Below are 288,358 nucleotides of genomic sequence, written 5' to 3' on the forward strand. Positions count from 1 at the left end.
AAGCTTTCATGAACTACAGCTCACTTCATCGGTAGCTCACGAAAGCTTATGCTCAAATGAATTGGTTAGTCTCTAAGGTGCCACAAGTACTCCTTTTCTTTTTGCGAATACAGACTAACATGGCTGTTACTCTGAAACCTGTCAATATTTCCACTATTTATTGAAGTAGCCATATCTACAAGAAGGGTTTCTTCAGGTATGTTGGCAACAAGAAGAAAGCCAAGGAATGTGTGGGCCCCTTACTGAATGAGGGAGGCAACCTAGTGACAGAGGATGTGGAAAAAGCTAATGTACTCAATGCTTTTTTTGCCTCTGTTTTCACTAACAAGGTCAGCTCCCAGACTGCTGCGCTGGGCATCACAAAATGGGGAAGAGATGGCCAGCCCTCTGTGGAGATAGAGGTGGTTAGGGACTATTTAGAAAAGCTGGACGTGCACAAGTCCATGGGGCCGGACGAGTTGCATCCGAGAGTGCTGAAGGAATTGGCGGCTGTGATTGCAGAGCCATTGGCCATTATCTTTGAAAACTCGTGGCAAACCGGGGAAGTCCCGGATGACTGGAAAAAGGCTAATGCAGTGCCAATCTTTAAAAAAGGGAAGAAGGAGGATCCTGGGAACTACAGGCCAGTCAGCCTCACCTCAGTCCCTGGAACAATCATGGAGCAGGTCCTCAAAGAATCAATCCTGAAGCACTTGCATGAGAGGAAAGTGATCAGGAACAGCCAGCATGGATTCACCAAGGGAAGGTCATGCCTGACTAATCTAATCGCCTTTTATGATGAGATTACTGGTTCTGTGGATGAAGGGAAAGCAGTGGATGTATTGTTTCTTGACTTTAGCAAAGCTTTTGACACGGTCTCCCACAGTATTCTTGTCAGCAAGTTAAGGAAGTATGGGCTGGATGAATGCACTATAAGGTGGGTAGAAAGCTGGCTAGATTGTCGGGCTCAACGGGTAGTGATCAATGGCTCCATGTCTAGTTGGCAGCCGGTATCAAGTGGAGTGCCCCAAGGGTCAGTCCTCGGGCCGGTTTTGTTCAATATCTTCATAAATGATCTGGAGGATGGTGTGGATTGCACTCTCAGCAAATTTGCGGATGATACTAAACTGGGAGGAGTGGTAGATACGCTGGAGGGGAGGGATAGGATACAGAAGGACCTAGACAAATTGGAGGATTGGGCCAAAAGAAATCTGATGAGGTTCAATAAGGATAAGTGCAGGGTCCTGCACTTAGGACGGAAGAACCCAATGCACCGCTACAGACTAGGGACTGAATGGCTAGGCAGCAGTTTTGCGGAAAAGGACCTAGGGGTGACAGTGGACGAGAAGCTGGATATGAGTCAGCAGTGTGCCCTTGTTGCCAAGAAGGCCAATGGCATTTTGGGATGTATAAGTAGGGGCATAGCGAGCAGATCGAGGGACGTGATCGTTCCCCTCTATTCGACATTGGTGAGGCCTCATCTGGAGTACTGCGTCCAGTTTTGGGCCCCACACTTCAAGAAGGATGTGGATAAATTGGAGAGAGTCCAGCGAAGGGCAACAAAAATGATTAGGGGACTGGAACACATGAGTTATGAGGAGAGGCTGAGGGAGCTGGGATTGTTTAGCCTGCAGAAGAGAAGAATGAGGGGGGATTTGATAGCTGCTTTCAACTACCTGAAAGTGGGCTCCAAAGAGGATGGCTCTAGACTGTTCTCAATGGTAGCAGATGACAGAACGAGGAGTAATGGTCTCAAGTTGCAGTGGGGGAGGTTTAGATTGGATATTAGGAAAAACTTTTTCACTAAGAGGGTGGTGAAACACTGGAATGCGTTACCTAGGGAGGTGGTAGAATCTCCTTCCTTAGAGGTTTTTAAGGTCAGGCTTGACAAAGCCCTGGCTGGGATGATTTAACTGGGAATTGGTCCTGCTTTGAGCAGGGGGTTGGACTAGATGACCTTCTGGGGTCCCTTCCAACCCTGATATTCTATGATTCTATGATTCTGTTTATCAAAGACAATGTACATAGTGCACATTTCTCCTCATCATGTGGAAGTTTCTTCATAAATGATGAGCAGATACCTGGAGCAGATTCTCCCTAGCTCTAATGCTTGTGCTGAGGGGATGGATCATGGCCCCAAACCTTTGTGCATGGACCTGAGAAGCTGAACAGGGAGTGGGAAGGTGCAGCATGCAGATTCCTCTCAGGGAATAAGTGTGGGGAAAGAGGGGCAAGAGATTGTTTCTGTAACCTACTCAGAGGTGTGGCTAAATGCAACAAGTTAACGCTTTGTGCTCCTTGCCTTTCCTTTCAGCTTCATTTCAAACAAAAGAGCAACTTACTGAAAAATAGTCCTATAGAGATGAAATCTTTCTGCTGGGACCTTCCTCCTACTGAAGTAGAAGAGATATTTTTGCTTTTGATTTTACTGATTGAAAGACTAGCCCAAATGTAGGTTTAGGTCCTTGTGCACATCGATTGTAACACAGCATTGTTTACCTCTCCTTGTAATATATGCAATATAACAAAAATTCATCTGTTATGAAGTAAATTAAGTTTTACTGCATAAAGAATTTTATATAATTTCCAGAATGTTTGCCATCCATCAAGATTACAACTTCATTAATGTATTAAATTAAGAGATTTTATTTTGCAGCTTGCATACAAATCAATACAAGTGAAAGAATACAAACTAACCTAAGCCCCAATTAAAGAGCAATACGACTCTGATGAATGCCTTATCATGATATTTAGAAAGTTAGTTTTTGAATTATTATCTAAGGTCAGGCTCCCTTTCATACTCAACTGAATATTCAGCTGTTTGCATTATTAAAATGCTACACCTCATATTAACTGTCTGGGGTAAGGATAAATGTATCTGCAATAGGAATAATAAATTGTTCAGTCTTTTAATAATCCTGTCAAAGATTATCTAATGAGGATTATTTCGTTCTATTTTATGTGTTCTCATACAGCATAGCACATGCCTTATTTGAATTTGAATAAAATTAATATAATAAATTATTTTCACAATCACTGGTCACTTATTACTGCTTGTAAATTTTATATGAAGCCAGAGATGAAGTTATGAGTTTCAAAAATTGGACTGTACAAATTATAAGTTATATATTCTTGTTTCAGCTGAAAGGTTAAATGAGTTTGTCACTTACTTAAATAACATTTTACCATTATACTGCTTCAAATTTATTAGAGAAGAAGGTCTGTCTTCCCAGTAGTGTTCACTTTTCTTACCTCTTTAATGGAGGCTTATTTTAGTCCCCTATTCAGCAAAGGACTTAAGTATGTGCTTAACTGTGAGATTTGTTTAGATCCTATTGACTTCAACTTAAATGTTCAATTGTTCCTTAATATCTTGGATCTTGGATAGCCTTGTTGGAAGGAGTTCAGGGCATGGAAATCTCTCAAATTTCTCTCTCAGAGGGTGTGGGTGAGAATGCATGTTTGCCCCTGCATAGAACAGGCAAGGGCAAATTAAGAGAACCTGGGGTCCTAGGGACTTTCCACAATGGGGCAGTTCACTGCTCTTGGAACTAATATTTCGGGCTGTCTGAAGGTAGATAGGCTTCAGTTACACACAGTTCACATTTGAAAGCTTTGTTTGTTTGCTTGTTTGTTTGGTTTTTGTTGTTTTTTTGTTGTTTGTTTTTTGCATCCTCAAGGGGGTAGAAACATAGGTGTGTTGTTGTTTTGTTTATTATATGAAAGCTGGGAATCTGATCTCATGCAATTCCATGAGCTGGGGCCCTAGGCATTGGCCTGTTTTGCTTTTGCCTTAATTTGGCCCTGAACACCAGCCTTGCTACCTGCACAGAAGCTTGTATATCCTCAAGGAACTTCACAATTCCTCAGTCTGAGTTAGAGGTCAAAGCCACTCAGGCAGAAACTCTGTGCCTCTAAGCCACCTCTAGCCCCATGACAGCTCTAGCTTCCATTCCTGAGAGAACACTTCCATGAGCCATGGCCCCTGGGCCTCTCCTAGTTGCATCTGCTGTAAAAACCTCCTTAAAGGGGGATCCCTACCATAGACTTTGTAGAAACAATAAGATTGCTACAAGTGGCGTTACCTTTTCCAGAGAATCTCCATCGGGCCAATTAGATTATGATGGCCGCCTCGTTGACAGCCCCAATCTACCTATTCTTGTCCCCAGTGTCCCTGGTCCATGCCCTTTCCTCCAGCACAAGAACCCCAGGTCTCTCTCACACACATCAAGGGAACATGAAGGAAGTAATGGTGCCATAGAGAGGGCTGAGTCCACTGTCTGTATGGTAGGGTGGAGAGCCAAATGCAGAGAGAGATCTGGGAAGCTATGGCATTCAGGGGTGCAATCCAGACTAGTGAGGAGTTGTCACCACCTGCCCTGCAACTTTGGGTGCCTCACAATGCTTTGCTACTGTAGGTTTGTGACACTCTGTATCTCGAGGGAACACCCTGCACCCCCTTGTTCATCCTTATAATATGATTGTGTGGTATCCAATGCAAAGTTTGTCATGTTGGGTGTCTTTGGAAGGCTCACGATGCACTGAGCATTGTTGTTATAGTAATATTATAGGTTGCAATTTCATGTATATGTTTATGAGGCATGATTATGGTTATGAGGCATGATAAAAGGGAGATACATTTGCCATGCTCTCTCTCTTCCATCTCCATCTACAGACACCACCACCAAGCTACTGAAGTACTGATCAAATGGGAGAAGCTAGCTGAAGGGCAACCAGCCAGCCTGTGGTGAGAAGCATCTAAGTCTGTAAGGGCCCTGAAAGAGTTAAGATCAGGTTAGAATGTGTTTTGCTTTTCTTTCATTGACCAAATCTGACTTGTGCTTTGACTTATAATCACTTAAAATCTATCTTTTGTAGTTAAACATTTGTTTGTTTGTTCTCCCTGAAGCAGTGCGTTTGGTTTAAAGTGTGTCAGAGACTCCCCTTGGGATAACAAGCCTGGTACATATCAATTCTTTTGTTAAATTGATGAACCATGTAAGCTTGCAGCATCCAGCAGGCATAACTGGACACTGCAAGCCGGAGGTTCTTAGTGTTGTGTGTGGGACCATAGATATCGGCTAGTTTCATTCGGTTGCACAATCCAAGCAGTGGCTGGCCAAAAGTGCTCACTCATGTAGCTGGGAGCAGCTTACATACTAAAGGCTGTGCATGAACAACCCAGGAGTGTGGGTTCTCACAGCAGAGCAAGGTAAGGCTGGCAACCAGAGTCAAGGATTGGAGTGACCTAGCATATCACTGGTCCAGACAACACCAGGGGAACGTCACAAGCTCCCAACCTGGGCCTCTAAAAAATAGCCAAACAGCATGCAGGTCACACCCTGAGTGTCTGTGTATAGCTGCAGTCCTGGTCCAGCAACTCTGACCCCAGCAGCACGTCAACTACATACCAGCCATGCTTTGACTTCCAGCAGCCTTCTTTACCACTTGCAGGGTGATCCCAATACACTCCCAGTCTTGGATTTTCCCCAAAATGTGTGTACTGCACTGTCCAGCCCTCTCTTGGACAGTTCAGCTATTAGCTGTCCATTGCCCCATAAAGGGTCAGTGTACAACAGTTTTCTACTTTAATTGGAACTACCAAACGATTTAGTTTAAACACAACACTGATTAGTTTTGATTTAAGAATCAAACAAGCTTATTTAGCTACAAAGACATAGATTTTAAGTGAGTACAAGTATAAGGCATTAAGGCCAGAAATGGTCAAAAGAGAAATAAAGATAAAACTGTTTCTAGTAATAAATTTAACAAACTAGACTTGGTTCAAGGTGAAATCCTTTACCACATATTTCCAGTAACATTGCTGACCAAATTTTCAAGTCAGGATCTTTCACAAAGTACCAATGCTGGTTCCTTTTGTCTTTTTAAGTGAAAGAGAGGGAGAGAGAGAGAGGGTGAGAAAGAAAGACAGAATACCTGAAGTGTTTTGCCCCTCACTTTCATAGTTCAGTCCCCCTTTGAAATGCATTTTCCAGAAAGTTACTCCTAGATACAGTTCCTTCCAGCTGTGAGGACATAGGCATAGTCTCAGGGTGAAAGAGGTTCTGTGTTGTTGTTTGTTAAAATGCAGATCAATCTGTTCATGCTCTCCTCCGTTGGCAAAGAATGGCCACTTGACAGGTGATTGCCAGTTAACTTCAATGACACCTAGACAGAAGCATCAGCTTGTCCTTTGTCTTTGAGAAACTGGTTTCACCTCTCTCCAGACTTGTCTGGTCAACACATTTCAGACATAACTTCAGCTTATGTTCATAACTTTACATATAATGTCACTACACATATTTCATCATGATATTATTAACCAGTGAGTTTAGTTTTGAAATGATACCTCACAAGACATATTTTGTACAAAGATTTTTACAGTAGTGTGCAGGATGTGTCACAGGAGCACACTCACTTCCTTTGGTCTTTAAAAATCTAGATCATATTGTCTGTGGGAGCACAGTTCTTTGCTAGTGAAAAGTGTCCATCTACTCAATTGTTTGAAGAGTACAGTAAGAATTACATAAATCAATAGTTTTACTGGTATACCTACCCTGTTTCAAATTCCAATGGCAAATAGATACTTTTACAAATCCTCGCCCTCTTCTCTGTCTTGATTTAGAGTGACGAACTGACATATTATACATCTTCCAGAGTAAGCTGTGCTCTTTTCTCAAGTTATCATTTTCTTATCTTATTTGAGGACTGAAATTTCCTTTAATCTACTCTTCTCTCACTTCAATCACATTCCCTTTACACGCCAATTCTTGTTTTTGCCTGTGTAGGGACTTCAGAGTTGCATTAAGACACAGAAAATCTGTGTTAAAATTTAACTTTAACCACACAAAACAGGAAATTCAGGTACCTTAACTCACGTAACTTACAACCATCTTTTTATTACATGGCTTCTCAACATATAATAGGTGAAACCCTGGTACCACTGATATCACTGGCAAACTCATGGGACACAAGTTTCATTCAATATATAACTATAATGTGAATCTGTCTGTCTCCCTATCAATAAAAATACTACAATTCTAGAAAAGCTGCAGTAAATATTTCCTCTGCCATACAGTTTAATATAAATATATAGTACTGTCATAAATATAAAGGGAAGGGTAAACCCCTTTAAAATCCCTCCTGGCCAGAGGAAAAATCCTCTCTCACCTGTAAAGGGTTAAGAAGCTAAAGGTAACCTCGCTGGCACCTGACCAAAATGACCAATGAGGAGACAAGATACTTTCAAAAGCTGGAAGGAGGGAGAGAAACAAAGGGGTTTGTGTGTCTGTTGGTATGCTGCTTTGCCAGGGATAGAACAGGAATGGAGTCTTAGAACTTCTAGTAAGTAATCTAGCTAGGTATGTGTTAGATTATGATTTCTTTAAATGGTTGAGGAAAGAATTGTGCTGAATAGAATGACTATTTCTGTCTGTGTGTCTTTTTTGTAACTTAAGGTATTGCCTAGAGGGATTCTCTATGTTTTGAATCTAATTACCCTGTAAGGTACCTACCATCCTGATTCTACAGGGGTGATTCCTTTACTCCTATTTACTTCTATTTCTATTAAAAGTCTTCTTGGAAGAAAACTGAATGCTTTTTCATTGTTCTCAGATCCAAGGGTTTGGGTCTGTGGTCACCTATGCAAATTGGTGAGGCTTTTTATCCAACATTTCCCAGGAAAGGGGCGGTGCAAGGGTTGGGAGGATTTTGGGGGGAAAGACGTGTCCAAACTATGTTTCCCAGTAAACTCGGTTAGAGTTTGGTGGTGGCAGTGGTTATTCCAAGGACAAAGGATAAAATTAATTTGTACCTTGGGGAAGTTTTAACCTAAGCTGGTAAAAGTAAGCTTAGGAGGTTTTCATGCAGGTCCCCACATCTGTACCCTAGAGTTCAGAGTGGGGGAGGAACCTTGACATGGTGGCAGAGTGATGGGATTAACCTGAAATCATTTTGAGATCAATTTGAGATATTTTGAACTAGAAATACAGATTTTAAAAAGGAATTTTTTTCCTTTGGGGCTGCTGGAAAGGAGGTCCAGAAAGCAGCTGAAACTGAAAGCAGCTTGTTTTTTCTCTGCTTTGAAGCCAGAGGAGAGACAAAAGGGGATTATCTTTGTGAATTGCAGGTTTTCTTTGCCTGGAGGCAGGGTACTTAACTCCTGCAGGGAAATTCACAGTCTTCCAAACCAGAAGTTTTTTTTTCCCCTAAAAGTAAATGGGGGTGGGGGAGGTGTTCTAACCATTTGCCTGGAGACAAAAGTGGCAGGGTATTTTTTTTTTTAGGATTTTGATTTTTTTACAAGGAGCACAAGTTTGAAAAGGAATTTTTTTTCCTTTGGGCTGCTGGTAAGCAGGTTTCCAAGCAGTTGGAGGTTTTTTGCTTTGATTTGGGGCCAGAGCAGAGACAAGGGAATTGTCTTTTTCTGTAGGCTGACAATCACTATCTGAGAATAGGTATTCTGTTCCAGCACAGCAAAATTTTACAGCCAAGTTTTGTTTCTTTATTTCTAAACCTCGGGTGTAAAGTTAGTTAAAAAACAGAGAGGTTAAGATGACAAAATCCACGGCTCGACAAAAGCTGGAATTAGCCAGATTTCAGGCTAAGGAAAAACAAAGGGAACATGAAAGACAGATAGAACTCATGCGGCTGAAGAAGGAGGAGAAGGAAAAAGAGAGGAAGCATGCACTGGAAATGGAGAAGGTAAAGGCTCAGCAGAATATACCAACAAACCCTAGCAATCTTTCTCCAGGTACCACTCCCCATCCCAGAAAGTTCCCCACCTACAAGGCAGGCGATGATACTGAGGCCTTCCTAGAAAACTTTGAAAGGGCCTGCCTTGGGTACAACATCTCTACTGACCAATACGTGATAGAGCTGAGGCCGCAGCTCAGTGGACCCTTAGCTGAGGTGGCAGCTGAAATGCCTAAAGAACACATGAACAAGTATTAACTGTTTAAATCCAAGGCAAGAGTCAGAATGGGGATAACACCCGGGCAGTCTCGTCGGAGGTTCAGGGCCCTAAAGTGGAAACCAGATGTGTCATTTACCCGACATGCCTACCACATTGTGAAACATTGGGATGCCTGGATATCAGGAGCAAGTTTTGAATCTCCAGTAAATTTGCCCTTCCTAATGCAAATGGAACAATTCTTAGAGGGGGTTCCTGAGGAAATAGAAAGATACATCCTAGATGGGAAGCCCAAAACTGTAATCGAGGCAGGAGAGATTGGAGCCAGATGGGTGGAGGTGGCAGAGAAGAAGAAAACTGGTCGCAGTTGGAGTGGAGACCAGAAGGGACAACCCCAGACCACACCCTATTACCGCCCAAAGCCCCACCTACCTCCCAAAGAACCCTCCAGACCCCTTATCGTCCCACCACTCCGTTCTCCAGCAACCCACCTCTCCCCAGTGACCCGTCAGCTGGACGATGTTTTAAATGTAACGAGCTGGGGCATGTAAAGGCCAACTGCCCCAAGAACCCCAACAGATTACAGTTCATTGCACCGGGATCACACCAGAGGTCCGCAGGCCCAGATACCTCCCAGATACCCTTGGAGCAGAGGGAAACTGTGAGTGTGGGCGGGAAGAAGGTCACCGCGTGGAGGGACACGGGAGCACAAGTGTCAGCTATCCATGCTTCCTTAGTGGACCCCAATTTAATCAACCCAGAGATCCAAGTGACGATTCAACCCTTCAAGTCCAACTCTTTCAATTTGCCTACAGCCAAGTTGCCTGTCCAGTACCAGGGCTGGTCAGGAATGTGGACTTTTGCAGTCTATGATGATTATCCCATCCCCATGCTGTTGGGGGAAGACTTGGCCAATCATGTGAAGCTTGCCAAGAGGAAGGGAACGGTCACCCGTAGCCAGGCTAAATAAGCCGTGAGGCCTAGCTCTGTTCCGGAAACTTCTATCAGGACCCAGTCAGAGGTGATGGACCCGGACCCCAGGCCAATGTCTGCAACAGCAATAGTGGATCCAGTCCCAGAGACTCAGACGGAACCAGTTCCGGAACCAGCCGAACAACCAACACCAGACCCATTGCCAGCACTGAATCCAGTACTTGCAACCTGAACACCAGAGGGCCCCACTGAACCTGAACTGGCAGCAGCCGATAACCCTACACAAGAGGCTCAGCCGGAGCCTGAATCCCAACATAGTGCACCAGCGGAAAGCGGTTCACAGTCAACAGAAACAGCCCCATCCCCTACATCGCTTCCAGAGGGACCAAGCGTAGGTCCACAATCCAATGAGGAACTGATGTCTCCAGCATCAAGGGAACAGTTCCAGACCGAACAGGAAGCAGATGAAAGCCTCCAGAGAGCTTGGACAGCGGCACGGAGCAACCCACTGCCTCTCAGCTCTTCTAATTGATCCAGGTTTGTTGTAGAAAGAGGACTTTTATACAAGGATCTTTCTGGGGGACACCAGGAAGACTGGCATCCTCAGAGACAGTTGGTAGTTCCAACTAAATACCGGGCCAAGCTCTTGAGCTTAGCCCACGATCACCCTAGTGGCCATGCTGGGGTGAACAGGACCAAAGACCGTTTGTGGGGGTCATTCCATTGGGATGGAATGGGCAAGGATGTTTCTACCTATGTCTGGTCTTGTGAAGTACGCCAAAGAGTGGAAAACCCCAAGACCAGGTCAAAGCCCCTCTCCAGCCACTCCCCATCATTGAAGTTTCATTTCAGCGAGTAGCTGTGGATATTCTGGGTAATTTTCCGAAAAAGACAGCCAGAGGAAAGCAGTACATACTGACTTTCATGGATTTTGCCACCCGATGGCCGGAAGCAGTAGCTCTAAGCAACACCAGGGCTAAAAGTGTGTGCCAGGCACTAGCAGATATTTTTGTCAGGGTAGGTTGGCCCTCCGACATCCTCACAGATGCAGGGACTAATTTCTTGGCAGGAACTATGGAAAACCTTTGGGAAGGTCATGGGGTAAATCACTTGGTTGCCACTCCTTACCACCATCAAACAAATGGCATGGTGGAGAAGTTTAATGGAACTTTGGGGGCCATGATACGTACATTCGTAAATGAGCACTCCAATGATTGGGACCTACTGTTGCAGCAGTTGCTCTTTGCCTACAGAGCTGTACCATATCCCAGTTTAGTGTTTTCACCATTTGAATTTGTATATGGCCGTGAGGTTAAGGGGCCATTACAGTTGGTGCAGCAGCAATGGGAGGGATTTACACCTTCTTCAGGAACTAACATTCTGGATGTTGTAACCAACCTACAAAACACCCTCCGAACCTCTTTAGCCCTTGCTAGAGAAAACTTACAGGATGCTCAAAAAGAGCAAAAAGCCTGGTATGATAAACATACCAGAGAGCGTTCCTTCAAATTAGGGGATCAGGTCATGGTCTTAAAGGTGCTCCAGGCCCATAAAATGGAAGCATCGTGAGAAAGGCCATTCACGGTCCAGGAGCGCCTGGGAGCTGTTAATTCTCTCATAGCATTCCCCACCTCCAACTGAAAGCCTAAGGTGTACCATGTTAATTCTCTAAAGCCCTTTTATTCCAGAGAATTAAAGGTTTGTCAGTTTACAGCACAGGGAGGAGACGACGCTGAGTGGCCTGAAGGTGTCTACTACTAAGGGAAAAGTGCTGGTGGTGTGGAAGAGGTGAACCTCTCCATGACCCTTGGGCGTATGCAGCGACAGCAGATCCAGGAGCTGTGCACTAGCTATGCGCCAATGTTCTCAGCCACCCCAGGACTGACTGAACGGGCATACCACTCCATTGACACAGGTAATGCTCACCCAATTAAAGTCCAACCTTACCGGGTGTCTCCTCAAGCTAAAACTGCTATAGAACGGGAGATCCAGGATATGTTACAGATGGGTGTAATCCGTCCCTCTGGAAGTGCATGGGCATCTCCAGTGGTTCTAGTTCCCAAACCAGATGGGGAAATACATTTTTGCGTGGACTACTGTAAGCTAAATGCTGTAACTCACCCAGACAACTATCCAATGCCACACACAGATGAACTATTAGAGAAACTGGGAGGGGCCCAGTTCATCTCTACCTTGGACTTAACCAAGGGGTACTGGCAGGTACCGCTAGATGAATCTGCCAAGGAAAAGTCAGCCTTCACCACACATCTCGGGCTGTATGAATTTAATGTACTCCCTTCTGGGCTGCGAAATGCACCCACCACTTTCCAAAGACTTGTAGATGGTCTCCTAGTGGGATTAGGAGAATATGCAGTCGTCTACCTTGACGATGTGGCCATATTTTCGGATTCCTGGGCAGACCACCTGGAACATCTACAAAAAGTCCTTGAGCACATAAGGGAGGCAGGACTAACTGTTAAGGCTAAGAAGTGTCAAATAGGCCTAAACAGAGTGACTTACCTTGGACACCAGGTGGGTCAAGGAACTATCAGCCACCTACAGGCCAAAGTGGATGCTATCCAAAAGTGGCCTGTCCCAAAGTCAAAGAAACAGGATCAATCCTTCTTAGGCTTGGCCGGTTATTACAGACGATTTGTACCGCAATACAGCCAAATCGCTGCCCCACTGACGGGCCTAACCAAAAAGAAACAGGCAAATGCCGTTCAGTGGACCGAAAAGTGTCAGAAGGCCTTTAACAAGCTTAAAGCGACACTCATGTCTGACCCTGTACTAAGGGTCCCAGACTTTGACAAACCGTTCCTAGTAACCACAGATGCGTCCGAGCATGGTGTGGGAGCAGTTTTAATGCAGAAAGGACCTGATCAAGAATTCCACCTTGTAGTGTTTTTCAGCAAAAAACTGTCTGAGAGGGAAAGCAACTGGTCAGTCAGTGAAAAAGAATGTTACGCCATTGTCTACGCTCTGGAAAAGCTACGCCCATATGTTTGGGGACGGCGTTTCCACCTGCAAACCGACCATGCTGCACTGAAGTGGCTTCATACCGTCAAAGAAAATAACAAAAAACTTCTTCGGTGGAGTTTAGCTCTCCAAGATTTTGATTTTGACATCCAACACATCTCAGGAGCTTCTAACAAAGTGGCTGATGCACTCTCCCGTGAAAGTTTCCCAGAATCAATTGGTTAAAATTGTCCTTGAGATGTGGAAAATATTGTTAGTCTTTATGTACTTGGTAGTATATTTAGAGATGCATGTGTCTTATTAACTCTCTTTTTCCTAGAGCTCCAGGAAGAAATCCCAGCCAGTGTTTCACCCTAGCTTAGATTTGGGGGGCATGTCATAAATATAAAGGGAAGCGTAAACCCCTTTAAAATCCCTCCTGGCCAGAGGAAAAATCCTCTCTCACCTGTAAAGGGTTAAGAAGCTAAAGGTAACCTCGCTGGCACCTGACCAAAATGACCAATGAGGAGACAAGATACTTTCAAAAGCTGGAAGGAGGGAGAGAAACAAAGGGGTCTGTGTGTCTGTCGGTATGCTGCTTTGCCAGGGATAGAACAGGAATGGAGTCTTAGAACTTCTAGTAAGTAATCTAGCTAGGTATGTGTTAGATTATGATTTCTTTAAATGGTTGAGGAAAGAATTGTGCTGAATAGAATGACTATTTCTGTCTGTGTGTCTTTTTTGTAACTTAAGGTATTGCCTAGAGGGATTCTCTATGTTTTGAATCTAATTACCCTGTAAGGTACCTACCATCCTGATTCTACAGGGGTGATTCCTTTACTCCTATTTACTTCTATTTCTATTAAAAGTCTTCTTGGAAGAAAACTGAATGCTTTTTCATTGTTCTCAGATCCAAGGGTTTGGGTCTGTGGTCACCTATGCAAATTGGTGAGGCTTTTTATCCAACATTTCCCAGGAAAGGGGCGGTGCAAGTGTTGGGAGGATTTTGGGGGGAAAGACGTGTCCAAACTACGTTTCCCAGTAAACCCAGTTATAGTTTGATGGTGGCAGTGGTTATTCCAAGGACAAAGGATAAAATTAATTTGTACCTTGGGGAAGTTTTAACCTAAGCTGGTAAAAGTAAGCTTAGGAGGTTTTCATGCAGGTCCCCACATCTGTACCCTAGAGTTCAGAGTGGGGGAGGAATCTTGACCAGTACGATATAGTAAATGAAACTACTGTGACTTTTTTTGGTAATGTTGATCACTAATTTGGCTCCTGAACCACTGAGTATCATTGGGATAGAGTAATATCACTAACCTACCAACAAGACCTTAAACATTGTTTCAGAAAAAGTGTGTTACTGAGTAAAAGAACTCTGCCAAAATGGAAGCAGCAAATTATCTAGGAACCTTGGCCATTGCCAAGCCTCACTGAATGCAGATCTTCACCTTGGCTCTACTCTCTTCTCTTCCATCTCAGTATTACCACTGTGATTCATTTTATGCATACAGACCTAGTGGCAGGGTTATTTTCAAGGACTTGACTCTAATTACTTGATGTATATCCACAGTGTTAAAGATTCAGAGCGATATACTTAGACCTGCAGAAGAGCTGTGTGTGGCTTGAAAGCTTGTCTCTCACCAACAGAAGTTGGGCCAATAAAAGATATACTTCTCTAGTGCAAGCCCACCTCAGTTTCGAAGCTCACTGTGTCTATCCTCCTGTTCTGAGTCTTTCACATACTGGATAAGTGGATATAAGGAGCATGGAATCATAGAACAGATGGGTGCAAGGAACCTCAAAAGGTCATCAAGTCCAGCCCCCTGCAATGTGGCAGGACCAAATAAACCTAGACCATCCCACAGGTGTTTGTTCAACCTATTCTTAGAAACCTCCAATGATGGTAGAGGGTTATGCCCCCATCTTCCTGACCATCCCCCTCCTACTCAGTATCACTGATGTTATGGAATGGAGGCAGAATTCTATCCTGAAGTTTAAGTTAATCAGTCTATCAACTGAATTTGAAGTATCAGTTTCCAAGACTATTTATATTTCATTTCAAATGTTTATATAAATATTAAAATTTTAAATTTCATAATTTGATAAACTGTAATGTATAAAGCGAAACACATTCCATAAACATGAGTAAATTTGTCATCCCTTTCCTGGAATCATCAGTGTCTTTATTGTGAATAATATTAATAGTGATTTTTTTGGCATTTTTAATCCTGTAATTATTTATAATTATATTTTTTCTACTATTTAGCAAGCCATGGAGATATCCTAGTGGTATTCGTCAAATAAACTATTCATTTTTTAGCAGTTATAGTCTAGTAACTTTATTTATGTTGGGTAGCATCTCACTCCACCAACTAGCACCATTGGTTTCAGTAGTGTTATGCAGACAAAACTACACAGGATTGTTTCAGGGGACAAGGCAAAAATGCCACATTTATTATAATACCAGTTTGATCTATCACCAATAGCTAATAGCTAATACCTACACTCACACCTCCGCCAAATGTTCTGCAGCTGCTGTATAGTTACCAGTCCTGAACATAGCTTGAGTCCGTGGCTTGATTTCACAGCTTGGGTTTGTAGCTTGTGGCAGCTAACTGGCCAGGAAAGCCAGGCACAAGGAAGGGCTGGGTCTCTGTCGGGTGCACCCCGATGCCCTTCAATGTTGGTGGCAGAACATTACCCAAGGTCTTCCATCTCACCCATCCTTTTTGTTGGCTTTAGTTTGAATCAAGAGTCTATAGGTCTTGCTGTGTCAAGCTGTCTCTGGGTTCGGTGTGATTGATCGCCCGTCAATTGCAGACGTGACTTTCAGCCTTGGACCTGGCTTTGATCTTCCTTCAACTGCACCTTTGTTCTTTTCTTTTTAGGGTGGACTTTTCTTACTTTGTTAGGGCAGTTGTCAGCATTTTCAACCGTTGGTATTTACACTTTATTTCGTCAGGACAGGCTGGGGATAGAGGTTGATTCCATTATCCATGCATACCTTATTCACACATCTGAACTAAACTAATAAGGTCACAGCAGGGTTTTCCAAAATGAAGGTTACAGCAGGATTTACAAAATGGAGTGAGCATTTCAAAATGGAGTTTGAGTTACAATATGGAGTCTTATTAATAATAGTAATTAAAGAAAAGAAACAATTTCATTCTTCAGCTCTACAGTAGGACTATTTGTGGAGTAAAGGACTATTCAACACTAGAGCTGATCACAATTAAAAAGGGAAAATATTTAGCAAAACATTTTTTAATATACATTTATTTTTCAAGATATGAAAATTTTTAAAATTTGATACGTGGCCAGCTATACAGATAATGTTTTTTTGTTTTTGTTTTTTTAAACAGGGATATGGTTTCAGAAAAATGTGGTCAACTCCCCCATTCCCCATTTATTTTTCTAGTTTCTAATTTTAATTTTTAAAATTTTCACAATTTTGGCAGCCTGGCAAGCCCCTCCATGGATTTCTAAAGTCTGCTTACAATACATGGCCTTTAGTATTTACTAGGTAAATAGTACCTTAGTGAAAGGGTTATGGCTTTTGGACCCTTGAAGACTGGGAGCTGTAGTGGCAGGTCACATGTTTTTTCCTAGTCATGTGCCCTTCAAGAAATCAGATATAAGGCTTTCTGTCTCTGAGGCAGGGGCACCTGTTGTAGTTACTGGGAGATGGCAGGCCTAAGTCTACCCAAAGCTAACGGCCTGCCCCCAGAGGAGCCACTGAACCTAGGCCACAAGTAAATACTGAGGGTAACAAATGAAAAAAGGGATTAGAATGAAGGTTGAAGGTTAAAAATCAGGAATCCAGAGTGGGATATTAAGCATATAACCCCAGACAGTGCCCACTATTCCTCAAACACACTGAGGCAGGGGTGGCAGACAGGGTGACCAAGGTTTAGGAAAATCCATGTGAAGGTCTTTTTCTGGTAGCCAAGAAGGATGCATCCTCTCACCTTGCAGTGGAGGAAGCTGAGAGAGCCTTCGGTGTGGGTGGAGGGCTAGTGGACAATATTTTGAGTTTATTTGCTCTCGTTTTGAAACTCCTACTTTAAAATAAATCCAGCCCTCAGGAAAGGGTCTTGGACGTAAACAGTTGTTGGGGCTTTATTCTACCTTCCTCAGCTTTTATGCATATTTTTCACACAATGCTTCCATGGATTATATGAAGAAGGACGGCACTGATTTAAATGTAAAATAGTTCAACAAACCAAACCACCAAAATAAAAATAAAAGAGAGCTGCAATTGATAAGTGCATGACAGTGTTCATACAGCAATGACTTTCCTATGCAATGATACGTTTGAATTGGCTATCTAGTACTGGATCTCAGATTCTTCACCTCACCTCACCTCACCATCCATAATGTGCCTGGGAATATTTCCCCCCCCCACCATTTCTCCCTGTAATATAAAATGTCTGACAGGTTAAAGGAATGATAGCCACTGTAAAATGTCCTAAAGCTCTGCTTACCATTATTAATATCAAATAATTTCATTTGAAATAAAAGGAGATATCAAGCTATTATGAGAATTTCCCAGACACTTTACACTGCTCTGGAAAGGCAGTGTTGGTGTTAGTTAAAGGGCGTGCTTTTTTTCCCGCTCTCTCTCCTTAATAAAACATATCCGAGGATTATTTTTGTGAGCTTTCAGCTCTTAAAATAAAGAATCTGTGATATTTTTACAATAGCATCTATTCATTTATAAATCCTAATTATCATGAAAACATGCAATACCCCTTTCCTTCATAAACCACGATTAAATATTAGTTAATGGGAAGGCTATAAAGCAACAGCTACCTTAGGAGTTAGTCCCTTTGTTTGAGCTAATTTTTCTGAGCCACTCTGAAATCAAAATGGTAATATTTTATTTACTGAGTTGCTGAAAACATTTCATAACATAGGCTAGTGGAACAGAGGTATTTTGAACACACCCTTATATTTTCTTCTCAGGATAATCTCAGGAGAAATAATAAAATTTGAATGCAGACAGCTGCAAAGAATGTAGCCATGATACCCTCCGTCTTGGTAAAGTCCTATCTTGCAATACTAAAAAGGGAAAGTATAGAAACTGACAGTAATTACAGTGTCTTTAGGGTCCTCATACTGATTCCATTTCACCTAACCTACTGGTATCAGACAGTGAATTTTCGTGTGCTGTGTTCTACCTCATTAGCAATGCCATAGCTGCCTTTTAGCAACAAATAACATAGGTCTTCACCGAGCATATCAAGAGGCCATTAAGTTGAGAAAGAGAAGGAAAAAATCCAGTTGTTAACTCAAGCAGAACCCTGCCTTTGTTGTCCAAACTGTTCAAACATTGCGTCTTAACCGATTTTCATCATCTAGCCACATAGCATCATCGATGCTGGAGTGAAAAACAATCACTGTTACTGGACTTCCTCCCACCTTTATTTCAAGTAACTTGTGAAACTGTGTCTGGCACTTGATACGCTAAAACTAGCAGAGGTGCTGAATATTTAACCGTGATTAACCGATCGGTATAAGGTAAATTTGACACCATTTACATTCCCCTATTATAGCCACTTATCCCCATGTCCTCTTTCTTCACGACCTTTCATAAAGTTGGATAGATCTGTCTAAATGACACAGCGAGAACTATTATACAGCTGAGAATATTAAAATAAATGAAGCTAGCTCAATATAGAAAAGCTATTAAAGAATACTGGCAAACAGTATTCCATTAAATATAACATTACACAATAAATTATATGCAAATTTATAGAACGGTAATATATATAACCGGACCTAGTGTGCACTGTTTTCTTATAAAAGATTATTGAAATATTAGAAATATGTTCAATAAACTATTGTACTGTGAGATTCTACATTCCTCTGGTGATTTTTGTTACTTGTTCATATTCTAGCTATCCAAATTCACAAAGCAAAGAATGTTAAACAACTAACATAAACAACAAAAGTAAATAAAGGTCGTATCAAATTTTCTTCCCGGTAAAATGAAATAAAATAAAAAACGCTGTCATTTGAAATAGGTGCAAGATTTGTGAAATGTAGCAGAGTTTTGAATATCTCCAAATGAAGAATTCAAGCAGTGTGACAAGTCTTTGCTCTGCTGAAAGCTAGTATACTGTACTGGCATTTATAACTGAGGTCAGTCACAAAGGAATTGAACATTAGCCAGGCATTCTATGCCAGACTGAAATCCAAACATCAGCAGTGTGAGCAATAAAGTGCCGCAAAATACTGGGGCTTCCTATGGATAAAAGCATTTGGAGACAATGGGGTCCAGGCTACTCCATTCCAAGTAATACCAACCATACAAACATCTTGGGGACAGCAGGACAGACAGGGGAAGAAAGGAAGTGATCCTGGGGTAAAACTTAATATGGGCAAGAAGAGATGACAATCTCTTTAAGAGCCCTGGCCAGGACCCTTGTAGTGAAGGATAGGGGCAAGGCTCCCCTCTCTTCTAATCAATCCCCATAACAATGAAAATAAGACCCTAGACCTAGGGGAAGAGCAGGACATTAGACTCCCTGCTTTCTTTGACGGTGAATGTTCCTGGAGGGAAAAACTGCTCTATTACTAAACCTTCAGTCCCCTCCTAAATGGGAAATGGATGACCTGAGTTCTCCATCCTGGGTTCTGGGAAAGGAGCAAGAAATCTCTCCACCTAAAAGAAACACTGGGAGGTACGACTTTTGCTATCAAGGTATGAGTTAAAAGAAATTTTGATTTTGAAAGACTCTGGCAGCCAGGCCGGGTACAGTTGGTGCCAGTGCATTTAAAGAGTGGCTCTGGGCGCTTAGCCCACCAGAGCCCTGAAGAAGGAATAAACGCGAACAACCTTTGGCTTATGCAAAACAAATAGAAAAAATGTTCTTTGAAAAAGAGTGTGTTCCAGTTCTGAGCTGAAGCTTTTGAATCAGATATTTAAGGCAGGCATGTTTTAGGAGATCATTAATATTTGAAGAGTGTACCAAGAGAAGTGATAGTCATCCTCTCTTAAAAAGAAAAGGAGTACTAGTAGCACCTTAGAGACTAACCAATTTATTTGAGCATAAGCTTTCGTGAGCTACAGCTCACGTCATCGGATGCATCTCTTGACGACTTACTAGTGAGATTAGATATTAAAAAAAAATGCTCCAGTACACCTGCATGTTATTGATCCAAACAGTGCTGACTTATGTAGTAGGGAAGAATGATTTCCTACACTGCAGGAAGTACTAGGTGACTTTTTTTGGCCTATGTTTATGCAGAAGGTCTGATTAGTCTTTGATAGTGGTTCCTTCTGGCCTGTAAATAAATAAATAAATATGTTAATTTTACTATACTTTAATGTACTTTAATACAGTATGTGGTACTTTTGGAACAACACAAACTAGTGCTCATATGGCATTTACAGAACAGGTATACTAAAAGATTCATTGGCATTTTCATTGTACAGTCAGGCTTGCCTTTTAAGGGGCTTTTTAAACTGCATAATGCCTTTCCATACTCCCTTATGTGGGTGTGCTATAAAAAAGTGCTATGTATCATCACCATCACCTCTCAGGTACAGTTCCTGGATCTGTTGCTCCCTGGGAGCACAGTTTTAGAGAATATAATGTAGCTCAAAATAACTCTGGCTTCTCCCTGGCAATAAACCTCTTCCTATTCAAATCTAGTCCTCTGAACATTCTGATTCTGCCTGCAGTGTTGGGAAATCCTCACATTGCTCCCAGATCATAGCTGCTGAGTACTTAAGACAGGTTTCAGAGTAGCAGCCGTGTTAGTCTATATCTGCAAAAAGAACAGAAGTACTTGTGGCATCTTAGAGACTAACAAATTTATTTGAGAATAAGCTTTTGTGGGCTAAAACCCACTTTATCGGATGTATACAGTGGAAAATACAGTAGGAAGATATATATATACACACACACACAGAGAACATGAAACAATGGGTGTTACCATACACACTATAACGAGAGTGATCAGTTAAGGTGAGCTATTACCAGCAGGAGAGAGAGAGGAAAAAAAAAAACCTTTTGTAGTGATAATCAAGATGGGCCATTTCCAGCAGCCGACAAGAACATGTGAGGAACAGTGTGTGTGTGTGTGTGGGGGGGGGGGAATAAACATGGGGAAATAGTTTTACTTTGTGTAATGACCCATCCACTCCCAGTCTTTATTCAAGCCTAAGTTAATGGTGCCCAGTTTGCAAATTAATTCCAATTCAGCAGTTTCTCGCTGGAGTCTGTTTTTGAAGGGTTTTTTTGTAATATTGTGACTTTTTGGTCTGTAATCGAGTGGCAAGGGAGATTGAAGTGTTCTCTGACTGGTTTTCAAATGTTATAATTCTTGACGTCTGATTTGTGTCCATTTATTCTTTTACGTAGAGACTGTCCAGTTTGGCCAATGTACATGGCGGCGGGGCATTGCTGGCACATGATGGCATATATCACATTGGTAGATGTGCAGGTGAATGAGCCTCTGATAGTTTGGCTGATGTGATTAAGCCCCATGATGGTGTCCCCTGAATAGATATGTGGACACAGTTGGCAATGGGCTTTGTTGCAAGGATAGGTTCCTGGTTCAGTGTTTTTGTTGTGTGGTGTGTGGTTGCTAGTGAGTATTTGCTTCAGGTTGGGGGACTGGCCTGTAAGCAAGGACTGGCCTGTCTCCCAAGATCTGTGAAAGTGATGGGTCATCCTTCAGGATAGGTTGTAGATCCTTCATGATGCACTGGAGAGGTTTTAATTGGGGGCTGAAGTGGCGTTCTATTACTTTCTTTGTTGGCCCTGTCCTGTAGTAGGTAACTTCTGGGTACTCTTCTGGCTCTGTCAATCTGTTTCTTCACTTCAGCAGGTGGGTATTGTAGTTGCAAGAATGCTTGATAGAGATCTTGTAGGTGTTTGCCTCTGTCTGAGGGGTTGGAGCAAATGCGGTTGTATCACAGAGCTTGGCTGTAGACAATGGATCGTGTGGTGTGGTCTGGATGAAAGCTGGAGGCATGTAGGTAAGTATAGCAGTCAGTAGATTTCTGGTATAGGATGGTGGTTATGTGACCATCACTTATTAGCACCGTAGTGTCAAGGAAGTGGATCTCTTGTGTGGACTGGTCCAGGCTGACGCTGATGGTGGGATGGAAGAATGTAAATATTTGGCTTGAATAAAGACTGGGAGTGGATGTGTCATTACATAAAGTAAAACTATTTCCCCATGTTTATTTTCCCCCCTGCTGTTCCTCACATGTTCTTGTCAATGGCTGGAAATGGCCCATCTTGATTATCACTACAAAAGGTTTTTTTTTTTCTCTCTCTCTCCTTCTGGTAATAGCTCACCTTAACTGATCACTCTCGTTATAGTGTGTATGATAACACCCATTGTTTCATGTTCTCTGTGTATATATCTATCTTCCTACTGTATTTTCCACTGCATGCATCTGATGAAGTGGGCTTTAGCCCATGAAAGCTTATGCTCAAAGAAATGTGTTAGTCTCTAAGGTGCCACAAGTACTCCTGTTCTTTTTGAGTAGTTAAGAGTATCTGTGAATGGTTACTGTTCTATCAGGCCTGAAGTGTATTAGGCAGAATAGGGAATAGAGTGCCAGTCAAAGATTCTTCTTCTTTTTCCTGCATGAACAGCTCAGTGGTCTCTTGATCTTTGCTTGAGGTATCTTGGTATTGCCACAATACAAAAAAATCATTTAAAATATGTCTTTGAAATACAAATAATAAAATGTGTTTAATATACAGTAAGTTTCACAGGGAAAACTGAATTGTTTTAATGGCACCTAAATTTAAGGTCTTTTATTATTGTTGGTCATCTCCCTTTCTCAGTTGTCCCCTGTATTTCTTCATCCAAACTACATACATCTGCTGACAGCTGTTCTCTATTAACTTCCCAGGTTCTCTTTAAACTCCAATTGAAACTTTTGTCTTTCTCTTCTGTAGCCACGTGATATAATGTATAGTATGCCATGAAGAGGTTAAGAAATGGTACAGAATACCACAATATGGTGGTTTTGCTATTATCAGTTTGGCTGTACAGTTTCTACTCAGGTTTCAGAGTAGCAGCTGTGTTAATCTGTATCCGCAAAAAGAAAAGGAGGACTTGTGGCACCTTAGAGACTAACAAATTTATTTGAGCATAAGCTTTCGTGAGCTATAGCTCACTTCATTGGATGCATTCCAGTGAGCTGTAGCTCACGAAAGCTTATGCTCAGATAAATTTGTTAGTCTCTAAGGTGCCACAAGTCCTCCTTTTCTTTTTGTAGTTTCTACTCAGTATCTTGAAATTAGAAAATTATATGTACAATTAATATTACAATTTAAGGGTATAGATTTTCCAACACACACACGTCCTATCTGTTCTGTACATATCAGTTTCAAAAGTAACTACTAATTTCAAATGCCTCAGTTCTGGGGTACTCAACTGGAAATGCCTTTCAGTGGCCTGGTTTTCAGAAAGCACTAAGCCCTCACCCTTGACGAAGCAGGCCTTTTTATGATGCCTCAATTTGGGCAGCTAAAAATGAAGGTGCCTAATCCATATTAAAAATGGAGGCACTATTCTGAATTACATCTCTGTAATGTGCTTCATTTGGGAATTTCAAACCCTAAGATGGACAACAACATTTATAAAATAGTTATATAATTTTACAAAATTTACAATATAGCTAAAAACTCACTTTTGCTTATATTTACTTGGAAGAACTAGAATATTTCATAATCCTCCATACAGCTAAGTGAACTGTGGAAGGTTATACCAGGTTACAGAATGCCATTGACAGAAGATGGAGTGATGTGCCAATGTGACATAACTCATCTTGGCATAATGTAATTCAATGGAGACCCTCCAGGATCTATCCTGATGAAAAATGGATGTATGGGGGAATTTTTACACTTCACCAGAAAGCTGGGGAGCGACTCTACTGGGCTTTCAGAGCTCTTGGGTAACAATAAAATCTTAATTAGCAAAAAGAAAGGGACATTTCCTGGAGCATGGAGAATATTCAAAAGGAAGGGGGATGTTAATTAAAATGGACTGGACATTCTAATTTAGGCCAGAGCTCTTAAACCAAGATGTATGCTGCTTAGTAATTGCAGTGGTCACAGACCCAGCTTCTGTGTTCACAGCATCATGAGTCCCTGTAGAAGCACACAGTGAAACAATCTTTCCCTATAAGGGTTTGTGCCTGTTACTTAACAATTTCTCGAAAACGGTATAAAATGGGCAGCATTTTGTTCCATGAAATAAAATTATATTTTCCCACAAAGGATTGGTAGTTAGTCATTCTCACCTATAGCACAGAAGATGAATGGGCCTTTCTATCAAGAAGGTCTGTTTTCTTAGTGCTTTTATCCTGGGACATGGACTAAGAACTTTCTTTCTTTCTTTCTTTCTTTCTTTCTTTCTTTCTTTCTTTCTTTCTTTCTTTCTTTCTTTCTTTCTTTCTTTCTTTCTTTCTTTCTTTCTTTCTTTCCCTCCCTCCCTCCCTCCCTCCCTCCTGAACAACAAACTCCACTGACGATCCAGGTGATAAAAATAAAAGCTAAACCGTTCAGGTGGCATCTGGTAAATATTATCTTATACTTCAGATATTGGAAGAATGTAGGCTAGTATAAAACAAATACCTCTAGCAGGCTTCTCTAGAGACTCTCTCTGTTGAAGCAAATGCCTTTGGTCTTTTACTGAGGGGTACATGCTTGCCTACAAAGCAATCCAATAAGTTCCAGTCTGTGTCTCACCCAGTTTGTGCCTCTTCCAGTTTAGGGACTATGTTCCATGAGAAAGGGACAGCATGGAACAAGGAATGGAGGTGGTTGTGAGAGAAGCAGACAAATGAGTGGGTGAGGCTGTCATCACTGGAAGAATAGAGAGGAAGGGGACAAGTGAGAAGAAATAAGAGTGAACAAATAGAAAGGGCACAGTTGCAATGGACCTTGAGGGTGAGGGCAAGAAGTTTGAACTTGATGTGACAGAAGAGAGGAAGCACTGGACAGGGTTATATTGTTGGAGGAGTAAATAAAGTTGATGTTTTGATGTTAGCAGCTCCATTTTGTATGGAGCAGTGGGAGGTGTGTGTGTGTGGCCATAGAAAAAGCTACATACTGAAATTGGATAATGAGCGTTTGGACAAGAGTTTTGGCTGTCTGGATAGAAAAAGATCAGCTCTTAGAAATATTGTTTTGAAGGTAGAAGCACAAGATTTGGATGCAGCCTGGTGAGGGAAGAAAGAAGGAGCTGAAGATGCCTCCTAGGTTACAGGTCTTTGTGACTGGGAGAATTTGGTGTTGTCAACTATAAACATTTAGAATATCTTTGTTAACATTTGGCAAATGTTGACCTTGTCATTGGCTTGTACTGCATATGCAGGGCCTCATATTTCATCCTGCCCCTCCCTTGTAGTCTATTGGATGCCTTCAGAAAAAAAGTAACTAAAATTTGAGTTTTATGGCTACTTCCATGCCCTGCTTCTGTGATCTGTTTCTTTCATCCCCTCTAACATTTTTTGGGGTGGGGAGTAGGAACTACTTAAGTACTTTGGGGCTTTTTGTCCTTGCTCTCTTCATTCCTTTCTCTTTTTTTGCGTCTATGTCTCAGTGTTGCCAATCTCGCATGCATATCAGAAACATTTATTCTCAATCGTGATGCAGTGATCATCTTTCTGGGAACAGTTGCTGACATTTCAGCTGCTCTGTTGGATCTGCTGCATGTGAAAGGAGTTCAAATCTCTTAATGGCTCAGAGAGACTGACTTTAGTTATATGTTTATAAAGTTCAGCTTTCTATTGTAGCCTAATGCAGGGGTGGCCAACCTGAGCCTGAGAAGGAGCCAGAATTTACCAATGTACATTGCCAAAAAGCCACAGTAATACATCAGCAGCCCCCCATCAGTTCTCCTCCCCGGCTCCCAGCACCTCACACCCACCAGCAGCCCCACCGATCTGCGCCTCCCTCTCCTTCCCTGCACCTCCCAATCAGTTGTTTCATGGTGTGCAGGAGGCTTGGGGGTGGGGGTGGGGGCAAGGGGAGAGGGGAGGAACAAGGGCATGGCAGGCTGAGGGGAGGGGTGGGAAGAGGTGGAGTGGGGGCAGGGCTTGTGGCAGAGCCAGGGGTTGAGCAGTGAGCACCCCCCGCACATTGGAAAGTTGGCGCCTGTCGCTCCAGCTCCGGAGTCTGTGTCTATACAAGGAGCCGCATATTGACTGCTGAAGAGCCTCATGTGTCTTCGGAGCCTCAGGTTGGCCACCCCTGGCCTAATGGGTGCATTCCAGTTTGCATTTTAGTTTGTGTTTATTCCCCGCCCCCCCCACACACACACACATTGAGTTGATTTGAATGCTTCTATACTTTTAATGTTTGTCATATTTATTGGCTTACTGTAATAGCAGGATCAGCACTACAACTCTGAGCCTTCTGACTTCTAGCAATGTACTGGAGAATAAACTCTGCTTCTTTACTCATGTAACAGACATGGTACAGATCAACAATATTATTCTGGTGCCTAGTGCATTTAGATACCCTAGATTAAGTCTTTTAAAAAGAATCTCCAGTCCTTTTCGTTTTTCAACTCATTCTGTTTAGCAGAACTTAAAAGGAAACTGGTGGGGAGGGGATCATGTCCTTGTTAATTAAATGGAGCAAGCACACACTTCCATTTTCTCAAAGGATTATTTTTTTCTCAGGATAACCAGAGTGGCAAGTTGCTAATGCTGTCCCTCCTTCCCCAGGTTAGGTAAACTTAACAAGTGCACAATTGCACTTTCTCAAAGGATTATTTTTTCTTTGAAAAGGAAACAGAGACAGAGTGGCAGGTTGCTAATGCTGTCCCTCCTTCCCCAGGTTAGGTAAACTTAACAAGTGCACAACTGCACTTTCTCAAAGGATTACTTTTTCTTAGGTGGCCTTCCTTCCCCAGTTCAGTGTCTTATACATAGAAATTATATTGTCTGCCAATAGCTAACATTTCTGCTTTCCTCTCCCTGCATTATTAACACTCAAAAATACATCTATTTCACAACATCATCATAATATACCAAATCAGTGCTGAGCCAAATCCTCAGCTACTTTTAATCCATGTAGCTCCATTGACTTCAGTGGGGCAGGACTCATTTAAACCAGTTGAAGATCTAGCTCAGTATATTTAAAAGGAAAGTCCATCACACATTAGAAAGGAAGGGTAATGTTCTTCATATAAAAATATTCTCAAAATGATGTTTCATTTCAAAGCCTTTGAAAACCAGCACTTTCCTTGGATCCTTTTCTAGCCCTTTGTTCAGGCTTACATGGCATTTTAGAAGCTTGTATGGATTCTGGCTTTGAAAAGGGCAGGGCGGGGAGGGGTGTTATGTGGTCTGAGCTCTCCCTGTCATAACTGACCTTTTCATGGAACAAGAGAATGAAACTCATTCTAATGACAGATTGTTACTCGAATGGCTTGAATTATAGAGTAACATTGATATGGATGTGTCCTGTTTACATGGGATAGGTAATGTCAATACAGATTGCCACCATGTATTTTCTTATGAAGTCTTCAAACTGACTGAAGAGCCATGACGGTGAAGCGAGAATAGCTGCACTGATCCATTTCCCATTTGCCAGTGGCACTGGCATGAAGGAAATGGACTTCTGACACGTTTCTCCCACCCCTTTTTACTCATGATGTTGCCCTCATATATAATTTATTTAGCATTTTTAAAGTGTTTGTTAAGTGAAGCTGAACTTCTAGCTTTTGTAGGGAAGTGGATTATGTTTACGCTGTACCCACTTCTCACTGATTTCACGATGTCAGCTGAAACACAGAGGAAAATATTGGAACAAAATATTTCCTCCCCCATTTCAAGCACAGATAAGGTGGTGACCCTACTGGGCTTGCAGAGCTCCTCGGTAACAATAAAATCTTAATTAGGGGAGGGGGGAGATTGTCATAGTTCTATTGACTTAAATGGAGCTATGACAATTTATGCCTGTTGACAGTGTATACCAGCGGAGGATCTGCCTCATGAACCTTACTCAAGTTAGAGAGCACAGAACCCCATTGTTTGGTTGTGTTTGTTTATTTTCATATCTGATGTGAACTGATGCTCAGATATTGCAATGGTTGCTGCAATATAAGTAGACAGTGATCAAAGGTGTATGGGGTTTCAGAAGGTATTGGTATTCCAAGACAGTGCTGAGAGTTGGGTAAAAAGAAGTAGGAGGCTGCATAAGAAATGGAGATGTCCGAAGGAAGAGAATGAAAGATATTCCCAGGAATTGTATTTGCCTCTGAGTGTTGAGGGGAAGGTGTTGAATGGGAGAATATGGAGAAGTAGGAAGAGGGTAAGATGTTCTCAGACATATTAATGCTAGTTCATAGACAGACAAGAGTAGAGTAATAGGGTCTAAACCTCTCTTTGGGCCATTACCTTTGTTGTGGTGGAGAGGCTAGTGTGTCCCAATGACCCTCAGAACTGTGTCATCTGGAGTCTTGTACTCCTGGTAGGGTCACTGTTGGCGAACAGTTCTGAGTTGAGGTTCCAAATGAAGCGTGATCCAATGGCAGAACAGGCATATTCGAGGACTTCTCAGTTCTCTGCAGCTGTGAAGGTGGATGAGGGCTGCAACAGGACAGAGACCTCTGGTTGTCTCGGACTCCCCTGCCACCGGGTCCCGTCAAGTTTTGTGAGGTTGCTGCCTGCGCATCGGCTTCCTCATGGGAAAAGATTTCACACATAAGCATCTGCCAACAGTGTTAACATCTATGCAACTGCCAACAGTGTTAACATCAATCCCTATGCAATCCCTGAACAACTCCATTCTTCTTAAGGACAATGTGGCCCTCAGCCAATGTTGGAAGGAGCATTTTGAGACTCTATTGAACTGTAAATCTGATGACTCAACTGCCACCATTGAGTCCATGCCTAAGCATCCAGTGATAGAACCTCTTGCTGACCCACCCATCTTCTGAGGAAGTTCGGCAAGCCATGACTCAGCCTAAAAACAACAAGATGCCAGGCCCACATGGCATCCCCGTGGAGGTCTTCAAAGCTGGTGAAATAACACTAGTGGAAAAACTTCATCAAGTTTTTGTTGGAATTTGGGTTAATGAGGAAATTCTACCTGACCTAAAGAATCCCAATAGAGTGACCATTTTTAAGAAACAGGACAAATTAATGTGCAGGAATTACCAAGGTATTGCCCTTGTCTCCATTGCAAGGGAAGATCCTTGCTCTCATCCTTTTGAACCACCTCTTTCCTCTTGCTGAAGATGTCCTTTTGGAATCGCAATATGGTTTCAGGCTGTCCCGGAGCACCACTGACATGATTTTTGTTGCATGACTGAGCCATTTTGCATGACAAAATGTTTCACTTCACCCAAAATGATTTGGGGGGGGGAGGGGAATTTTCCTTTCCAGAATTTTACATTTTTTTTAATAAATCCAAATTTTGAAATAGTCTGTGAAACAAATGTTCTGACCTTACAGATCTAGCTGAAATCATGCCAAAGGCAGCAGGGAGGAGATGGGGCATGGCCTGGTCTCTTTGAAAAAGCTGCTTTATTGGCTACATAATTATGTGCTAAGGAGCTGGGAGCGGGATTATGCATCCTGAAGTGCTTCAGGAGCACAACTTGACCCTGTATTATACATTTTTATGTATAGTCATCTTTTTGTTTTCTGGCTGCTAGCCAGGTTTCAATGCAATCTGACAGTTTTCCTTATTCTGAGACTCTGTATCTTAGTGATCATCAGCTTCTGATGCAGAATGCTTTCTGAAAATCTAATTGCAGCATATGATGTTTTTTGGTTCCCTCCTTCTCTGCCTTGGTAGAAATACCTTCCTAGAATTCCAAAAAGTTAGTGATGAATAACACTGACTTCCTTATCCTGAGATGTTTAGCCTTATTCTGCCTGTTTTCTTCTGGTAACTCTCCCGCTGGATTTTTCAGAGGACTTGTTGAACTGGACAGGACAAACTGAGCTGTCTGTTACTGCTGCTGTTTAAGAATAGAGTTTGGTGGTAATTTCCGTTCTGAAGCTCTTTTGATGTTTGTTTTCCCCTGCGGTTTGTGTCTACCATTTAAACTTGCTTCAGGCTAAAATATAGCAGGTGGTTGCTTTCTACCTAGATTCTAATGAATGGATTAAGGCAATCAGATTGGAATGAAGAGAGAGAGAGAGTGTGTGTGTGTGTGATGTGTGTTTAAACAAGCACTGAAACCACAAACACAAGGTCCCTAGCCATCCAAATTGCTTCTGAATCTGCAGGCCTATGGAAGTACTGCAACTTTCTGGGCTCAGTACCTCAAAGACTAATCTCTCTCCATGAGTCACTTTCATACCCTATTAAATCCTGTGTGCCACCCTTTTTCCAGAGGCAGATTCTTTGGGTAAAATCCTGGCCACACTGAAGTCAATGGCAAAACTCCTGTTGACTTCAACAGGGCAGTTGAACTACCTAGTTGGGCTAGCTAGAGGTTTTCTCAAAAGTGCTCAGTAGCTCCCATTTAGGCTCCTCAAATAAACTGCCAGGTTTTTAACATTGCTCCACTGTCATTTAAACTCCGTAATGTAGTGGCTATATTTTCCAAAATGTTGTGTGTCCAGAAATTTCCAATGAAGAATTAACTTTAGAGAACTTGAATTGGAGCTGAGACAGTTTGAGAATCTTTTTTGAATATCTGTCTCCCCCAAAGTTAAAAACTGAAATTTTGCAGCACTTTTACTCAATGTAGATTTTTGCCTTTTTCTACATTTTAAATAGGTGGATTTATTTAACATGGACACTGTGGGCATCATTACTAAATTAATGTATCGGGAGAACACAAACAGGCAAAACATTAAATTTGAACATTTAACATATAATATCGGCTAATTCCTATACTTTAAAAGATGTTAAATAAAATAGTAAATATTCAGTTGGCTGATGAAGTCTTTTATTTAGGACCTGATTTTGTATACACACTGTAGCCAATGAAAGTGATGCATTGAGTTCAATGCACACACGATCAGGCCCACAGAAACGTAGGGGTCTCATGTAATGTATACATTGTCACCTTCCACTAGCAAGACCTGGGGAATGTTGGGTCTCATACAACACAAATAGGACTTTTGTCCTTAGAGATGTCTCATACATTGGTGCTGCCTTTTGATGGCTCTGACATCAATACAAGTATCTTTCTTTGTAATTCTTTAATTTGTATATTGTTTCTACTTTTGATTTTTATAAATATGCAAAATATCAACTAAATTAAAAGGTTACTATCAATATTTTAAGACTCAGATTTTATTCTGAATTGAAGATTTCAGTAAAATTACTTAGTTAATTTTTTTTAATCTACAGAAAAATTAAGAAACATAACAAAAGCATCATAAAGTCTGTAAGGCCCATGTGAACAATGTATTGTGCTCCCACTGTTCACTCTGCAACAAGCAGCATAATAACTTGTAGGTATCTAACAACCACGTATTCCCACAGTTGTGCTGAAATCATTGTGACCAGGCTTCATCACTCAAAGATGTTTTGGCATAAGGAGCTATATGATTTGAAATTGTTATTAAACAAAAACTTCCATTTAATTAAATTCATTTCTCAACTCTGGGGAAACAAACCTATGTTTGCCAAGTAAAAAGGACAAAAATAGTGTTTGGGTTTTTTTTTTTTTTTTTTTACCGTTTTTGTATTCCTAAGAGGTTGTCATAAATATTAGGGATGGGGAATAAGCAAAATTGCCTGACATCACATATCTCTAGTAAAATTACATTAAGTATACAAGCTAAACCTACGCAACTAAGTGAGGATTGAAAAAATGGATGCCAGACATTAAAATAAGTGTGTGTGTTAGGGACTATTGGGAACCTTTCCTATGACATCTGAGAGGAGGTCTCCATCATTGGTCTCCATCATCGGGGCAATATAGTCAGCTGGAGGGCAGCACTGGGGCCCCTTTTGACTTCTGGAAGGATTAGGGAAGTCAGCCCTATCTCCTTCCCCTGTGTTCCCAGCCCAAGCCCTCTGCCCTGGAGGAAAGCTGGAGAGCCAAACTCCTCCTTTCTGAGGTCTGGTCTATATTACAAAGTTAGGCCAACCCAGCTACATTGCTCAGGTGTGTAAAAGATGTCCCATGCCCTGCATGACACAGTGAAGCCGACCTAAGCCCTGTCGTAGTCACCAGTAGGTCAAAGGAGGAATTCCTCCATTGGCCTAGCTACTGTCTCTTGGAGAAGTGGATTTACTACAGCGATCAAAGAACCCCTTCTGTCACTGTAGTGTCTGTTCTACAGCGGCAGTACTGCAGTTCTGCAGCTGTAGCGTTTTTTGGGTAGACAAGCCCCCAGGCATGGTGCATAGCCATATCCTATGGTGCATCGCCTGTCCTCAGTGCTTTAAGGTGCCTGCTTCAGCCATAGCTCTGTTGTTCAGGTGTATTACATCTCCACTCAGTACATCACTCAGAGATGCAGTGTAATGCTAATATGATGAAAATGCATAATACTGGAAACAGCCAAGGCAGGTTGTCTGAAGAACACACTCTTCTCTCTTCTGCAACTGCATCTGAGGTGGGGCCAGAACTGGAGTGGGGGCAGCAGCTAGCATTTTAACAATAGAATGTACATAAATAATGACATGCCAGCTCCTGGACAAAAAGCAATGCAATATACATCCACTTTCTGCTGAGTAATCTGATATCCTTTCACACAGAGTTTTTCCAGCTGAGATGAGGGTCTGAAAAAGCTCAAATCAAATGTTTTGTTAACCTTATTTCCTCTTAAAGTTTCCAGACTGGGTATAGCTCTGAACAGTATGAGATTAGCCTATTTCTGCTGAAAATACAGGAAATGCTTTCCAATACATGCTACTTTATCTTTGAAATACTTAGGGGTATTTTAAAGTTTTAGGAGTCTCTTTCTCTTTATTTCTTGCACTTCATTGGGTCAAATCATATGCTATATTATATTGCATACCATTGCCCTGAAAAACAAGGCCCTGATTCTGCAGTCAGATCCACATGGGAAGTCAGCAGGATCTTCATGGGGAACATGGTCCACCTGTGTGTATTTAGAGCAGGATGAGAGGCCTAGGAGTTCAAATTGCAAGAGCACACCAATATATCAGATATCGTCATTGATGTACAATGGGAGCAGCAAGGAAGGGGTGGGAAGACTATAGTGATACTCCTTCAGTTCAAAAGAGATACCCCCTACTTAATAACTTACTGCAGTGATTGTCAGTGTTTCCAAATACAAGGGCTAATGGATGAAGCCATGCTTGGCAAATGTGTTGGGTTGCTTCTATAACAAACTGCCTCACCTGTATGATGAATTAATCATTGGTAAATTAAAGATAATAAGCAGCAGCACCATCAAAAGAGATCACCAGGGCTTCTTAGGAGAAACATACCTTTACTAATGATGTTGAAAATCTCTAAGATGACATTGGTGAAACTGTGTAAAGAGTAATAGACCAAATAAACTCCCAATATGAAGACTCCTTTGATAAACATAATAGGGAATCCAGCCCTCCTTGGAGGAAAAAAAATTAATCATTCTTGCCAGTTCACGAAGATCTTGCCTTCAGAAATAATTAGCATAAAATACATGCAACAAATTTAAGAGAATTGAAAAATACCAAATAAACCCCCTAGCACTCCCCCCAAAAAGACAAATGAAATAAAAAATTAGACTAACCAATGTACATTGGATCAAGACCATAAAGAGGGATGTAGTTTCTTGCTCCTTTATGTGATTATACATATACACACAACTGCAATGCACTTTTTTGGGGCCCTGTTACCCTGCAAATGTTTATCGAAGGGTGTTTTCCACACACATAGTATTATTTTTTGTTTGACTTCACTGCTTTCCAGGTATTTCACTCCCATTGATTACCTGTGCTTCTGATTATTTTCTACCATCACTGTGTATTTTTCCAAGCTGAATCTTGTTATATTTCTTACCCATATTTCTAACCTTTCTGAGGTCTCTCTTGATTAGTTACCTGACTTGACTGCTCCTGCTAACACCTCCCAGTATAGTATCATGTGAGAATTTAATTAATATGCTTTCGATATACAGTTCCAAATAATTAATTAAGATGTTAAATTAAACCAGACTTTGACGCACCCCACTAGACCTTCCCCCTAACTTGATACATTTCCCTGTATTATTCAGTGTTACCAATTCTCACAGTTTTAACTCAAGTCTCACAATATGTGGTATCTTTCTTGAAACCCCAGTTCATGAAGACAACTGATTACATGAGAATCTCAGCTTTCATTCTAATAAGTTTCCAGCACTCAAAGTTTCAGAGCAAAGTTGGCAAGTGTGACTTGAAATGCACCCAAAAGTCTCTGAAACCAGAAGGCAAAGAAAATACACAAAATATGATATTTTTTTGTTTGTTTTTAGAATGTTATGGTTTTTGGAGGCCTGACTCACAATTTATGAATGCTTGGAGCTGGCAATACTGTGTTCAAATATTGAACAAACTACTCAAAAATAGAGGGAGAATTATGATTCTGGGTCTAACCTACCCTGAGGGGTATAGAATGGGTATACATGGATGGAGCAATTATTGGCTTCAGTAGGTAATATACCCTTGTAATTGAGAGAGAGCAGAATTTGGTCCCTCATCTTTATGAAGGGTTTCGGTGTTTTTTTTTTTTTTTGTCTGAGTCAACTTTGAACACTCTGCTTTATTCTTGGCTTGCAAGTTATCTTTTTGCCAAACTCAGGAACCTTCTATTAGAAAAGTGTGTAAACTAGATGGAAATCGGTTGCACAGGTCTTTGTTCATGTATGTTGACTAGTGACTTAAACATAGCATTTGATGTTTGAGACTTAGTTAGGACACTAGTGGTAACGTTGTTCTCCAGAAGAGAGCTGTGATGCACTTATGGCTTCATAAATTGAAAGGGACATTGGCTATTTGAAGCAGAGCAGTAAATGTCAGCTGTTGCTATTAAACAAAGGCTGCCCTTTATGGGTCTCATAAGGTGGAAGAAAAAGCAATGACATACCTACAGGCAATCTCTGAGATGGTTATTGCAATGCAATCTCTATCTATATGTTTCATTAGTTTTGGTTATTAAGATAGTTTCCACGTACACCTATTCCTTCTCTTACTGGGGTCTTGAGGGCAAATAATTTTATGACATCAAATATAGAATTTGCCTGTAAATTACATAAATTTTGACTGAGTGTGATCTGGAAGGGCCTTACCAACCAATTTACTTCATTATTTCTCTTAGAAAATAGTACATCATTAAGGGGTTCATTATTTCTTCTGTGTTTACAGTTCACTGCACAGTGGGTTGAGGGATTTTGGAGGGGGCACAATCAGGGGTGTCGCTCCTCAACATGTGTCATAAATATAAAGGGAAGGGTAAACCCCTTTGAAATCCCTCCTGGCCAGGGGAAAACTCTTCTCACCTGTAAAGGGTTAAGAAGCTAAAGGTAACCTCGCTGGCACCTGACCAAAATGACCAATGAGGAGACAAGATACTTTCAAAAGCTGGGAGGAGGGAGAGAAACAAAGGGTCTCTGTCTGTCTATATGCTGCTTTTGCCGGGGATAGACCAGGAATGGAGTCTTAGAACTTTTAGTAAGTAATCTAGCTAGGTATGCATTAGATTATGATTTCTTTAAATGGCTGAGAAAAGAATTGTGCTGAATAGAATAACTATTTCTGTCTATGTATCTTTTTTGTAACTTAAGGTTTTGCCTAGAGGGGTTCTCTATGTTTTGAATCTAATTACCCTGTAAGGTATCTACCATCCTGATTTTACAGAGGTGATTTCTTTACTTCTGTTTACTTCTATTTCTATTAAAAGTCTTCTTGTAAGAAAACTGAATGCTTTTTCATTGTTCTCAGATCCAAAGGTCTGGATCTGTAGTCACCTAGGCAAATTGGTGAGGCTTTTTACCAAACCTTATCCAGGAAGTGGGGTGCAAGGTTTTGGGAAGTATTTTGGGGGGGAAGACTTTTCCAAACAGCTCTTCCCCAGTAACCAGTATTTGTTTGGTGGTGGTAGCGGCCAATCCAAGGACAAAGGGTGGAATATTTTGTATCTTGGGGAAGTTTTGACCTAAGCTGGTAAAGATAAGCTTAGGAGGTTTTTCATGTTTTTCCCTAGAGTTCAGAGTGGGGGAGGAACATTGACAACATGATTCAAGGCCCAATTCAGTGGAGCCTTCTTGCATATGGGAGTGTGAGAGCACAGCAGGGATAGACCAGTGGAGGCCAGTGCCAAAGGATCTGCTCTGTCGCAGGTTCCTTCACTACGTGGAATGAAGTGCCTATGTGAAGTTGCTGTGCAGCTACTCTTTCCCCATGAGTCCCCTGTACAGACTGCTATTCAGGCTAGGCCCTTCATGGCCTATTCCTTTTCTATCACCTCTCGTTCACTGTTGAGATGTCAGTTCCCATCTCTAATTGGCCAGTGATGCAAGCCTCCATTAACCTTGTCCAGTTACGTTTTCAAACAAGCACCTTTGTGCTTTGTCTCATGCTGCCCCTGATGCTTGGGAGGACCTCCTGTGAACATCCACACAGCTATCTCATTATTATCCTTAAAACTTTCCTTTGCCATGAGGTGTACAAAAAACTTGACTATGGTTAGGCTGCTGATACGCTGAGACCACTGCCTCTCATGCAGACCAGTGTTGTTGCCTTGTACTCCCCCTTGGTCTGTATCCATTAGCTCTTGTCTCTTAGTCGTGTTTATATAGTGCCTAGTGCCAATGGGTCCTGGTCCATGACTGAGTTTCCTAGATGCCATCGTAATATAAATAAGAGTAGAAATTATTATTTATTACTTAGGCCCTGCTGGCTCACAGAATTTGTTAATAAATAAAGAATATGAGACAAATTATCTCAAAATCCATTGGGGAGGTAAATCAGCATGGTAGTACATGTGGCAGTAGGAATGATAATTGGGCAGGGGGGCAAATTAAACAATTGTTTTCTGGTCTCTCCATTTTGAGAAATTCAAACCATGTAAGAAACTGTTCTTAAATAAAGGGCTTTGTATTTATTTAACAATTGGAAATTCATTTTTTTCTCCTATATAGATAATTATGTTAAAGTATAACTGCACGAAGCCTGCCAATGAACTCAAGTTTAACTTTTTAACATTGAGCCATCCTTGTCTCTGCCTCAGTCCTTGTTCCCAGCCTGAAATATTGTACAGTGCATACATGCATAATATTTCCTTAAGAATAGTCAATGAAATTCTATATTGTCAAGTTTCAGAGTAGCAGCCGTGTTAGCCTGTATTCGCAAAAAGAAAAGGAGGACTTGTGGCACCTTAGAGACTAACAAATTTATTTGAGCATAAGCTTTCGTGAGCTACAGCTCACTTCATCGGATGCATTCAGTGGAAAATACAGTGGGGAGATTTATATACACAGAGAACATGAAAAAATGGGTGTTACCATATACACTGTAAGGAGAGTGATCACTTAAGGTGAGCTATTACCAGCAGCAGAGTGGGGGGTGAGGTATTATTTTGTAGTGATAATCAAGGTGGGCCATTTCCAGCAGTTGACAAGAATGTCAGAGGAACAGTCGGGGTGGGGTGGGGAATAAACATGGAAATAGTTTTACTGTGTGTAATGACCCATCCACTCCCAGTCTCTATTTTACTTAGGCTTGAATAGAGACTGGGAGTGGATGGGTCATTACACAAAGTAAAACTATTTCCCCATGTTTATTCCTCACCCCACCCCACCCCCACTGTTCCTCTGACATTCTTGTCAACTGCTGGACCCCCCCCCCCCCCCCCCCGCTGCTGGTAATAGCTCACCTTAAGTGATCGCTCTCATTACAGTGTGCATTGTAACACCCATTATTTCATGTTCTCTATGTATATAAATCTCCCCACTGTATTTTCCACTGAATGCATCCAATGAAGTGAGCTGTAGCTCATGAAAGCTTATGCTCAAATAAATTTGTTAGTCTCTAAGGTGCCACAAGTCCTCCTTTTCTTTATATTGTCAAGCTTTTTCAACAGTTAATGTAGTTAAATATGTACTAACCTTAGCTGCTTCATAGTATCAAGGGCAGCAGCTAAACAGGAGACTTGCATCTCTGTTAACATGTTATTTGTGTTTTGCTACAGTTTTTTTTAGTCTGTTTCCTTTTATTGCTCTTGATGTACTTATGACATGTAATATGCAAAAATGTGATATAACATTATACAATTTCCACAAAAACTGATTGCTTAACATTTTGGACAAACTGAGATGGGTTACATGATTCATAAAACAGGGACTTCATGTTGATTTGTTTGTGAGTTGCTTACAAATATCAAAAGCACTGCTGAGCTAACAGAGCTCAAATTTCCATGCTTATCATGAGGCTGCTATTGATATCTGAGAGGTAGTCTTTGCATTTTCCATGAAAATGCAGTATTCCATTGATTTTGATGGCAACCTCTTGTAATTATCTATATTTACCAGATTTGTAGACCAGAAGAGACAGAAATCCTGGTATTTATTAACTGGGAGAATCTGGATATGGACACATTTGAATCATTTATTGTGTAATTTGCATTCCTGTTATATCCCTTTCTCTCACCCTTCATCTGTGTTTTGTTCTTTAGACTGTAAGTTCTCCTGGGCAGGGACTGTGGCCTCTTATGTGTTTGTACCAGAAAAGAGGGCTTCAGTCTTGATTGAGGCTGTCACAATATAAATGACAAATATTTCTTTGTCTGTTATCTTCACTGAATTATATTAATAATACATAGGTTTGATCTTTCCTTTAAAAACAAATTCAGAAGCCAGCATCTACTTTGCTGACTTTAAAATGTCATTGTGCAATTTACCTGTGACTTCTATATGTAAAACATGTTAGGTCTACTGTGATCAGGTTTTATGATACTAGTTTAGGCTTAAGTAGGTATATCTGTGTAAATTACAGCTAAATCTCAGACTGGAGTCTCACTGTTGTCAAATTATTTTTGGTGAGATGTGAGAGTCATACGCACTACTCAAGTCTTTTCCTCAATTGCCGTCCTAACACTTGGATATGCCATTTTCCAAAGTACCAAGTTGTCTAAAGCAGCAAAAGAAAAAATCCTCTTTGGTCACATTTCATATTGTATGCATTTATAAATATATTTTAAATGGTTAATAAAAGGTCAATAGATACCCTAATACCTTAATCAGTTGTTACAGATATCAATAGGTTACTTATTCCCAGCTATATCACTTTCTAGAAGTGTACTTATAACCATCTATAAAACACATTATTTATGTGTTACATGCTTATAACATCTATTAATCATTTATTACCCTTTTATAAACTAATTAGTATTTCTCCATATGGAATTGCTATAGTAAATAATGTGGCCTCGAGTTCTCCTAATTGGGTCATAAGAGATGCTAATGCTTTTCTTCTCAAGGCTTGTTATTTAGAAATGTGAATATAAGGAGGGTGACATCAAGATTCATTCAGGATTTATTTAATTTGTCTTCACTGTTCTCAAAGATCACTGAATACTTCAGTTTTTGGTCCCAATGGAAAAGGGAGACTTTTAGACACTTACAGTATTAAGCGGTAGGAACCATGAAAATGAAATGTGAATATTAATGTATGTAGAATTTATAAAGGCCCTCTGATTTATGTAAGTACAATATAATGAATATTTCCTTACATTCCCAGGGTAGTCACAACTAACCTTTGATTTCTAATAAGAAATAACAAGATAGCTCTTAAGGGTCTATTATCTAATTTTAGCTTATAGCAAAAATACAGATTGTATGTCATCTCAACAAACTAAATTAATTCATTAGGATCAGTACTTCAGGAATGAATACCATATGAATTCACAGCAATGGCCTGCTTAACCTTATTAGTGATAATAAAAATATCCAAGTGCTAAACTATTGTCCATTAATATACTAATATGCTTTGAACTGATAAAACAAGGATTACTGGTATGTTGTAATTTAGCCCAAGGTAGCTGCTTCTTGATTCAGTTTTTTTCCCTTTCTGCCTACTTTTATGCAACTAATATTTCTGAGTCAAACTTCAAGCTAAAATGAATGACCACTGAAAGTGTCCCAGTGAGAAATGCTAATTCGATTTCTGGACCAAAAAGTGATGGATTAGCTGGCAAAAAAAAAAAAACCCTGGGACTGGAGACCTATAGCATAGGCACCCAGAACCTTGACTGCCAAGATCTGCAGGCTGCTTTCAACACCTGAGTCTGGTAGCTGTTGTATCAGTTATGCAGTCTTTAAATAAGAATAATTGAGGTGTTCATTGCCCTAAAAAGAACAACATGGCACACAAAGGAAGGTATTTGGGGGAATACACACTACAACACTACATCTCTTTTGTAGATGTAGTAAGTGCTCCACTGAGCACACTTCTCCCAATAGCTTGTAATGGAGTGCCCCATTAAGGCCACCATATTGTAGTAAGCCAAGCGTCCCAGCCCTGAAACTTAAGTCTGGTGCTGGAGTTTTGAGTTTCAGAAGCAGATGGTTGCAACTCTGCTAATAAATCAGCATTAAACCTGTACCTCTACGTGTATGACTGGATTCACTTCCACAAGACACTGTGCATCTAGCACCATTATGCCATATTCTGCTGTATACTAGCATAATGTCTCCAGACGTCACAGCTTGGTCATTCCAGCTGCTCAGCCTGCCTCTTTTCCCAGAACTTCAAAGGCTCCAAGGGTCATAATTTAACCAATAAAGTGTTTATTAATTATAATTATATTTAATTAGGGCTGTCAAACGATTAAAAAATTAATCGCCACTAATTGCACTGTTAAACAATTATAGAATACCATTTATATAAATATTTTTGGATGTTTTCTACATTTTCAAAGATATTGATTTCAATTAAAATGCAGAATACAGGGTGCACAGTGCTCACTTTATATTTATTTTTGATTACAAGTATTTGCACTATAAAAAAACAAAAAAGTAGCATTTTTCAATTCACCTACAAGTACTATAGTGCAATCTCTTTATCATGAAAGTTGAAATTACAAATGTAGAATTTATGTAAAAAAAACTGCATTCAAAAATAAAACAATGTAAAATTTTAGAGCCTCCAAGTCCACTCAGTCCTGCTTCTTGTTCAGCTAATAGCTCAGACAAACAAATTTATTTACACTTGCAGGCGATAATGCTGTCCACTTCTTTTTACAATGTCACCTGAAAGTGAGAACAGGCATTCTCTTGACACTGTTGTACCTGGCATTGCAATATATTTATGTGCAAGGTGCACTAACTATTCATAAGTCCCTTCATGCTTCAACCACCATTCCGGGGAACATGGGTCCATGCCAATGACGGGTTCTACTCAATAACAATCCAAAACTGTGGACCGATACATGTTTTTTTTCCATTATCTCAGTCAAATACCACCAGCAGAAGGTTGATTTTCTTTTTTGGTGGTTTGGGTTCTGTAATTTTTGCATCGGAGTGTTGCTCTTCTAAGACTTCTGAAAGCATGCTCCACACCTTGTCCCTCTCAGATTTTGGAAGGCACTTCAGATTCTTAAAGCTTGGGCCCAGTGCTGTAGCTACCTTTAGAAGTCTTATATTAGTACCTTCTTTTCATTTTGTCAAATCTGCAGTGAAAGTGTTCTTGAAATGAACAACAAGTGCTGGGTCATCATCTGAGACTGCTATAACATGAAATATATGGCAGAATGCAGAAAACAGCGCCAGGGACATACAATTCCCCCTCAAGGAGTTCAGTTACAAATGTAATGAACACTTTTTTAACGAGCATCATAAGCATGGAAGCATGTCCTCTGGAATGGTGGCCGAAGCATGAAGGGGCATACAAATGTTTAGCATATCTGGCATGTAAATACCTTACAATGCCGGCTACAAAAGTGCCATGCATGTGCCTGTTCTCACTTTCTGGAGACATTGTAAATAAGAAGAGGGCAGCATTATCTCCTGTAAATGTAAACAAACAAGTTTGTCTGAGCGATTGGCTGAACAAGAAATAGGACTGAGTGGACTTGTAGACTCCGAAGTTTTACATTGTTTTGTTTTTGGGTGCAGTTATGTAACAAAAAAAATCTACATTTGTAAGTGTCACTTTCACGATAAAGAGATTGCACTACAGTACTTGTATGAGGTGAATTGAAAAATACTATTTCTTTTGTTTATCATTCTTACACTGCCAATGTTTGTAATAAAAATATACACTTTGATTTCAGTTGCAACACAGAATACAATATATAGGAAAATGTAGAAAAACATTGAAAATATTTAATAAATTTCAATTGGTATTCTATTGTTTAACAGTGTGATTAAAACTGCAATTAATCTCGATAATTTTTTATTACGATTTATTTTTAAGTTAATCACGTGAGTTAATGGCGATTAATTGACAGCCCTATATTTAATATTATAAATATATAATATTCTAGATATTCTATAATTATAGAGTCATAGAATCATAGAACTGGAAGGGACCAGTCGAGAGGTCATCTATTCCAGTCCCCTGCACTCATGGCAGGACTAATTATCTAAAGCATTCTTGACAGGTGTTTGTCTAACCTGCTCTTAAAAATCTCCAATGATGGAGCTTCCACAACCTCCCTATGCAATGTATTCCAGTGTGCTTAACCACCCTGACAGTTAGGAAGTTTTTCCTAATGTCCAACCTAAACCTCCCTTGCTGCAATTTGAGTCCATTGCTTCTTGTCCTGTATTTTAATATAATTAATAATACAATACTCCTGCTTATTAATAATTAATCATAATAATTAATAAGAATCACAAGCGAAATATGAGTCAACAGTGTAAAACTGTTGCAAAAAAAGCAAACATCATTCTGGGATGTATTAGCAGGAGCACTGTAAGCAAGATGCGAGAAGTAGTTCTTCTGCTCTATTCCATGCTGATTAGCCCTCAACTTGAGTATTGTACCCAGTTCTGGATGCCGCATTTCAGAAAAGATATGAACAAATTGGAGAAAGTTCAGAGAAGAGCAACAATAATTATTAAAGGTCTAGAAAACATGACTTACGAAGGAAGACTGAAAAAAATTGGGTTTGTTCGGTCTGGAGAAGAGAAGACTGAGAGGGGACATAACAGTTTTCAAGTACATAAAAGGTTGTTACAAAGAGGAGGGAGAAAAAATGTTCTCCTCTGAGGCTAGGACAAGAGCAATCGGCTTAAATTGCAGTAAGGGTGGTTTAGGTTGGACATTAGGAAAAACTTCCTGTCAGGTTGGTTAATCACTGGAATAAATTGCGTAGGGAGATTGTTTTCCATCATTGGAAATTTTTAAGAGCAGGTTAGAAAAACACCTGTCAGTGATGGTCTAGATAATACTTAGTCCTGTCATGAGTACAGGGGACTGGACTAGATGACCTTTCATAGTCTCTTCCAGTCCTATGATTCAATAATAATAGATTTTTATAGTGCTATGAATTTACTCAGCTCTTTACAAACAAAGATTTGTTTCTCTGCTCTGAAGAGCTTACACTCTCTGTAAGACAGGCAGATAGTTCAGAGTTAATGAACTGTCAGTCTGAGGAATATATTTTCTTGAGAATAGTATCCTGCATACATAGAAAGGGCTGAAAATGGAGATGAACAAGAATGTCACTAGTTGAGTGTGAACATCATAAAGAAAGGTTTATATTTCACCAATCTCATTAATGTGTATATGTGAGATAGCAGTGCTGGACTCTGACCCCTTGTTTTAAATGATGTTGAAGGTTGATGGAAGAAGAGAGCTTTTACAGGTATAGGAAGCAGAGTCAAAAACTTACCTGGGGTCTATTTGTCAGTCAATATGAGGGTGTAGTTCTTATGAACATTGTGGGAAAACTGTTCATGCTTTGACCTGGAAATAGTGACCATTTCATTAATACAACTGAAGTTTTCTGAATGATTGAAAGATTTGTATGCCACATTATCATCCATCCATCTATCTATCTAAACCTATACTTTGCCTGACTTTATAGAAGACCTGTCACTCAAATATTATATTTAAATCAAGATTCTGTGAATGTTTTAAGAATGTGGTTGTAGTTACCTTCATTGTTGTAACTTCATTCCCCATACTGAGATTTTGTAGCACTAATTTGCAATTAAATAGCACTTATTTCATGACAGTTACATAAAATAACACCCCCGGCAAAACTATTGAAATAATTTCACATCTAATCACAAATGCATTATCCTAATGTTTGTCAGATACTTTAAACTTAATTATATTAATAAATTCATTTAGACATTTTAAAATGATCACTGAATATGTATTTAATGATCTATTAAAATTATTAATCAGTGATTTAATGGAACTATGTTCAACATTGTTACATAATTATATGGCTCCATAGCAGTAAAAGAAATCCGTCCAAATTGACAGCAAAACATCTATGAGCAAATAAATAGCTCAAATCAACCTGATTTGTATGCTGCAGATCCTTGATTATCGCATACATTTCAAACTGGTTTTGTCATGTGCATATGCATGAGTGATGGAGCATGGTGAATGGAAAATGTTCTGTTTATTAGAATTAACTGCATAACTTTTTAATAGAATGTTACACAGTGCACTCGATTTATAAGAATCACTGATATAGGAATCAGCATGTAGTGATCAAAACCACTGGGACAAAATTATTCCTATACCTAACCTACACTTCACTTGTAGGAATCAAATCATCTGGGATACATGGTGATTCTTATAAAAGGAGTGCATTGTATTAAGAAATAGGAAAGAGTTGGAAAGAGTTTTACTTAAGGATCCTGAACAGGATTACATGTTATTTCAGGTGGCACTTTTTAACAATAACTGGAGATATACTGCTGGAATCAAACAAGCACCTTTGTGCTTTTCCTGTACATTGCCCCTCATATTTGGGAGGAGCTCCCTCCTTGAAAGTAAACCCTTTCAAAGCTACATCATGTGACTCCTTCAAATTCCTCCTTTTGCCATGATGCCAACAAATGGATGCAGACTTGACAATAGCTAGGCCACTGCTGTGCTGAGACCACTGCCTTTCTTGCTGATCTGTATTGCCTCATTATTTCCTTGGACTTACCAGTCAGCCTGTATCTCTCTTGCTTTTTACCTAGATTGCAAGCAGTTGGGGGACCATGGGGGACAGTCTTTTTGTTCTGTTTGTACAGAGCCTAGCACAGCGGGATCCTGGTCCATGACTAGGGTTCCTAGGTGCTGTGGTAATACAAGTAATAAAATAATAATAAATAATGGTTGCTGCACATAGATGGCTGCAATCACGCTTTGAACAATGCATTTGTTTTCTGCACACTTGTTTCTATTTTTGACATTTTTTTTCTCTCCATTACCAAAGAGGGACCCTTTAATAGCAGATCATTGAAATACTGTGACTAGCTGGAAAACAATAATAACCAAAAAAACCTCCTTTGCTGGCCTTGAAAAAAAGGGAGATCTGTTCATCACCACAAAAGCAAAGCGGGCCCATTCCTTCAACTCTGAAGTCGTCAAGCAAAGCCGCTATTAAAATCAATGAGTTTTGCCTGATTAAGGAGTAAATCAGGACTGAAGGATTTGGTTGCTATGACTTCGTGCCAGTGGATGCTGTTGCACCATAATTCCAGTGCCTATGTAATTAATGAATATTCTGATCCCATGGTCAATATATTTCTTTCTGCCTAATGTGCTTGCTTCAGTCCTGGGCTGGTACACAAAATGAAATACAGGACATTCTCTACATTTTTGAAGCATCTTGTTATATCATGTTGCTGCATAGTGTGGGAGATGGAAACTGTTTTGTTGCAATGAGACATAACAGAAATGTGTTTTTCCCAAGCTCAGAACACTTTGGAAGTGGATTTAGGAGTGGTTATGTTAAATAATTTATGGAGCCAGGGAAATTGTTCTACCTGGGTGAAATTTAGCTCTGTGCAAGAGGACAGCATAAGGCCTATGAGCTACGTAAGTGCCACTTATGCCTTTAGGGACTTAAGTGTTTTATATGGTTTATGTTGGCCCTCTTCACAGAGCTGAGTTTCACCTGCTGTGCATTTCTGATTCGGATGTCTTCAGAAACTTCCTGTTTTTAGAAAGGGGCCTGAATGGACCCATCCTTCGCTTCATTGTCCTCTGAGGTTGTTCTCTGCCATCTGGCAGTTTGTCTGCAACTACATGTCTTATTCAGATTGAAACATTCCTGTGCATTCGTAATGTATTCCAATTTAAAGAAACCTGCCCCTGTAAAACTGATGTTGTGCTGTAAGGCATTCAAAGAGTTGATTTGTAGATCCTACCACATGCAGAAAAGATTCACTTCAAGATTATAATGAGATCTTTAACACTAGCCTATGTCTCACATCATGCTGTGTTTTGATGCAGGCCAGACTACTCAGAGAGAGGTATGCAGATTCCAACAGGCAAGGGTAGTACTTTACTAATGATAACACACCTCCTCTCCCCAGCCCTCCACTCCCTCCTTCCCCAACCACAAAGGCAGAGGGCCTTTATCTGGACTGATGGAGAGGGTCATAGCTATTTTAAAGATCTTTCCCTCCAAGGGTTTGGGATGGGGTAGCTGGAAAGGGAAAGGCATCATCTGAACTGGTGGGATTCAGGTAAGCCATTGGCCTCTGTACACCCAGCAGAAGGGTATGTAAGCCCTGTGCCTCCAGTCTGAGCCCCTTCTCCTGCCCAGATATTGAGGAAATGAAGATGAGGCTCCTAATGTCTAGTGCAGCAAGGAAACTACCCTTTTCCCTTCATATGAGGGAAAGGCAATAGGGTTCCAGCAATGGGCTGAGACCAGCTATGGAGAGGTAGAGGTGATGGTAGTCTTCCATCAGGTGTACACAATTAAGGAAAGAATGACAACCCTGCCTGCATGAGTTACTGCTGGCTAGTTCCAGGATGAATTAATAATGGTGTGGCTACATCCCTTGTGTCCTCTCTTTCTTCCCCTGCATCCGAGACATCCCACAAATAGGCAGCGCTACTTGGAAGTAGCTGTTATCTGTATCACTTCTGGGTTATATTTAATAAAGCAATTTCTTCTGTTGGAACCATGAATGCTCATTACTCATGCCTGCACAATAATGTCACAGTTGTCACTATATATGCGAGACATATGCCATGCATGGTCTGAAAAACATCAGGTTATTCTATCTGTCCATGCACAGACACACACATACTGGCAACTACCAATTAGCTATGGTTATCAACTATTTTTATATAAAGAAACACTGAGTGTGGATGATTCTGTTATCATTATAGAAATGCAATGGAGAGCAGGCTGATGATTCCGCTACAGCAGCAGACAGGTCAGGTTATAGAGCTGCAACTGCAGGAAGTTAAAAGCACCTTTTTACAGGTTGCTTGGAACAGCAGTGTATTCAACCATTACAATAATTGGACATTCATCTAACCCTTTCCTGCAGTCATTGTCGTATAATACATTCCAGCTTTTATACCCTGTGAGTTATGGACATTAAAAGAAGTCTGTTCTGTCCTCTTCTACCCCTAGTTGTTGTGGGGTTTTTTCATGCCTGAGATTGTACATTTGCATTACTTCTCCACAGATTGCATCCTAAACTTTGAAAGCGTAACTTGCCTATTTGTCTTTAAAACAAATTGGGCAAAATCTAAAGAATTTGATTAAAGAAATGGATAAATATTTTGAGTAAGTCTACAATATTTTTATTGACACATGTAGAATTGCAGCGTAAGGAAAGTTTGGAATATAGCTAAAAATCAAACTTTTCTGGTTGTCTTCTGGAAGCTCATATATACTTTCTTTAATTAAATGCAACCACCATAGACTGTACTGATATTTTTAAAAATCTCATAATAATTCAACTGAATATGTATACATGTTCACTGTAGGAAGTACATACAAGCTACAGCCAGTGGGCTCGATTCCCCTACCAATGCAATCACACTGTAGTTGCATGGGTGTGTCGGATGGGAGAATTTGATCCAATACGCGGGATATTTTGTTTTAAATTCTCAGTACAGGAAGTGAATGTGTTCTGACTACATAGTAAAATGACTTATGTATATGCAATTTAATTTGTCCATTAAATTTGTGCAAAAATCACATGTTCAATGAGACATGATCTGATTTTGCCAGAGACCTGCCCAAATAACTCGGCTGGGCACTAGTAATCTCTCTCATGTATAATCCTCCCTCCCAGGCTGGGGAGGTGGAAACAGTTATCCATAAGAACCATCCACAGCCATGTGTAGCCTGTGTGGAGAAGGAGTAAGATCTGTCTAGTTGTGGATTCTTATGTGCCACCCTTCCCCTTTTTATTCTCACATGTAATAGAAAGCGGGATGCCCCTTGTTGAGCTGGGCTCCAAATCACCCAGAGGGTCTGTATGGCATTCTCTCTTTAAACAGTTGAAACAAACTGGGTGAACTGGCAGAGGTTCTGCTTTACCGATGGAAGAGGGGAAAGTATGTGTCCCTGTAATCCAAATTATGATTTCAATTATATTGACCAGATTTGTGGCAGTGTTATGGGATTTTTGTTTCCCAAGAAACAATACTCTTGGGATTACTTCCTCTGGTTCATCCTCCAAGATTCTTACCCGATTTCTGCAAAACACAGATATCACATCATAATTCAGCCCCTTCATCCTACTGCTGTTGACATCATTGGTTACAACATGTATTCCTCTCATATGCTAACAGGTCAAATTCAAAGATGGCATAACTGGTGGCATATGTTACCTTATGATAAATTGGTATAAGTTAGTATGAGAGTAAAAATGGTGTAACTTATTTGCCGAGGGGCTAGAATGGTGAGGTTCTACTCAGAAAAGGTAGCAACAAGAAAGAGGGTGTAAAACAGGGAAAGATGGTAAGAGAGGCATTCACAACTTACCGATGTTCAATTTAACTATAATTTACATCACCTCTAAATCTGGCCTGGTTTGTCTACCTCTGTTTACTATCGCTGATCCAGCACTGACCTACCTCCCACTGAAGTCAGTGTCAAAACTTCCATTGGCTTCAGTGATGCTGAATCTGACCCCAAGAGAGAAATGCACTTTTCAAGACTACATTATACGACGGCATATTATACTGTCTATGCCTCTAGTATAGAGCCTTTTATTACCTTTACTGCAGCCTTCCGAGGTGCAATACTACATTCTCTTGCTCCTCAGGGTTAGGATGAGCTTTGTGGTTCTCAGATGTAGTTGCTCATTCTCACATCACCACCACCATTAGGCTGTTATACATTGGGTTTGTAGGTGCCATCTCTATGGTGTTCTCATTGTCTCGTGACCCCTAAACAAAACAGAACAACAAACGATCCCTGTATATTTCAGGTTTGGAGATTTTATTTCAGAGAGTGGCAATGAAACACAAGAAAGGAAATGGCAGCATGGGATGTGCGTGGCAAAATATCACTTTTCCTCAGCAGCTGTGTATGTAATTGTAACAAAGATGTCATCAGCATAATAAAAAATGGAGCAGCCATTTTTCCTAATCACCAGTTGAAATACATTGATGGAAAAAATGGCTAAAAGATACCACCATTGACACAGGAGGCAAATATGCAAAGGATACAGTCTTGGCACAAAAGCCATTTTACTATCAATTATCTATAAGAAAGATGCCAGCAGATTGTCAGACTTCATCCTGATTGTTTCTAACTTTTTAGTTCTGTATGACATGTCCTGTCATGCACCTGTCAGTGTAAAATGCACTGCAGCCTGTAATATCCAATACTTTTTGCAGGCCCCCAACTTGCATAGGTGTCAAATCTAATGTGCATACCAAACCATGAATTCAGTGTGCACACATACTTATATGACAGGTTTCAGAGTAACAGCCGTGTTAGTCTGTATGTGCAAAAAGAAAAGGAGTACTCGTGGCACCTTAGAGACTAACCAATTTATTTGAGCATGAGCTTTCGTGAGCTACAGCTCACTTCATCGGATGCATACCGTGGAAATTGCAGCAGACTTTACATACACACAGAGATCATGAAACAATACCTCCTCCCACCCCACTGTCCTGCTGGTAATAGCTTATCTAAAGTGATCATCAAGTTGGGCCATTTCCAGCACAAATCCAGGTTTTCTCACCCTCCACGCCCCCCCACACACAAACTCACTCTCCTGCTGGTAATAGCCCATCCAAAGTGACAACTTTCTACACAATGTGCATGATAATCAAGGTGGGCCATTTTCTGCACAAATCCAGGTTCTCTCACCCCCTCACCCCCCTGCAAAAAACACACACACAAACTCACTATCCTGCTGGTAATAGCTCATCCAAAGTGACCACTCTCCCTACAATGTGTACGATAATCAAGGTGGGCCATGTCCAGCACAAATCCAGGCTTTCTCACGGCCCCCCCCCCTTTTTTTTCCGGGACACACACACACACAAACTCACTCTCCTGCTGGCAATAGCTCATCCAAACTGACCACTCTCCAAGTTTAAATCCAAGTTTAACCAGAACGTCTGGGGGAGGGGGGTAGGAAAAAACAAGGGGAAATAGGCTACCTTGCATAATGACTTAGCCACTCCCAGTCTCTATTTAAGCCTAAATTAATAGTATCCAATTTGCAAATGAATTCCAATTCAGCAGTTTTTCACTGGAGTCTGGATTTGAAGTTTTTTTGTTTTAAGATAGCGACCTTCATGTCTGTGATTGCGTGACCAGAGAGATTGAAGTGTTCTCCGACTGGTTTATGAATGTTATAATTCTTGACATCTGATTTGTGTCCATTTATTCTTTTATGTAGAGACTGTCCAGTTTGACCAATGTAAATGGCAGAGGGGCATTGCTGGCACATGATGGCATATATCACATTGGTGGATGTACAGGTGAACGAGCCTCTGATAGTGTAGCTGATGTTATTAGGCCCTGTGATGGTGTCCCCTGAATAGATATGTGGGCACAGTTGTCAACGGGCTTTGTTGCAAGGATAAGTTCCTGGGTTAGTGGTTCTGTTGTGTGGTATGTGGTTGTTGGTGAGTATTTGCTTCAGGTTGCGGGGCTGTCTGTAGGCAAGGACTGGCCTGTCTCCCAAGATTTGTGAGAGTGTTGGGTCATCCTTCAGGATAGGTTGTAGATCCTTAATAATGCATTGGAGGGGTTTTAGTTGGGGGCTGAAGGTGACGGCTAGTGGCGTTCTGTTATTTTCTTTGTTAGGACTGTCCTGTAGTAGGTAACTTCTGGGAACTCTTCTGGCTCTATCAATCTGTTTCTTCACTTCTGCAGGTGGGTATTGTAGTTGTAAGAAAGCTTGACAGAGATCTTGTAGGTGTTTGTCTCTGTCTGAGGGGTTGGAGCAAATGCGGTTGTATCGCAGAGCATGGCTGTAGACGATGGATCGTGTGGTGTGGTCAGGGTGAAAGCTGGAGGCATGTAGGTAGGAATAGCGGTCAGTAGGTTTCCGGTATAGGGTGGTGTTTATGTGACCATTGTTTATTAGCACTGTAGTGTCCAGGAAGTGGATCTCTTGTGTGGACTGGACCAGGCTGAGGTTGATGGTGGGATGGAAGTTGTTGAAATCATTGTGGAATTCCTCAAGGGCTTCTTTTCCATGGGTCCAGATGATGAAGATGTCATCAATATAGCGCAAGTAGAGTAGGGGCTTTAGGGGACGAGAGCTGAGGAAGCGTTGTTCTAAATCAGCCATAAAAATGTTGGCATACTGTGGGGCCATGCGGGTACCCATAGCAGTGCCGCTGATCTGAAGGTATACATTGTCCCCAAATGTAAAATAGTTATGGGTAAGGACAAAGTCTCAAAGTTCAGCCACCAGGTTAGCCGTGTCATTATCGGGGATAGTGTTCTTGACGGCTTGTAGTCCATCTTTGTGTGGAATGTTGGTGTAGAGGGCTTCTACATCCATAGTGGCCAGGATGGTGTTATCAGGAAGATCACCGATGGATTGAAGTTTTCTCAGGAAGTCAGTGGTGTCTCGAAGGTAGCTGGGAGTGCTGGTAGCATAGAGCCTGAGGAGGGAGTCTACATAGCCAGACAATCTTGCTGTCAGGGTGCCAATGCCTGAGATGATGGGGCGCCCAGGATTTCCAGGTTTATGGATCTTGGGTAATAGATAGAATATCCCAGGTCGGGGTTCCAGGGGTGTGTCTGTGCGGATTTGATCTTGTGCTTTTTCAGGAAGTTTCTTGAGCAAATGCTGTAGTTGCTTTTGGTAACTCTCAGTGGGATCATAGGGTAATGGCTTGTAGAAACTCGTGTTGGAGAGCTGCCGAGCAGCCTCTTGTTCATATTCCGACCTATTCATGATGACAACAGCACCTCCTTTGTCAGCCTTTTTGATTATGATGTCAGAGTTGTTTCTGAGGCTGTGGATGGCATTGCGTTCCGCATGGCTGAGGTTATGGGGCAAGTGATGCTGCTTTTCCACAATTTCAGCCCGTGCACGTCGGCGGAAGCACTCCATGTAGAAGTCCAGTCTGCTGTTTTGACCTTCAGGAGGAGTCCACCTAGAATCCTTCTTTCTGTAGTGTTGGTAGGGAGGCCTCTGTGGATTAGTATGTTGTTCAGAGGTATTTTGGAAATATTCCTTGAGTCGGAGACGTCGAAAATAGGATTCTAGGTCACCACAGAACTGTATTATGTTCGTGGGGGTGGAGGGGCAGAAAGAGAGGCCCCGAGATAGGACAGCTGCTTCTGCTGGGCTGAGAGTATAGTTGGATAGGTTAACAATATTGCTGGGTGGGTTGAGGGAACCATTGCTGTGGCCCCTTGTAGCATGTAGTAATTTAGAAAGTTTAGTGGACCTGGATTTGTGCAGGAAATGGCCCACCTTGATTATCATGCACATTGTGTAGAGAGTTGTCACTTTGGATGGGCTATTACCAGCAGGAGAGTGAGTTTGTGTGTGGGGGGTGGAGGGTGAGAAAACCTGGATTTGTGCTGGAAATGGCCCAACTTGATGATCACTTTAGATAAGCTATTACCAGCATGACAGTGGGGTGGGAGGAGGTATTGTTTCATGATCTCTGTGTGTATGTAAAGTCTGCTGCAGTTTCCACGGTATGCATCCGATGAAGTGAGCTGTAGCTCACGAAAGCTCATGCTCAAATAAATTGGTTAGTCTCTAAAGTGCCACAAGTACTCCTTTTCTTTTGACATACTTATATGTAAGCACAAATCAAGATTTAGTGTCTTGACCCAGTACTTGCCCATAGAAGTAAATAAGATTCCTATAGACTTCAGTAGGCCCTGGATCCATCCTTTTGCTGGCATTCATTGGAGTTTACGCATGTGGGCAGGTCAGGTTACACCTTTTTGAAAATTGTCTCTGTGTGTCAGGGAATTTGAGTACAAACAAGTTTTGGATGGTGTTCAGTTAAACAGAGCTAAATAGAGTATCACTCATTGGGATTCTTGTAATCTAAGTTATAATGTGCACTACACTGGTCTGTACATTATTTAAAGCTTAAGAACCAAGTAATATTGAGAAAACTTTTCTTTTTATTAAATTGCAATGTGTAGCCTAAGCAGAAACAGAATATTCTTCTTTTAATTAAAACCTGACTTTCACTCATGAAATAACATTAAGGGCCAAGTTATGCCAGCCTATTTTGTTCAGTATTACATTCAGAGTAGGGAAAAGCAACCTCTAATGCTGGAACTAAAGGTGCTGGAAGTGCAACAGCACTCCCTGGCTTGAAGTGGTATCCATCATATACAGGGTTTACAGTTTGGTTCAATGGCTCTCAGCACCTGCACTATACAATTGTTTCAATGCCACTGAAGCAACCGGACCCCTGGGCACCTTCAGAAGATACTGTGCCTCAGCTATGCTTTCCCAATCTCCCCAGCACACAGCAGCTGTGCCACCCTTTCAAGGGATGCAGCATCCATTCCCGTATACATCCATCCAGCTCTGCTGGCTGTGAAGGAGCTTGGCTCCACCTATTCTCTGCTCTTTCCCACCACTTTTGGGGCACCCCAATGAGTACTATCTGGGAAAAGGTTCTATGTTTGGGAGAGGGCAGGGACTGCAGCTGTGGCTCGTTTCTGCATGGGGAGGCTCAAGACAACACAGCTTCTTGTAACTTCACCCCACTTGTATCCTTCCCAAAGGGATAAAGACGATCTGAGCCTAATGATTAAAACCAGTGTCCTGTATGCATATGCTTTATCTTGACAGCTGAAGGATTTAATCCTATAGGTTACAATGGACTGAAGAAGAATGGAGGAATATGCAGTGCATCGAAGAAATATTAGATAGCATTCAAATGTTTTGTTTTCAGAAATGGAGAACACGATAGAGAAAGCTTAGAAATAGCCCCTTTTGGGGGATGGGAACTTCTAGGAAGTAATAGTAAATATTACTACTTTACAATGCAATCTGTATTTCCGAATCTCAGGACTCAACAGTTTAGAACACAAGACTACATTTGTATGAAATCTCTGCCTATATGAAAAAGGTGAATAAGGAATAACTGCCTTGAGGTATTTATTTATTATCCATAGGTTAACAAGGCTAAATTTTGCTGGAGAATCCTGAAAATCAATAGATCATTTCATAAGAAATAATTATGAGATTCTATATCATGGAGGGTTCTTAAATTAGCATTTATTGGTGTCCTGTTATCCTTCTAAATTAAATGTTCTGTGAAACATTTGTCAGCTGCAAACTTTTTTTTACTATTAGTAAACTCAGAAATATTAAATTCAATCCTTAGATTTATTATTATGGTTCTAATTTGCATACAAATCAATATATTTAAGAGGGCTTAAGTACCATTTTATAGAGTAAAAGGTGTATACCAAATTGGATCTTTACTGCACTGTGTTTTAACAAGCTGCTAATTGTCTTCCTAATGGTTTTTTAAAGTTTTACTGTGCCCTATGAGCTCAGAAAGTTCCATAGAATGCAAAGGTGCTCTCATGCTTAAGAAATATCAGCCAAGGTTAATACAACTGTATTTTCTTCCCCTCAGATCTGGATTTGATCCAAACTCTTTTCCATAGCTCTCATGCAATAAATTCTGTGATATATCTTTTTTGCAATCTCAATCCAGTTCCTACTGAGTTAAATGTGAGCTTTGCTACTGACTTCAATGGGAGTAGGTCTAGGTTTAATCTATTTATTCTGGGTGATTCAAGAAGAAATACTCCTCAAATAAGAAAACATTCTGTACTTAATCTCATGTGGTCATGGTTGTGAACTGAGGCCCGCTTTTCTTTGGGATATTTTAGCTAAGAAGATAGCTTTATATATCTGAGATGTCCTGAGGCTAATGGAAGCTTGGTTACGTGCTGTGTTATGATCAGATTAATAGCGGAACTTTCTGTGTGTAACACTTGTAGGATATCCCAAGAACATGATGAGGTTGAATTCTCACAACAGGATGTTTGTTCTAAAAGTCAGTCATAGAGCTGGTCTATACTGCAAAGTTAGGTCATCTTAACTACATTGCTCAGGGCTGTGAAAAGTTTTATGCCATATATGATGTCATTAAGTCAACCTAAGCCCCACTGTAGACTCCACTAGGATGACAGAAGAATTCTTTCATTGACTTAGCTACTGCCACTCTTAAGAGGTGGATTTACTACAACATTACAAGAACCCCTTCCATCTCTGTAGTAAGTGTACACACCATTGTACTACATCTTCAGTCTTGTGGCTGTGCCGCTGTGGCATTTATAGTGTAGGAATGCCCATAGAATAAGCTTAAGTCATCTTTACAGAAGGCAGAACATAGGTAGAGAGATATCATTCATGCATAAGGCAATATGTCCTAAAAGTGACTTGAGCCAAGAAGCCTTGTCAGTAGATATCATGGCCTACTCCAATTAAGGCTGGAATTTAGTAAGCAGATTGTTCATATTTGTTTAGAGGAGCCTGTGACCCCAACAGCATCCCAGTGCAAGAGGCTTGCTGATATCTGGTAGTGAGTTTCTGCTGAACTGACCAGTTCAGTGTACCCCAACTCACTAATATTATAACCAGTATCTAAAAGGTGTCATGTAAGATATTAATAAAAAACTAGTATCATACTGATTAGTATTAGTTGTAGTGTACATATGGAGAACAAATTCAAAATTACAGACATATTGGAAATTGTCAAAGTATAAAATTACCTCACCCTAGACAAAGCAATGTGGTTTAGCCATCTAGAATGTATTTCCAAGTTATTTATTTCCAAGGTAAGAGACAATGGGAATGCAATTTACACAGAAGGTAAACAGGGTCATTAAGTCAAAAAGGGGAGGAAATAACCACTCAGCATCATGCCAACAGGGGAGGAAATTGCAGGAAATGGCATGATTTGCATTTGAGCAAACACCAGCAGGGAAAGAAGCCAACATGAAACTTCCTGCACCAGGAAACTTCATGTCACCTTCTTCACAGCTTGAATGAACTTTACTTTGGGGGTAGACTTCAGAAGAATCCATTTCAAAGGTTCACTAGACTATAAAGCAGTGATAGGCAACCTGCGGCTCATCAAGTTAATCCACTGGTGGGCCGCGAGACAGTTTGTTTAGATTAACTGTCGCAGGCATGGCCACCTGCAGCTCCCAGTGGCTGCGGTTCACTGTTCCTGGCCAGTGGGAGCTGTGGGAAGCAGCACGGCCTGCCAGCGGATTACCCTGATGGGCTGCGTGTAGGCCGTAGGTTGCCCACCCCTGTCCTAGAGTGACGGAGGAGGGAATTCCCTAGGTTATCAAAGCATTTTAAGTCATTTGCATATAACGAAAAGGCTTTACATAGCAATGTGATGGTGAATGTTTTTTTCCATTAAACCTCTGATAAACACCTCTAAGGCAAAAGAACGTGGAGTCTCTGGTTGCAAAAATACTTGCCAAGACCAGAGCACCATAAGGAACACCCTCTCATTTTTACTAACGAATCAAAAACAGCTGGGAGAGAAGGTTGATAGCTGTTTTCACCACTCCAGATGACCTGATTGCCAGTAAATCCACTAAAAGAGGATTTGTGTGTTTTGTCAGAAACAAATGAGTTTACGTATGCTTCTGTTAAGTAGAGTTTGTCTAGAGTTAAGGACCGATGAACATTTATAATAGCTTGTTTGTATTGTTCTTGGCATATGAATGATTCTCCTGGTAAACAGTATTCCTGCTTTCTGTATATTTGGTTTAGTTAGCTGATAGTGACAGTTTACATTAAAAATAAAAAAGGATATTTATTTCCTGTACTGCTGTCATTACTTATTTGTAAATATTACAGGGAATTAGAGCTTGTTGGAAATTGTCTGACAAAACACAATTTAGTTGGAAAATGCTAGTTTGTCAAAACCAAAATTTCTTAGGGAAGCAAGTTAGGTTCATGAACTTTTGCTAAAACGCAGGTAGGGTTCTGGTAGAAAACTGCCGGGTCCCCTGCCTGTTCATTTGATGGGTTGCTGGGGACCTTTGCCATGGAGACTGACCTGGGGCTAGGAACATCAAGGCTTCCAGCTTCACAATGATACCAAAGTATTGAAATGCTAAATTGCTCATGAACCAGAAATCCCAAATTTTGGCCAGCTCTATTTACAAGGGATTATAAGGGGAGTGACTGGATTCACAGTGACCCACCCTCTGTTGCACATTACATTTTACGGTTACAACAAACTGAAGAGGGACCTTAGGCTGGTCCTTTGCCTGAGAATTTATACAAACTAAGGGCCAGATTGTTAATTCCTTACTTACAAGGGAGAGCAATTACTCATATAAGCACTCCCAAAGAAGTCAATGGGAACACACACAAATAGAAACTTATCAGTGTGAGTAAGGTGTTCACAATCTGGCCCTATGTGAGGAGTTGATGGCCCTGTCATTCTGGAGTGGAATCCAGACCAGTTAGGGGCCGTGTAACCCTGAGTTCCTCAAAATGCTCTGGTTCTCCTATCTGGAGGCTTCCAGCCAGTAGACAAGTATGCAGTGTCTGTGTGCTATGTAGCTAAGTCCAACAGTCGAACTACAACACCGTGGCTCCACTGTAGTCTCTATCACACAGTTATATTATGCAGAGGTGACCCCAACACTTTTCACACAATTTTCCCAAAACTATGTGCTCTGCAATGTCCAGCCCTCTCCTGGACCACTCAGAGAAATTATGGTTCATTTGATCCTTTAAAGATACAATACACAGCAGTTTGCCATATAGAATCTCTTCCAACTGCAGCTGTGAGCTACAATCACTTTAAATCAAACACAGCACTGGATTGGCTTACATTAAAAGTAAATCAAGATTAACAAAAGGAGATAGGATTTTAAGTAACCTCAAGCACAAAGATAGAGAGTTAGAGCAAATAACTCAAGTAGTTAAAGCAAATAAAAGTGAAAAATGCTTTCTAGAGACTAACACTTAACAAAATAAGTTACTACTTTTGTTTAAAGTAGTTTCTTTACCAATCTACTTTCCAACAAGATGGCTGACTTTCCCTCTGGCCAGGATCTTCCACAAAGTCCAAACTGCTTGGTTCCTTTCTCTTAAGCGAAAGATAACTTGCAATTCTTTTCTCCTCTCTGGGATGTTCCTAAGGAGAGGCTTCATCATAGGAGGCATTATATTTAGTTTCTCTAAATGACTGAGAGACAATTCTGCTTGCCAATGTGTTCTGTTCTGCTTGCCAATGTGTTCATGAGGTTCACAATAAAGGGAGTCACATGTTTGCATCCAAGGTCAGAATTTTCCCCTGCATTTCTAATTTCACAAGAGTTATATTTCCTTTAAAATCAATGACAGCAGCCTGTCTAGACACCACACAGCTCCTTGAAAATATTAGAGTAAGTCTATACATGGAATACTGTCAAGCTGGACTCCATTTAAAGAATGGAATTCTTTAAATGGAATCATTCAGTATATGTGTTATGGTCTTTTGCTCCCTGTAATGGGGTCAGCACCCGCCTCTTGTGAGCACCCTCCATGGGTCGATGCATGTCTGTGATCTCTGTTTAGAATGGGATGGCACCCATCTCTCATGGGTGCTCCCTTTCTGGTTGGGTGTGAGCCTGCTGGTTCTTAGTTTGTGGTAATGGGATAGCACCCACCTCTCACAGGTGCCCTCCCCTTCTGGTCAGGTGTTTCTTCTGCAGGTCTTCAGTGACTCAGCCCTCCAACCAAGTAACACACACTGTCTGTAGATGGAACCAACAAACCCTTTCTGAGGTATAATGTCTCTACCTTCTCATAGCCCTGGTATGGGGCTTTACCACCAAGGCTTCCTCTGTGGAGACACTGCCTTCTGGTAACAGTCCAGCTGAGGCCCACTGCAATACCCTGAGTTGGTGTGTCAGTCTCTAACCAAACCAACAGGGTCCATCACAGTACCCTTGCTTGGTCTGGCTAAGCTCTGGGCTCAGTCATTGCTCAGTCCCTCAGCCAGCCAGGAGCTATTTTTTCACTCCCCTGGTCTTTGGCAATCTTCCTTGGATTCTGTCCTGTCTGCGCTGAGCTGTCCTTGGTCCTGCTGCTCTAGCAGCAAGCCAGGAACCCTCTCTTCCCTCTTCTAGCTCCAGGCAGTAGTTAACTGCTCTGTCTCTGTTGCTCTTTTTATATGGCCCTTCTGGTCCCTGATTGGCCACTCCAGCAGCCCCTCTGATTGGCTGCTTCCCCCTGCAGCCACTCTAGCCCACCTGGAGGATTCTCTTCTGCTCTTTTCTGGGGTGGAGTGAGGCAGGACAGCGGGGCTTCCAGCAGGGGTCTCCAGACCTAGTCTACCCTGTTACACACCCTTTTATTATCATCACCATCTGGATTTAGATTTGGGGTATTTACAGCTACTTAGCTAGGTTGCTGCCAATAGCCATTGCTGGACAGTCTTATACAATAAGCTCAGTTACTTGCACATAATTCTTCAGCTACTGTCTAGCCAGCAGAGTGAGATTCAAGCGTTTGAAAAAGGGACATGCTATTGTTCTGACTAAAACGATGCAGTTCCATGTCCTCAGCATACATAAATCAGTGTAGCTCCATTGACTTCAGTACAGCTACACTGATTTACAGCAGTTGTGGATCTGGCCTGTACCTTGTGATTTAATTGATCTTATAAGAGTGGCCCATTGTAACTAGAGGTGGGCCAAAATCAAAACCCCAGATCAAAACACACCTAATTTTGGAGAGGTTCAGAAAATAGATTGGACGCTGGATCCCTATTTCACCCTTTGGGTCTATCTCTGATCGTAATTAAGTCATGATTTCCCTTCACAATCAGGGGGTTAAAAAATAACCAGAGAACTTTAAAAATGAATGGGCTGTGTGATATCATGATAAGGTGGAAGTGAGCAGGTGTTACTGCTTTAGTTCAAATTATAATGAGCAGAGGAAATTAAATAGGTAGTTTTACAGCCAACCAGGAGAAGGAAGGAGAATTAAAGAAAGTGTTTGTTGCCTGGATGAGTGTATGTGTATATCAGAGCATAAAAGTTATATTTTCTCCTTAACTTAATGAGGATGGGGTGGGAGAGAGAGAAAGAGAGATTGATTTTGTTTTGCTACATTCCAATTTTCTTTCCACTAGCTTTTGTGTTCTTGCTACTGGGAAAGTATGAAAGAGACATAGGGAGCTCTAGTAGTTAGAGATTGGCTTGTTGGCCAGAAGAAGTTATTCAGTTCAGGCAATTGGAGGGCATGACTACAAGAAAATAGAGGGGTGGGAGAGAGAGAAATTTTCTAAAGGGACTCTTTTATCAGCACATTCCATTAGTGCAGTAATAATGCCAAGCTTTGAGACTCTGTTCTCCTTGGCCAGCTGTGGTGTACTAGTTATATTTTTGTCCTTTGGAAACTGCAAAGTTACTAATGTGGTATTTTTGTTTTTCACAAACTTCACGTAAGCTGTGTGTGTTTTTAGGAAAAACTTGAACTGAATAATCTCTGTCCATTAAGAAATCAATGGACCTGTGTAAAAGAACCTCAGTTGAAGGAAGTCAATGGAACTATGTCAATTTACAGCAGCCAGAGAATCTGATCCCATGTGATTTCAGTTACCAGGTTCTCATGTAAAGCACTTCTTTGTTATATGTATTTATCTTTGACTCTTGCTTTAATCTTTGGATTCAGATAGACATAAAACATCAAAGTCAGGCTGAGTCAAAACTTCTATGTTTCACCTTTTGTTCCAATCTATTTTATTACATTATCAGCCACTCAGCTTCAATGACAAAATTAGAATCACTTCCCTTCAGAGAAAGGAAATAAAGTGGTATAGCATTTCAGTACAATAATTTACAGCTATTTTAACATCATCTATTAATTCTGCCAAAACACTATCATATTTAATTGAAGACAAAGGGTAAAACAAATTTAACACTATAACTAATTATATATAAAAATAAAAAAGAACCAATGTTTAAACTTCCCATTAAAATACACACATTCTCTATAATTTCAAAGTCAAGTCAGTTTTTTAACAGGATACATTTATTGAGATAATAAGCTATTGAAACTTATCTACGTATCATTACAAAAAAGTGAAATATATTTTAGCAAATGTATAGGAGAGATACAGTCCTTAAAGTATCTAGGATTTTTGAACTTTTTAACATGTAAATGCAGCAGGGTATCCATGATCTATATAGTATGAACTACTTAGTCTTAGCATTTTTCTTACAGACACATGCAACTGATGGTCTGGCCCTCTGTCAGCTTATCAGTGGTAACTATTAACCAGACCCTTCAGAGCTATTCACCTTCTGTTGTTTTCCACCTGGTTATGTTGAGAAACCATAAATTGGCTCAGGTTCACAACCCTTAATGAGTCTTTTAACAAACTTGACCTGAACTTTCGTTTTGTAATAAAACCCTAAACAGCAGAGTTTTATGTGGTTTGCATTGCCACCATGAATTTTTCATATTGGCAGGAGTTTGCCTGGATAAGGGATGTATGAAAACAGAATAAGGACTTTGGATTTGACCCATATAGTAGTTTCTCTAAGAAAAACCTCTCTTGCAATTAAACTTATTTTAATATGATTCTGACAATATTTGCCAGTATTCTTGCAATCATATTAAAATAAGTTCAGTTGAAAAGTGTTTTTTCTTACAGAAATTATTACATGGGATAAATCCAAAGTCCTTATTCTATGTGGAATTTATTTCAAAATTACATAGACATATCTGGTTTTAAGATCAATTTTCACCAATTTAGTGTCGTGAGGTTGTCCCCCCTTCATTTTAAAATCTGGTTAGTTTTACTAAAGTGTGATTGTAACAAGAATTAACTTTGTTCATTTTAATGTAGCTTAAACAGTTAAGGGAAACTGCAGCTGTGTTCCCTGTCCTCAAGGAAACCTACTCTAGGATCCTAGTTCCTCCGTGTCGCCTCTCCTGGGTAGAGACCAGTGTCTCTCTAGCTCATTGACTGGTGTTTTTCCAGACTATACAGTTCCCTGCCTACACTTTGATATTGCCAGCAAGTCAGACTGACTAAAGAAGCTGCTATCTGCACTTTGCTTTTTCTTCAAAGGCTATGAACAGTGTAATTGCCCACAGTTATAAGTAACCACACAGCTATTTATAAGCAACCACCTATTAAAAACAATCAGCAAACCAATACACATGCTAAAAAGCTTATCAGAGGTCACCCCAAACTCCACCCTTGGTCTGTGGTATGAGTCAGTCCTTCAGAACCCACAACTGGGTTTTCCCTGGGGTTAAAAGTTCATAACTATCTCAGATTCAAAACCAGAACAACATGAAGAATTCAATGTTTCCTTTATATGGCATGGGCCTTTGATATTGGCTCCAGATAACAGGTGATCAGCAGATTCAGGGTATAGTTTCAAAAGGCTCTGGTTTTACATAACTGGAGGAGGGGAATTTGCATTCACCTTCCCCTAGATTTTTCCCCAAAATTCCAATTCACATGTATTGTCCCAAAAGTCTATTCTTGCTGGTGCATTGTTCAACAGAGTCTTTTGATCACTCAGGCTTTATATCACATCTTCCCCTTAGATATGTTACATACAATCCCAGCTCACAATAATACATAAACTCTGCATTTAGTACAATGGACCCCAAAGGTACTTAAACTTATTTCATTAAGGATACTGCAGCTAGAAGTAAGAAAGCCAGTGCCACTATAGATATTCTGAAAACATGTAGCCAAAGTGCTAGACCTTCATCAATCAGTGTACATTAAATAATACTTAATAGCAAAGACACTTAGTTTGGGATAGAGAGCATGAATTCTGGATGAATATTCTGAGAATCTTAATACAGTAATTCATAATTATCAGGTTAGTTGCCCAGTCAAGAAGCAGATATGTAATAAGAATGCTTGCTTACTCCAAAATTTCCAAAAAGTCAGATACTACCATTATTTTCTGACATCAAATTTGAGAAGCCCACAACAAGGGCAAAAAAACCCAACAACAACAACAAAAAAACCCACCAGGGAATGCTAACAGGAAGATATTTGTAAAGCTACAGCACATGTAGATAGCAATTAAGTGACCAGTGACCTATATTGCTCTCTTACATCACTTCAAAATATATGTAGACATATCTCATAATTTTCTCATATAATAATCCCATTACAGTTGAAGGAATATACCTAAAGTGGTCACTGTTTTTTTAAAGAGAACATTAACTTATCACATATTCTGTGATGTGACTAATATAGTTAATTTCTATGATATACTGACAAAAATACTGCAAGATCTCTGATACCACAGTATGGTTATTATTTATATGTTTACTGTTTAATAGTGGCCACTGAACTTGTTCTTCTTGACCAGTAAATCTTTAGATGTAATGCCAAAGCATCACACAGGGCCCCAGAATGTGATTATAAACCCACTGTTTCATTAGCATCCCCATTTCAAGTTTGTCAAGAGAAATCTTTGCCATCATCATTTGCACACTGGTCTTTAAGATGTATTTAATTATATGTGTGTTATAAATAAGGTGAAAATAGCTATTACTCAATGTGTGTTATGAACATTGAAGCCATAGGTGTATACAAAGCCCACATTAGTGTGTGAGCTCCCTGCCCTCCAATTCCTTTTCCTCCCAATTCAGATTATTTCATTTCCTGTCAATAACAGAAACTACACAATTTATCCGGATCACCATACAAACTACTTTAGCAGAATATGCAGGATGTATTGCTATGATGCTACCATAAAAATTATTTTCCACATCTACTGCTTTGTTTTATGATAAAAGGTCAACTTCAAAGATGTCCTGAAGAAATGTAAATAAATGTTACTGCAGATGTCTTACTTAATCATTATGAATGCATAGTATTATCTTTTCCCTTTATGTTTATTTAGATAACAAAAACATTTTGAGCTGTTGTCATTTTTAACTTGAATGAATGCATAACCCTGGAAGACTGAATATGTCAAAGTTCCTACAAAAACAGAACTGAATGATTGTGAAATATATATGCCCAGCCCCCGCCCCCCTTCTCCCCAAAAAGTATCAGTCATTTTGCATTTCTTTATCACTTCAGTTCTTCAGTCCTTTTCTTCTTTGTCTTTGTTTTTGTTTGTTTAAAGTTCCCTTAGGCAAAGAGAAATGTGATATGAGTGACTTTCTCAAGAGGACTCAGGTTTGACATTATTTATCTTCTTAGCTCACATTATTATATTCCAATGTTATACAGAGACCATGCATTTATTCAGTACAGCTAAGACATTTTCTGATAGGAGACCCTTGGACTTTCTTCATTATATAATCCATGGGAGGGAAAACTTGCCTACAAAATTCCTGTATTTCCTGAATGGGAGTTACTCTGTGTTATATGATCCATATTGCAACACAGCAAGTAGCAGAGAAGGGCATTTATATCCAAAACATCTACCAATGAATGGGATGCTGTAAATAGGGGAGTTCTTAGCTTAGCAAAGTGTTTTTCCACTTACAGGATCCTACATGTGAGGGGGAAAATGCTGAAGTAAAAACTGGTATCAAGTTTCCAACTGAAAGATGCAAGGGAGTCTGATGTGAAACTTACAAAATTTTCCTGTTTATGAATGCAGACCATGTATTAACTGCAAATTGAGTTCTGCTTTGTAGGTAAAGTTAGAGGGCCTTGACAGGCGGTTTAAATCACCAAAAGAGAAAGGAAGGATCATACAGGTATTGTATTAGTAGAGAAACTGTAGTGTAAAAGGAAAGTCTCATAGCAGAGACACAACAGTTGAAGCAGGAGATGAGACAGAGGTTAAAAATGAAAGAAGGTGGAGGAACATTGTATCAAAGAAGACAAAAAGCAAAGGAAGAGCAGATGGGAAATAGTTATGTAGCAATTTAACCTTGATACTCACAACAGATACTCTGCCCTGGAAAAGAAATAGAAGGATAAAGTGAAGAAGGACCTGATGAAATCAGGACACCAGCTACTGATCATGGACTGAACAGAGAAATGGAGCCACCTGAAATAAAAAGACAAGTAATTTTAATTGGTGACCTCATCATAGTTAGGAACCTGGGCTTGGTCCAGGTAAAGAAAACAGGATTGTTTGCTGTATGTAATAAAGAACACTAGGGAATTCCCACTATTTATAATTCACATGTGAATAAATGTCATGAGCAAAAGACATTTGTTATGAGTAAGAATATCTTCAGTAACCAGAAAAACAACAAGGTGTCCGGTGGCACCTTAAAGACTAACAGATTTATTTGAGCATAAGCTTTTGTGGGTAAAAACCCCAGTTCTTCAGATGTATGGAGTGAAAATTACAGATGCAGACATAAATATACTGGCACATGAAGAGAAGGGAGTTACCTCACAAGTGGAGAACCAATGTTGACAGGGCCAATTCAATCAGGGTGGATGTAGTCCACTCCCGACAATAGATGAGGAGGTGTCAATTCCAGGAGAGGCAAAGCTGCTTCTGTAATGAGACAGCCAGTCCCTATTCAAGCCCAAATTAATGGTGTTAAATTTGCAAATGAATTTTAGTTCTGCTGTTTCTCTTTGAAGTCTGTTTCTGAAGTTTTTTTTGTTCAAGTATAGCTACTTTCAAATCTGTTATAGAATGTCCAGGAAGATTGAAATGTTTTCCCACTGGCTTTTATATGTTACCATTCCTGATGTCCGATTGTGTCCATTTATTCTTTTACATAGGGACTGTCCAGCTTGGCCAATGTACATGGCAAAGGGGCATTGCTGGCACATGATGGCATATATAACATTAGTAGATGTGCAGGTGAATGAGCCTCTGATGGTGTGATTGGGTCCTCTGATGATGTCACTAGAGTAGATATGGGGACAGAGTAGGCAACAAGGTTTGCTACAGGGATTGGTTCCTGGGTTAGTGTTTCTGTGGTGTGGTGTGTAGTTGCTGGTGAGTATTTACTTCAGGTTGGGGGGCTCTCTGTAAGTGAGGACAGGCCTATCTCCCAAGGTCTGCGAGAGTGAGGGATCATTTTCCAGGATAGGTTGTAGATCGTTGATAATGTGCTGGAGAGGTTTTAACTGGGGCCCCCATGCTCAAATACATCTGTTAGTCTTTAAGGTGCCACCGGATTCCTTGTTGTTTTTGTGGATACAGACTAACACGGCTACCCCCAATTCAGGAACTAGGAAAGACAACTAATACTAGGAATAATGCAAGTAACCTTCTCAGAGATCCTTGTGCTACTTAAGAAGAACAAAAAATGATATTATTAGAACCTGACTGGTGGTTATAATAATGCTGCAGAGGGGAGAATTTTGGATTATTCACAGAACATTGTAGCCATTTCTGTGATGGCAGCCTTTTTGCATTGGCTGGTCTCTATGCAGACAGAAGATGTACCAACCTATTGCATTCAAAACTGATAGGACTAGAGAGGTGGGCATCAAACTGGGTAGGGAAAGAGAAGAAAAGGAGCTTTTTGTCTAACTCAAACAGTCTGGCAGGTACTTCCAACGAGGTGTAAAACAGAAGATGAAGATGTTCTGAAGCAAAAGATAAAGATTAGAGAGATTATTATTTTTGAGAATATCTTTCAGAACTAATGGAGGATGGGTCAGGTCCCAGAAGACTGGAGAGGGACAAACATAGTACCTATCTTTAAAAAGTGGGGACAAAGAGGACCTGGGGAATTTTAGACCAGACAGCCTAACTATGTTGCAGTATTTTTCCAAGTATTGAATTATTAAACAATCAGTTTGTAAGCATCTAGAGAGTAACAAGGTAAGAAGGAATAGCCAGCATGAAGCTGTCAAGAGCATCATGCCAAACCAACCTAATTTCCTCCTTTGACAGGGTTATTGGCTTAGTGGATGGAGGGAAACTGTATACATGATATATCTTGATTTTAGTGAGACTTTTGACACAATTCCACATGACATTCTCATAAGAAAACTGGGGAAATGTGGTGTAGATCTAGGTGAAATTATTATGAGGTGGATGCAAAGCTGGTTGAAAGACAAGTGCTAAGTACTATGCTTGGAAAGGAAAAAAATAAATGCCTAATTATGAACGGGGAATAACAGTCTAGGCAATAGTATTGCTGGAAAGAATGTGGGGGTTACAGTGGATCACAAATAGAATGAATCAACAATGACATGTTTCAGAGTAACAGCCGTGTTAGTCTGTATTCGCAAAAAGAAAAGGAGTACTTGTGGCACCTTAGAGACTAACCAATTTATTTGAGCATAAGCTTTCGTGCTAGCTTATGCTCAAATAAATTGGTTAGTCTCTAAGGTGCCACAAATACTCCTTTTCTTTTTGCGAATCAACAATGTGATTCAGTTGTAAAAACAGGTTTAATATAATTTTGAGGTATATTAACAGAAGTTTTGTATGTAAGACCTGGGAGGTAATTGTGTCGCTCTACTCAGCAGTGGTGCGCACTCAGCTGGAATATTGTGCTTAGTTCTGGGATCTACTCTTCAGGAAAGTCTAGGAGTCCAAAGGAGAGCAACAAAAATTATAAAAAGTTTGGAAAAATTGAGGAAAATTTGGGCATGTTTAGTCTTGTGAAAGAAGACTAATGGGGAACCTGATAACAGTCTTCAAATATGTCAAGGGCTGTAATAAAGATGACATTGATCAATTGTTCTCCACATGCACTGAAAGTAGGGCAAGAAAGTAATGGACTTAATCTGCAGCAAAGGTAATTCGGGTTAGATATTAGGAAAAACTGTCAAACTATAAGGGGAGTTAAGCTCTGGAAGAGGCTTCCAAGAGAGGTTAGTGGATTTTCCATCATTGGAGGTTTTTAAGAACAGGTTGGACAAACACCTGTCAGGGATGGTCTAGGTTTATTTAGTGCTGACTCAGTGTAGGGGGTTGGACTAGATGATCTTTCAAAATACTTTCTAGCCCTACATATGAGTCTGATTAATGTACTAAAGTATGTATATATGAATGCAGAAGCACTAGAAACAAGTAAGTAGACTTGAAATTGCTACTAAGTAAATCGTATTGATTGTAATTGTGATCTAGCAGGTATACTTGTAACCGGGTAGTTTGATTGGAATGTCAATATAGATCAGTACAATCTACAAAAAAGAAATGAAAAAGAAACAGGAAGTAAGCAGGATGATGTTATGTGTCAGAAATATTTATAATATAAGTGTGAAAAGAGAGTGTTGGTGAAATTTTAAGGATAAAAAAATAAAGAATGAAACATAAAGACCTGGCAGGAGAATGAAAGGTGAACTAATTAATGTTAGCCAATGGGATAAAGCAGAATGAGGAGGATTTACTATAATGACCCTTATAGCTAGGTTATAGTTAGGTTGCTGAATATATTTTCACTATAAAACATTTTTGCAACCTTTTAAGAAGCTTTGATATTTCAGTGTTAGCAGTACCCATTTGAAATTTGGCAGGTAGAAAGCCCACAGGCTGGAGAAGAATCATAGAATCATAGAATATCAGGGTTGGAAGGGACCCCAGAAGGTCATCTAGTCCAACCCCCTGCTCAAAGCAGGACCAATTCCCAGTTAAATCATCCCAGCCAGGGCTTTGTCAAGCCTGACCTTAAAAACCTCTAAGGAAGGAGATTCTACCACCTCCCTAGGTAACGCATTCCAGTGTTTCACCACCCTCTTAGTGAAAAAGTTTTTCCTAATATCCAATCTAAACCTCCCCCACTGCAACTTGAGACCATTACTCCTCGTTCTGTCATCTGCTACCATTGAGAACAGTCTAGAGCCATCCTCTTTGGAACCCCCTTTCAGGTAGTTGAAAGCAGCTATCAAATCCCCCCTCATTCTCCTCTTCTGCAGGCTAAACAATCCCAGCTCCCTCAGCCTCTCCTCATAACTCATGTGTTCCAGTCCCCTAATCATTTTTGTTGCCCTTCGCTGGACTCTCTCCAATTTATCCACATCCTTCTTGAAGTGTGGGGATCAAAACTGGACACAGTACTCCAGATGAGGCCTCACCAATGTCGAATAGAGGGGAATGATCACGTCCCTCGATCTGCTCGCTATGCCCCTACTTATACATCCCAAAATGCCATTGGCCTTCTTGGCAACAAGGGCACACTGCTGACTCATATCCAGCTTCTCGTCCACTGTCACCCCTAGGTCCTTTTCCGCAGAACTGCTGCCTAGCCATTCGGTCCCTAGTCTGTAGCTGTGCATTGGGTTCTTCCGTCCTAAGTGCAGGACCCTGCACTTATCCTTATTGAACCTCATCAGATTTCTTTTGGCCCAATCCTCCAATTTGTCTAGGTCTTTCGGTATCCTATCCCTCCCCTCCAGCGTATCTACCACTCCTCCCAGTTTAGTATCATCCGCAAATTTGCTGAGAGTGCAATCCACACCATCCTCCAGATCATTTATGAAGATATTGAACAAAACCGGCCCCAGGACCGACCCTTGGGGTACTCCACTTGATACCGGCTGCCAACTAGATATGGAGCCATTGATCACTACCCGTTGAGCCCGACAATCTAGCCAGCTTTCTACCCACCTTGTAGTGCATTCATCCAGCCCATACTTCCTTAACTTGCTGACAAGAATACTGTCAAAGAAGAGCCTCTCTTCTTTGTCCCATGAAACTCCATTCAGGTTTAGCTGAGCTATAAACCACAATTTTCCATCTCTTGCTTGTGTCTCTCAGGAAAACTTTGGCAGCATGCCAAAATGATAACTGAAAATTAACATTCTGTAGAGCTGGCCCTTTGCCGCCACCACTGCAGCAGCAGCAGCCACCTGGAAATACTGCCAGAGTTATGGCCCTCCTCCAGGAGGGGCAGGTTGTCTCAAGACCCCTGTTTGAGAGGGCTCCCAAAATGAGTGGCATTGCAACTGGGTGCACATGGTCACAGAGCCACTCAGGTCTGGCCTGACAGCCCCTCCATCATGATAGAGGGGTGGTCAGGACAAATTTGAGTGAAAGGTATTGTGACCTAGTGCTCAAGGCCACAATGCCACTCAACTGACTGAGAGGCGACCAGATCCAACCCAAGTGGAGCTGTGATTCTGCATGCCAGGTCACAATGTTTCTGACTCAAATTTGAAGGGCAGCTGAATCAAACCTGAGTGGCTTTGTGACCCCACGCTCTAGGTTGCAATGCCCAGAGAAGGGAGCCCCACAGGACAGGAGCCACTGCTAATGGGTGAGCGGGGGTCTGTCTTGTTCAGTGTCCCCCAGTGGTAATTTTTTTGGAAGGGCTGGCGGGGAGACTCAGTTTCAGATTTTGCTCCAGGTCTCCAAAAACCTCTGGTTCATCTCTGCTCACTGGGGAAGTGGGAATAGAGCCAAGACTCCACCTCTTGGGGTATTATCATGAAAGACCAGAAAGAATCAAAACAAAAAAGAATCAACTAGCATATTTTAGTGATTTGCTTTCATTTAATGTACAAATAAAATGAGATTTTTTTTTACAAGGAAGTTTGATAAAACAGCACAATTAATGCTCAAGAAAATTTAACTGCATAGTCATTTCACGTGTTTCTATTAAAATGCAGCTCATGCTTTTGAATCCTTTGATGGAGTTTGTTTATCTTTGGTGTACTTGTATTTTTCATAAATTATAGAAGTCAGAGATGGAAAAGAGCTACAAAAATGTTTCCATCCATCTCATCAATCCAGGATTGTTCCCTGTATTCTTGTGTGGATTGTCTAGTGTGGAATACAGGACTCAAGTTATGGGGCTTCTATCACTTCCCTTGAGATGCTGTTCCTCAGTTGAATAGACCACACTAATAAGAGATTTTTCATGATATTCAGACTAATTTTCCTTTGTTCAATTTCATTCTGTCAGTCCTAGTTAAACTCCATTGAGCCATGCTAAACAATTCATACCAATCCTTAAAGGTAGGAAGAGAGAAGGGAAAGGAGTATATGTTCTACCAATACTTGCCACCTGCAATCCCAGCAAATTTAATCATCAGAGACACATATACTTGCCTGATCCCAATAGATGATCCCGTTCATTGCTCCAGAGGAAGATACAATAAGCTCCCCAAATCCTTGCTGATGTACAGCAAGTGAAATGCCCTTCCTGATCCCAAATTTGGCAATTGCCTTAACTCTTTCTGTAAGATGTCCCTATGCAGGTAAGGTACCCCAGACTGGCTACAGTTTTCCAGGTGGATCCTCCTCACAATGGCTTCATAAAATATTACAATGATTTCCCTTGTTGTCTTTATTATGTCCATGCTTATCTAGCACTTGATTCTATGTCTTTGCTGCAAGTGAACAATGTGTTCCCACCTTCATATGACTGGTGTTTATGCTCTTCAAATTCTGGTACATGTTTGTCATGACTCCATTAGTCATCATAGCCTGGCTAAACTTACTGAAGTGTTTAAATCCTTCTTCGTAAGAAAATTCTTACTTCCTTTTAATCAGGTTTATTGCACTCTGAATTCCCTTCAATTTGTTGGCTTCTTTCTGGTTAACCAGAAAACATTTGTCTCTTTTTCAGGTATTTTCCTGACAACAAGTACCTTTATTTTTGGATGATTTTCTCCTGAAATATTGTCTTTCATTTATCCTTTCAGTTTGTAGCAGGTGCCCTAACATTATAACTCTATGCAAAAATTATACTAGTACAATAACAGTAGGTTGGTGATTTAAAATGCTCACATATTTGAGTATGCATAAGAAATGCACATTCTGCATGCTTGCAGGGAAGTTTGCAGGATAGCCCAGGAAGAAAAATGTAAGATGACAGAGACTGTAAAAGCCAGTGATGAGAACGTATTTACATATTCAACATGCTTGGATCAAGATAACAGAAGAGGTGAATATATACATGGGGTGAAATCCTGGCTCCATTGAAGGCAAAGGCAAACCTCGCATTGATTTCAGTAGGGTCAGGTAACATGTCCAGCATTTTCAAACAGGAAGTCAAGAGGAACTACAGGGGGTCAGCATGTCTGAAAATCAGGTCACTTAATTAAACACTGAAGTATAGACTAATTCTTAAATGTAGGCATAAAATTTTGGCCTTCAAACATTGTGGTACCCTATTAATCATTCTGGTCAGATATTCTACTGAGAGGAGCAATATAAAAATCAGGCTAGATAAAGAGACTTTGTGATCTGCTTGAAAATGTTTTAGGGTGTGTCCAAACAGGAAAACAATAACAGTCAAAGAAAGAGGAGGAAACTTGGACTATTTTGGGAGAGGGTCCCTAGTCTGGGAAACTGCTCCCATTTTTGTTGTTGTTCATCACTCTGTCTGTTTTTGTGTGTGTGCAAAGTGCAAGTGATGTGTGATTTGGTGCTCATAAAAATGAAGACCTTATAGGACTGACTAAAAGGAAAATACCTTTTCAAGACAGGTGATGTCCAAGATTACTGATCTAGCTTTGACAATGCAACTCAGTCTAAATCTCCCACATTCCTGATATTCTAAATGCTAGGACCCATTCATGCTAAAGTTTTGGTAGTTCAAACATGTGGAAAATGCCCATTATTCTATTTTTAAAATTTCTAAATTCTATTTCTAATTATCCTAGTTGAGCTATCGTATTTTTCAGTGCATCATGTCATGCTGCATCACATTATCTAACATGATGTGACTGATAAAGTAGAAGTAATTAACATTGCCTAATCTAATACATGAAAAGATGCACTTTGAGATCTACGCAGTATAGTCTGTTAATACACTTTAACTTTGACCCCTTTGGTCAAACTTTGGTGATCTTGGTTCAAATCCTTCCCTATACTATGTTCCATGTGATAATGAGTTTGGTGGCTTCCACTTTGAAATATTTTCACTGGTTTCAATGGGTTTTGGATCAGGCTTTAAATGTGTTGCACAGGGCAATCATATGTAACAAATTATCCATGAAACTTGGCAGTAGTTTAGAACAATTACTTCCTAAAAATGGATTGCTATCTTTGGGAGAGTAATATTTTAGATCCCTCAAAATGCTATCCCTCTATATCCATTAAAAATATAAATAGGTACACTACACAAACTCTTTTTTTTCTTTATCATTTCCAACTCAATATGTACTTAAAAGTGCTGTATCTTTCAAAGAGTCTATACGTGTAGCAAATCAATTCATATGCTGCAGAAGCAGTCTAATGATCTGGCTTCAAAGGCAACCCAGCTAAATTGAAGGCGTCTTTTGGGTAATCTACTTGATTCTACAAATTATCCCATTCCACTGTCTTAATGCTGTTATATTATCAAAAAAGGATTCTGTGAGTTTCCATTTAAACTACATACTAATAGATCAATTGACATCAATAGTACTTATCAATAGCCATAAAAGTTTCATCAGCCAGAATAATAAGGAATGTAAAATTCAATGCAAAAATATCCTCTTTTGTACTGTATCTTTAAATCAATTTCTGGAAGGTGTTTATTAATCAGTGTCATTGATTGGTCACAAGTTGCTGATTAAACTTTTACAGAAAATTCTAATCAGTACAAGCCAAAGCATCAGAAAAGGTTCTGATTGGCTGATGGTCATACAAATATTCATTATATATTTTGGACCCATAATGTTAATATTTAATCTGAGCATCAGCAACATTAAGAAACAAACTGATATCTGTATATAATGGCAGCAGATCATATTGATATCTGGAAAACATATTACATCAGAACACAAAAAAAGAAATCCTAGTACTGTTGATCTCCATATTATAGAATTATGAGAATACATTCATACAGTCTGATATTGTACATTAGATTGTGTTAAACCTCATGAAATATCACCCTCATGGTCAAAAATAACTCAGTTCTGAATTTAAACCAATTGTTTGAATGAAGAAATATAGATTTGCAAACACACAGCTTTGTCTCACTGCAAATCTCATGGGAATTCTCTCCTGCTGACTCTTATCTTAACATGTAACACAATCACCAATTAGTGTCAAAGTTACCAGACCCATCAGACGCCAATTGCATTAACCTTATGCACTGGTTCAAGGGAAATGCAGTCAATCCACTACTAAATTAATTACTAATTTTAAAATGATCATTAAATAATTTGATCCCCACATTGGCATAGATCATGTGGCTACGTATCAAATTGATTATCAAGAAGAGAAGAAGGAAGAGCCAAATATTAACCTGAGAGCATGTAGGCAATAGGATTTTATTGTATTCACTTGCTCAGAGAACTGAGAGGTCATAATTTTAACCTTGTACAGGTCAAAACCACAGGAAAATTATTCGTGTCACTGAAGGCTAGCAATAACTCTTTTAATTCTATGACATTAATGGCCAGCAACAAATGAGCCCCTTAAGTGTCTCATTTATTGTCTTAAATATGAAAATGTTTTAGAGATTAGAGAGGAAATTGTTTGAATTAATTAACTGAACTGACACTCAAGGGATCTGGTACAAGATTTTCAGACAAAGGCTGGGAATTTACAATAATGACATTTCTTTTATGGTTAGAAAATATAGTACCGGAGGGAGTTTGAGGCACTCTTAGCATTTTAGCTGATGTCTGTTGAGGGCTTGAGATTCCTCTGAAAGCATTTATTTTATTCATTGGAGGCTCCTCTCAATTACAGTATGAAAGGCATCACATTAAAATAGCCATGAGGCCCACAAATTTCACCCTTTAAATGGGATCAGATAACTGGCACAATGAAAATTCAGAGTGTAAATGGAAGCTATTAAAGTAATAGGATCATTTAAAAAATCCTTTTTGCAAGAAAAGTAATGTGTAAAAGATAAAAAACAGAACTGTGAACATAGTTAACTTAATCACACTTTCATTTTGTGTGTGATATCTATTAAAGGAAACTCCCTGGCATACAAATGTAAATCTGAACCATAGCACTTTGTAGTGACTCAAGGGCTGAGTAGGGCCACAAAGAATGATTGGACTTAGTTTGGGGTTATAGGTTTCAGAGTGATAGCCGCGTTAGTCTGTATCAGCAAAAAGAACGAGGAGTACTTGAGGAGTACTTAGAGACTAACAAATGTATTTGAGCATAAGCTTTCGTGGGCTAAAGCCCACTTCATCAGATGCATGCAGTGGAAAATACAGTAGGAAGATATATATATATATATAGAGAGAGAGAGAGAGAGAACATGAAAAAATGGGCTATTATCATCAGGAGAAAAAAACCTTTTGTAGTAATAATCAGGATGGCCCATTTCAAACAGTTGACAAGAAGGTCAAGAAGGTTACGGGGGGAAGGATAGCTCAGTGGTTTGAGTAGTGGCCTGCTAAACCCAGGGTTGTGAGTTCAATCTTTGAGGGGGCCATGTAGGGATCGGGGCTAAAAATTGGGGATTGGTCCTGCTTCGAGCAGGGGGTTGGACTAGATGACCTCCTGAGGTCCCTTCCAACCCTGATGTTCTATGATTGGTTCTATGATTCTAAGGTGTGAGTAACAGTTCTATTTCCCCATGGTAATTTCCCCCCTACTGTTATTCACACCTTCTTGTCAACTGTTTGAAATGGGCCATCCTGATGATCACTACAAAAGGTTTTTTTCTCCTGATGATAATAGCCCACCTTAATCGATTAGTCCTGTTACAGTTGGTATGGCAACCCCCATTTTTTCATGTTCTCTGTCTGTCTATCTATCTATATATCTATCTACCTCTTCCTTCTGTATTTTCCACTGCATGCATCTGATGAAGTGGGCTTTAGCCCACGAAAGCTAATGCTCAGATACATTTGTTAGTCTCTAAGGTGCCACAAGTCCTCCTTGTTCTTTTTGGGGTTATAGTGCACACAGCTATTGCTTACAAACATGACAAGCTTTTAGACAGTGTGTTGTGCCTCATTCTCTGGAAGGCAGGTTTAAAGCTGTAATGAGCATATATGAGAGATTTTTCTACCTGCAAATAAAATTGTGAAAAGGCATTAAAAGTGAAGACAGAGGCTTGCCTAAGGTAATTTCAATTACAGTGTTGATCAAATCTCAATTAGAATGTCAAACAAGTTATCTATGGGGATTTTTTATTCAGCTAAATAGACTAACAGTGTCAACAACAGCACAGAGTATTGGTTACAGTACAAATACATAGCATGACGAAACTATCTTCTGTTTGTTATAATTTTAAAAATTTTCTTTATTCAAGGAGAGTTTGAAAGCTAAAAGGTGGAACAAAGCTCAAAGAAGACATTTAAATGTCTAATAATTTCTGTTTTGGCTTTCAAGTCATAAGGTTTGGAGTTCTTTTTTATCAGTGAAGAGTCCAGTACTCAGAAAACCAGCTGTTTTCTGTACCCAAAGTCTGTACCTAAAAACCTTTAGCTACTGTAGCATCTTTATTGATTTTTAAGAAGTTCAGCAGCACAGTGTAAGCAGGGTCTGAATGAGCTCTCCACTGACATCTAGTGATGAGCTGGGAGGAGAAGACTTCAGACCGTATTTGCGTGAACACACCTTCTCTGCGTAGGCATCCAGCAGTCAGAGCTGTGTTGCCAAAGTGATCAAGAACAGGACCCCAGTCTTCCACAATGCCCGAGCTCAAAAGCTGGAGAAATATGCCCCTCTGGCCAAAACCTTGAGAGCTAGGGGTTACCAGGTTCAGACACATGCGCTGATCATTGGAGCTTTGGGCGCATGAGACTTCAATAACAAGCAAGTGTTGAGAGAATGCAGAATCGGTCAACGCTACACTCAGCTGATGCAGCAACTCATGGTGTCGGATGCCATCAGGTGGTTGAGGGGCATCTACATAGAACACATCACCATCATCGGCATACCAGGAGGGATGAGCTGGAGTTCCGATGAGAAGCGCAGTGCGGAAAGTAACTGAAATACTTCCCTGACAGATTGTATTTTCTAAATGGACAACCTACCTTGTATTCTCAATTACTGAGGGACAATCTTCACTAATTGATTATTTTGCTTTCCACAATCAAATCTATGTACAACGTTTCATGAATGATGTACCCAAATACTTGGATGCTAATATCTAAACTGTATTCTTAAATTTATTCACCTAAATTTGGGTTATTGCTGATTATGTACTATATGTATCATATGACTTTTAAAAACAAACTTTGTATTTGTGGATAATCTAAGCACTATACCCTGGTGTACAGACACTCTTTTCTCAACCTGTGTATTATATAATTTTAACATTAGCTTTAATAAAACTTTTAAATATGAATGCAGGGGTAATGAAATGGTGTTATCCCTATTATATAAGTAAAGGGCAGCAAGGCAGTGCTTAGCCTGCCCTGATTGAGGGGGTCACCCTCAACTGAACTGACCTAAGGAGGGAGTAGGGATGCCAAATCCCAGTGAAAGGGGAGGGGAGAAATGGTAAGTATTCCTCTCTGAAGGTGTGAGATCTGTTTAAGAGTCATAGAATCATAGAATCATAGAATATCAGGGTTGGAAGGGACCCCAGAAGGTCATCTAGTCCAACCCCCTGCTCGAAGCAGGACCAATTCCCAGTTAAATCATCCCAGCCAGGGCTTTGTCAAGCCTGACCTTAAAAACCTCTAAGGAAGGAGATTCTACCACCTCCCTAGGTAACGCATTCCAGTGTTTCACCACCCTCTTAGTGAAAAAGTTTTTCCTAATATCCAATCTAAACCTCCCCCACTGCAACTTGAGACCATTACTCCTCGTTCTGTCATCTGCTACCATTGAGAACAGTCTAGACCCATCCTCTTTGGAACCCCCTTTCAGGTAGTTGAAAGCCGCAATCAAATCCCCCCTCATTCTTCTCTTCTGCAGGCTAAACAATCCCAGCTCCCTCAGCCTCTCCTCATAACTCATGTGTTCCAGACCCCAAATCATTTTTGTTGCCCTTCGCTGGACTCTCTCCAATTTATCCACATCCTTCTTGAAGTGTGGGGCCCAAAACTGGACACAGTACTCCAGATGAGGCCTCACCAATGTCGAATAGAGGGGAACGATCACGTCCCTCGATCTGCTCGCTATGCCCCTATTTATACATCCCAAAATGCCATTGGCCTTCTTGGCAACAAGGGCACACTGCTGACTCATATCCAGCTTCTCGTCCACTGTCACCCCTAGGTCCTTTTCCGCAGAACTGCCGCCTAGCCATTCGGTCCCTAGTCTGTAGCGGTGCATTGGGTTCTTCCGTCCTAAGTGCAGGACCCTGCACTTATCCTTATTGAACCTCATCAGATTTCTTTTGGCCCAATCCTCCAATTTGTCTAGGTCCTTCTGTATCCTATCCCTCCCCTCCAGCGTATCTACCACTCCTCCCAGTTTAGTATCATCCGCAAATTTGCTGAGAGTGCAATCCACACCATCCTCCAGATCATTTATAAAGATATTGAACAAAACCGGCCCCAGGACCGACCCTTGGGGCACTCCACTTGATACCGGCTGCCAACTAGACATGGAGCCATTGATCACTACCCGTTGAGCCCGACAATCTAGCCAGCTTTCTACCCACCTTATAGTGCATTCATCCAGCCCATACTTCCTTAACTTGCTGACAAGAATACTGTGGGAGACCGTGTCAAAAGCTTTGCTAAAGTCAAGAAACAATACATCCACTGCTTTCCCTTCATCCACAGAACCAGTAATCTCATCATAAAAGGCGATTAGATTAGTCAGGCATGACCTTCCCTTGGTGAATCCATGCTGGCTGTTCCTGATCACTTTCCTCTCATGCAAGTGCTTCAGGATTGATTCTTTGAGGACCTGCTCCATGATTTTTCCAGGGACTGAGGTGAGGCTGACTGGCCTGTAGTTCCCAGGATCCTCCTTCTTCCCTTTTTTAAAGATTGGCACTACATTAGCCTTTTTCCAGTCATCCGGGACTTCCCCGGTTCGCCACGAGTTTTCAAAGATAATGGCCAATGGCTCTGCAATCACAGCCGCCAATTCCTTCAGCACTCTCGGATGCAACTCGTCCGGCCCCATGGACTTGTGCACGTCCAGTTTTTCTAAATAGTCCCTAACCACCTCTATCTCCACAGAGGGCTGGCCATCTCTTCCCCATTTTGTGATGCCCAGTGCAGCAGTCTGGGAGCTGACCTTGTTAGTGAAAACAGAGGCAAAAAAAGCATTGAGTACATTAGCTTTTTCCACATCCTCTGTCACTAGGTTGCCTCCCTCATTCAGTAAGGGGCCCACACTTTCCTTGGCTTTCTTCTTGTTGCCAACATACCTGAAGAAACCCTTCTTGTTACTCTTGACATCTCTGGCTAGCTGCAGCTCCAGGTGTGATTTGGCCCTCCTGATATCATTCCTACATGCCCAAGCAATATTTTTATACTCTTCCCTGGTCATATGTCCAAACTTCCACTTCTTGTAAGCTTCTTTTTTATGTTTAAGATCCGCTAGGATTTCACCATTAAGCCAAGCTGGTCGCCTGCCATATTTACTATTCTTTCGACTCATCGGGATGGTTTGTCCCTGTAACCTCAACAGGGATTCCTTGAAATACAGCCAGCTCTCCTGGACTCCTTTCCCCTTCAAGTTAGTCCCCCAGGGGATCCTGGCCATCCGTTCCCTGAGGGAGTCGAAGTCTGCTTTCCTGAAGTCCAGGGTCCGTATCCTGCTGCTTACCTTTCTTCCCTGCGTCAGGATCCTGAACTCAACCAACTCATGGTCACTGCCTCCCAGATTCCCATCCACTTTTGCTTCCCCCACTAATTCTACCCGGTTTGTGAGCAGCAGGTCAAGAAAAGCGCCCCCCCTAGTTGGCTCCTCTAGCACTTGCGCCAGGAAATTGTCCCCTACGCTTTCCAAAAACTTCCTGGATTGTCTATGCACCGCTGTATTGCTCTCCCAGCAGATATCAGGAAAATTAAAGTCACCCATGAGAATCAGGGCATGCGATCTAGTAGCTTCCGTGAGCTGCCGGAAGAAAGCCTCATCTACCTCATCCCCCTGGTCCGGTGGTCTATAGCAGACTCCCACCACTACATCACTCTTGTTGCACACACTTCTAAACTTAATCCAGAGACACTCAGGTTTTTCTGCAGTTTCGTACCGGAGCTCTGAGCAGTCATACTGCTCCCTAACATACAGTGCTACTCCCCCACCTTTTCTGCCCTGCCTGTCCTTCCTGAACAGTTTATAACCATCCATGACAGTACTCCAGTCATGTGAGTCTTAGGGTATGAGTCTTAGGGTATGTTTACACTATAGCTGCACTGCTGTAGCACTTGTGGTGGAGATGCTTTAAGCTGATGGGAGAGAGCTCTCCTGCCAACTTAATAACTTTAGCCTCGGCGGGAGAAACCCTTTGGCCGACGTAGCGCTGTCGACATCGACACTTAGGTCAGTATAACTTATGTCGCTCAGGGGTGTTAATAAAAGTTATACCAAAGTAACCTGTAGCGTAGACAAGTTCTTAGATAGCATTTTGTCTCTCCCCTCTTCACTGTTGAAAGACAGAGCAGATTAGACTCACTTGAGAGGCTTTTGTTTTGTTAAGTGATTGCTAGAGGTGAAATAGCTGGTAACATGGCGGAGGATATAAAAAGGCGTCTGAGACATCTCCATTTTGTCTTCATTTCCTGCTTCATTTCTCTGGACTGGATTTCTAACCAGGAATCTCTAAACAAGGACTGATGAGCCCCAATCTGTTTGGGTGATTCCAGAGAAACTTCTACAAGCTTACAATTTATTCTATCACTGCTATGATCCTGATCTATGAACACTGAAAATCATTTTAATGTACATGATGTATTAACCATTTATAACTCTCTTCTTCTTTTCTTTTATTATGAAACTTTTAGATTTTAGTTACTAAAGGATTGGCATCATCAGCATGATTATTGGGTAAGAGCTGAGATTTATATTAGTCTGGGGATATGTATCTGATCCTCTGGGATCAGTAAGAACCTCACGTATGGTAAAATGGGTTTTCAATACCCCTCACTATATTAGACCTGTTTATCTGGATGGGAGCCAAGGGCTGGAATGCCTAAGGGACCTGTGTTTGGCTTCTGGCTAACCAGGGTGGTACCGCAGAAACTATTTGTTACTGGCTTGGTGATGCTAATTATAGAATAAACCACCAATTTTGGGAGATTGTCTGCCTATTTATTGCAGTCTGCCCTGAGTGTGGCATTCTCATTAAAGCCCAGTGCAGGCACCCGACACAGCCTCAAATATTTTGCACTGGAATGTTCCAGATTTCACCAAGTATCAGGTACTTCCAAAAAGTGTTCACCAGGGAAGTTATCCCCAAATTCCCTTTCAAGATTTTCACCCACTTCTCCTCATTTTCAAATGATACCAGTTGAACACTGTGCTCAGCTATTAATATCCTGGATGTATCTTTCAGGGAAAACATTTGAACATTTCCAGCAGGTGCACTCTATATAGGTTTGTTTCTAAAGTACTGCTGTTTCCTTTGTTTAAATAGGAGAACAAATGGAATATGGACCCTCATGCTGCCTCTTTGTGAGCAAACACATCTTTGGTACAAAGAGGCAACATTTTGTAGGAGCCATTTGTTAAAATACTGACAACAGCACATCACCAATTATCTCTGTGTTTGTTAATTTCGGTGAGCCCAATTTCAGTTAAATAAAGTTTCCTGATTTAAATTACACTTGTTCCCACAATTTCTTAGGATTTGATTTGTGAACCCTAAATTGTGAGTCCTTCATCTGGTGTTGTGTGATACAGAGCTTTGTTGTGTAAAACTGTGAAACTAGATTGGCTCAATTTTGCAATTGAGACCTAAGTAGGTGAGTGGCAGCCTGAAAATTGACATTTAGTAGTTCCCCAAATCATAGGATGGTCTTGCAAATCCCACTTCGTTGTCCCAGCACCTCGAAACCTGTTCTCATTCAAATCCCTTCTAAATGGTTACGTCTTCCAGGAGGCTCTCACACATTAGCACTATTGAGAGGGGGCCTGGAGACAATGACACATATGCATATGTGCACGGCTGTGCCTAGAGTCTCCCCCATGCCAGGTGAATTCTCTGTTAAGAATTTGCAGCTATATGACCATCCCTTTGCGCCACTGTGTGGTGCGCAAGACAATCTGATCCAGGAAGGCTGTTTTATAAAAGGTACCTTATGTTATCAGAAAGACAGCCATGATGTGCTCCTTGAAATAATAGTATTGTGAGTGGTCTAAAGTGGCTGCTGTAGCCAGAAATAAACACTGGAAATACTGCTTATCCATCATTCCCAGCTCATGTGGAAACAAACCTTGAGGTCAATACATTTCCTCCCTTCTCTCTCCATTTCTTTTCCTTCTTAGCTTTACTAGATAAGAAGGGGTATAAACATTTAACCTAACTGTCTTGCCTGGCTTGTTGTACCAGACGTTAGTGTAATGGAACTATTGCTCACTCTGGGTATATGAATGAATGAGTGGTATCTTTAGTTATAAAATACATAATGATTATCTATGCTAGTTAAATAAATAAAGCTTTAAGTGTGTGCCAGTGAAGCAAAGCTGTGTGAGTATTTAAATGCTGATGCAGATGTATCTCTATATAAAGTATGTCTGAGAATAAAATAAATCTATATATTGATCACCCTCTTCTTCTCTCACTGATTGATAGGTTCAGCTATCTTTCGTGATATAATGCTCTACTAGAAAGGTAGGAAAGCTCGTGGGAACATGTTGGCTCTATTAGTCATTCTATCAAAATCTTTTAAATTTATTTGTGTTGATGTTTTATATCCAATATATAACAGGATAAACCCAAAGACTAAAGTAGGAAATAGGCATACTAGAAAAAGTTACATGCACCTTTTTCCCTTCCAGTCACACTGCTCCTCATCCTTTAACTTTTTCCAGGATTGGTTTGTTTGGGTTTTTTTGTTTGGTATTTTTTGGGGGTTTTTTTGGAAAGCACATGAATAAGGGGGAATTACAGGGATTTTAGAAAGCTGTATGTATCCAACTGAAGGACAGTGTTAGAGATGATGGGACTCAAAGAGGAAAGCTATAAGAAAGTCTGTTGTTCTTATTTGGAAGAGGAGAATATGTTAAAATTGTTAGTTTGGGTTATTAGGCCATTTCCTAATTTGATTTTCCCATTCTTCACCTCCTAGAATACGCATACCTCTTTGATCTGCAAGCATGATATTTAAAAAGGGAGAGCAGAACATCATATGTGTATAATAACTTCAATGACTGACACTTAGTAATGCATCCAAGTAATTACACGAAAACCTACCAAAATGTCTATTGAATTCAATGGGAGTAATATTTGGCTCCGTGTATGTGTTAGGAGAGTGTATTCCTTTGAAAATTCCCTGAGACTATGCCAGAGCATGCTCTCTTTAACAAAATAATCCCAGATGGTGACTATCAAAAGTCTGCGTTGATGAGCTAAGAAGAGAGACTGAGGTAGAACATAACTATAACTGGTCAAAAATGGAAAAATGAGTTCATGAAATTTTCAGCCAAATAAAAAATGTTGATAACAATTTCAATATAAATTTCATTTAAAATGTTTCAGAAAATTTCATGAAAAAAAGAAAATTACAATAAAAGACAAATTTTCATAGTCTTTTCTCATAAGCAAAACTTATTTTTGACTAAAAATGAAAAATGTCATTCAGCTCTCATTTTAACTCTTACTGTGTTGAAGAAATGTATTAAGCAATGGCTGCTTAACCTCTCTTTTCTCCCCACAAACACAATGATTCTCCTCTACTTGTCAGTGGTTATGTTGTTGAAAAGATTGAATCATACAGGTAGGTATGTACACTGTTCCCTTGGGAATAGCAGACCTGTTATTACTGTTTTCAGTGGAGAAGGGGCTGGGGAATGCTTCAAAAGGCCTCGGGGTACACCTGTTGTTAACCTGCAGCAAAGTAAGGGCTTGCTCAGCCTAGAGGAGATTTTTTTTTTTTTTTGGTGGCCAATAGACTGGTGGAGTCAGAAAGCTGACACACAGCTAAGCACAAGCAAATCTCTCTCTCAGTGGAGGCAGGGGGATAACAAGATGACTGACTGTCCTGGGTTCCCTGAGAATCATTATAGCATTGCATTACATTAGTCAAACCTGGAGGTCATGAACATGTGGATTATTGTGGCAAAATTGAAATCTGATAGAAGGGGGTGTGGTCTTCTGGCCAATCAAAGATGAAAAGTGGCATTTTTCACAGTTATAGCTATTCCAGTTCCTAGAAGCAGTGAGCAGGTGAGCACAGAGGTTTAGATTAGAGCTGGCGGAAAAATACAATTCTGTTTTGTGGAGGATTTTGATATTTTGAAATTTGGTTTCATTTTGATTTGGAAAAAAATCCAAAAATTGTAAATTCTCCATGAAAGGAAACGGAGGCTGGGCTTTGGGCCATGTCCACCTGGTGGGCCAGATGGATGGACAATCCATATGATGGGCTGCCCTGATGCCTTTGTTCTGTTGGAATGCTGTCAAAATTGAACAATCTGCATGGAACATTTTGATTTCAACAAATCAGCAAATTCTGAGGAAAAATATTTTCTCAGAAGTTTTGTGACCAGCTCTAGTTTAGGTCTAGGTCTAGTTTAGGTCTAACTCAAGTTAGATACCCTCAGTCAAGGGTTATGTTATTCAGTGAATGTGTTCTTCATAGTCCTTCCTGGTACCCATCTGCATCACTTCAGTCTTTCCTACGTTCAGTTTCACTTCGCTGATCTCAGCCCATGCACTTTCTTAGCTGGAAGAAGGTTGTGTTTGTAACTGATTTTAGGTGATCAGGATTGTCAATTGAAGCTCTAGGAGTTTGTGGGGAGCGGTCTCCATAGATTCAGATAACTATCTATGTTTCTGAATGGACTGAAGACTTAAAGAGCTTGATAGTTAAAATAGATTATTTTTAAATAGGAGTAACACTTACCAGGTTGCATATAACATTGTGTTGAAAGCCTGGCTTCAAGTCAGGGTTTGTGTTCATAACAGCCTCAGCTATGTGAGAAAATAATAGTCCAAGAGATGTGTCACAAGTGTAAACCAGGAAAACTAATAATTTTATATTGGTACAGACTGCCAATCAACAGCAATTGAGTCTTGGCATGATTAGATCAACATCTACTCCTGGCTATACAACACTGATATCAGTCAGGCAATTATACAATGAGCTTTTGTGTTTTTAAATGATTTTCCCTCTTTTTAAAAAAGTAAGAGAATGTCATGCTGATGTACTCAAAAGTGTAATATATAAACTACACTGACCTGAGCCATGAATAGTGAAGGCAAATACTATTCAAGCTTCTCTACAAAGTTCTGCCAATTCATATCAATCTGATTGCAACAACCTGCTATTTTTTTCTTGGATAACTTCCATTGAGCAGAGATTGCCAAGGTACCAAAATGTGTGTTGGTTCTGTGACATGAACAAATGGGCACTTAACCAAACATTTTTTTTCCATTAGTGACCTAGAATGTTGTTTGAACTCAGTTTTCCAAAAGAGCAGTGGCTACAGTACAAACACACTGTACCATACAGTGACAAGATGGCTTTTAAAATAAAATAGCACCTATCATTCAGAATAAAAGAAGACTGTCACATTTTAAAGACTTATTCACAATTTGTGTTTAAATAGTGAAGTTACAAAAACAATAGTTTTGAGACTTATCTGGTAGGTTCTCCTCCCTCTATCTTAGTCATTTGGGGACTTTTTTCTGATATGGCAGACTTCTCTCTCTCTCTCTCTCTCTCTCTTTTTTTCCTCTCCAACATTTCCCCCCCTTTTACAAGTACATTCCCATTTGTAGTTCAGCATTGGCTATAATGGCCAACAATACCTAATTAGTGTTTGTCAGAATGTTAGTCACTGAAGATGGAAGCAGCTTTCTTTATTCCATTGGATCTCTCATTTCTGCAGGAAGCCCATCCTCTGCTGAATCAAAAGGAAACTATTTATATATTTACATATATATATTTATATAACTATATTTATATGGCACTTTCTAAATAATAAGTAATTATATTACCTTTTCCAAAGTCAGCAGGTAGGAAAGCTAATCACTTTCACTGACGGATGGATTGAGATTATTAATAGTAATGTGTCATTGGAAGCAACCCTTTTCCTTGTCTTCATTCTATGATTTCAGTAACACATTCAGAATACCACCTTGGCAAAGGTTTAAAGAAATATACTGTTAAACCCTCTGAACCTTAAATGTGTGTTTGTATCTAATATAAGTTAGGTTTCAGAGTAGCAGCCGTGTTAGTCTGTATTCGCAAAAACAAAAGGAGTACTTGTGGCATCTTAGAGACTAACAAATTTATTTGAGCATGTTAGCATGCCAGAGTCTCGTTTGTTATCGGAATTAACCAGACAAATCACTCCACCAACTAAGAACGGCCATGCACCACCCCCCACAGAATCGAGAAACCTCACCCGGGAAACCTTACCCGGCCCGGACACAGAAAGGATTAACACACTGAGAGCTTTTTCTTGATTCTGTGGGTGATGGTGCATGGCCGTTCTTAGTTGGTGGAGTGATTTGTCTGGTTAATTCCGATGACGAATGAGACTCTGGCATGCTAACATGCTCAAATAAATTTGTTAGTCTCTAAGGTGCCACAAGTACTCCTTTTCTTTTGAATATAAGTTAATTACTCTAATAATTGTTTGAGGTGATTGCCCATACATATCCATCCATACTCTTGGGGGGGGGTCATATCCATAGAGGGTGAATTTAAACTTCTAGCAAAAATATCAACTGAAAATCTCTTAGAGTTCTACAAACTTTATATCATCATCTCCAAATCATGTGGAAAATTAGACAGGTGTAATTGGCATTCCCACCAAATTAGAGCTTCACATCCAAACTTCAGAATGTCTAGTCAGTCCTTGTGATAATTATCCTGTTATTATCCTGGAAGGCTAGCGGTAACATAGATTTAAAATACTTTTTCCTCAATTAGAAAAGAGTGTACTCAGTCCGTTTAGCCCAGATTTGATAAATTAGAGATCGCTGAGTAGATTTTACTTGGACTTTTTTTGTGCAAATATTTTTCCAGGTTCTTAGGTCATCCTTCTGCCAACTTCCCCTCTCCTTTGCCCCCTTCACATTTATGTAATTTCTGGCAATATATTTTTTTAATGACATAAATGGATTATTCTAGATGAGATATACTGAATGTTTGAAATGCTCTCCAAATTGTAGCTAAATCAAAGTAGAGATATGCTACAATGAAACATGAAAAATAATCATTTAAGCATTTCCTAAGATTTTCATTGTTCAGTAATGAGTTGGTTTGGGGACATAATCTCCAAGAACTACTATTACTGAGATTTGGATGTGATTAGTGGGATTTTTTTTTTTAAGTATTACAGTAGGAATTTTCATGTAGTGCAGAGTGAGATAAAAGGAAGGGATTCATTTTAGAATAGGACATGTTGAGTTTACAGGAGAAAGTGCAGCTTCTGATTTCAATTAATCACAGGTCTTGTATTAGTAAATAAAACACCATGTGGGTTGTAAGAGTCTGTTGACCACCTATCAATTGCAAAAATCCAGGAAGATTTGTCCAGGCAATGGTCTATTGCAACTTTGTAATCCCCTCCAGTTAGAATATTGTATCTCATATGGTCTTGAACCTTTTGTCATAACAGATTAAATAGAGTCATCTTTAACCAGAAAATACTGAAGACTAGGATACTTCTGCTGTAAAATAATTACCTGATTTAAGAACATTTGTCCTCCTCAAATTACTTAAGGAGTCAAATTCTTCACTAGTGCAAATCTGGAATGACTCATATGAGGGACACATTCTGCTCCATTCAACTATCTCATAGCTTTTTTAGTAAGGATGGAAACCCATCTAGACTTCTCAGTAAAACAGACGGGAGAAAGGAGAATCCAAGTTATCTCTTTGTAAACTTCTCTATCTCTTCTGGGAAAAACCAAGTCTCTTGTAATGGTGCCCTCACATACTGAGCAGAATTTAAAAATTAAAACCTCCATTACTTTTTGGACAGGATGATTAAATCCATTTATATTTCCAAGCTATACCTTGAATACTCTGAAGCCCATTATTAATATAGTGAGTCATGTCTTGATCCAGTTGTATGCATCAAGATTCAGCATATATGACACTTATGCCTTCCCTCAGCTGTAGTCTGACACTAATAAAAAAAAACACCTCTTAGTTGGTAATTTAATTGATTCTGTAACATTGGGGACAGACACAAAGTATAAGATGCACACCTACCCCAGACCAACCAAACACTGCAAATATATGTTGTTTGCAGTATTGTTGTAGCAAGGCCAGTCTCAGGATATTCGAGAAACAAGGTGGGTGAGATAATACCTTTTATTCAACTAACTTCTTCAGAGCTCAGGGTAGAGCAAAAGCTTGTCTCTTTTACTGACAGAAGTTGGTCCAATTAAATATATATTAATTCACCCACCTTGTCGCTATAAATATATGTAACACAACGGACAATGAAAAACACACCCATTCTTGGTCCATGAAATTATGTTCTAGCCAAAGGAAGGTTTTAAATTTACATCTACCAAATCTGATTCTCAATAGTTAAAATCCAGATAAACTCAACTTTCCTTCTTGAAATCCTTCCTCAAAAACATTATCTTTATTCAATCTCTCCAGCAATTATTTTCATCCAGTCTATTAAAATGCAAACACTAAAATAGGAACCAACATAGCATTTACCATGTGACTCAAGCAGCCCTATAGCTTTTTAGTGTAAAGCTCCCTCCCCTTTGCCTGGTTCCATGCTCCATATGTCACAATATATTCCAGTGGTTCTCAGCCTAGGGCTGCCACTTGTTCAGGGAAAGCCCCTGGCGGGCCGGACCGGTTTGTTTACCTGCCGCGTCTGCAGGTTCAGCTGATTGCAGCTCCCACTAGCCTTGGTTCGCTGCTCCAGGCCAGTGGGGGCTGCAGGAAGCGGCACAGGCCAAGGGATGTGCTGGCTGCCCTTCCTACAGCCCCCATTGGCCTGGAGTGGCGAACCGCAGCTAGTGGGAGCTGCGATCAGCCAAACCTGCAGATGCAGCAGGTAAACAAACCAGCCCGGCCCTCCAGGGCTTTTCCCTGAAGAAGCGGCGGCCCTAGTTTGAGAACCACTGATATATTATACATCCCTTGGATATGCTTATTGTCTTTGGGAAAAATTCCCCCCTTCTTTGCAGAGAGCCAACATGGGGTCGATATATCACTTAAGGTCTAGCCATTGAGCTGGTCCTCTGCAAAGAAGTAGATTTCATCCTCTCTGTATACTGCCATGTACACCTATGGCACTGTATATGTTAAATATTCATAATAAAATGTTAAAGGTTCAGATTTTTAAACAATATTTAAATTGGTTTACCCATCAGTAGTCATTTTCTCCTTCATTCTTATACACATAACACCAACATTAGGAGGGTATGAACTGTCACTCAGATTCCCTTTTTTCCAGCTAGCCTAAGAGAGAGAGAGAGAGTTTAATAATTACCTTATATCAACAATTAAGATATATGTATATTGTTTGCCTTTGATGATTTTAACTACAGTATGGACAGTGTCATTATTATATTATATGCTCAAACTTTTAAATAAGGTAACTCCCCTATTTCTTTTTGTGTTAGAAATGTATAACAGCCAAAGTTTGTAAATTAGCAAAACAGACAAACACTTGACCACAGACCTGACATCTATTAAAATTCAGCTTCATCGTAAAAGTTTGAATCTATGAAGGTGGAAATTGAATTTAGATTTTCAGCAATGTGTTCTCCACACCCTGATGCTTTTATCCATCTAATTAATTAATTAATTAATAAAGCATCCATCTCTGGGTGCATTATCTGGGACATAGTAAAATCTTCCACAAAATTAATCAAAAACTGGACACTATGCCTGGAAAAAAAAACAACCCAGCTGTTAGGGGCCTTATTCCTTCACACACTTACTTCCCTGGTCCTCTCACATGAACAGAGAGCAACAATACCCGAAGTCCAAAGGTGCAAACAATTCAATGTTTATTGGGGTGAACTTCCAGCAAGCATGATTCCAGTTTCCTTCCTTAGTGTTCCCCTTCTCAGCTCTGACACCACAGAGCCTTACCTGTGTCCCTGTTTCCATTCATGCCCTTAGCCAAACATGATTCCAATTTCCACACTCCCATTCCCTGTTTCCATTCCCCCCAGCACTTACTTCCTGATTGACTGCAGACTACACAGTAAAACTTGAGTTCTGCTTAGCTATACCGTAACCAATCATTTTCCTGAAATTTAACTAACCAATCCTAACATATTGTAACATGATTATTTACCCAATTATATCCCACCACCTTAATTAGTTTACACCCAGTGATGAGCTGGAGCCGGTTCACACCGGTTTGCTAGAACCGGTTGTTAAATTTAGAAGTCCTTTTAGAAGCGGTTGTTCCATGAGGGACAATCAGTTCTAAAAGGGCTTCTAAATTTAACCGGCCAAAAGTGGCGTCTTAGGTGACACCTCCAGGGGTGCTCCAGCCCTGGAGCACCCAAGGGATAAATTTGGTGGGTGCAGAGCACCCACCGGCAGCTCCCCGCCCCAGCCCCAGCTCACCTCTGGTCTGTCTCCACCTTCTCCCCGAATGCGCCGCCCCGCTCTGCTTCTCTGCCCCCCCCAGGCTTCCCACGAATCAGCTGGGGCAGGCTGAGAAGCAGGTGGCCGGCTTAGTGCTCAGGCCCAGGGATGTACAGGTGAGCTGGTGTGGGGGGGTGCGAGGAGGGCCGCCCACGCTGCAGCAGGTAACCCGGGGGGGGGGTGTCACAGGGGAACCGTTCCCCGCCCCAGCTCACCTCTGCCACCCTCGGCCTGAGTATGAAGCCGCCGCCTGCTTCTCTTCCCCGCCCCCCCGGGTTCCCGCCGAACAGCTGATTCATGCGGGAAGCCGGGGAAGGCTGAAAATCAGGCCGCCTGCTTCCCGCTCAGGCCCAGGGATGCGCAGGTGAGCTGGGGCTGGGGGGCACGAGGAAGGCCGCCCGCGCCATAGCAGGTAACCCGGGGGGGGGGGGCGCAGGGGAACCATTCCCCGCCCCAGCTCACCTCCGCCACCCTCAGCCTGAGCGGGAAGCCACTGCCTGCTTCTCAGCCTGCCCCAGCTTCCCGCCAAACAGCTGATTCGCGGGAAGCCAGGGGGGCGCAGAGAAGCAGAGTGGGGCGGTGTTTTCAGGGGAGGAGGCGGAGTGGAGGTGATCTGGGGCCAGGCGCAGGGTGGGGAGCTGCTAGTGGGTGCTCTGCACCCACCAATTTTCCCCGTGGGTGCTCCAGCCCCAGAGTACCCAGGGAGTCGGTGCCTAAGGTGCCAATTTTGATGTGATCAGTGGGGGAGCGGCCACTCCCCCCCTAGCTACGCTCACCCGCCCCTAGGAGCCAGAGGGACCTGCTGGATGCTTCCTGGGAGCTGCCTGAGTAAGCACCTCCGGGAGTCCTCACCTCGCCCCCCGGCAGCTACCTCTGGCTCTTAGGGGTGCGGTGGGCACCCACTATGATGGCCTACGAGACCCTCCTGCCCAGTTCTGGGGCAGTCAGGGGACAGAGGAGGGGGGTGGGTGGGGCAGGGGTCCTGGGAGGGCGGGCATCAAGGAACGCTGGGGGGTTGGATGGGGCAGGAGTCTGGGGGGGCACAGGTGCGCAACAACCCCCTCTGTGGGAGAGGAGGGAACCCGTTGTTAAGATTTTGGCAGCTCATCACTGTTTACACCCAGTAAAATTAATTATACAGCAGACAGAAACAATCACAGAACCAGAGATTATACAGACAAACAATAGGGAAATGGGGACTACAGTGATAGAACAACAAAGGAATGAGGATTTCACATCCCAGCTATTGATAAGCGAGTTCTTGCCAGACAAGATGCTATCAAACTAAATTTCCTTTTTCATCTTCTAGGCACTTCCCTTTCTCTGGAGGCGATAGGCATTATCAGGATAGGATTGTATTTCTAACAGCCCAACAGCACCTGATTTCAATGTGACTAGTTTTGAATGTGGGGATGTGACCGTTCGCTTCCCAGCTTATGGCTGCCTCTGCTGCTTAGCCAAAGGCCTTAGCCTAAGCACAGGGCCTCAGACTGTCACAGGAAGAGAAGTCCCTTATACCGACAGACAGTGATTTTGATTGTTTCTTTTATACCTCTATAACTAGCTAAGTGGTAAGAATACACCTAAATTCTGAGAGCATAGGCCTTTACAGACAGGCCTGAATATCTGTATCCTAGCACCAGCCATTCCTCAAAAACCTGTGCATAAAAATATAATGATAAAATACAATTGACGTCTAGTTTTATTACATGTCGGACTTGCACTAGCAAACTATACAATTAACAATGTGGATGGTCTGGTTCAGGCAGAAGCTTGGGCTTTAAAGCCCACCCAACACTCTAGGTTTCAGAGCCTAACCTACAGACCATCCACATGTTATTTTTAGTGCACTAGCTCAAACCCCTCTAGCACTAGCTTGAACTCTGCTAGTGTCATATCTGTCTACATAGCCTGTGAGGTGTTACCTGGGGTTTTCAGAACTTAGAGGGGCAACTTAACTATTTCACTCGAGGTGCTGTAAGGAATAAATCAATAGGAACACAGCACTTTCATCTGATAAGATTCATGCAAGTAAGCGTGCCCTATCTAAAACTGCAGTTTATTAGTTTCAAGCACATACAAAAATAAGCAATAGGTTTTGAACATCCCAGCTATTTACCGAACATCTAGAATAGTATTGAGTGAGTAAGTAGGTTTGCAGTGGCCAGTTGCTCACCCACTGGGGAGAAAGGGTGTCAGGAAAAACGTCTCTCAAGATGGCTTCAGAAGATTGCTCCAAAGTACACTCTATTAGCTAATATTTTCTAACTAACCTCTACAAAACACATAGGTCATAATGACCCCTACCGTACCATCACTTTTCTAACTTTCAATAAACTTTTAATATCAAAGGTGCCTAGACTCAAGGTTTTCCAACCACCAAGGTTTTTAGTCTCAATTGTTTACTTGTTTGCCCCCTCCTCCCATTCTGATTAGCAGAGACTGTAGCTAGTTTTGACCTTGCTTCTGAAAGCGGGTCTCCAAATTAACCCTTAACTATTTCATTAATTCAGGATGGTTGAATGCACATAATACGATTGCAATTAACTTAATCACATTATGGGGTATACACACCCCGCAAATCCAGGGCAACAGGAGGCTCACTCTCTACTGCAATGTAGATGCACCCTATTATGCCCAAGTATTCCTTAACTAATTAACTGCTGCCCAGCCACCTAGGTAATTAGCAACTCACAGGTGGACCTCAGTTGGCTCATTCTCCTTAGTGTGTCACAAGTAGGCTGAGTGCCTGACAGCACAGCTGACAGATCTGCTCTGAAAGTGACCCCTTAGGCTGCCTTTCTCTCAAGTCTGTTACTAGTCTATCCACTACCCTCATGCAGATTCCCAGACACCCTGAAGGCCCTACATAAGATCTAGAATGGCAGGTGGGGGAGAGGTGTGCTCTGCAGGCAGGTGACCCTCTTCCACAGACAGTAGGGGGGAGATCATCCTGCATCAGTGGGGCATACTGTAGTTTTTATTGAGTCCTTATTCAGATAAATTGGAGTTATAGGAATTTGTATGGACCTCAGGATTTGGATCAATTTGGCAAAGGTTGCAAAATATTGCTGTTCATTACAGGGACGTAATAAACAATTGATGGTGCACAAAAAGGAGTGAAATTCATCTCACTTTCTCTTTGCTGTGTGGGCTGTAGCACTAGGAGCAGTAACACTCAACAATGCCTTTTTGTCTCACTATTGTAAGCAGCCATGACTTTGAAAACACACTCAAAGCAGATCTGCATCTAATTTGTGCAATCACTTTCAATGCAGAGCCACAATTACTTTTAAGAGGGTGAATGTGTAAGATGAAAGACTACTGTGCTGAATCCTGCAAAGTGCTGAGCATTCTGATCGAGATTAAGCAAAATACATAAGCACATGTGACTTAATGAGGGTATTAATGCGCTTAAAGCTAAGCACATGATCAAGTGTTCTAATGGATCCAAACCAGTTGCTGAGCACCTTGCAGGATCTGAGCTCCAAGGCTTTGAATGTAAAGGGCCAATTTGGGCAACTTCTCTGCTGCATGGGATATTTTGTTTGTGACAATTTAACTTGCATATTTCTGGGGTTTTTCTTTACTCTTTACTAAACTATTCTAGTGTTCTAAATTTTAGCCTCTCAGAAAGGTTTGGAAATTCTGACAATCTCTAAGTACGATGGATGTCAATATTTCTCTAGAGACACCAAATATCTTTTTTTTTTTTTTTTTTAAGGAAAGCCTGGGACCAGACAATAAGGGCCTAATCCAAAACCATTGAAGTCTTTCCATTATTCCTCGACTTTAGCAAAGCTTTTGACACGGTCTCCCACAGTATTCTTGTCGGCAAGTTAAAGAAGTATGGGCTGGATGGATGCACTACAAGGTGGGTAGAAAGTTGGCTAGATTGTCGGGCTCTATGGGTAGTGATCAATGGCTCCATGTCTAGTTGGCAGCCGGTATCTAGCGGAGTGCCCCAAGGGTCGGTCCTGGGGCCAGTTTTGTTCAATATCTTCATTAATGATCTGAAGGATGGTGTGGATTGCACCCTCAGCAAGTTTGCGGGTGACACTAAACTGGGAGGAGTGGTAGATACGCTGGAGGGTAGGGATAGGATACAGAGGGACCTAGACAAATTGGAGGATTGGGCCAAAAGAAATCTGATGAGGTTCAACAAGGACAAGTGCAGAGTCCTGCACTTAGGACGGAAGAATCCCATGCACCACTACAGACTAGGGACTGAATGGCTAGGCAGCAGTTCTGCAGAGAAGGACCTAGGGTGACAGTGGACGAGAAGCTGGATATGAGTCAACAGTGGGCCCTTGTTGCCAAGAAGGCCAATGGCATTTTGGGTGTATAAGTAGGGGCATTGCCAGCAGATCGAGGGATGTGATCGTTCCCCTCTATTCAACATTGGTGAGGCCTCATCTGGAGTACTGTGTCCAGTTCTGGGCTCCACGCTACAAGAAGGATGTGGAGAAATTGGAGAGAGCCCAGCGAAGGGTAACAAAAATTATTAGGGGTCTGGAACACATGACTTATGAGGAGAGACTGAGGGAAATGGGATTGTTTAGTCTACGGAAGAGAAGAATGAGGGGGGATTTGATAGCTGCTTTTAACTACCTGAAAGGTGGATCAAAGAGGATGGATCTAGACTATTCTCAGTGGTAGCGGATGACAGGACAAGGAGTAATGGTCTGAAGTTGCAGTGGGGGAGATTTAGGTTAGATATTAGGAAAAACTTTTTCACTAGGAGGGTGGTGAAACACTGGAATGCGTTACCTAGGGAGGTGGTGGAATCCACTTCCTTAGAAGTTTTTAAGGTCAGGCTTGACAAAGCCCTGGCTGGATGATTTAGTTGGGATTGGTCCTGCTCTGGGCAGGGGGTTGGACTACATGACCTCCAGAGGTCCTTTCCAACTCTGATATTCTATGATTCTATGATTAAATACACTGCTCTTTGAATTGGGCCCTAAACGCTGTTCACTGATTTACAATTTGAATATAAATAAGGATAGCTCTTATCTATGTTCTTAGCAGTTCTTTATTTTTCCATCCCATAACCTATTATAAAGTTAATCAAAGATGCTGCAAAAGATTAACCAGTTTAACATGTTTTCCCTATTGGTTCTGAATTTTACTGTATCTTCAAATGCTGTTTTCTTACTCTGTATAGGTGGCCCTATTGTGTAGTGTAGAACATAGTTACCAGGCAATTTAGACAGAACAGCAGAAAGCATACAGTTCAGCTTTGGGAATGATTACCCCACTCTTCAATCTTGTGCCTTTTCAACAGGCAGGAATGGTGCTGATGTTATTCTAGGCTAATCCTATTACTCCTTGGTAGATTGATTCAAGATCTAGGGTCATGTTTTTATTTTAAAATGACTTTTAGTACTACTTTAAGGGCAACTGAATTACCTGTTTTACTAAGGGGGAAGACACCACAGCTAAAATGATCCTTGCTGGACTACAGTTTTGAATGTCACCTAGAAGCTTAAAAACTGGTTTTAGGACTTCACTTTTGGCTCTCCCTCTCCCCCCCATGTTAAGTACAGCAATATCCTAAGTCTACATTTCACAATAGTTTCAATTTGTTGGAAGAGAGAATATGAAAAGCAAGCATTGCTAACATTTGAAAATGGAATCTAATAGAAATCAAATCATCCCACAAAATCCATTTGGTGCTTATTTATAGAGCTGGCCTTGAGCTTATTGATACTTATGAACAAAGGATTTTCTCACTTGTCTCAAATGGATACTGAATGGGTATTTGCCAGCCCACCTACACATCCGTAGTGGCAATTGTATTTTGAATATGCTAGTTTTGGGACTCATAATTTGTAACATTCCCCTCCCCCTCGTCCCCCAAATAATCTGTTTAGTACTTAGGAGAAACAGAATTACTATTCACTTTCTTGCTTGCCTGTCTCTGGCTTCGCAGGCTGGTACAAAAAACTGCCAAGTGTGACTGGCTTTCCAGGCTCTTGGAGCATCTGCATTCACTAAATTTAAGGTGGCATTTACTTTGTCAATCAATCAAATAGCTGACCAGTTGGCTTGCAGTCCAACAAACCCACCCTCTTACTTCTTGGTAAGAGATAATTCACCACATTGAAATCTACATTGTTTGATTCTGTAACCTTTGAATTTTGGGCTAGTTTTGAATCATGCTTTTTAAATCACTGGCATTAGTGTAAGGATTAAATATAAAAGGTGTTCTAGAGTGACTGAAAAGAGACATACAGTCTCCTCCACTGAATTGTTATATCAACACAGATGCCAAATGAAATCTCATTTGGAGTTGAAAAGCTACAGAAATCTGCTTTCTTGTCTTTTCCCAGTATGTTCATATTGGCTTTGTTTTTATTCTCTTTATTTAAAAAGCAAACTTTACAAATGTGTGTCTGTACACTTGTAATACAAAATGGAACAATAGACATTGACACTGACTGCTTGTATTTTTTGTATTTTTCCATCATTTGAATAATATGAGTGACAGAAATAAGTGGTTCATCCTATCTGCATTAAAGGAGAATACTTCTTTAGTTCCTTGATAAATCTCTGAGCACATCTTTCCTCAGGCCAGATTCTTTTGCACCTGGCACTCAAAATATTATGAGAATATCATTCTTGAGTTTATTAACAATTATGATTAATTTGTGTAATAATAATGCCCAGATTTTTCTAAGTGCTATATATACACATAATCCCTGACCTGAAGAACTTCAAATCTAAATAGACAAGACAGAGACAGGGAGTAATATTCACCCCATTTTCAGATTGGGAACTGATGCAGAGAGATTGGGGTCTTAATCATGCAACATTCCTGTCAAGGTGAACTTTTCCATAAACTTCAATGAGTACTCAAGCCTGAGGTGAAGTGTTAAGACACTGGGCTGGAACTCGGGAAAGCTGAGCTCAGTTCCCTGTTTGACTGTTGTTTGTGATCTTAACCATTTTTCCTTTCACAAGACAATTTTTGACCATACATTATGTAAGTACTAATGTCTTCACCACAGCCTGTGTCTTTTTTCCATCTACTTAGCAAAACATAGTTATTACTACTGTTCCCCCTCAGATGGAAACTCTGATTGCTGCCATCTAGTTAGGATTGTATACCCAGATCTAGTTTCAAATAATGGTTTTCGTTGGGAATAAAATGCTTTTACATGTTTTTGCCATGTTGATGTGGAACTTTTGTGTGTTTCATATTTAATTATTTTTCAACATGACTAGCCAGATCAATGATACATGGGGAATTCTCTTAACTCTTAGCATGAATGTTCCCAAATTCTTACTGTGAGAAAGAAACACATGAACATGTAAACCTCTGCCCCTCCACTCCCTGAATGGGAGGTTGGTGGGGTATTTTTTGTCCATACATTTTAGCTAGTTAGCTAGGGCCTAGGTATTGCTGGAAAATGACTTTAATTGTTATATCTGTTAAGTTGCTCACCGTTGGGTTATGGCTTGTGTTGTCCCATACCTTGTCTTGGTCCTCATATTTTTCCTTGCATTAATTAATTAATGTTCCTTGCATTAAAGTTGCAGAATTCATTCCAAAACTCTGTCCTTTGGAAATAAGTAATGTTATATTTTTCCCTCATCAGTATTTGAATGTCAACACATTTTCCATGAATTTGCACAGTAGACTTTCACATTTTAGAATTATACTGTCAATTCAGAATTAAAGAACCTCTTCAGTGTTGTCGCAGGCTAGCCGATTCAGGATGTCCGATGTAAAATTATAGTCATTCATCAACTTAAGCCCAGGGAGTCATCTTTTATTATAAAACCTTCAGCTTCTGGATGATTGTAAACCCACTGCAGACAGAATTACTCCCATAGTATTCCAAAAGTGCTTCTTGCTTCTCAGGAAAGAAAAACAGTATAGTAAAGTAGTCTTTTTTTTTTTTTAAAAAAAGAAAATCATCATCTTCCAGTAGGCTCTAAATAGCCTAGCATGTCAAACATATCCCAAATTAGAGTTTTCACTTGTTCAGTGTCTGTTGTAACATCTGAGGAATTTTGGCTCACCAAAAACTGTCAAGATTGAGGCTGAATTCTCTCTATTGATTTCTTTGGACTGGGCTAGGAGGAAGTGGTTGACTGAAGTTGATACTAGTAGGAGGATGAGTAAACAGGAAACATATTTTTGACAGAGCAATTTGGCTCACTGCAGGACCACCAAAGAGGTTTGATATGAGGCAGCTGCAATAAAACTTCTAGCCTACGCTGGTCATTTAGATATCACTTTATAAAATGCAGTCTTTAAAAAAGATCAAATATCAAGTGATTTAGAAATCTAGCCTGAGAGGATGCTCCTAAGAACATGAGAGTGGCTATACTGGGTCAGACCAATGGTCCATCTAGCCCTTTATCTTGTGTTCCAACAGTGGCTGGTGCCAGATGCTTCAGAGGGAATGACTAGAGCAAAGTGATTATCACGTGATCAATTCCCTATCCTCAAGCCCCAGATTCTGGCGTTGAAGGTTTAGACTGCATCCCTCACCATCTTAGCTAATAGTCATTGGTGGACCTATCCTCCATGAATTTATCTAATTCTTTTTTTAATCCAAACCTCTCTCTTCTTTGTCGTTTCCAAAATAGTGGACTTTTAAAATTAAAATAAAGCTGCGTGAAGACTGATATGATGATTTTAATGAAAGAAAATGACAAATATATTTTCCCTTTGACTGAAGAAAGGGTTAAAGCAAAATAGGATTGTTACTGGGAATAAAACTTTCTCAAAGAAACTAAGAGGATGTTACCATGAACTGCATTATGGATATGAGAACAAAAGTCTTGTATTTTATATGTGTTCCGTATACTCAATATAAAGGTCTGTGTGGTGCCTTATACTCTCAGAAGTATCATTTATATATCAACATCTTTTCAGAATCCTGATAGGTAAGTAAATGACTAATTCATTTCAAATTACCTTTTTATCCCACATGAAAGCTACATAGAATTTGGTACACTAGAGTATTACCAGGGTGTTGTATTTATTCCCAAACTATGCATTGCAAGTCTTGGAAATTGAGAATTAAGGTTAAATTTATAAGAAATCCAGATACATTCAGATATGGAAATACACATTCAAGGCATGCAAACAGCTTAAACTCTGTCCTCTGACACCGTGCAAGTGTCATACAATTGTGATGAATTCATTTTTGTATTTGTGCTCTCAGATTTGTTTAAACTGATTTTTAAAAACACATCTTTGACTTTTTTTCTGTTTTTTTTCCCTCATGGACTTACTACAGGATAGAGTTAAAGTTGTCTAGTTGCCCTACCTCTGAACTTTAACTCCATCTTAACATCATGAAGCAGAGTGCATTCACCAAATAATTCTGATGAACAATTTTCAGATTAAAAGTTGTTCACTTTAAATATACATTATTTGTGTGGTGTGACTGGTTACTTAAACCCCATGCTATTGTTTCTGATCTCTGATTGGGTGCCAACTTTTAAAATAGAAATAGTGAATAATGAAATCTTGGACTTGCATTTATTTTCATTTTCTCTATCCTCTAACCCAACCATGACCCTCCCCCTCTTGCCTTCTCTTTCTCATCCACAGCCCACTGAAATCAATGGGGAACCCTTCAATTCACTTCAATTGGCTGTGGATTAAGCCTTTTATCCATGTTGCATTTGGACCTTCTGATCTCTCAGTTCACTAACTTTCTGACACTCTTACTTTTCATCTCCTTATCAATGTGCCTTCCCCTGACTCCCCAGCATTCGAGGCTGATGAGGACCAGGTCTGTCAGTGGTGGGGATCCGGCTGAAACACACCAAGCTAGCCTCCGGTTGTCCTACAAACTCCCCGTAAAGACTCCCTGGGTTACTTCCTACCCACTTCTCCACATCTCGTGGTTTCCTAGTTCCCTCAGTTCTTTCTCCCTCAGTTGCATGCAGTGCCTGGGGGTTGAGGGTTGCTGTCAGCTGGCTGGCTGGCCTCTGCCTCGTGAAGTGCCCGTGGCCCTTCATCAGGGGCCAGCAACACAACCCTTCCCCTATGGTGGTACTCCCAGACTGATCCAGTCTGCTCCCTCTTATACTGGTGTTGCACTTTGAGCATGCCCAGTAGGGATGTGGGGGTGTGGCTTCCTCAGCCCACAGTGAGGGATTAACCCCCGCTGTTCCAGTGTGGGGCATGCATGTCCCGTCATAACCCACACCTTAACAGGGTGTCCGGTGGTGGCCCCTCTTCCACATCTTCCCCTCCTGTGCAGGAAAAGAAGTGTGAGTTTGTGTGTGCCTCACCGGGTTGGTGGGCAACTGGAAAGTCATATGGCTGGAGTGAAAGGTACCACCTCATGACTCTGGCATTGGTGTCCTTCATACTGTTAAGCCATCAAAGTGGCGCGTGGTCGGTGACCAACTGGAAGGGGTTTCCCAGCAAGTAGTACCTTAGGGTGTTTATTGCCCACTTCACCATCAGGGCCTCCTTCTCTTTTGTCAAATACCTCTTCTCTTGGGAGAACAACTTCCTACTCAAATAGAGGAGTAGATGCTCCTCTCCCTTGTCCTCCTGGGACAACATCACTTCGAATCCTGCTTCTGATGCATCGGTCTTCAAAATGAAAGGCCTGTCAAAATCTGGGTGAAATAGGACTGGCTACCTACTTAGTCAGTCCTTCAATTCCTGGAAGGCCTCCTCTCACTCAGCTGACCACTGTACCTTGTGGGTTGCGAGCTCTTTGTTAGGTCTGCCAAAGGTGCCATAAGTGTTGTGAAGCTCAACACAAAGCAGCAGTAGTATCCTGCCAGGTGCAGGAATTGGCATACCTGCCTTTTTGTTGTAGGTGTTGGGCAGTCTTGTAAGTGTTGTTCCTTGTCCACCAGGGGACATAAAGTTCCTTGGCTCACTGTATACCCCAGATATGTTACCTCTCTCTGCCCAAGATGCCACTTGGCTGGATTGGTGGTGCGTCCGGCTTCTCCTAGGGCTTGCAAGACCGTTGCGAGATGCTGAAGATGTCCTTTCCATGTGGGGAAGTACACCACTATGTCATCTATATAGGCCACTGTGTAGGGGTGGTGAGGTTGTAACAGTCTGTCCATCAGTTATTGGAACGTGGCCGCAGCCCTGTGCAGGCTGAAAGGCATGGTGACAAAGTGGTGCAGCCCGAACGGGGTAGGGAAGGCCATCTTCTCATGGGATGTGGGCATCAGTGGTATTTTCCAGTACCCCATCGTAAGGTCTAATGTTGAGATAAATGCCACGTTATCCAGCCATTCCAGTAGTTCATCCACTCTGGGCATTGGGTATTTATTGAACTGGGATATTGCATTGACCTTCCAGAAGTCTATGCAGAATCATACAGTCCCGTTGGATTTTGGGACCAGTATGATAGGGCTCTGCAATTCGCTGCATGATTTGTCCATGACCCCCATGTTCAGGATCATCTGGAGCTCCCTCTGGGCCGACCCCCACATCTTCTTCGGCAGCAGCTGATGGTTATCATGGGCCTTCTGGCCATGGAGGATGGTGAAGTGGTGACTCACCAGCTCAGTCCGCCCTGGGTGAGGAGACAGCACTGTAGCAAAGGCCCTGACGAGCTGCCGCAATTCATCCCGTTGCCCCGTGTCCAGTCCTATTCCAATTGCAAAGGCGTGAGGTTTGTGGGCTTGCCGGCCAATGGGCCGCGTTCCGGTTCTGGGGGTGATCCACTCCTTTAGGAGGTTTACGTGATAGGTCCGGACTTCTTTCCATCTGCCTGGAAGCTGCACTTCATAGTCTACAGGTCCCATCTGCCTAACCACCTCAAATGGCCCTTGCCACTTTGCCAGCAGTTTGGAATCCGTAGAGGGTAATAGTAACAGGACACTATCTCCTGGTTCAAAAGTGTGCCATCATGTCCCTCAATTGTAGTGATGCACCTGGGTCTGCTGTGCTCATAGGAGGTTTTCTCTTGCAAACGCTCTGAGCTTCTGGAGCCACTCCTGGAGTTGCAGTATGTAGAGGACTGAGACTAAAGCCTGTGACTCCTGCTCCTCCCTGGTCTCCTTCAGGAGGTCAAGTATGCCCCAGGGCAGTTCGAAGGGTGAGAAGCCCGTAGAGGCCTGGGGAACCAACCACACCACGAACAGCAGGGCTGGCAACAGTTTGTCCCGGTGGCCTAGGTCAACCTATACAAACTTCCTAAGCATGGACTTCAGCGTCCCGTTGAATCTTTCCTCGAGGCCGTCTGTCTGTGGGTGATATACTGAAGTGTTTAGCACTCAGATATCCAGCAATCGACATAGCTCTGCCATCAGTTTATACAAGACATTGGTCCCCTGATCAGTTAGTATCTCTCTGGGTATTCCCACCCAGGAGAAGATTTTCAGGAGCTTAGCTGCTATTGTCAGTGCCATGGTGTTCCATAGCAGGACTGCCTCAGGGTATTGGGTCGCGTAATCCACCACCACTAGTATGTATTGGCAGCCAGATCTGCTTTTTTGGGGGGCCCTGCCAGGTCCAGGCCAATTCTCTCAAATGGCACCCCAACTATGGGCCAGCCCATTGACATTTTGGACACGCTGCACAGAATTTCTGCACTTCATGGTGAATGCAGGGCCAGAAGAATCTTTGGGCCACTCGCTGTAGGGTCTTCTCCCTCCCCACGTGCCCAGCACAGGGCATCAAGTGCGCCAGTTGTAACAGGCTCCTTTGGTACTTATGCGGAACTACTAGTTGCCATAATTCCTCCTGGGTCTGGGGCTCCTGGACCACCCAGTATAGACGGCCTTTGCAGACCTCAAACTGGAGTCCCTGTGGAGTCTGTTTCTCGGCACCCCCATCCGCATCAGGGCTTGTCACCTGCTCCCAGGCCCTACTCAGTGTTTGATCCTCCTGTTGTTCCCTCATAAGTACTCCCCAGTGTCTAGCCATTCAGGGTTGTTCCCTCCTGTTGGCCCTGACTCGGGGGTGGGTTGTGGGGAGGTACTGGTTGTTCGAACAGAATCTCCTTCTGGGTGTCCTGACCTCCTTTGGGCCAGGAATCCCCTCTTTATCTGACGTGCCCTGTCTTCCTTGGGTGCCCAGAGACTCCAGTCCTAGACAACCCTGCAGAACCCTCCCCAAGATCACCGGTAGGCTAATCTCTGGGCCAAACCAACCCAGCGCACCTCCTCCTGGCATGCATCCAACAACCGTACCCAAGCAGCAGTGTACGACCGTATATCCCCATGGACACATAGCATGAGGATGGGATCCCCTGCAGGACTGGGGAAGCCTACTAGATCGACTCGCACCAGTGCCTGACTACACCCCAAGTCCACTAGGGCAGTCTCTGGAGTGCCCTCCACCCACAGTGTGATCAGGAGATTGGTGATGCCCCTCTGGCAGGCCCAGGATCCTGCGGCTAATGCTTGGCCATAGTTGCAATCCACAAAAGGGCAGTCACAATGGAAATGCCTTTCCTGGCCACACTCATAGCACTTCCTCCCTCCCACCTTGGGTGGGGCTTGTACACGCTGACTTCCCAGGCAGCCCATTCCTCCCGCGACTGAGGGGCAGGTCACTGTTGTTTTCTGGTGGTGCCACCTAGCTGTCGTCGGATGGGGTTGTGGGCTTACACCCTTTGGTTCATGTGGGCGAGTGACTCACTCCGGAGATTGGCCTGAGTCCCTGAGGGTCTCAGACCTTTTAGCTCACACCTCTGACTCTTCAGCAGCCAGGTAGTCTTCCATCAGGGTGATGGCCTCTGTGAGCGAGGTCGGGTGATGACAGTTCACCCACTCCCTTCCTCTGGAGGGGAGGATCTGCATGAATTGCTCCAGCACTACCACTTCAGCCCCATAAGCCCCCATATGCTCCTCTGGCTCCAGCCAATGCCAGCAGTAGTCCTGTAGCTTCTGGGCCACGGCCCTGGGGCGAGCCTCGAGTGGGTATAGCTTCCAGGGAAATGTTGTCTGTAAGTTTCAGAGGACATGCCCATCTGGTCAAGGATAGCTGCTTTGACCTTCTGGCAACCTAAAGCATCCTGTAGCTCTAGATTGCGATAGGCAGCCTGTGCACAGCAAGTCAAATATGGTGCCAGGAGGGTGGCCTAGTGATCTCCTGGCCACTGTGCCGTGGTGGTGACCCTTTCAAAGGTGACCAGAAATGCCTCTGCGTTGTCACCAGGCCCCATCTTGGTCAGGCATGGGGTAGTCCCGTCAGGCCCCCTGCAGCTCCCAACCCACCAGCATGGGCATCCGGAGGGGGGTGAGCCTCCATAATGTTACCACCTGTTGCTTCAGGCATTCCTGTTGGGCCTGGTGCAGGGTGAAAACCTCCTGCAGTCGCTGTTGCTGCTGTCCCTGCTGCTGGGCCAATTTCTGCTCCTGCTGAACCAACATCTGTTGCAAAAGCTGCACTTGATGCTGATGCTGCTGGGCTGCCAGCTGTTGCTGGCTCTCCAGCAGACATTTTAGGACCTTCTCGGCCTCCATTCACATAGGTCACTAGGGGACCTTCACGGCCAAAAGAGAGAATGGCCACAGGAAAAAAAATGGAGGGAAAGAAGACGGGTGACTGTAGCAGGCCTCTCTTTCAATGGGCCTCCCCCCAGGCCCAAATCATTGCCCATATTCTCCACCAAGTTATCACAGGTCAGACCTGCGGTTGTGCCTGCGTACCCCCAGGCGGGGCTGTGCAGCCAAGCGGCTGGAGTCAATAACTGCCCCCAGACTCGGGGCTGTGTGACTGAGTGCCTGGAGTCAAAAACTGTCAGGATGGGCTGCCATTTCAGGGTGGGTGGTGGCCAGGATAGGGGGACCCAAGCGCTCCCTCTTCACTGGGTCCCAACCAGGACCCTGCTGGTGGCGGGGTTGCCTGCCACCAGCTCAGCGGGGATCCGGCCGAAACACGCTGAGCTAGGCTCCAGTTGTCCAACCAAGTCCCTGCAAAAACTCTCTGGGTTAGTTCCTACCTGCTTCTCCCCATCTCATGGCTTCCTAGTTTCCTCAGTTCCTTCTCCCTCAGTTGCGTCCAGCACCTGGGGATTGAGGGTTGCTGTCAGCTGGCTGGCATTCATGTCGTGAAGTGCCCGCGTCCCTTCAGCAGGGGCCAGGAGTACACCACCTTCCTCTACGGCAGTCCGCCCAGACTGAGCCAGGCTGCTCCCTCTTATGCTGGTGTTGCACTTTGAGCATTCCCAGTAGGGCCGTGGGACTGTGGCTTCCTCAGCCCCAGTCACAGCACTGCACATAAGAAGTAATTTGTACTGCAAAAACAAGTTATATTGGTCCTACACAACCCAGTTGCTATGCTACAGATTCTTGAGGGCCACATACTGGAACCTAACTATTTACACAGAGATAGATATCTCTCATTCATAGAGAAGATCTGTAATATTCACACTCAAACATACAAACAGAAAAGGGAGGAAGGGGCAGGAGGAGTTGGAACAAACAGCCAGTCAACCCAGAGGAGAGAATTTTGAGAGAGAAAACTGCAGACAACAGTTTGTCTGCAGTCTGAGGACATCAGTGTCCCAAGCTCCCTGTTCGAACAGATCCTACAGCTGCTCTGCTGGCTTCACTTTCTGCTTGATTCCCCCCTGCAGTTTCTTTTCAAAAGGTCATTTAGCTGGAGGAAGAAGAGACTCCCAGAGATGCTTCTCTCCTTGCACATTTTCATGTCAATGGGGTACCGAGGGAAGGAGTCACCCCATGTAGGCCTCATTTTTACCCCTTCTCCCTCCCCCTCCAGCAGCCAGCGCTTTCTGCTACTGTAAAATTTGACCTTTGATCTTCAGGTGTTTCCATCCCCCACTGGGATGTATAGCTTTCAATTTTACTCAGCAAAAAGCCTGTTTAGGCTGCTAAAAACTATTGTTGTGTTGAAAGAACTCTAGACTGTGTGTAGAAGGTTTTTGTTTCTTTTGTCTTGATAGAGTAAGCTGTGCAAAGGCAAAATGTTCTGGTTTTCTTTTGTGTGAGATTTTTGGCACATGTCTCACTCATGGTGCTACTCAGTAATCAGTCTCCTGTAATGTCACACAAAATACTAGAAGAAAGGATTGGAGCAATAAAAAAGTCCCCTGAAGCCTCCAGTGGGACTTTGAAATATAAACTGCAGCTCAGAGGCTCTCTTATACTTCTATTCAACTTGTCTGTGCTACTTTGTATTTATAAACTGTGCAATCCAGTAGTTTAGGTGAAATAAAAAGGCTTTCCATTTTTATTTTTGCCTTCAAAATAAATTCATTCACATAACCCCTGATATTTTCCTCAAACTCCATATGCACTTGTGTGTTGAAGCTGGATATCATTTCACAAAGACATAGCAACAGTTTCAAAACATGTAAGTAGTACAGTAGGACACTTGAATATTGAATTAAGAAGCAGCGATGTATTTTTAAAGTGACATGAGATTTCACTGGTGCATAATTAGATGAATAATGTACATAACTGCTCTTATTTCTCCTTAATGAAGTGATTAGGTAGAAAGACATTTAAGTTCAGCTTTTGGTAAAGAAATAATTCCATCCACTACAGAAATGCAGCTACCTCGGGAGAGCAACACATCAACTATAATGGCAAATAGAACAGTTTAGGGTAGGAAATGAAGAAAAACATCATACATAAATGAAACTTCAGAGGAAATATAGATCATCAAAATGTAATTTTCTTCACTGGAGTTAATTAGAGCTGGACATGAAATACTTTTTGCCATCTCACGAAAATTTTGTAGATATAAGAAAACGTTTCCATTGGAATGAAAATTGAAATCTCAAAGAAAAAATAAAATTGGGAACTGAAAAGCCAAAAAAAATCAGCTTGGGTCAATCAAAATTTTTCAATAATTTTGAAAATTTTCATTTTTACGTAGATTGATTATTATTATTTTAATTGGTTTAAATTTCTAAACAAAAATTCATTTACAAGAGGAAAATAGTAAATTCTTGTTTTGAAAATGTTAAAACAGCATATTTCAACTTTTAAAAAAGATTTTTGCAAAACAATTTCAAGTTAAGAAATTTATCAAAACTGACTTGCCAACAAAAGTGTCTGTTTCAATGAACTGACATTTTTGGATGAAGAAATATGTCATAATAAAATTCCCAACCATCTCTAGAGTTAATATCCTTGTTCTTGGAAACTGTCGTTTAATGATCACAGATGGACATCCCTGTGTTTTGTGTGTCATCCAAAAAACAGTAACTTCCAAGAGAGCAGTGGTCTCAAAGTACCATGCTGGGAAATTGGGTTGGTGCTGGCTGAAGTGAAAGAGTATCTCCTGCTGATGATTCACCAACACACTGTTAGAGCTGATATAAACTCCCAATTTCTATTCCACAAGAAATTCCAACATTTTGAAAAGTTTTCATTACAATCCCAAGCAAAACCTAGAAATCAAAAAATATTGAATTTATTTTCAATGGGAAATTTCGGGTTTTGCAAAAATATAACTATTTTGGTTCAATTTTGTTGGGGAAAAAATGGAGCAGTTGGCTACCCCCAACTCCTGGAGGACTCCCTGAGCTGCTCCCAGGGAGTCAGGGGCAGCCTGCAGAGTTTCCAGGAATCAGGGGAGTCCCCTGATATAGAACACTGAGCATATAAACCCTGAGAGCTGCAGCTTCAGCCAATGCTTCCAGAGCTGCCGGGATCTCTGTCAGAGAGCAGGGAGCTTAAAAATCCAGACAGCCCCATCTGAAGCTGGGGCTCTCAAGACTTCCAGTCTCTTTGCCATGGAACTATGAGCCTACACCCTGAGAGCCCCTGCTAGTGATAAGCCTTTCATGCTTCTGGCTTTGCAACAGAGACCCTGAAAGCTCTGGGTTCCCAATCACAGGAGTCTGCATGGCAGAGGTGCCTTGGAGCCACAGACCATAGAAATCTTGGGGTCCCTAGTGGCTTGCCTGTCGAGCTGGCAGAAAACCACAGAAGCCTGCCTGTCTGTCTGCAACAAGTAACTGAAATCAAAACATCTCTGCAAAACATTCTAGTTTTGACGATCATCATTTTGATGATGGAAAATTCCTGAGCAGCACTACTCCTGGAAGGTTTGCCAGCCAACTGACCCAATTATGCTTCACAAGTGGGATCTGATAAGTGCACATCTGAGATATTATGTTAATTCCAAGGCACACAAGCATTATAGCAAAAGTTGTAGGATAAGGGGATCTTTTGACGATACAATTAAAAACAGAGGGTGGATGGAAAAGTGTCTGGGTTTCCTTGAGTAATAAAAGAAATCACTATAGTGATTTACACATTGCTCTTGTCAAGGTACCTAGTAAGGAAAGTATCAAACAGATTTCCATTTGAATTTGTCTCTAATCTGAGGCAATCCAGGCACAAGATTTTCAAGATACACTTTGCTGTAATAAAAAGTAAGCCAGCAAACAGGAGAGAGCAAGAGCTCAACGGCAAGAGTTTAGTCAACCAGTGAAAAATAGATAAGGTGAGTTACATTGATATTGATGATTCATACTTAACCTTAGTGGTTTGTTTGCTTGCCATATGCCAGCACGACTAACCCAAGGGTGCCAAAAATTACCATTGATTGTTTGAAATTGCAGCACTTGAACTTTCACCTTCAATTCTGCTGTGTTATAGTACGTGTTCAAACATCAGCCTTTTAGAATTGTACATTCTGGCTGCAGATCAACATTACACCGGCAGTTGCTGAATGTTAAACATACGTTTTTCAACCACCGAATAACAAAACCAATTTCTATATAGTAATATAGAGAAGCTGAAACATACTTGGGCTAAGTAAAGACCGGCTGACCAGATTTGGAAAACTCTGGACATGTAGTACAAACTGTGCTAGAAATCTAATATTGCAAAGCTCCTTTTGAAATGGATGTGGCTATGCATACAGGATGCAGAGTTGGATCTCTTTATATGACCTGATGCAGAGCTAGCAAGCAATGGATAAACTCCCATTGACTTCAGTGGGCATTGGAACAGGCAAATAATCCTCTGAAATTGGAGCACATTTTCAAAGAGCCCTTAAATCTTCACGAAAGCTCATGCTCAAATAAATTGGTTAGTCTCTAAGGTGCCACAAGTACTCCTTTTCTTTTTGCGAATACAGACTAACACGGCTGTTCCTCTGAAACCATCTAAATTTGTGCCTGTAATTTTGATGTGCATGATGTGCAATACTTTGCACATGCAAAACCCAACCTGGTGTAGAAACAAGATAAATATCCAACTATACATGTTGTACATCCAAATACAGAATGTGATTTTCTGAAGGCACAAAATGGGACTATTACATTTTTGAACAAATAGAACATCACTTGCCTAAATTATGTTAAAGATACTGTTAAAAGAGGTCCATTTTTTGGGTTGATGTATAACCATCTCCACTCCTTCTCATATTTATGTGATTTTTTCTGGCTGGCAAAACATCTGTTTGGTGTGAACAAAGTACTTGCATACAGTGGCCCTGATTCATCCTGGCCCATCATGCATGGTAAAGGAACTGAATGTATGAATATGTTGGGGGAGGGAGGGCACAAAGGTAGCTTTGTGCCTTATTCAACCAACATTTCATGGCCAGAAAAGGTCTTTCCTGTCCCTGGCATAAATTAAAGGAACCTCTGGAGCCATTGCATCAGCTGAGAATACCTGAAGCACGGCAATGCTGTGGTTCAAAACTCTCCCCCAGCACCTCCTCTGTTCTTGGGTGGCTTACATAAATTGTGTGCCTTCTGGGGAAATCCCTGTTCTAGGGGTATTTCACAATGGGCCTTTTCTTCCTGATTATGCCACTGAAATGGCTGTTTGGTTGAGGTAAAGGGGACTGAGCTGCTCACCTGTCTGAACGGGACTGGGCTGCAATAAGGCTATTTGTTGTCTCTGGTGGCTGTGTTAGTTTGATCCAAGCTGCTACTGTGATGTGCTTGGTGGAGTATATGCAAACTGGTGCCTATGGATTGGGCACCGTATACCAGTAAGGACTAACTTACATTTTGATGGTGGCCACATGCTGAAGCATGAGAGTGCTGCCTATGACCACCATGTGGATGGTGTGCACTTCTCAAACAAAGAGGCTGATATTTTCAACCTGGGCATACTCTTATGCATTGAGAATTGGTTAAGAGGTTTGCTCATGGTGTATTATATGCGAGGTAAGCTTAAAAGGGTCCACATCTGTGCTGATTTCTTCTGGAAGAATGGGCTCCATTTCCCCTTTGTGGGGTTAGACTTATGGGGAGGGGTGATTGTTAATACAGATTTGATGTGCTGTGTTGAAGGGTTTGTGTGGTGCTGTCCATCTTCACAGCGGTCAAGACAGCTTGGGGGTTGTTCAAATTATAAAAAAGATGCTGCCACATGGCCAGAACTTGCACCTTTGTCTCTGTCCTCACTGGCCCATGCCCCATGGAAAAGCGATTGGGAACAAGTGAGAGAACCATGATACTGTTGCCAGTGGCAAATGATATTTTGTAGATTGGGCCCAAACATATGCCTTAGTCATTTCATTGGCCGAGGAACCTGAGCTGTTATTGTTTTGTTGTTATATAATTTAGAGAAATATTCAATTATTTCAATTAAGTGGTTTCAAGAAAGTAACAAGCTCTTAGAACTTTTCCTCTCCTACCAAAGCGTGTCTCAGTGTGTTGCATGTAGTCCAAAATTGGGTCATTTCTGCATATAGCTTGACAGCTTGTTTGGAAGCGAAGTCCCACAGCTTGAGCAAGGGAATTCTTTAAGAAAATTTGCTAGGTTAGAAGTAGGTTTTTGCAGTTCATCTGATTTTTATCAATGTAGGGCATTGAGAAAGGCACAGTGGAGAGGACTGCATAGCAGAACATGCTAATCTGCAGAAGAGCACACTGAAGAAGTCATTAATAGTGTCAGTCACAGGAGGCATTAGTCAAGTTCTGCCTAGCCTGCAGCTTCACAGTGCTGCCTGCTCATAGAAGTCAGCTAACTTCTGAAATATCCTTGCCTGGAAAGTTCCTATTTCAAAGAAAATGGAATCTCTTCACTTCTCTAATAAGATTAGATTTACAGAATTTTATGATGGATGGCTGAACTACTGCACAGTGGGTTTCTAAACAAAAGGACTACAAGTACGCCTGATATATTTCTGAAGTTTCTGTATATGACACCTAATACATATTGTCCAATATAGATAATGTTGTAAGGATATTTGTATAAATAGAAAAGGCATACTAGAAGTAGGAAATTTAAAAAGAGCTATTTGGTCATCTAATCTATCCCCTTGAGTGCCTAGGCTTGTTCACCCCACTCTGAACGCTAGGGTACAGATGTGGGGACCTACATGAAAACCTCCTAAGCTTATCTTTATCAGCTTAGGACAAAACTTCCCCAAGGTACAAAATATTCCACCCTTTGTCCTTGGATTGGCTGCTACCACCACCAAACAAATACTGGTTACTGGGAAAGAGCTGTTTGGAAACGTCTTTCCCCACAAATGCTTCCCAAAACCTTGCACCCCATTTCCTGGACAAGGTTTGGTAAAAAGCCTCACCAATTTGCCTAGGTGACTACAGACCCAGACCCTTGGATCTTAAGAAAAATGAACAATCCTCCCAACACTTGCATGCCCCTTTCCTGGGAAATGTTGGATAAAAAGCCTCACCAATTTGCACAGGTGATCACAGACCCAAACCCTTGGATCTGAGAACAATGAAAAAGCATTCAGTTTTCTTACTTTTATTAGAAATAGGAGTAAATAGAAGTAAAGAAATCCCCTCTGTAAAATCAGGATGGTAGATACCTTATAGGGTAATTAGATTCAAAACATAGAGAATCCCTCTAGGCAAAACCTTAAGTTACAAAAAAGATACACAGACAGAAATAGTTATTCTATTCAGCACAGTTCTTTTCTCATCCATTTAAAGAAATCATAATCTAACACATACCTAGCTAGATTACTTTCTAAAAGTTCTAAGACTCCATTCCTGGTCTATCCCCGGTAAAAGCAGCATATAGACAGACAGAGACCCTTTGTTTCTCTCCCTCCTCCCAGGTTTTGAAAGTATCTTGTCTCCTCATTGGTCATTTTGGTCAGATGCCAGTGATATATACTTTTAGCTAGATAGATACCTTTAGCTTCTTAACCCTTTACAGTGAGAGGAGTTTTCCTCTGTCCAGGAGGGATTTTAAAGTGACAACCGTGTTATACAGTATTTTTGACATTGCAATATGCTTGTTAATAGTTACTGTTAATTATAATTATAATATTAAAAACACTGTCAAATTTCCCCAATAAGAAAAATATATATGGACATCAGGAAAATATATATCCTATTTATATATAGTTTTTATGCAGTTTATTTAAATATTAAAGGTAGGTAGGCTGATAGTTGAATCCAGGTGTTTGAATATTCTGATGACATTTTAACATCATCTCCAGAGAATCCCTTTAACTCCTGTCATGGACTTCCAACTAACTGTGAACCATCTTCTGCGAGAAGGGGACTTTTTACCACCTTTCATTTCTGTAATGTTTAGGGGTGATTGGTTTGGTCTATTGATACTTTCCCCCAGATCTACTACTTTTAAGGAGCAGTTTAGAGTCTGAGAAAGGAAGACCATCTCTCAAGACATGGGTTTCCTCAATGGAGAAGCTCTGCACCATGAATCTAGGCAGGCCCCTTGAGAGAAATCTGGGGCTCCAGTACATCATGTTTGCTGGGGACCCATCACCTCCCATTTCACTTTATTTCCACAGATATTACTGACATTTTTTGAGGGGTGGGGAGGGCTGACCTTGAACCCCTGTATAATTTTACTCCCCCTGCCCCCCATCAGCCCTGATCCCAGGAAGTGAAGGAGTAGGAACCAGATGTCCAGGAGGAAGAGTCCACAGACTCTATTTTGCTTGAGGCAGGCAGCTCCTCCCTGGAATATTTCCCTGGGGCACTATTGACTAATCAGGAAGCAGGAGGTGGTGCTAGCAGTTAGGAGAGGAGGAGGAGGTTAGTGCCACTCCAGTGAATCCTGCAGGATGCTTTTCTTCTACGGGTTGACACCAACAGGTCCTGAGACGATCAGCTATAGCCCCCGCTAAAACTTTGCTCTGCTACTTTAGTATTGGAAAAGATATGGTTATTAGTGACTTTTCCTCCCACTTGAGAGCTGTAACTGTTTCCATCTCTACTGATAGTGTTTTGATGGGAATACTAGGGGGATGGCAGTTCTCCCACACTGCATCACCATCAACAATTTCTGTCCTTCCGCCCCATCCTGCAAAATGTATTAGGCCGATATCCTGCAGGGCTTGGCAATGAGTTGATCCTGTGGATAATAACAGTGCCATTTGCCAGCTATGTATATGTAGGGTCAATTTGGGTCCCATACCCAAAAGTCTGCAGACATCAGGCATAGTGAAACACATGGTGACCAAAAACAGCAGCAGACTAGGTCAAGAGGAAAGCAAACAGGCACTATCTTGTTACAGAACACAAGCTGACACCATCCGTACATTCCATCAGCTCATTCCACCACCGTCACTCCACAGAACATAGCGTAATGTGTTCAGAGAGGACAAAAATATGGTCACAAACACCATAGGATGCAGGAGGCTAAAGGAACCACGTGGCTGGACACTACAGGTGTGCATTACGTACTTCCTTAGAATCTCTCTTACATCTTATTCTTCAGTTTACCAGGTTCTTGTGAAAAAACGTATGTTTTAAAGTCCTGTATTGTTTTTCCTGCCCGCATTAGGAAAATAGCCTTTTATCAGTATCTTCTATATCATTTGCATAAAAATACTGCTCAAATTATCTGAATATATGTTGCAAAAACTTCCTCTTTTTCAATAATTTGGAACTGCCCATATTGCCATATATAACCATTTTATCCTTTTTTAAAATATCCCATCCTTATCACCAGTTTTTCTCCATAAAGTTCATGGCATACAAACAGAGATATTAGATAAAAACATACAATACTCTGTCTGGAAAGTTGCAATGTAACACTACTTTATTTTGTGAAATTCCAAACCTTAACACAGAAGAACAAAAAACAAAGAGTGGGAGTGTGCTAACAAAATTTGAAGATGTCAGGAAGTTAGGAGGTACTGTCATTACACAGGGGGATGTCATATCATACAAGGAGATTTGGAGGACCTCGAAAACTGGATTAAAAGAAATGGGGTGAAATATTGTAGTGCAAAGTAATGCTCTTAGGGACTAACAACAAGAATTTTTGCTATAAGTTGGAGACTTATCAGTTGGAAATGATACAGGAGAAAGACCTGAGTGTATTGGTTGATCACAGGATGACTATGAGCTGCTAATGTGATACAGCCATGAAAATGACTAATGCAATCCTAGGATGCATCAGGCAAGGCATATGCAGTAGAGATAGGGAAGTGTTATTGCCATTATACAAGGCACTAGTGAGACGTCATCTGGAATACTATATGCAATTCTGGTCTCCCATATTTAAGAAAGATGAATTCATACTGGAACAGGTGCAGAGAAGAGCTAGCAGAATGATCAGAGGCATGGAAAACCTTCCATGAGAGTATCAGAGGGGTAGCCATGTTAGTCTGTATCCACAAAAACAATAATGAATCTGGTAGCACCTTAAAGACTAACAGATTTATTTGGGCATAAGCTTTCATGGGTAAAAAACCCACTTCTTCAGATGTATGGAGTGAAAATTACAGAAACAGGCATAAATATATATTGGCACATGAAGAGAAGGGAGTTACCTTACAAGTGGAGAACCAATGTTGAAGGCCAGTTTAGTCAGAGTGGACATGGTCCAGTAATTGATGAGGAGGTATCAATACCAAGAGAGGGGAAATCGCTTTTGTAGTGAGCCAGCCACCCCCAGACTTTTGAGAGAAGACTCAACCAGCTTGGCTTATTTAGCCTAAGCAAATGAAGGCTGAAGGGAGATATGATTGCTTTCTATAAATACATCAGAGGGATAAATACCAAGGAGGAAGATAAATTATTTAAGTTAAGTGCCAATGTTGACACAAGAACAAATGGATATAAACTTGCCATCAAGAAATTTACACTTGAAATTAGAAGAAAGGTTTCCAACCGTCAGAGGAGTGAAATTCTGGAACAGCATTCCAAGGGGAGCAGTGGGGGCAAAAACCATAACTGACTTCAAGACTGAGCTTGATACATTTATGGAAAGGATGGTATGAAGGGACTGCCTGCAATGACATGTGGCCCATCTGTGACTGCTAGTAGCTAAAATCCCCATCGTCCGGAGATGGGGCACTAGATGGGGAGGGTTCTGAGTTACAACAAAGAATCCTTTCCCAGGTGTCTGGCTGGTGGGTCTTCCTGATGTGATCTAAGTTGAACTCATTGCCATATTTGGGGTGGAGAAGGAATTTTCCCCTGGGTCAGATTGGCAGAGACCTTGGGGGGTTTTTGCCTTCCTCTGCAGCACCGGGCACAGATCACTTGCTGATTTAAACTAGTGTAAATGGTGGATTCTCTCTAACTTGAAGTCTTTAAATCATGATTTGAGGACTTCAGTAACTCAGTCAGAGGTTAGGGGTCTATTACAGGAGTAGGTGAGGGAAGTTCTGTAGCCTGCAATGTGCAGGAGGTCAGACTAGATGATCATGATGGTCCCTCCTCACCTTAAAGTTTATGAGAAAGCAGGTTGCTCCGTAAGGCAGCAAGGCACTACTCAGCCCAGTTTGCTGCAGGCTAGCTTCTTGAAAACTGACCTCTGAGACCCAGTTCATATGCTCCTCTACAGAACTCCCTTGCCTGCAAACAGAGTGTCATAAATATAAAGGGAAGGGAGAACACCTTTAAAATCCCTCCTGACCAGAGGAAAACCCCTTCACCTGTAAAGGGTTAAGAAGCTAGGATAACCTCCCTGTCACCTGACCAAAATGACCAATGAGGAGACAAGATACTTTCAAAAGCTGGAGGTGGGGGAAGAAACAAAGGCTCTCTCTCAGTCTGTGTGATGCTTTTGCTGGGGACAGAACAGGAATGGAGTCTTAGAACTTAGTAAGTAATCTAGCGAGATATGCGTTAGATTCTGATTCCTTTAAATGGCTGAGAAAATAAGCTGTGCTGAATGGAATGTAGATTCCTGTTTTTGTGTCTTTTTGTAACTTAAGGTTTTGCCTAGAGGGATTCTCTATGTTTTGAATCTGATTACCCTGTAAGGTATTTATCATCCTGATTTTACAGAGGTGATTCTTTTTACTTTTTCTTCTATTAAAATTCTTCTTTTAAGAATCTGATTGCTTTTTCATTGTTCTTAAGATCCAAGGATTTGGGTCTGTGATCACCTATGCAAATTGGTGAGGATTTTTATCAAGCCTTCCCCAGGAAAGGGGGTGTAAGGGTTGGGAGGATTTTGGGGGGAAAGATGTTTCCAAACAGAATCTTTCCCAGTAATATTCCGGTTAGATGTTTAGTGGTGGCAGCGATAAAGTCCAAGGGCAAAAGGTAAAATAGTTTGTACCTTGTGGAAGTTTTAACTTAAGCTGGTAAGAGTAACCATAGGAGGTTTTCATGCAGGTCCCCACATCTGTACCCTAGAGTCCAGAGTGGGGAAGGAACCTTGACACAGAGCAAGGAACCACTCCCCTACGTACTCTTAGTTAAAGTGATAGCTTGCAACTCCAACACAGTCCATACCCTGCAGTCTGCAGCTCCTGCCTCTGCTACGCACAGAAGAGAGCAGTCCTGTAGCCTACTCCCTCTCAGCTTACAGGTTCAGCCAGATCTGGTCTCCGTTTTCAAGGCTGCCCTGTCACCTCTGAGAAATGTTCCCAAATGCTGGAGCATGTCCGTCTTGAATGGTGAGGGCTGAATTTACTCCCTCCTTCACCTTTCATTTCCCTTCCCACCCTGCTTCATTCCCACCACTTCCCCTCATCTCCAACCCAGTCCCTCCTGGAAGGTTTTAGTTAGTGTGAGTATCAATCTTACTCTCTCTCACCCAGCCTCCTCTCACCACTCTAACTGGTGCACTGAAAATTGAATTCAAAATGGCCACCCGTGGACTACCTGTTTCAGGCTGGAAAAGGTCAAAACATTTTTTTTCAACATTATCAAAATGTTTAATATAGATGAGTTTCCAATCAGAGCATTTTAGAATTTACATTCGATGGAAAAATTTGACTTTTTTTTCCTGATTTGTGAAGAAAACAAATTTCAAAAGGTCAGAATTTTCTGTGGGATGGAAACTCAACTTTCTGACCAGCTCTAGTCTAACATATAGTGCCTAAATTAGAAATAGCTTTGAAGTGCGGAGCAGTGCTATCATCAACAACAATCTGAAGGACAATCAACAGGAACAAAACAACAAAAACACAGTGTGAACAAAAATGTTTATATCTTAATTGTAAAATATCACCAAGAGCTGTATTAAGCTCTTCTTAAGGAAGGGTTAGTTCAATCACTAACATTTTCTTAAAAAAAAAAAAAGAAGAATTGGATAAAACAGAATGAAACATTAACCTGACCTCCAGCTGATTACTGACATGAAAAGTGTTATCCACAGAGATACAAAAAGCAACTTGTGTATTCTTTTCTGGGTGTGCCACTTCAGTGTACCTCTTTCAGGCTTACTAAAATGGCAATATAAGCAGGATTACCAACAATTATTTAACAGTAGTACTATGGGTGTTAGTATCAAAAATGTGTTAATACTTTAAAAGTGCTCTGTTTGGGACCCCATTCCTTAAACAGAAGAATTCTCTCCAGCCTTGTTGCTTGCAGAAAGGGAGATCCGGAAGTCAGCAAGCTCCTCTATGGAGATTTCCCTGCACAGCAGTTATTTACATGAACTAGAAGGAGCAGGAGACATCTGTGCTCAGCAGAGAATGATGTTTCCAAGCACCCTCATGCTAGGGCTTGCCAATTCAGCTAACAGCTCTCAGGCAGGGACTGTGTGAGGGAAGGTGCAACATTGCTTATAGTGGGAGCAGCATCAGAAAGAATTGTTATCTGGGAGTCCGACAATTGCTGAGTCTGACCTGAATTGCTGCCATTCCCTCTTTTAATCTTTCAGAATGGGGGCGGGGCTTTGTAAGTTGAAATCAATGAATATGTCCTGCTTCACAGCAGCACACAGCAGTTGTGGGAGGTAAGAGACAGAGAAAACACCTGACAATCCTTGCTTCCTTTCACCAGTGATGCAGGCTCTCAGTCATGCAACTTCAATCCCCAAAACTGAGCCTGGCCTTTGACAGAATGCTGCTGCACACCTTGTGATTTCATGTGCATATACTGAACCAATCTGAGAGAATGTGCAGTCAGCCAGTGAAATAGCACACAGGATAACATGTGACAAGACCATCCCTATACACACTGAGGTGAAAACATTTTCACATCAATTTGGAGTGAAATGAGTCAGAATGATGTGAGAGTCAAAACAAGAGTTGACATGAAACAAAATATAAAATTGGAATAAAACAAAGCAAGAAAGTGAAAAGGGAATAAGAAAGTCAAAATCAGAAAGTCAAAATTAAACCTCCAGTTTGTTTTTGAATCATTTCAAAACTTTTAGATTAAAATTTTTGTCTAAATCGACATGGTCCTACAAAACATTTCGATTTCAATAAAATGGCATTTTTCCGTTGGTGGAAAACTGCTCCACCATTTTTTAGCAGCTCTACAAGTAAGAATTTAGCAAGAGAAGTATAGAAATATTTTCCTATTTTATCAGCTTATTTGCTGGAAAAATCTATTTGCAAAGTATGGTATCTTAACTAGAGCTAAATGAATAATTGATTTTTTTGTTCATTGGCCAAAATGAAAAATCTAAAAAAAAAAATCATTCTGGGTTGATCCAAAATAGGGAAACAATGTTTTTTTTTTCCCCATTGAGAAGGTGGTCTGGCAAGTGCATCTGTATTCTTTACCAGTACTGGCTGCTGGCATGACCACTTAGGCATAGGCCGTGGGGTGTAACTGAGAACAGCCAGGAGACTGCTGGGTAGTGCAAACCAGAATATGGGTAGTGCAAACATTCTTGTGTTGAATGCGGCTCAGCCAGAATAGCGAGTTGGACCTTGATCTTCTAAAACCATTTTCTGACTGAGCAGCAGGACTTTTCCATTGGTGCTCCGCATTACCTATGTTTAAAAATCCATGAAATATGAATTCACCACATTATAACTAGAATTAGCATGGAGGCTGCCTTACCATGTGACTTTGGACAATGCACAACTTCTCTAAGTCACTAGGGCTAATGATATTTATCTACTTAATAACTAAACGATGTGAGTACAGTATATATAACACATTATTATGGGCAGACAGTTAAAGATGTGGTAAGAGAACTCAGGCTCTCCTGGTTCTTACTACTGTCCTAAATCCACTCAACCATGTTGTTTGTGGGAGCATATCCTTTGATATCCAAGTATGATTGTTTTAAAATTTATGTGGCTTTCCAAATTAATGCATGCTTCACTGCAGAAAAAAAATTCCGTGTCCTGGAATCTTCATGAAATATGTACTTTTGTGGTTGTAATTTAAAGGGAAGGGAACTGGTGAAAAATGCTACACATTTCCACAAAAATATTTTCACCAATTTTGCCAGCCTCAGTTATGATGCAGACGATGCAGGATGGGGAAATAACATAGACCTGTATTCCTCTAGCTTCTGCCATTCTACTGACAGCTTTGTATGATAAGTTTCCTCTTACGGATTCTCCACGCTCGCTATGTGAGTCTCAAAATGTTTCTTTCTGTGGGTTGCCAAGGAGGGCTCTAGAGATGAAAATTTGAGTACCACTGTCTCAGAGGGAAGCCTCTGTCTGTGATTTAGTACTTTCTTCGTTAAAATGTTAAGCTTCTAAGATTCTCAAATGGTGAATAGCACATTGTCATTTCTGAGCCTGTATATATCACCCCTGAGGACCTTATGGAGTTCACTTGGAAAGTATTTACAGAAAATTAATGGGGAACCTCAGCAACTTCTACATTAAGCAGAGTCTCCTGTGGTAAATTATTACCACCAGAGAAGTGGAATAGCTTTCTACAACCATTTCAGCTGGATGCCTGGCTCATAGTGATCTGTTTTATTCCCCCTTTGGTTCTTTGGACAGCTGATTTCTTTCCCTGTTGTGTATGCCTCTTTTTAAACCAACCACCATTTTCTAGGCTTTTAGGTAGAAGTAAAACATGATAGTGACATGTTTGATAGGTATTATCATAGGAAATAGAAGAGCAACATTGCACTTTACTTATCAAATAACAGACTCCAGAGCGAAAGGTGAAGTCCATGGACTGAATGATCAATGAACGTTGCCTATCGATCCCTTGTTGTAAGATAGAAGTCTGGATATACTGATGTAAGTGTTGAGAACTGTTACTAAATCTGTACTGCCAGACAGTGTTATGCTCTAGAAACATTGTATGTTTGTGCTTTGTTCCTTCTTTAGTTGTATTTTTCCTCAATGTTTGAATTCCCATATTTCTTCTCTCTCAACATCTTTACAAGCCTACATTTCACACACTGCATGAACATTTTCTAGAATTTGTGACTTCACTTTCCCAACATATGCAAAATGATGTTGCTCTTCACAAACTACAAGGAAAGAGATGAATTAACTGGATTTACTATGCTTAACCCATGACCCATTTATTGATATTTCCCCCTTTTGAATTTCCCTAATCTGTGTTGTGTATATTTTTGCTTCCATAGTTGTTCTAAAATTGTTAACTTTTAAAAAGTTACTATTCTCTTTGGTCTGTAATTTTTCTGACTAAACAGTTTTCTGTTGGAAAATGCTGATTCTTCAGAATGAAGACATTTCTCGGGAATGTGCCAATTTTATCAAATCTTCTGACAGATCACAGGCAGGCTTCCAAGGAAAACATGCCTAGTTCCCTGCCAGGTCACTCGCTTCAGGAGCTGCTGCAGAGCCGTGGTAAGAAGACCAGATTTGAGCCAGTGCTTCTAGGCTCCCTGCTTCTCAGTAGCCTGCTAGTCAGACAGCCAGAGAGCACAGGGCAGCTCAGGGTCTCTGGTCAATTTTGTTTAGATTCATAGAATCATAGAATATCAGGGTTGGAAGGGACCTCAGGAGGTCATCTAGTCCAACCCCCTGCTCAAAGCAGGACCAATCCCCAATTAAATCATCCCAGCCAGGGCTTTGTCAAGCCTGACCTTAAAAACATCTAAGGAAGGAGATTCCACCACCTCCCTAGGTAACGCATTCCAGTGTTTCACCACCCTCCTAGTGAAAAAGTTTTTCCTAATATCCACCTAAATCTCCCCCAGTGCAAATTGAGACCATTACTCCTTGTCCTGTCATTCACTACGACTGAGAACAGTCTAGAGCCATCCTCTTTGGAACCCCCTTTCAGGTAGTTGAAAGCAGCTATCAAATCCCCCGTCATTCTTCTCTTCCGTAGACTAAACAATCCCATTTCCCTCAGCCGCTCCTCATAAGTCATGTGTTCCAGTCCCCTAATCATTTTTGTTGCCCTCTGCTGGACTCTCTCCAATTTTTCCACATCCTTCTTGTAGCGTGGGGCCCAAAACTTTACACAGTACTCCAGATGAGGCCTCACCAATGTCGAATAGAGGGGAACGATCACGTCCCTCGATCTGCTCGCTATGCCCCTACTTATACATCCCAAAATGCCATTGGCCTTCTTGGCAACAAGGGTACACTGTTGACTCATATCCAGCTTCTCGTCCACTGTAACACCTAGGTCCTTTTCTGCAGAACTGCTGCCTAGCCATTCGGTCCCTAGTCTGTTGTGGTGCATTGGATTCTTCCGTCCTAAGTGCAGGACTCTGCACTTGTCCTTGTTGAACCTCATCAGATTTCTTTTGGCCCAATCCTCCAGTTTGTCTAGGTCCCTCTGTATCCTATTCCTACCCTCCAGAGTATCTACCACTCCTCCCAGTTTAGTGTCGTCTGCAAACTTGCTGAGGGTGCAATCCACACCATTGTCCAGATCATTTATGAAGGTATTGAACAAAACCGGCCCCAGGACGGACCCTTGGGGCACTCCGCTTGATACTGGCTGCCAACTAGACATGGAGCCATTGGTCACTACCCGTTGAGCCCGACAATCTAGCCAACTTTCTACCCACCTTATAGTGCATTCATCCAGCCCATACTTCTTTAACTTGCTGGCAAGTATACTGTGGGAGACCGTGTCAAAAGCTTTGCTAAAGTCAAGGAACAACACATCCACTGCTTTCCCTTCATCCACAGAACCAGTTACGTCATCATATAAGGCAGTTAAATTAGTCAGGCATGACTTGCCCTTGGTAAATCTTTGCTGACTGTTCCTGATCACTTTCCTCTCCTCTAAGTGCTTCAGAATTGATTCTTTGAGGACCTGCTCCATGATTTTTCCAGGGACTGAGGTGAGACTGATTGGCCTGTAGTTCTCAGGATCCTCCTTCTTCTCTTTTTTTAAAGATGGGCACTACATTAGCCTTTTTCCAGTCATCCGGGACTTCCCCCAATCGCCATGAGTTTTCAAAGATAATGGCCAATGGCTCCGCAATCACATCCGCCAACTCCTTTAGCACTCTCAGATGCAACACATCCGGCCTCATGGACTTGTGCACGTCCAGCTTTTCTAAATAGTTCCGAACCACTTCTTTCTCCACAGAGGGCTGGTCACCTCCTCCCCATGCTGTGCTGCCCAGTGCAGTAGTCTGGGAGCTGACCTTGTTCATGAAGACAGAGGCAAAAAAAGCATTGAGTACATTAGCTTTTTCCACATCCTCTGTCACTAGGTTGCCTCCCTCATTCAGTAAGGGGCCCACACTTTCCTTGACTTTCTTCTTGTTGCTAACATACCTGAAGAAACCCTTCTTGTTACTCTTAACATCTCTTGCTAGCTGCAACTCCAGGTGTGATTTGGCCTTCCTGATTTCACTCCTGCATCCCCGAGCAATATTTTTACACTTTTCCCTGGTCATTTGTCCAATCTTCCCTTTCTTGTAAGCTTCTTTTTTGTGTTCAAGATCAGCAAGGATTTCACTGTTAAGCCAAGCTGGTCACCTGCCATATGTACTATTCTTTCTACACATCGGGATGGTTTGTCTCTGTAACCTCAATAAGGATTCTTTAAAATACAGCCAGCTCTCCTGGATTCCTTTCCCCCTCATGTTATTCTCCCAGGGGATCTTGCCCATCAGTTCCCTGAGGGAGTCAAAGTCTGCTTTTCTGAAGTCCAGGGTCTGTATTCTGCTGCTTTCCTTTCCTCCTTGTGTCAGGATCCTGAACTCGACTATCTCATGGTCACTGCCTCCCAGGTTCCCATCCACTTTTGCTTCCCCTACTAATTCTTCCCATTTTGTGAGCAGCAGGTCAAGAAGAGTTCTGCCCCTAGTTGGTTCCTCCAGCACTTGCACCAGGAAATTGTCCCCTACCCTTTCCAAAAACTTCCTGGATTGTCTGCGTACCGCTGTATTGGTCTCCCAGCAGATATCAGGGTGGTTGAAGTCTCCCATGAGAACCAGGGCCTGCGATCTAGTAACTTCTGTGAGTTGCCGAAAGAAAGCCTCGTCCACCTCATCCCCCTGGTCTGGTGGTCTATAGCAGACTCCCACCACGACATCACCCTTGTTGCTCACACTTCTAAACTTAATCCAGAGACTCTCAGGTTTTTCTGTAGTTTCATACCGGAGCTCTGAGCAGTCATACTGCTCTCTTACATACAGTGCAACTCCCCCACCTTTTCTGCCCTTCCTGTCCTTCCTAAACAGCTAATATCCGTCCATGACAGTACTCCAGTCATGTGAGTTATCCCAACAAGTCTCTGTTATTCCAATCATATCATAATTGCTTGACTTTGCCAGGACTTCCAGTTCTCCCTGCTTGTTTCCCAGGCTTTGTGCATTTGTATATAGGCACTTGAGATAACCCGCTGATCACCCCTCTTTCTCAGTATGAGGCAGGAGCCCTCCCCTCTTACATGCTCCTGCTTCCTCCCGGTATCCCACTTCCCCACTTACCTCAGGCCTTTGGTCTTCTTCCCCCAGTGAACCTAGTTTAAAGCCCTCCTCACTAGGTTAGCCAGCCTGCTCGCGAAGATGCTCTTCCCTCTCTTCGTTAGGTGGAGCCCATCTCTGCCTAGCACTCCGCCTTCTTGGAACACCATCCCATGGTCAAAGAATCCAAAGCCTTCTCTCCGACACCACCTGCGTAGCCATTCGTTGACTTCCATGATTCGACTGTCTCTACCCTGGCCTTTTCCTTCCATGGGGAGGATGGACGAGAACACCACTTGCGCCTCAAACTCCTTTATCCTTCTTCCCAGAGCCATGTAGTCTGCAGTGATCCGCTCAAGGTCATTTTTGGCAGTATCATTGGTGCCCATGTGGAGAAGCAGAAAGGAGTAGCGATCCTAGGGCTTGATGAGTCTCGGCAGTCTCTCCGTCACATCGCGAATCTTAGCTTCTGACAAGCAGCAGACTTCTTGGTTTTCCCGGTTGGGGCGGCAGATGACTCAGTCCCCCTGAGGAGAGAGTCCCCAACCACCACCACCCGCCTCCTTCTCTTGGGAGCGGTGGTCGTGGAACCCCCAACCCTAGGACAGTTCATCTCGTGCCTTCCAACTGGCGGAGTCTCCTGCTCCCTTCCCTCAGACGTATCATCTGGTCCACTCTCCGCATTGGTACCTGTGGAGAGAACATGAAAACGGTTACTTACCTGTATCTGCGTTGCTGGTATATGGATGTTTCCCTTTCTTCTTCTGGAGGTCACATGATGCCAAATTTCTTCACCAGCCTCCTGTCCCCGCTGTGCAGCCTGCTCTGAATCTTCAGAACCTTGTGCCCGTAGAAGCATATCCTGATGTCTGTCCAGGAAATCTTCATTTTCTCTTATGCAATGCAGGGTTGGTACCTGTTGCTCCAGACCTTGAACCTTCTCTTCCAATATGGAGACCAGTTTGCACTTTGTACAGACAAAGTCGCTTCTCTATTGTGGAAGAAAGACAAACATAGCACATCCAGTGCAGATAACAACAGCTGAACACCCCCCATCCATATTACCTTCCTTCTACGAGCTTCCTCAGGAGATGCAGTAACTACTCAGAGAAGCCAGCAAGATGTAAGCCTCAGTGGGCTCTCCCCAGGCGAACTCCCAGGCAAACTCCTGCTATTAGCTGCTCTGCTGTTCGCCGCTGCTCAGCTGGTTCGCTGCCGACTGGCTTTTTATACAGTCAGGCTCACCTGGAACAAAGCACTCCCAATTCCCGCCCTTTTCAACCAACCAATCAAACTGTCAAACTGTCCTCACAACAAACACACACTCAGATACTCACCAACACAGATCCCAGGCAAACTCCTGCTGTTTAAAATGAGTCACAGTTATTGACTAACATGTATCTCTGACCTCTCCTGGTCTCTTGGATTTCTCTCCCCCTCAGGTTATGGACCTCCAGCCATCACCTCTTCCCTGGGATGGAATCAGACTGGGTCTTAGGCTGCAATCTCCTGGTGCTAACCATGATTATCTCAGGTTCAATTTAGGGTCAGGCCCTGCAGTTCTGTTCCTATGGGACCAGTGGCTAACACAGTAAACAAGCAGCCATATTAAAGCAAAGTACTATTTATTTAGAGCAAAAACATTTAAGAGAAAACAGATTTTAAAACAATCCATCGGCTGTACACATGTCTAGCTTACCAGGTGGACAAGGTGGGTCTTGAAGAAGAGCTCTGTGTAAGCTCAGAAGCTTCTCTCTCTCACCAAAAGAATTTGGGCCAATACAAGATATTACCCACCTTGTCTCTGTAATATTCTGGAAACAACATGGCTACAACAGCACTGGGTTACCAGGTGTCTGTCCATCTTCCACATGGAGATTCTGATAGGTCCAAGTATCTGCTAGGGTCTTGGCGGGTTAATCTGTTCCCTTAACCCACAAAACAGTTCACTCCCCTGTTTCAGGAAATCCTTTAAAGTTGTTTAATCTTTTTCATCACCCACCTTCTCGAAGAACAAGTCACTTTTTAACTGTTTATAATCCTTTGATCTGTTAGTTGCCAGCACTGGCAAATAAGGTTTGTAACTTGTTGGAGGCAGGATGTAGGAAGCATCAAGCTAGTAGCTTTACACATTTTCTTTCACGTCTGTGCTACAATGTTCTTATTTGCAATCCATTGTGTTGACTTTGTGCTTGTTTTTCCAAGCTAGACCAATACATTCATACAGGAAAGTCTAATAACCCAATATACAGTATCTTCACCTCACTGACCAGTCACATACAGTGTTTATAAAATTCTTACATAGTAGCTGCATGTCTGACACAGTCTCTACTTAACTTTTCACTCCTACAGGCACTTTCCCTAACATTTTTCCTTCTTCTCTAATCTTCCTTTCTTTGTTCAGCCTGAGTCAGCCACCAGTTTTCTCTCAACAGACCTTGAATCATCTCCTTTCTTGTTCCTGACAGGAAATATCCCCTCCCTTCCAGCCAGGCTCAACTTGTGTTCTCTTTGCCGCTGCCTCCCCATCTTAGAATGCAAGCTACGAAATCCTCTGTGCAGGACTAGCTGTTACTGTGGAGGCAGCAGCCAGTGCTGCAGGGAGAATCATTGCAGAGCACCACCAAGGTCCCTCCTGTTCTCTGCCTGTGACACACAATAGTTTAGTCTCCTAAGGGCTATAATACTTTGGTCTAATTTTGGTTGTTGGGCTTGGTGAAGGGGTGTCTGGGTGGTGTTTAGTACCCTGTGATATACGGTACATCAGACAAGATACGCTGATGGTCTCTTAAGGCCTTGAACTCTATGACTTTGTGACCATCAAGGGCACAAGATGGTGGAAAACCACTCATCAGAGGGAAGCAGCTGAGCACCAGTTACTCCATTCCCCCATTAGGGAGTTTGAAAGGGTGGCTCCAGTGTGGGAATGCAGAAGCTGGTGAGAAAACAGGGAAAATAATAGGAGCTCTATGATAATTGTGAGGTCTGACTGTTGCCAGGACCCAGTGAGGATTAGATGTGTAACCCTTCTGCCAGGCCAAATTGATAGCAGCAAGGGCCGGGTTCAGTACACAGGGGTTCCCTCTCATCAAAGCAAATGCAAAAACTGGCTCGAGCCCCCACCCAGTGACCTGGGAAAATCTTACACACCCCTTGGGCGCCTCAAAGAGGCAATACTTCCCCTCTCGCAAGCACAGAGTCTCGGTGTAGCAGAGAATCTTAAATAACATGAGGTAAATGACATCAGCATTAAATTGGGGAAACACCACAACTAGTGTTCATTAACCAAACCATGAGCAAAGACCCACCCCAGCAAATTGGGCCACATCCTTTCCCTCGGGTTCTTGAGTCCCAGAACCCAAACATCTCTTGAGTCCAGCAATCCACAAATCACCCAAAGTCCAAAAAGTCCAGCCCCAGAGTTCAAAAGTTCATCTGCAGAGTGTTACTCCCCAGTTTGGCTAAAATGTGCCTGTGTGTGGGGGGGAAGAGGTAAGGGGCACCTTACATGTCCTGAAGCTGACTGCCCACAGGGCTCTGCTCTGCTGTCTCACGAACGGCTTATCTCCACCATGACCGGCTCCGCTCTGCATAGCTCGCCGTCTCACGAACAGCTCTGCTCAGCTCACCTCGCCCTCTCACGAACAGCACCACTGCACTCTAGATCTTCCGGCTCCCCACTACTTGACACAGTGCTCAGTGATTTCAGCTCATAGTAGTGGGAGCCTTAGTGCTGGTGCACCCTAAGGCCAAAGTGAATTCAGCACTGTACCTGTAGCAAGACTCTTAATAGACCCCAAATTAGCTCTGACATTCCACAGTAGAGAGAGACAGAGGTGCAATTGGTGTTTTGGGCCCTCACACCACCAGGTACTAATACCTGTCTCAAGCCTCTCTCAATTCACAGAGTTTTGGAACCCATGTCCCTTGCCTATCGAGTGCTACTTAGTTGATGGTGAGTCCCTCCATCATAACAAAAGGCCAAGTACAGTTCCAAGCACAGTTCCCATAATCAGGGTAATAACAATTTATTCTTCCCGCCCCAATAACAGAGACACTGGGGATCCCACAACAGCCAAAGTGACCATTTGGGAAGTTATGGCCTCATTCTAGGTGGGGTGGGTGTGCCTATGCAAATGAGATCAGCCCCTGAAGTTCTTTTCCACAACTTGCCGCACCTCACCACCAGATGTCGGGGTGGAGCTCATCCTGACTCTGCTTACATCCTCCCCCAGCCGAGAATTTGGCATCCCGACAAATCATACTCCCTTTATACCAACTCATTGGTTTCCTCCAAAGGGCCTCAGAAAGCCCACTTTAACTTCCACAATCCTGTGTGCTAAATGTATTGGCTCCTCACTAGTCAGCCCAGGTGCATCATAAGTTAACCGTTTTACTGGTCTTATCACCCTGTCTCATCTATTGAGAATCTCTGTTGCCGAGGTAGGGGGAACATCCTCTTGAGTGACGGATGGAGAGGCTTCCTTTGAGGGTCCCTTGGCTACTGGCGTAGGCCCCTGCACTCCTAGTTCTAATGCTGGAGGGTCCAAGGTGCCCAGGACATCCTCTACCTGTGTGTCTCCACTGGCTAATAACCTGTGTGTGTCATCACACGGGGGTCTCATCAGCGGCACAGGGGTGTCAGAAATGGGCCTAAATAATTCCGCCATGGGGTTTAGGGTGGAAGAGGGGGAACTGTCATTTGGTTCAGCTGATCGAGACTGAAATCTTGTCTCCATCCCAGGATACACCGGGTTGTGTCTTCCTCCTCAGACTCACTCTCAGATGTGCAGAATAGGGGTAAGTTAGCTGCAGGGGGCCCACTGTCTGTGTTGGATGGCGGCTTTGGTCTAGCACTTCTGTTCTGCCCGGCTGCCCTGTCATGGCCCATCTCATAAGGGGTGCTTACCAATTCCCCCACAGGGAGCAAAAGGTTTCTATGCACCGTCTTTATTTGCCCTGGACTGTCTTCAGGTTTGATCTTGTAGACCGGCAGATCTCCCAGCTTTTCCATCACCAGGTAAGGTATTGCCTTCCATCTGTCAGCTATCTTGTGTTTGCCAGCAATACCCAAATTTCGCAGCAGGACTCTGTCCCCCGGCTGGAGCTCCTGCGAATGCACTCTAGCATCATATCGATGTTTGTTGTGGTCTGCGTTCTTCCGAGCCTCAGCGGTAGCTAAGCGATAAGCATCCCGCAGCTTTTCTCTTAGTCAGGATACATATTGCTGATGAGTTTCATAGCTATCTCCATCCTCTGATACACCAAAGCACAAGTCTATGGGTAATCTTGGTTCTTGCCCAAACATCAAGAGATATGGGGTGACTCCTGTAGCATCGTTCTTTGTGGCATTGTAGGCATGCACCAGAAATGCGACATGCTGGCTCCAGGTTGCCTTCTGCTCTGGTCGCAAAGTTCCCAACATATCTAATAGGGTTCGGTTGAACCTCTCTGGCTGAGGATCACCTTGGGGGTGATAAGGCGTTGTCCTACACGTTTTAATTCCTGTTATCTTCAGCACCTCCTTCAGAAGGTGACTCTCAAAATCCCGCCCCTGATCAGAGTGTATCCGAGCCGGGAATCCATAGACTGAGAAATATTTGTCCCACAATACTTGAGCGATGGTGGTGGCCCTCTGATCATGTGTGGGATATACCTGTGCATATCGTGTAAAATGGTCAGTCACTACTAGAATGTTCCCAACATTCCTCTTGTCTACCTCTACAGACAAGAAATCAATGCATATCAATTCCAAAGGTTTGTTGCTGGTGATGTTCTTGAGATATGCAGCCCTCGTGAGCAGAGTTTTCCTTTGAACACATCGAGCGCAAGTCTCACATTTCTGGCAAACATCTTCAGCCATTTGGGGCCAATAGAACCTACTACGAATAAGTTCCAGGGTCCTCTCCATCCCTAAATGCCCAAAGTCATCATGCAGGGCCCTCATGGCCAGGGCTCTGTACTTTTTTGGCAGTACTAGTTGTGTTCGTTGCTTTTGTAAAGAGTCGGTGGTCATTTGGTGTAGCACTCCCTGAATCAGTTTTAGTTTGGTCCATTCTCCTCCAGGTTAGGTGGGACAACCGCAGCTGGGCTTCGCCCCTCCCTTTTGACAAGTAGTGTATCACGAATGTCAATATCTTGCCGCTGGGCTTCTTGCCAGTCAGCCGCATTGAGCATGGGCAAAGGAGATTGGTCCAATGTAATATAGTTCACTGAAGCAGAAGGCATGCATTCAGGGGGCAGGCCCAAAGCTTCTGCAACACATCCCTGAAGGCTCTCACAGGCCTCTGGCTCTCGGCGACTCACTTTCACACTGCAAATAGCTCTCACTCCATCTGTGGGTATCACAGCAACTTCTGGAGCCTGCGGACGCCTGGACAATGCATCTGCATCTACATTGCTTCTCCCTGATCGGTACTGAATGCTGAACTCATAGCTAGCCAAGGCGGCCACCCATCTCTGCCCTGTAGCATCCAGCTTAGCACTTGTTAACACATAAGTCAGTGGATTGTTGTCTGTCCACACCTGGAACTGAGCACCATACAAGTAGTCTCGAAATTTCTCAGTGATGACCCATTTCAAGGCCAAGAATTCCAGCTTGTGGGTGGGATAGCGAGTTTCACCATCAGACAATCCTCGGCTGGCAAAGGCTACAGGTTTATGTTTGCTTTCCACTTCCTGGTACAGGACTACGCCCAGACCCTCCAAACTGGCATCAGTATGCAGGATAAATGGTTTGCTTGGGTCAGCAAAAACTAGGACTGGAGCATCAGTTAGGCAAGTAATGATTTCTCGAAAAGCCCTTTTACATCTCTCATCCCACCGTGGCCGAAATGGTTCAAAGGGGCCATAGTGTCTCTGCACAGGAGGCTTCTATTTTAGTGAGTGCTTCTATTTTATCAGGATCAGTACTCACACCCTCTTGGGACACGATGTGACCCACATACTTCACTGAGGTTCTGCAGAACTGGCATTTGTCATTGAAAGCTTCAGACCATAATCCTCCAACCTATCAAGCACTTTAAGAAGTCTTTCTTCATGCTCCTCTAAGGTTCTTCCAAACACAATCAGGTCATCCAAATAAACTAACACTTGCAGTAAATTCATGTCTCCCACAACTTTCTCCATGAGACGTTGAAAGGTGGCAGGTGCTCCAGAAATCCCTTGGGGCATGCATTCGAACTGATAAAACCCTAATGGGCAGATGAAGGCTGTCTTCTCCTTATCTTCTTCTCCCAGAGGGATCTGGTAGTATCCACTTCGAAGATCCAACACAGAGAACCACTGGCTTCCCAGCAAACAGTCTAAGGTATCTTGCACTCGAGGCATAGTGTACTGGTCGACCACAGTACGGCTGTTTAGGGTGCGGTAGTCAATACACATCCGGATTTTCCCATTCTTTTTACAGACTACCACAATGGGTGAGGCGTATGGGCTGCGGGACTCTGTAATGATGCCCTTCGCAGCCAGCTCCTGAAGATGATGTCGCATATTCCATCTCAGAGAGAGCAATCTTTCTAGATCTCTCCCTGAAAGGTTGAGAGTCATGTAATCTGATATTGTGTTCTACTCCTTTTGCACATCCCACATCCCACTCATGCAGTGAGAACACCTTGGATCTTTCACAAAGTTTCTTCCTCAGGCGATCTTTCCACTCCTCGGACACTGGTGAATCTCCAAAGTCAAACTTTGCTGGGTCTATCGTCAGAACTTGACTTTCACACTGGGGTGTTACAATTGACTCGGGCTCAAAGAGGTCTGCTATCTTTTGTCCTTGCTTCACAAAAATATCACGACTCGTTTCATTAGCAATCAGTATAGTCACCTCTTCCTGGGCTTCAGCAGGTAGGGTTATGACTCCACTAAGAACCAGCACTCCTTCAGGGAGCCCTCCCTCGGTCGGCTGCTCTACCACTGCTAATGTTCTCTTACTGCCTTTCAGGCAGGTACTCATGACAATCACCTCCTTTTCTTTCATTGCAGGCACCACTAAGGAGACCGGGCCTGCATACCTCAATGCTCCCACCAGCAAATCAGGCATCACTCTTTTTGCGTCCTCAATTTTTCTGTAAGCTGCGGCACAATGTGTGTGTATCACCAAGGTATTCAGGTATTGGTCCCCTGCTCGCTGTCTGCAGTAATCTGCAAGTACCTTAAAGAGGCTTGAGTTGGTCCCTATTAGCACGGACACATTAGAGACACCTTTAGGGTCAGGGCATATTAAAGCTGCAGTGTCCACCTCCTGTCTTACCCCAGCGATCTCTTCTGGGAATTCCAGGTGTACAATGACATACCCCTGATACGGTATTCATCCATGCTGAGACCACACAGGCCAAGCCCTGTCAAGGGCTGTATAGGCAGATGCGTAAGCATCTGCTGGTAGAAAGTCTGGAATATGATAGTCACTTGGGATCCCGTGTCAAGCACTACTCTACATTCTGTCCCTTCAACCTTTACAGTGACCTCTGCTCAAGGTCCTATCAATCCTGGTGGGATTCAGGTGGCATGGTTCTTCGCAGGGGAGCCTCCAAACCCTGCAGGCCTAGGCGGCTCCCTTCTCAGGCCCTGGGGCCGTTTCCCGACTTTCCCCAGGTGGTCCTCAGCTTTTGGTATTATAGCGGGGGATTCTCTGCACTCTGACACCTGGCAGCAATGTGCCCATCCTGGCCACATCAGTAGCAGAAGAAGGATTGCCCTTTCCCGCATTGCCGGAGTGGGGCAGAGTTTCTAAATGTAGTCTTCTGGACCATGGTAACGGGGGGTTCCTTGTACCCTGAAGTCTTTGCTGAATCGATCGTATTCTCTAGTTCAGCCACTTTCTGTGTCAGGACCTGCACTCGTTGGGTAAGTTCCTCTTGAGGGTTCACCATCAGCGCCTTGGGCGTTCGTATGGATGTTGTGGCAGTTGCCTGGGGTGGCTGAACTCCCAAACCTCACCAGCTGCCTGCCTCTCTTCCTCCTCTCGGACCTCTTTTATCAGCCGAGAGTAACCCGGTGGATTGTCTTGGCGTTCCCTTAATTGAAGGTGGAGAAGGATTGGGTTCTGATATTGAATTCCCCTCACGATCTGAGCCAATCTAGTCCAGTCCATTTGCTCAACCGCTATTGCTCCCCTCATAATGGCTCTCTGTAATAATTTCTCCAACCTCTGTATATAGGCAGAAACTTTCTCTCCCTTTTGTTGCCTGGCATTGAGGAACTTGCAATAAACATCCTCTGAGCCCTCGGTTCTCCCAAAGGCATGATCAAGGGCCTCTAGGCAGTCCTTTACCTTGACCCCAGGGTTACTGAGCTTCAGGGTGCGAATCACATCTAGGGCTGGCCCCCTGAGGCACTCTACTAGTCGCCTTCTCTTTTCAGCATCAGGTACTACCCACTCCTGCAGCATTTCAGTGGTGTGTTCCAGCCAGGGTTCAAATGCTTCCTCCCCAGGTATTGGGGTGGGACCCCCAGAAAACAATCTCAGGTTACGATATGGGCTCGACTCAGGGTGGGGTGGCACAACCTTCTCTAATGCTTGCCCCAAAGCCTTCACCCACTCATCAGGTGATGGAGCAGCCTCCCAGGGTGGGACTCCTGGGTCAAGGCCCCACAGACCCGGCATATCAGCCAAGGTCTTCCCCTCTTTCCCCAAAAAGGCCAACATTTTCTTTAAAAAATTCCACTTCAGAGTCAGAGGCTGGTGAGGGCTGGCTCCCAGTAATTATTACCTTCCACTCACCATCTTCCACTGCATTCTGACACCTGGCAGCAATGTGCCCATCCTGGCCACACCAGTAGCAGAAGAAGGATTGCCCTTTCCCGCATTGCCGGGGTGGGACAGAGGTTCTAAATGTAGTCTTCTGGACCGTGGTAACAGGGGGTTCCTTGTACCCTGAAGTCTTTGCTGAATCGATAGTATTTCACTGATATTGTGCCTGGAACCTGTAGAGGGTCCACAGCCGTCAACAGCTCACACAGAACAGCAAAATTTCCGTCCTCCCTCGCAAACATGCGCCCACGCATTTTACACTTACTGAGGTACTCAGTGGATGCCCTTAAGGCAGGCTGTATTGAGCCTTCATCGAACGCCTCCCGCACCCGGTCACCAGCACACAGTTCCTAGGGTTAATATTCATCCCCCTGCACAAATCCTCTAGCAAGTGTAGGGCCATTATACAAACTGTAATTTCTTTCCCAAATATAACAGATCAAAACAACAACCAGATTTTGGGTTTTCCCAATTTAATGACTCACCTAAGATGTGCTTGCGAGGGGTACTGACCCAGTCTTATCCCGGACGAGCCCCCAGAAATGTAACCCTTCTGCCAGGCCAAGTTGATAGCAGCAAGGGCCGGGTTCAGTACACAGGGGTTCCCTCTCATCAAAGCAAATGCAAAACTGGCTCAAGCCCCCACCCAGTGACCTGGGAAAATCTTACACACCCCCTAGGCGCCTCAAAGAGGCAATACTTCCCCTCTCGCAAGCACAGAGTCTCGGTGTAGCAGAGAATCTTTAATAACATGAGGTAAACGACATCAGCATTAGATTGGGGAAACACCACAACTAGTGTTCATTAACCAAACCATGAGCAAAGACCCACCCCAGCAAATTGGGCCACATCCTTTCCCTCGGGTTCTTGAGTCCCAGAACCCAAACATCTCTTGAGTCCAGCAATCCACAAATCACCCAAAGTCCAAAAAGTCCAGCCCCAGAGTTCAAAAGTTCATCTGCAGAGTGTTACTCCCCAGTTTGGCTAAAATGTGCCTGTGTGTGGGGGGGAAGAGGTAAGGGGCACCTTACATGTCCTGAAGCTGACTGCCCCACAGGGCTCTGCTCTGCTTCACCACGACCGGCTCCACTCACCATCTCACGAATGGCTCTGCTCTGCACAGCTCACCTCACCGTCTCACGAACACGCCGCAAGCCTATCTACGAACAGCATCACTGCACTCTAGATCTTCCGGCTCCCCACTACTTGACACAGTGCTCAGTGATTTCAGCTCATAGTAGTGGGAGCCTTTGGCGCCTTAGGGTGCACCAGCCCTAAGTGAATTCAGCACTGTACCTGTAGCAAGACTCTTAATAGACCCCAAATTAGCTCTGACATTCCACAGTAGAGAGAGACAGAGGTGCAATTGGTGTTTCAGGCCCACACCACCAGGTATTAATACCTGTCTCAAGCCTCTCTCAATTCACAGAGTTTTGGAACCCATGTCCCTTGCCTATCGAGTGCTACTTAGTTGATGGTGAGTCCCTCCATCATAACAAAAGGCCAAGTACAGTTCCAAGCACAGTTCCCATAATCAGGGTAATAACAATTTATTCTTCCCGCCCCAATAACAGAGACACTGGGGATCCCACAACAGCCAAAATGACCATTTGGGCAGTTATGGCCTTATTCTAGGCGGGGGTGTGTGTGCTTATGCAAATGAGATCAGCCCCTGAAGTTCTTTTCCACAACTTGCCGCACCTTACCACCAGATGTCAGGGTGGAGCTCATCCTGACTCTGCTTACAGATGTTTCTTTCTTAGGCATTTTATCTGCTTCTGTGACCATGTTGTCCCATTACCCTTTCTGACCTAAAATCCTGAACTCACACAAAGTCACTTTGTCCAGGGGGTGATTTGGTGGAAAAAATAATTGCAAGATAGGAATTTCTAAGCTACAGGTTTTACAAAGCAATAGCATTTTCATTATTAAAACCAAGAAGACTAGGAAGATGTCTTGGGTTCTAAAATATTCAGGGGTGGTGTATCACAACAGCAACCTGGAGAGGAAAACATTGAGAGTGCCATCAAGAAATGGTGTTGTGAAGATGCAGTTTCTTTTTTTCGCTCTGAAGGAGAAAATACAGAAATACTAAAAGCTGTCTCTTACTCATCTTACTCATCCAATGAAGTGAGCTGTAGCTCACGAAAGCTCATGCTCAAATAAATTGGTTAGTCTCTAAGGTGCCACAAGTACTCCTTTTCTTCTTTCATCTAAATATGTTGTTTGATATTTTGGAGATTTCTTTTTCTCTTGGGGTTTTATTCTCACTTGCTCCACCATTGAAGAATGTAACAATTATAGATGTGCTAATATAGATCTAGTCAGCACACTTCAAATTCACACTCTTTTTTCATCTATTTACAAGCTTATGCTCAAATGAATTGGTTAGTCTCTAAGGTGCCACAAGTACTCCTTTTCTTTTTGCGAATACAGACTAACACAACTGCTACTCTGAAACTATTTACAAGGTTCTGTTTCTATCTATGCTTTATGCAAATGAAAGTATATGTCTATAGTGTAGGATTTTCAAAAGCTTTCAGCATTGTCCTAACTGTTCCCATTGCAACTGATAGTAAAAGAAACCTGAAAAAGAGCTCTGGGTAAGCTCAAAAGCTTGTCTCTCTCTCGCCAGCAGAAATTGATCCAATAAAAGATGTTACCCACCTTGTCTCTGTAAAAGGAACAGTTATTGACCTTACAGTTACTGTGGTTCTTCAGTATGTGTTGTCCAAAAGTATTGCAATGATGGGTGCATTTATACCCTGTGCACTCGAGTTTGGATACTTTTTGGCCATCAGTTTCATTTGGGGATTAAACTTGTGCCCAGATGAGGGCAAAAGGCTGGGTTGACCCCTTGTATTTCTCAGTTTCTTCACCAATAAAGAATCCAGCTATTATAAGATTCCACAGTAGCGGGAAAGGAAGGAAGAGGAGGGGGAATAGAATATATATGAAGAACACGTTTCAAAGAACTATAATTACTGTAAGGAAAGTAAACATTTATTATTTCAGTGCTTGTTCATATATATTCCATTGATGGTGACTCTGAAGCAGTGACCTAATATGATGGAGGTGGGTGCTAATGGGGTTTAACTAATTACAAAACAAGCAACAGAGTGAGGTGTTGTAAATGCATGAATAGAACATTTAGCTGCCCTATAGCTTTCTGCTATGGGGATCCTTCTCAAAGAAGCCACTGAGGCTGCCTGAGCCTAGTTGAATGGACTGTGACTCTTACCAGTGGGTCTGCATCAGTTAGTTCATAGCATAGTTTGAGCTGAAATGTTTTGACTGTTCATCCTATCTACATAAAATATAAATAATCTAAGTGATTCCCTAAATGGTTAAGATAGAATTACGGTGCCCTAAGCACATCTAAAGTGTGTTATTTAGTTTCCCCTTTGTGGGATTGTGGCTTGGAAAAGAAAATCAGGAGGTGAATTACTCCATTCAGATGGAAATCAGAGAATATTTTAGGCAGAAACTAGAGTTGAGGTCTCAAGAGAGCCTGAATCTCTCCTACCTTCCTTGCAGATATTACTGCTACCAAAAGGCTGCTTTGATGACTAGTTGAAAAAGGGAACATGTAGCTGGAAGCTCAAAGGATGGCCCCATCAGTCCTGACACTATGGTGGTTAGCTCCCAAGAGGGGTGGGGTTTGTCTGATTGGGAGTAAACTATGTGTCACGGGCTGGCTCTTTGAGGGGAGTCATGGACCAGCCTACATGTGACAGGCTGTAAGGGAGAACCAGTCAACTCAGACCCCACATAGAAATAATTAAATCCCTAGATGCGTGGTTGGCAGCTTATTAGCTAATGAGCCTGAATGATAAAGGGTTACCAGGGCTCAGCTGAGGTGGTTCCTAAAGACAAGAGGCTTCTGAGGGTAAGAGCTGCCAAGAGAGCTCACCAGAGCAAGAAGCCCACAAGGGCAGAGGATGCTTCTGAAAAGAGGAGCTCCCAGGACAGCTAAGAGGGGAGCTCACTAGAGCAATGGGCCTAGAAGGTGAGATCTGAGTGACAGGGAATTCCCAAACTGGCTGGAAGCGCAGCCTGTCAGGAACTAGATGCTGCCCTGAGAGGAGCTGCAGTTTATAGATCTCTGCAGATCCCTGGCTCCAGGGAAGGATGGATTCTCCTCTTCCAGTGGCAAGAGTCCTAACTCCCTGAAAGGGACCCAAGCTGATAGAACCTTAGTGGTAAAGGGCCTGGATGGAGGAGAGCATGCACTTAGGAGAAATCCATAAACTAAGAATGACTCTGTCGCCTAACTAAGACACTGAGGTGAAGGTTTGCTTGTATTTTCATTGGGCCTTTGATTAAAGGGCATTGTTCCCTACATAAAGCCTCATTTAACTTATTGATGACACATTTTGGGAAACTGAGGCAGGGGGCACCACAACACTACACTTGGCCAGAAGGGGGTGCTATAGGCCAGGTACATTGTGACACTGTGATAAGGCCCTTAGAAATCTATCAACTGTGGAATAAGAGAAAACGGAGTACCTCTGAATCAGAGGGTGATTAGCTGAAATGGCTACTAAGTGGACACATGACCAGTCATGTTGTTGTTTGTTTTAAGACAATAGGTATTCCAGTATGCCAGGAATGTGAGTCTCTAATGGATGTAGCTGGCATTAGTTGGCCCAGATAGTGTACCTTTTCCATTTGGCAGAGTAGGTAGATCTGGTAGAGTCCTTTTTGTTATTTTGGATAAGCAGCTTCTCTCCACCTCTGATTGCCTGCCCAGCTGGATGGAGCATCTGAACCTCACTCTAGGATATTACATCCAGCTGAGGAGGCAACTGGAGTAGAGACTGAATTTGAGACATTCATTAGATCCAAGAACCAAAACTGTCACGGACAGGCTGGTGGCAGCATATTCATTTTGGCTGAATCCTGTCTGTGTTTGACTATGTTTGGGATTAGAGGAACTGGAGGATAATCATGCATTAGACCAGGGGATCAATAATAGAACTGGTCACAAATTTTCCAACAATACAGGGTTTTATCAGAAAACACCAATTTGTTGAAACTGATAAATTTCCTGGAAACATCACCCTTTCAGTGATCCACAGGCAGGATTCTGTCATAAATGTGCCTGATATCCTGCTGGCTCACCTGGCAGGCTGCTGGGATCCAGGACCTCCAAGATCTGTGGCTCTGGGACAGTCCTACCTTCTGGACTGCCTGAGGGCTAGGGATCCCAAGCCTTCCAGGCTCCCTAGTACAGAGTCTGGGAGCTCCAGTTCTGACCAGGGCTTAGCTTCCAGCTCCAACACAGGGACTCTGGAAGCCATGAGAACCCTGTATCAAGCAATGACAAAGTGTACCGACATCAGCCCGATTCATAAGCATCTGTTGCTTTAGCATCTGTGCTATTTACAAACACAGCATACAGTCAACACACACTGAACACTGGAAAACAATCATGTAATGATCACATAGTATATATTGCAACACACATGATGGTTTCCTATATCCACCTACCTTCCTGAAAAATAGACCCAAAATGTCTATTTTTGACAAAACACATGGGAGTATCCCATTGTTAGCTGACCTTAGTTACACGGCACACTGTATCTACTCAGAATTACCATTTCAACCAGGTTAAGCAAGAAAATACATGACAACACATTCGTGAACAGTACCTTGTCTATGTGTTTCCTTTCTTTAACTCTGTTTCTTTCAAGAACTGTGATATATTAACAATTTAAACAGGCGCTGCTGTTTAACATGCGTGAACTATGTATTAAAATTGATCCAATCAAAATTTCTGCATTAAACTCTTATTTTGCCAGTAGAGCTTTTTTTTGAAAGAGCACAAAACAAATTAAAACTTATGGCAAAGGCAGACATGCATAGCTGAGTTGGCAGTTCTAACAGTGTGGGCAGTCTTTGAGCTAAGGTCACACTTTGTTCATATTGTGGTGTAAAATATTAGCTTACTCTGCTCCAGTGTCCTAGCATTATGGTCTGACAATGGCAAGCTGAACCAAAGAGATGAAAGACGACAAAACGTGAAAAAGAAAGATTTACTTATTATGTTATCCTTTCAGAGTTGCCTCTTTGTATTGCAGATTATGAGATGGTGCTGCTCTGGCTCATTGATCTCGCAGTGAGCTCAAGACATCAGGGAAGCACCATCCCGCAAATAGGAATGCACAGTGGCCCTCAAAAGAATAACCTCAATGCACTGATGGAAGTTGGCCCTGTGCAAGTTGGCCTTGTGCAATGCACCTAGAACTACTGAAGCAGTGCTGAGAATAAGAGAGCTGATACCAATCATGCTTCCACGGGAACACCATTACGACAACAGATAAACTACACATTAAGAGAATTACTAAGGGTTATTTTGAAACTTTGAAACTCATAGCCCTAACTTAACATGGGTATCAATGGCTTGATGTATCACTCAGTACCAAAGGGCTTTGACAGAGACCAGTGATTAGAGAAATAACTCCAGAAATTATATAACCAACTGGGAACCAGGCTAAACAGATAGAGGATACAGAGGTCTGCTCAAAATTACACTGAAGTCCCTAGGACAGATGAAGTGCTGCATCCAGACACAAGCAAGCAGGTCTCTGGGGGAACTTGTTTGCTGACCATACTCAGAAGGGAGTGAAAGTGGAACATTCTAGAGGGCACTAAAGCACTGGTGACTGGTCTGTGCGTGAGACACAACTTGGGTGTCTCAAAGGGCTGAAACACTTGGAAAAGGAGAGGAGTCACCACCTATTTCATATAGAAGCACAAGGCCAAAGAGGTAGAATCCAGTCAACGTAGAATCTCTAGATACCTTAATGCTGTTTCTCTTCAGCCAAGAGGCGCTCATTCTGGGCGGTTTTGCAGCAGGTCAGTTTCCATTGTTGAAGACAAATTGAAGTCCTAGAGTCAGGGATGGTGTAATCTGTTGTTTACACTAAGTATTCACTCTTACCTCTGCTTTCCTGTTGTTCTTGTGCTGAGACAGAGCCAATCCTACACAGCCACGTCTGGAAACACCAGCTCAGTGACCCCGAGTTGCCATCAGGAACAGCTGCCTCTGCTGCTGTTTTCCAGGTCTGAAGCCACACAATGTTGAGAAGTGCGGAATCATTCAGACACGCTCAATCAATGATAACGAATAAGGATGACTGTATTGGAGCTTTAGAAAAGGCTCTCAAGCTCAATGTATAAACCAGCCAACAAAGGCCTAGCTTTATCTAGGCTTTCAGTTAGTGGGGAATCTCTATCCCCTTCTGAAAGCAGCCTCTCTGGTTACAATTATAACTTCTGACAGTGACCTATTTTTTCAGCTTACTTTTTAAAGTGGCAAAAAAACCTTCTCAGAATTCAGACCTCAAATTTATTGGTAACTACAGTAAAGTTTTATAAGCAATTATTCAGCTTTAGAATAAACAACATGCAAGCTAAAGTCAGATTGGACCATTCTTAAATATATTTATGTATTTTAATTTTTAATTCCAACAGTTTACCTACTGGTACTTTCACTACAACAGTGTGATATTTCTTTATTTAAACACAGTAAACTTTGAAAACTATTGTTCAGAGTGCTTGTAAATGATAATTTGTCTTGCTCAAGGGTCGGTGGGCTTGAAAAGCAGAGATACTGAAAATGATGTGCAACCGTTTAAGCACCATTTCTAAAATTAAGTAGGAACTTCAATTTTTTTTCAAATTGCATTTGTTGTTATGGTAATACTTATACAGCTCTTTTCATCCACTGACTTAAAAGGAGGCAAACCTCATTATCTTCAATGGGAAACTGAGGCCCAGGGCAGTGAAGAGGCTTACCCAAGAAAATCCAGCAATCCCATGGCATGGCTGGGAATAGAGTACATGTCTCCTGAGTGCTTGCCACCATGCTATGCTGACTTTTCTTTACTAGCCTGAGTTCATACATTATTTCATATTTACCTACAAAATGACAGATAAACACTCTGGCCCAGAGTTCTAAATCACTTCAGTGAAGAATGAAATATGTCAGTCAGGCTGCTTTTTGCATTTAACAAGCAAGCATTTTGCTCGAGGCATTTTTTTCCAAGCCCATAGGGATAATAAAACAAGAACTCTCATAACTATAGTAATGTATATACAAGACAATATACTTGATAGACTCTTTTCTACAGTAACTAAAACTCATTTGTTTCCAGCAAATAATAAATGTATGACAAAGACAACAGTATAATGTTTCAATGAATAATAAAATTCATATTAAAAATAAGTTATACCAACAATAAGATAAAACTCCATTAATGAATGTGCTGAAAAGAATGATAACATACACCAAACAACAATATTATGCTTAAAAGTGATAAGATCAAGGTCAGATCCTGCAAATGCTTACTCACATAAGTTATTCCTTTAGAGTTCAGCAGGATGCCTTGCATATGGATCACATGCATGAGAAAAAGCTTGTAGAATCTGGCCCTTACATTACTGTGCGTTATTAAGCTAAAGAAATTGGTGTTTGCATTCAGATATACTCTGAACACTGATATTTGCATTCAGATATACTCCGAACTAACAATCAAGTTAAAAATAGCAACCACAGAGAGTAATAATGAATCCTGTGACCTAGTATGCCAAGCAAGCTGATTATCAGTGGTGTGGACTCACTGGGGAAGAAAAATTGATCAGTGAAGAAATCTGTAAAGATCTTATATTGTTTAAAGAGGCCCAAATATTCTTTGGGAATATCAACTATGATCATCGTGGGAGGGGAAGAAAGAGAGACGAGAAGAGACAAATTGTACTGTAGAGCGCATCAGAAATTTCCCAGATGAATATTTTCCTTTTGAAAAATGCTGATTTGTCTAAAGTGAAACATTTCACAGAAAGATCTAGCTGTCAAATGGACCATTATGCAAAAAACAAACAAACAAAAAACCAGAGCATTTTGATTTTTCATTTTTAAATGTCTTCTCATTTTAATTTTTTTTTCAATGTATGTAACATGACATAACATAGTAAATAAAAAAGTCTGAATCAGAATGAAAATTTCAATCAATAGACATTTTTTGATGATGAACTTCATTTCATGGGAAATTTTGGGTGTCTTGTTGTTGTTGTTTTGGTTTCATTATTGTTTCAGGGTGGAAATTTCCTTGAAACAGAAAGTCAGGTTTCTGCCCAGCTCTATGATCCAGAGAAGGGGATAAGGCTTCTGAGATGTTTATAACCCAATAGAAATTATGAAAGTAGCACAATTTATTTATATTTGTGTTGCTTTTTCATAAGAAAAAGATCAAATTGACCTTGACAGGAACTGTGCATTAAAAATACTAACCCTGTGCATCGTGCTCCTGGTAGGGAAAAAAAATCACTAGTTTCTCCAGTACCATTTTTATTTTGTTTTACTGCATTTCATCATGGAGTGTTTAAAGGAGAGGCTTTTATGTTGCAAGGAAAGGCACTGGTTTATAGCTTACTTTTACTGCTATTAAGATCTAATCTATCACTCTTCAGTGGATTGCGTTTGACAAGCAGCTTCTTAAACTTGAACTTTGTCAGTTGGTGACAGATAACTCTGCCTGTTTGTGCAATTTCCTCTTTTGCAGAGGCTTCACTATGAATTGTCTCATTATTAATCACCAACTTTAGATATAATTTATTATACTATATAGGCTTGGGAAAAAAAGAGCCACAGGAGGGGAAAAAACCCTGTAGCATCACCTTGAACAGGTGGTGAACGTTATTAGCTGAAAAGAAGCCATGGAGAAACAACAGCTTGTTGGAGACAAAAATATGCAGGAAATCAAACACCCGCTATTCACTACATGAGATCATATTTTTCTATTTGCTGATTCCTGCCACTGTAAAATTTACAAAGGTACTGCATGCCCTGGGTTAGATTACTTCAGGGAAAACAAACGAGCATGCCTGAAAGCACTGCATCTGTGGGGACTCTGTCTGGATCAGCATTGTGAAAGGAATGATGACTTCTTCCATGATTTTTTTTAGTAGTGAATTCAGGGCTCAGTGGGGTCAGATGTATGGGGGCCATAGGGGCTGTGGCATTCTCTCTTTAGAGCCAGTGCCATGAGCATCCTTAGCAATCCTGCAGCAACTTTTACACAGAGTGGATAGAGAGTCAGAACTTGGAAGCATCTGTGTATGCTTTTCCACCTCACCCCACCAATGTGCTTCAACCTTGCCATGGAAGGACAGCTCTACTAGTAAAAGAACAGAGTACTTCAGCGTCCATGCCGATTCAGTCTTTGGTTCCTTTGCTGAGAGAATCATCAATGATCCTAACTGTGAACTGTGATTGTATTCTCTCACCTCCTTCACTTTGCAAAGCAAAAAAACCCCCAAAAAACAACAACCCACCCTGGGGCAGGTTCTCAGTTGCTCTGCACCTTTTACACATGTGCAAACGGCATGAAAAACACTACAATACTGGTGGGGTAGAATTCTGTATCCATTGTGTGTTAGTGCAAATAAATACAAAAGGTAGAAAGCAGTGGAGAGTCAGTCTCAACTGTCACAGTAGTAGGAGCAGCATAACTATTTGGCTTGAAACAATTGTTGCATCACTGGTTTTCCTTTAAATGGAAATTGATTTGAGGTCTTAGGTGATTCTGTCAAAGATGTCCTTTATACACTCCTACTTTCAAAAAGGACATAGTACTGCTACAGAAATCTCACTGTATTATCCTGGCAGATTACCTCTTTATCATGTTCACAAAGCCTAATCTCATTACAGTGATCACATGTTTCCCAGTAGCCAAAAAGTCAAACTGAGTATATGTGAAATTAAATGAGAATATCTCCAAAGATGTCTCCAAAGTCATATCTTCAGGGAGGTTAAGCACTGGAATAAATTGCCTAGGGAGGTTGTGGCATTTCCATCATCGGAGATTTTAAAGAACAGGTTAGACAAACACCTGTCAGGAATGGTCTAGATAATTCTTAGTCCTGCCATGAGTGCAGGGTACTGGACTAGATGACCTCTTGAGTCTTCCAGTCCTATGATTCTATCATTCTAAGATCAGTTTTTGCAAAGGCCTCTTGTAGATGACAGAGAAGCACGTGTCACACCCTTGCACAACTGCTTTACTTCATAGTTTCTTTCTTGCTCTGGCCCTGTGGAGGTTTAGCTTGGAGCTTTATTATTTTTTCTGCTGATGCTGTCAGAGTACCAGAGCTACTACAGCTAGAGGCAGCTGGGACAGGGTGAGAGCATCAGGAAGAACATCTGTTAGGTTGGGCACTTGCTCTACAGCCTGCTCCATGGACAAAGATGAGAGGGAGGCAAACCCTGATCCTGGTATAGTGTGCTGGATGGAACCACTGATGCTGATCTTCACAGGAATTTCCTGTCCCAAGACCACCTTCTCTGGGTTTTCCACAGGGATGATCTGGGCCAGTATGTGATTGTGTTAGAAGAAGCACCCAGATAATGACTGTTTAGTGGCCTATCTCAAATGAGTAGACTGTCGACTCTTGGTGCAGATCACACTGGACTGATGTCCGTATGACAAACAAACACAACTTCCACCACACACGCCTCTGTAGCTGACATCCCAGCTGCCAGTCCTCGCCAAGTGCCCCCGGGCTGCATTGGCCTTGGAACCCCATCAGACGCGGTGCCCCCACAGCAGGCGGAGCCAGACTGGTGGGGTAGCATGGGCACACTTACACTGCTTCTGTCTGTGCTGTGCCTGCTTTAGGAATAAATGTAAAATATATGCCAGGGAGAAGAGCTGAGTGCTTTTTACATTTTAATTAAAGAAAATTTAATTTTTTCATACCAGTCCATTGTGCGGCATGAGTTTACTTTCCAGCTGATATGTGGAATAGTTCCACATAATGTGGTATCATTCCGAGGCAAATTTAATGAAGCAGACTTTTTTATTCTATGAGCAGAACATTAGAAAATTGTTCACAGCGCCCATAAAGCAGCTGGCAAACCCGCTGGCTGATCTCCCACCTTTTTTTTTTTCCGGCTGGCCCGTTTCATCTTAATAAACTAAATAAATAGAAAAAGACAATATCCACAAACATTAAATTGAAAAGGTATTACATCAGGTACAGCCTTGCTTCATATTTTAAATGCTGGCTCCAGCACAGGGAACAGACATTAAGATCAGCCATCATGCAAAATATAGACAAGTACATTGTTATAGCTTCATTATAATGGTAAATATTTCCATAGGGGAATTACGGATACAGAACCTGCTTTGTCACTGCCCTATACCATTTGTCCCTGGGGGTAACTCTATTGACTTGAATGAAGTTACATCAGTGCAAAGCTGGTCTGATGTGATGATGAATCAGACCAATTCCAAACCCATTATTATTATTATTATAAAGGTGAAAAGACCACAGGTCCTCATTCTGCAACTTATTATGTGTGGGCCCAAGTTTGAAGAAATTCTTACTGTATTTGAACTGGTTGGCCCACTGTTAAGATGGTGGCCAACACATATCACATCTGGATGTTGGCTGGGATTTTCAAAGGAAAATAAAGGCATTGGACAGCCAGTTCTCCTTGATTTGGGCACCTAATTCCTTCAGACCCTTTTGAAAATCCCAGGTGCAGTGTATAACTGACACCCAGAGGCATGGAAATGTGAGAAATAGCAAGATTAATTGATAGTGTTTATCAACAATGCCAAAGAATTCCCTTTAAATTTTTAAAATATGTCTGATGTGAACTGTAACTTTCAGGGTGACATAATGAATTTCAGTGCAGTTTTTTTAAGCTACAGCAATTTCAGTGAAGTGCAATACAGTGTTCTGGTGGCAATGACCTGAGGAGCATCTTGAGGTTTACAAAGAGTACAGTGTGACATGACATTTTGATACAAAACTAAAATCTGAAGAGCATCAGATGCATATGCAAGTTGGGTGACCTTTTTTCAGCTGAGATACTGGCTTTCTGAAGAGCGAATAAGACTGAAGAATATAAGGCCCTTCACAGTCTAACTTCTGTTTAGACTCAGCACACATGGTCTGCCAGTAATCATGTATGGGAAAATGATTCAGTCTTTCCACAATAGAGCAGAAGCCTTGGCTTTGAAATTTGCAGCTTAGTTCTGAATATGCTAGTTTCTGGGTCATATTCCACTAGTAAGAGGGGATCCAAACTCAGTGGAAAGCAGCCAGGTAGGTGGAAGAGCACAGAAAGGGGAGAACAGAGGCTCTGTGGATACCTCCCTCGGATACCTGATATAACACTCTCCGTGGGGTGATAGAAAGGAAAGAAACGGATGCAGCTTCTTCTCTCCACAAGCACAAGGACCTCTCATAGTAAAAAATATACTGGTAATATTACTTCCTGCTGTAAAGTTTAGCTTTTCACCTTCTGTTCTCTAAAAGCAACTCCTGCCTCCCTGTAGGACCATTCATACAATTTTGGATCTAGCTTTGCTGGCCCTTCTTCTGTCTGAATCATTAGGAAAATACTCAATGAATTGAAACTCTTAGGGGCAGATCTTTGACCCTTGCTCTTGCTGTGCAAATAAACCAGAAAAGCAGTTACGTTTGCATTGTTCCAGCTCCTGTGCCATGCTCTAATTCTCACCATAACAGTGTATTGAGATGTCTGGAAGACAGGAAGCATGTCCAAAGTGACACTGTACTCCCATAATGCCTGGTTTCATATAGCCCTCTTAAGGCTGTACCAGGCCAGAATATTTAAGAGCAGCCAGAGGCTCTACATGCCACCAGCCCAAGGACTGTCTCCCTCACTCCTTTTGGACACAGCTATAAATCAGAGCCTTGGAGATTCCAAACCCACTCTGTGTGGTTTTCCTACATATGAGAGCATCAGGCTGTTCTTGTAAACTCAATCCTGAAATTCTAGTTTAGTCAAGACATCCACTGAAGTCAATGTGAGTTTTGTCCATATAAAGGCTGGCTGACAAAGCTTGATCTCACTGAAGTCAGTGGCACAAATTCTGTCAATTTCAGTAGGACCAAAGTTTGGCCTAGTAAGGATTCCAGGAGAGGACCTCAAATCATCTTCCTTCGTAAGCATGATTAAAACCGCTAGATGTGTTTCAATACATTGAAGTTGTTGTGACACTGGCAGACTAGGTGCCAAGGCTTTAGACCCTAGCTGAGCACTGACAAATTCATTGTTGGAAACTAGTCTGATACACCTGTGTGTTAGTATGGTTATGTTGGGTATTGGACTTATAACAATGTGTTTAGTTTTAGATTTTGTGAAATACTTGTAAGTTGCTGCATGCATTAACCTCACTTATAATTTCTTTATCACAAGCTATTAGGTAATATTTAAGTTTTTGCTTTGTAATTGTAAAAAATGTTTGTTCTGAAACTATGAACCCACTCAGTAGGGATCATCTCCTGCCCATCAAAGTGGCCGATCAAAACTAAATGGACTGTTGCGGGACATCACAATACAAATACTTTGTTAATTGCCCCCTCATAGCCAGGAAGAGGCTACATGCAAAAGGGCTTATCCCATCAGCTTGAATTCAAGAAGAAGGCAATAAAAATAGCTGACAAGAAAATGTTGCATCTCTTTTTCTGTTTGGACCCTCAGAGGGCCGGAGCTATGAAACAGAAGCAGAGATCCACAAGGTCAATCTGGGTTTGCCCTCAAAGATATCCAAAGCAGACAGATTACTACAGCTCTGACACTTTTGAAGCCATAGACTGTCCTGTTTCTTATTGCCTTACAAGACCAATTTCAACAGTATTCACATATAACAATAATAATAACATCTAATGGCCACTTAGGTTAATAACAAGAGTGTATTGATTTTTCTGCATAATATATTCCATGTGAATACTTCTGATTTAAAGATGGTAAATGTGTGTAAAGACAGCCATCTTCTAGTCCCACAATGCGTAATGGGTTTATTGTTTTTGGAAATTGACTGATGTTCATAAATTGATTCACAAGTTAATTAAATTTACCATTTCTGCAGTTGGTTAATAAACAGTGAGAACTTTTCTTTTTTCCTGCAAATACAGTTATGAAACTTGAGACCTGTTGCTTCAGAGATGAATGAATGATGTTTGGCTATAGGCCAGGTATAATGTAAAAAGTCATTAGATGGGCTTCCAAATCCGTGGCCTATTAATAGCCTCCAACGTGATCTCAAGTTGACACATACCATGTTTTGAAATATCTTTAAGTGTTAATGTTTTCAAATGTAACACCAGCCAAAGGCACAACTGAATCAGTTATCCAGAAACTTGATGGCAAGAAGGGAAAATTATTTACCTTGTAATTATGCTTCTTTGAAGACATCTCACAGAATTCTTACTTTTGGAAAGTAAGTAGTGCAAGGTATAGTCCCTCTAATAAAAAGAGCAATAATACATACTGTCAAGGTTCCTTCCCCACTCTGAACTCTAGGGTACAGATGTGGGGACCTGCATGAAAGACCCCCTAAGCTTATTCTTACCAGTTTAGGTTAAACACTGCCACCACCAAAGTGTCTAACAATAATAACGGGAAGTGCCCACTTGGAAACGTCTCCCTCCCAAAAAAATCCCCTCAAGCACTACATCCCCTCTCCTGGGGAAGGCTTGATAAAAATCCTCACCAATTTGCATAGGTGAACACAGACCCAAACCCTTGGATCTTAACAATGAAAAGCAATCAGGTTCTTAAAAGAAGAATTTTAATTAAAGAAAAAGTAAAAGAATCACCTCTGTAAAATCAGGATGGTAAATACCTTACAGGGTAATCAGATTCAAAACACAGAGAATCCCTCTAGGCAAAACCTTAAATTAAAAAAAAGATACAAAAACAGGAATATACATTCCATTCAGAACAAGTTATTTTATCAGCCATATAAACAAAACAGAATCTATCGCATATCTAACTAGGTTGCTTACTAACTCTTTACAGGAGCTCTGACCTGCATTCCTGCTCTGTTCACAGCAACAGCAACACACAGACAGAGAGATCCTTTGTTTCTCCTCTCCTCCCTCCCCAGCTTTGAAAGTATCTTGTCTCCTCATTGGTCATTTTGGTCAGGTACCAGTGAGGTTATCTTAGCTTCTTAACCCTTTACAGGTGAAAGGGTTTTTCCTCTGGCCAGGAGGGATTTAAAGGTGTTTACCCTTCCCTTTATATTTATGACACATACTTTGTGTAATAACTCTCTTGGTAGTACATAGGTATGTCAGCTTTTGATTTTATTTAGTATTGATCAGGACACACAGAATGAAAAGCAGACACAGGTATGGAGTTAAGTGGTAGGCTGCAACTTTATTAACTTAACAAAGGGGAGGTTCGGTATGTGCCTCTCCTCTTTCCCACATTTACCAGGTATTTAATTGTGTCCAGTGCAGGGTTACAGGGCTCCTACAATATGACCACAGACCATCCTCAGTTAACTAGACCTGGGTGACATTTTTCAGGTGAAATTTTTCAGCTTAAACATTTTTTGGCCAAAAAAATCCAGATTCAGGTCAATGGAACCTTTTTTTGCTGAATTGTTTTGGTGGGGGGGGGAGAGAAAAAATCAGAATGTTTTGTTTTGAAATTTTTGATAGGAAATATTTACATTTTTCAACTCAAAATGACTTTACATTTTGAATTTTGCTTCAATTGTATATATTCTTTAAAAATTAAAAGACATGACAATGAAAAGAAACATTGAATTTTGGGACAAACAAAATGTTTTGTTCAACCCCCCAAATGATTTTTTAAAAAACTCCTGTGGCTCTGCTCTAAGCCTAGGCCCTAGGACTAATTTCACTTTGGAATTCTTCCGACCCCTCCTCTTGTGAGGGGAGATAAAGAGTATCAAGGAGGACCTCAGTCTGTTAAGAGTTCAGGCCTCCCCTTCTCCTTAAGAAAAGAGGTCCATTAGCCATGTCCTTGCTCTTACTCATCTGTGGGAACTGGCTTTTTTACTTTTTATCTGCAGTGGACACCAGCTGCAGGTTGTGGCAAACTAACTTTTTTATATTCCTCCCGGCATTAAATTCTTATTCTTTCTTGCTTTATAACCTAAATCGTGTCTTCTTCAATTCTGTGAGGAAGGCAAAAAACCCTCTAGACATCTGCCAGTTTGGCCCAATGGGAAAAAAATCCTTCCTAGTCCTGAAAACTGGTAAATGGTCAGACCCACAGCATCCTCAGCTACAGCAAGGGATGAGGCAGGGCAGCAACATGGCAAGATGGCCTCTGGATGCCTCAGAAGGCTTTAAATTGAGAGAAGGAGGGCTGAGAGAGCCAATCAATTTTGCTCTTGACTAGCCAATGGCTCCAGCACATCTTGGCATTAGTTCTCCACCTCCTCTCCCCAGGAGCTGGACCATCCACCTGCTGCTTCAGCCAAACTCCGCCCTCCTCTCCAAGATGGGAGAGGTATTTGTGCACCTAATACCCTTCAACACAGGTGTCATAAATATAAAGGGAAGGGTAAACCCCTTTAAAATCCCTCCTGGCCAGAGGAAAAATCCTCTCACCTGTAAAGGGTTAAGAAGCTAAAGGTAACCTCGCTGGCACCTGAGCAAAATGACCAATGAGGAGACAAGATACTTTCAAAAGCTGGGAGGAGGGAGAAAAACAAAGGGGTCTGTGTGTCTGTTGGTATGCTGCTTTTGCCGGGGATAGAACAGGAATGGAGTCTTAGGACTTTTAGTAAGTAATCTAGCTAGGTATGTGTTAGATTATGATTTCTTTAAATGGCTGAGAAAAGAATTGTGCTGAATAAAATGACTATTTCTGTCTGTGTGTCTTTTTTGTAACTTAAGGTTTTGCCTAGAGGGATTCTCTATGTTTTGAATCTAATTACACTGTAAGGTACCTACCATCCTGATTTTACAGGGGTGATTCCTTTACTTCTATCTACTTCTATTTCTATTAAAAGTCTTCTTGTAAGAAAACTGAATGTTTTTTCATTGTTCTCAAATCCAAGGGTTTGGGTCTGTGGTCATCTATGCAAATTGGTGAGGATTTTTACCAAACTTTTCCCAGGAAGTGGGATGCAAGGGTTGGGAGGATTTTGGGGGGAAAGACGTGTCCAAACTACGTTTCCCAGTAAACCCAGTTAGAGTTTTGTGGTGGCAGTGGATATTCCAAGGACAAAGGATAAAAGTAATTTATACCTTGGGGAAGTTTTAACCTAAGCTAGTAAAAGTAAGCTTAGGAGGTTTTCATGCAGGTCCCCACATCTGTACCCTAGAGTTCAGAGTGGGGGAGGAACCTTGACAACAGGTACCTCTGACTAATACATGTTAATAGCATCTCTTACTATTACTTTATCTAGCTTTCAAACTGTGTTCTTCGGATGATCTGTAACTTCAATAATACTGGAAATTAAAAGCAACATTTATCAGACTCTTGGCATCTCGAGAGCGAGACCCAATTGTAAGGAGGTCTGAAATACCAAGGTGCTGCTACACATCCTCCTAGCTAGTTGCCCTGCCATGTCATAACCTTCCAATACTTCTGGTTGAACTTGGTCTTGTTATGGTTTGGGTATCTTTTACCTACTTATCCTTTACAGGCATGTGAGGCTAGTCATACAACAGTCTCAAGAAAGACAGCTTGTTGGGTTTGAATAAACGCATTTTACTGAGACTTTCATAAGAATCTGCAAAAGCCTTGAAGAGTTCAGTAACACAATTATACTGCACATATCGGATCTGAATGAAGAATTGTGATGGTCCTAATTCTGCAATATTCTTTTAACTGACAAATGCTTTAAGCTATGTGAAGAGACAGATTTATGGTGGATAAAATACCAAATTCCACATTTATGATTTGAATTTATGGGGTCGGAGCAGGAGGCCTTTTCCCTAGGATTTTACCAGTTTTAAATTAATTGCTATAATTTATGGATCCAGCAATTCATAAAAAATAGATGGAAAGCCTAGATGAATACTGTAGGAAGGTATTGGACTGATAAAATGCTTGTTTCTTGCTCTGTAATTTCAACTTCCTTCTGTCAGCATTCCCCAATTTGTGACTGAAAGAAGAACACGCTTCTTTCAAACAGTATGTTTAATTCCCACAACTGCACTGCATCTTGTGTTACGTAAACAGTGTGTGTGGCAGAAAGCTGCCTCAGCATAGTACTTCAGCGGGACTAATGGTGAGAGAGGTAGCACAATAATAAGAGTTAAAAACAAATGTTCTTCTTTCCTTCAGGCAACAGCTGGGCAGAGACAGATAGAGAAGGAAGGGTCAAGTAATAGGTCTGTAGCTCTGGGATGGATCAGCCAGCGAAAGGAGTAGGAAATGCTGTGGATTCAATAGGGCAGCAGAAGGTCAGAGATGATATTAAATATGAACAATCCAGTCGTACACTCCCATTCATAAAATAAAATTTCTGCATTAATGTTGCTGAACATTTCAAATTCTGCTCCTTATTTTTATTGAAGAAATGTGAGGAGTATCATAGACAAGCCATGTGACAGGTACCCATCCTAAGGAACATACAGCTTCAATCATACTCATCACAATAAGAATGGCAATAAACCCTTGGGGACTGATTCTGCCACCCCCTTCTGACACTGTGTAGTACACTGCTCGTTGACTACTAGTCCCATTGATTGAAATGGGGCAGCTGGTGGAATAGGTATTATTCAGTATGAGTAAGGGGGCAACACTGGGCCCCGGGATTACAACTCAGGTGGTGTGCTTAATGTTATCAGATAATTTATTTGAATACATTAAAGCTAGAGTTTGTGGGCAATTTCTAGAGTGAAGGCTGGACTTCAGGGGAAGGTGGATTGAAAAAAATGAGTCAAGGACAGATATGAAGAGGAGTAAGGTCGAATAATACACAGGAACAGGAAGCTATTCCAAGCATAGGGGGCTGAACTAGGAAGGTGCTTGTATGTAGGAAAAGAAAACAAGGAGAGCATAAAGGCATGCCATGTAAGCAGAGCATAGGTTGCTAATGAAACAGTAATATGAGTTGAGAGACTAGTTGTAGGCAGGGGCTGCACTGTAAAGGTTCTGGGTAAATTATATTTTAACTAAGAAAAATTCTACTTAGAGAATTTGGTTGTGATCTAAGAGGCCTGTGCAACTGAGAAAGTAACTGGGCCTGTGTAACTCCTCTAAAGTCAGGTCTGCCTCTCTGTCTACCAATTGAACAAGACAAAAATGCATTAGTTTAGATGGTCATCATGGCTGTGTTCAGAACCAGAAGAACTGGAAATAAATGGTTACTTACCTTACAGTAACTGTGGTTCTTTGAGATGAGTTGTCCATATACATTCTGCTCTTGGTGATGTGCATGTACCCCAGATGCTCAAGATCAGGCCAATGATGTCCAGTGGGGCCACTCATGCACTTTGAGTGTCCTTATGCCCCGGACCAAGGGCAGAGCCAGACTAATTGCTATTCAAATCCTTCACTACTTCAGACTCCAGAGGTTATAAGACTGCAGTAGTAGGACAGGAGAGTGGGTTATGGAATACATATGAACAACACATTTCAAAGAAGTACAGTTACTATAAGGTAACTATTTCTCCTTCCTTGAGTGCTCCACCACAAATATTTCACTCTTAGTGATGCACAAGCAGTGATCTGATTAGAGCAGATGGTGCCTGGAGTCTACTTAAATAAAGATTGCACAGCTTTTTTTGTTTCCAAAGGGAGGAATACCTCATAGAAGGCATGGACTGAACCCCATGTAGCTGTTCTGCATATCTCTGAGATAAATATGCTTCTCAAAACCCAGACAATCTGTTTGAGCTCCAGTGGAATGAAGCCTAATCAGAGCTGGGGAATTTAAACTGACTCTCTCATAATAGCTTTCTATCAAAATAGACACCCTGTGAGAGACCCTGGCTCTTCAAAATTCTACTGAAAGGCCAAGAGAGACTTTAAATGACTTGGTTCTATGTAGATAAAATTACAAGGACCTAAGGATATCTAGAGTAGCCTCACCTCACCCTGATTAGAATATGGTTTAGGGAAGAAAACCAGCAAATGGATCATTTGGTTCAAGTGAAAATCCAAGACTAAATTAGACAAGAATTTAGTATGAGGATAATCTTATCTTTATATTATATAGGTACTATAAATGCCTGTATTTTCCCAGTTCTTCTGGTTGATGTAATTACCATTAAAATGTCATAGACAAGTGCAATAGGAAGCAAGTTGCCAAGAGTTCAAACCCACTAGGACTACATTGAGGTCCCAGGGAGGAGGAAGCTGCCTGAGTGGAAGGAAAACATATATGAAATCCTTTAGGAACCTAGCCATTCTAGGGTGGAGAAAAGCTGTGTAGCCCTAGATAGGGGGATGATGGTTTCCAAGTGAGCTCTAATAGATGATGGTTTCCAAGTGAGCTTTAATAGAGCTAATAGACCATCCTGAGATCGTGAAAGTCAGCAAGTAGTCCATGATAGCTGGGATATTCATTAGAATAGGATAAATGGCATTGCTGAACCCAAATAATGAATCTTTTTCACTTGGCTGCATATATGAATATCGTGGAATCTTTTTTTGCTTTCAACCAAAATGTTCTGGATGTGATGAAAGCAGGATCTTTCCATATCATTCATCCAGCCAGTATCCAAGTTATGAGGTCCAAGGTTGTGCATGCAGGATATTTCTGTTGCCTTGTGAGATAAAGTCAGAAAGAAGAGGTAAGGGTTTTGGAGGATGAGTTAACAAGCTCATCAGGTCCGGCTACCAAACATGTCTTAGCCAGCTATGATGATTGCGGCCAAACCCTGTCAGATATTTCTTAATACTCTTAGAATCAGAAGATGAGGGAGGATAAGCATACATCATCCCTGGCGCCCGCAAAATGAGGAATCTTTCCAACAGCAATTCTCCAGCAGAATCTGAGGCACTTGTTGTTCCTGTCCATAACAAAAAGGTCACTGGATGGTTGATTCAATTTTCAAAAGATGTCTTGGGTAATGGAATCTTTGTTTGTCCACTCGTGATCTATTGAAATTTGCCTGCTTGGATGATCTGCTAGGGCATTTTTCAGCCCTGGAAGATGAAGCATTATGGGAGAGGCTGTTACATCAGTTACAAAACCCAACAGCCTTTTGAGTGCCTGTCCTTGTAACCCCTAGAAGTTCCTATAGAGGAGTCTCTATTTGAGCCAAAAGGGTCACATGAATGAAATATTGGGGAATAATCAGGGCACAGCCCCTTAATCTGTTCTGAACAGTTTTGATCCAGAGAAGAGGCTGTCCTAACTGGGGACCCAGGAAGCATGCTTGACTGTGGTCTAGTCGGTATTGAAGAGACACTTGGTACCTAAGGAGTAGTGATAGCTGGCATTAAGTGATAATTGAGACATTAAGCATTGAGGAGAGCAATGATTCTGGCTCTGTTGATGCTTGTAGATCCACAAATACAGACAATAATCTCAGTACCAAAGAAGATAGTGCCATGGAAAGCAGCATGCGGTTTGACAGTATTGGAGTAGATGTTGTTGACATGATTGCTGCTGACTGAGTGGTGCTGCAGAATCAGTACCAGAGGCAATTTATATTGGGTCTTCAAACTGTGCTGACTGCCAAGTACCGTGCTTCCTCACGTCTCCAACAGTACTCAGTCTGGGCCATAAATCCCTTTAGAATGGGACTGATGAATGATTTCAACCTCATTTTGCTCAGGTCTGCTGAAGAGGATCTACCCCTATATTTCGCAGAGGAGCGATGCGCCTTTCAGACCCTGTCCAAAGTCTTACTTAAGGATCTAACAACCCTGCCAGAATCTTTAGCTGGGGTCTTCTTAGAGGATGGGGTTCGGGAGCTAACTGTTGATCTGGAGTTTACTAGGGACACTTCTGGACTCAGGTGGAGCTTGTCCAGGAGGGCCTTGCTTGCCTGGATCCATGGCAGGCCCCACAGAGTGGTCTAAAAGAAAAAAGTTTAAGGTAAGTCTTCCTTGCCTTCTGGGCCTCTTTTGAAAAGAACCTACAGGTGGGTACATTTATCAGAGATGTGTGCCTCCCCAAGACATAAAGGTGTCTTGTGTCATTAAGTGTCATAGCTGCTTCACAAAATGGGTAGTTTTAAAGCCAGGAAATGTAGATTCAGTCATGACTAAGTCCTGATAGTACAGAAATTTTTTTTCCCCTTGACTAAGAAAAATATAAAAGAATAACTAAATTGTTGGGCAAACAATACTAACTCCTAATCCTAACACAATATGTCTAAAGAAACTAAATACAATTGTCTACAAGAAATAAGAGTTTGGAGAAGTGCATTGGCATGGACACTGCAGGGGTTACATCTTACAGCCATGGGCACTAACAGAGAACTGGCAGAGCACTGGGCCTACTCTTCCCTTTATCTCCTGCTACCGGACAAAAGGACACTCAGGACACGTGCCTAGAACCAGAAGAGGCTGCTGGTCAAAAAAAAAAAATTCTGATCTTGAGCACATGGGGTGCATTGCATTGCACACCACCAAGAGTGGGATACATTTGGGGAATTCAGAGAAGAACTATTTATCTAACTGAATGATTAGACTAATCTAATCGCCTTTTATGATGAGATTACTGGTTCTGTGGATGAAGGGAAAGCAGTGGATGTATTGTTTCTTGACTTTAGCAAAGCTTTTGACACGGTCTCCCACAGTATTCTTGTCAGCAAGTTAAGGAAGTATGGGCTGGATGAATGCACTATAAGGTGGGTAGAAAGCTGGCTAGATTGTCGGGCTCAACGGGTAGTGATCAATGGCTCCATGTCTAGTTGGCAGCCGGTATCAAGTGGAGTGCCCCAAGGGTAGGTCATGGGGCCGGTTTTGTTCAATATCTTCATAAATGATCTGGAGGATGGTGTGGATTGCACTCTCAGCAAATTTGCGGATGATACTAAATTGGGAGGAGTGGTAGATACGCTGGAGGGGAGGGATAGGATACAGAAGGACCTAGACAAATTGGAGGATTGGGCCAAAAGAAATCTGATGAGATTCAATAAGGATAAGTGCAGGGTCCTGCACTTAGGACGGAAGAACCCAATGCACAGCTACAGACTAGGGACCGAATGGCTAGGCAGCAGTTCTGCGGAAAAGGACCTAGGGGTGACAGTGGACGAGAAGCTGGATATGAGTCAGCAGTGTGCCCTTGTTGCCAAGAAGGCCAATGGCATTTTGGAATGTATAAGTAGGGGCATAGCGAGCAGATCGAGGGACGTGATCGTTCCCCTCTATTCGACATTGGTGAGGCCTCATCTGGAGTACTGTGTCCAGTTTTGGGCCCCACACTACAAGAAGGATGTGGATAAATTGGAGAGAGTCCAGCGAAGGGCAACAAAAATGATTAGGGGTCTGGAACACATGACTTATGAGGAGAGGCTGAGGGAGCTGGGATTGTTTAGCCTGCAGAAGAGAAGAATGAGGGGGGATTTGATAGCTGCTTTCAACTACCTGAAAGGGGGTTCCAAAGAGGATGGCTCTAGACTGTTCTCAATGGTAGAAGATGACAGAACGAGGAGTAATGGTCTCAAGTTGCAGTGGGGGAGGTTTAGATTGGATATTAGGAAAAACTTTTTCACTAAGAGGGTGGTGAAACACTGGAATGCGTTACCTAGGGAGGTGGTAGAATCTCCTTCCTTAGAGGTTTTTAAGGTCAGGCTTGACAAAGCCCTGGCTGGGATGATTTAACTGGGAATTGGTCCTGCTTCGAGCAGGGGGTTGGACTAGATGACCTTCTGGGGTCCCTTCCAACCCTGATATTCTATGATTCTATGATTCTATGATTAGATGGTGGTGAATGCAGTAAAATCCATAGGAAGACAGATGGGTGATTACCAGAGACCTGGCTGATGAAATGTTTGGAATTCTTGAATTATTTCAGTTTTATTAATTTTAATCAGTGTATTGCATAGTTTTCCACCATCTTTTTATTGGTTAAAAGAGAATAGTTTGGAAAGGTTTTCTCTGTTATGTTGATATAAGGATTACTGGTCTATAGTCTTATTTATTTGCTTTATTATACTAGTTTTTAATCATATGGGACCTCTTAACAAGGCTCAGACGTTCTTGTTAAACCCTGGATTTGTGCTGGAAATGGCCCACCTTGATTATCATACACATTATAAGGAGAGTGATAACTTTAGATAAGCTATTACCAACAGGAGAGTGGGTTTGTGTGTTTGTGTGGGAGGGGGTGGGAGTGGGTAGAAAACCTGGATTTGTGCTGGAAATGGCCCACCTTGATTATCATACACATTGTAAGGAGAGTGATCACTTTACATAAGCTGTTACCAGCAGGAGAGTGGGGTGGGGGGAGAGAAAACCTTTTGTAGTGATAAACACCCATTTTTTCATGATTTGTGTATATAAAAACAAACATCTTCTGTATTTTCCACAGTATGCATCTGATGAAGTGAGCTGTAGCTCACGAAAGCTTATGCTCAAACAAATTTGTTAGTCTCTAAGGTGCCACAAGTACTCCTTTTCTTTTTGCGAACACAGACGAACATGGCTGTTACTCTGAAACCTGTTACCATACAGACTGTAACAAGAGTGATCAGGAAAGGTGAGCTATTACCAGCAGGAGAGTGGGGCGGGGAGGGGGAGAACCTTTTGTAGTGATAATCAAGGTGGGCCATTTCCAGCAGTTGGCAAGAACAGTAGGAGGGGAAATAAACAAGGGGAAATAGTTTTACTTTGTGTAATGACACATCTACTCCCAGTCTTTATTCAAGCCTATGTTAATTGTATCCAGTTTGCAAGTTAATTCCAATTAAGCAGTCTCTCGTTGGAGTCGGTTTTTGAAGTTTTTTTGTTGAAGAATTGCCACTTTTATGTCTGTAATCGAGTGAGCAAAGAGATTGAAGTGTTCTCCAATTGGTTTTTGAATGTTATAATTCTTGACGTCGGATTTGTGTCCATTTATTCTTTTACGTAGAGACTGTCCAGTTTGGCCAATGTACATGGCAGGGGGGCATTGCTGACACATGATGGCATATATCACATTGGTAGATGTGCAGGTGAACGAGCCTCTGATAGTGTGGCTGATGTGATTAGGCCCTATGATGGTGTCCCCGAATAGATATGTGGACACAGTTGGCAATGGGCTTTGTTGCAAGGATAGGTTCCTGGGTTAGTGATTTTGTTGTGTGGTGTGTGGTTGCTGGTGAGTATTTGCTTCAGTTTGTGGGGGGCTGTCTGTAAGCAAGGACTGGCCTGTCTCCCAAGATCTGTGAGAGTGATGGGTCGTCCTTAAGGAGAGGTTGTAGATCCTTGATGATGCGTTGGAGAGGTTTTAGTTGGGGGCTGAAGGTGACAGCTAGTGGTGTTCTGTTTTTTTTCTTTGTTGGGCCTGTCCTGTAGTAGGTAACTTCTGGGTACTCTTCTGGCTCTGTCAATCTGTTTCTTCACTTCAGCAGGTGGGTATTGTAGTTGTAAGAATGCTTGGTAGTGATCTTGTAGGTGTTTGTCTCTGTCTGAGGGGTTGGAGCAAATGTGGTTGTATCGTAGAGCTTGGCTGTAGACAATGGATTGTGTGGTGTGGTCTGGATGAAAGCTGGAGGCATGTAGGTAGGCATAGCAGTCAGTAGGTTTCCGGTATATGGTGGTGTTTATGTGACCATCGCTTATTAGCACTGTAGTGTCCAGGAAGTGGATCTCGTGTGTGGACTGGTCCAGACTGAGGTTGATGGTGGGATGGAAATTGTTGAAATCATGGTGGAATTCCTCAAGGGCTTCTTTTCCATGGGTCCAGATGAAGACGTCAACAATGTACCGCAAGTAGAGTAGGGGCATTATGGGACGAGAGCTGAAAAAGCGTTGTTCTAAGTCAGCCATAAAAATGTTGGCATACTGTGGGGCCATGCGGGTACCCATAGCAGTGCCGCTGATTTGAAGGTATACATTGTCCCCAAATGTGAAATAGTTATGGGTGAGGATAAAGACACAAAGTTCAGCCACCAGGTTTACCGTGACATTATCAGGGATACTGTTCCTTACGGCTTATAGTCCATATTTGTGTGGAATGTTGGTATAGAGGGCTTCTACATCTATAGTGGCTAGGATGGTGTTTTCAGGAAGATCACCGATGGATTGTAGTTTCCTCAGGAAGTCAGTGGTGTATCAAAGATAGCTGGGAGTGCTGGTTGGAGGGAGTCTACATAGCCAGACAATCCTGCTGTCAGGGTGCCAATGCCTGAGACCTAAAAGTGGCAATTCTTCAACAAAAAACTTCAAAAACAGACTCCAACAAGAGATGCTGAATTGGAATTAATTTGCAAACTGGATACAATTAACTTAGGCTTGAATAAACACTGGGAGTGGATGTGTCATTATACAAAGTAAAACTATTTCCCCTTGTTTATTTCCCCTCCTACTGTTCTTGTCAACTGCTTGAAATGGCCCACCTTGATTATCACTACAAAAGGTTCCCTCCCCCCTACCCCCACTCTCCTGCTGGTAAGAGCTCACCTTTCCTGATCACTTTTGTTACAGTCTGTATGGTAACACCCATTGTTTCATGTTCTCTGTGTATATAAAATCTCCCCACTATATTTTCCACTGTATGCATCCGATGAAGTGAGGTGAAGCTTACGAAAACTTATTCTCTAATAAATTTGTTTGTCTCTAAAGTGACACAAGTACTCCTTTTCTGTTCCTGACAGGTGCTGTCAGCGCAAAAAGGGCTGGGTTCAGATATCTAGGGATTCCTCTTAAAATGGCAGGACACCATTGGCTCGAGCTCCCGCTGAAGCATCTTTACATCAAACATACTGATGGTGTGACTGAAGTCACTGACTGTGTCAGAAAGAATTTTCACAAACACAGAATAATGCGCATTGCCTATCTGGATGTGTTCAAGCTTTGCAAACCTCAGAATAACACTTTTTAATTGATACATTTCTGCTTGTTGTCTTTTGAATAACCTGAGACAAACTAACCACTATCTGCATTGCCCCTTCCAGTAGAAAAATCGTGGGAAGAGAGTAATGGGAAAATAAACTTTTGAAAAAATCCTCTCATGCATCTCCCAGCAAATCATGACCTGGGAGAGTCATGAGTCTGTTTTCATGCCCCACATATCCCAGGAGAGAAGGGCTTTCTGTGACATCTGGCATCTTCCACTTCATTCCCTGGCAGTGCCGCTCAAATTAGGCCTCCCTGTCTAAGGGATGACCCACCCTTTAAAAAGAGTGGGTGATGCAGAAAAAGTAAAACAGTTTGAAGATATATGGCCTTTTCCTGGAAATGGAGGAAATGCTGCAGCCCCCTCCAAATCTTGCTCCATCTCCACTTCCAGCCTTCTCAATCCCTAACTTCTCCCTCTTGAATGATAATGTTAAGTATGCAGCGCACACGCACACACACTTACTTCATTGCACAAGACAGGTGTGATCTGTGTGAGGGAGAGTGCTTATGTGCATGGAATTCCCTGGGAAGCACAGGCAAGGTAAAATGACTACTTTTTAATCATGTAAACAGGGATTATTCCCTTCTTCCTCCCCTGGCCCCCCAAATGCTCAGAAAAGGAAGAAAGAGTGGGAGGACAGTCTAATATGTTGCATGAGGCATTTCTACATGTTTCCAGTGTTGATGTCACACTGCTTGTACAGCTTTGTTGTGGGTAACAATGTGCCATCAAATGGAGTCAAAGGAGTGAAGATAATCCATTTAGAGAAAGAAGAAATATTTCGAACTCAGTGTGAACAGCTTAGCAGGATGATGTATGGGAACAACATCCTTTTTCATAAATTCTTTCTTGAAATACATAAATCTCTGTGGTCTTGTGTAGCCTTAGCCTCAGTGTAAACCTTAGCTGCGTTCAAAATCACTTAATTATTAACTCTTAGAAAGGCACTTTTAGCTCTCTGTAAATGTTAAAGCAACAATACTTTTGTGAAACAATAAAGAGGAAATAATAGTGCAGAAAGCCTAAGTTGCCACCGTTTCTTCCAGTTCTTTGATTTTTACTTTGATAAATTCTATCCAGTTCAACATCTATATTTTAACTGAACTTCAGGGCTGCTAGCAATATTATTGTTGCAAAAAAAGTGGTTATAGGATGATCTGGTTCCAGCTGGAAGGCCCAATTCTCTCATATTTCTATTTTTTATATAATTTCCCAAAGTTTCACACTTGGAACTTGACCCTCCAGTGCCTTGCACCTTTTATACGTTCTGCAGAGTTGGTGGAAAATCATTACCAGGCAGCGACCAAAAGCTGATTTCTTTAATGAAGTGTAGTGAACACAGCTACGCTTTATGCTCCACTTACTTGCACTAGTTATAGAAATTTGTACTTGCTTTGCACAGGTGAGACTACACCACCAGTTGCTTTTTGGTGGTGGATCAAACCCTTAGCATGCAATGAAATACTGGGCTTAATTCTCCTCTCAGTCTACGGTAAATCAAGAGAGAGTAAAACCAGTGTGAGAGAAGAATCAAGTCCATTGTCTTTGTTATATTTAGTACAAGATCCAGCAAAACTACTATAACAGTTGAGAAGACAGCTCTGAGTTTTCAAACCTGGGCCCAGCATTGCCTGGGGCACTTTTCTGCTGAAGAGCTGGTAGATCCTGGGAGTGGAACAGCAACTCATTCCATGGATCCTTTTGCAGTGACTTGTAGATATTCCCAGACTCACATGCCTCCCACTGCCCCATGGTATGGTGTGGATTCTCTGGGCCCAGGTTTGAAAACTCAGGAATGCCTTCTCAGCCATCATGGTGGCATTGGACCTGTGATATCAGGACCTCCCCAACAACAGCTGAAATAGGAGCTTCCACTGTGTAGAGGGTGGAGGTGGGGTACTGTCTGTGGAATACTGATTTTTCTCATTTATTCCATGGGCTGCACGGGGGATAGTATCTCCCCAACCCTGTTCCTGACCCAACTCTCTAAACGTATTTCCACCTATCCATCATTTCCTGCAGACTTCCAAATCACTCCAATCACATGGATCTTAATGCCATGGAGAGCCCTCCACTTGGTTCTTGAAATGGGGGATGGGTGCTGCCCCCTTTCTCATGGGGCATGAGTGGAAGTATTCTGTCTGTGCGTAGATCTCAGGGGCACAATCTGGTTCCTGGGACTAAAATCCCCAAACAGTTGGGTCATAGCAACCACATCATCAGCAAAACAAGGGCTCAATTCTTCAGACCTAATTCCCAGTGATTTCAGCTCAAACCAAAATTTATAAATGCTTGATTTTTGTTTCTGTATTACTTTAATGAAGGAAGCTTTTCCTGGTATCCTCGCAGCTCAAAAGCCTGATTTACTTAGTTAACTTTAATTTAAAAAACAACAACATGGAGCTAGTTTCCCAGGAAGGTTTCTCTTACATATCCCTGCTTTAATCCAAACATTAGAGACTCCTAATGTGTGACCCCTAATATACAAAAGATCCCAATTTCATTTACATGTGATTGATCTATCTAGCCTACCTGATATCTCTGAGGCGTTATTTCACAAACAATACTTTACTTGCAGGGGCGGGAGGGGGCATGTTTATTTTGGTAGCTTTGCACACAAACAGGCTAAGCCTCATTCACTGGATCTTACTCTACGGCCATTTCAAGGTTTTTTTTAAGAACAGATCCATCAAAAATCAAATTCTCAAAACTGGAAGCTTGGCATCCTTTATAGCTGCCAGAGGACTTACACTATAAACAGGAAACTAACTTCCTGGACCTCTCCCTATCTTTAGAATTTTTATTCATTAATACTTTTGACTCTCAGTAAAGAGGTGTTTATAATTATTAACCTATTTAATGTGATATTATGTCTATAAAGTCTATATTCCACAGTAGATTAATTTAATGTGTTTGTTACCTCTTCTTCAGGGAAATCTAGAATAACTTAATCAGAAAAACAGTCTTGTCATTAGTGCTAGTTGAAATGCTCCGTAATAGCAGTGCCTTTGCAGCTTACAATTATTAGCTGTGGCTTCTTCTCTTAAGAGCAAAACTTGTGCTCCTTTTACAAGAAAGAACCTAATCACAACAGAACAGGTGGGGTTCTGTGCAGAGGGATACAAACCTCTGTGCAGGATGCAAAATGTTCATGCATGGAGAACAGCACCCACTGCATGTCAGAGAGTCCACAAAAGGTTCCCTGTTCCCAACCATGGAGGACTGTGTCAGGCATTTGTAGACAGGAGCCAAAAAGGGGATTAATGACCATCAGTCAAATCCTGTGTGGAATATAGATGCTACGACAGCCTGTTGGCCCTAACAAATGTGAAGCATTCATAGCAAGTATGTACACTTGTGTACATACTTTGTTTATTCTGGCTTAGTCCAGCCCATACTAATGTTAGCCTGCTGGTTGAATTGCAGAGCTGGATGAATATATGTTTTTTTGGTTTGCAGACTGATATAAAAAAACAATTTTCCAAAAATTCATTTGGAGTCACCCTGAGAATGTTTTGAATGTAAAAAAAAAAATCAAATGAAACATCTTATTTCATTTTTAACTTTCCTTTCAATGACATTGAAGCAAATTTCAAAACAAAAAGTCATTTAAAATCAGAAAACTAAAACTTCTCATTTTGAAATGGCAAAATGAAACATTTCATCTTTTTCTGATTTTTGTTTTTGGGTTGGAGGTGGGGGTGAATTTTGACCAAAACAATTTGGCAAATTCGAAACAAATTCAGAAAAAGCTTCAGTCAATCCAAATTGGAATTTTTTTTTACCTCCAAAATTTTGCCTAATTTCATTAGTTGTGTCGTAACATTGATGGGTATCCAGAACGGTCATGATGTCAGTGAAACAGAACATTTCAGGCACATGCTCCAGAACATCAGATTCACAAAATGCCATTAAAACTCATTAAATTCTACGATATTTGACCAACAAAGAAATTATTTACAAAATGTATTTCTGTTTGCAGAATGTGAGTGCTTTCTTGGTCACCTTGATCTATAGAATCTATATACAGGGAGAAGATAAGGAGAAGTGGAATGCAAAGCCAGAGCCTCTTTGAGGTGGCATGTGTTAGTGACAGTGGTCAGAATTGTGTGTCTACCCTCAAGATCTTATCATACATTATGTGATATGAGAAAATAGAGTATTAAGGGGAAGAGAGATGACAATGCAAATAAAAATTACAATCCATGGGGGAAAGGACTGCTGTTGGATGTCACATAGCGTGCACACACACACACATATTAGGACTGTGGACTAATTGCAGTTAACTAAAAAAAATTAATTGAGATTAATCACAGCTTTAATCGCACTGTTAAACAATAGACTACCAATTGAAATTTATTAAATATTTTGGATGTTTTTCTACTTTTTCAAATATATTGATTTTAATTACAACACAGAATACAAAGCATACAGTGCTCACTTTATTTTTTTTTTAGAAATGTTTGCACTGTAAAAGTGATAAAAGAAATAGTATTTTTCAATTCACCTCATACAAGTACTGTAGTGCATTCTCTTTATCATGAAAGTGCAACTTACAAATATCGATTTTTTTGTTACTTAACTGCATTCAAAAATAAAACAATTGAAAACTTCAGAGCCTACAAGTCCAGTCAGTCCAATTTCTTGTTCAGCCAATTGCTAAGGCAAATAAGTTATGGGAGATAATGCTGTCCGCTTGTTATTGACAATGTCACCTGAAAGTGAGAACAGGCATTCGCATGGCACTTTTGTAGCCAGCTTTGCAAGGACCAGTGCATGTTCATTTTCATCATCTGAGTCAGATGCCACCAGCAGATGGTTGATTTCTTTTTTGGTGGTTCGGGTTCTGTAGTTTCTGTGTCAGAGTGTTGCTCTTGTAAGACTTCTGAAAGCATGCTTCTCACCTAGTGCCTGTCAGATTTTGGAAGGCACTTCAGATTCTTAAACCTTGGATTGAGTGCTGTATCTTTAGAATCTCACATTGGTAACTTCTTTGCATTTTGCCAAATCTGCAGTGAAAGTATTCTCTTTATCATATAACATGAAATATATGGCAGAATGTGGGTAAAACACAGCAGGAGACATACAATTCTTCCCCAAGGAATTCAGTCACAGATTTAATTAATGCATTATTTTTTTAACAAGCGTCATCAGCATGGACGCATGTCCTCTGGAATGGTGGTTAAACATGAAGGGACATATGAATCTTTAGCGAATCTGGCATGTAAATATCTTGTGATGCCGGCTACAACAGTGCCATACAAATACTTGTTCTGTCTTTCATGTGACTTTGTAAATAAGAAGTAGGCAGCTTTATCTCCTGCAAATGTGAACACACTTGTTTGACTGAGCAATTGGCTGAACTAGAAGTAGGACTGAGAGGACTTGTAGGCTCTACAGTTTTACATTGTTTTGTTTTTGAATGCAGTTATTTTTGTACATAATTCTACATTTGTAAGTTCAACTTCCATGATAAAGAGATTGCACTACAGTACTTGTAAAGGGAGAATTGAAAAATACTATTTCCTTTGTTTTTTACAGTTCAAATATTTCTAATCAAAAGTAAATATAAAGTGAGAACTGTACACTTTGTATTCTGTGTTGTAATTGAAATCAATATGTTTGAAAATATAGAAAACATCTAAAATATTTAAATAAATGGTATTCTATTATTGTTAAACAGTGCAATTAATCGTGATTATTTTTTAATTGCTTGACAGCCCGAATATATATATGTATAACATTTTCTTCATCCTAGGTGGATTGAACATCTATCTATAAACTACATAGATTGCCACTGAGGGCTAGAGAGCAAGAAGAAAAATAGAAAGGGATACTAAATAGAGCAGAGGAAAAGAGAAAGAAGTACAGTGTTAAGATTGCTTTATATTTCTTCATGTTCTTATGTTTTATTCTAGTCGTTTGGCAGAAAGGAAAAATCAAAAAGGTAAGTCCTTTAAGGGAGAAAGAGCGTGTTTGGGCACGTGTAGCCCCAGGGGAAAGGGAAGAGCCCTTTTATTGGCAATTTGAACTATATATATTAAACATAAAAAAAACAACATTAAAAGAACATTATTAAATAGAGCTGGTTGAAAGTTTTTCAGCAGAACAGTTTTCTGTCAGAAAATGCAGCTTAGTTAAAACCAAAATGTTTTCATGAAATTATATTGGGGAAAAAGTGGAAATGAATCATTTTATTTCAATAACATCAAAAGAGTTTCTTTCATTTAGTTTCAAATGTCTTTTAGTTCTTTCATTTTGATGTTTATATTATACTAAAATACTAATTTTAATATTATATATAGTATTATATATGTATGGTATTGGATATTTATATTATAGAAGATTCAAAATTATTGAAACAAAACATTTCAATGTTTCTGAATCAATTGTTTTCAGTATTTCCATTCCAGGAGAAATTTGCCTTTTTGTTCCTATTTAAAATGAAAATAAATATTGAAATATCAGCATCACCCACACACCAGAAATTCTGCCTTCAAACCAGCTCCAGAGATTGCAGAGTAAGACACACAAAAGTTAGGAAATGCCAAAATTAATGTTACCTGTGCATCCTTAATGCAGCCCCTTGTGTGTATGCACTATGATACAGTATTTGATCATGTAATTCAAGACTATTTTTTCCACAGGACCCTTTCCTTATTCAGTGCATAGGATGGATTGTGCCTAGTAATCAGCAGATAATCAGTGTTTTGTTTTCTCCTTCTTGTTCAGTGTGTGGCCCAGGATTTATTTACTGCTCTTCAAACCCTGCTCTGAAGACAGAATGATTAATTTCCTCATGGTCTTTTCTAGGTGGTCATCACTAGAGTATTTGAATGCTTTACAAACAATCATGAATTTATTTTCACATCACCCTGTGAGATGAGGGGGAGACATTATCCCTATTTTACAAATGAGAAATGAAGGCACAGAGAGAGTAAGGTCAAAAGTATCCATCCTATTTGAGACACCTAGTACCTGATTCTTCAGAGTACTTAGCATTATATAGCATTTTACATTCAAGCACAGCTTGCCGTGTTTTCAAGTTGCAGCTCTGAGTGCTTAGCACTTCTGCAAATCAGACTCTTAAATCAGGCACCCAGAAAATGAGGAACACACTTGACTAGTGATCATTTCTGAAAGGTTTAGTTTAAGTGACTTGCCCAGAATCACAGAGGAATTCTGTGGTCGAGGCAGGGATAGGATCCAAATCTTCAGGGCAGCATTCAACTAAGCCCTGGCTGGGATGATTTAATTGGGGATTGGTCCTGCTTTGAGCAGGGAGTTGGACTAGATGAGCTCCTGAGGTCCCTTCCAACCCTGATATTCTATGATTCTATGATTCTATGAATTGCCTTGACCATGAGACCATCCTTTCTCTTCTTGCTGTCCCCTGCCTCATTCAGTACACACCTGGCAACTTCTGCAACAAATGAGGTAGGAGTCCTGCACACAACAGCCTTCTTCACTACGCAAACCCTGATTCATATCCAGAGCATTGCCCATCCTGTTCATTGAATGAGGCAGGGTAGCTGTGGAAAAAAATAGTATGTGACCATATGATTGAAGACCATATTATAATTCATATGCTCAAGAGGGATGACACAGGGTTGCACAGGCAACCTTAATTCGCAAAAAGAAAAGGAGTACTTGTGGCACCTTAGAGACTAACATATTTATTTGAGCATAAGCTTTTGTGAGCTACAGCTCACTTCATTGGATGCATTCAGTGGAAAATACAGTGGGGAGATTTATATACATAGAGAGCAACCACACACCATACAACAGAACCACTAACCCAGGAACCTATCCTTGCAACAAAGCCCGTTGCCAACTGTGTCCACATATCTATTCAGGGGACGCCATCGTAGGGCCTAATCATATCAGCCACACTATCAGAGGCTCATTCACCTGCACATCTACCAATGTGATATATGCCATCATGTGCCAGCATTGCCCCTCTGCCACGTACATTGGCCAAACAGGACAGTCTCTACGTAAAAGAATAAATGGACACAAATCAGATGTCAAGAATTATAACATTCAAAAACCAGGTGGAGAACACTTCAATCTCTTTGGTCGCTCGATTACAGACCTAAAAGTGGCAATTCTTCAACAAAAAAACTTCAAAACCAGACTCCAACGAGAGACTGCTGAATTAGAATTAATTTGCAAATTGGATACAATTAACTTAGGCTTGAATAGAGACTGGGAGTGGATGAGTCATTACACAAAGTAAAACTATTTCCCCATGTTTATCCCTACCCCCCACTGTTCCTCAGACGTTCTTGTCAACTGCTGGAAATGGCCCACCTTGATTATGACTACAAAAGGTTCCTCTCCCCCCTCAGCTCTCGTGCTGGTAATAGCTCACCTTAAATGATCAGTCTCGTTACAGAGTGTATAGTAACACCCATTGTTTCATGTTCTCTATGTATATAAATCTCCTCACTGTATTTTTCACTGAATGCATCCAATGAAGTGAGCTGTAGCTCACGAAAGCTTATGCTCAAATATATTTGTTAGTCTCTAAGGTGCCACAAGTACTCCTTTTCTTTTTGCGAATACAGACTAACACGGCTGCTACTCTGAAACCTAAGAAGAAATTGTAGCCTTGAATTAGTAAGAAGAAATTGTTCTGAGTTTATTCTTTGTTGATTGTGTTAATGACTGTTCTTAGAAGGATAGAAGTTTTATGGCTGTAATTATTACCTTATTTACTGTTTGGTATGTGAGTGAAGAATGTTTGGTAATTAACTGAGAAAAGACAGCTGGGCCGGATGGTCAAAAAGGAAGTTGAGGAGTTGAGAGGCACCAATTTTATTATCAGAATCACCCAGATGGTAGATTGATGACCCTAAAGCAAAGGCATACATCCCAAGGACAAAATAAAGAGTGGAGCCAGAGGGATGAGATGAGAAACAGCTGCGGATACTCCCAGTATCAACCCAAATAATACTGATTGGGAGCAACCTTGACTTCCTTGTGATTAACAGCTCTGGTGTGACACAGCAAGGTCCACAGACTTCCATGGGAACTTATTACTATAAGAGAAGGGTGTATTGCAATGGGACTTTGGCTTCATTCTGCATCAACATCGGAGCTTTGAATGTGTTCAACAGAGGCCCAGCTCCCCTCCCTCATGTGCAGTTTCAGCTGGCCACTGGAACTAACCAAGCAACACTAAGGACTGGTAACTATAAGATCCAGCTGCAGAACCTTTTGGGGTGTGTGTGTGTGAGAATGAAAGCATATGCTGATTTTAATGCTTAAATTGTACTATCAAGAAACGCGGCATATTGCCTTATCCCCTTTAAAAAGATTTGTGTGCTTCTTATAAGCATTACAGAGTATCTGATAGTAGTAGGTTATCATCCTCGATGGGGACCAGCACTAAAAGGGGATGGGATATTTTGCTACTGGACTTCACAGATGTTGTCTGACAGCAGAGAAATTATGAGACTCAGGAATCATGAGTTCCATTCCAGGGTCTGGAGGGGAGAGTATTCTAGTGGTCACACTTGCCCCTTCCACTTATAGATTGAACTCTTCTGCCCTGTCCCCCTCCAGCCTGTCCCTATCCCAGTTATAGCTAATCCCTACCTCTGGGTCCTTGTTCTAGTTTCATCCTCCTCCTACAGTCCCAAACTCACTCCTGTGGCCTCTCATTCCAGTCTCAGTCTCCATGCTCTGCTAGTCCCAGTTCTTCCACATCACACACACACAACCTGGCCCCTCATCAGACCTGTATCTCCTCTCCCCCACCACACTTATTTCCAATTATTTCTCAGTTCCCTATCCCAGTCTCCTATATCTCACCTACATCCTGTCCCAGTCTCCCTTGGCTACCAGTTATTGTCTCTTTTGCCAGCTGGCAAACAACCAGCATGGAAAATTTCAGCCCAAACAGATAACATTTGGCAAAATCATAAGCAAATGAAAACGGGTCCTTGCAATAGGAAGTAGTGGGCAACTTTAATAACAAGAAGTGCTACCATCCCAGACTATAATACCCATGTGGGGACATGTCTATCATATAAATACATATATTTACGTGAGTGTTTGTTTAAACATGCACACACATTTAATTTTATTTATTGTTTATTTGTTGATTAGCAATAAGGTCCCTGCAGTTTAATCTTCTTGCTAAAGTCCACCTATATGCTTGATATTTGACCTTTATACAATATTGCTTGTATTAATCTAGCCACCAGCAAAACTTATCCAGATTGCATCACACAACGGGTCCTATTTTCTGTCTATATTTGGAGTCTATTTTATGCGTACTAATTTACTGTTTTTCTACTCTTGTCATTTCAGTTTTCTTCTTGCCTTCTAGGCATGGAAAATGCTTTTAATTTGCCAAAATGGAAGTTTCAGCTTTTTGTGAAATTTATTTATTTTTAAAAAAGTAATCAGTCAATCATGCCAGTTTCAAATAGTCTGAAAACATTTCCATGCACCTCTAGCTAGAGAATGTGATACAGGTTGTGCAACAAAGAGTGCAGTTGCACTGATTTCTACCATAGTTTACATTGAAATTACTGTACATTTCGCAGGCTTATGAGAGATGCCTGCATCATCACATTCAAAACATACAGTGGTAGGAAACATATAACATACTCTATATAGTATCTATACATAAAACAGACACACAAAATACAAGATAAACAAAATATTTAGTAACCACATGAAATAGTTCTCAGAGATGGACATTGTGTAACACTTTTTCTTTTGCCTCAAAGGCTGCTGATGGGGATGTGCCTATCCTATCCTGGGAGAGCCTGTTTAGGGCTGACATTGGTTAGTACATTGTGCATTAAATTATGTCAATGTGTCCAGAGAATATTTAGGCATTATAAATTATACACATAATATATAATATGCCTAACAATGGTTCAGCTGATCCAGTACCATATCTTCAAAAGTAAAGCATACCAGATACTTCAGAGGAAGAAACAAACCTCTCATACTGGATCTGGTCCAAAGCTGATTCAAACCAATAGAAAGACTCCCATTGCCTTCAAAGGGCTTTGGATCAGGCCCAGTGCACCTAACAGCTCTGTAATATACCACCTGGGGAGGGAGGTTTTGTTCTGAGTCTGCATGATGCTCAGTTTATGTACTAAAGTTGAAAACCACTGTAACTGCTAATGCTCCTGTTACTTAGATATGGACCCAAAGTTCAAATGTGAATTTGAATTTCCCCAAGGTCTGGAGTGTTTGGATCTGGGGTTTTCATCTAGGATCTTCTCTGTTTCCTTATACATGCTTAAATAGCCTTACTACTTGCCTCAATAATATTCCACATTGGACAGTTTCCAATGCTAATTATAATTATATATAAACTTATTTCTTCATCCATGTGGAATGTATGGCATTTTATTCTGGGGGCCGCCTTATTCACGAAAAAGTGGAAAAAAGTGCGTGTCATTAGAAAATGATCATTTAACAGTTTCCATGAAGTAGTATATGAGCTTCTGCAATAGTCCAGTAGAATTGGAACACTGCACTATTTACTTTATTGTGCTGATCACTGTTGGAGCATCTGATTGGCCTTGTCTATACCTTTTCTTTTTACATACTTCTGTCTCATCTCCTCTTTCCCATACTGAATAATCCTAGGGGCAGATCTTCAGTTGATGTAAATTGCCATAGTTTCACTGAATTCAAAGCTATGGCAGTTTACATCACCTGTGAATCTGCCCCCAAATCTTGTTAGGTTTTCTTCATAAAGACAAAGCACCTTCCTTACTATTTCATACCCCAGTATTTCTATCTGGGCCTTCTCTATTTCTTATTTTGAGATATAGTGAACTAAATTGAACAGAGTACTCAAGATGAGACTTGATCATCAATGTATTTAATAGGATCCTAACATTTTCTGTATTCTTTTTCAGAGAGTCTATTCCTTTCTCAATTCAACATATACTGTGATATTTACATCATTGACTACACCTGGGGAAAAAAATTCACCATGATTTGATCTTGTTATAATATATTGGTTTCTGCCACGGTAATTTTACAATAATGAAAGATACTAAGAGTTTCAAATTTGCAGTGATCATTCCTCTCCATCACAGTTCTGATATTAACTTTTATTTCCCCCCCAAGAATTATATAATTCTGTTCTCACCATAAGAATAAGGAAGGATAGTCAACATGAAATCGCTTCAGTGTTCCTGCCAGCATTGCTCTGATAACCTATTGCAATAATATAATCGTCAGAGTTGTCATTCTCTTGATCCATTATAGTTCCAAGAGATACAGCAAGAGATGACACAGGCTGAGACATCCCAGATACTTGACTGCCCCTTGTAAATTTTATTATAGCCGCACTGCTGTAGCAAAGGTAATGTCAGCACTTTTATTATAATCCCAATTTTCCATGGTTTATAACTCAGCTGTAAAAATTGGCTAGGAGCTCAGTTTTGGCATTTAAGGTTACAGCCCTAGAAGCCATTTTTGGGGGATTTTTTAAATGGTTTAAATATTTAAACTATGTTAAGGCAATACATAACCTAGTATTAAGCCCTTATTTTGGTCACCTGATTGAAAAATAGGTTGGAATTAAGAAAATGATTTATGTTATAGGATTCCCCAAAGTATAATCCACCAAATTACCTTTTAATAAAAAAGTGATTGAGATATTGACATATAAAATATTATAATTGATAATTTTCATATTATTGCACATTCCAAGTACATGGCAGCCCAGAATGGTTCAGCTGTGATTCTCATATAGTAATGACATCTAGAGAAGGCTACCAGATTACTTAATAGTTCACTAGTTTGAAGCATCTTTGAGGAGGGGGTTATGCATGTGAAATTTTGGTCACAGATTTGTGATGGTGTGGCCCTACTATAAATTATAAATTGATTGTAGATTTTCCTTGTTAAGAGCAAATTCTGCTAAGCCCTATGCAGATGGGAAGTGAAAGGAGTAAGCAGCCTGCATAAGCCCCAGGCAAAACTGCAAATGAGACTCGGAGTGTTTTCCAGGATTACTCCCTCAAGGGCATACATCATCCCACAGAGGTAGGGAAGGAAAAAGACCACTCCGTATGTTCTGGCTAACAAAGCTGGATGACCCAATAATGTAGTGGTGGTGGGAAGTAAACTGCTCCCTTGAAAGAAGTGTAGCAGTTTGCATTCTCCCACACACACTGCAGAAGCCCAGAAGGCATTCTGCACCCCCCCCTTACTATAGACTATGTGCTATTAACACAATCTAGCCCTACTTTATTTGATTATACTATAGACTATGTTACTTTGATCTAATTTCAGGTGTTGGGTTTAGCATGTGGGTACAGGGTGGTGTTGGTGGCCTATGATGTACAGGAAGTCAGACTAGGTGATCTGGTGGTCCCTTCTGGCCTGAAACTCTATGACCTATGACTACTCGTAACAGTTCAGATTATCATGATTATAGTCATTCTCATTGCAGATAAATTAATTGCTGTGAAAAACATTACTTTTGGGAGGCCTAATCTCATCAGTACTTATGCTCATTGAGTAATTTTACTCACATATATCAGTATCTGCAAAATTGGGATGTAACGCTGTAGCGTAATATATATGTGTGTGTGTGTGTATACAGGAAGGGGATGTATAAAGGTTCAATGTAATGTGAAGAGGAAGAGTGGGCAGGGAAGGGAGGAAGTGGAGTTATGGCTCTACCCATCAAACAAGAGGAGGAGCAGTGTGTGTGTTCTCCTCTTCGGCACCAGGCAGCACTGGGAGAATGCCTCCAGGTGCCCCCTCTGGGCAATATGACTCTTCACAACTCCTGACTATGGGTAGGCTTCTTCTTCTTCATCATCATCATCATCATGTTCCCATTACTCCTCTGGCATTTAGGGCAGTGACGAAGCTCCTCCACTCCTGTCTGTTTCTGGCAAGTCTTTCAATAGTTCCCCAGCTGTGCCCCAGGTTTTTCAGCTTGGCTTCCACAGCTCTTCACCATGTTGATTTTGGGTGGCCTTGTTTTTGCTTACCTTCAGATGTCCATCTTATTGCTACTCTAGTGATGGAATCAGTTTCCATCTGAAGCACATGGCTAATACATCTCCAGTGCCTCCTGGCAACGATGGTGCTCATATCCTTTTGGCCACACTATGTCAATAGATCTTGGTTTTAGATTGTTCTGGCCCAAAAGATACAGAGGATTTTTCTGAGGTAGGTTGTATGGAATGAAGACAGTTTAGACATCGCATACTTTCTCATTCCCCAGCATTCTGCACTATAAAGTACTGTTGAAAGTATGCAGCTCTGGTTAATCTTGGTTTTGGTGTTGTATTTTGATGATTTCCAGACTCTATTTAAGCTCCTGGAAGTGTTTCTGGCTTTACTGATTTTGTTCCGGATATCCTGGCTTGTTCCACAGTCCTGGCTGATGGTGCTGCCCAATTATGTGAATGTTTCTACATTGGTGTGAACATAATCCTCTATCCATACTGGTGATGGTGAGGAAATATTAAAGGTCATGATATCTGTCTTATTGCAATTGATTTTCAGTCCAATTTGCTGGCTGAATGCGTTGAGTCAAGTTGTTTTTTATTTTATACGGTGTTGGGTATGTGATAGGAGAGTGAGATCATCTGCGAATTCTAGGTCTTCAAGGGATGAGAAGGGTGTCCATTTAATGCCTATTGGCATATCTTCTGTTGTATGCTGCATTACCCAGTCAATGGCAATGTTGAAGAGGATTGCAGACATGACACCCCTGATGTACTGCTGTTTTGACTTCAAAACTGAGCTCACTGTAATCAGCTCTGCATGTAAAGTTGAAATAAAAGATTTTGATTATGTTGATTTTACGGCAAGGGATTCCATTTACCCACAGAATGTGCCATAGGCTGGTCCTGTGAATGCTATCAAAAGCCTTCTCAAAGTCTATGAGGTTTATGTAGAGTTGCCGTTGCCATTCTAAGCACTGTTCTATTATGTTTCATAGACTGAAGATCTGGTCTGTGCATCCACGCCCTTTCCGAAATTGGCTTGCTCTTTTCTGAGAATGCTATCAACTGCCTCTTATATACATTGGACTATGATCTTATAGAATACTTTGCTTGGCACAGATAAAAGTGTGATACCATGCCAGTTATTACAATCATTGAGAGTTCCTTTCTTTGGTATCTTCACTATAACCCCATTGGTCGATTCATGTGACACTTTTTCCCTTTCCCAGACTGATGTAAATAGAGGGCCCAGGATAGATGCTGCTAACTCAGGATTTACCTTGAACAATTTTGCATTCAAGTTATCCTTGCCAGGAGCTATCCCATTTTTTAAGGCTTCACTGCTCTGTTTATAAATTGCTGTTACTTTGTCCCACTTCTTGTTGATCTCCTCATCTGCATTCCCCTCCTCTTGATCAAGGTCTGCAAATGCCTGAAACCTGTTCTTTAACTGTAGAACAAAGGCTTTCTATATTTCAAGGGACTTTAGCTTGTCAATGTCATAACGTCTATGTCCCTTGTTTCGTGGACCCACACTTCTCAGTTTTAGCTTGATGGAGGCTGTCACAAGGTGGTGGTCGCTGCCATCATCTGCACCTCTTCTCACTTTTACATCTATCCATGAGCATCACCATTTGCTATTGATCATGATATGGTCAATCTGGTTCTTATCTCTGCCATTTGGAGAACACCATGTCAGCTTGTGGATTTCTCGATGCTGAAATAGGGTTCTGCTGATGACTAGGTCATTCATATTACATAAATTAACAAGCCTCTCTCTGTTTTCATTCATGGTGCCACACCCATGTCTTCCCATTGCTCTGTCATTTGTGTTGTCCTTACTGACCTTGGCATTCAGGTCTCCCATGATGATGGTTAGGTCGTACCATGGTACTCTCTCTAACTCCACCTGTAGTGTAAGGTAGAATTTGTCCTTTACTTTTTCATCACTGTCATTTGTTGGAGAATAGCACTGACTCAGGGTGATATTATTGTATTTCCCTTTCAATCTGCCTCTCATAAGTCTGCTGATGATGGACTTCCATTCAAGCAGGGAATGTTCCACACCCTTCTTCAAAACGATAGCAACACCCTGATGGTCTTGTCCATTATCCTATCCAGAATCCAGCGAAGTTTCTCCTGAGGCTGTTGTTAATCTTCTGATCCCGTCCATCTGCTCTGACTGACTCCCAGGATGTGTAAACTGTAACATCTCATCTCTGCTGTGACCTGAGCTAGCTTCTTTGTTTGGTACAATGTCCATATATTCCAAAAAACAAGTTTGGTTTTTGTCTTGGTGTTGAGCACTTCAGTCTTCATGCCAGTAGCTTCCAGCTTCCATTGGCAGTCATGCGGGTCTTTGACTCCTGAAGGCCGTCACACAGAGTAATGGTTGATTTCTCCATCACTGATTCTGTAACGTATTTTGTTTTTTTTACAGGACAGGGTTGTTAGCCCTATGCCTAACCCCCAACCTGGAGGACCAGAGTGTCTGTTTTGTCTGGACCCCACAAACCAATCTAACATGGCTTAACCTACCAGGAGCAAAAAGCCCTCACCAACACAGACTCTGGGGATTGTTAGAGCATGCAAGCTGTCCTGCCATGACAAAGCACAGACACCAGAGGACAGATGAGTAGGCTTGGCAAGATTACATTTTTATTAGTAAATGCCAATAAACATCAATTCACTGTGCACACACACACACACACAAAAGGTAAAATATTTCCATCATAATATTAGAAATGTACAGATAGGCAATGTGAGAAAACTTTTTGTATTTTGGCACATGATGTTGATACTTGGTGTTTTAATGGTTAGACAACTTTAACTTTTTGAATCTCAATGTCCACTATCATTCAATAATTATTGCCAGGCTCCTCCATAATTACTCACAATTTTGAAAATGTGAATGGAGAAAAATCAGAAAAAAAGATGCTTAAAGCCTATACATTTGTGCAACTGAATATTTACATCTATAAAAAATGAAAAAAATGCTTAAAATAAACATTGGTGTTATCCTATGAAATTATACAACAATAAAAATCTAATTCTATGACGCCTCACTATGAGCTATGTGCAACTGACAGAATCAATCCACACTCCACACTAGGCAATGTGGATGATTAACAGAAAAAGGAAGGAGAGAGAGAAAGAATCAACAACAGCAACAAAAATAATGAACATTTGCTTTAATAGTGTCTTGTTAGCTCCACACTTTTATTATTGACAATATGGTTTTGGGTGCATTTCATTTTGAGAGTTAGATTTGAGGGCAGGAATGTGCTGTGACTGGATAAATGAACTATGCTGGAATGTTAGTTGAAAGAAGTGGGCTTTGGAGAGGACATTAAAGAAGGTAAGTGACCACAGAATGAGGGAATCTTGAGGCATAGAAGCCAGCATGAAAAAGGTGTTGTTTCCATGTGGTGGAGTGCGATAAGTGAGCACTGACTCTGAATTAGTTTGATGGGGGTTGCTGAAGTGTGCTTTCCCTGAGTAAGGCAGCTGTGAACTGCAGCAGCTATGACAAATGGATCACATTTCTTTTCAATATGTAGCAATTTCCTCCTGTTTAGTTTTCAGGACTGGCAGAAATGTTTTGAAAACAATTAATTTAAGATAATTGCCATAGCTGCTTAATATTTTAATAATGGAAATCATCATGTTTTTTTCGTTTAAAAAGTCTTTCTTCAATCAGCACAATCTCTCTTTTTGCTTTCGAAAACCAAATTGGATGGCTCTGACTTACCTAAAGCTAGAGCTGTCATGACTAAAAGCATAATTACTTGAACATTATGACTGCACACAATTATGATCTCTTTCTGCCTCAGTGAGACATGGCTGAAATATGCATTGATTATATCTGATACTAAATTGTGCCCAGATATTATTCATTCATAAGCATGTCTTTCCAGCAGCATCCTTCTCATCTTTAAAACCGAGATCTTCCTTCTTGTATGCAATGTAGTTGTAGCCGCATATTACCTAACCCACCTTGTCTCTCTAATCTGCCTTCTTAAATATGTAGAGAGGGCAAAAACCCCAAATAATGGATTCAAGCACCCCTACACTTTGGGTGGCATTTGGAACCATATTTGGATTCAGTTCCAGATTCTATGACCAGTCAAAATCCCTGAAATTTGGGGTTCAATATTGGAAGTTTAATTTGGTTGGAAAATTCAGATTTGGATCCAGGTTCAGTATTCAGTTACTCCTTTCCCCCTCCTACCTCCACCCATCAAAACGGATATTTGAAGTGAGTGTTTTGTTATAGGCTTATCTACATATCTGACAGTTCTTTCCAAGGTTCAAAATCTGTATCTAACTTTTACAGTTTGGGCTCGTCACTATTAAATTAAGACTACTTAAATTATCTGGATCTGAATTTTGCACTGGGCCCCATTACTATAATAGTCTAAACCAAAAATGGTTCATCAGAATATCCCCAAACTTCAAGGTGTTCAGATCTGGATACAAATTTTGCATGTTTGGCCTGTCTCTAGTTATTCTTTATCCTTTAAAGTATAAGGGTATTACCATATTTACTGCTCTTATTAGTAATTATTCACAATGCAAAATTCACTAACAGCATTGGTGCAAAATATAGTAACATATAGCAATGGTTTTATCATACAATATTTATTATTTAGCTCTATTGTAAGAACATCTTATCCATCTCTCAGATTACTTTGGTACTGCGCAATGACAAATGGAGATGTCATGAAATGGGCCAACCCACACACTCAATCTAGTAGACAAACAAGTATATAACTTGACCTTGAAATCTGGAAATAACATTCTTTTGATTTATATATGCCAGACACTTCTATTGTATTTCTGTGATATTTTTGTTGCTTCCTGTAGCAGCTATGTAGCTGTTTCCTACTAAGACCTGGCCCTTCAATGGGTACTAACTTTTAAAGACCGAAGGACAGCAGCATCAGAGGAAAATTACAAAGGATACTTATGGAACTCATGTTTTAAAGTATCATTTTGTCCAATTACTGTAGATAGAAGTGCCCTGTGTCAGATGTTAATGGTAGCTGAATTAAATGAAGTTTACTTAAAGACCAGCTGGTGTCTTTGGCTTCCTATGGTTTCCTGTGGTTAAACTAAATTAAACAAAGGTGCTTCTACTGCGCTCTAAAAATCAACTAGGAACTACATCTTCTTTTGGAACTGACTTTGATGAATGCTATCTGACACCTAGAAGTGTTGTTAGATATCTAGGTGTGCTGTTTTTCTTCAGAGTTCATCTTTGAAGAGTACATCAAAGTAACTGTTAAATCTGCCTTCTACCCTCAGAGAGACATTGCAAAGGTCTTACTATGTCTCTCAAACATGCTTCAGCAAAGCTAATGCACTCTTTTATTATGTCTCAGTTGGACTATTGTAACACTGTCTTAGCAGTGTCTACTAGACAAGTTGATCAATAGGCTTCAATTGGTTCAGAGCTCAGCTGCAAGGCTAATAAACCAAAACCATGAGCATATTTTTCCAATTTTAGCCTCATTAAATTTCCTTCCTTTTAAATACAGTACAAGCTTTGAAATCTTATTGCTCATGTTTAAAGTATTAGACAATCTAACTCTAGAGAATAGTGCCAAATTGATCCTCAGTTAATTACAGGACTGCCGACTAGTTAAATGATAAAGGACAATTATTTTTTTCCCAAGATTGAATCACCTAACCCTATAAAATAAGCTTTATGTATTTCAGCATGATGGACTATCTTTCCTCCTTATATTCATGCAGTAAACTCAGTTGACTCTTAAATCACAATTTAAGATTTATCATCTCAGTTTGTCATGCACTCTTTGATTGCTAGTAATGTCTTATTTGATTTTAACTAATGAAATTTAACTTTCATGTCTTGCTTTTTAAGTATTTTTCACCAAAGTGTTTAGATAGTTTTCTATGGTTACATTAAAAAAAACTTAACTAGTTTTTCATTGAGAAGCCAGAGAACTAACACTCAAACTTCAGTATACCATGAAGATGCATGGCATATGTCTATAAAAAGATGCTGATGTCACTGTTGTTCTATATAAGCCACGTGTCTATAATGATCATTTAATAGATTAATAGATGACAGTATTGGCCTTTTTTAGAAGACCATAATATGGTCTGGAGTGGATGGATAAACTAGAGGGATGAAGGTTTAAGTAGTTTAATCCTATTAGGACATTGAATTATAGCTGAGAAGCTCTGGGAATGTGCCCCGTTTTTACTATATTCACTTCACTTAATTGGGAAACACTTATTTAGGTTGGCTGCTTTGCAGGGTGTTCTCTAGGGAACTGATTTAGCCCAGGTGTGAAACTCTAAGCTCCTGGCTTTTAATAAAGATTAAAAGAAGATATGAAGCTCAAGTAAAGCCGAGGTACATTACATAATTATATTTATTGCAGTATTTTATTTCATTTTTAAGTTTTTTTAAAAGATTTTTTAAAGAATTTTTTCTTAATTGGGAAACCCACTTAATTGACATGATGGATGGCCCATCAGGGTGTCCCTATTAAGAGTCTCGATTCTTGATCTTGAACACCTCATACAAGTTAAAGTCCTTATATAGGCTGTAGGGAGAGATTTTTTTAAAGGTAACAGGGCATTGAGCTTCCACTGAAAGTCAATAGGAGTTGGATACCCTCCTCCCAATTGTGCATCTAAGCATGCCCCTCCTATAATAAATAGGAATTTTGTAAATCCTAAAAATCCATTTGTGTGCAACCACATGAGAGGCAGAGTACCAATTACTTTAGGTTAAAACAATAGGAGTTGAGAGTGTTCATTACTTCTTAGGCAGTATGTATGCTCACTCTCTTATACACACACACACTCTGATCCCCAATTATCTATTATTTTTACTGTGTTAGTGCTGAGGGGGTCCAGCTCCATTATGTTAGGCACTATGGATGAGATGCACAAAGCAACTTAGGCACCTAAAACATCGTGTTTGGCCCCAGTGAGATCCTCAAACTTCCCATTTGGCTTCTGCCTAAACTGTAGGTGCCTTAACTCACTCAGTACCTAAATTTCCACTGTAAAAATTCCATAGGCACCTAGGCTGGGAATTACAAATGTACATAGGCACCTAACTCCCACTGGAAGTTAGGCACTTACGTACCTTTGTGTAACCAGAGTCTGAATGAGCTCTCCTCTGACATCTAGTGGCGAGCTGTGGGAACTGATCTCGTTTGCATGGACACACCCACCCTACCTAGGTGCTCAGCATGGTGGGATTGCTTGCCCAAATGATCACTTGTAGCTAGTTTTGGATCCCCAGTCTCCTTGTTATTGGAGCAGGAGTAGTAAAGCATTGTCACCCTTGTTGTGCGAACTGAGGGCAGCAGAACAGTACCTGGCATACCCCAATGGAGGGACTCACCCTCAACTGAATGGCACTCACTAGGCAGGGGAGATGGGTCCCAAAGCCCAGTGAGTTGAATGAGGGTGGGGACAGGTGCTTGTACCTAGTGGTGTGGTCCCTGTTTAAGGGTATGGAAAATCCAGCTTCAATTTCCCTTCTGTCTGCTAGAGGAGAGAAAGGATTTGGCCAGGGTTTCTCCCATCCCCTAGGGGTGTGCTCTAGCTACTGTGTTCTATGATAGTCCAATATGTGGCTCCCTAAGTCTCTCCTGTTGAAGCTGTTCCACTGTGACTAAAGGGAGCAGAAGGGCTGGAGCCAAGGTCCTGGAGTGGGTGCCTCAACCATTGGACTACAAAGTCATTCCCTCCCTTGCTCTCTCTCTGGCTCAGTGACTGCTCCACTGTAGATAAATACTTAAACAGTCATTGGGCCAGAGAGAGAGCATGAAAGAGGCTCCTGTAGTTCAATGGTTAGGACACCTAGCTCAGAGGAGGGTGACCCTCAGTCCAGTCCTCCTGCTCCCCTCACTCTTTCATTATTTAGCCACAGTGGAACAGCTTCAACAGAAGAGTTTGAGGGAGACCCACAGCAAACTATCTCATAGCTCAACGGTTAGGGCATGTTCCTGAGAAGTGGGGGACTCCCTCTCAAAATCCTTTTCCCTTCTGGCTGAGAAGGGACTTGAACTTGGCTCTCCCACATCCTAAGTGAGTTTGCTAATCTATCTGTTATAAAGTGTGCACCTCTTCCAAACATTTTGTGTGGAGCAAGGCAGGCACCTAACTCATTCCTGCAAGAAGTGGCTTAGACACCTAGGCTGCCTCACTCCAGGCTGTCTGTTCCTGTTCATGGAACACAAGCAGAGATAGGCACCGCTCTGAAGCCCAGACTTAGGCACTTATCTGCATGAGATGGGTGGGGCTTAACTCACACTCCTTTCATTTACATCTCCCATTGGCTAACTTAGGTGGCTCTCTGCTTAGTCTGTTTGCTTTGTAAATCACATTATAAGGAGCCTCTCTCCCCATACATTTTATAGCCTAGGCACCTAACTTGGCTTTGTGAAGTGCAGTGTTGTTCCTATGATATTCTAGGTTAAAAGTTAGGCATTGCAACGCTGAGTATCACAACACCTAAATCCCTTTGTGGCTCCCACCCTGTAATCCTTAGTTTTATCTTTCACTCTTAGTTTTATTACTGTATCTGGTAGAATCTTGTAGGGCCCATAAGGGGACCAGGATTGGGATCTTAGGTCAGCTGCAGTCGTTTTTAGAATTTTTGAAAACATGTTTTACCATTTAGTGATATCAATATAAAACACAGCATATTGTTATAATAAATGTAGAAGAACATCTGCTTGGTTCACAGACTTCAGTAGCCATGAACAGTAATAGATAACTTCATAATGCACACACAACAGATTTGCTCCCGGGAATGCTCAAGTTCACCCTCTGTTTTGGATATAAGGGAATTATCTTACTGTAGCTCTGCATTTTTATTAGGTGAGAGCTTGCCCTGGTGTATCATTTAATAAATAGTGTTACTGTTGTTCTTCTGTTCTGAAAAAAAAATGCCGTGCTTTTATGGGACTATTCTGTACTTTCACAACTGTATTTTTTAAAAAAAATATTTTGTTATACTCATTATCAACTGCTCATTCAATTCTTTTTTTGATGCAAAGCACACCATATGGCCTTTGAGACCATGTAGGGAACACACTATAAAATAAATTAGTAGAGATATTATTCATTTACTCTTTTAAGTACAGTGAATTTCAATGCCCTAATGAAGAATTTTATATCTAAGATTGTAACTGGTATGAAATAGCTGGCATTTTGCTTTTGCAAAAGCTAATTTAATACCTTTGCTATGATGTCAGTTAGGAATTAGCTAATGGAGCACTACTAGGAAATGTTCCAGACAAAATTGAGCTACTAGGTTCTGTTTAATAAATACAAAATGGTTAATTGCTTAAGAAGAATGGATTCTCAGTCAATTTTCATGGATTTCTCATCAAGTAGTAATATTTAAAAACTTCCTGAATGAAGAATCACAAGTTCAACATGTTTCCCAGTGATTTAACATTTGTAGAACAAAGGATTGTTTAGTAATCTTAGTACTGGTAGCTCTGAACATTACGTTGTCAGTACAGATCTCGCTAATTTCTACTATTTTTGTAGTTTAAAAATAGTTGATGCTCTACTATTCAGTTTTTGAATGACGAGTAGGACAATTTAATTAAAATTTAAAGTCTAGGAGCTGTTGAAGATCGTACATAATCCAATTACTTTTTATTCAATTAGTTTAATAGCAAACCACTTTGCTATAATTACAGTTAATCCCCTGATTTTTCTTCTCAGCTGTTTATCAATGGCCTGTGAGATATCTTTGAGGAAATCATACTGGGATATAATTATCACCAATCCCCAATGGAATTAATGCACTAAATAGCACTTAATTATGAGAAATTTTCTATTGCTGAATTTGCTGGATTTAAAGATGGTAGGAACTTGTTCTAGGGAATTTCAAACTTGCCTGAAATTTCTTTTTGTCTCATTCCCCAGGTTTGCTGGGAAGGAGTGAATTAAAATTGAAAATTCATTCAGACCTCCCACCTCCTAACTTTACTCAAAGAAACACCAAAGTTAGGCTGAACGGCCATATGGAAGCAAAGAAATTAAGAATAACGTCTAGCTTATTATACATAGTGTTACTGATTATTGAATTGTGAGTATTGCAATTAAGTAGCTGCAGCATTGGTGCCTTCTAATAATGCATTTGGTTGTTGGTGGTGTCTAGAATACTCGAGAGATATCCAGCCTTGTTGGATGCATTACAGTAGAGTTGGGAGAATAAATGAAAAATCAGAAAATCTCTGAATTTCTCAAATTATTATACAAACTCTATTTGACCATTTCTGTCAGCAGGTGTCATCTTTGAACAGAACTGGAAGTATCACACTGAGGAGGCAGTACCTTCAGGAAGGATCTTGTAACATCAGCAAACCACAGAAGCATAGCTTTGAATATGGTAATGTGTTTACATTTACAGGGATGGTTGTACTTAAGAGGTGGCCATTAGTTTGGAGATAACTAATAAGGTAGAATAAATACCTGACTTCCCTGCTGCCCAACATACACATGCCTACTTGCACACCCTATAGCCACAAAACAACAAAAGTTAAAGTTCCAGCAGTATCGTTAACTCAGCTTTCTGTTTTTCACATTAGAAGTATCAGGTCCTCCATTCCTTTTTTCCCTCGTAAGATTTGAAGTGATGTCCATTGAAACTTATCACAATCTGTAATTCTTCTTATCTCAGCTGAAGGGCATAACTAAGAATATGATTTGGTCACAGAAGTCACGTATTCCATGACAGTAACAGAACTCTGTGACTTCTTTGGCTTCAGTTTCAGCCCCCAGTGGCTTGGCTCCAGCTGTCAGCCTGGGCAGTGATGCTGTGGCTTTGGCTTCAGCCCTGAGCAGTGGGGCTCTGGCTTCAGCTTCAGCTCTGCCATGACCGTGCCCTGATTTTGTCCTTTTTTCCCCATGACTGTTCCATGAATTTTGCTTAATTTTACCGTGACACAATTGTATCCATAGGGATAACTACTCAGATCTTCCAAGGATTAAACTCACAACCCTGGGTTTAGCAGACCAATGCTCAAACCACTGAGCTATCCCTCCCCCCTATAAATCAGGAGTTACTCTGCTGAAAGCCAATGGAGTTACACTGATGTATGTGAGAGGAGATCAGTTATTTACCCTTGCTTTTCGTCAAGGACTACCTATGCAAAGACCCAAATAAAAATTCAGCTGTTATTACTGCTGCCCTGCTCAAAAGCTGTGGTTAGAATTTTTATAATGGAAGAATCTTCCCTTCCTTTCTTTTGTCACCTTTTTCTAGAACTGAAAAGAAGACTAAAGAATTTCGATCAAACTCTAAAAAAAAAAAATCAACTTAGGGTAGAATATTTCCTCTAAAAAGATGACTCTTTCAGGAAGTTATAAGTGTTTGATCACATAAAAAGAAGTTGGCAGAATGGAAAATGTGTAGATCACTACAAAGATAGCACTTAACAGTGAGATGATATTAGGAAAGTGGAAATATCATCACTTGAATATTTGGTATCACCCATCTCCATATTCCATCACTGGAGCTTTCAGCATGAAAAAAAATAGACATTATATTGATGATGATCAAACTGTTGTCCAGGGTGGTATTGGCTGGCTATGTCACTGAAGCAATTACACAGCACTATTCTCCAACTGAGACTTTCACCTGCTTGTTATATAAAATCAATAATGTCTAAACAAGAACTGAAATGACATTTTAATGTTTGCCAAGGAACATTTAGACCTCTGAGCTGCCTTTGAAAAAGTTTCAAGAACCACTGAAAAGGGAAAAGCAAGTTATAGTTTGTGTGAAATGTAAAAGAGAGAGCTTCTTCCCAAAGAAATATATTAATGCAGTATGAGTAGGGCCCTTCCAAATTCACGGTCCATTTTGGTCAATTGCACGATCATAGGATTTTAAAAATCATGAATTTTGTGATTTCACTTATTTAATCTGAAATGTCAGAGCTGCAGTCAGCAGTAGCACAGAATTAAGGATGGCATGGTATGATATTGCCACCCTTGCTTCTGTGCTGCTGCTGGCAGGGCGCTGCCTTCAGAGCTGTGCACCCGGCCAACAGCTGCCGCTCTGCAGTAAGGGTGGAAATACCACAACACTCCTAAAATAACCTTGTGACCCCCTGCAACTCCCCATTGGGTAGGGTGACCATATGTCCTGTTTTGACTGGGGCAGTCCCTTTTTTAGGCCCTGTCCCAGCCGTCCCAATTTTTGGCAACTGATCATCAGTTGTCAAGAGAAAACTCAACAAATACGCAGTTTTGCAAAAAAAAGTGGGATGTGACCCTTAGCAGGGTGTGGAAGAACATGCAGTGGGGTTGGGAGGGCGAGTGGCTGGAGGGAGGGCTAGGGAGAACGGCTTGGGGGGCTCAGGCCAGCCCCGGGTGGGCAGGAGGCAGGGAGGGCTCAGGCCATCCCTGGGGTTGGGGGCACAGGAGGGCTCAGGTGGAGAGGGGACCGGTGGCACCGGGGAGGGGAACCTCAGGCTGGCGTGGGTGGGCACTGGGGAGGGCTCTGGCTGACCTGTGGGGTGTCCTGTTTTCCCTTTGGGGAAATATGGTCACCCTATCTTTGGGTCAGGACTCCCAATTTGAGAAATGCTGGTCTGACCTGTGAAATCTGTATAGCACAGGGTAAAGGTACACAAAAGATCAGATTTCATGGGGGGAGACCAGATTTCATGGTCTGTGACACGGTTTTCATGACCATGAATTTGGTAGGGACCTAAGTATGAGTGTTATAAGCAGGGATGCTTCTGACAGGCGGCAGTGCCTCTGGTCACAGTAGGTCCCACATTGTGAGGCACCCCCTCAAGGAGATAGAGTTCTCCGTAAGTCTCTCTTCACTCCTTCTCCACAGACTGCACACCATATAAGCTGTGAGGGTAAAAGTGCTGATGGTCCTGATGGACCTCATGGAACTGATAATGGCTTATCCCACAGGTCCTGTCCTGCATTTAGATCTACTTGGCACTTGCAAAACCTACTTGCGCTCCCTCTGAGGCATGGGCAGGCTTGAGAGGTAGCTGGGAAGAAGATATTTGGTCTTTGGGTGTGGATGGTGGTGATGGGGAGACCTGTCTAGCTAGAAGTTGTTTTATCTGCTTCTCCTGACTGGGGGCTTCTTTCAGGCCTCACTGCTCCCAACCATTTCAAAATACTCCCAAAGTGGAATTCTTCTTAGTCCCTACCAGCTGCTATCTGTGACTTATAATTAAGGCAAGATGTATTCATTACACTGCTGCCAACTATACACCTGCTATTCTTGATGCTGTGTAGGGAACTGTGGGATTGGTGCACCAATGGACGGGTACAATAATGCTTGCAGGGAAAGTCATGGGTGGATTCACTTCACTGTTTTTTACAAGCCAGTCTGGTTATTGTGAACCCACTGAATTGCTGTAAGAGCATCTGGTGCTGGGCACTATCAGGATACTGGACTACATGGACCACAGGTCTGATCCAGTATGTCAATTCCTATGTTTCTGTCTTAGCTGTAATGTTTAGTACTTGGAACAGCACTATTGTCTAATGCAGACAAGCCATCTGTTACTCTACTAAAGGAAAACTCCTGGCTTTTTAAACATAATAAAAACCTATGGGTGATGGAGTCTAAGAGATTATTCAGTACTAAGAGAAACATCTCACTAAGGAATAAAAAGTTAAAAACTAAATATCTGAAAGAAATGATTGGTTTTTATGTACTTGTACAACACATAGGCCCTGAGTCAGCAAAGCACTTAAGCACTTACTTAAATTCTTTGCTGGAACGAAAGAACTTAAGTCAATGAGACTTAAGCACATGCTTAAAGTTAAGCACATCCATAATTTCTTTTGCTAAATAAGGATGGACTTAAATATAAACGCTAGTGTTTTCCTGAATCAGGGACTTAGCAGAATAGGACATCAATCCTGATTAAGATACTACTGTATAAAAATAAATAATAATTAATAGTAAGGTTATAGTGGAGTATTTTTAACTTGTTTTTCTTTTTCACATTCAAAGCTAAAAATTTAGATGTAACCCAAAAATGTGGTGACAGTTGCAGCAGCATCCTTTCTACTGTAATATAAGATATAAAATATACAGGAAATTATTTATTCATTTCTTATACTGTCAAAAGCAAGGATAAATTATTTCTTTTGATGCTTATTGGATATACCATTCCCTATTTGACAGGGACGATTTCTCTCAGACACCACTTTCCCCCTCTCTTTTGATCAGAGCTAATAATATACTGAAGCCTTCCCAGTGAATACAGAAGTCTCATCTGTAATAGTGGCACTCCTATGTTAGTCACAGCAACAGTGAGTCATTTCAAGAAAATTAACTTAAAAAGACCACAAAAGACAGTTCAAGTTTATGACCTTTGATTGAATTGGAATAAACTGACAAATGATGTAAAAAAACATAATTCGTCTCTCTGAATTATTGAGTCTTTTATTTCTGACTGTGTGTACTCCAAAGGCCCATTAATGCTCCGTCTCGTGCAGTATTTACTGCTTGTACATCAAGTGGGTCAGCCGGTTATACTAACTTAGCCAGTGCCAAGCACATTGTTGCCTTACGAGTCAGTGAACAATAGTAAATCAGTCAACAGATGCCCTTTGAAATTACTGCATCAATGAAAAACTTGTCAAATGTCAACAGGAATCCCAACTATCCTCTTCACGATGAATCACTTTGGAGGAGGTAAGAATAGTTTTCCTAAAGGTGACTTGCAAGGAGTAGGATGTGGGGGCTTCCTCCCCTCACACACTTGTTTTTTTATATTAGAAATGTTGGTTCTGTTTAAATAACAAAACTCTGTAGTCTTCCTATACTAGCATTTAACTTAAAATTTCACTCTTTTACACTAATATCAATGCAGCTGTCTAGATAGTATCAACAGTGTGAGCTAGTGGTGGCCATCTAGATCTGCTCTGGGGTTCATTATATTATATGGTTAGTATAGTCTGTCTATGCTTTTTTTTTTTTGCTACCACTGGTGGAAGTACATCAGTAGCAATGAAGTGGTCAGCAATTTGGAGATAAATGCTAGTGTAGAAAGCTCACAATGACTAAGGAACTAGTAAAAAAAGACAAGAAGTCTGAAGTTATTAGAACAGTTAAGAAGGGAAGGGATTTTTAGTCAGACTCTTTAAGACTATTTTTCTTTGTTTTATTTAATATTATGGTGAAAGGATGACTGTTAATCATTCAACTTTCCAACCCCTTCTAATTAATGTGTTAGTGAACACTAACAGTGTAACTCCTCTGTGACTTAGAGCAAATTCTACAGTAAAATCAGGAAGAAAAGGAGGACTTGTGGCACCTTAGAGACTAACCAATTTATTTGAGCATGAGCTTTCGTGAGCTACAGCTCACTTCATCAGATGTTTACCGTGGAAACTGCAGCAGACTTTATATACACACAGAAATCATGAAACAATACCTCCTCCCACCCCACTGTCCTGCTGGTAATAGCTATTACCAGCAGGACAGTGGGGTGGGAGGAGGTATTGTTTCATGATTTCTGTGTGTATATAAAGTCTGCTGCAGTTTCCACGGTAAACATCTGATGAAGTGAGCTGTAGCTCACGAAAGCTCATGCTCAAATAAATTGGTTAGTCTCTAAGGTGCCACAAGTCCTCCTTTTCTTTTTGCGAATACAGACTAACACGGCTGTTCCTCTGAAACCTGTCAGTAAAATCAGGGGTGACCAAAGTGACATTATTAATATTTCTAAGGGAAAAAATAACCACCCTGAAAAACAACAAAACTAAATATAACCAACAAAACGTGTTCAGGCTTTTTTTATATATCATAAAAAAGTCAAGAAAACTTACAAGCATATTTTTAAAAAAGTCTTTACAAGTCACCTTTAAAGAAATCTCATTGAATTTAAACAGCATTGATTTTATTTGATAAGTTATTACCTTAAACTGTTCCAGTTCCATTAACAAACATGTCTACTATGAAGTCAATAAGACAATGTATTAAGGTGCATTCATATCAAAGGTGGTTACTACGGAGCTGGACATGGCTGCCTTTTGGAACGTTAGTAAAATGTATTTCTCCACATTAGGAAAAAATCATTATGCTGACAATATTCATTTTACATTTTTATTAGGGGGGAAAGATAAGCTCTTTATGCTCTAAATCCTCATTACACAAGTAAGGCAGAATTCTGCACTTGCAGGGCTTACGTGGCTAGCATTAACTTTGAACAGTAGCTGATTATATACAGCCAAAACAGAATCTGACTCCTAGTATACACATAGGTTTCAGAGTAGCAGCCGTGTTAGTCTGTATTCGCAAAAAGAAAAGGGGTACTTGTGGCACCTTAGAGACTAACAAATTTATTTGAGCATAAGCTTTCATGAGCAACAGCTCACTTCATCAGATGCATTGAGCTGTAGCTCACGAAAGCTTATGCTCAAATAAATTTGTTAGTCTCTAGTATATACATAAATAATGGACCAAATCCTCAAATATTATGAAGTGGGAGGGTCCATTAACTTCTTACTCCTATCTAAGTTAGCTCAGCACTGGCCCAGGAGTTCCTGAGAATGATAGGGCCTGGGGCAAAAGGAAAGCTTCAAGCCCACACTACCTAGTCACATATGGAGCTGCTTTGGCATTACTCAGTAAAGTTAAGAAAAAGACATAATGTATTAGTTAGGAACCATATATAAGTCTTAATATGAACAATATCTTGTTTGCAATGACTATATTTTGTAATATTTCCTTCCTACCGCACCATCTTAGCCAATTTTATATTTTCCCCAATGTGGATGACTTGGACTATTTTGATTATACCTATGCTTGCTGCTCTGGTGTGGATTACAAAAAACAAGACAGCTCATCCTGTTGGTGAGGAGAAAGGTCAAGGGGGAGCCTCAACGGTATGTACAGGGATGCCAATGTGAAAGAATTACACAAAAATGAAAAACACAAAATGTTGAGAAAAGTTTAACGCTGATCACCTAGAGAATGTACTTTGTTATCTACATTATTAAGACAAAAGGCTTCTTTGTTTTGCATTTCAGTCCATAGACCAATCTGGGCCTGATTCTTCATGCTTTGTACCATGTGGAGTCATTTATCTCTGTGCAAAGTGGACATAAAATGGTACAAAATCGGAATGGCAGCGTTTTATATTGATTTTGCACAGATGTAAACAGCTCCACGAAGCATTCGGCATAGAGAAGCAAGCCCAGTCCCCACTTTGCTGTAACCCTGCACTAATGAGGGCTTGTTTACACTCAAAACACTGCAGCAGCATAGCTGCGCAGCTGCATCTGCACAGCAGTAGTGCTTCACTGAAGACACTACCTACACCGATAGGAGGGCTACTCCAACTCCCTGAGAGGCGGTTGTTAGGTCAAAGGGATAATTCTCCCATTGACCTAATGCTGTCTACACTGGGGCTTAGGTCAGTTTAACTGCATTGTTCAGGGGTGTGGATTTTTCACACCCTAGAGTGACATAGTTATACCGACTTAATTTTGTAATGTAGATCAGGCCTTAGGCAACATTCCCACTGAAATTAATGGGATTTTTATCAGAAGAGTAGGGGTGACGTTTTCAAAATCAGGAGCCTAGACGTAGATTTCTCAGGCACCTACCTGATTTTGAAAATAGCTGAGCACCCAACAGGTCCTAGTCGCTAAATGTGTGCTCCTATTTTTAAAAATCTTAGCCAAGGAGTTCAGGGTTGCTCATAATTTTTTTTCTGTACTTAATGTGTTATTTAAAGTATTGCATTTTAATAAAGTGGTTACTGCATTCTTTGGGACTAATTACTCGTTATGGGCGAAATCCTGAGGTCTTTAATCAAGACCAATTCCCACTGAAGTCAAACTGGATAAAATTGAATAAAAAATATCAAGATTTGGTCCCATATTTTGATTCATTTTAAAAAAGCAACTTGTAAAGTGTACATCCAATATTAGGTCACATACTCTAGAGCACGGGTTTTCAAACTTTTCTACTGGTGATCCCTTTCACATAGCAAGGCTCTGAGTGCAACCCCCCTGCTTATGAATTAAAAACACATTTTTATATATTTAACACCATTATAAATGCTGCAGGCAAAGCAAGATTTGGGGTGGAGACTGACAGCTCGTGGCCTACACATGTAATAACCTCACAACCCCCTCAGGGGTCCTGGCCCCCAGTTTGAGAACCCCTGCTCTAGAGTTTACAGGGCTTTACATGCATGAGGTTAGATGCATTGGAAAAATATTCTTAAATTAAGCCCTCAAATGAACTTCACACTTAGTGGAGGTAGTATACATATTTGGATATTCAGTCTTCAATCCTACGCCAATAAAGAAAGGCTCCCACTGACTTTAATGGGAAATGGATCAGGCCCTCGATGCATTATAGGCTAGACCCTCATCTGGTGTAAAACAGCTCAAGCCCATTGTTTTCATGGGATTTTTGCCAGTTTACACTGGCTGAGTCTCAGTTATCAGTCCACTAACACCATATTTTTTAAAATAATATTTCTTAGAACTGATCAATGCCCTGTAAAACATAATAGTTGTGTTTTGTAGGGAATTTAATTTATTTTTATAAAGTCATTGCTTTCATTGTAGAATGGAAAGTTATACCTTAATCCAAAGTACAAGTTTTTTAGAGATAACATTAGTTTTAAAGGCAATGTAAAGTTATTCACTGAGTACTACATAAAACCTTATATGGTTTAACTCAGGTTTACAGCTATCATACCCTACTTACATTATTTTTATTTATTTCAGTGCAAGCTTGTGAAATATGTTAACACTTCTCCATTGGTGTCAATTAACTGATCATATTTTATTCTGCAATTTTTGAACACTTGTATATCATATGAAAGATCTATGATCAGTGCTGTTATTTCAACCACCCAACTAAATAATAATGATAGGACATTTTAAAGTAGCACTAAAAGCAAGCTTTGTTTCAATATCTGAAATTAGAGTAAAGTAGTAGAATGCCATCATGGCTATGGTGCATTAGCGCAGTAACAACATTGCACTTTAAATTGTTTGTGATGGAGCTGCATCAGTAGGCCAACATATTCAAACATATGATATGGCTGCTCAAAAATGAGACAAAGATTCGTTGCTCCTTTGAAGCTGCAAGTTGTCAATAAAGTCAGGGAAAATAGCATTCTAATGAAGCTTCATTTCTGATTGTACTATGCCCATTAAAGCAAAGCAAAACTGAACCCAATATATGCTAAGGACTGAAAATACAAATTCTGTTTCTTCTAATGGATCATTTCCCCCACCTCCAAAATCTTATCTGTTCTAACTCCCAGTGCACTATACAATTCAGGATTAATATTAAACCCTCTTATAGGTGTTATATGATGGAAGTTTTAGATAGACATTTGAATGAAATGAAAAAAATAGACATATGTTAAATAGAGTTTAATTGCAGTAAAAGTTGTGTTACCTGGCACTTTACCAACCGTAAAACTCTAGTAACTAGCATTTCTGATATCTCCATTGACAGTCCAGTTGGTGCGGGGCCGACAGGTTCTCCTGGTTCTGGTTCTACCTGGTTCTCCTGAAGCAGCGACCTGTCCCTGCTGCTTATAAGTGGAGGAACAGCCACGGGGGCTCCGTGCACTGCCCCCGCTCCATGTGCTGACTCCTCAGCTCCCATTGGCCAGGAACTATGGCCAATGGGAGCTGTGGAGGCAGCGCCTATGGGTGGAGGCAGTACACAAAGCCGTCTCACTGCGCCTCCACCTAGGAGCAGCAGGGACAGGTTGCTGCTTCTGGGGAGCCGCCTGAGGTTAGCACCACCCGGATCTGGCATCCTGCACCCCCTCCAGTGCCCCAATCACCTGCCCCGAGCCCTCTCCCACACCCAAACTCCCTCCCTTCATTGGTAAGTATAACTCTTAGTTAACTGGAATTTTTGACTAACTGGCACTGGCCCCCACCCCACATTACCCCAGCTTGTTGGATAACAAAGCTTTTCCTGTATTTTGACTGAAGCTGGACCTGGATCTCCCACACTTTTGGGGCAAGTATCCTATACTTGATCTTGAAGATTTTCTCTCAACTCAAATCTTTTAGAGAAACTGGAAGATGATGGGCCAGATGCCCCAGCTATTGTAATCCCTGGTCCTATGTTTCTGAGGGAAATGATTGATTTTGGGGTACAATAGATACACATAGTCGTATTTTAATTAACTGCATCTGTCTGCATAGAGTCTAACCCAGGGGTGGGCAAACATTTTGGCCTGAGAGCCACATCTGGATATGGAAATTGTATGGTGGGCCATGAATGCTCACAAAATTGGGGGTTGGGGTGTGGAAGGGGGTGAGGGCTCTGGGATGGGTCTAGAAAAGAGGCATTCAGGATGTGGGAGGGGGCTCCGGGCAGGGGCAGGGGGTTGGGTGCGGGGGGTGAGGGCTCTGGCTGTGGGCGCGGGCTCTGGAGTGAGGTTAGGGATGAGGGTTTGGGGTGCAGAAGGGTTCTCCAGGCTGGGACCGAGGGGTTCAGAGGGTGGGAGGGGGATTGGGGCTGGGATAGGAGGTTGGGGCCCAGGAGGGGGTCAGAGGTGCAGGCTCTGGGGGGCCACTTACCTCAAGCAGCTCTCAGAAGCAGAGGCATGTCCCCCCTCTGGGTCCTACACGGAGGTGCAGCCAGGTGGCTCTGCGCACTGCCCCATCCGCAGGTGCCACCCCTGCAGCTCCCATTGGCCATGGTTCCTGGCCAAGGGGAGCTGTGGGGGCAGTGCTTGGGGTGGGGGCAGCTTGCGAAGCCTCCAGGCTGCCCCTATTTGTAGGAGCCCCCTATACATTCCTCTGCTTTCCGGAGCTGCAAGGAGAGAGGCAAGCCCTCTTCCCTGCTTCCCAGATGAAGTGGGGCAAGCCCTGGACCCTGCTGCTCAGTGGGAGCTCAAGGGCCAGATTAAAATGTCTGGAGAGCCAGATGCGGCCCCCGGGCCATAATTTGCCCACCCCTGGTCTAACCCACAAATAGTTCTGCATTGGGCATGTGCAGGTTTGACTCTATTGGCCAACTTACATTTTTGGTTTCAGAGTAACAGCCGTGTTAGTCTGTATTCACAAAAAGAAAAGGAGTACTTGTGGCACCTTAGAGACTAACCAATTTATTTGAGCATAAGCTTTCGTGAGCTACAGCTCGCTTCATCGGATGCATACTGTGGAAAGTATAGAAGATCTTTTTATACACACAAAGCATGAAAAAAATGGGTGTTTACCACTATAAAAGGTTTTCTCTCCCCCCACCCCACTCTCCTGCTGGTAATAGCTTATCTAAAGTGATCACTCTCCTTACAATGTGTATGATAATCAAGGTTCCAGCACAAATCCAGGGTTTAACAAGAACGTCTGAGGAGGGAAGGGGGTAGGAAATAACAAGGGGAAATAGGTTACCTTGAATAATGACTTAGCCACTCCCAGGCTCTATTCAAGCCTGAGTTAATTATATCCAATTTGCAAATGAATTCCAATTCAACAGTCTCTTGCTGGAGTCTGGTCTTGAAGTTTTTTGTCGTAATATCACAACTTTCATGTCTGTAATCGCGTGACCAGAGAGATTGAAGTGTTCTCTGACTGGTTTATGAATGTTATAATTCTTGACATCTGATTTGTGTCCATTTATTCTTTTACATAGAGACTGTCCAGTTTGACCAATGTACATGGCAGAGGGGCATTGCTGGCACATGATGGCATATATCACATTGGTGGATGTGCAGGTGAACGAGCCTCTGATAGTGTGGCTGATGTTATTAGGCCCTGTGATGGTGTCCCCTGAATAGATAGGTTCCTGACCACACCACACGATCCATTGTCTACAGCCAAGCTCTGCGATACAACCGCATTTGCTCCAACCCCTCAGACAGAGACAAACACCTACAAGATCTCTATCAAGCATTCTTACAACTACAATACCCACCTGCCGAAGTGAAGAAACAGATTGATAGAGCCAGAAGAGTTCCCAGAAGTCACCTACTACAGGACAGGCCTAACAAAGAAAATAACAGAACGCCACTAGCCATCACCATTAGCCCCCAACTAAAACCCCTCCAACACATTATTAAGGATCTACATCCTATCCTGAAGGATGACCCAACACTCTCACAAATCTTGGGAGACAGGCCAGTCCTTGCCTACAGACAGCCCCCCAACCTGAAGCAAATACTCACCAGCAACCACATACCACACAACAGAGCCACTATCCCAGGAACTTATCCTTGAAACAAAGCCCGTTGCCAACTGTGCCCACATATCTATTCGGGGACGCCATCACAGGGCCTAATAACATCAGCCACACTATCAGAGGCTCGTTCTACAATGACCCCAAGGTCTCTTCCTTGAGTGATAACAGCTATTTAGATCCCATCATTTTATATGTATAGATAGTATTATGTTTTCTATGTGCATTTGTGGCAGGGCAGGGGCAAAACCCCTTGAATGCCTGCCATAATGCTGGCTAAGCCCTGCTATCTGATAGGAAAGCCAGGTGCAGGAGCCCAGACAGCCAGCAGAGAGCCCAGCTGCAGGCCCTAATGAGGGCCAGCTCACAGCAATGAAGTGAGCTAAGCAGCGACAGCTAGGCAGAAGAAGGGAAGGGCTATAAAAGCTCTGGAGAAAGCTCAGTCAGGAGGCTAGCCTGGGAGGGGATAGGAGGCTTATAGCTCTGTCTCCTCACCAAAGGCAAGGAGCCTCATGGGCCAGGAGACCCTGGGAAGGGCCTGAATGGGGATAGCTGTTGGGGGACTAAAAGGGACTACACGGTTGCACTGTAAATAAAGACATAAGGATGAAGCACCAAAGAAGACTTTGGGACTCTTTATTTGACCAGCCGGCACAGGCACCAGAAGGTGGAAGCCTGTGTGGACCCTGTGACAGCATTACTTTGTATTTATCAACATTGAAGTTCATCTGCCATTCTGTTGCCCAGTCACCCAGTTGAGGTCCCTTTGTAACTCTTTGCAGTCTGCTTTGGACTTAACTATCTTGAGTAGTTTTGCTCATCGGTGGCCCCAGCACAGATTGGAAAACCCACTTTCTCTAAACCAGAAATTACTTCAACAATATCTTTTATGTCTGCTATATTTGGATATATCACACACCTGATTGCCTCAGAAACCTTGACTACAACTTTATCCGCGGTCACTTCAACACCCAACTGGTTGGTAATAGAACTGCAGCAGCCTGGGGTAGCCCGTTTCCAGATGGTTATAAAAACCTGCTTCTGAACTAGCCTGGCCACCCTCATGCATATGTCTTGATGCTACAGGGTCAGGGCAAGCTGCTCACAAAGCTCCAAAAATGTAGCTTCCTTCATGCAAAAGTTCTGGACCCTCTGTTGGCCAACCTAGGTCCATATGATGATGTGGTCCAACCAATCTGTACTTGTGGCCCTCCTCCAGAAGCACTGGTCTAAGTAGGGGGATCAGAGTCTATGCTGAGTATCATGAGCAGCATCAAGCAGTCCAAGTCTACCATGGCTGTGTCCTCCTCTTCCTTCATCATTTGGTCTGTCAGGTACCTTCTGTGGGTAGGAAAACACCTCTGGAATGTTCATCAGAATCTCACAGAAGCTCTGCCTGTTTAAACATGCGTGAAAGTGCAAGCGGAGAGCAGTCCTTCAAATGGCAACTCCTCCATGCAAGGGTTCGGGAACCTTTGTAGAAGTGGAGGGGGGGCAAGGCCAAAGTGCCCTCACCCTCTCCCCACCTGGCTGCCCCAGTAGTGAGAGCCCTTTCTTCTAATACCACAGCAGGCCCTGGTGGGTGACAGGTGTAAATGCAGTGCCTCCCTGGCAGAATCTACTAGAAAAAAATCTGCAGGTGCCATGAATTCTGCACTTATGTTTCTTTTGTTAAAAAATGGAGGGACATGGCCCTCCCACTTTCAAAATTGTGGGGGACGACCAGGGCCCCCTGCCCTCCTCCCAGTTCCATTGCCAGTGTCTCCATGTTGCTAGCTCCAGTTTCTGGGAGCATAAGAATCAAAATGATAGCTCAGCAGAATGTGCTGACAGGCTGCTCAAACTTCCTGTGACATGCACAGATGGACAGTCAAGTTTTTCCACACTGCATCATGAACAAAGTCAAGATTAGCCATATTTTAGGGTGGCACTTGGAAGTCTGGGAGTTGGCTGGTTGGACTCCACCCTGCATGCTGCAGTGTGGACACTGGAGCCCTGGGTTTGGGCCCAGGTTCAAAAATTCTCAACCTATCATCAGCAATCAGTGTAGATGCCCAAGTCCTGGGTTCTCAAACCCAAGGTTTGCCGACTTGAGTTCTATCATCCCTGGCCTTACACTGCAGTGTAGACAAACCCTACAGGGCACTCCCTATTCTCCAGCTGCCACTCTTGATCCTTTCTGGCAGCAGTACTGATGGAAGGAAGCCTTACTGTCTACCACACATGCAAGAAAAAATAGTTAATCTGAAAAGCATACATGGGAGGAGCAGCAACCAGGCCATCCCACAGGGTACAGAAGAAAAGATACAGCTGCCTCCTTTCCCCTCATCTTTTACTCCTGAAGTAGTACCTGTTGCCCTGGAGTGAGTGAAAATGGATTTGTGTGCGTGTGTCTGTGTGAGTTAAGGCATCATTGAGCCACACTTAGCCACACTGATTTAGTTGTGGAGCATGATGTTTTAATAACCCTCACATACAAACACTTCTGTAATGCTGAATTCAGATGGTCAATTACGCCTTCTTCATACATTGTCACTATAAAATGTTTGAAAGGTGAGAAATTCCAAGTTTAGGGATTTGAAAGGTTAGGTATCAGTTTTGGTCTTCTAAAAATTATTGCTTTGAACCTATTTTCATCAATAGCATTTACTTCCTCCTCAAACTGACATACAATCTTGTGAGCGGGCATAATACCATAGTAACAGATGCGAATGAATGCAGCCATTCTGTTGAACAAGAAGGTTCATCAAGTTACTAGTGGGCACAAGATTCCAATCCAGAAATGTGAAAGCAATGGTCTGTGCAGAGCATTTGCATCTACACTAAAAAAATATGCTCTCACTACAGCAATTCCATTTTAAAAAGATTATGCAGCCAGATATGGCACATTTTTGGCCCTATTGGAAAGAATGGTGCTCTAATGTAATACTAAAGGAGTATTAAGAAGCTCTCAGAAAGAGACACTTATAGATCTGAAAAATATTTAGGAATTTCCATATATGACCAAATACTATCCCTGCTGATGAAGTGAGCTGTAGCTCACGAAAGCTTGTGCTCAAATAAATTGGTTAGTCTCTAAGGTGCCACTAGTACTCCTTTTCTTTCTGCCTCCTTTAGTAGCTTATACATAATGCTTCAGAGGAACACAAAAACAAACATAGAAAAAGACTTCAATCATCCTCGACTTTCAAAATTGCTCCTTGCATGCAAGTATCACAGGTAAACTGTAAGTTAGAATGTAAACTCTTTGGGATGTTTCCCTATGTGTTTGAACAATGCCTAGCACAATGAGCCTTGATCTGATCTTGTTGTATTACAATAATATAATATTCCCAGACAAAAACTACACCAAGAGAGAGTTAAGACCAATAGTACATATCAGTGATTTAGGACAAAACACATTACAAGACTATTGCATTTATCCCCAAAATGAATATTATATATCCAGGATGTAAGGTAAAACGTCAAAGAAATGCAGATACGTTCAGGTGTGAAAATGCAGTTCGGATACTCAGATAAATTTAACACTACCCAGTTGAGACACTATGCAATAGGCATATGAATAAGATTAAACCATTTTAAAATATTAGAGAACTGATTTTTAAAGGCATAGTAGCTTTTTGCTTTTTCCTCTGTATGTCTCTCCTAGGCAGCGTTAAGGTTATTTGTGTATTTTCATACCTAAATGTACTTGGATTTCTTTTCAGTTTCACCTTAACCAAGCTTAGCTTTGCTAACAGCAGCCTGTGGCCTCAGTTCCATTATGAACAATGGGAGATGGTGGCCATTTTAGCAAGGGCATCTTACTAAAGGCAGCTAGGTGTATCAACCATCTTGAAAATGGGCAATTCTTCATGTAATTCTCTGAGAAGATTATATTCCAGTTTTACTGAAGAATTAGTAAATTCTTTTTTTAAAAAAAATCCTTCAAATGTAGCCTATGGAATCACAAACATTATTAATATCATATATTAATACTACAGAGAATTCTTTCCTGGGTATCTGGCTGGTGAATCTTGCCCACATGCTCAGGGTTCAGCTGATCACCATATTTGGGGTCAGGAAGGAATTTTCCTCCAGGGCAGATTGGAAGAGGCCCTGGGGGGTTTTTGCCTTCCTCTGCAGTGTGGGGCCTGGGTCACTTGCTGGAGGACTCTCTGCACCCTGAAGTCTTTAAACCATGATCTGAGGACTTCAATAGCTCAGACATAGGTGAGAGGTTTATCACAGGAGTCGGTGGGTGAGATTCTGTGGCTTGCATTGTGCAGGAGGTCAGACTAGATGATCATAATGGTCTCTTCTGACCTTAGTATCTATGAATCATCAGGAAAGGGGGAAAAGGTCTTATACAAGTTGTTACATTTCCTAAAAGACTTGTTTTCAAAATTAATTTTAAACTAAAGCTTAACAGAACTGCTTTCAAACTCTGAGAATTCATTCTATACTCAAAGAGCAAGAGTTATAATTTTGAGGTGGATATACCACATTTTTCATATGTAACAAGAAATTGAATCCCTACTTTAACTGCAAAACTAAACTCAACTGTAACTAGGTAGCTGCAATTGGAGCCTCCATAATAATTACGATCCAATAAAGTGCTTTCTATTTTTGCTACAAAAAGTGCTCTCTCATCAGGTAGTCAAAATGGGGACACATAATTAATTTATCGTATAATATTTCTTTAGTATTTCCATCCTATACTTAATATAGCCTAGTATCTTATTTGATTTTTGTCCAGTATTGAAGACAGCTGTATTGAGCTGCCCAAGATGGCAACCGACTCATTTCCTGAGAATTTACAGCTAATTCAGTAAAATGCATTAGTGTGTGGAAATGTAAATGTTCCTTCCATTTTACATTATGTTGCATATTTGTACAATCATTTCATTTGCCATCTTGTTGCCCAATTAGCTGGTTGTGTTAGGTCCTCAGAATCTACTTTAGATTAGTTTTGACTAAATGATTTTGTATTATCAAAGTTGCTCTCCTCCCTATGCACTCTGTCTTCCAGATAATTAATCAGTATATTGAACACTACTGAATTCAAAGTAGTAAAAGAAATTCCAAAAATACTGCTAGAAGCTTCATCCTGGAAGCTGCATTAACCATTTTACCAGTGGAGGACTATTTATTCCTATTTTTTATTCTTAGTTTCTTATGTATTAAAACTACTTTAAATCCATAGTAGATAATGCACAATGGTTATCAAGTTTCTTTTAACAGCCTGTTGTGAAGTACTTTTAGGATCAGATTTTCAAAAGCAGGCCTCACTGATTTGCACCAAAGTAACTGAAAATTGTAACCTTCAAGCATTCAAATTGGGCTTCTCATTTAGTGGCATTATCAATTACTTAACATTTCAAGTGGAAAAAAATTAATCCACAGATAATTATGGATAGAAATTGCAAATGCAGGTGTTTGCAATTTGAGCAAATTGCAGTTTTGGTGGTTTCTAAAAGGAAGGACTGTTTAAGGTCAGACTGAAAATTTGCCTCTTAAAATCTAAATATTATATATCCACTAGTTTTTTTTCTTTTAGTTTTTGTTCATTAGTTTTGCCAAGTGATTATGTCGGGGCTTATCGAAGCCATGATAATTCATTCCCTATAATATTTTATACACCTAGAAATATTATAACTTTAGTTTTCATTATTTATTCCACTGTCTTCCTGTTACTGAAAAGCCAGCTCAGTTGTTATTGCTTCACTTGTCTGGGTGAGAAGGGCTTTCTGTTGATACCCAGGTATAATTTCAGCCCTTAGTAATGGGGAGAACCAGCCATATTTTTGAAATTTAATAAATCAAGTTATTCATCAAATTCAAATGTTTTTTCCTATCTGTTTTTAATTGTTAAAGCAATAGATGAAGTAAATCAACAGAAATAAATTCTGAATAAAATATATATATTTTATGGGACCAATCTTGGGGTCCTTACTGGGGTTTTGCTCACTTCTCTTTCAGGCATACTCAGGCACATGCATTTGTATTTTCTCCTTACTTTGGGACATTCCCAAGAAAGTCAAGTGAATTTGTCTGCATAAAGAACAAGTCAGGACCTCAGGATAGGGCCCTATTATAATAAGGTAAAGATTAACAGATTGTTGTACACCTGGGTGAAAATTGTTTGGGTTTTTGTAGGGAGTCTCAAGAAAGAGTCAGGGTACAACTAAGACCTTTTCCCAGGGTTATTTGCAAACTGGTCTGAAATGCTGGCAGGGAGCTGCCAGGCTTTCACAGTTTGACAAGATCAGTTGATTTATGAAAAATCTGGAATGGGGTGTGTGGAGTGGTGATAGAGTTCCTGGTCCTCCACAATTACCAGAGAGGACCAGTTTGTAATGGGGAGCTTAAGAAACACAGGAGCTGCCTGGTCAGGGAGTTCTCTAGTTGCTGCTTAAAACATGGCTCTTTGTGTTTGTTTCCTTACACTACAGGGAGGATAAGTAATTACCCATCAAAATATCATATATAGTTAGCATTGCCAACTTTCTAATCATAGAAAGTGGAACACCCCTGCCTCAAGGCCCTGCCCTGCTCCTGGGGTTCGCCCCCACTTGCTCCAGCCCCCCTCCCTCTGTTGCTCACTCTCACCCACCCTCACTCATTTTCACTTGGCTGGGGCAGGGAGTTGGGGTGCAGGAGGGGGTTGAGGGGTGAGAACACTGGGGTGGGGCCAGGGATGAGGGGTTTGAGGTGCAGGAGAGGGCTATGGGCTGGGGGTGCGGGCTCTGGATGGGGCTAGAAATGAGGGTTCAGGGTGTGGGAGAGGGCTCCAGGCTGGGTCAGGGGGTTAGGGTGCTGGGGGGAGGACTCCAGCTGGGGATGTGGGCTCTTGGGTGGGGCTGGGGATGAGGGGTTTGAGATACAAGAGGGGGCTCAGGGCTGGGGAAGGGGGTTGGGATGTGTGTGTGTGTGTGTGTGTGGTGGGGCTCCAGGAGGGAGTTTGGGTGTGGGAGGGGCAGGGAATTGGGGTGTGGGAGAGGGTTCAGGGTGCAAAGTCCTGGTGGCGCTTACTGTGGCTCCCAGAAAGCAGCCACCAGATTCCTGTTGCCCATAGGCACATGGGTGGCAAGGGAGGCTCCGCACGCTGCCTTTGCTTCTGCTGGTGCTGTCCCCGCAGCTCCGATTGGTCATGGTTACTGGCCAATAGGAGCTGCAGAGCCGGTAGTAGGGGTGGGGGCAGCACACGGAGCTTCCCTGGTTGCCTATGCACCTAGGGGCTGCAGTTCCAGGCGCCTTGCGGAGCCAGGGCAGGCAGGCAGGGAGCCTGCCTTAGTCCCAGTCCCTCACTGTGCCTCCTACTGGACTTTTAACAGCCCGATTGGCGGTGCTGACTAGAACCGCGAGGGTCCCTTTTCAACCGGGCGTTCCAGTCAAAAACTGGATGCCAGGCAACTCTCTATATAGTGCATGAGTCATTCAGGGATGATGGCGTATACCTTTCTGCTGGAAGCAGATATATTTTGGCTTATGCTAAGTAGGGAGCTGTTAATTATCTGGAACCTGGCTGGGGGAATCAACCAAGCCAATTGCTGGTATCTCTTTGTGGCTGCTGTCCAGTGCAGTTTCTTATTCCATGTGGAGTCCAGTTCCCTCCTAATTTGGAATTCCCTGCTAATGTGGATTTAGGGGAAGGCATTCCCTAAAGAAACTGAAGAATGGAGTTGGGGGTCTTACTATCTGGTGCAATGAAGAGACACCCCTTTTCCCCAACCCCTTAACACTTATATGAGGGGAGGACGATGGGGGTCCCAGCAATGGATTGGGGACCAGCTGCGGACGGGCAGAGGATGGATAGCAGCTGTCCACCAGGAGGAAACCATTAAGGACAGATTCATGACCTGCCCTTTATGAGCTAATACCAGATAGTTCCCAGGTGAGTTGTTAATAAAGTTGTGGCCTAATTAAACGACATCATTTGCATCTTGTCTTTCTTTGACCCTAGGGCAAAGGACAGATTGTCATACACTGAGTGACACAAAATCACTGATGCTTTTTTGAAGTTAGGTAATTATAAACTAACAATTTTAAATCATTACTTAAAATAAACCTAATCCTGAGTTGGTTAGTGATTTGTTTTCTGTAATACTGAGAAGTAGTTGTCGATTCAAAATAGCAACTCACTTTTCCATTTACTATTAATGTAACTGAGAATAGACAGTAGCTTGGCTAGTGGCTTTGGAATTCTAGAGATCCTCAGATTATAATTTATCTACTACCTGTTCTTACTGTGAATAATTCAATTTGCTAATTAGATAAACAAGGCAGACAACAAAGGCATAAAGGTATCTTTTTTATCTGGGAGTTTCCCCTCGGTCTCTCAGTGTGCATTGCCAGCATGCCCCACCCTGTACACCTATCACACATTTCCATCCCATGCACAATATTACTTTTATTTGATAGTATGTGCACTTTTTTATATGCAGAATGATTTTTGCTCACACATATGAGGCAATGAGTCAGTTATACGAGGGTTAAGGTTATATAAATGAGCATCTACAATTGAAAGGAGGACTGTGGGATGGCACAAGAATAGTAATGTACAGATGCCATTTGTGGAAGTGTTGAGCATTCTAAGTGGCATATAGGCCTCTAACTTGTATAGAAATTAATGGAATTTTCTCTCTCATTTTAGTGTAAGGTCTGAGTGGAATATTAAACGCCTGATCCAGTATGTTTTGTATGTGATTTACAAAGTAGGAGGACTAAGGCTCACGCTTCCTGCAACTGCATCCCATGTCCAAATATTTTGCTAGTAACTACAGTTCATATCCATTGTGCCCTCTAGTCCTTTTTAAAGTCCAATTATTTTTCATGTGTACCTGTCTCTCATCTCATAACAACGTCTCTCACTGCTATTTTGCTTAAATAGTCTCAATTTTGAACAAAAAAATATTCTGGATATTTTGTCCTGACACACACTGCATAAGGTCTATTCCCTGACTGGAGTAAGTGGGAAGACACATTGCCTTATCTAGCAATTTAGCATAGGAAACCTCTACAAAGTTTTAGCCTGAGGATTGCTCCTCTTAACACAGTAAAGAGGCGGATAAAGTAGTGAAATGTTTCCTTTGACTAAGTAAGCAATTAAAAGTAACAGCTGCAGTACCTTATACAGATGAGTGTTGGCTTTGATCATTTTGCACATTTACTGTGGTGATATAATTTGGCTTCTCTATGATGGAGCATGTTTTCTTTTGTTCTAATGCCACTGTATGTTTGTGAACTCAGTCTTAACTGTACATACTAAAATAGGAAGAAAGCAGGCATTGTTTCATTAAACAACATAGTACTGAAATATAAGGGTATGCTATTAATATTGCCTAATATGGCATGCTGCTGTCAGCAGGGATGCTCAATCTGGATCCCTCTTTTAAAAGGAAAGGCGACAGGTGGCAGGGTATTCTCTGTGAAGGCTCCAGAAATCTGAATTTTGCTTCCACGTCTCTGAAATATGCTGAATTTCATGACTTTCTGGGCATGCTGCAAAAGCCATCTGTTTGAGAGCTTTTGGAGAAGCCTAAAGGTATGCATCCCACCACAAGGAAAGAGCAGAAAGGTTTTTGTAGGTGGTTAGCTGAGGTCTTCCCAAAGTGATCATTTTAATGCTGCTGAGATGGAAGTTGTATTGTCAATATAATTTTTAAATAAACATAACAAAATAAATAAATAATGCATAACACCACATTATGTGAAAAATACATGTAATTTTTAAAAAATGGAGTGTTTCATCTTAGTAGTTTAAATTTTATTTATTTCCCTGGAACAGGCAACAAAGTGAATATTCCCCAACCCCAACTAGTAGAAAAAGAGAGTACCATATTTTCTATCCTCATCTGTCCTGGATGTAGTTCAATGGGCCCTTGGAAGAGAGGCTGTCTTTTTGCTGTGCGTTTGCACAGTACCTAGATCGATGAGGTCCTGGTCCATCACAAGACTCCTGGGTACTATGGTAATTCAAATAAACAATAACAAATAATAAATGCTGTTAGGATATAGATATTCAGGCCTGTCTGTAAAGGCCTATACTCTAAGAATTTAGGTGTATTCTTATCACTTGGCTAGTTATAGAGGTACAAAAGAGAATCAAAATCACTGTCTGCCGGTGTAAGGGCCCTTCTCTTACTGTGACAGTCTGAGGTCCTGTTCTTAGGCTAAGGCCTTTGGCTAAGCGACAGAGGCAGCCATAAGCTGGGAAGTGACCGGTCACATCCTCACATTCCAAACTAGTCACATTGAAATGAGGTGCTATTGGGCTGTTAGGCACTATCAGGACAGGATTGTATTCCTATCACCTCCAGAGAAAGTGAAGTGCCTAGAAAATGTAAAAGGAAACTTAGTTTGATAGCATCCTGTCTGGCAAGAACTCACTTATCAATAGCTGGGATGTGAAATCCTCACTTCTGTATTGTCTCGTCATTATAGTTCCCACTTTGCTATTGTTTGTCTGTATAATCTCTGTCTGGTTCTGTGATTGTTCCTGTCTGCTGTATAATTAATTTTGCTGGGTGTAAACTAATTAAGGTGGTGGGATATAATTGGTTACATAATCATGTTACAATATGTTAGGATTGGTTAGTTAAATTTCAGGAAAATGATTGGTTAAGGTATAGCTAAGCAGAACTCAAGTTTTACTATATAATCTGTAGTCAATGAGGAAGTGAGTGGGTGTGGGTGGGAGGGGGTGGGTGTGGGTGGGGAAGATGGGAACAGGGAATGGGGGTAAGGAAATTGGAATCATGTTTTGCTAAAAGGGGAAATGGGAACAGGGTATGGGGCTAGGGAAATTGGAATCATGTTTGGCTAAGGGCAGGAATGGGAACAGGGACACAGGTGTAAGGCTTTGTGGTGTCAGAGCTGGGAAGGAGGATACTAAGGAAGCAAACTGGAATCATGCTTGCTGGAAGTTCACCCCAATAAACATCGAATTGTTTGCACCTTTGGACTTTGGGTATTGTTGCTCTCTGTTCATGTGAGAAGGACCAGGGAAGTAAGTGGGTGAAGGAATAAGCCCCCTATCAAATGCTTTGTAGGAGAGGTAATGATACCTAGGTAGGCAAGAAACACTTGAATTCATTTGAATCCATATTTGGCAGATGCTAAAAGAGCCTATGTCTGGTTAGGAATATTGTTTTGAGGGGAATTAGCAAGAGAAATGGTTGTCTCTATTTGAGGCATGATTGTTAAATGTGCGTAACAGCTCAACACAATACATTGTGTGGAATCATCAAAGAGCAATGAAGAGAAGATAGAGAGTGGAGCCAGGGTCATTAGGGTGATATTTGTGACATTATAAGATGTCACACTAAAGCTAGAATAGTTCCTTTTTAGGAACTATTATGAAATGAAGCAGGTATGGAAATGGCAACTGTCATGTATTGACAGTGTGGGAGAAAAGTTTCAATCCTTTATATACATATGATTCTAAATTTTAAGACAAGCTTTAAAAATTAGTGAAATAGTTTCACAGAAAGTACACAAGTTGATTGATATGGGTAAAGAAGGTACCCTAATTATAGGCAGTCTTTCCCCTAATGTAAGTATAGCCCTCATTAAGCCCCCTGAAAGCCACCAAAAAATCAGGTTGCTTCTGAATTTATTATACTCCAGAGGTAGTTCTTTTAATATCTTCATAGATCCTAATCTTCTCTCCAGTATTTAATATGCACTGGATACAGCAATTTTCTTGATTCACTGTTGTTTCCAAACAGTAATAGTCTAAATACGGTAAAGGGACTCAAACCTGGAGGAGGAGGTGGCCCTTTCCATCAGGGGAGGGGAAGTGACAGTTGGTGGAGAAGAGGGAGACAGTTGAAGGGCACGGGCAGGCAGGAGGGGAACTTGAGGGAGAGAAATAGAGAGTCTGGGAGTAACTTGAAAGAAACAGGGCGAGAGGATGGGGCAGCCAAAGGGGCAGAGGGAAACCGGGACTGAAAGAAACTGAGAGTTAGTGGAGAGGCTGAGACAGGGCACAACAGACAGGAGAGAGGCCCCTTCCTTTAAAACCTGGCAGGTCAAGTCACTCTGTGTTTGATGGCATGTTCCTGAGCATCTGTTCCAGTCATTTCCTATCAGTGACTGATGTTGTCCCAGAGATCCAGAACAGGAGAACCAAAGGGCCCTCAGATCCCGTGGGTCTGGTTTAATATCCACCCCTGCAAGTAGGCACACTGGCATTGAGTCCATCTCTTCAGTAAAGTACAAGAGGCGCTTGAGGCTCAGAGACTGACTTGGGTATTAGACAGAACCCAGTGAGAGATTTGGGAAAAGGAAAATTAGAACTAATAATAACCTATAAGATCATAGCCTGAAGATGCAGAGATGTGTGTATGTGTGTGTGTTACTGAAGGTAGGTGGAATCCAGTTCTGTTTGTGCCAGGTTAAATAAAATCCCAGTTATGCAATTTTTTTGTCTACACTTTTATCACAGTGCAACACCCGCCCAGCTCTCACCTGCTGAGTAAATTATACCACCACTGTGACAATCTTGGTCAGTGGCTTTGGGATGGGATGACTGTTGGATGTATTTCAAATTATAACACAATAACAAAACAAAAAACAAAAACAAAAAAGGACAGTCGGTTAAAAGTCAACTCACTACTTGCAGGATCAAGGGATTTAGAGTTATTAGGTTCTTCATGTCAATGGACAGTTTTATTCTGACAAAACAGTGCCTTTGTGTGGTTCTACTAAATGTGCAGCTTTGATGTCTTTACTACCGCATATTTGTAATCTGTCCAGTAAATCGGCAAGTAGGCATGCCCTAGATGATTCCCTACTTGGATGAAGGCCCGGTCTGTATGGGTCTTGTGTGTAATGTTTACATGCATTTGAAAAGATGACAAGTGAATTAGTGTTATCCTCAAATTCTGAACATGCAGGTCTATCACAGGTGATAACATTGTCTTGGTATCAGAATGGATTCTCTAACAATGGACACCAGTCTGCCAAATGAAGAATTACTCAACATATGGTAGCATTGTTATTTAAAGAGGCATTGCATGCCAAAACCTGATATTGAGGCAGCTATAGTCACTGCTAAATCATCTTATTTTTTAGGGTATTGTCTCTAAGCCTTTTCCAACTGATTCCGTTGCCAAAACACTACATGACATTTTATATGATTAGCTGAAACAAACAGCTTTTCAAAAAGTATGAAAAAGAGGTATTTACAATTTTCAAATGTTGCACTGGCAGTTGGAGAAGTGTCAGTCTTATTGTTTTTGTATCGGCGGATAGCTTTAGCATAAATCTTCTTGTCTAGGGCCATAATCTTTAATGAACTGTTTCCACTTTTGGTTGCTTAGTTGATTTGGGGTCATATTTCTAAAGGTGCTTTTCTATTCCCATATTTAGTTGCTAAGGACAGTGATGTCAGGCAATCAATAAAAGCAAGCATCTGTTTAGAACTATGTACGTACTTGGTAAGAATAATTATGCTGGTGCTGTTTTATAGCATGTGTCAAGGTTCCTCCCCCACTCTGAACTCTAGGGTACAGATGTGGGGACCTGCATGAAAACCTCCTAAGCTTACTTTTACCAGTTTAGGCTAAAACTTCCCCAAGGTACAAATTAATTTTACCCTTTGCCCTTGGAATTTCCAATGCCACCACCAAACTTTAACTGGGTTTACTGGGAAATGTAGTTTGGACACGTCTTTCCCCCCAAAATCCTCCCAACCCTTGCACCCCACTTCCTGGGGAAGGTTTGGTAAAAATCCTCACCAATTTGCATAGGTGACCACAGACCCAAACCCTTGGATCTTAGAACAATGAAAAAGCATTCAGTTTTCATACAAGAAGACTTTTAATAGAAGTAAAGGAATCACCTCTGTAAAATCAGGATGGTAGATACCTTACAGGGTAGTTAGATTCAAAACATAGAGAATCCCTCTAGGCAAAACCTTAAGTTACAAAAAAGACACACAGACAGGAATAATCATTCTATTTAGCATAGTTCTTTTCTCAGCCATTTAAAGAAATCATAATCTAACACATACCTAGCTAGATTACTTACTAAAAGTTCTAAGACTCCATTCCTGTTCTGTCCCCGGCAAAAGCAGCATACAGACAGACCCAGACCCTTTGTTTTTTCTCCCTCCTCCCAGCTTTTGAAAGTATCTTGTCTCCTCATTGGTCATTTTGGTCAGGTGCCAGCGAGGTTACCTTTAGCTTCTTAACCCTTTACAGGTGAGAGGATTTTTCCTCTGGCCAGGAGGGATTTTAAAGGGGTTTACCCTTCCCTTTATATTTATGACAGCATGTTTAGAGGCTGAAGATTCCATTTCCTGATCCTACACAAAGGAACGAACTGGCAACTGTTCACTTCTGCTTATGGGAGAATTCTTATAACTAATTAGCTAGATTGAATCTAGATCACTACTTTTTATTATCTAGACAGATGACTTTTGAACATGAATGCATTACCTATCACTATTTCTGACTGACATGATAGGCTGTTGTCCAACTAATATTTTCCTAATAAAAAAGGTCACAGGGGACTAAGTTGGATGAATTTTCTGTTTTGTATTTAGGTTGTTTAGGCCACTGGTGACAGGTAATCAATAGAAACAAGTTTAACAAACCTTGACAGAATACTTACTGACACCCTGGTTGTTATAGGGGATTGAAACCCAGGACCTTCTCACCAAAAGCACAAGCACCTGCCAACTGGACTAAAGAAGTAATTTGGTCGATTATCAGTAGAGCTAGTTGTGAATTTTCTGACAAAATGTTTCTTCACTGGAAAATGTTTATTCGTCCAAACCAAAAACACCACCTAGAAAAGGCTCAGTTTCAACAAATTAGTTTCAACTTGTTTTTCCCCATTCAAAGTGATTTTGTTTCAAAATTTTAGTAAATTCATACTAAAAAATGGTTAAAAATTGTAGATGGTCAAAATAGAAACAATGATTCAATGACCTCGTCTGAAGTGCTTTTGGATTATTGATTTGTGAAAGTTTCAGCTTTTGACATTTTGTCCCATTTTACGAAAGGAAAACAATTCAAAGTCTCAAATTCTCGCAGGATGGGAAAACAGTTTCCTAGCCAGCTGTACTCATCTGTAAGTAGCACCGTCATTTTTTCTGAGGCCAGAGACAACTGAGACAAGATCACATACATAGTAAGCCAGGATATTTCAGTAGTATTGGTTTAGAGATAATCATGTGCTAGGACTAAGCGATTCTCAAACTGAGTTGGGACCCCAAAAGTGGGTTGCGACCCCATTATAATGGGGTTGCCAGGGCTGGCTTAGATTTGCTGGGGTCCTGGATCAAAGCCCATATCCAACCGCTCATGGCCAAAGCTGAAGTCCAAGGCCCACTGCCCAGGGTCGAAACCTAAGGGCTTCAGCCCTGGGCAGTGGAGCTCAGGTTACAGGCCCCCCTAAAAGTGAGTTTGTATTTAACAGGAAAATGGATGTTACTTAGATATGGAACTAAAATCAGAATGGGTAATGTGAACCTCTTCAAATTTCTGGAAGTAGAGGAAGTTCTCATTAAAACTTACAGATAAAAACCAAACTGCACTCCTTTGATTCCAGTTCAGATGCAAAACTGAAAGAAATGTATTCATTCCTAGTTTGTTTACAGGAGTCAATAAAGAATTAAAGGAGGTGAATATAACTGACACTCAATATGGTTTTATGGAAAAAAGGCATTGTCAAACAAACCTGATTTCATTCTTTCATGAGATAAATTTTGTTAATAAAGGCAACTGAGGTGTAACACAAATTTTGTAAGGCATTTGACTTACTGTCACATGATATTCTGATAAAAATAGCAATATACAACATCAATAAAGTACATGCGAAATGGATTAATAATTGGATGACAGGCAAATCTCAGACATAGTTGACAATGAAGAAACATTGAATGGGGTGTTTCTAATGGGGTTCTGCATGGATGAGTTCTATACCTGATGCTCTTCAATATTTTTATCACTTATCTGGAAATAAATATAAAAATCACTGGAAAAATAAAGTTTGGGGATGATGGATAGGGGGAGTACAAAATATTGATGAGGACTACGCAGTCATACAGAACAATCTGCAACGCCTGGTAAAATGGGCTCATTTAAAAAATTGTTTTAATACAGCCAAATGCAAGCTAATGCATCTAGGAACAAAGAATGCAGGCCATGCCTACAGAATATGGAACTGAATCCTAGGGAGTAATGGCTCTGGGATCATAGTGGGAAAACACCACAACATGAGCTCCCAGTGTGGCACTATGACAAAAAAGAGTAATACAATCCTTGGATGTATGAAGAGGGGAGTACTGACTAGGAGTAGGAAAATGATATTACCTCTGGTGAGACCAATACTGAAATATGTCACACAGTTCTAGCATCCAATTTTTCCACAGCCTTCAAAAGTATGAAGAGGGTGCAAAAAGAGCCACAAAAAATGATTTGAGGACTGAAGAAAATGTCTCCATGAGAGTCTTAAAGAGCTCAATTGGATTAGCAAAAAGAAAAGGAGTACTTGTGGCACCTTAGAGACTAACCAATTTATTTGAGCATAAGCTTTCGTGAGCTACAGCTCACTTCATCGGATGCATAATGTGGAAAGTATAGATCTTTTTACATACACAAAGCATGAAAAAATGGGTGTTTACCACTACAAAAGGTTTTCTCTCCCCCCACCCCACTCTTCTGCTGGTAATATCTTATCTAAAGTGATCACTCTCTTTACAATGTGTATGATAATCAAGGTGGGCCATTTCCAAAAACCTGGATTTGTGCTGGAAATGGCCCAACTTGATTATCGATCACTCTCCTTACAATGTGTATGATAATCAAGTTGGGCCATTTCCAGCACAAATCCAGGTTTTTGGAAATGGCCCAACTTGATTATCATACACATTGTAAAGAGAGTGATCACTTTAGATAAGCTATTACCAGCAGGAGAGTGGGGTGGGGGGAGAGAAAACCTTTTGTAGTGGTAAACACGCATTTTTTCATGCTTTGTGTGTATAAAAAGATCTTCTGTACTTTCCACAGTATGCATCCGATGAAGTGAGCTGTAGCTCATAAAAGCTTATGCTCAAATAAATTGGTTAGTCTCTAAGGTGCCACAAGTCCTCCTTTTCTTTTTGCGAATACAGACTAACACGGCTATTACTCTGAAACCTGTCAATTGGATTAGCTTATCAAAAAGAAGCTCAAGAGGTGACTTTCTGCCTGTGAAAGTACTTCTATACTGTGAGCAAGTATCAGGTACGATAGGGCTCCTTAATTTAGTAGAGAAAGGTAAAAACCAAAAGCCAAATTAGAAAAAGGCATACATTTAACCACTGGTCCAAACAACCAAAGGAAGGGGTAGCTTCTTCATCTCTCAGTGTCTTCAAATCAAGACTCAACATTTTTCTGGAAGATATGCTGTAGTCAAATACCTCTGTATTGAGCCCAATACTTGTATGTGGATGACATTCATTGGCCTGTGCTATACAGAGGTCAGACTAGAAGATCTAATGGTCCCTTCTGAAATTAAAATCTATGGTATCTCACATGAACAGCTGATCACATAAGATTTTGGCCATTTTTATCAATATCTCACCAGAGTGCTCTCACGCTTTTTGACACCATCTAACTCAACTTGTTCTATATCCCTGCTTTGGCAGTTTGCTTGGATAAATGGGATATTCCTCTGGAGTCAGAGAAATTGGATTCTAGGGTGTGAAATTAGGCAAGTCACTTACTTTTTTCTGGACATAATTTCCCCCATTTATAGTGTGGATAATGCTATCAAACTACATCATAACTAAATAACAATTACCCATCTGTACATTCCTAAAGTGTACATACCATGATATCCAAGGGCCAATATCATGTGAATAATATTCATATAGCTCCTAGCACTGTATGAATGCAAAACATTAAGAGCGGTCCATGTCAATGGTCAGACTAGAACTCAGGTTTCAGAGTAACAGCTGTGTTAGTCTGTATTTGCAAAAAGAAAAAGAGTACTTGTGGCACCTTACAGACTAACCAATTTATTTGAGCATAAGCTTTCGTGAGCTACAGCTCACTTCATCGGATGCATACAGTGGAAAGTATAGAAGATCTTTTTACACACACAAAGCATGAAAAAATGGGTGTTTACCAGTACAAAAGGTTTTCTCTCCCCCCACCCCACTCTCCTGCTGGTAATAGCTTATCTAAAGTGATCACTCTTGTTAGGATATAGATATTCAGGCCTGTCTGTAAAGGCCTGTACTTTAAGAATTTAGGTGTATTCTTATCACTTGGCTAGTTAGAGGTATAAAAGAAAGAATCAAAATCACTGTCTGCCAGTGTAAGGTCCTTCTCTTACTGTGACAGTCTGAGGCCCGGTTCTTAGGCTAAGGCCTTTGGCTAAGCGACAGAGGCAGCCATAAGCTGGGAAGTGACTGGTCACATCCTCACATTCCAAAGTAGTCACATTGAAAGATGGTGCTATTGGGCTGTTAGGAGTACAATCCTGTCCTGATAGTTCCTATTACCTCCAGAGAAAGGGAAGTGCCTAGAAGATGTAAAAGGAAATTGAGGTTGATAGTTTTCTGTCAGGTAAGAACTCACTTATCAATAGACACAGCTGGGAAACTCTTATGTCTTTATAGATGTAGTTGTGAAATCCTCACTTCTGTATTGTTTTGTCATTATAGTTCCCACTTTGCTATTGTTTATTGGCACGGTCTCTGTCTGGTTCTGTGATTGTTTCTGTCTGCTGTATAATTAATTTTGCTGGGTGTAAACTAATTAAGGTGGGGGGATATAATTGGTTAGCTAATCATGTTACAATATGTTAGGATTGGTTAGTTAAATTTCAGTAGAATGATTGGTTAAGGTATAGCTAAGAATATTACTATATAAATTAGGGGCAAACAGGAAGTAAGTTGGGATTAGAAAATAAAGAAAAAGGAACTTATATTTAAGCTTGCTGGAAGTTCACCCCAATAAACATTGAATTGTTTGCACCTTCGGACTTCGGGTATTGTTGCTCTCTGTTCATGCGAGAAGGACCAGGGAAGTGGGAAAGTGAAGGAATAAGCCCCCTAACAACTCTCCTTACAATGTGTATGATAATCAAAGTTCCAGCACAAATCCAGCGTTTAACAAGAACGTCTCGGGGCGGGGGGGGGGGGTAGGATAAAACAAGGGGAAATAGGTTACCTGGCATAATGACTTAGCCACTCTGTCAAGGTTCCTTCCCCACTCTGAACTCTAGGGTACAGATGTGGGGACCTGCATGAAAAACCTCCTAAGCTTATCTTTACCAGCTTAGGTCAAAACTTCCCCAAGGTACAAAATATTCCACCCGTTGTCCTTGGACTGGCCGCTACCACCACCAAACTAATACTGGTTACTGGGGAAGAGCTGTTTGGACGTGTCTTTCCCCCCAAAATACTTCCCAAAACCTTGCACCCCACTTCCTGGACAAGGTTTGGTAAAAAGCCTCACCAATTTGCCTAGGTGACTACAGACCCAGACCATTGGATCTTAAGAACAATGAACAATCCTCCCAACACTTGCACCCCCCTTTCCTGGGAAATGTTGGATAAAAAGCCTCACCAATTTGCATAGGTGACCACAGACCCAAACCCTTGGATCTGAGAACAATGAAAAAGCATTCAGTTTTCTTACAAGAAGACTTTTAATAAAAATAGAAGTAAATAGAAATAAAGAAATCCCCCCTGTAAAATCAGGATGGTAGATATCTTACAGGGTAATTAGATTCAAAAACATAGAGAACCCCTCTAGGCAAAACCTTAAGTTACAAAAAAGATAGACAGAAATAGTTATTCTATTCAGCACAATTCTTTTCTCAGCCATTTAAAGAAATCATAATCTAACACATACCTAGCTAGATTACTTACTAAAAATTCTAAGACTCCATTCCTGGTCTATCCCCGACAAAGACCAGCATATAGACAGACACACAGACCCTTTGTTTCTCTCCCTCCTCCCAGCTTTTGAAAGTATCTTGTCTCCTCATTGGTCATTTTGGTCAGGTGCCAGCGACGTTACCTTTAGCTTCTTAACCCTTTACAGGTGAGAGGAGCTTTCCCCTGGCCAGGAGGGATTTCAAAGGGGTTTACCCTTCCCTTTATATTTATGACACACTCTCAGTCTCTATTCAAGCCTAAGTTAATTGTAACCAATTTGCAAATGAATTCCAATTCAACAGTCTCTCGCTGGAGTCTGGTTTTGAAGTCTTTTTGTTGTAATATCGCGTTGCGTTGCGTTATTGCGTTGCGATATTACAACAAAAAGACTTCAAAACCAGACTCCAGCGAGAGACTGTTGAATTGGAATTCATTTGCAAATTGGTTACAATTAACTTAGGCTTGAATAGAGACTGAGAGTGGCTAAGTCATTATGCCAGGTAACCTATTTCCCCTTGTTTTTTCCTACACCCACCCCCGCCCCGAGACGTTCTTGTTAAACCCTGGATTTGTGCTGGAACCTTGATTATCATACACATTGTAAGGAGAGTGATCACTTTAGATAAGCTATTACCAACAGGAGAGTGGGTTGGGGGGGGGACCTGGATTTGTGCTGGAAATGGCCCAACTTGATTATCATACACATTGTAATGAGAGTGATCACTTTAGATAAGCTATTACCAGCAGGAGAGTGGGGTGGGGGGAGAGAAAAGCTTTTGTACTGGTAAACACCCATTTTTTCATGCTTTGTGTGTATAAAAAGATCTTTTGTACTTTCCACAGTATGCATCCAATGAAGTGAGCTGTCGCTCACGAAAGCTTATGCTCAAATAAATTGGTTAGTCTCTAAGGTGCCACAAGTCCTAGAACTCAGGTCCTTGTGATTCACTGCCCAGTCCACAAAACAGAATAAGCTGTTTCTAGATGAAACAGTTCACTGTAGAGTTGTTAACTTATCAGCTCTAGCACATATTATGAGTTTGATCCTTTGAGGTACTGGGTACCTTAAGCAAGGTGCTGTATACTCTCATTTCCTATTGACTTTAGTAGCAGTTGAGAGCACTCAGTAACTTGCCAGAGATGGTGCTGAACTTCTTACTGGATCTGGTCCTAATATCCATCTGTGCTTTGCAGAATGGAAGAACACTGACCGTGTAGTAGTACTTGTGCACATTTATTTCTCCTCACATGACCCACTTTGCATTCGTCCCTATTGAGTTAAGATTTTATTGATTTTAGCCTTTAATCTTTCAAGATCATGCATTATTTTAAGCTCTATTCTCTAAGGCAGTGGCTGTCCCTCCAAATCTTTTATCATCAGCAAATTGCTTCAGCATTCTCTTCATACTCCATCTTCTAGGTTGTTATTGAATTTATTAAATTATGCTGGACCCTGGACTGACTCCTGGGGACTCCACTCAGTGCCACTTCCCATGTTTGACAGCATACCACTAATAATTATGCTGTTTGGGTTTTAGCCAATTAGTCTCATGTTTGTTGTTAGTTAGGCCACCCAGAGAAAGAAAAGAATCAGCTTCAACACCAGTCACAGTTGTATACCATTAATTAGCTATTTCTCCCCTGACCATTTACGTTTACAATATGCCCTCCTGCTCTTCACCACTTTCTAATAAATTAAAATGATGCCTTCGATGCCGTACTTGCAAAAACCTCATCTGGGACAACATTCAGAACAGTATTTTGAGATGAAGATCAATTATAACCATTGCTTTCCCTCTTATAACATTCTATCAGGTTTATGGAACTTAGTATACCAGTATTTGTTCAGTCCATATTTCTCCAGGTGCTTTGTGATCATGTCATTGCTTAATAGCTCTGAATGTTTGCACCCATCCAGACATACTCACAAACTCTCTTCTGATAAAAAGTAGAGTGAAGACCTTTGAAAATTGAGGAAATAAGAACTGGTGAGATTTCTTCAAGAAATCAGCAAAGGCATTTCCAGCACTAAATATAATCCATCTGTTGATTGCCATTGTACCACAGAATGATGCATCTTTACAAGAGAAAGAGAGAGAAAATAATCCAGTGCTAATAGGGATTATAAATTACAGTTCAAGTGCTGTGTTTTGTTTGAGTTACACTTGGTTAACTTTGGTTCTTTCTTTGTGCAACAAGTGACACAAGCAGCATATTTGATTTTACAGACTCCAGGGGGAAAAAGGAGGTCAGAAATTGTATTGTCTAGATCAAATCTAGGAACATTAATATATAGGGCAGGGTTTTTGCAGTATAGAAAATGGGGATGACCTAGGCTTGACTTATGTCCCTAATTCATTATTGATTATGCTAGTCTATGGCTTTTGCATATTGTTAATCCTAAAAAGATTATTTGTTTTGACGACCCACCGTAGCTTTTATGACCAAAAGAAAGTAGAACATACCATCCCTATGGCTATTGCTTCTAAATACCAGTTTTACCCAATTTGTTGGGCAGCATCTGAAAGAACAAGCATCAATTGATTGATCAACAGAAATATCATTCTTGCACAAAACCTCATCACACACAGCTATCCTGGATTATTTATCCCCAATTTGATTCATGTATTGAAAATGGGGCTAACATTTTCAGTGGACATATATAGTAGTCTCCCAAGGCCTAGATGTAGTTGGCAGAGTGGGAATAGCAGATCAACAAAATTGCTCGGAGATTTTTAACAGAAGATCTATTCTTTCTTTTTGCATAAAAATGGAACAGTGAACTACATTTCAGGATCAGATAGTTTTTTGTACTGGGAACTCTATGGGAATTGGAGAACAGGATCAAATAGAAAGCCACATAAGACCAGTAAAGTCTGTAATTGATGAGGTATGTTTTTTAAAAAAGGTACATATCAATTAATGACTTGATTACAATGGGGGTAGAAGATTACCTGTGTCTCTTCTGCTAAAACATCATAAGGATTTCATGGGAATAGCATCACATGAGGAAGGCTATTAACATGCAGATACAAAGTTACTGTTCTTTTAAAGTGAGTTAATCTTCTTTTAAAAGGGGACAGATTCTAAATTGGTGCACGTTGGAGCTATGTCAATTTATACCAACAGAGAATCAGGCCCAGTGTATTGCATGTTCCATATCATCAATGTTTTTATGCTCATGAAGGCAGTTTTAAAGCAATTTTTAACAGAACTTGAACTTTAGAAGGTAAGATCTATTGAGTGTTTTCAAACCCAAAATATTTAAGTGGATTAATTATTTTTAATAATGCATTTCCCATGTGTAATTGAGAGAAAAATAGAAATGCAGAATAAAGGCTCCTTAATGGGTTTAATATACACCCTTATTTATAATACAGAATGTATGTCTCTAATTATATAATACAAAAATGCTATATTTATGGAAGTGTGACAAAATATAATTGTCTAAAATATTGTCTTGGCTGTAATTAATTTTTTTTATAAAACAATAAGGTTAAGCCAGCTTTGTTAACATTAGGGATCAGAGCTTCTGAATATTTCTTCAATACCTATTGAATAAGTGTAAATTATTTCATTCAAGATGTGTGAACAGATCAGGATAAAAATACTACACCAACTGTTTCAGTACAATATATTTCTTAGTGTCAGAACATTTACAAATCCATCATACTCTAGGCCTGACAGCATTAATTTCTCCCCCAATTAAAATAAAATTGCAAAAGCACAAAGCAATTTTAGACTTTGTTTGAGCAAAATAATTTCTGACAAATCAAGATCCACAGTAAGTTGCCATAAATTTCAGCACTTTAGAAACCTATTTTCCAAGGGGTAAAATACATAAGTTATGTCACTGCTTAATATAAAGAGACAAAATTATCACTTCTTCCTTTGCTGTTTCCTTTTACCCTACCCCAGGCTTCAAGAAAGCCCATCAATAAGTCAACTTAAGGGCTCATAATCTATGGCAGGGAGAAGACAAAGAGTGCTTGGAAAAGACAGTTGTACTAACCTTTCCCATGGAGGATTCACCACCATCTTCTCTAAAACTGTAGTGTTTTTATTCACACACTCTTTAAGCGAGTATCTACACACCCATCCTGATGAAGACCTATAGTCAGCTCTGAAGGAGAGACCAAGCAAGTGAAAAGTTCATTGCAGTAGGCAATACTGTGAAACAGCTAAGCACTCAAAAGCAGTTCAAGTAGCCAAAGCGACAGCAAAAACCTGCAGATGGAAGTTCTTCCACGCGGTCCTCCTCTCCCATTCACACGAGGACATTAGAAATAGCCCCAGATGTCCGCTGGGTAAGCTCTCCATGGCATGGAAGCACAGCTCTGTCAGAACTGGGATGCCTTGGCAACAGAGGTACAGTCTTTCACACAAATAATCATGGCTGGTAGCAAGATTCACTTGGAAGAACCTTACTCAGTGTCAGTTTGTGAGGAAAGAGAATCACTCCCCTCCCACCCCTGCACACTGTGATGTGCAGGTATAACCCCCGATGAGTGTTATGCTTCCCTCACTGTGCTCAATCCACAGATGGCCCTTGCATTGGCCATCAACTCTTTTTGGTGAGCTGCTCAGGGTACGCAAACTTAGCAAATTTTGGGTTTAAATTTTATTTCGCATTTCGGCAATTGTGTCTGATTTGCTGGGTTTTGTTTCATGTTTTAGGCTGCAAGTGCTAGTAGCAATGCTCATACTTTCCCTTATTGTTAGCTCCAAAGATTATACCTTCACATTTTTTTAATCATGGCAGTTCAATTCCCTGATCATAAGCATTATTTAAAAATGATGCAGTAAATTATTTCTGCTGCAAGTCTTTCTGATATTGAGGCTGTTAGAGACTTTATTACAAGTTTAAGGCTCCTTCTCCTCTTGTCAGTATAGTGGACACCCATGTAATACCCACAGCATACTATACACCAGCAATAGCCCAGCTAAAGTTAACAATTCTGGATACATGAGCTATAGTCTAGTTGATCTTAAGAAATAATAGAATAAATATTTTTTCTCTGAAACCTTTTTTTAAAATGGGACTACTACAAAACCACAAATGTATGTAAAAATCATTAATTGAATTTGCTTTAAATTTTATAATTGCTAAAGATGGGACTGTTGAGTTGATGAAATAAGTGGTCAAAGGACAGCTATAAAAGAGCACTGATTCTGAAAAGATCCCAAAATAATGAACAACCATTCATACAGCTAAAAACTAATCCGATCATAAGATTAACAATTATTGTATACAGTTGTTTTAGAGATTCTTTTAAAGGATTACTTTAGACCTCTTACATGCAGTTTACTAAGGAGCCCTTCAGTTCATGTAGTCTGACATTTAGTCCCTCATTGTAAACCATCGTGAATGGAAACTGATGGTTCAACAAAACTTGGATTGTGGTTATAAAGAGGGCATCCTGTGCAGCACACTCAAGTAAACACTGATCTTATAATGATCATAATATGGACATTATAGCTACACAGCAACTCCCTTACATAGAGTTTTCCTGAAGAGCAGGCTTACCCCTATAAATATCCACAAGCAGTAATGGCTCAATTCTAAGCCTGACAAAGTCACTGTGAAAAAAAAAATCCCATTGACTTCAATGGCTTTGAACTAGGCCACACCAGAGTTAAAAAAAGGTAAAGTTCCTTAGATGGTGAAGTCAGCATATCCAAACTTCTCAGGAGATGATAATGATTGACAAAAGATGTATCCTTGACACATCTGTAGTATGAGTTTACAACATTGCTTTTCTGTTGTCACCACTCAACTAATTTCTTAAAAGAACAGATGAATGAAATGGCATCTAGTTATTATGCAGAACCAGTGAGCACAAAATGAATAGCTGAATGACTGAGCAGCTACATTCCAAGCTGAAAAAACACTTTGGCTAAGAAAATTTTATGGCTTCAGCTAGACTGTGTAAACAGGCATCTGACAGTGTTTGAGGAAAGTAAAATGCAGTCAGTAACAACTTTGAAAAGTTGATTAAAATCAAAGAATGAATGACTTTATAATTAGTCATGCTAGAATTATGAAAATAGTTGTAACATTGGTCATAAAAAAATAAGTGAAAAGGAATTTAATGGCTTAAACTGAGGTTTTAAATTTTCATTAGTACCAAAAATCTACTCCAGTAGAGAAGATGATGATAGCTTCAATTGATTCAGCTCTAGAAGATTTAACAGAGAATCAAGCAAGTATAATTAGATGATAGGCAGCTCAAAATGAAAAACTCTGAACAGACGCAACATAATCTGAAACAAAATCTAATGTCATTAAGTGGCTGCTACTCAATAGACTTTAAATATATTAAAATAGTACTCTAATCATATATAATTACAATTAATACTTTTATTAAGGGAAGATAATCAAAATGGTAAAAACATCAGACAATATTAAATAGAAGCCATCCATACGTGTTAAATAAGTTTAAGTATCTGAATATGAACCAAAATTAACTTTACAGAAGGCAGCACTTCTTGCTACTTAACTTGGGTTTCCAGAGAAAGGAGATAAAAAATAAATGCTCAGTGGACTATAAAACATGTCAAAACAGTCAATACATTAACAATGGAGGCTGTGTACAGATAAGGTAGTGGCAAACAGTGCAGTTCATGTAAGTGCTGATCCACAGGCCATTTAAATTCAGTGAAAATCTTTCCATTGACTTCAGTAGGCTTTGGATCATGCCCATAACTAGGAAGCTTCATCCATCCATCCATTTGGTCAAAGTCCCATTTTCATTGTAGATCTACCCTGCACATAGGACACTTTGTAAGAGATACCCACTACCCAGCACTTCCATAGATGTAGAAAAGTGGAGTATATAACAATTCTCACTTCCAAAATCAGAGGTGTGGTAGAGTGGGGAGGAGTAGCACACTGAGTCACAGTGCAGCCATAATCTAACTGCAAATCACTGAAGAGCACAAAGAGGGTAGACTAGAGATTGCTGCCCTACAGTGCTCCATGTCCCAGTGGAGTAGCTGGGTGTCTGGGCATTGCAAAGGATGAGTGAGGGAGCACTTCTGGGATATTCAGCATCTCTCCATCCCCCACATCCAACACACAGAAGGCATTACACCTTATATAAGCATAGTGTCCTCCCTTCAGAATACTCAGCTCTTGAAGGTGTTCCCAACATATTACAATTTCCTAGCTCTCAAGCACAACTGATCAGGAAATGATTTTTTTTTTCATATGAAAATGCTGACAGAAACAAAAAGTCATTAAAATGTTTGCAGTGAGAAATGTTATTAAAAATATACTTCAGCAACTGAAAATCTAATGGTATTGGTTTCAGCTGAAAAGTTTTCAGTTTTTCAATGAAAGTGTGTTCAGAAATGAAGTTTTGATTTTTGACAAAAGAAACTTTTCAGCAAAAAAATTCAATCAAGTTTACTCTCAAGAGACAAAACTTAGTGTTTAGAGAATAATAAAAACATAAATACCCCCTGCCACACAGACATTGTCGTTAGACCCACTTAGACGGATTATTGGTAACCACCATATTCCATTTTTTTAAATCCTTTTAGAAGATGGAGAATTCACATACAGATGGCCATATCAAATTTATGTCTGATGCTGCACCATTGTATTTGATTTGTGTTTAATGTTTCTGCTACGGGGATACTTAAAGATTCTTTGATCCCCTAGTTTACCTTTTGCGAAAATGGTTCTGTCTCTCAAACGTCTGAGAATGCACCTAAATCTCACACTCCCCCCGAAAAAAACCCCAAAAAAGTAAAAATAAAGGGGAGTGTAGTTATATAGGGCATCAGTGATATAGGACTTGATCCAATGAATTTCATGGCAAAACACAATGACTTTAAACAGGTTTATATAACTGCTGTTATTTTAAACAAGATTAAAGGTGCAGGAGTGCAGCATTTAACAATATAAGAATCTTACTAAACACAGGGAATAGAGAAACAAACCAAACAGGTGGTGCTTATTGAAATGCCCATTCTTAACTTCCAAGTAGGGCAGGCCTGAAAACAAGAGCTCTATTTCAGGAAAATTCTAAAGTTTCAGTGTTTGTCTTCAGTCTATAGTGGAACAAAACCTGGAACTTTAGATATTTTTTTTTTGCAAAAAACATAACTTCTCAATGAGTAGTTATCAATGTTTTGCTGTCAAATTGGAAAGATGTATCTAGTGAGGTCCTGCAAGGGTCTGTCATAGGTCCAGTGCTATTCAATATTTTCATTAATGACTTGGATAACGGAGTGAAGACTACTACTTATGAAGTTTGCAAGTGATACCAAGATGAGAGGTGTTGCAAGCACTTTGGAGGACAGGATTAGGATTAAAAATGGTTTTTAATCAGGATAATCTGATTGCGGGCCACGAGACATTTTGCTGACATTGACTATCTGCAGACACGGCTTCCCGCAGCTCCTAGTGGCTGCAGTTCACCGTTCCTGGCCAATGGGGGCTGCAGGAAATGGGGGGAAAATGGTGCTTGCTGAGCACCCACCGGAAGCCCCCCCCCCAGCTCCCCCCCCGCCCCCAGTGCCAATTGCCTGCCAGTGGGCTATGTGGATCAGCGCCTCCTCCTCCCTCCCCATGCTTCCCACCTGCCGCAATCAGCTGTTCTGTGATGTGTGGGCAGGAGGCTGGGAGGGAGGGGGGAGGAGAGAGGAGGTGGCATGGTCATGGAAGGGGGCAGGAAGAGGTGAAGCGGGGATGGAGCAAGGGTGGAGAAGAGGAAGGGCGTCGGTGGGGCCTTGGAGAAAGGGTGGAGTGGGGCCAGGGCCTGGGGCAGATCCGGGGCACTTTGAAAAGTCAGTGCCTGTGAAACAATGACTTGCACACATACAAAATGGGGAATGACTGCCTAGGAAGGAGTACTGCAGAAAGAAATCTGGGGATCATAGTGGATCACAAGCTAAATATCAGTCAACATTATAACACTTTTTCAAAAAAAGGAAACATCATTCTGGGTTGTATTAGCAGGAGTATTATAAGCAAGATGTGAGAAGTAATTCTTCTTCTCTACTCTACGCTGATTAGGCCTTGACTGGAGTATTGTGTCCAGTTCTGGGTGTCACATTTCAGGAAAGGTGTGGACAAAGTGGATAAAGTCCAGAAAAGAGCAACAAAAATTATTAAAGGTCTAGAATACATGACCTATGAGGGAAGATTGAAAAAAAATGGGTTTGTTTAGTATGGAGGAGAGGAGACTGCGAGGGGACATGGTAACAGTTTTCAAATACACAAGGAGAAGGGAGAAAAATTGTTCTCAACCTCTGAGGATAGGACAAGAAGCAATGGACTTAAATGGCAGAAAGGGAGTTTTAGGCTGGACATCAGGAAAAACTTCTGAACTATCAGGGTGGTTAAGTACTGGAATAAATTGCCTAGGGAGGTTGTGGAATTTCCATCTGTCATAAATATAAAGGGAAGGGTAAACCCCTTTAAAATCCCTCCTGGCCAGAGGAAAAATCCTCTCACCTGTAAAGGGTTAAGAAGCTAAAGGTAACCTCGCTGGCACCTGACCAAAATGACCAATGAGGAGACAAGATACTTTCAAAAGCTGAGAGGAGGGAGAAAAAACAAAGGGTCTGGGTCTGTCTGTATGCTGCTTTTGCCGGGGACAGAACAGGAATGGAGTCTTAGAACTTTTAGTAAGTAATCTAGCTAGGTATGTGTTAGATTATGATTTCTTTAAATGGCTGAGAAAAGAATTGTGCTGAATAGAATGATTATTCCTGTCTGTGTGTCTTTTTTGTAACTTAAGGTTTTGCCTAGAGGGATTCTCTATGTTTTGAATCTAATTACCCTGTAAGGTATTTACTATCCTGATTTTACAGAGGTGATTCCTTTACTTCTATTAAAAGTCTTCTTGTGAGAAAACTGAATGCTTTTTCATTGTTCTAAGATCCAAGGGTTTGGGTCTGTGGTCACCTATGCAAATTGGTGAGGATCTTTACCAAACCTTCCCCAGGAAGTGGGGTGCAAGGGTTGGGAGGATTTTGGGGGGAAAGACGTGTCCAAACTACGTTTCCCAGTAAACCCAGTTAAAGTTTGGTGATGGCACTGGAAATTCCAAGGGCAAAGGGTAAAATTAATTTGTACCTTGGGGAAGTTTTAACCTAAGCTGGTAAAAGTAAGCTTAGGAGGTTTTCATGCCGGTCCCCACATCTGTACCCTAGAGTTCAGAGTGGGGGAGGAACCTTGACACCATCATTGGAGGTTTTAAGAACAGGTTACACAAACACCTGTCAGGGATAGTGTAGATAATGCTTAGCCCTGCCATGAGTGCAGGGGACTGAACTAGAAGATCTCTCAAGGTCCCTTGCAGTCTTACAATTCTATGATTCTGTGATAATTGCCTAGGAATCTATTAGGGAACTCATAAGTCTTTAAATACATTAAGTGATTGTAAAGGGGCACTCAGCTCTGGAGAGCCTCCTAATGGCTGGATGTAGTACCATCAGACTGTTCTCACCCCTGCAACTGCCTGCAGGCTGCCCGCCCACCTTAGCAGATCTTCAGTGACTTGGCTGTCCTGCCATGTCACAAAGTCCAAATGAACCCCTTCTGGGTTATTAAAGAGTCCAATAAATCAACAGTCTATTTGCCCTGACTAAGGTTTTCTGCACTGGTTCTGGGACCTTTAAATTCAGCCCTTTGTTTGGATTCCCCAATAAGCCCTGTCATCTTGAGCTATGCATCACTTTACTTGTGGCTGGAGAGGAAACCCAGGCCCACCCACTTCACTGGGTTCCAACCAAAGGACCCTATATTCAGCAGCCACATACTGCTTACTGCAATACTTTTCTGCTGCTTCCCTGAGCCTCTTCCCACAAGACCCTTTTACGTCCAGCCTCATCTCATGGCCAATGTCCTCAGGTTCATCTCCTTCTACAATCTCAGCTATGTAAATTCAGCCATAAACTCTGAGTACTTCATGGACTACTTTAGCCAGAAAGGAGCACCCTTCTTCATTCCTCTGCTTCAAGCCACAAATTGAACTGTCAAGGCCAGGAAGCACCATTTATCTTGGCAAGCAGGAGCTTAATGATCTTTTATTGGCCTCTCTAGCTCTTGGAGGACCAGGTCTCTGTGGTTTTCCAAAATGGCTGTTCTGAGAGTCTGGTTTGTGCAATCCTGGAGGATCCACTTTCACTTCTCTTTCCCTCTCACTTTGTGCTTCTTTGAGTGGGGTTTAGTAGGACCATAGGGCCCCATCAGGGAGCCCCAAAGGTCAAATACACCCCAGTTCTAGGGATTCTATAAAGAGGATTATGATTGATTGTTCTCTATGTCTACTGAGTGTAAGAAGTAATTGGCTTAATCTACAGCAATGGAGATTTAGATTGGATATTAGGAAAAACCTCTAACTCTAACGGTACTTAAGATCTGGACTGGGCTTCACGGGAGGTTGTGGAATCCCTGTCATGGCAGGTTTTAAAAACAGGTAAGACAAACACCTATCAGGGATGGTCTAGGTTTACTTGGTCTTGCCTCAGCCCAGGGGGTTGGACTTGATATTCTTTCACAGTCCCTTCTAGGCCTACATTTCTATGATTCTATGAGAGAGACAGACTCATATTGAAACAGTCAATGGCCAGGACCTATACCTTGGATATGGGAGACCCTGATTCAACTCTTTGATCTGGAGCAAGGACTTGCACTTGGGTCTCCCAAATCCCAGGTGAGTGCTATAATCACCTGGTTATAGAGCTAGTGTCTCCCTATGGTCCCTTGAATCTTTATGCAAAGCTGAACAGCACCCACAAAGGAGACAAACTGACTCTATCACCCAAATCAGGAAGAGCAGGGATGTGCCTAATTTTAATCATTTGAATAGTCTAATTGACTTCAGATTAATCAGGAAATTAGGGCCAAAAGATCAGGGCCAAAAGAAATCTGATGAGGTTCAACAAGGACAAGTGCAGAGTCCTGCACTTAGGACGGAAGAATCCCATGCACCGCTACAGACTAGGGACATCATGGCTTGGCAGCAGTTCAGCAGAAAAGGACCTAGGGGTGACAGTGGACGAGAAGCTGGATATGAGTCAACAGTGTGCCCTTGTTGCCAAGAAGGCCAATGGTATTTTGGGATGTATATGTAGGGGCATTACCAGCAGATCGAGGGACGTGATCGTTCCCCTCTATTCGACATTGGTGAGGCCTCATCTGGAGTACTGTGTCCAGTTTTGGGCCCCACACTACAAGAAGGATGTGCAAAAATTGGAAAGAGTCCAGCGGAGGGCAACAAAAATGATTAGGGGACTGGAACACATGACTCATGAGGAGAGGCTGAGGGAACTGGGATTGTTTAGTCTACAGAAGAGAAGAATGAGGGGGGATTTGACAGCTGCTTTCAACTACCTGAAAGGGGGTTCCAAAGAGGATGGATCTAGACTGTTCTCAGTGGTAGCTGATGACAGAACAAGGAGTAATGGTCTCAAGTTGCAGTGGGGGAGGTTTAGGTTGGATATTAGGAAAAACCTTTTCACTAGGAGGGTGGTGAAACACTGGAATGCATTACCTAGGGACGTGGTGGAATCTCCTTCCTTAGATATTTTTAAGGTCAGGCTTGACAAAGCCCTGACTGGGATGATTTAGTTGGGGATTGGTTCTGCTTTGAGCAGGGGTTTGGACTAGATGACCTCCTGAGGTCCCTTCCAACCCTGGTATTCTATGATTCTATGAGGAGTTTAAAGATATGCATCTGCTTAAGTACTGTACTGAATCAGGACCTATATAATTATGATAGACTCAGTTGTATCAGACAAGGAAACATACATTGTGCCAGACACAATTTTAAATTTATATTAAATTTTGTAATGAACCTGCCTTGAACTAGAAATGCACCATGTATAACAGTTTCTAAATATTTGTTGAAATCCAGATAGAATAAAAATGTCTGTGTCAAACTTTGATAAAAGCCACTACTGATCTATAGAGTCAAACCAAGGCTGACTGAAGGCTTGTCTGCACTTACCGAGGGATCAACACACGGCGATCAATGCATCAACAGTTGATGTAGCAGGTCTAGTCAAGATCTGCTAAACTGACAGCAGATCGCTCTCCCGTTGACTCCTGTACTCCACCGGAACGAGAAGTGCAAGGAGGGTGAGCATAGCGTGGACCCTGCGGTAAATAGAACTAAGTATGTTGACTTCAGCTACATTATTCATGTAGCTGAAGTTGTGTAGCTTAGATCGATCTCCCCCCGTAGTGTAGACAAGGTCTGAGTACCTTTGAGGTTCAAAGTACGCATTTCACACCAGCTCAGTATATAACTGGGAGCTAATAAACCAGATTTTTAAACAGGTTAGGTACACAATTACATGGATTATTTATGTATGTATCTGCCAGAACTGTATATGCAAACTGGGTCGTTGTGTGTACAAACTAGGCACCCAAATGTATTTCCAGATGCAAACCATTTTGGTTAAAAATCAAATCCATTGCATGAAATGATGAAAAGGAATATTTAGACAGCATAACAAAAATAGGAATAAGTAGAACAACTATAAAGGGAATATTTTATTACATTCTTAAGTCTCTCAATTAGTGGGAATTATTTTATTATTTACATCATAGATTCACAAGAGAAAAATTTCTGGAGATGACAGTCCTGTAGCCTCAGACTTGAAACCATTAATTTCTGTATATTTCCAGCAGAGGTGTACATTCCCATAGTAACTGTAGTAATTCCTAAATTACAAGGGGTAGTATTTTCTATTTAGCTCATCTACTTTGTATCTGTTTCATCATCACATATTCCCACATTACAAAAGTTACAGCAGCAGTAGCTTCAAACATAAACACATAAAAAAAGAGGACATTTATTCCAAAGAGGCAATGTTATCAAGGGCTCATAGCCAGACATGGGAGTCCAGGGTCATTGGCTATCTACTGTAGCCTCTGTAATATTTGCATTCTCACAGCCAAACACAGCTTTATATGCAAATCTCAGAATGCTAAGTCAAAAATATGTTTCTAATATCTATGTTTCAACAGAGATAAAGCAATATGACAGACAGCTGCCATTTTATAGAATGCAAAAGAATGAGTCAATGTATTTTCACCTCATCCTTTTTTCTCTGGCATTTTTTTCATTCTTTATATGGCATGGTCTTTATTATGAAATATAAGTTACTAAGCGCTTGGCTATATAGGCCTGCAGTGCTGACCACAGGGATGTGATTTGCAGCATGCGCTCAAGTGGGGGTGTGTGGATAAATTGGAGAGAGTCCAGTGAAGGGCAACAAAAATGATTAGGGGTCTGGAACACATGACTTATGAGGAGAGGCTGAGGGAACTGGGATTGTTTAGTCTGCAGAAGAGAAGAATGAGGGGGGATTTGATAGCTGCTTTCAACTACCTGAGAGGTGGTTCCAGAGAGGATGATTCTAGACTATTCTCAGTGGTAGAAGATGACAGGACAAGGAGTAATGGTCTCAAGTTGCAGTGGGGGAGGTTTAGGTTGGATATTAGGAAGAACTTCTTCACTAGGAGGGTGGTGAAACACTGGAATGCATTACCTAGGGAGGTGGTAGAATCTCCTTCCTTAGAAGTTTTTAAGGTCAGGCTTGACAAAGCCCTGACTGGGATGATTTAATTGGGGATTGGTCCTGCTTTGAGCAGGGGGTTGGACTAGATGATGACCTCCTGAGGTCCCTTCCAACCCTGATATTCTATGATTCTATAAGTACTGTGCTGGTAAATGCCCCATGTAGACTATTCTAGGCAAACTAAAGGATACCTAGTTTGTGTTAATGTAGTCCTGTTTGAAATGTGACTATGTTAACGAGCATCTCTACACAGTCCCACAGACTGGTCATATATAACATCTATCATTTATCTTATAATCTTAGTAGTACTTTAAACCCAACATATGGATTGGTAGCCTACAAAACGGAGAAAATTTGGTGGCTCTGCACTGAACCTGTTGTTTGTACATCCTAAGAATCCCATTCTATCCTTTCTCAGAGTGACACCTCTCTGCAATCTCTGTAGCTGCCCTTTTTACATAGTTCCCATGACCCCTAATAAGCACTACCTTTAGACATCTCCAGGAAGGTTACTCCTGGCTCGCTCCTGTGGCTGGGCATCCCCCTTTACACCTAGCCATGTTGTTTAAGGGCATTGGATAACCACTCTATCTACACCTTGATCTATTCAGAGGACCAACAAGTAGGCAGGCCCTGAGACCACCTGCAGCGGGATGGTTACCTGCTCCAGCCCTGACAGGGCTGAGGCTAGCCCTGGGAGAAGGCTGGGGCTGTGGGGAAAAGCCCAGGCTGATTAAGGGAGCATCTGCAGCCAGCTGAATCAGGCTCTGCTGGCCCCCTATAAAAAGCTGTGAGCCAGGAGCCCAGTCAGTCTCCCTCTGCCAGTAGAGGGAGAAGGGCTTGGTTGCAAGGTGCTGAGCAGGACACCTAGATTGGAGCAGGGCTGGGGAAGGGCCAGAGGAGCTGGGAGCTCCAGCCTGGAAAGCCTCGGGCTGCAGGCCTGACTACAGGCTGAATAGGTGCAGGGTTGCAGAGGGGCAGCCCAGCAGTAGGCAGATGCAGCAGGTTCAAAACCCCCTTGTCTGTGATGAGTGGTGTATACACTGCAGTCTGCCCCTGATGCAAGGGGCTAAGTGGGGACTGGCAGTAGCCCAGACTGAGGTGAGGTGGGGTTAGAGGGTGGGGTTTCCCTGGGTGGGGAGACCCAGAACCAGACAGTGTGGGGATACTGCTAGGGGGACAGCACCCCCAGAGAAAGGGGCAGTGGGTTCTAGGAGGGACACAGGAGCTGGTGGTAAGGCAGATCACCAGCCTGCAGAGGGCACTCTGGTGGCTGGACGAGCTACTTCCTAATGACTACCAGCAGGAGATGCTGCTGGGTGAGTCTGAACCTTTACACTACCTAATACCTAGGTAGGGAGGAATTATGATCTTGGCAATGTCTAGTGGATAGAACATTGATGGGCCTGGGACTCAGGAGACCTTTCTATTCCCAGTTTTGCCACTGATTCATTGTGTGACATTGGACAAGTCATTTCACTTCCCTATGCTTAAGGCTTAGGATAAATGAGAATAAGGCTTCTCCAATGGTTAGGGCACTTCCCTAAGTGATGGGAGACCCTTGTTCAAATCCTCTCTCTCTGTGAGGGAGAAGGGAGAACTGAATTTGTATCTCCCAGGTGAGTGCCCTAACCACTTGAGCTAAAAGTTACAAAGGAGACAACAGTGGTGACAATACTGCCTCTTCTGCTGGATTTTGAATGTCCCCAGTGCATGCCTTCCTGATTGAGCCCTGCAGGTTCACCTGCTTTAAGGCTTCTGCTGGGGCTGAAGCATGACATAAGGATCCAGGTGCCGAGAGTGAGGCACTGGGCACAAGCCCAGAGGCAGAAACTAGGGCTCCTTGGAGATTTTTACAGGAAAAATTTAAGTGCTGAGTAATTTTAGGTGCCTACACGGTTAAGCAGCAGCTAAGCAATGCTTTTATGGATCTCATTGGTACCTAAATCTGGGATTTTTTGTGGAGTTTTGAGTAATTTTTTGTCCCTTTGTGGATCTGGGCCTAAACTCAGAATTTGCAAAACTAAGGAAAGCTGCAATGCACATGTGTATGACTAACTCAGATGCATTTGGAAAAGCATACAGGATCAGATCAGATATTGTTTGAGGTATAATGAAAAGTGTACAGCATTAGCCCAGTTACTTGCCTACACTAATTGTCTAAGTAGGCAGAAAGTAATTACCCAAATTGGAATTTTGCCAGGACACTAAGGCTAACATTTCTATTCATGTGAAAAGAGCCATGGGATCTTTAATGAGTACAAGAGGACAGGACTTCATTTTATATCTCATCTGAAAAATGGGATCTAATACTCTTGCACACAGAAAAAGGCTGAATAAATAAAATACGGAGACAACTGATATGATCATAGTGTATTTTCCGCAGATCAGAAGATGCACAAATACTGTAACAAATTGTCTTTCAATCTGAGATTTTAAATCGCTGTTGGAAACTCCATGAGTGACTAAACCATGGTCCTTTGTCTCTTCCATTACAAGCACCCCTGGAGGCCATTCATGAGGATCCTGTTAATTACTGTCAAAGTAGAATGGCAAAAATGTATAGAATATTTAATAGATTTAAGATACAAAACTGGTAAGATACAAAATCTAATAGCTTATTTTCACTGTATATCTCCTAAACAAGCTAAGCATAAAATTAATTACATTTTAATTAAATTTCTGAAATTAATCACTGTAGAGTGTCACTGATACTATAGCATGTGGGGGGCACTAGATAACAGATTACAGCACAATGCAGTAAAACTGAATTTGGGAGGATTTTAATTGACTTTAAAATAAAAAATGCTTAACTTTGTAAGTAAACCTTGATGCCCTAGTACTAATTCCTTTGGTAGCATCACAGACAAATTCCAGAGCTGTACATAGCTGATCAATATTTTATAAAGGGTGAGAATCTCAACCCACTGAGCTCCAGAGCCCTCATTTTCTCTTTAAAGGATACACTTAAATACTATTGTGAATCTCATCTTAAGTATGTAACTTTCATTGAAATCAATAGGAGTTAGGAACCTAAATACCTTTGTGAATCCCACGCTTTAGTTCCCATTCGGTCAATGGAAATTGCTTATATCCTGTAAATGGAGAACTGGAGGCCAGACCCAAGACTTTATAACTTAAGAAAATGATACATGTAAAAATAACTAATATCAGTTAATCCAAAATAGTAATATAATTAAATTTCATTGCATTTCTGGTTCCCATATATACTTTGCTTTCTTGTGTCTCATTCTTTACTTATGAGAGAGAAAAGGTGGGTGAGGTAATATCTTTTATTGTACCAACTTCTGGGCAAGATTTCAAGCCACAAAGAACTTTTAAAGAACCTGGTCCAATAAAATAAAATCCCTCGCCAACTTTGTCTCTCTTATATTCTGGGCCCAACAGGGCTACAACATGGCAAATTCTATACTTATGCCAGGCAAACCCATCACTTTTCTGTTACACGTACGTGTGTGTGTGTGCATGCGTGCTTTGCTTCAGTGTGGTGTTCTTTGTACAGTATTATCTTCTGTTTACTTTCATCCTTTCTTATGCTCCTTCCTTTATCTGTTTTTTTCAATTCCTATTTTCCCCTCTTTTTTGCTTCCCTTGGCTTCCCCTCATTGCCTCTGTTAGCACCCACAGTGATTGGTACTTATCTGATGCTGCCTTCACCAGCTGGCACCATCTTCTGGCTGTGTGGTGCTCCACTGAGTCTGACTCAGTTTCTCCCTTTCACACTGTCAATCATTTAGTTCCATGTCTGTCCATTTTTTTGTTATGACCCCAGACCTCTTGCCAGGCCGTTATTAGTCTTTGCCCTTTTGGGGTAATAATTCCATGGCCCTTGTGAAGAGTAGATAGCTCCAGGCCCTTTTCTTGCTCCAAAGTCTTTACTATGCTCTCTCCTAGAGCTGGTAGGAGAACTCAGGCCTACCCACTGCACAGTGTTCCAGCTCAGAAACCCTGTTTGAAGTAGTTAGAAGGCAGACTTCCTTGGTGGCTCCTTGCAGCTGCTGAAGGGGTCTCCTCTCTGTAGTCCCTCCATCTCTTTGGCAGCCACTACACTCTTCTCCCTTGCAGCCCTTTTATCTTTACAGCTATTGTGCTGACACCAATAAGTCCCAGCTGAGCAGCCCCTATTAACCAATTAGTTGTGAAGTCAACATATATGGGCCTGTATACCCCATGACTATATAGCAAAGACATATAGTTTGATGGTGCCTCCATTTTTCATCTTAGCCTCTTCCTATAGTTCCTCTTTTCTTCTCACTCTACTGTTGCTTTTCTCACTCTGCTTATGTCTCTACTTATTTTTTCTATTCCTCTTTTTAAGTTTTTGTTTTCTTTACTGCAGCACCAAGTTATAGGATGTTGGAATCTGCGATATCCCAGGATCTTGTTCACAATCAAATCAGACATATTAACCTCACCCATATGGCCATAAAACTATTTAAATCATTGTCACATAGTAGATCAGTATATTAGCTAAGTTATTGTCAATATATACCATGTTACATTAAAATCAGTAATACATAGTAGTATTTTAAGGACAATCACTACTTTTTATAGAGTATATCAGGACCAACCACAGTAGACAGTGAAGGTCTGCCAAATGTCTTTGCTCACTTACTGATTGCACTGCCTCCAACAAAGATGTGTTGCACTTGGCACTAAATCATGTCAACCAGTCAACCACCTTCTTGCCATCACCTCCCAGATGCTTGACTATTAGCTGGAGCATGACCTATCGCACAGGAGGCAATGCCGCCTGACCAATCTGACATGGGAATCCATTTTCTTGTTTCCACCACCATCCCATAATGGATTCATGGTGATGCTAGAAGAATTGTTTTAATACCATTTCATTTGGTCTCATGTGACACACCATGCACTTAATGTTTGTGGTGTTAATAGCAGTCCACTCTTTAGCAATGTTCTTGGACAAAAATCAGTAAATCAATGGGTAACTTAACTCATGTTTGTTTCTTCAAATATGAGGCCTCACATGCTTTAAAATATATGTGCAGTAGAACCTCAAAGATACAAACACCGGAGTTCCAGATCGACTGGTCAACCGGACACCATGTGGAACCAGAAGTAAGCAATCACATAGCAGTGGAGACAAAAAAACCAAACCCAACAATCAAAAAACAAAACAAAAAAACCCAGCTAGTATTGTACTGTACCATGCCTGTATTGCATCTTAAAGGTAGGCACATCTGGGCTGCCTGTCCCTACCCCCACCCCTACTCCCTATATGCGGGGTGGCCACTTACAGATAGGAGATGAAGATATGGAGGTTCACAGGCACAGCTGTGAGCCCCCAAGAAGGCAGAGTAGGAGCAACATTGGGTCCTGCGATGTTTTCCTGTAAGCCACGGGCGCTGTTTTGCCCCCAGCCGGGAGGGGACAAGCTTGAAAACTCAGTATGAGCCAGGGAAAGAAGCTTCTCCAGCCCAGCTGTTGATGCTGAAAGGAAAGTGCCAGCACTGGGGAAGGAGCTACTGCTGGAACCTGACCTGGAGTATGAACTGATGGAGCCGGAGCCCGCTCTGTTGCCTGAATGCTGTGCTCTGGAGGAGCAGCTCAGTTTTAAAGGGCATGCCCACTGACACCGCAGTGCCCCAGGGTGCCTCAGTCATCACCTTTGTAGCCAGGGAGCTAAAATCAGCTGCCTGTCCCTGTCCCCACCCCCTGGGCAGACAGTTACAGATATGCGGTGAAGATGTTGCGGTTCGCAGGAACAACTGTGAGCCCCCCGCACACACACACCCCCTGAGAAGCATCCCATACTGTCTTGTTCAGAATTATGAACATTTCAGAGTTATGAACAACAACCATTCCTAAGGTGTCTGTTACTGAGGTTCTCCTGTAAGGGCATTTGAAGTTGAATTCTAATTAATGCAACTGAAGAAGAGTTGGTGGAAAGATCAAGTAGAATATTTTTCTGTACTTAGTGGTCCATAATGAGCGAACATACCAAAATTTCTAGCTCAGCAGGAGCATGGAAATTAATTGTATTTTTAATGAGTGGCCTGGACAAGTGTCTCTACATTATTACATAAAAAGAAGGCTTTCTGTAAATATAAAATGGTTATTAAATTAATTCTTTGCAACACAACAAAAATGTGCCCACAAATGTATATCAGAAACACAAATGCAATGTGTGCTTATTCAGTATGATTACATGTATACTAATGGGTCTAATGCTCCACTCTGATATGCAGTATCAATTACTGCTTGCTTTGCTTTGTTCTTGAGCAATCATGCGCATACAATAACTGATTTTCCAAGATGCACAGTGAGGTGCAGAACTTGCCAAGGGCCAAAATCAAAGCTTAGTGGTCTGCTTTGGAATGCAAAAATGAATATGAGGCTACAATAATTAAGTACTCATATCCTAGGGGTGAGGTTGGAAGTAATGATAATGGTCAAAACTTTCAACTGTAGAATTTTAAAGCTAGGCACCTAAATCCATAGTTACGTGGCCTTATTTTCAAAGATACTGAGCAGTCTCAGATCTGACTTCTTTTCGAGTACTGGGTGCTCAGTGCCTCTGAAAACCAGGACTCTTATTTAGGTGGCAAATATGAATTTAAAGTAGGTGCCTAATTTTAAATGCCTATGCTTGAAAATTGGCAAATATGCTGACTCTTATAATAGGCTAGTATTTGCTAGCACCCTGCATAGGAATACAAAGCATTTATATGTAACCCTTCTGCCTGTCAGAGTTGGCACCAACAAGGGCCTGGTTCAGTATCTAGGGGTTCCATTTTAATAACACAATGCAAAACCAGCTCGAGCCCCCACCCACTGACCTGGGACAATTACATACCACCCCCCTGAGTGCCTCTAAGTGGCAATACTTCCCCTCTTACAAGCACGGAGTCTGAGTATAGCAAAAGCCTTTTAATAAAGGAGGGAAACAATGCGGCATTATATCGGGGAAACACCACAAACAGGGTTCATAACACAAACCATGAGAAAAAAACCCATCCCCAAGTAATTGTCCTTTTCCCCTCAGGGTCTTAAGTCCAGCAACCCAACAGTCACCCCACCCCCACAGTTTCTGTCCTTGGTCAGTGCAGCCCCTAGAGTTCTGAAGTTCATCTGCAGAGTTTACCTCCCAGCCTGGGTGGAAGTGGAGGTAGGTATGGGGGGCATCTTACATGCTCCGCTGCTCGGATTGACGGCTGAATGCCACGCCTCTCTAGGGGGCTCTGTTGCAATCTTCACTGCCAGCTGCACCTCTCCACCAGCCGCCCTGCTATCTACTCCATTCCACTCTCCACTAGCCGCTCACCAACTTGTCTTCAGCCCACCCCCCACACACACTTAACACAGCTCTCACTAACTTCAGCTCCCAGTGAGTTTAGCTGGTAAACTCAGTACTGGTGCACCACTATCCCAAAGTAGGTCTAATACTTACGCCTAGGTATCAGTGAGTTCAGCTCTGCAGCAAGTAACAAGATTCCTAAGGGAGTCAAAAATTAGCTTTGCTATTACACAGTAGAGAGAGAAGGGATCAAAATAGTGTTTAGAGCCCTCAGAAGGCACCCACACTACTAGGTACACATACCTGTCCCACACCTCTCTCAATTCACTGGGTTTTGGAACCCATGCCCCTTGCCTAGCAAGTGCTGCTTAGTTGAGGGCAAGTCCCTCCACCATAAAATGCCAAGTACCGTTCTACTGTCCTTGATTCACATAACCAGGATAACAACCCTTTATTACTCCTGCCCCAATAACAAAGAGACTGGGGATCCCACAGCAGCCAAAGTGACCATTTGGGTAGGCAGTCCATCATGTATGTTAGGCAGGGTGGGTGTGCCCATGCAAACGAGATCAGCCCCTGAAGTCATTTTCCACAGCTCACCACCAGATGTCAGGGGAGAGCTCATTCTGACTCTGCTTACATATGTTGAGTCGTTCCAAAGCCAGGCCCATGAGTCCGACATAGAGGTGTAGGTGTGTTTTTGTAAACTCACTCAGGTCAAATTAGGCAGGTCTTGTTACTGTAACTCCATCCAGGGATATAAAATGTTTGAGTCTCTCTTTGAGGCAAAGGGAACAAAGCGTTAAGACAAATGGGATCTGCAGGGGAAACTGTTGCCCCTTCCCTGGAATCAGACCAAGAAATAACCACAAACAGAGGTCGAACTCGAGTAGTACTGAGGGTTGGTTTGTTACTTGCTTTCCTTATTTGTGCAGTTATACTCACTCACACATTCCATTTATACTGCTGGCAGGCTGCAGGTGCGGATTTTGCTTTCGAACTTTGGTGACTGAGACTGCTCAAATTCCAGCTTCCCAGAGATCAAACCACTAGGCCACGAGAGTCTCCGCAGCCACTTCAGGTCTGCAGGAGGGCTATACTGCTTCCAGTCTGGTCCTGAGTTCTTGCTGTCATAAGTTACATCTCTCTCTGGCCACTACTGCCATAGGTTTATATACAATCCCATATACACCTTGATTATCCTTACACGGTAATATTTTGGTTCAAGCCTTGCGATTGATTTCTTACACACATACTATCTCACTTATTTCTTACATATTGATTACATATTCATAAGCATGAATACAACCGGTAATGTAACTTTAAGCAAGCCCCTCACATCAGCGAGGACTTCCTCTGGTGTTTGTGGTTCAGACAGGAAACTGCAATCTGCACCTCAAGAGCAAGGTAACTGGCATAAAAGGAAGCTGTTTAGACTGCTTAAAAGGGCAGATGCGGGGGAGGCCATGGGCTGCCCCTCCTCCCCATGGAGCAGGAGCTGCTGCTGCCTGGGGCAGCCAAGCCATGGATGGGGGCTGAGTCTGGCTACAGAAACTCTAGGAATATCCAAGCTTGAGAGAAAGCTTAGGCAAATGTTATGCTTTGTTGATTTTATTTAAGTTAGCTATAAAAGTAAACCCCAAGAAAAGAGTAATTTTGGACTATATATAGTGTGCATGTATTCTGTTGAGAGAAGAGTGGAAATTCCACCTGTAAGCCTCTATAAACCTATTTTCCAATTACTTTCATACAGCTTTGACTCTTTTTTTGGCTCTAAAAATGACCAACAGCCTTATATGCCAAATCAGTATGGATTACATATGACTTTCCATAAAATCTAATCATCAGTTATTTCAGAATTAAAGCATGTGGTAGATTTTTATAAATGATGGAACTCAGTAAGCTGTCATGAAAGAAACCTAGATTTCAGAATTTTGAAGGAATTAGGAAGAGTGTTCTTTTTTGAAGACTTTAAATAGCTTGCTGGAAACTGTGGTAGTTTCTGAAAGCACTGAGAAGAAGGAAAATCACAAACCATTTAAAGATGCATTATTTAATAAAAGAGACACTCAGCATGAATAAATAATAGGAGGTCATGCCTGACAAATTTGCTTACATAGTTAACACCACTATGTGTTGGATCATGTAGCCATTATTCAAAAGAAACTCTCCATTGATTTCAATGGGGAATTTTACCTGTGCTAGGACAAGACTGGGTCCTGGTGAGGCATGAAAGAATAAAAAAGCTTAAAATATTGGGGGAGGGGGAGGAAGGGGAGCAGAGAGAGAGAAATAGGAGGGGCATTATTGGCAAGGTCTATAGTGGGGGTGAGGAAGCTGTCCATCACTAGGTGCCCAGTATTGCAAGGTGCAGCAGACCCTAATTTTCCATTGATAAATACAGGAACTGAAGGCACTCATCACTCTGCAAGCTCAGACACTAGATATCTTTTACCTTATCTCTGTATTTTGGCACTGAACACACTTCAAGACTATTTTAATCAGGAAAGTTCTTTCCTTAAGATTTTGAGGTATATTTTAACAATGTGTTTGCATTTGCAACCAGGAAATCTGTTAAATCTCTTGTTACTTAATGTCATAACCCAACTGGATGCTGAGAGGGATGGATTTCCCCTAAGGAACTACTATAAAATTTAAGCTGAGTAGAATTAGAAACAAATATTTAAAATAAATACATAAATGAATATGTAAATCATGATGAAGTCAATGGAAATACTCCCACTGACTTCAGTGAGTGTTGAAGCAGGCACAAAAGCTTGTCTTTCACCAACAGAAGCTGGTCCAATAGAAGATATTACCTCACCTACCTGTCTCTCTAATATCTTGGACCAACACGGCAACAACCACACAGCAAATAGGATTATCAGAGACATTTAAAAACAAAGAAAAAGTTAATTGAATGTTTTGAACCTTGAGTTTTGGGAACATTTTAGAGCCATTTCTTAATTAAATTGAACCTGTATGTACATTATTGAAAATTTGAAACAAATTCTCATGGCAGAAAGGCTGTTATCTGTCAGTAAGTGATATTTAACATGTAGAAAAATTATGTGGACAAAACCTGAGAAATGGATGTCTGTAAATTACTTTGCTAAACCTAGACATAGGGACAGGGAATTGGGTTCATCTAAAAGGCACAACACTTTTCTGTTGCATTAAGATGCTAAATATTTGAAAGAGGGTGAATTAACATCTATAAAGTATAACATCTTGACGAAGATGGGAGGCTGTGACAGTTTACATTCAGCATTTGTGTGCATCTATCTTCAAAAGACTTCTTGAGGAAAAGGCAATTCATAGATACGAGGGACTGTATTGTATGATAATGAACTCTGGAAACCTCAAACATCAAACATGGACTACAGAGTTTGAAACAGTCTTGGTATGGGGAAGGGAGAGAGCAAGTTGATCATGCTCCTCCTCTTGAAATCTTATTCTCTCTTTGCTTCCATGTTTCTGTCCTCTCCTGGCTCTCCTTCTACCATTCTAATCATTCCTTCAGCATGGTCTTTGGAGGAACCTCCTCATCCCCCTTTCAGCTATCTGTGGTGGCTCCATAGTGCTCTGTGATTTGTCCCCTTCTCTTCTTCCTCTACACCTTATCGCTAGGTAATATTATCTGCAAACATAAATTCAACTACCATCTCTATACTGAGGTCTCACCTACCTCTCTACTCCAGACCCATCTCCTTTTGTCCAAGCTATGTTTTTCTCTTGCCTTATACATAGATTATAATCTGTATGGGGGCATAGACTGTCTTCTTGTTCTGTGTTTGTACAACACCTAGCACAAAGAGGTCCTGGTTCATGACCAGGACTCCTAAGTGCTATGAAATTACAAATAATAAATAATAAGAGCAAAAGGGACGCTGTGTAAAGTTGACCGCAGAATGGTCAGGGGAACATGGTTTGGAGAGATGTAACATTTTCTGTTCTTTTTATAGCAACTAAGCTGAGAATGCCTTGACTAATTCAGTTTATGAGAAGATTGCATTTAGATACATATCCAAACTGTTTATGTTGTTTTACTAACATTTTCATTTTCTTTTAAATAAATCTTCCTTTGTAATTTATTATTTGACCCATGGACTGTTGGTTAGGTAATTTTTCACTGACCACACTAAAGAGAGCAAAATCCCTCAATGTCTAAAAAGAAGTACTAAGGGTTCAAATTGTCTGGAGCCTTAACAGCCCTTTGAGGTTTTAGTCAAAGGGACATGCATTGAGGTTTCTTTTCCTAGGATGTGTGTCACTTAGACAGGTGCACCAAAGGGAAAGCCCAAAGACCAAGGAGAAGATATAAGATGGTAAGCGTGCAGATGGCAGACTCGCCACAATGATTTATATATCTTCAAATCTTGGGGAATAGGAGCTGGATCAACTTGGAAAAAGACGTTTAATCTTCTGTTCTGCACAAGCTAGGAAACTGTAAACAAAATAATTAATACTTGCCTTGTAGGTATTGTGTGTGTGTGTGTGTGTGCAGGTGCTTGTGTTTTCTTCCTAGAAGGGACTTGCAGAATCTACATTTCTGAAATTGAAGATGGAGAAACGGACAGTCATTACCTCATAATATTATAATTATATATCAATATAAATGGTATCTCAGAAGCTAATTGGAATTATAGTCCCAATTCTGCTCTCAGATATTTTCTGCATATACATATTTTATTGGCTTTAGAAGGAGATTCAAGAAGTATCTCTGACTGAAATCAGGTCCTACATACTCCACCATGATTATTCCTGAGTTAAAGCAAAGAAATGAATGGATCATCACATTTCGGGCTGAGAATTAATTTGCCTGCATAGAATATTGCCTCACTCCCTGAGACCTTTTGCCTGCTCTATCACTCAGATACCATTGTGAAATGTGATATATAAAACCTAGACTGATAGAAATAAATCAGGAACTGCTGGGGACTATGTATCCATTTCCTGAAACTGCATGCAGGCCTTGTCCTTGTATTGGAAACACTCTTATAGACATCATTAGAGAAGACCATTAAAAAACTATTTTTTTTCACTCTGCATCCTTCTAGAAGGAGAAGATTTTTTTTTTAGAAATATGAACATATAACTTTGCTGGTACGAGACATCTGCTTCAACATCTCCACTTGTGGAAAGATTCTCAGGTTTCAGTAACCTCTTTTAGTTTGCTCTAAATGGTTGGGTTTAAATAAGGCAATAGAAGAAAGAATACAGTTTCCCTTATACAGGGTCTCCTGCTGTTCATAAGCAAAATTCAGCAGTCTGCCTCTCTCCTCCAATTAAGCCCAAAATACTGAAAGTTATAGGATGTTTCTCCTTTTTCTGCTGAAGACTGTCCACCAGTATCAGTTGATATATAATGAATTATCCCCCATAATGACGTTTAAGAGTTGCACAAGAATGTGTGCATCATTGCCCACTTGTCCATGTAATCATGAAAGGCATTAACTTAGAGGTTCTGGGCACTACTTTGTTCACTATTATTTGCAGATGCCCTCTAAAGACAAACATTTTTCAGTGCATTATTAAATTGACCTCTCCCCAGTCAACCGTCTCACAATTTTTTCCTTTCCCTAAATTTGTCACTTTCCTATCCAAGTTATCACATTTCATGGAAAGTACTGTATTTCAGAGTTTTCTTCAAAGGAGAATACATGTTGTGTGTACAGAAGAGAGTTCTGTAAAGTTTAAAGTTTAAAATTCAGCTTCCCTCTGGTAGGCTAAGGTTGAGGAGACCAAAAAAATAGACATTGACTGGATTGATAGAATTTAATGGAGATAAAAACAAAAGGGATCTATGAACATTTAAGGTAGAATCCACTCCAAAATCCTGCAGAGTTCAACAGAGAATGATATGTTTACTATAGCTTTGGTTTTAACCATTTCATGGAATTCTATTCTTGGACTATAATTTATAAATTGTATAAGATTATTTAAAAAAACTGTAGAAAAGTTATTCTTTTATATAATCTATGGAACTTCCATAAGGAAAGTTACCGAATGGTATATTACGGGCATTGCAGTGTGACTTCCTATTTGCCACTTGAAAAATTTACTTTCTTACCCTTACATTGTTGCCCTTGAGCCCTGTGAGTGGTATTTTAGAAGAAGGGAGTATGGAAGGCTCTACGTGAGGAATCAGTGATCACCTAGGTCAGCAAGTATGAGGGGCAGTAAAAGATTTAATGGTTGATTATGTAACTCAGTTATGATTGTGTGAGACTTAGAATGGATAGTAAAAGCCTAGCAGTGGCACAGTCAGCCAGGTTCCACAATATTCCTCTTCCAACTATTAATACCCAAAAGTTGTTTTAAAGCTTTTGGTGAATTAAAGTTTTCAGAATTAGCCAAGAGTTCAGCAGACTCACAACTAACTGATCCCCCTGTCAGGCTCCACCCTTGTTTATTATTATAGTTATTATATATGTATGTCACTTCTGAAGACAGGAAAAGCTGAATGCACCATACATGTGGCATACATTTAGGCTTAATAATCGGGGAAGAAGAAACAGTATCACTGGCTGAGGCTATTATTACTAAAGGCTCCCTTCTGTGAGTAGTGCTGCTTGTAAACAATCCAGGATAGTCATAATCACAGAGGTCTGAGAACCTAATAGGTATACTATAGCTGCTGGGTCTGCTTCTTCTCTTAGCTTTTTTGGCGGGAAGATGTGAGAGAAGAAGAGAAATAATGCCATTGCCAGGACCATTTCCTTTATGTCATATTGCTAATTCCTGAGCTGCCTATTGCAACTTTTTTTTCTTGGAAGAAGAGACTGAGAAGAAACTTGTAATATGGATAATGAGAGGGCTGTTCCCCCCCTTTTGAACTCTCCTTAATGGGATTGTAATGATTGTCCTGCCACAGCCACTACCAAACCCCCATACCTGTTATCTTTGCCTGTTTTTCCCAGAAGGAATTTTTCTACATTGAAAATAAGCAATCACAGGGAATGCACTTGGAGATGCACCACACACAAATTTCTAGACAATTTCAATTTCCCTGACCTGGAGAACTTTCAAACTAATAGACTATGATGAGATGCACCGGGAGATGCAGCGGGAGAGGAAGAATCCAGACCCTGGTGATGCTTTGGAGCTGGAGGCTCCTGGCACAACCATAGTGTATGAGAGAAGATGGAGATAAGAAGGGTGGGTGGGGAGACTTTTAAAAGAGTACAAGGAACAGGAGGGGAAGCTACTAAGCAGAGTTGCAGAAGAGCAAGATGCTCAACAAGATGAGGAAAAGGAAATTGATCAGCAGGGATTGACTTGGAGGTGGGAACAGGAGGGTGATTGCAGTGTTCAGGAGCCCCAGCGAGACTCTCTGCTTTGCTCTCTGCCACCCAATGGCTCCCCACATCCAAGTCAATCCCCTGTTGAGGAATTTCCTTTTCCTCATCTTGTTGAGCAAATAATACCTTGCTCTGCTGCTACTTTGCAAATGTGTTGACCAAGGCTACCTGATGTGGTCTTCTTAGTGATGGCATTGGCCAGGGGATTGGTGTCAAGTGAAACAAAGAGCAGTGGACTTTTCACAAGTATATCTTTTAGCTTGAGCTTATGGAGAAGTACCTCCTTGAGATGGTCTTATGTTTGTCAGAAAAATGTTGGCAGAACAACACGCTAATTCAAATGAAACTCTGCTACCATCTTGTACAAGAAACTTGAATGAGTGCATAGCACCAACTTATCCAGATACACCTTGAGTCTTAAGCTCACTCTCTCTGAAGAGTAAGTTTTTGGTGTCAGGGATGGTCATTTTGTTCTGTGTTTATCCAGCACCCAGAACAATAGGGTCCTGGTCCATGGCTGGGGCTCCTGGGCACTACAATTTTACAAATAAATAATAATAATAATTAATAGTAATAAGTAGTTCGTGGGCATGAATTCTGCTACATACTGAGTGGTTGCCTGGGCATGAGTTATGTTACCTATCTCATACTGTCAGCTGTGTGGTGCTGGAAGTTGTAGCAGAACTCATTCTCAGACAGACTAGGGAGCAGATACTGGAAATGTAAGACACTTTTTATTTACTATTTACTATTTTATGGCACCCACTGGCGTGCTATGTCTTTCACGGAGATGTGTGGAGATACAAAGTCCATGACCCTGAGAGCTTACAACATACATTTAGACGTGATGAAATGTATGCTCCTTTAAAACAGAAGTAGTAGAAAGGTTGCACATAATAAAGGTTCAGTACTTCCAATTCAAGAAAAGAATAAAAGATTCTGGTAACAAACACTAGGGAGGATATGGAGTGAAGGAGGTCAGAGGTTACAAGATCACAAGAGAGAGAAAGGTTCATTTGTGTTTGGGCTCAGACCTACAAGCTTTGCAACAGCTACGAGGCCCAAACCTTATTTTGTTTTTCAGCCAAGTAAAGGAGCAATAGAAGATTTTGACAGAAATTTCACTGCTGCTCATGGAAGCTGTCAGAAGTGCCAAAACAGTGAAATTTCAGCATGAGAATGCTCACTGGGAGATCAGATTTTACCTTGCAAATCTTCTGAAGTGAAAAATAAGGGCTCTATCCTGCAGTGAGCTCTTAGAGGTGAACACTTCTGCCCAATGTAGTTGGGTGTGAGAGTCTGCTTTTGCAGAGCTCACTATAGGGCCTAATATTTTCACATTTCTCGCCTACCTGTAAAGTGATAAAAGTCCTCTTCATCTAATGTGATTTTACAAAATCAAGATAAAATATTTACACATCTGGGGTATCGGGCCTGACACTCCTCCCATTGAAATCAATGACAAAAGTCCCATTGGTTCAAATGAGCTTCACTAACCTAGTTTTTACTTTTGCTTTAAAATTCCCTTTATTACCTAGAAAAATGCCCTATAAAATTTCTATTTAATCATAACTAAGTACAATTCTTTATCCTTTTTAAAAAAAGGGAATAGTTTTCAGTACTCAGTTTAACATAGGTTTGAATAATACAACAAATGTTCAGTGCAGAGCATATTTTTAGCCCACTGGCTTCTTCCCTGTTTTTTAAGGAGGACAAACAAACTTTCCTTTCTTAGACGTGAACACAAAGTAGCGGGCTAAATTTGAGCAGTTGAATAGTTAGATAAAATACACCATTTTTTTTAGAAGCTTTCACTGAAAATCTTAAAAGGTTACCTTGCTATTCCTAGGTTTAGTCAATTGTAAAATAAATTACCTATATTCACACACATGCTGGTTTATCATTCATACACATGCTGCTTTATAATAGATGTAGCAGAAAGGTTGCACATACGGAGGATTCAGTATTTCGTATTCAAGAAAAGAATAAAAGATCCTGGTTCTTTGAAAATTTAATGTACATCTTCTACCACCTTAATGATGTCTCACAGTGTTATTCCAAAAATATAGAATAAAATTCCTACCAGCTCTTTCATACTCACCTCAGAAATTATTCCATTAAACCCTTGTAGATGCTATTTGCATGGGAATACAGCACAAGAAAACAGATTTTAAATACCATAGTTTTTATTACTCCTTTGCATTGAAAACAAACTGAAGTTCAACAAAAATAGGAATATTTAAAGGATGTGCTATCATTTTTGTTTAGCAAAGAACTGCTGTGAAAATTTAAGGAGAAACTGTCCAACCTTTACTGTGGTGCATAGTTCCATTGAAGTAAATGGGGCTACTCACAACACAGGACTATGCACTTCTTTTTTATTCCCAGCTGTTGAGATTTCAGGCTATCAGTCTAAAATTCTCTAGGCAAATATCTTCCTTTTCTTTACTTCTTTCCAGGCAAATTGATCAGAGGTGCTTTGAGGATTGGCTGTGTGCCCAGTTTCCACAAATGCCAAAGACTTCTGCACACTGAGTTAATTAAAATTGACTGCTTGTTTTAGGCAGAACAGGCTAAATTCTAGATTGTTCTAAAGAATGACTCAACAATTTAGTCAAACAGAGTAACTTGCTACTAAACTGGGACATAAAAATAATTTATTACTTTGCCTAGATAAAGTTCATATTTTTTTTTTTGTTTTCACTCCAAACATAAAGTTTTATCCTGGGCTTGGAAAATGTAACATGTCAGGTCTGCTTATCTAGGAAGGAGCTGGATATTAACAAACAAGTAAATAATAATCAAATGCTTTTTTCAAAATGTTTTGTACATTTTCTCAAACTAGAGAGTTATTAATGAATATCTGATTTCAATAAAGAATGTATACGTTTTTGGTGTTTGGCCTAAAACTAAAAATACATATGTTAATGTCCCAGTATATGCTGAACTAACATAAACTAGTACTTAATCAACATAATTACATGAATTAGGTAATGAGTCAAATTCTGCTTGTGTGAGTAGACTGAAATAAATGTGACCTATCATTGTTTACTCAATCTCTTCATGGGATAATTAATCAGCCAATCAATATGTAAACTATATCTCCACTGCCTCAGTTCTCTGGAATCTTAAGCATTGCATTAGCCTACTACACCCATTAACAGAGAATATAGAACTCTTTTACATACTTCTAACTCTTCCATATTTAGCGGTATGTTGTACACAGAGCCAGCGCCTAAAAAAGAATACCCCAGCATGCTGGTTCAGAAGGCAAAGCCAATATGTTTGGTAAGATTACAGGCCCATCCAAATCTAACAGTTTTCACTCACCGACCTACTTTTAAAAATACTTTCCTTTTTTAGCAACTTGTGAAAGAAAAATATTTGGTCCTCATCCTTCACATGGAAAGGCGATAGTGGTAATCCCTTGAGTCAAGGATGATCTCATTCACAGGTGTTTATTTACATGAAAAGTATTGTTATAAAAACAACTGATTTTCTATACCAAATAAAGAGAACATCCTAAATGGACATCTTCTTCTTACAATTTTTAAGTGGGATTCTGGAAGTGCGATAAGCACAATACTTGTACTACAGAGCCACTGCCTGCAGGAATGAATGTCCTTCTGAAATTAGCTCTGTACTTTCATCATACAGAGCAGTGGCCATAGGTTAGACATCGCATAACCTCACGTTTTTTTAAAAAGGCAGCAAAGGAAATGCAAGAGAGACAGATACCTGATCTGTGGAGTATGTTAAAGATTTATAATAAAAGAACTCCAGATTCTAGTCAAAGAACAAATGAAACGATAAAAAATTCCTTGACTAAGGCCTTTTTTCTTCCTCTGTACTATTTAATTTATTTCAGCAATGAGTGAAGTGATTACAAATATTTCACAAAGTGATATGAGATTATTCAGGATGAAATGTGTTACATAAATATGAGATACATCTTTGCCTGAATTCTACAATACGCTTACATAAATGAACTCATGTACTGACATGAGTATGGATCTCATAACAGGACCAGGCCCTTTAATATTAAATTATTGGAAAACTAACACTTTACAAATCCATTCTAGCTGTGAAATAAAGGAAGTAAATAAGAACTTCAGAGGATGTAGAAATGAAATCATGACACCAGTACTAGGAAGCCTTTAATAAGGTCTAAAAGAACTGGGAAGTCCTGTGGAATTTAACCAATATCAGGCCAGAAAATATAGTTAAAATATTTTGTTGGTAATTCTGCTTAAAGGTTTGTAAGACATGATCCTCCCTGAAATAAGTGCATAACAATTTTGGTCTGCCATTTATAAGCTTTGTGGATACATTTTTAGATAAAACTGTCCAAAACTATTCATTTACCTCCCAATACAGTACTGAGTTGTGCATTACTTAGAATTACTGAGTAGGAGCAACAAAAAAACACCGAAAATTCATCAAACAAAGATATCAATTACAGGAAAAATTATTAGTCTGAGAGTATCTGAAGAACTTGATTCTTCAGCAAAATCCATTTACAATCTTCAAAGTGACACTGACTTTATTAGAGGCCAAATGTAAGTAAATGATCAAGCTTAATGGAAGTGCTTAAAGAGCCTTAAATTGGGAATGGTTTGAAAGTGAGGGGATTATTAAGGTTAACAGTTGTAAGATAAGAAGGTGAGAAACCTGACACTGTGACAAGATAGTTATCACAGGTTTAAGGTAAAAATCATTACTTTCGGGGGGGGGGGGGAATTTAATTTGTTCCTAAATAAAAAGAGAGATTTTTCTTTTCATTTTGCAAGTTTCATTTTGTTATTGAGGTAACAAATGTTCTGACAGATTAAAAAAATAGTATGTGCAGGAAACAAGGTGTGTTTATATATCTATATATATATATTCTCCTATAATAAGACTACCTGTTATAAGTACCCTACCATACATAGATATTAAACTTATCCTTAACTATGCTTCCTTGTGCATTGGTCTTAAAATGTGGCCTCTCTTCATATCTTTATATGTAATTTGTCAAATAACACAATGAAAAAGGAAAAATTTAAAAGACAACAACCCCAAGCTATATAACTTTCAGGAATTGTAATTTCATTGATCCAGAGCGTTTGGGCTTGATGTCCCCCTCAGTAGTCTAGGTCATCCGAGAATTTTACATAACCTGAACTCTGGGCCATTACAAACACAATAATATCTAATTATGTGCCTTCCTGGAATTCTAGGGCTGTTCCATTTAAGGATTCATTTGCCAACTTCAGATGTTCATATCTTTAAAACTAATGAACCAATTTTCTTTAGTTCTGGCTTGTTTTGTAAATGCTATTGAGTCCTAACAATCAGACTATATTTGAAGAAAGTCAGTTGAGAATTTCTGAATTTATAAGAATTAAGAAAAGACAAGTAATTGCAGGACTGGGACAACCTTAAAAATTGAGTAAGAAATGAAAAGAAAAATTCTAGTACGCTTCATCATGAAGATTTTAAATCCTTATAATTTAAAAACATTCAATCATTTTTCTTCATACTTGGCCTGAATCTCAGGCATCAATGAGATCTACAAAGCAAGCCTTCTCTGAAGTTTCTAGCTTCAGTAGATTTGTGTTTATTTAATTTAATTATTTATTTTATTTATTTATGTAATCTGAGAGCAAAATCTCTAATCGGACAACATAGGGGAAAACTTCATACTTGAAATGCTGAAAATTACTATAATTTGGTTTAAACATAAAAAATATTTGACTGAGTGGGTATGGGCAGAGTGATGGTACAGACCTTTTCATGCCAAGGAGTAAGTGTGTGTGTAAATCCTAATTTAGCTAGTGTGGGAGTGTGACAGGTTTTCCAGGGTGAAACCTGGAACTGGGGTATTGCTGAGCCCTCTGTCCCCCCAACCTGGGCTCCCTTTCATGTTGTGGTGCTGTGAAAAGCTGCAAACCTCTGGTAGATACTGCACTCACACAGATATGCATAGGCAGGGACACACCCAGCGGAGTTACGTGAGTGCTTCTCCCAGCCATTCATGAACTAACAACAAAGAGGTTCCAGCCAACTCTCCCCCAGCTCCCCAACTTTGCTTCCCTGAGTTGTACTGTCCAGCCCTGGTCAGAAGCCTGACCAGTATATGTTTATAACCCAGTCTGCTTCTCCCTCAATGTGGAGAGGACATGCACCAGTTTTTGTTCCTGAGCTCAGGTTTCCCAAGCACTTCAAGAAAAATATACTGTTTTAGGTAAAACATAAAAGAGGTTTATTAACTCCACAAAGATAGATTTTAAGGGATTATGAGTGGTAGGCATAAAGGATAGAGATGGTTACCAAAGAAAATAAAAATAAACACAATCTAAATTCTTTAAACTAAAGAGGATTCAAATCAAACAGTGTCTTACCCTCATGGATAGTAGAAGCACATTACAGATCTCCGCTTGTGTTTCCAGGTGTTAAGTTCTGGGGGCTAAGTGATGATGTTACTTCCCCTCTTTCATAATTTCTTTCAGCTTGCTGGAAAGATCTTTTGCTGTGATGTGGTCCAAGCAGTCTCCATTGTTTATATGCAATCTCTAAGAAGTCACCATTGTATACAGTTCCTGGGATAGTCCTTGGGAGTGTGGATTCCCTTTAATGGGCCATCAGTGTGTCTGCTCCTCTGTCATTGCACCTGAAAGGCTATTTGTGGGTGTTCCCAACCTCAAAACATATTTCAGTAATACACATAGAGAAAAACTTCATAACTTCACATACCATGATAGCACATACAATCCAATAGGATGTTCATGTTCAATAGATCAAGACTTTCAAAATGATGCATCACAAGTTATACTTCGTAGAAAACACATCATAATTACATGATAGTGGTGAATATGAGGGTTCCAGGGTGCTGTTTGGAGGCACAGAATGCTACAGGGAGGTAGATCAGAAGAGGGACTAGAGGATCCGTTGCTTACAGAGATCCAGAACCCAAACTGTCCACATATATGTTATGCAAGTTTTGCTATCACAGAAGCAGCTCCAGCAGGTACAGATGCACTGTGAGGGGAAGTGGGGATATTGGACCTCAGATAGGGCATCTTCTCCTCCTGTCCACTCTATCCCACCCCCCAGCACCTCCTGGACCCAGAATTGTGAAGGGTAGACCCTTTTCCAGGGACACCAAGATCCACTCCTCCCTTAGCCTTGTGAGCTTAGGTAGAGAGAACTCAAGGATGGAGCCAGCACAGAGGCAGAGATTCACCTGGCAGGAGCCTACATAGAAGACTTTCTACAGGGACCTTCAGTCACCGATGGTGTCATCAGTGCTTTTTATAGTTTTTTATTCTGAACATCTTTTTCAGCTGCTGACTAGCTTTGTCCCAAATCTCCCCACCCTGCCCAGTCTCTTCACCTCAGCCTCACTCCCATTTGTTTCACTCTTTCCTTCCTTCCTGCTTCTCCCCTCCTCTAATCTTTTTCCTTCAATGTCACCTCACCCATTCTTTTCTCTTTCTGTTCCACTAATGTCCAGCTAACAGAACTTCATTCAAATCATTTAACAAACAAAATCCAAAGGGAAAAACAAATGTAAAACTAATATGAAGATTGCGAACCATCACCTTCTCCATTCTGCCTGTGTGTCCTGGGCTGGACCACTTTTGACAACTTCTATTTGGTCCAAGGTTCTATTTGGTTCTATTTGGTCTACTTCCTCCTGTCCCTCTAGCAGAAGAAGGCATTTGACAGGAGGATCATGGGTATCTCATGGACACCCTGTGAGCATTTGTCTTTGTACCCCGTTTCTTGGCTTTCTCCAGGTGCTGTAAATCTCTGTAAAATGTCTGGTCAAGCTCAACTGGGCTTTGACCAAAGTCATCTCCTTTGGTAGAGGTGTGCATCAGGGCTGCCTGATGTCCAGCCAGTTCTGTACCATCATCATCAAGCCCTTTCTCCAGTTCCTCCACAAGAGGGTGATGGGGTTGGTGCTTTGGGAGCCGGTCTTGTGGGTGATCATGTAGCCATATGCCTACATGGTCCTCGTGGCCCAGGACCTGAGAGACCTGGTACAGGTGGAGGCTTGCCAAGCCATCTATTTGGCAGTCTCCTGCGCCTGGGTCAACTGGGTCAAGAGCTTTGGCCTGATGGTCAGGGATGGGTGGCAGGTGAGTTCCCTCCCACTTATGCTCCATGACATCTGGTGGAGTGCAGGTCTTCTGCTCTATCAGGGCATCTGCCTTTCTGCCACTGATCTCTCCCTACTGGATAATTGAGTCAATCTGGAAGCTACGGAGTCTGTTTGGTTGCAGAGGTGGACGGGGCTGCTCTAGTGCATCTCCCTTTGGGAGAGGACACTGGTGCTCAACCACCTGGTCCCGCCCATGCTCTGTCACTGGTTTAACACTCTAAGCCCAGCCCTGGGAACACTGGTCAGTCTCCAGATCTTGGAGTTTTTCTGGCCAAGGTTGCACTGGGTCTCTGCAGCCATCTTGAGCCTCCCCCTAGAGAAGGGTGGACACAGCTTGCTCTACATCTGCAGCCAGGTCCATGCCCTCCACCTCCAGGCCCTGCATAGTCTCCTTTACAGTGCAAGTAGACCCTTTTGGGGTATGTTTGTGCACAGCTCCCTCCATCGCCTCCAAGGGCTCTGATAAGACTGGCAGCTCTTTTATCTCCGCTCCTGTGGGGTCTCCCCCAAGACCTCTCTGAGGTGCTATTCTTCTACCAGGACTTCCTGAGCACCTGGAAGCTAGTTTCCATGACTAGGTCTATAGCAGCTCCAAAGTGGGAGGACCTCCTCACAGAACCCCTGCTACACAATCCCATCAATTTGTGCAATCCCCCTTGGTGCACCAGAGGTTGGTTCTGGCTGGTGCTACCAGAGTCAGAAACCTCCTGGACTACAATCAGAGGGACTTTGTAGGCCCTGTGGCACTTAGTGGCAGTTGTAAATGTGTACAAACCACTGTCACTGGAATGGCCATGGCCATTGTTACCAACATCAAGCCATCTTACCACCCATGTCAGTGATTTCAATAGCCACCATAGCCTAAGGAGGTATAACACAAATGGCTATGCTGGAGAACAGCTGACATCCTGGACTTTCACTGTAGAGTAGGACCTCCTCTATGATGCCAAAGACTGTTGCATGTTCAGGTTGGTCCAATGGAGGACGTGCTATATTACTGACTTTTGTTTTGTGTTGTGCAACATCAGTGGCCACCCAATACCATCCACAAGGTCAGTTCTTGATGACTTTCCCAACAGTGAACACTGCCCAGTTGTGATTTGTGTAGGTCTACAAGTTCCACTCATTTGATCCCACCCAAAACTGCGGCTGACTGGTCCTGTTGTTCAGCAATTGTAGAGGGCTCAGTAAGCCAGATCCCACCATATCTGGCTCATTACCACCACTTTGTAGGCCTACTACTATTGACCACTAAATCATGCATTGCAAGGGGCTTCATAAAAGCATTCTCTCCTTGCTGGACAGAAAAGAGAGAGGCACTGCACTTGATTTTACAAGATCAAATCACAAAGCCTGGAAACTCCTCTGTCTTTTAGGTAGTGCAGCTCCAGCAGCCTACAAACCACCTCAAGTCAATGCAGGTGCTGTCTCCACACAGTTAGTTGCCAACGCTCATGTGCTGATGGATAAAAACATCAGGTGGCAAGTCCACAAACAACTACACCATGCACTAAATCAATGCCACTTGTCTTCGCACCTTTCTTCCCCTATACATTAGATGAAGTGGACAAGGGTCTCTCCAACACTAAGCCTAGGAAAGCAGCAGGAATGGACAGAATTCCTGAAGAACCTTGGTACAAAGGCAAGAAGGTCACTGGTAGACTTCTTCAGCAACATCCACTCTTCTGGCATAATACCAAAAGAGTGGAAGTTAGACTAGATCATAGCCACTTTGAAGCCTGGAAAAGAGGCCCATGACCCAAAAACCTACTGGCTCATATCCCTCCTTAGCAGTTGCTATAAACTGTTTAAGCAGTTCCTACTTCTAAGGTTACAGCCAATAGTGGAGCAGCTGGTCCCCAAAGATCAGGCTGGATTTAGAACTGTTCACAGCTGTTATGACCAGGTGCTGGCCTTAACCAGCTACATAGAATCTGGCTACCAGTGAAAATTAAAAACATCTGTTGCATTCATTGATCTTTCTCCTACATAAAAAAACTGTATGGTGCAAAGGTCTCCTGATGAGCTTTCCCATGCCAATCAACAATCAGACTCATTATCAAGATACTGAGTAACAGAATATTCATCATACACCTTGATGAACCTGCCAGCAAATTATGGAGATTGAACAATGGCCTCCCACAAGGATCTGTTTCAGCACCTGCACTGTTCAATCTCCACACCAACAACTTTCCAGTCACATCATCCCATAAATTCATCTATGCAGATGACCATGCACTAGAAACACAAGCATCTTCTCTGATGGCCACAGAAAAGGTCATAGACAACAATCTCTGGGCACTGGAGGCATATTTCAAAGCTTGGCAACTGAAACCCAATGCTTCAAAAACCCTTATCTCTCCCTTCCCCTTGAATAATCCTGAGGCCAATCCACGGTGGTTAAGAGTCTTTCCAACATTAAACCTGGGAAAGTGGTAGTCTTGGAATTACCCCAGATCAGATGCTGAGCTATCACCAACACCTTGACAACACCAAAAGGAAGATAAAGACGAGGATTAACTTCATCCAGAAGCTCACTGGCAAATCCTGGGGAAGTGATGCATCCATGCTTCAAATGTCAGTACAAGCCCTGACCTTGCCAATAGCAGAGTATTGCATGCCAGTTTGGTGGAACAGCTCCCACACCAATCTCATTGAAATCAATGCCATGCTCAGGACTATTAATGGCTCTCTCAAATCAACACTAATACTGTGACTATCATTTTTTGTGGGCATTGTTCTGACCAACACCACAAGATCCTGGCTGCTCTGGACCTGTCAATACACCAAGATCTCAATTCACTGCCACTCTCCCAACTCAAAGTCAGGTGGCCTTCCTGGATTGACGTGTCAATGCTACAGGTAAGAGGAAAGGATGCCAGCATTCACTGGCTCAAATTGTGGGCCACATGTAATGTCCTAAACAAAGACCTAATCAAGATTCAAAAAAAGAAGTCCCAGAATTCTGTCTTCCCTATAGGCACTCAGCTGCATTCAGCTGGAAAGATGGTGTGGATATCTCCTCCACAAATGGAAAACCAAAGAATCACCAAATTGTGACTGCAGTGAGGTGAGGTACAAACTATGTGACACATGTGACACATCATAAGCAAGTGCCCCATTCATGCTCACCGTGGGGGCACAAAGGGGATCCACCTACCTACCCCAGAAGCATTAGAATGGCTTTCAAATATCAAGATTCAATTTTAATCCCGGCCTGTTTCTTTTCAAATGCCATATGAAAGAAGCTTGGCCAGTGCATAGGGCTGTCCACCCTGCTTGTACAACGTTGTGTGCTCCAGGAGGTGAGGGTAGCCTTGCCTCCTGCTTTGCTTGCTTTCCTTGAGTGGGTTATGCAGGAGAGTGCTCCCCCCCTCCCACTCTCACCGTTGGCTCTCTGGAACTTGTCATTGGGCCTCAGCTCCAAGCTGACTGCATGCTACCCAGCTTGTCTGTCTCCAAACTGCTCTCAGAAAACATCTGTTTTCACTCATGCTTCACACAATCCAGCTTCTTGTCCTCGTATACTGTCCCAACACCAAGCGGTGAGACCTGCTGCCACCTAAGGAGGTCAGGGAACTCCATTGGTTCAGTAAGTACCCCACTCTGGTTCCATGACCCACCAGGGATATTAGTTGCCAGTTCCTTCACAGAGCCATGATCACAGGCATGCACCTGGTGAGGTTCATGAACTGCCCCGACAATTGACCCTTTTGCAGCAAGGGGGAGATTCTAGTGCACATGCAGTAGAGTGTGTCAGGTTGTAGCCCCTCTTCAAAATTGCTTACTGAGGTTCTGGCTGCACTTTTGCCTGCACCTCCTGATCCTGGCACACCCCATCCATGGTTCCACATAGTCATGACTTCCTCCTGGTGCTGGCCAAGATTGCCATCCATCACACCAGGAGAAGAAAGTTGGATGGGGGTATTCTGCGGCTATGGGGCCTATTTCAATTCCCCTGTTCAGTCATGTCTCCAAGCAGATTTCTGCTTAGTGGTGCCCACGGACTCCTTGGACACCTTTGAGAAGCAGTGGGAGCTGTCATGGGCTCTCTGCTTGGTATCCCCCTCTGGATCCCTGAATTGAGGTGGAGCAGCTTCAGTTTAGGGTGACCAGACATCCCAATATTATTGGGACCATTCTAATATTAGGGGCTCTGTTTTAGGGTCTCAGTTTTCTGACTTGCTATCTAGTCACCCTTCTTTAGTTTTGGGTGGGCCCAGATCTGCCTGCACCAGTACTTCAAATAGTCTGACTGTGTGTTTTATCCCTTCAAAATGCTTTACAGCTATTAACAAATTCTCAGAAATACACTTAGGAGTTCAGTCAGCTATGCACACTACTCTGACTGATGAATGCTGTAAAAATATATTAATTAAATCAATATCATCTCATTTTTAACAGATTTGAAACTTCAAGAAGAGAGGTCATATATGGAGTCACAACTGGGATTAATACATGAGTTCTTGTCTCCCAGTCCTGCGCTCAGGTCACACTCCCTTTCTAATGTGCTTCTATTTCTCTCTCTAGATGTTAAAATGGAAGCATGAATGGAGAGAGCTAATGGATGACAGTTCTCACATTTCTGTATGTCAGTAATTGAGGAATGCCTAACAAGGTGAAGAATTCTTTCTTAGTAAATTTCCTTATTCTCTTCCTCTGCATCCAGTACTGAAAGCATACTAAAGCTAATCTGAAATCTCAAAGACAAAAGTATAAACTATTCTGCTTCTTTTGCTTGTTCATGCACTTGAAGTTACTATATTCAAGATGGGAACAAAAATCAATTTTCACTATACATTTACCAATAACAAGTCCCACTTTCTTATATTGTCTTTTATGGTCAGTGACAGAACTGGGGCAAACGGATAAGTGGAAGGAAAAATACTGGATCGTTATTCAATACTATGGTAGTGAATGAAGTGAGAATCATACTGTGCCTATAAAGAATCGTTACAATTTTGCCTGCAGTGAAAAGAAGTATCTTAACCCCAAACCCAGCATAATGTGTCACTTTAATAGCAGCCTGCATGAATAGATATGGTGTTCATAGACTAAAGGAAATTAAAGTAATCCTTTAATAATCAGCTAGGGCTACTTTGGATACTCGTGTATCTAGGAAGTGGGAGGCAAGGGCTGAAGACTAGAACTATTCTTGTATGGATTAGTATGCTTAAGGAGGAATCAAATTAAAGTTAGCGCACCAAGAGAGAGCCCCATTTTTCACATTGTTACAGGAGGAGGCAAATAACCATTTTCATTCCATAGGATTTAAAGGTCTCAGGTGTTCATTACAGCTGGAACTGATATGCTTCATGATTACATTTCTTTTTGAGAAAGCTTGCTCCCAGTCTTTGTTAGAAGTCCAAATAGAGAAGTTTTATCTTTCCCTTGGAGATCTGCCTCTTGCATAATACAATGCGCCACTTACAAGAAGGGCTTTAAAAGATTTCCTGAAGGAAATAATGGAATTTCCTAACCCTGGCATAGAGTGAAAGGACAATATATAGAAATTCTTAGCTAGGTGGTAGGTTGACATCATTGTTGCATATTTCCATGCCAGAGACTGTCTTTGGAGAACAGGGACTTGGAAATCTCATTACTTTCAACAAAGGTGTTTACACATTCTGGAGAAGTAAGTGTATTTTGTCTGTGATGTGAGAGAGAATATAATGAGTCACTTTGGGCCAGATTCTGCCATACTTGCAGAGGAAGGTACTCTTCAGCATGAGTAAGGCTGGCAGAATCAGGCTTGCTATTATTAAGAAGATATGTCTCAGTGAAGGTTGACTATATTTGGGATGCCTGTCTGGACAACTGGAGCTATAATCTATTAATCTGTACTCAGGATGGAAAATACACCTTACCACTTCATAAAATTTGGTGCATTCATGAAACAAAAATTTGTAAGTAGTGGTGGGGAAAAATCTAATCTCATCACCTTGGATTCAGAACCAAGTCCATCATGGCTGGTAGAATTACCAAGGAGCACCTATGAATACTGCTGACAGATTGTTAATACTAAGTGTGATTTTAGTAGGATTAGCTGTGTAAAGGTTCACCCGAGCAAGCAAGAGTTGCACAATCTAGACAACACTGCTTTTCAGAGCTCAAAAATCAATGGAGTCATGCCAATTTATATCAGCTGAGTATCTGAACCGAAAGCCTTAGCCTAAAATGAGATCTGATGGATCTCTGTTCAAGGAGCTGGTTTTTCACTCTGTTAAGATGAAAAAACTGCATAATAATCATATTTCCATGAGAAAAAAATGCTCTGACTATCCAGTAATGCTCTTTCATAGAAACCTAAATCCAGTAGTACTCTTTTTTTAGCTACTATAAAACTGGATTTGACTACAATGTCTGAATCTGAGGAAATAATTGTGACAGATTGGTATAATGTCTGTATCAAATTGTTATTTTTAATTGACACTGTAACCACATATTGAGTGTGTAACTGTAACTGCCTAGAGGTGTCAAGGACAGGCCAAAGGCAGTTTATTGTAATGTGTTACATCTCCCTAAGGGGCAAACACAAGAGTATGAACTGCGACTGTCTTCCAGACAAAGAAGTCCATACCTACAGCAATGGATTTCCTACAGAGTACTTGGATGGAAGGAAACTGTTTTTTACCAGCTTGTACTCTGGGGGTGCTGAGATTTCTTGGCTAACCACCTGACTGAGCTATTGAAGTTGGGTACAGAGAATCAGGGTGACCGCTCCGGGCTCCGAGCTTTGCGGGGGGCCCCGTGGGCCAGCGTGATTGGCTGGCACTGTCAGTCCGGGAAGTGATGGGTCGATCCTGGACATGATGGATTTGGGCCCCACACCGCCTAGGGACATCCCTGATCACATGACAGGGGGGGGGGTCAGAAACCTTATTTAAGGGCAAGATCCTAGGCTTGTTCTCTCTCTCCATGGCAGACCATTACTAGACAACAGATGGACTGCCGCAGCCTACCAGCCTGCCTCCCTGACAAGACCGAGTGAGCCATGAGCATAAATTTAGGGCAGATCCACCCAAGGGGTAAAAAGAGCAGTTTTCTCTCATTTCTCCATTTGAGAAGGCCCCCAAAGCAGGGTGCTTCAAACCTGTGAGTCAATTCACAATTCTACTCACACAAATTTGGCCCACTGGCCGCTCCAGCATGACAGAGGGGCAGCTGGGGCAAACCTAGGTGATGCTGTGACCCCATATGCAGGTCATAATATTCAGAACGGGAAGCCAGGACCACCCTCATGGGACAGGAGTTACTGCTGTAGAGGTCAGGATGATACCCACCTCCTTTGCATCTTCAAAACCGTCCACTGTCATCATACACAGCATTGCAAAATTTTCTGGGTGAATTATATTTTCTTTTTTAACCCTTCCTCTGAAGCCTCTATCTGCCTAAGAGACTTATATGGCACTCCCATTGATATAAATGAGTGCTCTACAATCTTTATGTTATTTATCCTCACAACACTCTTGTGAGATAGGGATGTACTACTATCCCTGTTTGCCAGATGGTGAACTGAGGCACAGAAAGAGTAAGTGACTGTATAAAAATCACACCAGGAGACTATGGCAGAGCCAGGAATCAAGCCCAGATCTCCCAAGTTCAAACCCAGCTTTCAAGTCCTAGACTAGCATCTTTACCACTGGCCCACCATTCTTGCATGGACTGGACTCTCTAGATGTAGGATACTGAACATGATAGACTGAGCTGAATGGTGAATCCTGGGTTCATTCAGTAAGGTCAAAATGAGTGCGGTCTTCTCCTGCCTTACCAGAAGGTTAGGAAGTCCTGTAGAAATCACCATTACAATGAATAGGCTCTGCCCTGAGGGACCTGTTATACCTTGCAAGACTAGCAGGTATTAGAGGTACTTTTAGACAAACCACACTTAACTTTTTGAAGATCCCATCATGGACGGGGACACCGAGCAGAGAACCCCAGACAGCACCCACGGCTCCTGGAAGGCATCAATGGAGCCAGTGGACGCTGCCCAGAGGAACTCTGCCCGGATGCGTGAACGGATGGAGGATCGGAAATAGGCCCCACCGTCACAGGAGCCCCCCCCTCAGCCAACCTCCTCTCCCTGGTTTTATAGATGGCCACTTTAGCCAGGTCCAGGAGAAGGTTGACTAGGAGGTCCCATGACTGTGGGGCCATGGATAGGGAGTGCGTAGATAAGAAGGTGAGAGGAAAAGTGCAGCCAAAAACATAACAGGATATCTAAGACGAGCCGGAATAGGGGCTGCAACCTGGCGCACTCTAGGTAAACGTGCACCGGGGTCTCCCTCATGCTGCAGAAGGGGCAGGTGTCCGGCACAGGGGTAAACCATGCCAAGTACACACCTATGTTCATGGCCCCATGAAGGAGCCAGCAACTGATATCCCTGGCGGGCCTTGGGACTAGGGTGGAATATAGGCTGGCCCACTGGGGCTCCTCACCCTCCAGAGGTGGCAGGAAGTCCCACCACTTTGTGTCAGTGCGGGACATGAGGGTGAGGAAGTGAAGGGTGTGGAGCACGAGCGTGTATAGATGTTTCCTTGGCGCGGTCTGGAAACAAACTGGCTGCAAAACATGCAGCTGGCTCATGGTGAAGGGGCGAGCCAGTCAGGTCCATGAGGCAGCGGCCTGATGAAACGGTCTGAGGCTCTGGGGTGGAGGTTGGCCAGGAAGCCCAGGGCCGGGACCAGAGTATGGACAGGAATAGTTGATTGAGCACCAGTGTCCTCCCTCAAAGGCAGTCCAAGGGGGGAACATGTGTGCCCACGTGCGCTTGCAAAAGAAGTTTTGTGTGGGCTAGCTGCTGCTTCTGGCCCAAATGGTAGAAAGAGGGTGTGGTAAGCCAAGAAAGCATCTGAGTCCAGAGGCAGGAGCTGAGGCAGATGGTTAACAGCCACTGGAGGTGGTGGAGGGGGCAGCGATTATAATGGTGGGGGGGAGCAAAGGGGGAAACATGGATGGACCGGGGGAAGGCTCCACGCCGCACCCCCCATGTCCCCACAAACACAGTTTAGAACCCCACCACCAGAGCACAGTTGAAAAGTTACTCAGTTCTAGAGGCCCCCTCCACAACTAATGAAATAACAGGGACAGGAGTGCGGTCAAACGAAGGGAACCAGAACGGGATGCTGAGCAGAGAACCTCGGACAGTGTCCTCTGCTCCTCGAAGGCGTCAAGGGAGTTAGTGGACGCCGCCCAGAGGAACTCTGCCCAGATACGTGAACGGATGGAGGATCAGAAATAGGCCCCACAGTCACAGGAGACTCCATCAGTCAACCTCCTCACCCTGGTTTTGTAGATGGTCATTTTAGCCAGGGCCAGGAGGAGGTTGACCAGGAGGTCCTGTGACTTTGTGGGGCCATGGATAGGGAGTGTGTAAATAAGAAGGTGAAGGGAAAAGTGCAACCAAAACCTTAACAAAATGTCTAAGAGGACATTTACTCTAAGTAAATCTGTGCTAGGGTTTCCCCTCACACCACAAAAGGGGCAGGTGTTCGGAATAGGGGTGAACTGCACCAAGTACATGCCCGTGCTCACGGCCCCATGAAGGAGCCACCAACTTATATCCCAGGCAGGCCTTGGAACCAGAGTGGAGTACAGGCTGGCCCACCAGGGTTCCTCACCCTCTAGAGGTAGCAGGAGGTCCCGCCACTTTGTGACGGGGCGGGATGTGAGGGTGAGGACATTAAAGGTGTGGAGCTTGAGCGTGTATAGATGTTTGTTTGGCGCAGTCTGGAAGCGGACTGGCTGCAGATCGTGCAGCTGACTAACAGTGAAGGGGCAGGGGGGTGGTCAGGTCCACGGGGCAGGGGCCCGATGAAAAAGTCTGGAGGGCCTGGGGTGGAGGGTGGGCAGGGCATACCCTCTCTTAGGACCAGGTCAAGGTAAACCCAAGCAGTGGGCGGCAAAGCAGTCCTCACCTCCTGAAGTACACACCGGGGAGTATGAGGCCTGGAAAGCCCCATGCGCTGAGCGAGCATCAGGGGATCCAGCCAGTCTCCCCAGTCGTAGTCCAGGAGGTCTCCAACTCTTGTGATTCTGCCAGGACCAACCTCTGGAGCACCGAGGGGGACTCCGCCACCTGCACACAAAGCTGGGGGTTATTTAGCAGGGGCTCCATGAGGAGATCTGCCCCCTCGGTGGCTGCCATGGACCTGGTCACTGAAAACACTTTCCAGGTCCGGAGGAGGTCCTGGTAGAAGACCGCCAGCCCAGAGAGGTCTCGCGGAAGACCTCTCGGATGGAGATAAAGGAGCTGCTGGTCATATCGGAGCCCTGGGAAGCAGCACAGGAAGGCATGTGCCAGTACGCTCCACGCTGGACTACCTGCAGCATAAAGGAGCCTCTACAGGGCCTGAAAGCGGAAGACATGGACCTGAGCATTTAGACACTTCAGGCCCTGCCCTCCCTCCACCAGGGGTAGATGGAGAACCCCCGCAGAGACCCAGTGCAGTCCTGACCAGAAGAACTCCAGAATCGATGTCCAGAGGTTGACCAGGAAACCCAGGGCTGGGACCAGGGTGTTGAGCCGGTAGCAGAGCATGGACAGGACTAGTTGATTAAGCACCAGCACTCTCCCTTGAAGGGAGAGGCACCGGAGTAGTCCTGTCCATTTCCAGAGCTGCTCTGTCACCCTGCCCTCTAAATCGTGCCAGTTCTGCGGTGGAGACGGATGCGTGGCAGAAAGGTAAATGCCGAGATAGAGCAGTGGACCCGTGCTCCACCGGATGGTCTGAAATGCGGGTGGGAGGGAGCTCGCCTGCCACCCATCCCTGACCATCAGGCTAGAGCTCTTGACCCAGTTGACCCGGGGGAAGGAGGCTGCTGAATAGATGGCCTGGCAAGCCTCCACCCATGCCAAGTCACCTGGGTCCTGGACCACGAGGAGCACATCGTCGGCGTATGCCGACAGGACCAGCTGCAACTCCAGCTCCCGCAGCACCAACCCCGTCAACCTCCTATGGAGGATTCCGAGGAAGGGCTTGATTGCTAGAGCGTACAGCTGGCCCGAGAGGGGGCACCCCTGCCATATTCCTCGCCCTAAGCTGATCGGTTCGGTCAGGGTCCAGTTAATCCTGACCAGACACTCTGCAGAGGCATACAGCACCTAGAGAAAACCCACAAACTGGGGTCCAAAGCCAAATGCTCGCAGAGTGCTCAGGAGATACCTGTGGTACACCCTGTCGAATGCCTTCTCCTGATCCACGGACAGGAGGGCAAATGACAGACCATCCCTACACCCGAGTTCCAAGAGGTCCTGGACCAGATACAGGTTGTCAAAGATGGTGCGGCCCAGGATGGTATAGGTCTGTAGGACCATGTCCACCAGCACAGACCCTAGCCACAGCGAGATGGCTTTCGCTACAACTTTATAGTCCACGCTGAGGAGCAAGACAGGACGCCAATTTCATAAATCGCAGAGGTCCCCCTTCTTCAACAATAAGGCGAGCACTGCTCACCTGCACGAAAGAGGGAGGACCCCGCTCTGCAAAGACTTGGCCCAAACGGTGACTAGCTCTGGGCCGAGGACATCTCAGAACATGGGGTAGAACTCCATGGTCAGCCCATCCATGCCCGGAGACTTATTGGTGGGCATGCGGCGGACAGCTTCGGAGAACTCAGCCAGAGTGAGAGGCAGCTCTAGCCAGTCTCGGTCACCTGCGCTGACCATAGGGAGTTCATCCCAGAGCACTCTGCAAGCATTAGGATCGGTTGGATCCGGCGAGAAAAAGCCTGTGTAGAAGGCCCTGGCCCTCCCGCACATCTCCACCGGCTCCATGAGGGGGGTGCCTTCCTCTGCTAGAAGGCAGATGACATGCTTCTTGGCCCCCCTCCTTTTCTCCAGGGCATAGAAGAAGCGGGAGCTGTGATCCAACAAAGGCGCCCCAGGCCCAATGGTCTTCGAGAGCCCGGAGCTCCCCCCGCTTCTCCTGGCATGCTCTGCAGAGGGATGGATCCTCGGGGATGGGGGCCAGGTGCCTCTCTTGCTCTAAGACCTCCCATTCCAACTGCTCTATCACTGCATTCCTCCAACGGCTGGCACCCCTGGTGTAGTCACGGCAGAAGAGCCAGGAGCGCAGCTTCCCCAGGTCCCACCACCGCCGCGTGAGGGAAAGGGACGCTGCTGCACTCGCCAGGCCAGCCAGAACTCCCAGAAGGACACCACGAAGACCACATCCTCCAGCAAGCTGTTGTTGAAATGCCAATAGGCCGGCCCCAGCCTCTCCACGCAGAGAGGCTTTCACGATGGCTAAATGATGATCAGAGAACGGGGCTGGCCGGATTCTGGAGGAGTGGCCCTGTGAAAGGTGGAAACGTGATGAATAGATGCAGTCCAACCAGGAATGGTGCGACCAATTGGCCTCCACCTAGACAAAGGTGAACGTTGAGATGTTGTCTGGGTGGTGGTCGTGCCAACATCCACCAGGGAGTGATGTTCGACTATCTCCCAGAGGAAGTCCGTGGTGGCCGGTCACTGCTCCATCCCCGAGCAGTCCCACTCCTCAAGGGTGGTGTTAAAGTCCCTGCCCAGGACCAGGCACTCGCGAGGATCCAAGGTGCCGAGGAAGGCGGATGCAGCCAATCCGGGCCCGATGTCGGGGCATAGACATTAATGAGGTTGACCATGATCCCCTCCATATGGACCTGGAGGTGCAGCAGTTGGCCCAGCACAGCCTCGCTGACCACCAGCACCTTGGGCTGTAGGTCAGGGGAGAACAGGATAATCACTCCAGCTGTACGAACTGTGAGATGGCTAAAGTAGACCATGTCCCCCGATTCCAGCCTCCAGCTGTCTTCAGCGGCCAGATCATATGGGTCTCCTGCAGGAAAACCATATAGTAACCCCCTCCCGAAGGAAGGAGAGCACCTGGGACCTGCGGAGACCATTCCTACAGCCCCGGGTGTTCAATGTTGCTATGATGATAGGTATCATGAGGAGGGCTGGGGGGATCCTCGCTGGCAGGGTCGCTCATGGCCCCTGTTGGGCCGCACAACAAACCGTGACCTATCCCGTAGGTGAATAAGGAGTCACGGAAGAGGTGGACCCACTGGTAGGCAGTGGCAGCCTGCTTCCCGGTCCTTTTACCCTCCTCCATGAGGGCCCTTGCAGCCTGGAGGATTTGATGGAAGTCCCCCTATTGCTGTAGAGTGAGCTGCACCTTATTACGGGAGCTACGGACGTCTTTAAGGAACTCCCACAGCTCTTCTCATAGTGTATGGGGGGCTGGGGTCCCGGGCCCCCAGCTATCCTCCGGAGGGACCCCTGACACAGCCACGTGGCCTACCAAGATGGGGAGGCAAGGGGCGGACCGCCGACATGGTGCCTGTTGGACCGGCGCCATGTGGCCTGCCTCAAACCCCAGCTCAAATGGGGGCGGCAGAGGGAAGATAGCAGCCCCTGGTTTGGGACAGGGAAACACAAAGGCCGCTCCCTGGGGGTCATCTGCTAGAAAAGGAAAGGAGACAACCCCAGGGGCGGCAATAACATCATGGGAGGTGGAGGGGATAGGGACAGGGTCAGCATCAAGGACAGGGCCGGGATCAGGAACAGGGGCAGGGTCAGGAAGAGGGGCAGAGGCAAGATTCTGGGCTTCAGAAGCCAAGCAACTGGGCTGTGGCACCTCCTGGTCAGTCTCAGCAATTTCGGGGGTGGGAAGGGGGCTCTCAGCGATGCCGGATGCAGGCTCTATTGTGGATTTGGCAGCCACGGCATCAGGAGATGGACTATCTTTTGTAGGGCCCCCGCCTGGGAAGGAGGTCGATTGCTCCACGCCAACAAAGGGTGCCTCTGGTGGCTCAGGTCCCGGCCGCATGGCACTGACTGTCACCTCAACAGGCTCGGTGGCCGTCAGCGGGGTGCTATCTGCAGCCGGGTTGGTGTAAGAGTCCAGGAGCTCCTCGGAGTCAGGAGCAGAAGCAATAGTTATGGGGAGGGAGCATGGGAAAAGGGGGGCTGGAGTGAGGTCACCCAGATGGAGACCCACTGGAAGAGGGTCGTCCTCCACATGGGTAACTGGGGTCAGACCCAGGGGCTCGATCTCATCATAAATGGAGGGGAGATCACCTCCCACCACCCCGAAGTTCTCCTCGCCGGCACCCGAAGCGACAGTTGCCTCGGGGCTCACAGGGGCTTCAGATGGTAACGGGGCAGGAAGGACTCCATCAGGGGCCTCAGAGGGAAGGGACTCCCGTAGAGAGGGGCGATACTGCCCTCCGTGCTGCCACGTCTTTCCCAGCTGGTACCGGTGGATGGAACGCACCTGTACACAAGGCAGAAGGCTCGGCATCAGTGCCCCCCTTCCTGGTCTTCCGGGGGGCCTCCACATTGGATGGAAGGAGTGGAGCTTGAGCCTTCCACTTGCCCCGCTTTCCCTGTACGAGGGCCCAGCCCTCCATGGCATCATCTGGGGGCTAGCTAGCCGGGGTCGGGTCAGTGGGCACGGGTGATGGCTCAGGGACTCGCGGAGATAACGGTGGGGCAGCACGAGGGAGGGAAGATTCTCCTTGGGGTGGGCCCTCTCCTATGTCTGGTGGTATCCCCACTGCACCCTCCTCCACAGGCCCCGCCAGATTGCAGGCAGCGGAGGTGGGGCTCTCCCACTCGTCTGGGCATGCTGGGGGAGGTGCCCCATGGGCCCAAGCGGGAGCAGTGGTGGGCTAGGAAGGAGGAGGGGTGGCTCCGGGTGCCGGGCAGCCAGGGGCGCTGGCGATGATGGGGCTGGCGCCCTGCCAGGGTTTGGGGGTCCCGGATGCCCTTCCTTGCGGGATCAGGGGGCAGTCCCTCCGAACATGCCCCATCGCCTGGCGGAGGTAGCACTGGGCCTCCCCCATTGAATAATGCACCCAGTAACGGGCCACCTGGTAGGGGACCAAGAATAACCTCTCGAGCGCCTCTCCATCACGTGCCGCCGGTGGCAGTTGAAGCTGTACTTGCTGACAAAACGAGAGAACGTGACAGAGGGTGGGGTCTTTTCAGTCCAGTTGCCTTCTCCCTTCCATCTAAATTCAAGAACAACCTTTTCTATAAAGAACAGTTCATTTGTGTCTTTGGGCAAAAGTCAAAATACAGTGGTTGTTAGTACACCATCAGTTTAATGCTTCAAATGCCAACAGCTACTTACAACACCTTGTCAGAGCAGTTAAGGCAAAATTAGGGTCTTCTGCAAAGTCTTTCATTTGGGTCACCTATCATTGGATGTAAAGCCCAAGATTCAGTATCTAACACCTCCCTACATGTAACTTTATCATGCCAGCTGCAAATGAATGGGTGCAGTCTTCTCTAGGTGGAAGAGGCTGTGAGTAACTGGAAATGTGCCCAACTCTAGTTTGTGTTTAGTGAGGGGTAGACACAAAGAGACATGCTGCTGACACACCAGCAAGTGCACGACTACAGTGGTTCTCAAACCTTTTTTTTTTCATGGACCACTTGAAAATTGCTGAGGGTCGTGGTGGACCACTTAGTGGTCTTTCCAAATGTTTGTATTGTTAGCTAACTATTGTAAAGAGCTTTGGATAAAAGCGCTATATATAAAATAATAATAATTAACATTTTTTCTTTTACAAATAAAAGCACACAACTCATATTTTAATATCAGTAGTGTTACCTTTCTAATGCGATGGATGTGCCATCTCTATCCTGCCACGGCAGCCCCCAAGCTGGGACTCCAAAGGAGTGGGGGGTCTCTCCCACCACAACAGCCCCCGAGCTGAGGCTGGGAAGGAGGGTCGTCTCTCCCTGGCAGCCGCAGCCCGAGAGCTGAGGAAAGTCACCTCTTTCTCTGGCCGCCACAGCCCTGAATGTCCTAAACTTCCCCCACCCCCTCTTCTCACCCCACTGCCCCCTCCCACCTACCCTCTATTTCCCCCCAAGGCCACCCCCTAACCTTACATGTGCGTCTTCTTCAGGGTCCAGGCACCTGATTAGTGGAGCCATGCCTACGCAGCTCCACTAATTCGGTGGGTGGCTCTTCATTCTCTCGTGTGCGGCTACCCAGGCACGCACCTTAGAGGGAACTATCCGCAGATCATCTGAATGGAGCTCGCAGACCATTGGTGGTCCATGGACCACAGTCTGAGAACCTCTGCACTACATCATAGCACACCACAGTATATACAACTCATGGCAGCATATCCTTAGTGAGATGTGCCCCTTCTGAGACACATTCCCCTACAGCTGCAGGTTTGGCAGTTTGTTTGAACTGACTGTTATGTAATGTATGAGAATGCAGAAGTTCAGCTGTGTCACTATGGACATATACAGGATACTTTATGTGTCAGTCCAATCTGTTATGCCCAGTGGTGAGCTACCAAAATCTTAACAACTGGTTCCCTCCTCACCCCACTAGGGGGTCGTGGCCCACCCCCGCCCACCGGGACTCCTGCCCCATCCAATCCCCTGCATTATTTGACACTCCCCCACCCGATCCAACCGCCTGCGTTCCTTGACGCCCCCCCCACCCCATCCACTCCCCTCCCCTGTCCGCTGACTGGCCCTGGAACAGGGCTGGAGGGTCTTGTGGGCTACGGTAGTGGGTGCCCGTCCCGCCCCACCCCTAAGAGCCAGAGGGACCTTCCGGGGAACGAGGTGGGGAGTCCCAGTGGGGCTTACCTGGGGTGGTTCCCGGGAAGTATCCGGCAGATTCCTCTGGCTCCTAGGGGCGGGGTAGCAAAGCTAAGGGGGCAGCACGGGGAGCAACTGACTCCGTGGGTGCTCCGGGGCTGGAGCACCCACAGGGAAAATTTGGTGGGTGCAGAGCACCCACCGGCAGCTCCCCACCCAGCCCCAGCTCACCTCACCTCCGCTTCCTCCCCTGAACGTGCCGCCCTGCTCTGCTTTTCCTCCCCACCAGGTTTCCTGTGAATCAGCTGTTTGTGCAGGAAGCCCGAGAGGGCTGAGAAGCAGGCGGCGACTTCACGCTCAGGCCCAGGGAGGCGGAGGCGAGCTGGGGCAGGGAGTGGTTCCCCTGAGCACCCCTCGTCGGGTTACCTGCTGCGGCACAGGCAGCCCTCCTCACGTCCCCCCACCCCAGCTCACCTCTACCGCTGCCTCCAGGGGCCTGAGCATGAAGCCGCCGCCTGCTTCTCAGCCCTCCCAGGCTTCCCTCGCAAACAGCTGATTTGCGGGAAGCTGGGGGGGGGGGTGGCAGAGCAGAGTGGGGTGGCACGTTCAGGGGAGCAGGCAGAGGTGGAGGCGAGCTGGGGCGGGGCGGGGAGCTGCAAGTGGGAGCTCTGCACCCACCAAATTTTCCCAGTGGGTGCTCCAGCCCTGGAGCACCAACGGAGTCAGTGCCTAAGGTGCCACTTTTGGCCGGTTGTTAAATTTAACCGGTTGTCCCTCGTGGGACAACCGGTTCTAAAAGGGCTTCTAAATTTAACAACCGGTTCCAGCAAACCAGTGCAAACCAGCTCCAGCTCACCACTGGTTATGCCCCCATTGTCATTTCTTTCAGCTTTGTTTCATCTTAGAGCAGTGAAGCCTTTTGCGCATTGATATTCATTATGCTTCATGCACAGCACGAGGGAGGAAAATCAGCTTTTATGTATCATTGGTTCTTGCTAATTCACAGAAGTAATTTGGTTCAAGCAATAGTTACCCAAATGTATAGGAACAGCTTGTTCGGAAAGATGTGGTTATGCTGCACTGAAAACTAAAAACAGAGACTGTAAATCATCTTACAGGATCAAAGCCTCCCTCACGCAGAAGATAGGCAACTCATTGGTGCTAGAAAAATTTCCAGTTTGATGTATTTATGTTTTACAGAGAAGTGTATGTGTTTGATTTTTATATTTAACAGCTTGGTTTTTAAGTTAATGACAGATGCTGGAATTAAAATTATTTGGTAACTAGAGTCTACTATTTACTGAAGCCAGGCAGAAATGGCTTGGATAGTGTGAGTCAAAGTTTGTCTGCATTACCTCAGTGTTTCCCCAACCTATGGAAGAGAAGATAATTCAGTCTCCAAGCTCTTCAGTATTTGGTGTCTCTGCTGAGACTGAAAACAGATTTGCTAATTAATGTCATTTGCTTACAGAAAGTTCCTAGAGATTTATTAGGAAGTAAACTAATATGGATCTACCTAAATTAAATGGATTTCCTCAGAAATTAAACCAAAAACCTATAGGGCCAAATTCTTTATTGCTGTCAGTTGGCACAAATCCACTGAAGGCACTAGAAAATTGAATAGAGAACAAATCCTTTCTAGATGATGTTTTTGAACTAACCTGTAGAATCCTATACCAGGGAATATACTTCTCCATTAAATGCTCTAGGTCTAGAAAGAGGGGTTTTTTTAAGTATTTTTTGTATTACAGTAGTACTGTGAACCAAGATCATGGCCACACTGTGCTAAGTGCTATATGTAGGGATAGAAAGAAACTTCTCCTGCCCTCAAGAGCTTACCACAAAGAAATGTTGGCATTGGGTCAAGCACACTAGGGGCTAGTCTATGCAAGAAGCGTTATAGTGGTGCAGCTGCACCAACGCAGCTGCCCTGCTGCAGCACATCCGATAAAGATGCTCTATGTCAATGGGAGAGAGCTTTCCCATCAGCATAATAAAACCACCTCTATGAGAGGTACTAGCTATGTCAATGGGAAAAGTTCTCCCACCGATATGGCACTGTCCACACTGCTGTTTAGATTGGTGTAACTTACATAGCTCATGGGGGGTGGCTTATTTACCCCCGAGTGACATAAGTTATGCCGACATAGGCTTAGTCTACACTACCACTTAAGTCCTCAAAGCACATTCAAATACATTTGTTTGCAGCTTGTTTGAGTTTGCACTGCATGTGTATTCATAGGGTTACATTTTGAAATCAGTCTACTGCTTTGGAAGGCCAATTTTGGACATATTTTGTGTGCTCCAAACTTTTGATTTCTTTCACAAACATGATATGGTAGTGCACACTAATTGAGCACTTAGATGTCTGATCACTAAATGTTTGTCTTCAAATGCTGTTTGTGTAATGCCAGCAGACCCCAGTCGTCAGTTGGTGGGATCAAACCTGGGACCTCAGTGCATGACCCTCTACCACATGAGCTAAAAGCCAGCTGGTTGCTATCTATGGCTGTAGAGCAAACTCATTAATCTCTTTCTCTAAATGGCCTCAGTGCCACTAGATGGGACAGACCACCACACCCAGGAGGTGTGTGGGGTATATTTGCATATACAGACCAGTGTCTGAGTACCCCAAAATATAGGCATCTTAAATTAGGTACCCAACTTGATGATACATTTCCAAAATTAGAGTTCAGGTTGAAGCTGGGTTATTCCTCTAGTGTACTACCCACAAATATCCTTATCTGTTGAGAATAAGCTCAAAGCATTTCATAGCCATGATTGGTGCTCAATTATTAGATATATTGATGCATTTTATTCAGGAGTATATATATTACATATCTTACATAATTGTAAATACTTCTAAAAATGAGAGCCAAAATATCAACTTTTAGACCTCTAAACAAGTGGCCTGATTTTCAAATGTGCTGAGCACCCAGAAGTTCCCATTAACTTTAATGAGCACAGCATATTTAAAGGTTATGTCACTTGTTTAGATGCCAAAAAAAGAACTTAAGGGTGAGATTTTTTCCAAGGGAGCCTAAGAGAATTAGGCACCTACATACCATTGTATGATATGTGGGTGCATTACTCCCTTAGGTGAAATTTTGAAAAGAGCCTAAAAATCTAAATGTAAAACATTGGCCAGTATTCTTACCTGAAACTAGAGCTTAACAAATAATTCACAGAGAACTCATTCAGTGAACTTCAAACATGTCACAAAGATTAACAGTTCAAAAAAGTCTTGAATGTATTTGTTTCAAATTATCTACACATTTCCTCATTTAATATTTCTGGCTTCAGACTGCTCACAAACAGATAATTGCGAATAGTCACACTGTGTTTCTTAGCAAACTAATCATTTTTCTCTCTTAGTTGGATGGCTTATGTAACCAGCAACACAGTGCAAATTTTGAGTTGTATTGTAACACTCTCAATTCACAGACACACTCTGTTGGTTAGTTACAGAATGTGTGCTATGTTGCTGATTAGATAAGCCACAGGGGTCATGTATATTGTCAAGATGAAGCTTTCGTCTATAGTTAAATATTTAGAATATTTTTTCATTATTTTCTCAGCTCTAAAACTTTATCGATATAAAGGTGATAATTCTCACATTAATTAATGTGGTAATCTTTGCTTGTACTTTGCTCAGTTATCCAGTAATTGTCCATGCCACAGCCTACTAGTGTAATTTGCTTGATAACTGGTGCTGAATCAATTAATAATTCATATGCTTAGCAGGTTAAATTACTATCATATTATGGCAGATAGGAGACCACAGCAGCTGTCATTACTCCAGGAGTCATTGCTGAAACATTTTGCAAAAGACACCCAAGGGAAACGCACACAAAAAAGAAAAGCTTTCACAACAACAAAAAAAGTCTAGATAAGAATCAATAACTACTGATTATATGATCCCACTTATTGTACATGGTCGAAATGTTAACATATACTGTATGTACTAATGAAAGCTGTCAAGGTTTCTTCAGTATAGATCACTAGTCACTGTAAAATTTCTTGAGGAGAGATGCAGTAGATGGCCTAAAATCTTTAATTTGTATAAATTTGTGGAACTATTACAAAAATGAACTTAATTCAGTAAATGGGGACATCACTTTGTCCATAGCACATACTTTAATTTTCTTGGGCCCTCTTAAAGTAAAACACTTAAATAGGAAAGATAAGCCTGAACTTAACTCAGGCCCACTGAATTCATGTGCTTAAGTGCTTTCTGAATCAGAGTAATAGTAATTAATACAGTTCAAAAGGGGAAAAGCAGAGGAAGTCTAGCTAAAAGGACAAACTGAACAAAATAAGACAACTACATTAAAAAAAAATCACACCAAATATATGCGGACATAGGGTGCTATTAAGATTTTATTGCCACTTGTCTGAAGGGATTTGCATAGCTCACTTGTGACTCTGCCATGTGTGTAAAAAACAATGAGGATACTTGTGACACCTTAGAGACTAACTAATTTATGTGGGCATAAACTTTCGTGGGCTAAAATCCACTTCATCAGATGTGTGCATAATTTGTCACCACAATTTTATGGTAATGAAGACTCTCTAGACACCATACACTCTTGTATGCTTTATAAAATGGGTAGGATTGTAAGCATAGTGTGGCTGATGATAGATGGCTGTTCCAAGTTTGTTTTATGTGTGTGTAATATATTTACAGCCACTTAATGCAGAACTATGTACTTCCATTTCCCTCCCTCAGATCAATAAAAGATACCCCAGAAAAAGCAATAGAGGAAATCTAATATTTTTCCTATTTACTGTATGCCATAAACCAATGTATTATAGGCTTTAGAGTCCTATTGCAACAGTAAAGCTTTATGCATCACATTAATTTAGTAATTCTTGTTAATACATACTAAATAGATTACAATGGAATTATCTGTTTGATGTGAATTATAGATCTTAGGATGACTTGAAGTTTATATGGCATCAGTTCTCCTGTAATGATGTGGTGGTGTAAATAATACACGAAATATACTAGTGATACTCTATTATAGTCTTTGAGCCAACCTTTAAAAACAATATACAATTTTGCAGGGCACTGTTAATTGAGTGTAAATTACATTGAGATTTGTAGGAGCAACACTAGTTTGTGGTATGCTGTTAATGTTAATTTAATAAAAAAAAGAAAACAAACAAAAAACCCAACTATATATAATGCACACACAAGATTTGAAATAATGTTATTTTACCCACTCTCCAATTACTATAATTTAAATATGCAATATTTGGTTTATTTAAAAGTTATGTGTCATAAAGGGACTGTGGTATCATGAGATTAAATTGTTACTACTAATGGTTTCAGTAATTTCTGCTCAAGTCAATATCCAAACTTTCCTCCCTTTTACTGGAGTAACAGATACAGAAAAACTCCAGTGTTTAGATTCTGTGTATTGCCTTTTAGCTGACTGTCGAAGAATAAATAATTCAAGACACCTGAAAACATTCAACAAATTTCATTGTTAAGAAGTGGGCAGCTGCGTAATTCTTAGAACCTGCCTAACTCCAACAGGATACACAGCTGACATGTGGCTAGCTTTCTGATCCATTGCGGGTCCTGGAAGCCCTGAACTCCATTTGAAGTCAGTGTGCAGTGCAATTTGTAGAATCAGGCCAGAAGATAGAAAGATCAGAACTGAAGCCAGAGGCACCAGAGCAACAGGAGAATTAATTTTTATTTAGTGTGGGGGGAGGAAACAAACATAAAATGTACAAAAACATAGAACATATTTTAAAAAGAGAGCAGTGGAAGTCTCCTGGTATCTCTGGCCACAGATGTCAGTTTCTTGGGTGAAACCTCATCCCCACTCTGGCCCCTTTGCACAAGTAAGAGCTGGAATGGCACAACGATGACCTACAAGCTCCCTCTCCTGACAAGGAAGGATTTTCTTGGTGCAGGCACTGCAGAAACAGCCATAAGGCTGCCTTCCAAGGACCCTATCACAATCCTTGGCACAGGTGATGTGCTAGAGTTGGGATGAGAAAGGAATGGGGACAAGAGGGATAGGATTTGGGGGCTGGGGCACATGACTTACAAGGAAAGACTGAGGGAACTGGGGTTATTTAGTCTGCAGAAGAGAAGAGTGATGGGGGATTTGATAGCAGTCTTCAACTACCTGAAGGGGGGTTCCAGAGAGGATGGAGCTAAGCTGTTCTCAGTGGTGGCATATGACAGAACAAGAAGCAACGGTCTTAAGTTGCAGTGGGAGAGGCCTAGTTTCGATATTAGGAAACATTATTTCACTAGGAAGGTGGTGAAGCACTGGAATGGGTTACCTAGGGAGGTGGTGGAATTTCCATCCTTAGAGGTTTTTAAGGCCTGGCTTGACAAAGACTTGGCTGGGATGATTTAGTTGGTGTTGGTCCTCCTTTGAGCAGGGGATTGGACTAGATGACCTCCTGAGGTCTCTTCCAACCCTAATATTCTATGATTCTATGTCAGGCCATGCATGTATCATGCAGGGATGTGGAGGTTTTGGGCAGTGCTGTGGCCCATAGGGCAGCTTGGGGAGGCTGTTGTAACTTAGGCCCCCAAGGCTGTCTGAGTTCCATCAGGGGGCAAAGCAGCCCAGGATCAGGAGGGCATAAGGTGGCTTAAACTTCCTTAGCCCCCTCTCATCCTGGGCTGTGAATTCTGTGCTGCCCCTCTTTGAAGGAGAAGCACAGAACATCACCCCATCTCATGATGCATCAGGCTGATAACATTAGTGCATCACCTCATACTTCCACATCATATAGGAGTTTTTTTTTAATAGAAATCATTCATATTTTAAATTTGATTAAGGAACTGGAAAGTGTCTTATATTTCTTTGGCTATTGTTTCCCCTTAAAAGATTTTTGCACACACTTTTTACAGCAGACCTGATGTGCTCACTCTGGCAAGTGTGGAACAACAAGCTTACAGTACTTAATTCACCACAGTTCCCCCAGGGAACTGGGAGTACAGTTAAGCAACTATATTAGAGACTGTACCTAGAAAAGAATACATTTGGTATACAAAACCCTTTGTTAAACTTCTACATTCCTTACTTCACACACCAATAATGTGAAATAATACAATTATATAGCAGATGTCAAATATAAATAATCAGATGTAGGTGACTGATGAAGGCCTGAATTCAGAGAGACAGTCAAGCATGTGGTCATTTTTTAAAACATGTTCTTAAGTCCATCCCTATTCAGGGAAGCGCATGCATAGGTCCCACTGAAGTTAGACTGGTGTGGATGTAATACCTTGTTATTCAACAGATCTGCTCACTGTAAGTGTTCCAAGTCATATGACTAGTTTTTTGTAAAAGTTATTACATTTCAGTAGTGTTAGTCCTACAGTGCCAATAGGAGCTATCACAGGCTGAGCTAGATTTTGGCTCATGCAACATCAAGAGAATTGTTAAATGAATTCCAATTGCAAAAGCTATATTGATTTTGGTGAAGTGCAAGCCAGACTGAATGCAATTTAACCTTCAGATCCCAGGATGAGTTGGCAAAGCTGCCAAATAGAAAATAGCCATCTTTTGTACTTGCATGTATATCTGTGTAATCTAAAATAAACAAGCACATAATATTCTTACAGAAAACATTGCTTTGTAAATTGTAATTGCAGCAGACTTCTTGGTAGAATAAATAGTTATGCTGGTATTTCACCTCTTACCTTGGACCAGATTGCACGGATCACAAATTAGCTGGTTTTAATGCCATTTGTACAACAATAGTTGTTAAAAAGTCAACTCTTGCCAACTGTTACCATATAACAGAGATCTTTGATACTAAGTACAGGGGAAAATTGTGATAATCTCATATGCAACTGTCTGGTAACGGTTAAATGTTAAATTTTAATGGTAACCACTGTATATATTGAATGGTATAACACCATTGTTATACCTTGTAATTCGAGATGGATTTGAAATAGTGCTGAAAACATCTGCGTGCCTGCCATGGTGGGTTATTGAGACGCCAGTAGGATGAAGAATAAATCTTCTGGGTTTCAGTAAGAAGTTTAAAATATTTTTTGCAATGTTGGCTTACAAGCAAAACCCACTCCATGGCACTAAATAAAAGAGCCAAGAGGAAATGGAACATAATAAATTGACTCAGGATATGGACCTTGGAGGGCAGCTAGTCAACAGCTGTGGAAACCGAATTAAAAATTTGCATAAACTGGAAACTGTCTTGCCCAAACAGGATTTAAATCCAAGTAATATAGTATCTCATAATTTCAACACAGGATTCAAACTGGGTCAACAGGACATCATGGTTAACTCTATGGATGACAAAATACAACAAAAATGCAGTTGTAGCCTATTGACCAATATCAAATAGTTGATGTTTGCTTTCCCCACAGACCTGAATTTTTCAAATAAATAAATCTTTGAACAAATTAGCCAGTAATTGTTCAGCACCTTGATGCTGAGGGCTATGTACAATAGGTAAATCAAGCTGCTTTTAAATATATTTTAATATGGTGAGTGAGAGATAAATTAGGTTGACAATCATACAGGGAATATAAAAGAAAGAAGGAAGGGTGGATTTTGAACAGTGGTTAGCCTGGCATTTAAGAATCATAGGACTAGAAGGGACCTCGAGAGGTCATCTAGTCCAGTCCCCTGCACTCATGGCAGGACTAACTATTAGCTAGACCTTTCCTGACAGGTGTTTGTCAAACCTGCTCTTAAAAATCTCCAGTGATGGAGATTCCACAACCTCCCTAGGCAATTTATTCCAGTGCTTAATCACCCTGACAATTAAGTTTTTCCTAATGTCCAAGCTAAACTTCTGTTGCTGAAATTAAGCCCATTGCTTCTTGTCCTATTCTCAGGGGTTAAGAACAACAATTCTTCTGCCTCTTCCTTGTAACAACATTTTATGTATTTGAAAACAGTTATGTCCCCTCTCAGTCTTCTCTTCTCCAGACTAAACAAACCCAATTTTTTCAATTTTCCCTCATATGTCATGTTTTCTAGACCTTTAATAATTGTTGTTGCTCTTCTCTGGACTTTCTCCAATTTGTCCACATCTTTCCGGAAATGTGGTGCCCAGAACTGGACACAATACTCCAGTTGAGGCCTAATCAGTGCAGAGTAGAGCAGAAAAATTACTTCTTGTATCTTGCTTACAGCGCTTCTACTTATACATCCCAGAATGATGTTCACTTTTTTTCCCTCAACAGTGTTACACTGTTGACCCATTTAGCTTGTGGTCCACTATGATCTCCAAATCCCTTTCCACAGTACTCCTTCCTATTTCCCATTTTGTATGTGTGCAACTGATTGTTCCTTCCTAAATGGAGTACTCTGTATTTATCCTTATTGAATTTCATCCTATTCAGACCATTTCTTCAGTTTTTCCAGATGAGTTTGAATTTTAATCCTATCCTCCAAAGCACTTGCAACCCATCCCAGCTTGGTATCATCCTTAAACTTTATAAGTATACTTTCTATGCCATTATCTAAATCATTGATGAAGATATTGAACAGAACCAGACCTGGAACTGATCCCTGTGGGATCATTATTCCCTCATTATTCCCTTCCAGCATGACTGTGAAGCACCGATAACTACTCTCTGTGAATGGTTTTCCAACCAGTTTTGCACCCACCTTATACTAACTCCATCTAGGTTGCATTTCCCTTCTTTGTTTATGAGAAGGTCATGCGAGACAGTATCAAAAGCTTTACTAAAGTCAAGATATAGCATGTCTGACATTTCCCTCCCCCATCCATAAGTCTTGTTACCCAGTCAAAGAATGCTATCAGGTTGGTTTGACATGATTTGTTCTTGACAGATCCATGCTGACTGTTACTTATCACCTTATTATCTTCTAGATGTTTGCAAATTGATTGCTTAATTATTTGCTCCATTATCTTTCCAGGTACAGAATTTAAGCTGACTGGTCAATAATTCCCCAGGTTGTCCTTATTTCCCTTTTTATAGATGGGCACTATATTTGCCCTTTTCCAGTCTTCTGAAATCTCTCCCGTCTTCCATGACTATTCAAAGATAATCACTAATGCTCAGATATCCCCTCAGCCAGCTCCTTGAGTATTCTAGAATGCATTTCATCAAGCCCTGGTGACTTGAAGACACCTAATTTGTCTCAGTAATTTTAATTTGTTCTATTCCTATTTTAACCTCTGATCCTACCTCATTTTCACTGGCATTCACTATGTTAGATGTCCAATCACCACCAACCTTCTTGGTGAAAATCGAAACAAAGACATCATTAAGCACATTTGCCATTTCCACATTTTCTGTTATTATTTCCCCCACTCTTCCACTGAATAATGGGCCTACCCTGTACTTGGTCTTCCTCTTGCTTCTAATGTATTTGTAAAATGTTTTCTTGTTATCCTTTGTCTCTAGCTAGTTTGATCTCATTTTGTGCCTTGGCCTTTCTAATTTTGTCCCTACATACTTCTGTTATTTGTTTATATTCATCTTTTGTAATTTGACCTAGTTTCCACTTTTTGTAGGACTCTTGGTTTTTAGATCATTGAAGATCTCCTGGTTAAGCCAGGGTGGTCTCTTGCCATACTTCCTATCTTTCCTACACAGTGGGATAGCTTGCTCTTGTGCCCTTAATAATGTCTCTTTTAAAAACTGCCAACTGTCTTCAATTGTCTTTCCCCTCCGACTTGGTTTCTTTGGGATCTTATCTATCAACTCCCTGAGTTTGCTAAAGTCTGCCTTCTTGAAATCCATTGTTTTTATTTTGCTACTCTCCCTCCTACCATTCCTTAGAATCAAACTATCATTTCATGATCACTTTCACCCAAGCTCCCTTCCACTTTCAAATTCTCAAAGAGTTCCTCCCGGTTTGTCAAAATCAGATCTAGAACAGCCTCTCCCCTAGTAACTTTCCCCACCTTCTGAAATAAAGTCTCCAATACGTTCCAAGAACTTGTTGGATAATCTATGTGCTCTGCTGTGTTGTTTTCCCAACAGATATCTGAGTAGTTGAAGTCCCTCATCAGTGCCAAGTCCTGTGCTTTGGATAATTTTGTTAGTTGTTAAAAAAAAAGAAAAGAAAAAGGCTCATCCACCTCTTCTTCCTGGTTAGGTGGTCTGTAGTAGACCCCTACCATGACATTACCCTTGTTTTATCCTTGTCCTTCAACAAGTACTCCTTTTATCCTTGTCCTTCAACAAGTCGGTCTCCTATTTCCATCTCAACTTCAGTCCAGGTGTATACATTTTTAATATATAAAGCAACACCTCCTCCTTTGTTCCCTGCCTGTCCTTCCTGAGGAAGGTCAAAGCTGTAGAAGGAGATAAAGGAAATGTTGTTCAAATTCCAATTCAGGTAATTACATTCTGCTTTCTTACATTCGCTATCTATTTCAAGTGGATAAGTTATTCACTTTCATATTCATTCATATATTTAGATAAATAATTTGCTCCCTCATGAAGCGTCCTCCCATCATGTTCTCCCCCATTGTAAGTGTCCTCCCTTTCCAGCTAATGCTTATCTGTCTTCTTCTCCAAACAATTTGAGTGTGCCACCTACAACCATTGCCTTGAATCCTTGTCCAAATTGGTTTCTGCACTTTCTGTACTTCACTGAAACATCTATCAAGTTCTCCAATGATTTTTTTCTCGGCCAGATCTCTCGACTTCAATTCCATCCTCATCCTCCTTGACATCTCAGCTGCTTTTGACACCACTGACCTACCCTCCTTGAAATCTAGTCCTCCTTTGGTTTTTGCAACTCTTTTCATTACTGGTTCTCCTATTGTCTCTTCAGTTATTCCTTTGGGGTCTCATTTTGGTGTATCCTCCTTTTCTCTCTCACACACTTTCAGTTGGAGTCCAACAGGATGCCTCATCTTCTCCTGCTATCTTATTGCTAACTGGCCTTATCTATTCATATGGCCTCAGCTATCATCTTTATACTGAGCATTTTCAAATCTCTTTCTATTCCTGACCCAGCACCCTCTACCAATCTCTCATTTTAGCCTGTCTGTCAAACATCTTCTTCACTTGAAATATCTCCTTATGTCTCAGTACCAAGTTAATAGCATAAACCAAACTCCTAGTCTGCCCTGACCCTGACTAGGGCCTCTGGGCACTACAGAAATAATAATAATCATCTAGCTCCTAAAAACATTGTGGAGGAGTGGTTTTGGTTTAGAATGCCTGATGAACTTTTACCACAGAGATGGATATCTTTTAATAGTGGGTAGTTTGATATCTATAGAGCAGAGATGGGGTAGAGATTAAAGATCATCCAGATATGGCCCAACAACCATTTTTCAATAGAGATTATAATAGGGAAAGCAGGGTGGCTAATGGAATTGATGTGTCCACATCCACGGTGGAAGCAAAATTCAGAGTTTAGTGCACTCAAGTCAGGGAGGGCTGGATAATCTCCATCCCAGAACACTGAAAGAACTGGAACATGAAATTGCAAATCCAGCAGTAAGGATTTTTAATAACACTGTCAAAATCAGGGATGATGCATGCTATATGACTGGAGAATAGCAAATGTAGTACCTACATTTAAGAAAGGGGCGGCGGGGGGGGGGGGAAGTGATCCAGGTAACTGCAGACATGTTAGTCTGACCTCAGTTGACTGTCTTTTTTTGTTTTGTGTTTGTACAGCACCTATCACAATGTGGTCCTGGTCCACGACTGGGACTCCTAGATGTTGCAGTAATACAAATTAAGAACAGTACAAATTTTGAAGGAAAGAATAATGAAAGAGCTAGAGGTAAACCGAAAATAGGAGAAAATGCAACATAGGTTTACCAAAAGTAGATTGTGCCACACTAACCGGATACCATTTTTGATAAGAAAACTGAGTTTTTAGACAAATGAAATGCAATAGCTCCAACTTGGTTTTCAGTAAAACATTTGATATGGGACCACATGGGAAACCATTAATTAAGATGGAGTAGATGGGGATTAGTGCAAGAACTGTAAGGTTGGTAAAGAAGTGACTAAAGGGGAGATAACAGGCAGAACTGAAAGGAGATCTGGAGGGAGGCTACCAGTGAAGTTCCTCAAGCATTAGTTTTGGGACTGATCTTATTAAATATTTTTATTAACTTTTACAAGAAGTACAAACTTGCTAATAAAATTTGATGACAAAATTGGAAGTCTGTCAACACAGAGGAAGATTGGAATACTGGAATATTATACAGGAAGAACTGGATTATTTAGAGGACTGGAGTAATACAAATGGGATTGAATTTAATGGTTCAAAGTGCAAGATCATACACTTAGGGGCTAATAATAAGAATTTCTGCTCTACAGGTGGGTGATCATTAGTTGTAAAATAGGAGGAAAAAGACCTGTATTAGTTGATCACAAGATAGCTATGAACCACCAGTCTGAAGCAGCCATGAAAAAGGCAAATGCAATCCTTGGATTGCATCAGGTGACATATTTCCAGGAAAGATAGGAAGTATTTAATGTTGTTGTACAAGGCAATGGTGAAACCTCACCTGCAATAGTTACCATGATGGTCACCCACTCAACACCAATCCAAATGCCGACTGTGAGGTGAAGAGGGTCCAGATTGGGATGTCAGAGTCTAATGCAAGATTGAGGGAGGAGATCTGGGAGTGTTTGGAGGCAGAATGGTGGCCAGTTGGAGAGTCTGAGGAGGTCTGTGAACCAGAACTGCTGGGGCCAGAAAGGCACTATGAGGATGAGGCTGGCCTTGTCCTGGTGAATCTTGCATAGCACTTTTGGGGAGAGGGGAGTGGGGAGGGAGGCACAGAGGAGGTTCTCCTCCTCCTCTAAATAGGCGACATCACCTGGAATAATAGAGGGAGAACTTTCAATTCCCTTGAGCAGCAAAGACATCACACTGCGGGGCAGGGAGGGGTTGTCCAACTTTGCAAAGAGGTTGTTGAGTATGGCATAATGCAGAACCCACTTGTGATCAAGGGAGAAAGTTTTATTGAGGTTGTCAGCCAGGGGATTCTGGGTGCCTGGTAGTTCCAGATGTACCAGTTCCAGAGTCAGACTGACTTGGAGTAGAGCGAGGGAGACCTGGCACCATCCTGCTTGTTGATGTTGTGGGGGGGGCTAAGGGTCCTCCCATCCCATGAGGGAGGCAGTCTGTCATGATGGTGACCTGTGGTGTGGGTGGGGTGAAGGGAGTGCTGATCATGACCTTGGAGGGATCAGAACACCATGTGAGGGAGACAGCACAGTCATTGGGATGGTGACCCTGGAGTTGATATGGTCTGAGTTTGTAGATGGAGAAAAGCCAAGTTTCTAGACAGTGCATGTGGAGCTGTATGTGCAGCATTACATAAGTGCAGGCTGCCATATGCCCAAGGAGGCAGAGACATCAGTGGACCATAATGTGCAGTTTGTGATGCAGACTCATGATGAAGGTAGTTATCACTGTGAAGGGGTCTGATGCTGAGAGAGAGTCCAGCTACACCCCAATTAAGTTTGTCTGTGTGGGTGTCACTGACTAATCCTCATTGACACAGATATCCAGAGATGCTAGGAGGCCATGAAGCCAGTGGATCCCAGAGAGCAACTCCCTTTGAGATAGTACCACCAGGAGTCAGTCATTGAGATAGGAGAATACTGAGTGGCCAAGGCATCGAATCTGGGCCGTTACCACTTCAAATACTTTTGGGAACAATCTTGGCATTGTCATTATGCCGAATAGGAGGACCTGAAATTGGAAATGGTGGTGCCTCACGCAGAAATGGAGGAATTTGTGATACAATGAGTGGATGTGCACATGGAAGTAATCATTTCATGTTAAGAGCTGTGACGCAGGCTCCCCGGTGTAAGGAGGGAATAATTGATTCTAGTGTCACCCTGTGGAATTTGGACTTCCTGATAAATGTATTCAGTGACTGAAGATCGAGAATGGGGCAATGTTCTCCACCCTTTTATGGAATGAGGAAATATGGTGAGTAGAAGCCTTTCCCCTGTACTGAGGCGGGATGGCTCTATCGCCCCATTGAGAAGCAGAGTGTCTGCTTCTTGTTGGAGGAGCAGGTGGTGGGAGGGATCCCTGGGGGAGGGAGGTCAGTCGGGGGGTGGGGGGTGGGCTGGGAAGGAGAGGAAATCTATGGCATATCCCTGGAGGATGATTCCAGTACCCAACTGTCTGTGGTGACCTTGCCCCAATTGTGATGACATGGGATGCTGTGGGTGGAATTGAGGGGGGGTTCACAGGTCTCAACATGCCTGTCAAAACTGTCCTTTGGCTGGTGGTTGGGATAGGGTTGAGGAGGTGGTTGTGGCAGAGGCAGGGAAGCTAGGTCCTTTGAGTCTGTTGTCATCGGTGTGGGGGCTCTGGTTGGTGCTGATAGTAGGCAGGGTAAGGTATGGGTGGCTGTGGATGGTAGGGTTGTTTCTGCTGCCTGCATCTAGGGGCCAGGGTATATATACACCAAGGGACCGTAGTGTCTGTCTATCTGGATTCCTTCACAGAGTGCAGGGAGCCACCTGTCTTGTCATTGAAGTGTTTACTCTCATCAAAGGGAGGTCCTTGATCATATTTTGGACCTGCCTGGGGAAGCCAGATGATCGTAGCCATGAACCCCTGCACATAACTACCCTGGTGGCTAAAGACTGAGAGGATATGTCGGCCACATCAACAGCTGTCTGGATGGCCACCTTGGTGACCAGTCTCCCTTTGTCTACCACAAAGTATCATCTCTCCACGCACTTGGGTGTGGGGGGTGCATACAATGCTGGTGTGTGCCACACCACCTGCACCGGTTCTAGAATGACCCTGTTGATACAGAGGGCCACACTGGACAGCACTTGGAGTTGGAGGATGTCCAGCAGTTGATGCTGAGGGTCCTGAATCTCCTTCAAATGGGATTCCCAGGTCTGCAGCCACCTTCTGAAACAAGTCCTGGGATTGCTGGTGATCATAGAATCATAGAATATCAGGGTTGGAAGGGACCTCAAGAGGTCATCTAGTCCAACCCCCTGCTCAAATCAGGACCAATCCCCAACTAAATCAACCTAGCCAGGGCTTTGTCAAGCCTGACCTTAAAAAATTCTAAAGGAAGGAGATTCCACCACCTCCCTAAGTAACACATTCCAGTGCTTCACCACCCTCCTAGTGAAAAAGTTTTTCCTAATATCCAACCTAAACCTCCCCCACTGCAACTTGAGACCATTACTCCTCGTTCTGTCATCTGCTACCACTGAGAACAGTCTAGATCCATCCTCCTTTCAGGTGGTTGAAAGCAGCTATCAAATCCCCCCTCATTCTTTTCTTCCGCAGACTAAACAATCCCAGTTCCCTCAGCCTCTCCTCATAAGTCATGTGTTCCAGTCTCCTAATCATTTTTGTTGCCCTCCGCTGGATGCTTTCCAATTTTTCCACATCCTTCCTGTAGTGTGGAGCCCAAAACTGGACACAGTACTCCAGATGAGGCCTCACCAGTGTTGAATAGAGGGGAACGATCACGTCCCTCGATCTGTTGGCAATGCCCCTATTTATACATCCCAAAATGCCATTGGCCTTCTTGGCAACAAGGCCACACTGTTGACTCATATCCAGCTTCTCGTCTACTGTAACCCCTAGGTCCTTTTCTGCAGAACTGCTGCAGGACTCTTCACTTGTTCTTGTTGAACCTCATCAGATTTCTTTTGGCCTAGTCCTTCAATTTGTCTAGGTCCCTCTGTATCCTATCTCTACCCTCCAGCGTATCTACCTCTTCTCCCAATTTAGTGTCATCTGCAAACTTGTTGAG

The 288,358-nt window shown here is 41.9% G+C and overlaps 1 long non-coding RNA gene across 1 annotated transcript; it reads right to left on the reverse strand.

Moving 5' to 3' along the window:
* Positions 1 to 15,217: 15,217 nt before the first annotated feature.
* LOC140905172 (uncharacterized) lies at positions 15,218 to 149,319 on the reverse strand. Its single transcript, XR_012156779.1, has 4 exons — positions 149,241 to 149,319; positions 89,207 to 89,301; positions 48,830 to 49,002; positions 15,218 to 15,752 (listed from the first exon to the last, which is right to left on the reverse strand). It is a non-coding gene; the product is annotated as an uncharacterized LOC140905172 (long non-coding RNA).
* Positions 149,320 to 288,358: the final 139,039 nt, after the last annotated feature.

The sequence above is a fragment of the Lepidochelys kempii genome, chromosome 1, assembly GCF_965140285.1.
Source record: "Lepidochelys kempii isolate rLepKem1 chromosome 1, rLepKem1.hap1, whole genome shotgun sequence".
Taxonomy (NCBI): Eukaryota; Metazoa; Chordata; order Testudines; family Cheloniidae; genus Lepidochelys; species Lepidochelys kempii.